Raw genomic sequence first — 247316 nt, 5'->3', positions numbered from 1 at the left:
TTGGTGACTCGTGCTGGGCACCTTTTAGAAACTTGTTGTCCACCTGTGTGTCTTCTTTTGCCCAGTGCCTGTTAAGTCTTTTGTGCATTTTTTAATTGGCCTATCTTTCCATTACCGAGTGTAGGAGTTCTTTACATGTTCTAGTGCACGTGCGTCCTTTGTCACATAGAAGTAGTTAAATATTTTCTCTCATCTGTAACCTTTCGTTCATTATCTTAGGAAGAGTTGAAAATTTTGAGCACGTCCAATTTACCTTTTTTCCTCCTTGGTTAGTATTTTGTCTGTCAGTGTCTTTGCTGCCCCAACGCTGAGAAGGTATCCTCTTGCTTTCTTCCAAAGCATGATAGTTTTAGGTTTAATATTTTGGCATATGACCCATCTTAAACTAATTTTCATCAGTAGACTGAGGTAGATAGAGATACACTTTTTTTTTTTTCTGACGTGGGTATCTAGTTGTTTCAGCTTCGGCTGTAATTTTCTGAGAAGATTGCCTTCTCCCGTTGAGTTGTGTTGGCTCCTTTGTAGACCATCACCTGCCGTGTGCATCTTTGTTTCCGGGCTCTTCTTTTCCATAGATCTGGTTGCCTGTCTTTATGCCAGCATCATACTGTCTTTATTACTGTCGCTTCATTTTAAGTATTAGAGTCACGTGTAGTGTAAGGCGTCCGACTTTGTTCTTATTCCTGAAGATGGTGACAGTTGTCCCTCAGTGTCCTTGGGGCCCTGGTTGCAGGACCCCCTGTGGATACCAAAAATCCACAGACGCTCAGGTCCCTCACGGCCCTCATATCTACGGATGTGGAACCCGCGTGCACGAGGGCTGACTGTGTTTCACTCTTTTGGCTCTTTCTATTTTTATATAAATTTTAGAATCAGGCTTCCCTGGTGGCGCAGTAGTTGAGAGTCCGCCTGCCGATGCAGGGGACACGGGTTCATGCCACGGTCCGGGAGGATCCCACATGCCGCGGAGCGGCTGGGCCTGCGCATCCGGAGCCTGTCCTCTGCAACGGGAGGGGCCACGGTAGTGAGAGGCCCGCGTACCGGGGGTGGGGGGGGAATTCAGAATCGACATATCAATTCCTACAAAAAAGACTGATGGGGTTTTTTAAGCTTTAAAAATCATCTTTATCGAGATAACATTTACGTATCGTAAAATGCACCCATTTTGTTTCATGTGTTTTGGCAAATGTCTATACTCACGTAGTCACTGCCGCAATCAAGACATAATGACCGTCTTCATTACCCCAGAATCCTCTGGTGCCCCTTTGTGGTCCACCCTGCCTGCCCCGGGAGATACTTATCTACCCTTGACACTGTAGATGAACATCTCCTGTTCTAGAATTTTCTATAATTGGAATCACACAGCATACTCCATTGTATCTGGCTTCTTTGGCTTAACATAAAGGTTTTAAATTTTGAAACAATCTCAAATTTACAGAAAACTGCAAGCACAGTACAGGCAACTTTTCTCTTTAAATCATTGGGGAACAAATTGCCGCCTTGATGCTCCTTCATCCCTGCAAACGAGGCTGTTCTGCTGCGTGACTGGACGTACCACCAGCTCCGGGACGACGTTGCTCTGACCGGGCACTGACCATCAAGTCCCAGGCAGCTCCCGCCCTCGGAGCAGGCGGGCCCGGTTCAGCCTGCTGTTCTGTGTGGTTATCGTGTCTTCCGTTATTTCTGTCCGGAACAAGCCTGTCTGCCTGGTTTTCATGGCCTCGGCGCGTGAAGATGACGGTCGTTTTTCTTGTAGAACGTCCTCAGTTTGTGTTTCCTCAGGATCAGGTCCAGGGCTGCATCTTCGGCAGGAACGTCGCAGAAGTGGTGCTGTGTCCTCCTGCGTCCTGTCAGGTGGCCCACAAGTTGGGTTTGGTCCGTTTATTGATAAGCAAACTTGAATCATTTGATTGAGATTCAGCCACCTTTCCCACCAGCTTTGTTTTTCTCATTGCAGGAAACAGATCCCATCCTTTTCATACTTTCCGGTTACTTGTGGGAGTACGGACTCATGACTTTCTACTTCATCCAGCGGGTTATAGTCTGTTACTCTCATTATTCAGGCGCTAAAGATGTCAGAGGTTGGGCTGGTGGCGCCTTCTTGAGATCGCCTCGTTTGCTCACTGAGCACGTCTTACTTCGTGGCACAAGGCGTCCCGGGCTTGTTGGTACCTTGCCTGCCCCCGTCCTGGAACAGCTGCGTTTTCTAAAATCTAAATCCACCATTTTGCTATTTTCTGCCTATCTTGTTTGTTCTTTGTTCCTTTTCCCCCTTCTTCTGCCGTCTTTTGTATTGAGTGTGTTTGTATAATCCATCGTTCCTACTGCGTTGGCTTATTAGCTCTACCCTTTTTGTTTTCGTTTTTTAGTAACTGCTGTAGGACTTACATTCTGCATCTTCAGCTGGCCAGTCTGCTCTCCCGAGGTGCTAACCATATTACAGCTGATGTAAGAACTGCACAGCGGAACAATCCCGTTTCCCCAATTGTCATCCATTTTAGTCCCTATAGTTTATACCCCAAGTCGTTGTTATTGTTTTTGCTTTATTTAGCCAATTACTGTTATTAATCGTAATTTGTACCTTGTCTACTCATTTTCTCACTTGTTTCTTTTTCTGTATTCAGTAACAGCTTTATTGAAATAAAAGCACATACCATACGATCCCATATCCTTTTACAGCTTACCATTCGGTGGTTTCTTAGCATGTTCACAATTACATGCAACCATCATCACAATCAAATTTAACGTTGTTGCGACCCCAGGAAGAAACCTGGGCCCATTAGCAGCTGTTTCTCCCCTAGTCCCCCCTCCCCCCAGCCCCAGACAACCTCTAATCTACTCTCTGTCTATGCAGATTTGCCTCTTCTGGACATTTCATATAATACTGCGGTCTTCTGTGGCTTTTTCCACTGAGCATCATGTCTTTGAGGTTCATCCGTGCTGTGCCATGTGCTGGTCCTTCCTTTTTCTGGCCAAATGATAAATATTCTGTTATGTGGATGGGTTGTCAGTTCATGTGGATTGTTTCCACTCTTTGGCTCTTATGAGTAAAGCTGCTATGCGCATTCACGTATTTGTTTTTGTGTAGATGTCTTTTGGATATATACCTAGGATTGAAAATGCTGGGTCGTGTGGAAACTCTCATTTAACCTTTAAAAGAACTGCCAAGCTGTATCCAAAACCGTCTTACAGTCCTCACCAGTAGTGTATGAAGGTTTTGATTTTTCCACATCCTCATCAACACTTGTTATCTGTAGTTTTTACTTGAACCGTCCCAGTGGGCGTGAAGTGGTACCTCACTGTGGTTTTGGTTTGCATTTCCCTGATGACTAGTGATGTCAAGCGTTTTTCAGTGTTCTTATTATTGATCATTTGTGTGTCTTCTTTGGAGAAACACGTATTCATATCCTTTGCCCAGTTTTAAGTAGAGTTCTCTTTTTATTATTGAGTGGGAAGAGTTCTTTTTTTTTTTAAATATATCCCAGATAGCGATTACTTGTCAGATATGTGATTTGCAAATATTTTCTCCCATTCAGTAGGTTGTCTTTCCACTTTTTTGATGGTGTCTTTTGAAGCACAAAAGATTTTAATTTTGATGTACAATTTACCCATTTTTTTCTTTTGTTACTTGTTCTTTTGGTGCCATATTTAAGAAACTGTTGCCTAATCCAAGATCACAAAGATTTATACCTTGGTTCCCTTCTAAGAGTTTCATAGTTTTAGCTCTTACTATTTATGTCTTAGCTACTATTTAGTCTTTGACACATTTTGAGTTAATTTTTGTATAGGTGTGAGGTAGGGGTCCCACCTCATCGTTTTGCAGGTGGACATTCAGTTTTTCCAGCATTGTTTTTTTTTGCTTTTTTAAAAATAAATTTATTTATATATTTATTTTTGGCTGCGTTGGGTCTTCGTTGCTTGACTCGGGCTTTCTTTAGTTGTGGCAGGCGGGGGCTACTCTTTGTTGTGGTGCATGGGCGTCTCATTGTGGTGGCTTCTCTTGTTGCAGAGCACGGGCTGGCGCGCTGGCTTTAGTAGTTGTGGCCCATGGGCTCTAGAGCGCAGGCTCAGTAGTTGTGGCGCATGGGCTTAGTTGCTCCGCGGCATGTGGGATCTTCCCAGATCAGGGCTCGAACCCGTGTCCCCTGCATTGGCAGGCGGATTCTCAACCACTGTGCCACCAGGGAAGCCCCCAGCACCGTTTGTTAAAGAAGCTATTCTTCCCCCGTGGAATGGTCTTGGCACCCTTGTCAAGGATCAATTGGCCGTAGATATTGGGTTAATTCCTGGACTCTAAATTCTATCCCATTGATCTATATGTCTTTTCTTGTGCCAATATCATACTGGTTTAATGAGTGTAGTTTTGTAGTGAGCTTTGAAATGGAGAAGTGTGAGTACTCCAGTTTTTTTCTTCTTCTGAAAGATTTTTTTGGCTATTCTAGGTCCTTTGAGTGTCCATATGAACTTTAGGACCAGTTTATCAGTTTCTACAAAGAAGCCAACTGTGATTCTGACAGGGATTGCGTTTAATCTGGCCAATTATCTTTTAAAAAATAGACTTTTTAAAGAATATTTTTAGATTTACAGAAAAATCGAGAAGATAGTGCAGATTTCCAAATACATCTTATTAGCATATGGTATATTTGTTATAATTAATTAATTATTTAATATTGATACATTGTTACTGACTAACGTCCATAGCTTATTCAGATTTCCTTAAATTTTACCTAAGGTCTTTTCTATTTCCAGGATTCCTTCCATGATATCTCATTGTGTTCAGCTGTCAGGTCTCCTTAGGCTCCTCTTGGTTGTGGCAGTTTTACTTATTCCTGATGATCTTGACAGTCTAGAGGAGTACCGGTCAAGTGTTTCTTAGGATGTCCCACTATTGGAATCTGTCTAATGTTTTTCTTATGATAGGACTGACGTTATGGGCTATGGGAGGAAGACCACAGAGATAAGGAGCCATTTTTGTCCTGTCACATAAAAATAACCCTATCAACATGATTTATGACTCGATGTGGGCCTTGATCACCTCACTGAGGTGTGCTTGTCAGATTTCTGGCGCTCTTTCCTCCCTTTCCATCCTGCTTCCTAGAAGGAGGGCTCTAGGCCCTGCCACGCCTGAGGTCTGGGGTTAGGTCCCCTCTCCTTTGGGCTAGAGTATCTACATGAATTACTTGGAATTCCTCTGCACTTGAGATTTGTCTCTTCTGGCTCATCTATGAATTTGTTTCAGTCATTTTTGTCAGTACGGGCTCACGGGTGGGTGTTTATTTACGTATTATCTGCTCAAATTGTTGCAGCTTTGGCCGTTAGGAGCCCTTCGTGTGGCTCCTGTTTACCACTGACACCCTCATCAGTGTGGGTTGTGTCTGTGTGTGCCTCCAAGCACTTCCTTACTTTGTGGCACTGTGAGATGCGTCAGGCTCATTTTGTTTATTTTCTGCCTGAGTCCTAGACTTAGCCACTTCTCCATGGAGCCCTGATTTCTTTCATTGGGAGATGGTGTTAGAAACCAAGATCTGGGTGCTGGGGTGCTTGTTGCTACTGGGGTGTCTTTTCTTTTTTCTTGCTTTTTTTTTTTGCGGTACGCGGGCCTCTCACTGTTGCGGCCTCTCCCGTTGCAGAGCGCAGGCTCAGTGGCCATGGCTCACAGGCCCGGCCACTCCGCGGCATGTGGGATCTTCCCGGACGAGGGCACGAACCCGTGTCCCCTGCATCGGCAGGCGGACTCTCAACCACTGTGCCACCAGGGAAGCCCTGGGGTGTCTTTTCTGAAAGGCCCTCTCAGTTGACAGGGGAAAGAAATATATGTGTGTACGTATACACAAGTCTACAAATGTTTCTGTAAGTACCTATCTGTGTCTACATTAGGATAAATGTAGGTTCACACTGATGTCTCCAAATGTAATTCCTTACAACGTGGATCATCATAGCCTCCTGTCCTTGCTTATCTGTAAGCTTTTGCTCCAGCCGTGAGAAACCCAGCTCTCTCCACCGTCTATTTACGTAGTTGTTCAGTTCCAGGATACGTGCATAGCTGTATCAGAGTAACCAGTAACCAGTTCCCTATGGGAAACAACCTTATTGACCAGAGACAGTGTTCATGTGCAGCTCCATTTGCTTTACTCTTATGGACCCACTCATTTCCAAGGTTACTTAGGTTAGCCCCTTCCCCCACCCCTTCAGTGAGGTTGTCTCGTACATTGTAATAGATGATCTTGTCACTGTCTGCATTCCTTCCTGGGGTCTTATGGCCTCATAAGTGACTTTTTTTTTATCGGCATGCATTTAGATTCATTTTTATGCTGTAAGATCAAGAAGTTCAGTTGTCTTTTAAAGAAGTTAAAGAATGAGAGAAAAGGTATTTTACATTTATATACATTTACAATTTCTGGTGCTCTTCATTCCTTTTTGTAGATCGAAATTTCCAACTACTGTCATTTTCTTTAGCCTGAAAGAACTTAAATAAACATTTTAAGCACAGATCTTTCTAGCAAAGAATTGTCTCATCTGTTGTTCAAAAGTATCTTCGTTTCACCTTTCACCTTCGTTTCAGCACTTTCAAGATGCAATCCCATTGTCTTCTGGACTGCTTTCTTTCTGATGAAACATCAGTGGTGGTTCTGCAGTGTCACATCTCCTATTAAGCCCATCCAGTGAAATTTTCATCTTAGATAGCATGATTTTCCGTTGTAGACGTGCCATTTGGTTCTTTCATAGCTTCAGTATCTCTTTTGAGATTCACTATCTGTTACCTCATTATATTCATGTTTTCCCTTAGCTCTTTGAACACACTTATACTGGCTGCTTTTAATCTCTGTATGTTGATTCTGTCATAGCTGGTTTTGTTTCTGTTGACTGACCTTTCTCCTAGTTATGTCACCTTTCTACACTTCTTTTCATGTCTGATCAGTTTTAATTGGATGCTGGACAGTATGAATCTTGCGTTAAGTGTCTGGATTTTGTTTTCTGTCTCTGGAGAGTATTGGGCTTTGTTCTGGCAAATAATTACTTTACTTTTAGATCAAGCTGATCATCTCGAGTCTTGTCTTTGAAGCTTTTTGGGGGAAGGTGTAAAGTAGCCTTTATTCTAGGACAACTTTGACTCCACACCGTCTTGCGGTGTGGCCTTTCTGGGCCTCTGCTGAGTTGCCAGAGTGTTCAGCAGGGTGTTCCGCTCTACTTGTTAGGACTCGGGGGACCCCTTGTCCCGCGTGAGTGTGGCATTTGTTCAGGTCGCAGCAGCTCGGCACCCCTCCCACCCCCATTTTGTGGCTCTCACTGTGCACACGCACGGGTCCTGTTCGGCCAGAGACTCCAGGGCACTCCTGTGTGGATTTCTGGAGCTCTTTCTCTGTTCGGTCCTTCATCTCCGGTGTCTGCCCCTCAAATTCCACCACCTTTGCGTCCCTGAACTCTGGCCTCTGTCTTGTAATCTCGACAGGAGGACTTTGCCCTGCTTGGCGCCCTCACCTTTGTGCTACGATTGGAACATTGTCCCCTTCGGACAGGCCAGGGTGAGTGTGAACTAGTGTGCTTTGTGTTTTTCTTTTTCCAGGAATCTTTTTCCTGCACTTCCCGTTGTCTAATGTCTGAAAATGGTTTCATATATATATTTGCCCACTTTTACAGTTTTTATGACGGGATGGTTATCTAGTACCTGCTACTTCATTGTGGCCAGAAGCAAAAGAATAATAGAACTTTATTTTCTTCCAACTTGAAAGCCAATTATTCTAATACCATTTATTGACAAGTCTTTCCTTTCCCACAAATCTTAAATCTCATCCACTACATTTAGGTAGACACACACACTCCGTTTTATTCTGTTATACTATTCTATTGCTTTATTCTGTTCCTCTATGTATTCTATTTCCTTATGATTTTATGTTTTTAAATTTAAAAGGTCAATTGTAAATACAATACAGAAAGGAAAAAAGTTAAAACTCCACTCACTTTCAGTGTCTTCCTTAGATTAATCACTGTTTCATGAATATTCTCACCAAGATTTTATGTAAAAATATATATCGATAAAAGAATAATACGTAATATTTTTAAAGCTCTTACTGTTTTTTAACAAACATGGTGCTTACCACGTCCAGGTACTGTTCTAAAGTGCTTCACGTACATGATCATTTAATTCTCATGAAAATTCTATATGGTGGGGGCTTTCCCCACCTTAATGGATGATAAAAAGGACACTAAGGACCTTGCCCAAGGTCACACAGCTCCGAGTGGCAGAGCCATGGTTGGGACCCCAGGCAGCGCGATTCAGAGTCCACACCCCCCAGTGCTGTTTCCTCATTCTCATAAATAATCCCATTGGGTCCATAAAGCTTCTAAGCCTTTGTTTGCCCACCTAGAATCCTGTCTTATTGCAAGTTCGTTCATGATTATCTGTGTCTTTCTCTGTGAGGCAACTTTACATGTCCTTTGCTTAGTTTCAGTGGAATTGTTAATCTTTTTATTATTGATCAGAAAGGGCTCTTTGGAAATAAAGAAAATTCATCCCTTGCCTTATGCATTGACAGTATTTTCTAAATGTGTTTATTTACTTTGTTTATGATGGGTTATTAAAAATATATATCAGCTTCTGGGTTCTTTTTTACCTCTGCCTTTCTAGAATTTCAAATTCTTCTGTAATCCACTTTGGCAACCTTTTCCGTTAAGCTGGTCGTTTTCAGCTTGTGGCCGTGCGGTGGTGTCGGCACGGCGGCCCAGGTGACTTCACTGTCAACCGCACGGAGCTTCTGGCCTTGCTGTCCCTACACTTTAAGATTAAAAACCCTGTTTGCTGTCCTGTAATTTGACTTTGTATTCCCATCAGTATGTCTAGAATTTCTTTTCAGGGTTGTATAGACTACACAATTTGATTTTTGTCCATTTTTATGTTTTGGGGACTGTTCTTTTATTCTTCTCTATTTGTCCTCATCGTTTTATTTGTTCGTACTTCCAGATTAGCTTTTGTTACAAATTTCTCAATTTCCTTCCACTCATCTTTTTAAAGATCCCAGTTCTCCCGGGGAAAATGTCTAGAAACAGATGGATCCCCAGGTCTGAAGCTCAGGAGAGAAATCTGTACTGGAGATAAAGATTTGGGAACTACCAGTATAGAGCAGGGCCCTCACCTGGGGATGACTCTGCCCCCAGGGGACACTTGCAAGATGTGGGGACAGATTTGGTGTCACAGCTGAGGATGATATTGAAGTCAGAGGTGTCCAGCAGGGATGCTGCACAGCCCGCAGTGCACAGGGCAGCACCCCAAGAGGAATGCCCTGTCCCCAACCCTGGGATGGAGAAATAATTGAAACGGGGAGGGGCAAGGTTGCTCTGAAGGGTCAGGGCAGTGGGAGCATCCTGGCCGGCAGGGAGTCACCAGTGAGGCGGCGTCTGGCTGACATCTGAGGGGTGGACCCAGTTGTCCGGGCACAGGGACAGCACAGGGACAGCAGGTGGCACCTTTGAGGGACCTGTGGGCCAGCAGGGCTGGCTGGCGCTGAGTGAGCAATGAGGCCAGAGCGGCAGGCAGGTTCGGCAGCCGTGAGAAAACCACGAAGGGCTCCAGGTGGACTGTGACGTGGTCAAGGCTGCAGAGGAGGACAGGTGTGGGAGTGGGACAAGGCCCTGTGTTCACAAGGTGGCCGCCACCACTGGCTGAACGACTTGGAAGGTGACCGCGGTGATGGAGAGTTAGAGGGGCCCACATATCTTTATTTTTAAAAATTATTTACACTTTTTATTTAAGTTGTTTTATTGAGGTAAAATTCACATAACATAAAATCTACCATTTTAGTCATTTAAAAATGTACAATTCAGTGGCTTTTTTTGTGTGTGTGTGTGGTACGCGGGCCTCTCACTGTCGTGGCCTCTCCCGTTGCGGAGCACAGGCTCCGGACACACAGGCTCAGCGTCCACGGCTCACGGGCCCAGCCGCTCCATGGCATGTGGGATCTTCCCAGACCGGGGCACGAACCCGTGTCCCCTGCATCGGCAGGCGGACTCTCAACCACTGTGCCACCAGAGAAGCCCTTCAGTGGCTTTTAATACACTCACAGTGTTGTTCAACCACCACCACTATCTAATTTCAGAAAATCTTCACCCCAAAAAGAAACCCCGTACCTATTACCAGTCACTCCCCACTCTCACCTCCTCCACTGGCACCACTAATCTCCTTTTGTCTTTGGATTTCCCTATTCTGGAAACAGTTCATGAAGCAGAATCATGTATTAGGTGGCCTTCTACGTCTGGCTTCTTTTACTTAGCATGATGTTTTCATGGTTCATCTAAGATACAGATGGGATTAAATGTACCAGGATTTTCTTAGATTTTATTACATGACGATGAATATACATTATTATTATTAGAAATAAATTGGGAAGGAGTGAGGAGAGGCTGGCAGAGCTGTCAGACTATGATGCAGCTCTAACTTCTAGTGACGAGAAGGGACAGAAGGCCGGTGGGAACACCCTGATCGCTGAGCATCTGCTCTGACTTGGTGAAGCCGCTGCAGAGTCCAGGACCCCCAGCACAGGAGCAGCGGTGGGCTCAGCACAGCAACAGGCCCTTTGCCAGTCGTGCTGCGGGGCACACTTTCACAGCAACCACAACTGTCTAACAATAGTGTAGCGCGCACGCGTGCGCACGTGTGTGTTTTTAAAGAAAGGCTGAAAATTAATCATCCAACTGAGAGAGCAAATAAACCTAAAACAAAGGAGAAGAGAGGGAATATAAACAGCAGATACTAATGAATAGAAAACAAACATACGGGGACTTCCCTGGTGGCGCAGTGGAGAAGAATCCGCCTGCCAGTGCAGGGGACACGGGTTCAAGCCCTGGTCCAGTAAGATCCCACGTGCCACGGAGCAACTAAGTCCGTGTACCACAACTGCTGAGCCTGCGCTCTAGAGCCCGCGAGCCACAACTACTGAGCCCGCGAGCCATAACCGAAGGCCATGCACCTAGAGCCTGTGCTCCACAACAAGAGAAGCCACTGCAATGAGAAGCCCGCACACCACAGCAAAGAGTAGCCCCCACTCACCGCAACTAGAGAAAGCCCGTGCAGCAAGAAAGACCTAATGCAGCCAAAAATAAATAAATTTATTTTAAAAAAAAGAAAACAAACATATGATAGAGACAATCAGTGAAGCAAAAAATTGGTTCTTTGGCAAGATTAACAAAATGGCAAACCTCAGCAAGATTGAGAGGGGGGAGGGGGAGAGAGGGAGGAAGGTGGGTGGGGAGAGAGAGAGAGAGAGAGAGGGAAGGGAAGAGAGAGAGGGAGAATACAAAGGGCATACAGCCACAGTACAACATAGATTAAAAAGGTAGCATGAACAACTTTAGGCCAATACATTTCTAGAAAAGTATAACGGAAAAAAAAAAAAGTATAACGGAACAAACACTGACCCAAGAGGAAATAGAAAACCTGAATAGTCTTATGACTCTTAAATAGTCAGCAATTAAAATCACAAAGAAAACATCAGGCCCAGTTAGTGAGTTCAGCTGAACGTTCAAAATACAGATTCTCTATAGAAATGCTCCCCAAGGCCGCCATAACTTGATGCCAAAATCTGATAAAAATAATGCAACAGAGGAAAACCACAGGGCGATGTCATTCAGAGACCAACCTGCAACAATTCGACAGATTATTAGTCAACCAGGTTTCAATAGTGTATAACGACAATAATCAGTCATGACCACATTTGATTTACCACAGGAATGAGAGGTTGGTTTAACTTTAGGAAATCAATTAGCATAAGCCACTACCCTAACATAAAGGAGAAAAATGTGATCATCTCCAGTGCAGACAAATGATTTGCTAGAATTCTTCACCTATTCATGATAAAAGCTCCTAGACGTTAAGACTAGAGGAGGATTTCTTAACCTGGTTAGGGGGTATCTATTTTTTTTTAAAGAACATAGCAAACCTCATAATGGTGAAAGGTTGGAAGTATTTTATTTAAGACGAGGAACAGGACAGGGTGCCCACTGTCCCATTTCTGGACTTCATTGTACCAGCTAGCACAGGAATACACGAAAAAGAAACAAAACATCTAAGAATTGAAGAAGAAGAAATGAAGCATTTTTCAATGTTATCTACATAGAAAACAAAGAAATCTAACAGTGAATTATTAACCAGAAAATGTAGCAGTATTGCTATGTGCAGGGAACTGCACAGAATGCGGGCAACAGAAAATGTACCCAGGTGGATCCCTTCGTTATAGTGTGAAAACATGAAACCCCTAGGAATAAATCTCATATAAATGTGCAGGACCTTTATGGAGAAGATCATAAAACTTTACTGAAATAAACTAAATGAAGATATATATTTTGCTCATGGGCTGGAAGTCTCAGTATCACAAAGGTGTAATTTGCCCCAAATTGACCTTTTGATTCCATGCAACTCTTGTCGAAAGCCCACTGTATGTGTTTGTATAATGCGACAAGTTGATTGTAAAAATTATGCAGATGGGATTCCCTGGCAGTCCAGTGGTTAGGACTTGGTACTTTCACTGCCTTGGCCCGGGTTTGATCCCTTGGTCAGGGAACTAAGATCAGGCAAGCCACACAGCGGGGCCAAACAAACAAATAAATAAATAAAAACTATACAGACCAAAGGTAAAGAACAGCAAAAATTCTCAAGAAGAAAACCAGGTAGGAATATTACCTTATTGTAAAGCTTTAGTAATTAACACAGTGTAGTATCGGCACAGAGACAGACAAGTAGATCACCCGAGCAGAATTGAGAGCCCAGAAGCAGACCCATATGTTTACAGAGTTTTGATATGTGACAGGGCTGACTTCGCATTGGGGAAAGGATACCTTTCAAAAATGATGTTCTGACAATTTAATTACATAAAAAAACAAAGTGGACTCCTGCCTGCCTCACTTCATACAGAAAAATTAGTTGCATCTGGCTTAAAGTGCAAAAAGCCAAAAATGCAAATTTTAGAAGAGAAGATAGGAGACTATATTCTCAACATTCCAACAATATACAAAAGGATATCTTCATAATGATAAATGAAGGAAGAATTTTCTATGATTCAAAAAGCACAAAACGGGCTTCCCTGGTGGCGCAGTGGTTGAGAGTCCGCCTGCCGGTGCAGGGGACACGGGTTCGTGCCCCGGTCTGGGAGGATCCCACATGCCGCGGAGCGGCTGGGCCCGTGAGCCATGGCCGCTGAGCCTGCGCTTCCGGAGCCTGTGCTCCGCAACGGGAGAGGCCACAACAGTGAGAGGCCCGCGTACCACAAAAAAAAAAAAAAAAAAAAAAACACAAAACATAAAGGAAAATTTGAATATATTTAGATACATTATAATTAAGAACTTCTGCATATCAAAGAAGATTTTGCAACACATATCTGACAAAGGTTCACACCAGAACATATAAGAACTGGTACAAGCGAATAAGAAAAAAATGATCCAGTTGGAAAGTGGACATAAGATTTGAACAGGCACTTTGACCAAGAGGAAGATTAGATAAGTAATAAATATATGAGAAGTTGCTCAGCTTCCTTAGTGATCAGGGGAATGCAGATTAAAAGCCATAGTGAGACGCTTTAAGTATCCACCAGGTTGACAAAAATACCGATCACACCAGAGTGTTGGGGGAGTGAAGCCACTGGGACCTGTGAGCTGTTGGGGAGTGTGATCGGCCCACTGGCACTGATGGGGCAGCATCAGTCTCACCTGTGGCCCAGATACTAGGAGAACTAAATTAGATGTTCACCGCAGGACTGTTTGAAATAGCAGAAAATGTAAAGCAGCACAAGCTTCCATCAAAGAAGAATGGACAAGTTAATTGTCACACCAAAGACTAATGTGTGTAGTGACAACAAATGATTTGTGTATGTGCAATGGTGGGCACACTGTTAAGGAAAAGCAAGTTGCAGAAGAATATCTACAACTCGGTCCTTTCTGTGTGTGTGAAGGTAAAAGTGTGTAAAACTGTATAGATATTGTGCAGGGGTACAATAGAGAGAGGATCATAAGTACAGGATTCAGGACTGGGGAGGCCTCTGTGGGAAGTGGGGATCTGGGAGGGGCACACGGGGGCTTTGCAGGATCTCCTGGGTCTGTTTCCTGGGCTGGTTGGTGGGTGCACAGGAGTTTGTGGTATTGTTATTCCTTAAGCCTTATACACATTTTATAATATGCATGTACTTATTGTTTGATTTTAAAAAGTAAATACGGAGGTGGGGGCCATTAGGTAGGGTGTCAGAAACAGGTGGCAGGCTGGAGAGGTGTGTGGGGCCCTAATTCAGAAGGGAGGGGCTGCCCGGTGTTTGAACGCTGTGGGGATGCAGATAAGTTGGAAGTACAGGGGTCCCTCTCCTTCATGGAGCCATTCCTGGCCTCATGTACTCCTTACCCTTATTGTTTTAAAAATTAAGTGTCAATTCTATATGAAAATGAAAAATTACTCCAAGTTTTCCCTCCCCAATTCTCCATGTGGGAACCCAACACCTAGTGGCAGAGGTGGGACTTAGAAAGGGAGGTATATCCCATTTACAATAGCATCAAAAACAATAAAACATTTAGGAATAAATTCAACCCAGGTGAAAGAACTGTACCCTGAAAACTATGACATTAATGAAAGAAATTGAAGAAGACGTAAATAAATGGAAAGACACTGCACCCCCCACCCCCCCCACCGACCTCCTGTTCATGGACTGGAAGAGTTAATATTGTCAAAATGTCAACTACCCAAAGCCATCTATAAATTCAGTGTAATCCCTATAAAAAATTCCAGTGGCATTTTTGGTAGAAATGGAAAAAACAGTCCTAAAATTCATATGGAGCCACAAAAGACCTTAAATAGCTAAAGCAGCCTTGAGGAAGAATAAAGCTGGAGGCATCACACTTCCTGATTTCAAGCTATACTACAAAGCTACAATAATCAAAACAGTATGACACTGGCATACAAGCAGACACAAAGACCAATGGAACCAAATCAAGAACCCAGAAATAAACCCATGCGTATATGGTCAGCTAATATTTGACAAGGGGAAAGGATACTTGAGTACTCAATGGGGAAAGGTTAGTCTCTTCAATAAATGGTGCTGGAAAAACTGGATATTCACATGCAAAAGAATGAAAGTGGGTCCCTATTTTATACCACTCACAAACGTTAACTTGAAATGAATTAAAGATTTAAATGTAAGACCTGAAACCATAAAACTCCTAGAAGAAAACATAGGGGAAAAGTTCATTGACACTGGTCTTGGCAAAGATTTTTTGGACATGACACCAAAAGCACAAGCAACAAAGGCAAAAATCAACAAGTGGGATTACATCAAACTAAAAAGCTTCTGTACAGCAAGGGAAACCATCAACAAAATGAAAAGACAGTCTATAGAGTGGCAGAAAATATTTGCAAACCACATATCTAATTAGGGGTTAATATCTAAAATATATAAGGGACTCACAACTTGGTAGCCAAAAAAAAAAAAAAAACCCCAAGTAATCTAATTAAAAAATGGGCAAAAGACCTGGCAGACATTTTTCCAGAGATGATATACAAATAGCCAACTAGTACATCAAAAGATGCTCAGCATCTCTAATCATCAGAGAAATGCACATCAAAACCACCGTGCAGTATCTGCTAGAATAGCTACCGTCAAAGAACCTAAGTGTCCACTGACGGATAAACAGACAAAGAAGAAGTGAGATATGTATACACTGAAATATGCGAAGTACGTTCAGCCATAAAAAAAGAAGGCAGGGCTTCCCTGCTGGCGCAGTGGTTGAGAGTCCGCCTGCTGATGCAGGGGACGCGGGTTCGTGCCCCGGTCTGGGAGGATCCCACATGCCGCGGAGCGGCTGGGCCCGTGAGCCATGGCCGCTGAGCCTGCGCGTCCGGAGCCTGTGCTCCGCAACGGGAGAGGCCACAGCAGTGAGAGGCCCGCGTACCGCAAAAAAAATAAAAAAATAAAAAAAAAGAAGGCAATCCTGCCATTCGTGACAACATGGATGAACCTTGAGGGCATCGTGCTAAGTGAAATAAGACAGAGAAAAACAAACGCTCTATGATCTCACCTATATGTCAAATCTAAAAGAAAGCTGAACTCAGAAACAGAGCAGAATGGCGGTTGTCAGGGGCTGGGGGTGGGGGAACTGGGGAGATGCTGGTCAAAGGGTACTAACTTGCAGTTATAGGTTCTGAGGATCTTATGTACTGTGTGGGGTGACTACAGTTAGTAATACTGTATCATGTACTTGAGAGTTAAGACAGTAGATCTTAAGCCTTCTCCAAAAAAAAAAACAAAACAAAAGGTAAACTCTGCGAGGTGATGGATGATGGGTGTGTTGGATGACCTTACTGAGTCTTCCTTTCACAATGTGTACACGTATCAGATCATCACATTGTGCACTTTCAGCTCACACAATGTTGTATGTCAACTGCATCTCAGTAAAGCTGGCGAAAAAGGGGGAGGAGCTGAAGAGGTGCTGGAGGGGAAGGTGGGCAAGGGGCCTCCCACCCTCTGGGGACGGGCCAGGGGCCGAGCTCCTAGGATAGTGGAGCCTGGTTGCAATGCCATTGCCAGCACGCAACAGGACCAACCCAGGCCCCCTGAGGACTTCTGGGGGCACAGTGGGTGATAGCCGTCTGCCTGGTTCGTGAACTTCTGCGGTGGCTGGAGCCTCGTGGGGGCGTCCCTGGGGGTTCCAGGTGAGTAGGACAGAGGGGGAGGGACCACAGACCCCTGCCAGGAGGGGTGGGGGGCGCAGGAGGTGCTGAGGTCATGGGTGGGGAGCAAGCCCGCTGGAGGCCAGGGAGGAAGAGGATTGTCACTGGGGCTCCCAGCTCAGCCCGGGTCCGTGCCCTGCACCCCCCGCAGCTCCTTGCTCCCCTGGATGAGGCTTCACACCCGCTCCGCCTTCTGCCAGCCTCAACGCACCTGCTCCGCCTTCTGCCAGCCTCAACGCCCCGCTCACTCTCAGCTCTGATCTTGCCTCTGATTTCAGTGAGAGTCACAGTCCAGAGGTGGTCCTCCTCCCCCGTTAACCCGCCAGCCTGCCTGTGTCTGCGGTCACGTCCTCCGACTGCCCTTCCTGTCAGCGAACAGGCTGTCTCGTGTCCGATGGCCTCTGACCCAGACGGGGCAGCACATCCTTTCTCTTGCATCTGGAACCTGTCTTTCTATTGAGTCGTTCCAATCGGCACACAAGGTCCAGTAACATCCACTTCCCTAAATAACCCACAAAACTCCCTTCACGGCCTGTGTCTCCAGCTATTGTTCCACGTCTCTGCTTCTTTGCAGGAAATCTCACCCAACAGCTCTGTCCACCTGCTGCATGTGCTTCCTCATGAGCCATTCTCTTTAATCCACTCCCCTCAGCCTGTTTCCCACTCCTCTATGGAAACTGCTTTTCTCAAGGGAACAGGCACGTCTGTCTTTCATGCCAGTGATTGAATGTCGGCCCTTATCTCTCTGGATCTCTCCACAGCGTTTGGCAGATGACTGATTTCTCTCTGGACACACGCCCCTCCCGTGGCCCTGGAGCACTGGACTCTGCTGTCCTCCCCTCTGAGGGCTCAGGCCGCTCCTCTGTCTCAGTCATCTACTCGGCCTTGCCGAGCACCCCAGGGGCCTCTTCTCTCTGTCTACACTTACTCCCTCAGTGATGATGACTGCTGCTTCAGGCGGGGGTCTGGCACGTTTGAAGGGACCATCTACCATAAATTGTGCAGGGCGCAGTGAAACCTCGAGGGAGAGGACGTTGCAGAAACAAGGGAAGGGGACAGAACCCCGGACCTGGAAGGAGAAAAAGGAGGGTGGAGAGGGCGCCTGACAGGAGCTGGGACCTTCATTTAGGACTTGCAGCCCACCCCAGGTGGTCAGTGGGAGGGGCTGGGGGATGAAGACCCTGACTTCAGCCTTTCCTCCCTCCACGTGCTCACCGTTGGCCCAGCAGAAGCGGGAGCCAGAGGTCGAGGGAATGAGCTGTGTGGTCTACATGTAACTGGGCAGGACCCTGCGGGCTTTCCCAGGGACAGACCACCCTGTGTCTCCCGCCTCTTGTTTGTAGAAAAGCTTTAGCCTCCTAGGCCTTTCCCACATCCAAAGAGCAAATGTAATCAGAGAAGTGAGAAAATGCGGAAACAAAGGAAAACAGACAATAATAGCTTAATCATAGAACAAAGTCCAGGACCGTAGTTTCTCCTCAAGGGCTATAGATAACATCCTGAGCCATACCCTTGGGCTGTTCTGCAGCTACTAAAACCCCCACCAGGTGGGAGAGGCTAACTGCATGCTGCCCACCAGCACAAAGACCCCAGATCCGCCGGAACCAGAAGGGTTATGGTGCTGATTCTCAAAATACCATCTGGTTACCTCACCACCAAGCCATCAGAAGGACAAGCTGATCAGGCACCCGCCACCCTCTCCCTTTGCCTTGCGTTTAAAACCCCTTCCCAGAAAGCCTTTGGGGAGTTTGGGCCTTCTGAGCATAAGCTGCCCACTCTCCTTGCTTGGCCCCATGTTGGATGCCTTGGAATAAATGCTGCACTTTCCTTCACCACAACCCAGTGTCAATAGATTGACTTTACTGCGTGCAGCCAGGCAGACCCAAGTTTGGTTCGGTAACAGGTCCGCACACGGCACAAGGTGGGCAGGGTGGAGAGGGTGGGACGGTCAGACAGGAAGTATTCACACAGCTTCCAGATTCACATCTTCAGCTGTGACCTCTCCTCTGAGCTTCCGTTGTGATATCCAACTGCCTACTCAACATCTCCACTTCTATGTTAAATGCAGAATCCTGTGACCAACAAGCTCTTCCCTCATCTCCTGTCTCAGTAAGGAGCATCAGTCCACAGTTGCTTAGGTAAAAAACTAAAAGCCTCCATTTCCTCTTTCACATCTCACAGCGGACACATCAGCACTTCAGTCAGCTCTACAATAGGGCCCCTGTGCATCGTGCCCCTGTCCAAACCGCACCACCTCTCTCTTGGGCTTCTGTTAAAATCTCCTAACTGGCCTCCCCGTTTCTCTCTGTGACAGGCCTGTCGGCAGCCTCCCCTGCAGCCTGCCCTTCCAGTCCCAGCTGAGTGAGCCCTGATTTTGTTTGGAGCTACTGTTTGCCCACCTCCGTGGACGACAGCAGTCCTACTCCTCTTTGCCATACATTCACTTCCCCATCCTCCTGAAGCCAGGAGTGGTACGTGGCCCAGGTCTGCCCAGTGGAGTTTAAAGAGAAATTTGCTGGGGAGCCTCTGAGAAACCTTTCCTTTGTTACAAAATGATGTTGTATGTTTATTTTTTTTTAATGGATGTCCTTACAGATGGCCAATAGGCACATGAAGAGATGCTCAGCATTGCTAATTATTAGAGAAATACAAATCAAAACTACAATGAGATAACACCTCACACCGGTCAGAATGGCCATGATTAAAAAGTCCACAAGTAACAAATGCTGGAGAGGGTGTGGAGAAAAGGGAACCCTTCTACACTGTTGGTGGGAATGCAGATTGGTGCAGCCACTATGGAAAACAGTATGGAGCTTCCTCAAAAAACAGAGAATAGAGTTGCCATTCAGCAGTGGGACTGCCCGCAGTCCCACTCCCGGGCATATATCCAGAGAAAACCATAATTAGAAAAGGGACATGCACCCCTATGTTCATAGCAGCATTATTTACAATAGCCAAGACATGGACACAACCTAGATGTCCATCCACAGATGAATGGATAAAGAAGATGTGGTACATATATACAATGGAATACTGCTCTGTCATAAAAAAGAATAAAATAATGCCGCTTGCAGCAACATGGATGGACCTAGAGATTATCATACTAAGTGAAGTAAGTCAGACAGAGAAAGACAAATATCATATAATATCACTTATATGTGGAATCTAAGATATGACACAAATGAACTTACCTATGAAACAGAAACAAACTCACAGACAAAGAGAATAGACTTGTGGTTGCCAAGGGGGAGGGGGTGGGGGGAAGGATGGACTAGGAGTTTGGGATTAGCAGGTGCAAACTATTTTTTATATATATATATATATATGTATAAATGAGCCACTTTTCTCTATAGCAGAAACCAATACAACATTGTAAATCAACTATACTTCAATAAAATAAAATTTAAAAAATAGATGTCCTTTTTACACCTGCCTGTTCCTTCCTATCTGAGATGGTGGTGTAAAGACATGATGTCTCATGCTGTGGCAGCCACCTTGGGCCGTGAGGCGACAAGCATGAGGACAAAACGTGCGGGTGGTGACCACAGGAGGGAAGAGGGATAGGAAGAGTCTGTGTTCCTGAAATAGCATACTTTATGACTTAGTAAGTGAGGTTAAAACTATTGTATAGTCACTGACACGTGGGAATTGGGTTGCTTACCTCTGAATACATCCTAGGTGATGCACACACTGTACCCCTGCAATCTGTTCCCCAGCAGCCAGAGGGATCCTTTTGGAACAGGAGTCAGATGACCACCTGTCTGCTCAGAACTCTGCTCTGACTTCCCATCACACTGAAGACAGAAGCTGGAGCCCAGATCTTGGCCTGCATGGCCACCCCAGGGTCTCTGCACTCAGTGTCCTGTCTCACTCTACAACATTCAGGTCCACTCAAGGATCATTTCCTGAAAGTTGTCTTCCCTGACTGGGTGGTAGAAAAGCCGCTCCTCCCCCACCCCCCCGCATCCTTATCTCCTTGTTCTGTTTTCACAGCGCTGCTACCTGGTGCTGCCGGCAGTATTGATTTGCTGTCCGCGTGCTGGTGGAAGGGACACTCGCCTTACCTCCTCTGCCACTGACTCAGGAAAGGCTTCTTGTTTGAACGTTGTGAGGACCAGATGAGCAAATCATGTGTGGATCGAGTAGAACCGTGCCTGGCGCAAAGTAAGCCCAGTGTGAACATTGCCGTTCCTTGTATGAGGATGTCTTCTCCGTGAAGGCAGAGCTGGGAGCCTAGCGCCTGGCACCTAATAGGGGCTTAGTGGAGAGGCTGGTTGGCTGGCTGGATGAATAGCATACAACAGGCTCTCTTTAAATTTTTATTGAAGGAATGGTGGAACGCAGGAATCTCTGAATTGAGGTTTTGGAGCTGATTCGGTGTGTGGTGATGGCAAAGTCCAGGATACGATTGAGGGCGGAGGGGCCCCAGGACAGAGCTGTGCATCCTGAAAACCCAAGACCAGGGAGTTGAAAGCATCCTCTATACTGATGTCGAAGACCCCGAAAGGATGGCAGGAGAGGGCCAGGAGCCAACATCTTCTTGGAAGAGGCCGGTGTCCGCAGCGAGGGGGAGGGGAGTAGGCGATGTGGCCGCTGGGAGGAGCGAGGTGTGGAAAGAAACGTGGGGAACTAGGGGCCTCCCCCTCCCCCCTTTGGGCTACAGCGTCTCGCAGCTGGTGATGCCTCCTGGGGGGAAGGAAGGGTTCGTTTGTGCCGCTCAGCAAGCCGTCGAGGACTCCCAGCCCCGCCCAGCTCCTGGCCTGAGCCTCCCAGTTCAGCATCTGGCCAGCGGCCGGCCGGGCGTGAGGCGGGAGGGCGCACGCGCACCGCTGCCGGCCAGCCCGGGCGCAGCCCAGGAGGACCTGAGGGCCGAGGCGCAGCCCCCAGGGCCGGCTGCCGGACCCGGCAGGGGGACAGGGCGGGGGCGGCCAGCTGGGGGCGGGGCGGGCGCGGATTGGTCGGGCGCTGCCACGTGACCGGCCCCTTATAGGGCGTGGTGCGGGCGGCAGTGTCGGGTGCGGCGGCGGTCGGCCGGGCGAGGTCCCTTGTGGGTCCGGCGGCTCCGCGGCTGCTCCACTACGAGCGCCAGGCGCGCCCCGCGCCCTCCCATCTCCGCGGGGCCGCCGGGCTGGGGGATGCGCGCAGCGCCCGGGAGCCATGGTCCGTTTCGGGGACGAGCTGGGTGGCCGCTATGGGGGCGCCGGCGGCGGGGAGCGGGCCCGGGGCGGCGGGGCCGGCGGGGCGGGCGGCCCGGGCCCTGGGGGTCTGCAGCCGGGCCAGCGGGTCCTCTACAAGCAGTCGATCGCCCAGCGCGCGCGGACCATGGCGCTGTACAACCCCATCCCGGTCAAGCAGAACTGCTTCACCGTCAACCGCTCGCTCTTCGTTTTCAGCGAGGACAACGTCGTCCGCAAATACGCCAAGCGCATCACCGAGTGGCCATATCCTGCCGGGGGCCGGGCCGGGCGGGGACCGGGGGCCGCCCGAGGTCGCGGGGACGGCCACGGGTGCGGCGTCGGGCGTCCGCGCCTCGCCGGGTCTGGGAGGGGCGGCCTGGGCGCGGGGCCCCGGGGCGGGGGCCGGTCGCGTGCGGCGCCCAGTGGCCATTTTTCCTGGGGCTGGAGGAGGGTGCGCCCTGGGGAGAGGTGCATCGGGTCGGCTCGGCGAGGAGGGGGCGGGGCGGATTCCGGATCCCCTCCGCGCGCAGCGTGTGCGTGCGTGTTTGTGTGTTTCTGTGTGTGTGTGTGTGTGTGTGTGTGTGTGTGTGTGTGTGTGGTCGTGGTGGCAGCGGCCGCGGGAGCGGGGTGGACGCTGGGCGGAGCCCCCTGCCCCTGGGCTCGTCCCTTCGCTTCCACGGTCCGGGCGCAGAGCGCGCGGCCAGCCTGGAGGGCACCCGAGGGCGAATCGGTGTCTGTGTAGGTGTGAGCACCCGGGGGACGCGAGCCGGTGCGCGCGCCTGGCTGCAGGTGCCTGTGTGTGTGCGGGCATAGCATGAACCTGGTGCTGCGCGTGCGTGCGTTCGGGACTCTCGGTACATGTATGCTCACGTGCCTGTGTAGGTACATGTGGCTGCGTGTGTCTTTAGGGGGGAGTGTGCGCCTGCGCGGGGTCCTTCCTCCAGCCGCGCGCTGGGGGCCCACAGCCCCCTCCCTCGGGGCGCGGGAGCCGGGCGGAGCCGCGGCGGAGACGCTGTCCGCGGTGCTGACGGCCGCGGGGACGTGCTGAGGGGCTGGTGGCCGCGACTGCGGAGGCGTCCCTCGCGGCGGCCCCGAGGATGAGGGCGGGAAGGGCGGGGTGGACTCCGGACCTGGTCATTCTCAGGCCCTCCGGAGGCGGCCTGGCCCCGGCTGCTGCACTGCGCGCTGTCGGCCTTGGCCTCCTCGCTTCTCCTCTTTGGCGCCTCCCGGCCAGTCCTTAACCCACGCACTCCGTTTGAGTACATGATTCTGGCCACCATCATCGCCAACTGTATCGTGCTGGCACTGGAGCAGCACCTCCCCGACGGAGACAAGACGCCCATGTCTGAGCGGCTGGTGAGTGCGGTGGTGGCCGGCCTGAGGGCGGGGCGTGGGGTGGCGGCAGCTTGTCTGATTCCACGACCCTCTAAGGATCCGTGACTGGGCGCAGCTTCCTCGGGCAGGGTAGTCTGGGCAGCTCCCCCTCTTTCAGGGTAGGAAAAGGATAGGACCCGGGCAGCTGGCGCTTGCCTGAAGGGCCGGGAGAGCGGGATAGCCAGCTCAGCCCCTGCTGGGGAAGGGTGGCTTGAGAGGGGCCATTTTAGCCCGCAGCTGCTCTGCCCAGCGTGCCACCGCCACCCCTACACCTGTCCAGTCCACACGGACTAAGAAACTAAGAGCTAAAGCTGGGGTGTGGGAAGGGCGTTCATAATGGCCCAGGTTAAGGAGGGTCAGGCTCCGTGAGTGGGGTGGGGGCTAGCTGCCCACCCTTCCCTGCAGGGCTGTGATAGTCTTCGGCCCCCGGGGTGCAGCCCTTGGTCTCGGGACCGTCAGCCTCTCCTTCAGAGCTGTCTTCCCTGGCTCTGCTTGGAATCCCTTCCCTGTGGTCCCGCCACTTCCCGTGGGAAGCACTCCTTCCCAGCCTTTCTTCCCAAAAGTCCCGAATATCGCTTCTACCCACTCTTGCCCGGAGCTCCCCAGACCCCTGTGGTTTCCCCTTTTGGAGTACAGAACCCACAGGAGCCAGGATGCCAGGTTAGGGTGTCTGGAGGTGCTGGGGCAGAGGGAAGGGTGCTGCTTGAGGAGGTGAGCCCCATTTCAAGGGTGAGGTTATGTCCCCTAGCCCCAGCCACCCCAGCTGCCCGGGCCCCTTTGCCTGGGCTCGGTGTGGGCTCCCAGGGGCCTGAGAGACTGAGCTTCAGAGCAGAGAGAAGGAAGAGTAGCTGTGGGGATTGGAGAGGGAGCCTGGGGCCTGGCTGGAGAGCCGCCGGAGGTCCTGAGGTCCCGAGGAGGAGACACTTCTGGAGGCGCGGGCGGCCAGAGGCCGATGCCTCTTCTCCACACCCTGGCAAGTGACCACTTCTGTCCAAGCTCCTTCCCTAACTTCAGTGGAGAAAAGCGTTGATGAAATAGGGCCTGTTCAGCGCTCTGCGTAGGCCTTGAACTCCAGGCAAGGCGTGGTCACATCCCTAAGGGAGTCCAGCAGGGGTGGGGCCAGAGGGAAGCAGGCCGGGGGAGGGGTGGGTGCGGGGGGCAGGGAGGCCAGGCTCCGGCAGCAGGCCTGAGTGGGCCAGCCGTGTGTCCAGCCACGTCTGAGCTCCTGCCTCACAGGTGAGGGAGGGTTTGCTTTGTGGTGATGGGCTTCGGTACACTTGTCGGAGTTGGGGGCTGAGCTGTTGGGAGAGTAAGCAGAGTGTGCCCCCCGGAGGCTGCTGAGATGGATGGGAGGCCGGACACAGCGGGCCTGGAGAGCAGGCGCCCTGCGGCCCAGGGCTTAGGTCTGGAGGCTGCTGCTGCCAGAGGCTGGGAGGGGGCCGTGTGGCACAGGGGCGGCCTGGCCCGGGGTGGGGCCTCCACAGCTTCCTGTCTCTGGGGGCTCCGCTTCCCACACACCCATCAACTTCCTGAGTGGCCTTCAGCCGGAGCCCTGCCCTGAGCCAGCCCTGAGCCAAGTGTGATCAAGGATGGGGCTGGGGGAAGGGCTGTGAGGGAAGGTCTGGGCAGGGGTCTGGGGAGGGGCCCCGCCCCGTCTCCTGGCGCTGGCTTACTCTTCTTCTGTGAACATCTGTTTGCTGGGGCCCAGCTGTTAACCCAGGGCAGGTGGTCCGCAGCCTCTTCTCTCGGGGAGAGGGGACCCTCCAACTAAACCAGACGAGAAGCCTCCGGGGAACGATCCTTCGTGAGTCAGCATCAGGGTGGTAGGACAGGAGAACTGGGCCACCGTGGACGCCAGGCTGAGGGTGCCCCAGGTCAGATGGGAGAGCCCTGGGGGGCCAGGCTTCTCTGGGGAGGAAGGCTCAGGCCGCTGGTCCTGAGTGGGAGCTGGCAACACCCACAGGGAGCCAGTCTGGCCCTCCCCTCCCCTCCCCTGCAGCCCCGGGAGGCTGGTCCCTGGCCCCGAGGCTCGACCCCTCCCTGGCGGAGCAGCCCTCGGAGGACAAGTCGTCCTGTGGCTCCCACAGTCCTGGGGGCAGGACCTCCCCGCTGCCCCTTTGTCCACTCCTGTGTCTGTGGTCTGCACTCAGGCTGTTTCCCATGCTGACCCTCCCCCTGTGTCCCCGTTGTCCAGCTTGTGGGGTCACCTGCACAGAGGCTCTGTCTGCCACCCTTCCCAAGTGTGTGGTGCCCCTGGTCAGTCTCCACGCCGCCTGTGTGTCTTCTCCCTGAGTCCACGCAGCTCATCCCCACTGTGCTCGCCACCAGGGCCGGGCCCGTGTCGGCCCTGCCCTCTCCCATCCCCATTCTTTTCTCACACTGTTCCCTCCGCCTGGAATTCCTTTCCTTTTCGCCCAGCTGGATGCCTCGCCCTCCAGAGGCTCCCTGAGGCGCGGCCATGCTCGCTTCCACCAAGATGTATATGTTTTGATTATCCAGAAGGTGTGTGTTGAAGGAATGCGTGGGTCCTGGGCCGTCCTCTAGGGAGTTGGGCCATTGTCCCCATAGCGGTTCGAGCTCAGGATCAGACCCAAGTCACCTCTGGGTTAGGATTTGTCTCTGCCTCTAGCAAGCTGTGAGTCTCCGGCCCAGTTCCTGACCTCTCTGTGCCTCAGTTTCCTCTAGGATGGGGATGATAATAGTGCTTAATGCATGTGGAGTATTATAACGATGATTGTCCTAGTGATTGTGGGAAAACCCCCCAATTTTCTTATTGCTTCCCCTGCTGCAGGGCTTCCGGGGGTGGGAGCCCCCCCTTGCTATTGTGATCGGGTGTCGCTGGCCGCGGGGACAGGGCCACCTGCCCTGGTAGGGAAGCTCGGCAGAGGGCAAACAGGCCCGTGATGGAAGAGCCGAGTCTGTGGGTGGTGGGGGGTTTCCTCGCCTGCCACACCCCCGGCGGGGGTGACCTTGCTCTGCGCTTCTCCTCAGGACGACACGGAGCCGTACTTCATCGGCATCTTCTGCCTCGAGGCCGGGATGAAGATCGTTGCGCTGGGCTTCGTCCTGCACAAGGGCTCCTACCTGCGGAATGGCTGGAACGTCATGGACTTCGTGGTGGTCCTCACGGGGTGGGTGCTGGGCCCGGGCTGCCCTCTGCGAGGGGCGGGCTTGGGCACGCTGGAGGCCCCGGCTTCGTGCTGGTCCTCACAGGGTGGGTGCTGGTGGGACGGGCATTGTTTCTCCCCAGGAGGTGCCTGGGCTGTGATCGTGGCCGAGGGGCCGTCGACGGTGCTCTGTCCTCGGGCGAAGCTTGCTTACAGAGCTGCTGGTGCCGTGGGCAGGTCACCAGGGCAGGGGAGGGCTCTGGGCCTTATTCTGTAAATCCTGGGCTCCAGCCTTGCCTCTGTCGCCCCATGATCCGGGGGGCTCCTGCCTGAAGGGTTCTCGGACGCGGCTTCCTGGAGCTGTGCTTGGGTGAGGCCGCGCCGGTGTGTTGTCACAGTGTCTGGTTCCAGGAAGGAGCTTAATCAGTGTGTCCTGCCGCCCACTTTCCTTCTCAGACGGACCCTGACAAGTGCCAGCTTGTGGTTTCCAAACAACCCAGGAGATCCAGAAAGTCGCCGTGGGCTGGGCTGCTTTGAGAGCAGGCGGAATGCCCTGCTCCTCGTCGTGGAGGCCCCAGCCTTTGGGCCAGGGTGTTTCCGTCGGCCTGATGGGTATTCAGGCCTCTGCGCTCCTCCTCTGGCCAGTAGAGGCTGAGGCGGGGGCTGAGCTGCTGTTGCTCCGGCTCTGGGCTGGGGTTGGGGCTGAGCGCCTGGGTGTTCGCTCCACGGGACCTGTTTGCACAGCCCAGGTCCCAGAGGCCCCGCCCCGGCGGACTGCAGCCGCGCTTTCTGGGACCTTGTGGCCCCAGGGAGGCTCGGAGCCCCACTGTGGCCCAGAACACTCCTTCCAAGGGACAGGAGGCTGTGGCCAGGTCTCTGTCCTGTGCTGCATGTGAGGACACACAGACTTGGCTAAACGGCCTCTGGGCTCCCGCAAGAGGCCCCCTCACCCGCCCCGTCCTGGGGGGCCTGCCCCGCTGTCTGCTCGAGCTGCCGGTGGCCTGGCCCCAGAGGTGCCTGCAGCATGCCCGACATGGGCCAGAGTCGAGGTGGCCTCGCCTTCGGAGGGTCTCTCCCTGGAGGTGACAGAGGGGCCGGTGGGCCTTGTGCCTCAGCCTCCCTTTCTGTCTTTGCACCAGCCTGTCACCGGCTCTGACGGGATGGGTGCCGCTGAAATCGGATATAATAAGCTTTCTGGGAAACTTGCTGTTTTCCTTTCATTTTTCCTAATGACCGAGTAGGGAAGGGAGCGGGGAGCCTTCTGCTGGGAGCCGTGCGGTCCTGTGGTACGGCGTGCGCCGTCCACACCCGCCTGCTGCCCTCGGTGGCGGTGGCAGCAGGGGCTTTTACAGAAAGCCCTCTGGGGTCCCACCGATGTTGCTGGTGGGGATCTGGTGGTGGGTGTGGCCCCTCGGAGGGCAGGGTGCTCCCACAGCCCGGTGGGCACTGCGTGGGCTGTCGAGGAGAGTCGCTGGCTGTTTACATCTCTCTCCCTCTAGATGTGAGTCCCTGAGGATAAGAACAGCGTCTTATTTTTCAGGGTGTCCCCAGAGCCTAGCTCTGGGAGGGCCCCCAGGAGGGTCAGGGAGCATCTGCTGAATTAATGGGCTATTGAAGCTAGGGTGCTCTGTGCTTGGGCCAGCTGGGAGCTGGGCGGGACGGTGGGACCCTGCCTCTGGGGGTGCTGTCCGTGGTGCTGAGTGTTTGGACTGCTGGGAGCAAGCCGGGGAGGCAGGACCCCTGGGTCTTCCAACAAGCGTGTCCTGATTCCAGGTCCAGGGAGCCCCGTCCTCCTGTGAGGGCTAGGAGAGACCTCCAAGGCTGGCTGCTCTCTCTTGCCATTGACCACACTCTCCGGGGCACAAGAGAGAATAGGATGGGCTCACTTTCCTGGGAGCCCCAGCAGGGGGATCCCAAGGGTCCCGAGACCTTAACTCTGCCCCCAGCCCGGACTCGGAGATCCTGACCTCAGTTCGTCTGTTTCTCCACCTCGTCTTTCCTACCTCTCCTCGCTTCTGCCTTTTCTTCACGTGGGCCCCTCTCCTACCCCGCCAACCTGTTTCTGTCTCTCTTTCCCTCCCTCCCTGTCCCCTTGTCTTGTTCTCTTGGCCTTTGTCTGCCTGTTTCTGATCTTCTCTGCCTCACTGACCCTTTATCTCTTCTTTGCCATCTCGGTATTTCTTTGCCTCTCGACGTCTCTGTATCTCTGTGTCTTTTTGCTTTTTCGCTCCCATTCTTCCTCTGTCTATTTCTCTTTCTGCCTGTTCTGTGTCTCTCATCCGGGTCCTGGAGTCTCCGCTCTTGCTGGAAGTTGGCACCAATGGTTTGCAGGCTCCCTCTCTCTGCACCTTGTCCCCAGGGGTGGCGCTGGGTTGGGGGGGGGGTGATCTATGTCCCAGAGTCACGTGCGGGAGCTGCTCTGTTGCTCCTGGTTGCAGCACCCAGGGACTCGTGACCTGTGCGTGTACTCGTGTATGCGTGCGCATGTGCGTCTGTGCATGCGTGCACGTGTATGTGTGTGTGGTGCGTGATGGAGGGAGGCCCTCGTCCATTTTGGGGTGAGTACTTGCCCCAGGGAACCCGGGGAAGAATGCCTAACTCTAAGCCCTCCTGAGCTGAGGTCCCTGTGGGTAGCCATGGCGGGGGGTGGGGACATTATTTCTTGGTCCCTTTTTAAAAAATTAATTAATTTATTTGTTTATTTTTGGCTGCGTTGGGTCTTCATTGCTGCACGCGGGCTTTCTCTAGTTGCGGCGAGCGGGGGCTACTCGTCCTTGCACCGCGCGAGCTTCTCATTGCAGTGGCTTCTCTTGTTGCGGAGCACGGGCTCTAGGCACGAGGACTTCAGTAGTTGTGGCACCCGGGCTCAGTAGTTGTGGCGCACGGGCTTGGTTGCTCCGCGGCATGTGGGAATCTTCCCGGACCAGGGCTCGAACCAGGGTCCCCTGCATTGGCAGGTGGATTCTTAGCCACTGCGCCACCAGGGAAGTTCCCTACTTTGTTGTTTTTAATTAGGGTTGACTTAATTGGTGCTCAGAGGGCCGGAGGCCCATGGTGGGGAGGGGAAGGGCTCTGGCCGGGGAGGCCCTGGTGCTGACTTGTCCCCAGAGGCCAGCTGGGCTCCCTTCTACTTCTGAGGCTGGCACGCAGGTTGTGGGAGGGCCCCGATGGAACGAGGGCCCCTCCCTGCATCAGGGAAGCCTCTTAACCTCATATACTCACCTGTAGAGTGTGCCTGGGTGCACGCTTGGCATTGCAGGGGGCACAGCATCTAGTCCTGGCCACGGAGCCAGGTGAGGGGCTGTCCTGCCTGCCGCCCTCTGCCCTCCGTCCTGTCCACGCGTTTCCAGCTCCTCGAGCTGCCCTCGCCTGGCACTGCCCCGCCCACTCACCAGCCCTTGATCACTCATTTATTCAGATTCAGTGAGCCTTTGCCCGGTGCTGAGGAGGCAGCAGTGAACAGGACCCCCAGGCCCCTGCCCTGTGGGCTGTGTTTCTGGGGGACCCAGTCTCCCTGCCCCGCTCAGTGTCCTCTCGGTGCGCAGAGGGTCGGCAAGGGCAGGTCATGGCCACATCACGGTGCCTGGGGGCAGGTGTGCCGTGGAGACCGCTCCTTCTGTGACAGCACTGTGCTTCATCTTCCCATGTAGGAAGGGGGTTAAGGAGAACACAGTGTGGACTGGGAGGCTGTTGCTCGGTGTCGGGGGGTCAGAGAAGACTCCGTAGTGAGGTGACTTTTGAAGGATGTGAGGGGATGAGCCATCTAGATATTTGGGGAGAGGTCTTGGCTGGTGGTGTCAACACCAGGACACAGGTGTATCCGTGGCCTTTAGTGCCTGAGACCAGACAGGATCCCCAGGGAATGGGGAGTTTGGAGGAGAAGCTGCCCATGACTGAGCCCCGGGACCCCAGAGTTGACACGTTGGGACTGGCCGGTGAGGTGGGTGGGGACGGTGTTGAGGAAGGGGGAGCGTGCTCTCCTCGGGCAGGAGCAAGGGGAGGATGGATGGCTGAGTGCGGCGGTGGGCGCCGTGCAGGTGATGGGTTCTCCCGAGGGCTTGCAGGGGAAAGCCCTGTGGGAATGGGCAGGGTCCGTGGTGAGCACCTGGGGCAGCTCTTCCACCTTTGAGGGAGTTTTACAGCAAAGCCGGCAGAGGACTGGGCAGTGGCAGGAGGGAGGGGAGGGGCAGAGGGTTTTATTAGGCGGGGGCCGGAGCCTGTGTGCAGATGGGCCAGGTCCGGGAGGCGGGGGCTAGCGGTGATGCAGCCGGAACGCTGGAGTGATGTCCTAGGTGGATGAGGGAAGCTAAGGTCCAGCGTCCCGGAGTCCACGCTCATCTCTCTGTAACAGCGGGAAACCGGAGGGTGAGCTGAGTGTGCGCGCTGGGCTGTCGGATGAGCAGGAAGGGCTGGGGCCAGAGCCGTCCCCTGACTTTGCATTTCCACTGAACCCGGAAGCTGGCTGTCATCTGAGGCTGGAGTGGGAAGCAGGTGGAGTGAGATGGGGCGACGGGGGGAGAGAGTGAGTGCGGAGTACCTTCACCTGCCTCGGCCTCTCACCTTCTCCTCGGCCCCGTCTCTAGTCACCTTCCCTCCTCCGCCCGTTGACCATCTGGCTGGCCGTCCATCCACTTGTTCGTTCGTGTGGAAGGTATTTGTCAAATGCTCTGGTTGCTGGGGACACGGCAGTGGACGTGGAGCTTGCGTCTCCCGGGGACACAGGCGACGCACAGCTCTTGCCACGCAGGGCAGTGAAGCAGGAGGCCGGGGCGGGGTGGGGGTGAAGTTCCCCTTCACGGGGGTCAGGGAAGGTCCCTAAGAAGGACCTTGAGCAGAGGTGTCCTGAGCTGGGGGTGGGGCAGAGGGTGAGGATGTGGGGAGGCCGCGGGGCCTGCTGGGGGGCTCCGGGTGCAGGGGCCGGTCCTGGGGGGGGGAACAGTGCCCCAGGGAGGCCATGGGGCTCGGACTGGGGTGGAGCTGCAGGAAACACTGGTCTGGTTGACTGTCCTCAGGAAACCCGCCGGCACCCCCGAGTGTGGCACCCGCATCCCCAGCCTGTCTGAAGCTGGTGTGTCCCCACGTCACCACCTCCGCCCTCCCCGTCCCATCAGCAGCCCGCAGCCCACCCTACGGTCCTGAGAGGTTGATGGCAGCTGGGAGTAGGGGCAGCAGCAGGGTCCCCTCAGACCCCGGGGGCCTCTCTGTGCTGGCAGAGGGCCCCAGAATCCCGAGGCCATGGGTGTTCCTGCCCCTGTCACAGCCCCAGCCCCAGCCCGGAGCTTTCCTCAGGGACAGCAGAGAAACGTGTCCCAGCTCAGACAGGTGACTCCCCAAGGGGACGTTTCCAACCACAGCCTCTCATTTCACTCCAATTACAGGAGTGAATTTCTTTCCAGGACATGTAATTAGAGCTCAGGGTCCTCCCTCCCTGGCCTGGGCGTCCTGTGGGAAGCGGAAGGTGGAAGGCCAGCAGGCTGGCGCCGCCTAGGGAGAGGAGTTTGTACTGGGCGTGGACGCGAAGTTGGTCAGAGGGCGCAGGAGAGTGCTCTGGGGAGGCCAGGCCACGGAGGACACCGCCCTGAGTGAGGAGGGGCCAGCAGGTATGGGCCAAGGTGCGCAGTGACCCTGTGTCCACGTGTGGCAGCCAGGGACGCTGTGCCTCACCATGGGTGACGCTGTGTCCAGGTTTGAGGTGACTAGGGACACCGTGTCTGAGTGACCAGCGGCAGTGGGTCTGGACGTGGGCTGACCCCAGTGCATGTCCGAGCGTGGGCACCAGAGCTCACGTTCAGGGCTGGGGCCGCCGCACGTGGGCCCCTCCTGCGTCCTGTGACTGCAGTCCTGCAGGCGGGGTCTGTGATGCCTGGTCAGGTCGGGGGTTTGCTGGACTTTCTCTTCCATCCCCACCTGAGGCTGGGAACGGTTGGGACACAGGAGGGGCCTGAGTTCTGACAAGCGGCCCCCGGAGCAGCAGAAGGAGGCTGTCTGGTCCCCATTATTACGCTCCAGGCAGCATCCCCGAGGCATCACTGATGATTCAGAGCAGGCCTGGCCCCAGGGCTCCGCAGGCCTCCTGTGCTGTGTGGCCGGGTCGGAGCTGGGTGAGGGCACCCTGTGCCCGGCCCCTAGGCGCCTGCCTCCTGACACTGGCCGCCCACGGGGCCTGTAGTCCCTGGGGACAGGCCCGGAGCCCCGTGCTGGGTCGGGTGGGATCCGCCCTCACGCTCGCTGCTTTTACCCCCTGCCTGTGCCTCTGCCCTCCTGTCCCCCCCATCTTCCTCTGATTTAGGGCTCTTGTCACTCTCCTGGGGGGTGTGGGGAGCCGGAGCCAGGCCCCTCCTGGCCGCTGCCTGCAGACCCCACCCCGGGTGTTGAGGGAGAGGCCCCTCTGCCCAGCTCCAAGGGCCTGGGGATCCTGGCAGGACAGGGAGCACAGGCTGTCCGGCCTCGGACCCGGAGCTCAGCTGAGGTGTGCCGCGCTGCCGGCTCTGGTCCCGGGTGCTGGGCCCCCTGGGGCTGCCGCCACCTGGTGCCCACAGGATGCCAAGCCCCGAGTGCCTCTGAGAGGCGGCCCGGGGCAACTGCTCACCTATCCACGCATCCTGTGCCTGGTGCACCTGCAGAGGTCACAGGAGGTCAAGTCCATGCCTGGGGAGGGCGGGAGCGTTCGCCCCTGGGTGGTGGGTACACCTGCAGCTGCCTGGGCGCTGTCTTCCTGCTTAGCTCCAGGCGGCTCCCCTCACCCCCACTTCACACCGCTGAGCCCAGAGCTGCAGACTCACCTGGAGGTGAGAATGGTTGCTAATGTCTCCTTGGGTTACTAGGCCTGGAGCCAAAGCCAGTCCCTGGCCTGGGGAAGCGGACGGGAGAGCAGGTCCTTCTCGGGATGGGCAGGCCAGGCCTCATCTCCACCCAGGGCCTCCCCACCGCCTGCAGCCCATCTGCACTCACACTGACCTGGAACTCGCAGGTCCCGCTGGTCACCTGTCACAGGCCCCTGGGTGTCCTCTCGCTCACGCAGCCAGCGCCTCGCTGCTGCCCCACTGTGCCCCTCTTTCTCTGGGTCTCAGCCTCCCCCCAGGGGGGCCACTCTCAGAGCCGCCGACACTACAGCCCCTCCCGGAGAGAAGGAGCCCGTGTGCGCAGCTGGGCCCCTGCTTCCTGCGGGATGGGCTGTGCGTCTGTCTTCTCTCAGCTCACCCCACCTTCCCCACCTGGCGGGCCTCTCTGCCCTTTTCTCGCCCCAAGGGGCTTCCCTACTGGCTGGCTCCGTGACAACCCATCCCTGCTGATGGACGTTCCCCCCGAGAACTGTTAGTTCAGGCGCTGTAACAGAGGCCACAGACGGGGGTCGGGGGCTGAGACAGCAGACGTTCCCCGTCGCACCGTCTGGAGGCTGGACGCCCGAGATCAAGGCGCCCACAGGGTTGCTTTAGGCGAGGCCCTCTTCCTGCCTGCAGGCGGTGGCGTTCCCACTGTGTCTTCACGGGACTGCTTCTCCGTGTGTGCAGAGGTCCCTGGCTTCTCTTCGTGTTCTGTTAGATTCATCCTATTAAATGAAAGCCCATCCTTGTGACCTCGTTTAAGCATTTACCTCCTAAGAGCCCCATCTCCAAGTACAGTCCCTCTGGGGGTTAGAGCTTCACACCGGAATTTGGGGGGTGGGGGTGGACGCGGTATCGTCCATGATAGGCTGTGCTCAGACCCCAGGCTCCTCTGATGAGCGTCCGTTGGCCCCATTGCCTCGGTGCCCCGGTTCCCAGTGTGCAGCAAATACTGTGGGATTGGAATCCAGCTGGGAGAGCAGGGAGCCTGCCCCGGCCCCCATGGGCACAGGGTGCCACGTGACTGACCCTGGGCGATCGTGTGGCTCCAGGCCCGGCTCTGCTGTGGCTGCCGTGTTGTGGGCCCGGGTGAGACGTCTGTAGGGCCAGTGTCTTCCTCCCCGCCTCACCTTCCGCTGACCGTGGGCCCTTTCTCACTCCTCCAGGTCTGTTGTCAGCCTCCCGGGCCTGACAACACACAGCAGCACCAGACACTGAGGACGTGCTGCAGGCAGGGCTGCCCGCCCACCCTAGGACCCCCTCCAGCCTGGACTGGGGCAGGGGGCGGGGGGCACTGCTGAGCCCGTGGGAGGTCCGGGCGTGTCCTGGGCATGGTGAAGCCTCCGGTGTGAGGGTGGGAATCCCTAGGGAGCCGCCAGCACTGCCACCCCCTCTGCCTGTGGGCCCTGCACCTGCCCTCTCGGGCCTGGGTTCTGAGGGTCCAGCGATGGGGAGGGGATGGGCGTGAAGCAAGAGCTTCCTTCTTCCCATCACCTAATCAATTCTGGGACCCAGTGTTTCCACTGGGGTACAGTCTAAGGCCGGCCAGCCCCGCAACACACACTGATGCAAGGACACAGCAGAGGCACGTGCGAGACCCCTCCAGCCCCGTCCCTGCCCGCATGGCCTGGACTTGGTCTCCATGACGGGCTCTTTCCAGGGGGTATGACCCCTGGGGCGGTGCACTCACTTGTGCTTCTCTGGATCCCCAGCCTGGGAGGTGGGCAGTGGGGGTGCAGAGCCCTCTGGTGAAAGCACCAGAGCAGGTGGGCAGAGGGAGGTGGGCAGCGTGAGCTCCTGAGACGTGGAAGGGAGAATGAAAGATAGACGCTGACTCTTCCATGAAGTTTCCTGTGTGCTGGCTGGTCAGCTAATGTAATCATCCTACAGCCATCCTGGGCTAGATGCTGTCATTAACATCCCCTTTTAAAAAACTGAATATCTTATTGTGAGCTGATTGTAGATTTACAACATGCAGAGAGGGCTCTGGGGGTGATGTCCTGGGAAGTTAAGATGTCGACAGTGGCACAGTCAAGACGCAGAAACTCCATCCCCACCGGGACCCCCCCTGCCGCCCTTTTGTATCTGCTCCCGCTTCACTCTGGTCTCACTGCTTCTCAATCCCTGACAACCACAATCCAGTCTCCAGGTCCATCATTTTGGCATTTTAAGAACATTATGTAAATGGCATCGTGCCTTTTGGGGTTGGCTTTGTTCACTCAGGATGATTCTCTGAGGACGACTGAATCACACTGTTGCATGTGTCTGTACTTTGTTTCTCTTTACTGCCCGTTGTCTCTTTAACTATTCACCTGTTGAGGGACGTGTGGGTTGTTTCCAGTTTTTGAAATATCACCCACAAGGCTGTTCTGCACATCCATGCACAGGTTTTGTGTGAACATAAGTTTCCATTCCTCTGGGATGAACGCCCAGGAGTGCAATTATGGGGCCGTATCGCAGTTGCATATTTAGTTTTTTAACAAATTACCAAAGTGTTACCCAGAGTGGCAGTACCATTTTACATTTTTTAGAGTTCCCACCAGGCATGTATGAGTGCTCTAGTTTCTCCATACCCTCCCAAGAGTTTGGTGTTGTCACTGGTTTTTATTTTAGCTGTTTTGGTAGGTGTGCGGTGACACATCATGGTGGTTTCGATTGGAACTCCCTTAATGGCCAGCGATGTTGGGCATCTCTTCATGGCTTATTTGCCATCTGTGTCTCCATTTTGGGGGGCGTCAGTGCACGTATCTGCTCAGGTTCTACTTGGCTCGTTAGATACTCGTCAGGTTTCTCCCAATCTGTAGCTTATTTTTTCATCCTCGTAACAGGGACTTTCGCAGAGCAAACTTTTGAATCCTAATGAGGTCCAATTTATCAGTTTTTCCTTTTATGGATAGGGCTTGTGGTTTTGAGTCTAAGAACTCTTTTCAGCCCTAGGTCATGATGATTTTCTCCTATTTTTTTTCTGAAAGTTTTATCATTCTATATTTTATGTGTAAGTCTGGGATCCATTTTGAGTTCGTTTTGTGTCAGGAGTGAGGCTGAAGTTGAGATTCTCTTTTGTTTGTTTTCTTCCTGTGCGTGGCCACCCGGTTGCTCCAGCACTTGCTGGAAAGCCTGTACGGTGTATTTCCCCCGCTGAGGCGTTCTGTGTCTCTGCCAGCAGTCAGCTGAGCATGTCTGTGTGGGTCTGCTGCTGTTCTGTAGATCCGTGTGTCCATCCCGCCACCAGTTTCACACTGTATTGATTACTGTAACTGTTTAAGTCTCAAAATTGGGCAGACTCATTCCTCCCACTTTATTCTTTTTTTAAAAAAAGTGTTTAAGAGTAAATTTAAAAAAAAACTGTTTTAGCTATTCTAATTTCTTTGCTTCCATACAAATTTGGGAATAATCTTGTCAATGTATATATGCAAAATCTTCACAGGAATTGTATAAAACCTGTGTGTTAATTTGCAGAGAATTGTTATCTTTACTATGTTGAGTCTTCCAATCTGTGGACGTGGTATGTCTCTCCATTTATGTAGACCTTATTTGATTTCTTTTTTTTTGAATTTTATTTATTTATTTTTTATACAGCAGGTTCTTATTACTCATCCATTTTATACCTATTAGTGTATATATGTTAATCCCAATCGCCCAATTCGTCCCACCCCCCTCCTTTCCCCCCTTGGTGTCCATACGTTTGTTCTCTACATCTATGTCTCTATTTCTGTCTTGCAACCAGTTCATCTGTACCATTTTTCTAGGTTCCACATCTATGCGTTAATATATGATATTTGTTTTTCTCTTTCTGACTTACTTCACTCTGTATGACAGTCTCTAGGTCCATCTACGTCTCTACAAATGACCCAATTTCGTTCCTTTTTATGGCTGAGTAATATTCCATTGTATATATGTGCCACATCTTCTTTATCCATTCATCTGTCGATGGACATTTAGGTTGCTTCCATGTCCTGGCTATGGTGAATAGTGCTGTAATGAACATTGGGGTGCATGTGTCTTTTTGAATTATAGATTTCTCTGGGTATATGCCCAGTAGTGGGATTGCTGGGTCGTATGGTAGTTCTATTTTGAGTTTTTTAAGGAACCTCCATACTGTTCTCCATAGTGGCTGTATCAATTTACATTCCTAGAACAGTGCAAGAGGGTTCCCTTTTCTCCACACGCTCTCCAGCATTTGTTGTTTGTAGATTTTCTGATGATGCCCATTCTAACTGGTGTGAGGCGATACCTCATTGTAGTTTTGATTTGCATTTCTCTAATGATTAGTGATGTTGAGCAGCCTTTCATGTGCTTCTTGGCCACCTGTATGTTTTCTTTGGAGAAATGTCTGTTTAGGTCTTCTGCCCCTTTTCTGATTGGGTTGTTTGTTTTTTTAATATTGAGCTGCATGAGCTGTTTATATATTTGGAGATTAATCCTTTGTCCGTTGATTCGTTTGCAAATATTTTCTCCCATTCTGAGGGTTGTCTTTTCGTCTTGTTGATAGTTTCCTTCACCGTGCAAAAGCTTTTAAGTTTCATTAGGTCCCATTTGTTTATTTTTGGTTTTCTTTACATTACTCTGGGAGGTGAGTCAAAAAAGATCTTGCTATGACTTACGTCAAAGAGTGTCATTCCTATTTTTCCTCTAAGAGTTTTACGGTATCTTATGTGATTTCTTTCGTCAGTATTTTGTAGTTTTCAGGACTCAAGAGCTGTGCATGTTTTGTTAGATTTACATCTAAGTTTTTCTTTTATTTTTGCACGAGTACAAATGGTATTATGTTTAAAATTTCAGTGTCCACATGTTCACTGCTAGTATATAGAAAAACAGTACATTTTTGTATATTTATCTCTAATCCTGCAACCCTGCTGAATGCACTTGTTAGTTCCAGGAGATTTTTCTTCTTTTTGTTTTAAGATTCTTTGGAATTGTCTATGTTGACAAGTATGTCATCTGCAAATAGGGACAGTTTTATCTCTTTCTTTCCAATCTGTCTCCCTTCTCATTCCTTTTCTTGTCTTATTACACTGACCGGGACTTCTAGTACTAAATTGAATGAGAGTGGACACCTTTGCCTTGTTCCCAGTTTTAGGAGGAAAACATTCAGACTCTCCCCATTAAGTATAATGTTTGCTGTAGGTTTTTGTAGATGCTTTTTATTACATTGAGGCAGTTCCCCTCTATTCCGTTTTTTCTGAGTTTTTTTGTCATGAATCAGATTTCTTCTTGTTAGTATCAGATTTCATCCAGTGCCCTTTCTGCTTTGGTATGATCTTGTGACTTTTTCTTCCTTTGCCTGTTACTGTGGTGGATTACAATGATTCATTTTTGAGTATTGAACCAGACTTACTTCCTGGAACAAACATGGTCATGGTATATAATTCCTTTTATAGATTGCTGAATTGTATTTGCTAATATTTTGTTAAGGATTTTTGCATCTGTATTCATGAGGGCTATTGGTCTGTCATTTGTTCCCTTTGTTTTGTTTTGTTTTTGTTTTTTTGGTACTGTCTTTGTATGGTTTTGATATCAGGATAATACAAGCTTCCAAAAATGGATTTGGAAGTGTTCCCTTCTCCGTTCTATTTTCTGGAAGCCATTGTGTAAAAATGCTGTGAATTCTTCTTTAAACATTTGGTAGAATTCTGCAGTGAATCCAGCTGGGCCAGGAGAGTTCTTTTTAGGAAGCTCTAAACTTATGGATTCAATTTCTTTAATAGTTATAGGGATCTTCAAATGATCTATTTCCTGTTGAGTGAGTTGTGGTAGTGTGTGTTTTTTGAGGATGTAGTCCATTTAGTCTAAATTGTCAAATTCATGTGTGTAGAGTTGTTCACAGTAGTCACTCATTATTATCCTTTTGATGTCTGCAGGGTCTGTAGGGATAGCCCTTGTCTCGTTTCTTACACTGGTAATTTGTGTCTTCTCTCTTGATCTCTTTTGGGAGGTTTAGGTTAGTCGTACTAGAAGTTTGTCAATTTTATTGATCTTTTCAAAGAACCAGCTCTTAGTTTCAATGATTTTTTCTTTCTTTTTTTCAGTTTTACTTATTTCTGCCCTTATTTTTATTATTTTCTGCATTCTGTTTGCTTTGGGTGTATTTTACTCTTTTTTTTCTCAGTTCTTGTGGTGAGAGCTTAGATGCGTGATTTGAGACGTTTCTTCTTTTCTAGTGTATGCACGTGGCATATTAAATTTGCCTCAGCACACTTTAGCTGTGTCTCACACATTTTAATATGTTGTATTTTCAGTTTAATTCAGTACCATGTGTTCTTAAATTTGCCTGTAGACTTTTCTTTGATCTGTAGATTGGTTAGAAATGTGCTGTTTAGTTTCCAAATGTTTGGAGATGTTCCAGTATCTTTCTGTTATTAATTTCTAGCTTGATTCCATGTGGTCAGAGAACACACTGTATGATTCTGATTATTTTAAATTTGGTAAGGTTTATTTTAGGCTCAAGATATGGTCTATCTTTGTTTATGTTTCGTGGGCACTTGGCAAGAGTATGTACACTGCTGTTTTTGTGTGGCGTGTTCTATACATGTGGCTTAGATCCTGCTTGTTGGTGTTGCTAAGTCTTCTGAGTCCTTGCTGACTTGCTGTCTGGCTGTGCTGTCAGTTGTCGAGGTGGGTGCTGAGGTCTCCATTTACAGTTGTGCATTTGTCTCTTCTTCCTTACAGTTCTATTGGTTTTTGCTTCACACGTTTTTTGGCTCTGTTGTTGAGCACACACAGGCACACCTCGTTTATTGAGCTTCACTTTATTGCAGATAATGCGTTTTTTCACAGATTGAAGGCTTGTGGCAACCCTGCATAGAGCAAATCTATTGGCGCCATTTTTTCCAAAAGCATTGGCTCGCTTTTTGTCTCTGTGTCACATTTCGTTAATTCTTGGAATATTTCAAACACTCCTAAAAGATTATGGCTTGTTGAAGGCTCAGATGATGGTTAGCGTATTTTAGCAGTAAAATATTTTAAAATTAATGTATGTACATTTTTTTAGACATAATGCTATTGTAGCACAATTAGTAGACTGCAGTACAGTACAAACATAACTTTTGTATGCACTGGGAAACCAGAATATCCATGTGACTTCCTTTACTGTGATGCTCATTTTATTGTGGGGGTCTGGAACGAAACCCAAAATATATCCCAGGTGTGCCTGTGCGTGTTTAGTGTTGCTGTGTCTTCTGGGTAGACTTTATTATTATATGTTCCTCTGTGTCTCTAGTAGTCTTATTTGCTATGAAGTCTACCTTATCGATGTTACTGTAGTCACTCCAGCTTTTGTTTGATTAATACGTGCATGATGTATCTTTTTTTATCTTTTTACTTTCAACTTGCCTGCATCATCATATTAGAAGCGAGTTTCTTATAGACAGCATAGAGTTGGGTCATATTTGTTCATCCATTATGCCAATTCTGTCTTTTATTTGGTTTATTTAGACCATTTCCGTGTAATATAGTTATTGCTCTGTTAGGGCTTAAGTCCACTATTTTAGTTTTTGTTTCTGTTTGAGCTCTCTGTTTCTTATTTCTTTGATTTCTTTTTCCTGCCTTCCTGTGGGTTATTTGAACGTACTTTAGAACTCCATTTTGATTTATCTACAGTATTTGTAAGTGTATCCTTGCAGAGGATTTTTAGTGGTTGCTCTGGGTATTGCATTATATATACATAATTTATCCCAGTCTGTTGGTATAGTTTTACCAGTTTGAGTGAAGTATAGAAATCTTGTGCAACTTATGTCCCATTATCCTCTCCAATTTATAGTGTGATTATCTTAAGTATTTCCTCTACATGTATTTATTTATTTTTAAAATTTATTTATTTTATAATTTTGGCTGCGTTGGGTTTTTATTGCTGCACGCGGGCTTTCTCTAGTTGTGGCGAGCAGGGGCTACTCTTCGTTGCGGTGCGTGGGCTTCTCATTGTGGTGGCTTCTCTTGTTGCGGAGCATGGACTCTAGGCACACGGGCTTCAGTAGTTGTGGCACGCAGGCTCAGTAGTTGTGGCTCGCAGGCTCTAGAGCTCAGGCTCAGTAGTTGTGGCGCATGGGCTTAGTTGCTGTGCAGCATGTGGGATCTTCCCGGACCAGGGCTTGAACCCGTGTCCCCTGCACTGGCAGGTGGATTCTTATCCACTGCGCCACCAGGGGAGCCCCTCTACATGTATTTAGAACTGCATCAGAGTGTGCTATAATTTTTGTTTCAACCAGAAGCATAGTTTAGAAAACATAATTTAGGAAACTGTATTGTATTGATATTTACCCTTATTTTTATTCTTTCCATTCTCCTTCCTTCCTTATGGTCAATGATTCCTTTTTTTCATCATATTCTTTTTATTTAGAGAACTTTTTAAAGTCACTCTTTGAAAATAGGTTTGCTGGGACAAATTCTCTTAGTATTTCTTCATCTGAGAATATCCTGATTTCTCCTTCATTCCCGAAAGATATTTTTGCTGGGTACTGGTGTCTAGGTTCACACTGCTTGTCTTTCAGCATTTGAAAATATTGTGCTACTTCCTTCTGAACTCCATGATTTAGGATGAGAAATTCACTGTCCTTTGAATTATTTTCCCTTACAGGGCTGTGTTTCTCTGGCTCTTCTGAGTATATATATATATATCCACTTCTATTACGAAAGTTTTCAGAGGATAGTTGGGTAGTACAATGAACACCGTATATGTTCCACCTAAGTTCAATAAATTTTACTTTTGCAATCTTTTTCCTTCCTGTATTATATACTTTGCTGTGCCATTGAAAAGTTGTCGGTGTTATGAAGTATCATCCCTGGTGTTCTAAGAACAGGGTACTGGCCTATGTAGCTATAATAACATTATCATACCTAAGAAAATAATTTATTTTCTTAATTCCACCTAATTTATTCCATTTAAAAATTTCTAATTGTCACAATCAAGATTTTTTCTGGGCTTCCCTGGTGGCGCAGTGGTTGAGAGTCCGCCTGCCGATGCAGGGGACGCGGGTTCGTGCCCCGGTCCGGGAGGATCCCACGTGCCGCGGGGCGGCTGGGCCCGTGAGCCACGGCCGCTGAGCCTGCGCGTCCGGAGCCTGTGCTCCGCAACGGGAGAGGCCACAACAGTGAGAGGCCCGCGTACCGCAAAAAAAAAAAAAAAGAGGGGTCTGATGGCAGTGACCTGGAGGCATCTCCTCCTGGGGTTTCCATGGCTGCGGCGAGTGAGTGTCCTGGGTCACAGTGACCTCGCTGGTCGGAGCTTTGCTGCACTTGACCAAAGTAGTAGGCCTGTTTCCAGCTGGACAGAGCACTTCAGGCAGTCTAAGGGCACAGTATCCGCCTGGGGGACATCTTTTCCCAGCACAGATTGGGGGTGGCGATGGCCAGGGAGGGGCTGTAGAGCATCCCTACGAGGGTCACCCACTGTGCCCCAGAGAAGCTGGTGGCCTGGAACCCTTTCTGTCCACTCTGTGTGGCCCCCACCTGTCTTGCAGCCCTGTTTAGGCTGGGGAGGGTGATCACATGTGGCTGGACTTCCCTGTGCTTTGGGCAGTGACTATGACAACGTCTGTTGCGTGTGAGGCTGACCTCAGCGTGAGTCAGTGTGTCACTGTGTGTAACCATGTGGGGCACGAGGCACTGGGCCGTGTCCCGGCTCCACCTCTTGGGTTGTGAGCCTGGACCCGTGGATGTGCTGTCTGAACCTCGGTTTCTTCCTCTGTATGGTGGGGCTGATGGTGCTGACCTCCGAGAGTCCCTGGCACATGGTAGACAGCCCATGATGTTGTTATTTGAATGAGATGTGAATGTCATGTTCTGTGGCATGGCGGCCCACACATGCCAGGCCTGGCCCTTCTTCAACCCTGCCTGGGGTCTCTGGGGTTTGGAGCAGGCTCAGGGCCTCTAGTGCAGGGGGCCTGCGCTTCATGCTCAGCCCAGGCTGGGGGGTGGGGTGGGGAGGATGGAGGAGGCTGAGGCATCTTCGGCTGAGACCCACAGGCTGTCGCCATGGCAACAGCCAGCAGCCTCCTGGGCAAGAGCCAGCACCTGGAAAGTCAGTGACAAAGCAGTTCCTGGAGATGGTGCTTCCCCTGCCATGAGTCTGCCCTCAGCTCCCGTGTCCCCCTGGGCCTGACTGGGGGACTCGGCACCTGCCCAGCGGGAGCCAGGACTGGGGCGAGCAGGTGCTGCTGGCTTCCCGTGGAGCGCCCCCCCGGCCCCCCTCCATGACGATAGTAACAGTCCCCGGGGACGCTGCTGCTTTTGTCCCTGCCACTGAGTGCTGGTGGGTCCCGATGCTGCCGGGCGCATCTCCTGAGTGTCATCTCGTAGCAGCGTCGCCGTAGCCGCGGGACCCTCACGCTGGCGCTTCCATGTCTCAGGTGAGGGACCGGACAGGCCGTGCCTTCCCTGTGACCAGGAAGACCCAGGCTTGGACTTAAACCCCGGCCACCTGCTCCAGGGTCCTGGGTCTGGTGTTCCAGGGCTGAGGTCCTCCCAGGCAAGCCCTGTGGAGCCCGGGGTGCTCACGTCTGGGTGGAGAGGACATGGCACCCCAGCCCCCTGCTCGGCAGGGCGAGCTCCCTGAAAGGGGCTGAGCGACACCCCTGAAACGCGTCCCTCCTGGGGCCCCAGCAGGGTCGGGACCGTGCTCAGCTCAGCCAGCTTGGAGCCAGAGCCACCACTGCGGGGGCCACAGCATCTCAAGGGGTCGAGTGGCCCCTGCACCCCAGGTGCTTCTCGCTGATTTGTTGCCCAAACTGAGGTGTTTTTGAGAGTCAGAGGGCCACCAGTAGCAGTTGTGCGGGGCCCGCAGTCCAGACTGAGGGTGTCCTGGGTGTCTCTGCCCCTTTGCTGACTGGATGGACTGGGAGCCTCAGGGGGAGCTCCCGGCTTGGCCGGGGGAAGGGCAGAGGATGACCCCCACCCCCATCGTAAAACAGACGTTGAAAGGCAGGGTGACCTTCTAGCCAGTATGTTCCATATGCGGCTACAAAGACCCAGCCGAGACCCCAGACTCTGGGCGGGTGGGGGGTGCCCGGGTCGGGGTCAGGGCCCCAGGCCAGCACTGCAGCGGGTGTTGCCACCTCTCCCCACCCCACGTGGCCGGGAGCACCCCCAAACTCAGGTGCCCGTGCGGGTGGGACTCCACACAGGGACTGGCTGATGTGTCTGCGCTGTGTGGGCCTGGTATCTGTGGTCCAGGCAGTGTGTCCGTGGCTCCTGCTGTCCACACTGGGCGCTTGGGTACCCGTGGGGCTGTGTGTCTGAGCACGTGCCATGCGCCTGTGTGTCCCCAAGTCCCGGCCATGTCTTTACGCCGTGTTGCTCCCTGTGCCGGGGTGGCCTGGGCCTGGGGTTGGGCTACAGTAGTCACTAGCTGGGTGAGCGTGTGCTCTGGGGCCTGAGTCCCTGCATATCTTAAGTAGTTGTTGCCGTAACTTGCATGAAGCTTGCGTTTTACCCTTTTCTTATATAGCAGCGTATTGAGGTAGAGTCCACGTGCCATAATATTCACCCTTTTATAGCGTACAATTCGGTGATTTTTAGAGCATTTCCATCTCCCCGAGAAAGAAGCGCCTTCCCATTCGTAGTCACGCCCCGCTGCCCCTCCCCACCGGCCCCAGGAATCACTCATCTCCTGTGTGTCCCTGTAAACGAGTCTGTCTGGACACTGAATGTGGTGCCGTCATGCAATGTGTGGCCCTTTGCGTCTGGCACCTTTCACTTAGTACAGTGTTTCTAAGGTTCGTCCAGGAATCAGTTCATCTGTTTCTTTTAACGTTATTTCACAAACACATTAGGTCCGATGCGACGTGTTATTATGTGTAATGAGCACCCAGGGTTCCACTGTCGTTGCACACGAAGATGGTTCTACATGAGTTTTTAAAATTATTCTTAATCAATTAGCTAATTAATTAATTAATTAATTTATTCATTCACTCATTTATTTTTGGCTGTGTTGGGTCTTCGTTGCTGCACACAAACTTTCTCTAGTTGCGGTGAGCGGGGGCTGCTCCGTTGCAGTGCGCGGGCTTCTCATTGCAGTGGCTTCTCTTGTTGCGGAGCACGAGCTCTAGGTGCGCGGACTTCAGTAGCTGTGGCATGCGGGCTCAGTAGTTGTGGCTCGCGGGCTCTAGAGCGCAGGCTCAATAGCTGTGGCACGCGGGCTTCGTTGCTCCGCGGCACGTGGGACCCTTCTGGACCAGAGCTCGAACCCATGTCCCCTGCATTGGCAGGCGGATTCTTAACCACTGCGGCACCAGGGAAGTCCCTCTACGTGGGGTTTTGATCTCAATAGTGTGATGTCTATCTTTGTAACTTGGTTTCTGAATTTTTCATTATTTTGATGGGGCAGATTCCTAGAGCAGACTGACTGACAGTGTTTAGACGTTTCATGGCATTTTATTTTGCCAAGTTGTTTTACAAGTGGGACGCATTAGTTTACATTCCCACTATTTCTATTTAGATCATTAGTTCAATATCAACTTCACCGCCACTGGGGGTTGCGTTTCTAAAGCTCTCGCTCGTGTATCGGGTATAGAGCCCACTTACAATTGTTGCTGTTCCATCTTTCGTTTCGGTGACCGATGGTTTGGATGTGTTTGCACGTTACTGAATTGTGTTTACTTTTATGAGTTATTTGTGTGGATTCTTTGCCGTTTAGTTTTGGAAACGTCAGGGCTTCTTCACTAACATTTATTGAGCACGTACTTCCTACCAGGAGCCTTGCTGGGTGTGGGCTGAGAAGGAAGGCCCCCAGCCCTAAGCCAGCCCTGCCCTCCCTGCAAGGCTGACCTCCTGCCTCGCTTTCCAGGATTTCCTAGAGCCTAAGACTTTGGGAATAGTCGTCACCAAAGTCCTAGGTCTAGGAAGTAGTAGGATGTATGCTATAATTACCCTTTTGTTATTGTTGTTAATATAACATCTTTAATTAAAGTACCTCCAAGTTATTTTATTATTTTTAAAAATGTCAATGGAGGGTACACGTTTTCCTTTTCTGTATAAATAAAATATATTGATTTTCTCACTTTAAAATGCTCATATTGGAAAGAGTAAAAACAATGGCCCACAATCCCACCGTCCTGAGATAACCACTATTAATATTTTGAGCTACTTCCTTCCGAGCCTTTTCTATGTGTAAGTTTTTAAAATACACAGTTGGTATCGTACACCAGGGGCGTAGGAGCAGGCTGCCTCGTCAGCTGGGCAGGGTTGCCCACGATGCCATGCGAGGGGTCCCCAGCGGGCACCCTGCACACAGGGGCCTGGTGTCTGAGCATCCTCCACGACTGAGCATGCGCTGAAGACACGGTTCTTCTGCCGTGTGGACTGACCCCAGTCACCCCCTTATTGTTGAGCATTTAAGTTATCTCCAATTTTGCTTTTATAGAAAAGACCAAAATACACACATACACCTGTGCCACACCTCTGATTATTTCCTTGGGAGAGATGCCTAGAAGTTGGACGGCAATAAATCATATTAAAAAGCTCTTCACTCTCCTGTCACTCGGTTATGCTTCCTTTGTCACATATTTAAGTGCTTTTGTGTGTGACACGTGCTGCTTCTGCTTTGATTTGAGCCCATCTGGCCTGTGGTCTAGCTGTTGAGCTCAAAGTGGCATTTCAGTATCTCATGAAACAAAACCTTCTCTCTTTGCTCTTCTTTTCTGAATATTTCTTTAATTTTTTTGCCTATTTAGTTTTCCAGGTAACTCTGAAATCATGTTGCTGTAGTCCAAAGAATTCCTTTTGGGAGGTTGTTTCAATTATTGAGAATCTCTAAGTCAATTTGTGGAGAATCAAAATCCATGTTTTTCTGCCCATCCAGGAGTAGCATGTATCTTAACATGTGTTCGACGCTCCCCTCTAGGTAAATAAAGTCTTGTAGTTTTCTTGGTGTAGGTCACTCACATTTTTTTTTTTAAAAATTAGTTAGTTAATTATTTATTTATTTATTGGCTGCGTTGGGTCTTTGTTGCTGCGCGTGGGCTTTCTCTAGGCGCGGCGAGCGGGAGCTACTCTTCGTTGCGGTTCGCAGGCTTTGGGCGGGGGCTACTCGGCTTCTCATCGCGGTGGCTTCTCTTGTTGCAGAGCACGGGCTCTAGGCGTGCGGGCTTCAGTAGTTGCGGCACGCAGGCTCCGTAGTTGTGGCTCGCGGGCTCTAGAGCGCAGGCTCAGTAGTTGTGGCGCACGGGCTTAGCTGCTCCGCGGCATGTGGGATCTTCCCGGGCCAGGGCTCGAACCCGCGTCCCCTGCACTGGCAGGCGGACTCTCAACCGCTGCGCCAGCAGGGGAGCCCCGGCCGCTCACAGTTTAAAGTTATTCCTCAGTGGTTTGCGTGTGAGGCCATTGTGGTTGAGCAGTTTTGTTTCATCAGATTTCCGACTGGCCACGTTTGGTCCCACTTCGGCTTTGGGGAACTTGCGCTCTCGTCGTGCTCCTGGGCTTGGCCCCTGCAGGCCACTCTGAGGCGACTTGCGCTGGTCTCTGTTTGCTGACTGAAGGTGAGCTTGCAGCCAAGTTTTGTTTTTTTTCCAGCCCCGATTTCTCAGCACTGTGATGACAATATCTAAAGGTTGTTGTTTTTCTATAATTGCTCTTGTGCTGTACTTTTCTCTGCTTTCTGTCCTCTGTGGAAGTCGGCGGGGGGAGGGTGAGACTTGCAAACCTGCAGGAAGGGGTTCAGGGTGATGTTCCTGACCAGCGGCCCGCACAACTTGAGTGGGTGTCAGAATCACCTGCAGGGCTTCCCTCAATCCTGGTGCCGGGCCCACCCTCCGAGGGCCGGTGGGCGGGGCCCAGAGTTCACACCCGCTGCTGGTCCTGGGATGGTGCTTTGAGAAACTCTGCTCTCGACCAAGTTCCTGGGAGTTTTATCATTATCTTCCAGAAATACTTATTTTATCTATTCCTTCCCTTATGTCTTATTCATATTCTGTTATGTTAGCCAGAACTCTTGATATAAGATTCAATGAGATTTATGATTTAAAAGGAAATCCTTCATGATACATGTGGGTTTGTTGGTACTCTTGAGAGTGGATTTTGTGCATAGAAAATTTTTAATTTCTAAAAATCATCATTCAGTTTATTAACATGACAAATCCAAAAATGTAATTCCTTTAAAGAAACTTTAGATTCAGTTTGTGACAACATGGATGGATGTTGAAGGCATTATGCTAAGTGAAATGAGTCAGACAGAGATAGACAAATACTGTACTTATATGTGGAATCTAAAAGAAACCCAACCCACCAAACTCATAGGAAAGGAGGTCAGATTTGTGGTTCCCAGAGTGGGGATATGGGGTCGGGGAGGGGGAACTGGAGGAAAATGGTCAGAAGGTACAAACATACAATTTACAAGATACATAAGCCCTGGGGATGTGGTACGCGGCGTGGTGACCGTGGCTCACACTGGATATGATCTACAGGAAAGCTGCGGAGACAGTAGATCCGAAGAGTTCTCATCACAAGGAGGAGATGTTTTTTCTTTTTTTTCATTGTATCTACATGAGATAATGGATGTTAACTAAGCCTGTTGCGGTAATAATTTCGCAATATATGTAAATCAAACCACCATGCTGTATGCCGTAAACATTTATAGTGACGTATGTCAGTTGTTTCTCAATAAAACTGGAAAAAATATTAACTGTTTTTAGATTCAGCTTATGAAAAATTATATTTATACATTTTGCAATTTTTAACAATCACTTTAAAGGAGATGCTAAGTAGGGTTTTTATTCCATTTCATAAGCTTAGTGTAAAACATTTAACATTTCATTTATAAGTTTATTGTAACTGGACTTTCCTAGGTACTTAAGTTCTGTATATCCAGCTAATTAGAGTGTAAACATGGTGATTCATACATTTGCTTAAATGTTGCAATACTGTTGACAAACTTATGAAGTTTTCAACTTAAAATCACACGTCTAGGGCTTCCCTGGTGGCGCAGTGGTTGATGCAGGGGACACGGGTTCATGCCCCGGTCCGGGAAGATCCCACATGCCGCGGAGCGGCTGGGCCCATGAGCCATGGCTGCTGAGCCTGTGCTCCGCAACGGGAGAGGCCACAACAGTGAGAGGCCCGCGTACCGCAAAAAAAAAAAAAAAAAAAAAAAAAAAAAAAAAAAAATCACACGTCTAAATCAATTCTTCCATTACATTGAAAAATTAGAATCACAGGGCTAATGTGATGCTAAACGCAGGCCTGTTTAGCGTGTTAATGTGTTCTGATAAATTCTTTTAATCCTAACACTGTACTGTTAACACAGAAGGTTTGATTTTCATAAACATTTCTGTATTTAATTCTGATTCTTCCTAGGAGTTTAATATTGCTGATCCACTAAGGAAACTGTCATCTTAGAACAAATGAAACTGAATTTCCTTCCCTGGTGGCTCCCGGGTGGCCTCCTCGGAAAGCTTTCCCGGGCAGAATGAGGACGGCCCCTTCCCTGAGCACTGGTGTCGTGGCAGGACCTCTCACTCACAGGGTCTCCAGCCCCAGTGGCTGTAGTCAGCTTGTGGCAGGACCTCACTCACAGCGTCTCGCCCCAGTGGCTGTAGTTAGGTTGTGATTTACTCCATGGGGCTGCTTTCATCAGTTGGGTAAATCTTGTGTTTTTATGGTTCTTACGACTGTAGACATTCCTGCCTGGGTCTGAAAACTTTCGTATTCTTCATTCAAAAGCAAAAAGTTGTCTTCCTGTCCCACAGGCCCGTAACAACAATGCCGTGGCAAAACGAGTTTCTGCATCGCGCGTGTCTGCCAGTGGCGTGGCCTCTCAGGTCACTTTGCTGACATGTCAGGGTTGTGGCAACCCTGTGAATGTCATGATGCCTGGGAGACAGGAAGTCATAGGCGGAGGGAGGGATGGCTTTTCTTTCTGTGTGATTTGTCTCCTCCTGGGAGTGGCCGTGGAGCTTCTCAGTGCCCTTCACCGTCCGGATCGTTTCTGTCTTTTGCGGGCAGCATGCCCGTGTGTTGTTTTAAAATGTGTGTTCCCCTCCCTCACACCTCCCCGTAAATGGGCTCTTAGCTTTGGAGATTTGTCTTAGAGAAATAAAACATTAGATACAGTTGAAGTCTTCTGATTACAATCCCTCAACCAAATTCTCCTTTCTTTATCTGTCCTTCTCTTTCACCTTTTGGTGGCAACAACTATCCTGATTTGTGTTCATTATCCAGTGCGTGTGTGTTGGGGGGAGGGCTTCCAACTTGTGCTAAGTATGTCCCTGTTGATAAATAATATGCAGTCTTGTTTGCATGGTTTTGATTGTTTGAGTGTGTATATGCATTTAAACCTAGATACGTCATGGTCACAACTTGCCTTTTTACCCCTTCACATTGCTTTAAGCATTTCCATGTTAATACGTGTAGTTTATTTAATTTCACGTGCTCATCATATTTCACTGCAGTGATGTTCCATTGTATGCATGGACCACATTCATGTTTTCTCTCTCTGTGCGATGAGCAGTAGGTGATTCCTGCCTTTCACTATTAAAGACAGTGCCGCAACCAACATGCCTGTGTACATTTCTGCAAACGTTTGGGAGGCCAGTCTAGTCCATATGTTCATTTAAAAACTTCCTAGAGGTGGCCAAATGCTCTCCGGAACGATTCTACAGTTTTCGCTTCCACCAGCAGAGCCGCTGTTCGGCATCACCAGCTGTAACACTGTTTGCTAAACAGGATGTGGAATGGTCTCTCTTTGTTAGTTTAATTTGAATTTCCCTGATTGCCGGTGGTTTTGAACATCTTTTCTCTTTTGTAATTTGCTTATTTTTCATATAGGTTATGTGTACTTTTCATCTGAATGTATAGGAATTGTTTACGTATTCCGGAAACCAGTTCTGTCAGCTTTTTGCATTGCAAGTGTCATTTTCTTTTCACTTTCTCTATAGCTGTTGTAGTATAGTTTCAATTTTATTGTAGTCAGATTTATCAGTGTACCACTTTATGGTTTGCCATTTTTATGTGTTCTTCAGAAACCCTTCCTGAACTCATAGTCATAGAACTGTTCTCATGTCTTTTTGTTTTGTTTTTCCAAAGTTTTGAAGTTTGCTTTCTGCACTGAGGCCTACTTTTATTTTCCAACTTTAAAAATTGTGGCAAAATACACATAACATAAAATTGAGCATCTTGATCACCCTTAAGTGTGCAGTTCAGCGGCATTAAATACATTCATGATGTTGGGTAGCTATCGGCTCCGTCCATCGCCACAGCTCTTTTCAGCTTTCACATATGAAACTCTGTCCTCATTAAACAACAACCCCCACCTCTCCCTCCCCTCAGACCCTGAGAACCACCATTCTGCTTTCTGTCTCTACGATTTTGACTACGCTAAGTATCTCATAAAAGCAGAATCCTACAGTATGTGCCTTTTTTTGCGACTGGCCTATTTCATTTAGCGTACTGTCTTCAGGGTTCATCTAAGTTGCATTATGTATTAGAATTTCCTTCCTTTTTAGGCTGAATAATATTCCAGTGTTTGTATATACCATAGTTTGCTTCTTCGTTCATCCACTGATGGACACTTTGTGTTCCTTCTATGTTTTAGCTGTTGTGAATGCTGCTGTTATGATCCTGGGTGTAACAAATAAATCTCTTTGAGACCTTGTTTCATTTCTTCTGGATATATACCCAAGAGTGGAATTGCTGGATTGTATGGTAATTTTATGTTCAACTTTTTGAGGAATCACTGTACTGTTTTCCACAGCAGCTGCACCATTTTACATTCCCATCAACAATGCACAAGGGTTTTTCTTTCTTCACATCCTTGCCAACACTGTTATTTTCCTTTTTTTTTTATAATAATAGTCATCCTAATGGGTGTGATTGGTATCTTATTATAGTTTTTTGTTGTTGTTGCTTTGTTTTTGCGGTACGCGGGCCTCTCACCATTGTGGCCTCTCCCGTTGCGGAGCACAGGCTCCGGACGCACAGGCTCAGCGGCCATGGCTCACGGGCCCAGCCGCTCCGCGGCATGTGGGATCTTCCCGGACCGGGGCACGAGCCCGTGTCCCCTGCATCGGCAAGCGGACTCTCAACCACTGAGCCACCAGGGAAGCCCTCTTATTATAGTTTTGATTTGCATTTCCCTAATAATTAGTGATGTTGAGCACCTTTTCATGTGCTTAATGGCCATTTGTATATCTTTTTTGAAGAAATATGCATTCAAGTCCTTTGCCTGTTTTTAAATTGGGTTTTTATTGTTGTTGAGTTGTAGGAGTTCTTAATATATTCTGGATATTAATCCCTTATTAGATATATGGCTTGTGAATACTTTATCCCATATTCTGTAGCTTGTCTTTTCACGCTGTTGATAGTGTCCTTTGATGTACAAAAGTTTTGTAAAATTTTGAAGAAGTCCAATTTTTGTATTTTTTCTTTTATTGCTCAGGCTTTTGGTGTCATTTCCAAGAAATCATTGCCAAATTCAATGCCATGAAGATTTTCTCTTGTATTTTCTTTTGAGTATTATAGTTTAAGGTCTTACATTTAGAACTTTGATCCATTTTGAGTTGCTTTTTGTATATTGCATGAGATACGGGTCCAACTTAATATTCTTGCATGTGAACATCTAGTTTTTCCAGCACAATTTGGTGAAAAGACTGTCTTTTCCTCTTTGAATGGTTTTGGCCTTCTTGTTGAAAATCAATTGACCGTGTATGTAAGACTTCGTTTCTGGGTTATTGTTCTATCGTTCTGACTATCCAGAGTCCCTTGAGAGTCCGTATGAATTCTAGGATGAGTTTTGCTATTTCTGCAAAAAATCTCTTCGGAATTTTGGTCGGTATTGCATTGAATCTGTAGATTGCTTTGGGTATTGACATCTTAACAATATTGTTTTCCAATCCATGAACATGGGATGCCTTCCTGTTTGTTTAGTGTTCTTTAATTTCCTTCACCAGTGTTTTGTAGTTTTCAGGGTACAAGTCTGTCACCTCCTTAATTTTATTCTTAAGTATTTTATTCTTTTTGATGCTATTATAAATGGATTTTTAAAAAATATCCTTTGTTGGTTGTTCATTGTAAGTATATAGAATACAACCTGTTTTTTTGTGTTGACTTTATGTCCTGAAACTTTACTGAATTCATTAGTTCTGGTAATTTTTGGTGGATTTTCTACAAATTTAGGATTTTCTACATATAAGATCTGTTGAGATTTTTATTGGAATTTCATTGAATTTGTGGGCTAATTTGGGGAAAGGGACATATAAAAATGTTGAATTGTCTCATCTATTAATACGGCTCATCTCTATTATCTCTTTGCTCTTCATGAATGTTTTATGACTTTTATTATCAAGATATTGCACTTATTTTATTGAGCTTATTCCTAGATACTTTATAGAGTTTGTTGCTATTATAAACAATATTTTATGTCAGCTTTATCGAGATGTAATTCACATACTATAAAATTCATACTTTTAAAGTATACAATTCAGTGATTTTCAGTGTAGTCATAGAGTTGTACAACCATCACCACTAATTTTAGAACGTTTTCATTACCCCAGGAAGGAATCCCATACCCATTAGAATAAGAGCTTTTAAAATTTGCATTTTCTAATAGTACATGAAAAGAATTTATTTTTGTATATGTGTTTGGTATTTCATAACCTTGCTGAACTTTCTAATTCTACTAGTTTTGCTGTACTGTATATGCTTTTGGATTTTCTATGTAGAAATCACATTATCTGTGAATAAGACAGTTTGTTTCCTCCTTTCTAAACTTTTTTTTTCTTTTTCTTGTCTTTTTGCCTTGGCTAGGGCCTCCATATGATATAAATGGTATATTTGTGTTATCCCTGAATTTAAAGAGAAATGCTCCTAATGGTTTTTAGTAGATACCTATTGTCACTTTAAGGAATTTCCTGTTCCTAATTCTCTTTATCATGAATGATACTGAAATGTTATCAAATAATTTTTCTGAAAATTTTAACATGATTATATGGTTTTTATATTGATTTTCCAGGTGGTGGATTACATTAATAGTTATTCTACTATTGAATTATTCTTATGTTCCTTTGACAACTCAGTTGGCCATTATAAACTCTTAACATATGTACCTTTGAATTCGATTTACTCTAATATTTTATTTAAAATTTGTGTTCATAATTGAGATGTGTATAAATTTTTCTTGCCCTTTTCCAGTCTTTTTTTTTTTTTTTTTTTGTGGTACGCGGGCCTCTCACTGCCGTGACCTCTCCCGTTGCGGAGCACAGGCTCCGGACGCGCAGGCCCAGCGGCCATGGCTCATGGGCCCAGCGGCTCTGCGGCATGTGGGATCCTCCCGGACCGGGGCACGAACCCACGTCCCCCACATCGGCAGGCGGACTCTCAACTGCGCCACCAGGGAAAGCCCCCTTTTCCAGTCTTTAAAAAAATTTTTTTAATTGAAGTATAGTTGATTTACAATGTTGTGTTAGTTTCAGGTGTACAGCAAAGTGATTCAGTTATACATACATGTATATCTATTTTTATCAGAATCTTTTCCCTTATAGGTTATTGCAAAATACTGAATATAGTTCCCTGTGCTAAACCGTAGGTCTTTGTTGGCTATCTGTTTTATATATAGTAGTGCGTATATGTTAATCTCAAACTTCGAATTTATCCTTCCCCCACCTTTCCCCTTTGGTAACCATAGGTTTGTTTTCTATGTCTGTGGGTCTATTTCTGTTTTGTATGTAAGTTCATTTGTATCATTTTTTTAGATTCCACATATAAGCAGTATCATATGATACTTGTATTTCTCTGTCTGGTTTACTTCACTTAGTATGATTATCTCTAGGTCCATCCATGTTGCTGCAAATGGAATTATTTCATTCTTTTTTTATAGCTGAGTAATATTCCATTGTATAAATATACCACATCTTCTTTATCCACTCATCTGTCCATGGTTGCCTTCATGTCTTGGCTATCGTAAATAATGCTGCTATGAACACTGGGGTGCATGTATCTTTTTGAATTATGGTTCCAGTCTTTTTTTTTTTTAAACGTCTTTATTGGATGGTTCCAGTCTTGATGTCAAGATTATACCAGCATCATAAAATGAGTTGGGAGCTTTTCTTGTATTTTTATTCTCTAAAACAGTTTGTATAACACAGAATTTTCTGTTCTCTGAATGTTTGTAAGAACATACTTGTAAAATTGTCTGGATCTGATATTCTGGCAGAGGAAAACTGAATCCAAATTAATTCTTGTAAATGGTCCAAGATTCTGGTCCCCTGCCTGCCCGCCTGTACAGCCATATCCCCTTGAGTGCAGGCAGATCCTGTGGGTATGATGAGATATCACTCCTGTGGTTAGGTTATGAATCAGTTGACTCTGAGTTAACCAAAAGGGAGATTATTTGGGTGAGACTGATCTCATCAGGTGATCCCTTTAAAGGGACTGGGCTCTTCCTATAGTCAGAGAGTTTAGAAGTGTGAGAGGGACTGTTGAGGGGCCAGGATCTGAGAGTGGCCTCCAGGGGCTAAGAGAAGTCCCCGGCTGACAGCAAGGCAAAGGGACTCCATTCCTACTGCAAGGAAGGGAACTCTGCAGACAACCTGAAGGGGCTGGAAAGCATCACTTTCCCTAGTTTAGCTTCCAGACGAGGATGCAGCTGGCTGTTCCCGAGACCTGCAGCAGAGAATTTAGCCACGATGGGCCCACAGAACTGTGAGCTAATAAACGGGTGCGATTTCAAGTCACTACATTTGTGGTAGGTTTTTACAGAATAGAACTAATACAGTTGTTCATGGTTTCTTCAGGCTTTCTACTTCTGTCACTTTTGGTAACTTGCTTTTCAAGAGGGTATATCCATTTCCTCAAAGTTTTAGCATCTATTGGCATAAAATTGTTAATAATATTCTCTTGTGATTCTAAAAATCTCTCCCGTCTGTAGTTGTGTCCCTGTATTTTCATGCTTTCCTGTGCATGCGTGTACACATGCACACACAAATGTGTAAGTGTACATGTGTGCATGCATGCCTATACTATGTTTATTTGTATATGTATCTTCTGTATGCATTGGACACTCTCTTTTTCTTGATTACTCTTGCCAGGAGCGTGTTCATTTGATTAAACTTTCAAAGATTCAGCTTTCTATTATTTCTCTATTTTCTATTTTCACCATGTCTACTCTTTATTATTTCCATTTTTCTGCTTTCTCTAAATTTACCCTGCTATTCTTTTTTAAGATCCTTGAGACATAGCAATACTTGGTTTATTTATTTTTAATCCTTAAAAAAATAAAATCAGTTAAGTTTATAAATTTCCCCTAAGGCATCACTTTGACTGAACCTCGCACATATAATATGTAGTATTTTTGTTGTTGATGAGTTCTAAATATTTGGTAATGTCTTTAATTAATGAGTTATTTAGTTGTGCATTTTGAAGGTTTCTATAATGCAAGTTTTTTTGATGTGGTTTTATAGTAGTATTCTTATTTAATTGGAGAAGTACGATAACACATGTTACTAAGTTTTTGAAATTTGCTGAGGCTTCTTTTGTGATGTAGGATATTTTCAAAGCTATCCCCATGTACTCCTAAAAGGATATATTTTCTATTTGTTAGGAACACATTTTGTTAGGAAAATAGATTATATATGATAGATAGATAGATGATAGATCGGTAGGTAGATAAAGGTAATATATGAAAGATATAGAAGATTAGAACAACAAGATGGATCAAGGTGCTAATTCTGTCTTGATCTTGTTCAGCCTTACTAAATTTTGGTGTTCAGTCTTTCAGGTTCTGATGAGAGCTTTGTGAGGACCTTCCACTGTGTTGGAGGAGTTCTTATTCTTTTTCTTTATCTGTTTTGAATTTATGAGGTTTGGGTGCATAAAAATTAATGATGATCATATTCCTTGGTGTAATTTTGCTTTCAGTATTATGCATTATATCTCTCTTTAGCCTTAGGATTGTTTTTTTGCTTTAAATTATATTTTGTCTTTAGTATTATATACCAACTTCCTTTTCTGTAGCATTTACTTAGTATATTCTTTTAAAAAATCTGTTTATTTTCAACATTTCTGTATTTTTTTTCAGGTATGGCTTTTGTAGGTGGCAACTTTTTGAAAGTTGGACTTTCAAAAGCTCCAATCTAATCATGTATGATTTAATAGGAAATGAAAATTCATTTATATTTCTTATTATTACTTGTGTGTTTGGACTTACGCCTAATATCTTATTTTGTTTTTCCTCTTTATATTATTTCTTTGTTTTGGGGGAGTCTTTTCCTGACTTTTGTAGTGTGACAAAATATTCTATATTACCTGTTCCCTACATACCTTTTTCACCTCTGATGGTTTTGAAATAGACTGTATTTCTATCCATTTACTGGATATCCTTAACATTTTAAATATATATTCATAACTATACATTTGTCTAACACAGAGGACAGAAAATTATAGCTCATCTGTCTGGCAACCTGTGCTTATAAATAAAGCTTTATTGGAACACAGCCTTGCCCATTCATTGACGTATTATCTGCTTTTACGCTACAATGATGGAGTTGAGTGGTTGTGACAGAGATTCTATGACTCACAAAGCCTAAATATTTACTAATGGCCCTTTTCAGAAAATGTTTGCCGTCCTCTGACCTAATACAACGAAGAGTGATTTAGCCTCTATAACATAATTTGATGCAGCTACGCATGGAACAGCCCCTTCTGTAAATATTTTTCTTATTGCCTAGGTTGTTAGTTTTGCATGTAGAAAATAATGAAAAATTGGACATCATAGTTTTAAAAATCAACAATTAATTAAATTTAACTATTTAAAAAATATCTGTGCCTACCATTGCTCTTGTATACTGTGCTTTCCCTTTAGGTTCAGTTCCCATGTTTTACTGAAGATCTGGGGTGATGACTCATTTTATCTCTGAAAATGTTTATTTTGCCCTCACTCTTTATTGACAGTTTAGCTGGATATAAAGTTCTAAGATGTCAGTTATTTTCCTGCTGCTTTTTGGAGGTATTACTTAATTGTCTTCTAGCATATTTTTTTTTTGCTGAGGTGAAGTTTTCTCTCCTTTTAATTATTCTTTTTTCCCTAGATATTTTATCTTTTCTCTTTCGTAGCCTTTAATACTTTCTTTTTATGCTTGATATTCTGCAGTTCCTCACACCATTTCTAGTTGGATGTATTTTATTTACGTGATTGGTACCTTGTAATGCACTTTAAATTTGAGAAAGCAAATCTTTAATTCTGGAAATTTCTCATCTGTTATCTTTTCAAATGTTGCTTCTTCACCACGTTCCCTCTATTCTCTTTTTCTGGAACCTACATTTGATGTGTGTTAGATATATGATCTAACCTCCATATCGCTTAATTTGTCTTTCATTTTTTTCTTTGTCTTTCCAATGTCTGTGAGTGATTCCTTAGTACTATTTCCTAAACCATTAATACACTCCAACTATGTCTCCAGCCTAGAGTATGATTATTATTATTGATAATATTTTAATAACTATTTGTTTATTTCCAAAACTTCTAGCTAGTTTTTAGAATATCTACCTGTTTCTGCCTATTTTTGTTTCATAATTTTTTGATTTCATCTGAACAAAATTAATCTTTCAATAGTTGATTTTAGTAGTTGAATATCACTCTTAGTATTGGATTTTCTCACATGCTATGGAATTTTGGTTTGTATAGATTTTCTCGTTGCCCTTCTTTTCTTCTCCCCTGACCATTTTATCTTATTTTTTACCCCAGCTGCATCTCAAATTTTATTCCTTGCTGCTATGTATTTAGAGTAGGGGGACAACAATCCTTTTTCACCAAGCATCCAGGGTGCATTTTAAAGGTAGAGCCAACAGGATTGTTAGTGAATTGGGTGTGGAGTGTAAGAGAGAGAGGAGTCAGGTATGAAGTCTTGGTTTTGGCTTATGAAACACTTGACTAGTGCCGTTCACAGAGAGGGGGGAATACTGGGGAAGGAGCAAGATTGAGAGAAAGAATAAAAAGTTCTCTAGTCACCATCGTGTAACAACTCTGAACTTAAAAAAGTACGTGTTTTAATATTTACATTAAAGTTGTAAAAAGAATTCTTTAGTTTTATTAATGTTTGATATGCTTTTTTTGCTATCCAAGTGGAAATGGTAAAAAAGGCAGTTGGATGGATATATGAGCCCAAAGTCCCAGACTTGAGTTAAAGGTGTAAATTGGGAGTAATAAGCATACTGTGGTGTTCAAAGCTGTTGGGCAGATCCTATATGGTGTGAGCCTTGAGGCATCTAATTTTTCAGTCTGGTAGAGGAGGCAAAGCTTGCAAAGAAGACCTAGAAGAGACTCCCAGGATGTTAAGAGGAAAATGAGAGAATTGACCAACGGGCAAGAGAAGAAACCATTTATAGCAGGAGACTTAACCATTGGAATTGGTGAGAAGCCCTGACAAAACATTTCAGTGGAATGGTGTGGGTGAGAACATAGCTGGACAAAGCTAAAGAGAGGCAGAAAGGTAAGGCAGTGGGGATACCAAGGATTGACACTTTCAATGAGCTTTGGAGTGAAGGGAGCAGAGAAGTGTGCTGGGGTTGGAGGCAGATATGGAATTTTTTGTTTTGTTTTAAGATGGGAGACGTTGGGGTATGTTCTTATGCTAAGGGAGTCCTCTGAGCCCTCTATTCACTTTCCCCACTGTTTGTTCCTGTGTTCTCCTGTGGTAAAGTGAGGAATAGGTCATGTGGCATCTGTTCAGAAGTCCCTCAAGTTCCATTCTACTCCCGCTCCTGCTATCACCACCTGTCATGAGGCAGCTTGGAGTGCAGTTGGGGTTGCTTGGGGACATGGTTCAGGCTTGGACTCAATTCAAGGACAGATTCAAGGCCTGGCCAGGGACCAGAGACCAAGTGTCCTCTCGGGGTGATGCCTGGAGGGTTGGTTATGCTGGTAAAAGCCATTCCTAACATTGCTGGCGAGGACGTCTGAATTCAGTTCCTGGCCTTCCCTGCCTAGTACGCCGCCCCCGACCCCCACCCCCGTGCTTGGACAGCGGGGGACACAGGCACGAAGGTGTCACTGCTGTTGGAAGACAGGACATGGGTGGTGGGAGGGGCGTGCCCTCTTCTCAACTCCATGCGGAAGCCCTCACTTCCCCCTTGTCTTTGTTCCTGCCAGGATCCTCGCCACAGCTGGCACTGACTTTGACCTGCGAACCCTGCGGGCTGTGCGTGTGCTGAGGCCCCTGAAGCTGGTGTCTGGGATTCCAAGTGAGTCTGGCAAAAGCAATCAGGCCCAGCCTACCTGGACACTGACCTCTCTCCCAACCCCTGTCATGGCCAGTTAGGCCCTAACAGTGGGCCCTTTGGTGACTCTGAGCTCGCTGCCCTTGACCCCGGGGAACCAGGCACGAAGAAGGGAGGAGCGGCCCTTCTCCAGTCTCTCTCAACTCCGTGAAAACCCAGAGGGTAACTTGGCTTCCCTACGTGGAAGCTTTGATCCTCCTCACACACTCTGCTGTACTTCCAGCTCTTTGCTGCTTTTTCTGTGGTTAAAGGGCAGGTGAGAGATCGACCAAGGTGGTGGGGCAGGATGCCTGAGAACACATGCAGAGGCTGCAAAGGACCACCTGTCTTGGCTCAGGCTGGGCAGGGCTGTTGGGACCTGTGACCTGGTTAAGACATGCTCTGGGGCTGGGCTGCTCAAGAGGCCACGCGAGGGCAGGGGGTGGCCAGGCTACCTCGAGAGCCGGGCACCGCCTGTGCCCGTGTTCCTCCAAGCCAGTGGAAGTTTGGGTTTCCCTCAGAGCCTGGGTGGCAGGGCCCTGAGGCTGTGTCGCCTGAGCCAACTGCAGGGAAGACCGCTGGCTGGCTCCGTGTTCTGCCCTAAGACCCTGCCAGGCAAAGGCTCAGGCCTGTACCCAGGAGCTGGGGTGAAGCTGGAAGTGGGGACAGTGGGGTTCAGCCTCTTCTGCCCAGTTCCTCTGGTCTGGACATACTCATGCCCCACGGTCAGTGGTAAAACACTCCCTAGGAGTAGGCCCCCTGCTTTACTTTCCCTGAGGGGTGGGCCTGTCAGGAACCCCTGCTCTTAGTTCCCAGGATCCCTTGCTTGTCCCTCCCAGTATCCCCTGCTCCTAGTTGCCAGGATCCCCTGCTTTTCCCTCCCAGGATCCCTTGCTTGTCCCTCCCAGGATCCCCTGCTCTTCCCTCCCAGTATCCCCTGCTCCTAGTTCCCAGGATCCCCTGCTTTTCCCTCCCAGGATCCCCTGTTCTTCCCTCTCAGTATCTCCTGGTCTTAATTCCCAGGATTTCCTGTTCTTCTGTCCCAGCATCCCCTGCTTAGTTCCCAGCATTCCCTGTTCTTCCCTCCCTTGATCCCCCGCTCTTAGTTCCCAGGATCTCTTGCTTTTCTCTCCCAGAATCCCTTGCTTTTCTCTGTCAGGATCCCCTGCTCTTCCCTCGCAGCATCCCCTGCTCTTAGTTCCCAGGATCCCCTGCTTTTCCCTCCCATGATCCCCTGCTCTCAGCTCCGAGGATTCCCTCATCTTTCCTCTCAGGACTCTCTGCTGTTGCTCCACCCTGAGACCTGCATAGACTCAAGATCTCACCAGAACTTCATGCTGACACCGCCACACGCTGCTCCTCCCTTGAACTGGGACAGTGCTCAGTCCACTCCCCCTGCCCCGAGACCCTGTGCTTTGTGCCCCTCCCCAAGGACTCTCAGCTCTGCCCCACGCAGGCACTCCCTGCTCTGTCCTCCTTCCCTCGAGACTTCTTGCTTCCCCACCACTCCCTGCTCTGTCCCCCGCTTTGAGGGCCCAGCTCTGTCCTTTGGCCTCGTGGATACTCACTGCTCAACACCTTGCCCAGGACGCTCAGCCCTGCCCGCCCAGGCTCTTGCTGTTCTGTCCACGCCCCCAGCCCACTGCCCGCTCTGCCCACTGTGCTCTCTGACCTGCCTGCTTTGCCTGCTCTGGCCCCAGGTCTGCAGGTGGTGCTCAAGTCCATCATGAAGGCCATGGTTCCGCTCCTACAGATCGGGCTGCTTCTCTTCTTCGCCATCCTCATGTTTGCCATCATTGGCCTCGAGTTCTACATGGGCAAATTCCACAAGGCCTGTTTCCCCAACAGTACAGGTGAGGCCTAGCAGTGCTCCTCAGACCCAGATGAGGGCCACAGACTCATTCATCCTGGAGAGATGCAGTGTTCTGGGCCCTGGCGGGCGGGGGGTGGGGGTGCCCTCCAGATGCCAGACGAAGGAGGTGGACCCAGACAAGATAAACACAAACACATAAAATAATGTCAGACTGTAGTAACTTCTAGGAGGGAAGCAAGAAAGGTACTTGCAGTAGAGTCATTTGGGGGCCTGCTTCACAGAGCATGGCCTGGGGAGCCCCCTCTGCCAAGGTGGCAACTGGACAGCCATCTGAGTGCCGTGAGGGGGGGCCTGTGCGGTCGCCTGCCAGACGGTCCAGTTACGAGGAGCAGTAAGTGTGAAAGGCTGGCGTGAGGAGCGCTGGGTGCAGAGGGGGCGAGAGGAGATCGGCGGATACTGAATCTGCTCCTGTTGGCGAAGACTTGAAGACCGTACCAGTCCTCTGATAGGATGAAAAGCAGCAGAAAAGAAACATCTAGTGAAAACGTAGGACGCGTATTGTAGCTTGGACTAGAATGCTTTCCCGGTATCAGAGACAAGCTTATCAGTATGTTTTCCTGCTGGCCTGTTACTGACGCACCGACGACGTTAAGTGGCATTTTCTTTTTTTTATTCCTTAAAGAAAATATACTTCATTTCTACAACTATAATATTGAATAAAATGATTATTTTTCACAAACCCCTTAACATTTTTTGGCGATGATGTTTCTGACCTTCAGAAGTTAACGTAAGATCAGGAAGTGAGATCCCGTAAGCTGAGAACTCTGGACAGCTCAGCTTTACCTGTGGTGAAGCAGTGGCTTCAGGCCGTGCTAGGACTCTGAGTCCAGGAGAGATGGTGGCTGGGGCCAGGCTGTTTGGCAGTTAGAAAGGGTCAGGTTCTGGGTCTATTTTGCATTGAGGCCTGCTGAGCCAACTGGGTTTTCTGGGCAATTGTACGTGGAGTAAGAGAAAGGGAAGAGTTAAGGGTGACACTAAGGTTTGTGTCTTTTTTTTTTTTTTTTTTTGCCCGCATTGGGTCTTTGTTGCTGCATGCAGGCTTTCTCTAGTTGCAGCGAGCAGGGGCTACGCTTCGTTGCGGTGCGTGGGCTTCTCACTGAGGTGGCTTCTCTTGTTGTGGAGCACGGGCTCTAGGCGTGCGGGCTTCATTAGTTGCAGCATGCAGGCTCCGTAGTTGTGGCTCACAGGCTCTAGAGCGCAGGCTCAGTAGCTGTGGCGCACGGGCTTAGTTGCTCCACGGCATGTGGGACCTTCCCGGACCAGGGCTCGAACCCATGTCCCCTGAACTGGCAGGCAGATTCTTCACCACTGCGCCACCAGGGAAGTCCAAGGTTTGTGTCTTGAGCTACAAACACGTTAAAGGAGAAAACCTGTGTGATCATCTCAATAAATGCAGAAAAAGTTTTTATTGAAGTTTAAATCATTCATAATTAAAAAAAACCTCTTATCCAAGTGGAAATAAAGGGGAATTTTCTTAAACTCCCTAAAATTCCCTGCAAACATCATACTTTGTCATAAGTTTTGTGAGCTTTCCCTTTAAGGCCAAGAACAAGATAAAGACACACATGGTCACTTCTGGTCCACGTAGCCTTGGTGGTCGCGGCCAGTAACGTGAGGCAAGAAAAAGTACCCTGTCAAGAATGTGAAAGGAGGAAAGAAAACTGTCATTATTTACAGAGAATGTGATTATTTACACCTAGACAGACAATGGCTTCCTGGTCTTCTTTATGAGCATTTGTTAAGGTATTTGGAGGGAAAGGAATAAACTTGTGTGATCCTCAGTTTTGCCTTCTAAGCCTGGGAGCATTTGCTTTCCATCCTAGCAATTCCTCAAAATTTCTCCTGTGTTGATAGGAGGGATTTTCCATGTGTGGTCATACATTTGTTTTTTTAAATAGTGTTTTCTATCCTTTCGTCAGGATTTTGGGAGTGGAGGGATTAACATGTGCTGCTTGCCCCCTTATCCCAGAGATTAGCCCTGGTTTTCTGCGATTTCTTTAACGTCTCTCTGTGCGGTCCCTGGCTGCCGACTAGACTGCAGGCCAGCAGGAGCTTGTCCCCTTTGCTGGGGCCAGTGCCGTGAGGACTGGGCCCTGAAGCCTGGCCACGCTCTGGGCCTGTGTTGGTCGACCTGCCTGATGAGCACCGAGACCGCAGTGCTGAGTCCTGCTTGGCTCTGGCTCCAGCGTGACAGGCAGATGTGCGCGTCGGGGGAGTCTGGGTGGAGGTCAGGCTGTGAGGGAGAATCAGGGTGTTGCTGGTAGGGAGAGTCGGAGGCTAGGAGTCTGTTGTTTTTGGTTTTAAGATGAATGAGTCCTCGGCATGTTTACATAGTGATGGGCAGTTCTAGTGGGGAAGGAGAGGTCGACCAGCAGTTTCTGAGAGGGTGGGTCTGAGGGTGGCGGGGGGGGGGGGGGGGGCAGACCGTAGGCACGGGGACAGAGCCGGCGCAGGTGCAGGAGCGGCAGGGAGAGTTTCCCTCGGTGCCTGATTCCTGTCCCACTGTGATGAGGTCTCTGGGGCCCACAGTCCCAGCAGGGGGTGGAGAACGCGGTGCCTCTGAGCTCAGCTTTGCTCCCTTCGTCTCCTCGCAGACGCAGAGCCGGTGGGCGACTTCCCCTGTGGCAAGGAGGCCCCAGCCCGGCTGTGCGAGGGTGACACTGAGTGCCGGGAGTACTGGCCGGGACCCAACTTCGGCATCACCAACTTTGACAACATCCTGTTCGCCGTCCTGACGGTGTTCCAGTGCATCACTATGGAGGGCTGGACCGACATCCTCTACAACGTGAGTTCTGTCTTGGCCCTAAAGCTGCTGGGGCCCCGCTGACGCGGAGCTTCTGTTCAGCCCCAGGCTCCCTCCTCGCCCCACAGGATGGAACACAGGCTCCTTCAGGCAGCTCCGCCTCGGGGCCACTGACCCGGGTCCTGGAGTCTCCGGGACAGCTTTTCTTATGAGAGTAAAGCTGAGGGCCAGGTGGTGGAGGTCAGAAAAGAAAGTTCCAGAGAAGGTGCTCCTGCCGCCGCTGCTGACGATGGCCCACTGCGTGAAGAGCTTTGTCCCTGTGAGCTCGTAGACGATGGGAGAGAGGCTCGGAGAAGCTAGCCAGCTGGCCCTCGGCCCGAGGCAGCAGGTGGCTGCCTGGTGAACAGGGGAGGAGCAGGGCTGAGCGCAGGGAAGCTTCCCTGACCGCGCCAGGGTCCTGGTGGTGGGAACGGGTGTCGTGTACCTTTGTTTCCTTCCCACTAAGTCTACCTGGTTCTCTTTCCTCCAGTGTTCCCTGTCGTTAGGATGCCAGCCCGTCCCAGCAGTGTAGGGCAGTCTGGGGGTTGGTGCCTGTGACAGAAGTTGGGTGTAAGGCCCTCGGGGGCTTCCTGGTGACCCATCTCACTCCCGCCTCCCCTCCACCTGCGGCTCTTCTTGGGGGACCTGCCATCGACTCCTGGGCAGACCTCTCTCTCTTCTTTTTATATGATGACCCCCTACTCCTACAGAGCTACCTTCTACCCCCTAGAGTCCTGTGAGCTGTGGGCATGAAAATAATTAAGTTAGTGGAAGTAGAGAAAGAAGGTGCACTTGAAACAGGAAGTTTGGCAGGTCTGGCTGGTGGACTGCTGTGTTTTGGTAGCCAGAGGGTGTGTTGTGCTCGGGGGCTGTGGACGGGGTGTCCTAGAGTGTGAGGTACTTCACTTTGAACCTGTCACTTGTGCGCTGAGGGTGGGGCTTGGGCCACCAGCCCCCGGAGCAGCCACACGCTTCTGGCTTGAAGGTGGGCAGGAGGAAAGGGACAGCCTGGGGCCCTCTGCTCTCCGGCCCTGTGGGTCTCAGGGCTGGAAATCCAGCAGGCGCTCGGTAAGTGCTGGCTGAGCAGGCGGATGGCGGAGGGCGAGTTCAGGAGGAGCCAGCCTGAGGTCCACTAAGCCAGAGCCCTCCTGGGAGCGGGAGTTGCGTCTGGTGACGGTCTCGTTTGATCGAGGAAAAGAGGAATGGAGACAAGGGCGGTGACGAGGCGCTTGGCTGTTCTCTCCCTACAGCCGATCCAGGAGCAGCCTCCACAAAGACGAGCCCTCAGCACAGCTGGAGTGGGCCACGTCCCTGCCAGGGCGCCCGAGCGGGGCGCCGCGTGAGCAGGCCTCCACAGCCCTGCGTGCCGTGGGGCTTGGCCGGGTGACTCAGCCTGGTAGGCCTGTGCCCCCAGGGGAGGGGTGGGCAGGAGCCAGACCTCGGGGCAGGAGGTGCCAGTCAGGAGGGGCCGCAGAGGCTCACCCGACACGTATTTCCAGGGGACCCACTGCAGGCACAGTGGCGGCAGGAGGCCTTCAGTAAATAAGGGCCTGGTAATGGCGAGCTGCTGTGAAGAAAACAAAGGCGGACGAGGGGCAGGGGCGACAGGCCAGGGGGCGCTGGGGAAGCAAGGCCTGGTGGGGTCTGGGAGCCAGACGGGCAGACGCGATGGCACGGTGCCGCAGAGTCTGGCGGCGGGGCACCGGGACGCAGTGACGGGCAACGCAGTGACGGGCGTGGGTCGTGAGGCTGGTGCCCAGAGCCGCTGGCCAAGAACTGTTGGATCCATCCTCCACACTGAGGGATAACAGGGTTGGTTGCAGGAGATCAGACAGGACTTCGGAAGAGGATTCTTTGGAGGGCGAGCCTGCCACTCCCCCCGCCCAGTGAGAGGGACGTTCGTGGTCCCCTCAGACATATGCTCCTTGATGGAGCCCGAGCGACGTGCCTTCAAGGGCTGGAGCCATAGGCCTGCCGCAGCGGGGCTGGTGGGGCAGGTGAGCACATCTGCAGTCTGGGGAGAAGCCAGGGCCCTTTTAAGTCCTGGCTGGAAGGAATGAGGGGGGGGTCTCGAGAGAGACCCAGAGACCGACTGGTAAAACACTGGCGGTAGTGGGCGGGTGGGTCCTCAGCCTGGAGGAGAAGTGGTCTGTCTGGGTTTTGAAAAGTGTGGTCAGATGGGGTCCTGGAAGAGCACACAGCAGTGCCGCCTGGCTTCGATAGCGTTGAGGTCAGTGACCCAGGAAGGAGGAAGAGTGTGTGGCGTCGGGAGCAGAGAGGGGCCACACCGTCCTCTCCCTTTGAGAACAGCCAGCTGTGCAGGCCGGCTGAGGAGAGAAGATATTCTCAGTGTGAAGCACGTCAGCGGGGCCGGGACCCTTAACTGTGTTTATACTTGAGGTGGCTGTAGAATTTTCTGTTACCCAGAGTTGTCAGAACAGTCGCAGGACCGATCCCCATTTCCGTCCCGGGCTATGTCTACGTTCAGTGTCGACTTAAAAAAAGGCACAACCTGAGAGCTGCGCGTTAAGTTTTATTTGGGGCAAAATGAGGGCTGCAACCCGGGAGACAGCATCCCAGATCGCTCTGAGAAACGGCTCCACAGAGGCAGGGAGGAAGGCCAGTATAGATGTGGTCTGGGTGAAGGGGGAGTGCATGCAGTCGAGCACATATTTTTTGTAGAAGGTTTCTGCTCGTCTCGTGCATGTCACTGCCAGTCATGAGGAGCAGGCGTCGCCGTGAAGGATTTGAGTGCTTGTCTAGATACGAGGAGATACAAGAACTGGGCTCATAAAATTGTCTCCTGAAAATATCCATCTATCGGAAGACCTGTTCTGCCAGTGTCACCCAGAGCCCAGAGCGCCTCCGTTCAGCGTTTCAGGGGCTGTTGCAAGGCAGCAGCCGCAGCAGCACATGATTTACGCCTTGTAGAGGCAGCTGGCAAGTGACAATGGCGAGCGCCAATTTGTAGCTGACAAGAGGAACCGTAGGAGGTAAATAATGTGGGCTTGTGGTTACATACATGTGGTTCTGCATCTGTTCATTGCACTAGTTTCGTAAAGATCCGAGGAAGGCGCGTTCAGATACGTAGGTGCAAAGGCTCCGTTTTGAAGTCAGTGCAGACACAACCTGCTCGTTGGTTGGATGTGATGTTTAATGTGGAAGAAAGAAGAATCGAAGATAGTGTGACTGGAGCCGTTGGGAAAGGTGGTGCCTTGTATTGAGAAGGGGAGAATGGGGAGCAAGGTAACTGCGGATTTTTGTTTTAGCGGAGCGTCATGGTGGAAACTGAGAACCCTGCTTTGGCCCTGGAAAGCCTTGGACAACTGTTTCATCCAAGTGGAGATGCTGAGTGTACAGTTGGGTGTATGAGAGGGGGTTCAGGGGGGACAGCAGGGCTGAGGGTTTGAAGTCATGGATGATGCTTAAGATTATGGGAGAGGATGAGATCGCTTGGGTGTGGATGTGTGGATGGAGAAGCAAAGAAGGCTACAGATGGAGCCTTGTCTGAACCTTTGGCTGTCAGGAGAATTCCAACGTTCAGAAATCAAGTAGGAAAGAAGGAGCCAGCAAAAGAGAGCGAGGCGGGGACTTGCGGGGAGTAGGGACAGCACTGCAAGTGTGCTGCGTCTTGGGAGCAGAGCAAAGAGAGTTTCCAGAAAGTGACCGACCAGATCAGCCGTTGCTGAGAGGGCGCAGGCGCTGTCGGTAAACTAGACAAGAGCGTTTCGGCAGTGGGGATAAAACCTTGGAATGTATAGGTTAAAGGCAGGAGGTATGGAAGTGAGGACGGCAAGCATAGTCATCTCGCTCAGGGGGTTTCCCTGTGAAGTGGAGGAGGGCAAGAGGAGGTAAGTGCAGGGAGATGTGGGAATTGGCTTTTTTTTTTTTTAATGAATTGTAGGTTCAAATGCAGTTGTAAGAAATAATGCAGAGAGAGCCCTTGTATGCTTTGCCCGTTTCCTGTAACGGTAACAACCTGCAGAACTAGCTGCCGGAACCAGGGCAGCGACACTGCTACAGTCAAGGCACAGGACGTTCCATCACAAGGGATGCTGTGCCGCTCTTTTATAGCCACGCCCACTTCTCTCCTGCCTTCGCGCCTGGTAGCCACTGATCTTTGTGCCGCGTTGATAATTTTGCCGTTTGGAGAATGTTATGCAGATGAAACCGTTCCCTATGTGACCTTCGGGTATTGGCTATTTTCCACTCCGCATAATACTCTGGAGCTGCATCCGGATTATTCTGTGTGCCAGCAGTTTCTTCCTTTCTGTTGCTGAGTGGTGCTCCAGGTGTGGGTGGACTGCAGTGTTTAATGCTCACCTGTTAACGGACATCTGTGTTGTCTCTGTTCAGGGTTATCAGGAATAAAGTTGCTCAGCACATTTGTGGGCAGGTTTTGTGCAGATGTAAGTTTTCATTTCTCTGGGTTAAATGCTCAAGGGTGCAATTTCTGGGTTGTATAGTAGTTGCGTGTTTAGTTCTTTAAGAAATTGACGCTTTTCCAGAGGCCTGTATTCTTTTGCATCCCCACCTGCAGTGTATGAATAATCTAGTTTTTCTGCATCCTCACTGGTATTTGGTGTTTTTAACTTCAGCCACTCTGACAGTGTGTAGAGATGTATCTCAGTGCACGTCCTAATGGCTGATGATGTTAAGCATCTTTTCAGACGTATTTGCCGTTTGTGGGTCTTCTTCAGTGAAATATCTCTTCATATCTTTTGCTCATGGTCTGGATTGTTCTTTCACTGTAGAGTTTTTATATATTCTAGATACATTCTAGTTCTTTGTCAGATGTGTGGTTTGCAAATGTTTTCTCCTAGTCAGTAGCTTGTCTTTTCATACTCCTCACCTGGTCTGTGAAAGAACCAGCGTTTTTAATGTTAATAAAGTCCAGTTTATCAATTGTTCCCTTTGTGGATTGGGCTTTTGGCATCAAATCTAAGAACTCTTTGCCTAGTCCTAAATCTTAAATATTTTCTCCTGTGTTTTTTTCTAGAAGTTTTATTATTTTATATGTAAGTCTGTGATCCATCTTGAGTTAATTTTTGTATAAAGTGTGAGGTTTAGGTTGAGGTGCATATGCTCTCTCTCCGCCCTCCCTCCCTCCCCTTCCCCTCCCTGCTTCCTCCCTTCCTTCCTCCCTCCCTCTCTCTCCTTTCTTTCTTTCTTTCCTTCTTTCTTTCCTTCCTTCTTTCCTTCTTTCTTTCCTTCTTTCTTTCTTTCTTTCCTTCTTTCTTTCCTTCTTTCTTTCTTTCTTTCCTTCCTTTTCTTTCTTTCTTTCTTTCTTTCCTTCTTTCCTTCTTTCCTTCTTTCTTTCCTTCTTTCTTTCCTTCTTTCTTTCTTTCTCTCTTTCTTTCTCTTTCTCTCTTTCTCTCTTTCTTTCTTTCTTTCCCTGGTTTTGTTTTCAGGGTAACACAAGCTTTATAAAATGAATTGAGAAGTAATTACTCCTCTTCTATTTTTCTAGAAGAGATTGTGCATAAGTGGCGTTAATTATTTTTTAAATGTTTGGTAGAATTCTATAATCTGGGCCTAGAGATGTCTTTTATTTTTTCATATCTCACTTTTGTTTTTATGCACCTACCATGAAATTCACAAAGTGGTGAATGGCTCAGTGCTTTTTGTACGTGCACAGGACTGTGCAACCGTTACCATCACTCATCTTTGAAGATTTTCATCAACCGAAAAAGAAACCCTGTACCCATTAGTAGTCACTTCCCATTCCTCCATCCCCAGCCTCTGGAACCACTAATATATTTCTGTCTCTTTATATTCGCCTATTCCAGGCATTTCATACAAATGGACTCATACAATATGTGGGATTTTGTGTTTCTAAGGTCCATCCATGTTGTAGCAAGTACCAGTATTTCATTGCTTTTATTATCAAAGATGATTCCATTGTGTGGATATACCATCTTTTGTTTGTATTTCATTGGTTGATGGACATTTGGGTTGTTTCCATTTCTTTACATTATGAATAATCCTGCTATAGACATTTGTGTACAAATTTTTGTGTGGAATATGTTTTCATTTCTCTTAGGTGTACACCTAGGAGTGGAATTTCTGGGTCATATGGTAACTCCATATTTAACCTGTTGAAGAACTGCCAAACTGGTTTCCAAAGTGGTTGCAACACTTTACATCCCCACCAGGAATGCACAAGTGTTCCAAATTGTCCACATCCTCACCAACACTTGTTGTCTATCTTTTTAATTTTAATCGTCCTAGTAAAATTACAATTCAATTTTAACCAACCAACCATAGCGTGAAGTGGTATTTAATTTTGCCTTTGATTTGCATTTCCCCAATGACTTATGATGTAGAGCATCTTTTATATGCTTACTGCACCATTTATATATCTTCTTTGGAGAAATATGTATTCATATCGTTTGCCCATTTAAAAATTGGGCTATTTGTCATTTTATTATTGACCTATAAGGTTTCTTTATATATTATGGACACTAGACCCTTACCAGATATTTCAGATTATTTGCAAATATTTTCTCACATTATGTGTGTTATCATTTCACTTTCTTGATGGTATCATTTGAAGTAAAAAAGATTTTTATTTTGATGAAGTCCATTTTTTTCTGTTTTTGTTTTCACTTTGTACTTCTGGTGTAGTATCTAAGAGTCCATTACCTAATCAAAGTCATGAAAATTTACTCCTATGTTTTCTCATTTTGGCTGGTAATATTTAGGTCTATGATCCATTTTGATTTAATTTTTGTATGTGGTGTGAGGTAGGGATCCAATTTCATTCTTTGGCCTGTGGATATCCACTTGTCCCAGCACCATTTGTTGAAAAGACTATCCTTTCCCCATTGAATTGGCTTGGCACCCTTGTTAAAAAAATCAACTCATCATAATGTAAGGGTGTATTTATAGATCATCAATTCTATTTCATTGACCGATGTGTCTGTCCTTTTGTAGGGGAAGTTTTAAAATCACAATATCACTTTCCTCAATAGTTATTGGACTATTTACCTATTTTGTATTGGGTGAGTTGTAGTAGTTTGTGTTTTTGGAGAAATTGATCCATTTCATCCATGTTGTCAAAGGTATAGAGAGTTGTTTGCAGTATTCCTTCATTATCCTTTTGATGTTTGTTGGTCCTGTAGTGAAATCCCCTGTTTCATTGTTGATATTGATAAGTTGTGTCTTCTCTCTTTTTTTCTTAGTCAGTATTGCCAGAGGTATGTCAATTTAGCTTTTTGCAAAGAACAAACTTTTTCAAAAATTGATTTTTTCTATTGTTTGCATTTTCAACTTTGTTGATTTCTGCATTTATCTTTACTGTTTACTTTCTTCTACTTGATTTGGGTTTGTTTTGCCCTTCCTTTGCTTGTGGTGGAAGTTTAGATTAGTGATTTGAGACTTTCCCTCTTTTGTAATGTATGTACTTAGTGCTATAAATTTCCTTTTCAGAACTGCTTTAGCTGTGTCTTTCAAATTTGATATCTTGTATTTTCATTTTCATTCAGTTCAATGTATTTTTGAATTTCCCTTGAGACTTCCTCTTTGATCCATGGATTATTTAGAATTGTTTGTTTACTTTGTGTTTGGAGAGTTTTCTATTGTATTTCTGTTATTTGTCTCTGGTTTGATTCTATTATGGTTAGAGGATACACTAAATTTGAAAACAATTCAGTTCTTTTAAATTTATTGAGACTTGTTTTATGGCTCAGGACATGGTCTGTTTTCATATATGTCTTGTGGACACTTGAAAAGAATGTGTATATAATGTGTTGTTGTGTATTATGTGTATAAATGTCAATTATACACCCTGTTGGATGATGGCGAGCTCTTTTATATCCTTGCTGATTTTCTGTCTAGTTGTCTTATCAATTTTTGAGGGACAGGTGTTGAAGTTTCCAGCTGTAATTGTGCATTTGTCTGTCTCTCCTTTCAGTTCTCTCAGTTTTTGCTCCACAGATGTTATAGCTCATTTGTTAGGCATGTACACATTTAGAATTGCTATGTCGTCTTGATGAATTTACCCTTTTATCGTTATAATGTATCCCCCACTTTTCAACAGTTCTCTTAATGCCACTTCACTTTTATGAAAGACCTACATTAATACCTGTTTCCACTAACCAAAAGAAATCCGTGGAAGATTTATGCTTTTATGAAAAAGGTGAAAAGAGAAAATAGTGTTCAACATTTGCTTTACGGTGAGCCATTCTAAAGGCAGTGTGCACCCCAAGCAGCAAGAGTGGCACCGCCAAGCTCCTTCCCTGGGAGCTACACTCAGCGTCTCAGCATCATATTGCCATAGCTCTGTTGTATCTGTGAGCATCTGTGTTTTATCTTATTTTCTGTATGTGTTAGCTGATGTGTCCTATGGTGATTGTTTCTTTGCTTTATGCCTTTGTGGCTTAGGAAAGGTTTCACAGGAATGCACTGCTTTCAAATAGTGGGGGAAACCTGTATATGTTCCTCTGTGTCTCTAGTGAAATTTTTTTTGTTCTGATGTCTACTTTGTCTGATACTTATTTTCTGATATTAATATAGCCACTACAGTTTTAATTCGATTTATGTTTATATGATACTTCTTTTTCCATATTTCACTTTCAACCTACCTAAATTGTTATATTTGAAGTGAATTTCTTACAGATAAAACATAGGTGGGTCATGTTTTTAAAGTCATTAGCCAATCTTTGTCTTTTAATTGGTGTATTCAGACCATTTACATGTAATGTAATTATTGATATGTTAGAGCTCACATCTGCCATTTTATTTATTTATTTTTTGTTTACTGTTTGTTCTGTTTTTTGTTTCTTTGTTTTCTTTTTCCTACCTTCTTGTGTATTACTTGAACTTTTGAAAAAATTCCATTTTGATTTATCTAGTTGTTTTTGAGTATATCTCTGTTTGGTCTTTTAGTGGTTGCTCTATATCTTATTCCAGTCTACTGGTGTCATAATTGTACCAGCTCAAGTGAAGTATATACACCCTACCTTCTTTATATCTCTTTACCCTCCCCCATTTATAAGACAATTATCTTAAACATTTCCTCTACATATGTTTATAACCACATCATCGCGTGTTATAAGTTTTGCTTCCACTGTCAAACATGATTTAGGAAACTCAAAAGGACAAATAAAATCTATTTACCCCTATTTTTACTCTTTTCATTGTTCTTTCTTCCTTCCTAATGGTTAACAATTCCTTTTTTAATCATTTCCTTTCTGCTTAGAGACTTTCGTTAGTCATTCTCTTAGGGTAGATCTGCGGGTGACAGATTCTCCCAGTTTCCCTGTTTTTATTATGAGAATGTCTTGATGTTCCCTTCATCCCTGAAGGATATTTTTGATGGGTGTAGGTGTCTGTTGACAGTTTTTTTTTCTCTCAGAACCTGAAAAGTATTGTGCCACTTCATTCTGACCTCCATACTTTATGATGAGAAATCTTTTGAATTGTTTCCCTTTGTAAGTAAGGTGCCCTTTTTCTCTTGCCACTTTCAAGAGTTTTAATTTACCTTTAGTTTCCTGTGGTTTGACAATGAAATGTCGTGTGGATTTCTTTGAGTTTATTCTGTATGGTATTCACTCAGCTTCTTGAATCTGTAGGTTTATGTCTCTTGCCAAATTTGGGAGTTTTTCAGCTATCATTTCTTTGAATACTGTTCAGCCTTCTCTTCTTTCTCCTGTACTCTGCTACTCTGAAACAGGAATGCCAAATATTCTCTCATAGTTCCCTAGGTTCTTGAGGCTCTGCTCTGTTTTTTCTTACTTGTTTGATTTTTGTTTTTTAAGTCTATTTTCTCTCTCTCTTTTAGATTGGATAATTTCTATTATTCTCTTTTACCACTTACTGATTCTTTCCTTTGTTGTCTTTATTCTGTTGTTGTGCCCTTCCATTGAGATTTTAATTTTGATTATTGTATTTTTCAGTTCTAAATTTTCCATTTTGTTCTTCTTTGTATCTTTTATTTATTTGATGATACTATTTCTTTGTTGAGACTTTCTATTTTTTCATGTGTTTCAAGTGTGTATACAATTACCCTCTGAAACATTTTTATGGTGGCTGCTTTAAAGTCTTTGTCAGATACTTCTATCATCTCTGTCATCTTAGTGTTGGCAATCTGTATCAGGCAGGGTTCTCCAGAGAAATAAAACCAATAGCGTGTGTGTGTGTGTGTGAGACAGAGAGAGATTAAAAAAAAAAGAGATTTATTATTAGGAGTTGGCTCATGTGATTATGGAGGCTGGCAAGTGCAAATCTGCAGTAAACTTGGGCTGGCAGGCTCAAGACCCAGGAGATGCTGGTGCAGTTTCAGTCTGAAAGCCAGCAGTTGGAGACCCAATAGTGCCAATGGTACAGATGAAGTCTGAATCCTCTTATAGAGAATTTTCTCTTACTTGGAAGAGGGTCAGTTTGTTGTTCTGTTCAGGCCTTCAACTGATTGTACGTGGTCCACCACATTATGGAGGGCAATCTGCTTTACTTTATCATCCAAAAACACACTTGCAGAACCACCCAGAATAACGTTTGGCTAGATATCTGGGCACCGCATGGCCCAGTCAAGTTGACACATAGAATTAGCCATCGCAGCATCTGTCGATTGTCTGTTTTCGTTCAGTCTGTGTTCCTCCTGGTTCTTGGTATGGCAAGTGAATGTCAGTTGAAAGCTGGACATTTTTGGCGTTGTGTCCTGGGACCCTGGATCTGACTTAAGCCCTCTGTTTCAGCTGGCTTCCTCTGACCATTCTGTCACTGGAAGCAGGGGTTGCTTCCTTGCTACTGCAAGGTGGGAGTAGAAGGCTGGAAAGTTTCCCCACCTGGCCTCTGTTGACACACTGTGGGGGCCTTCTCCATACTGCTGAGTGGGATGGTAGTTCTGGCTCCCCACTTGCCTCTAGGATACTTACCTGGTTGGGAAGGTTTTGTGTACCTCGTTTCTGCTCTCCACGTGGTCTCTGCCCACTATGTGGGTGGGGGGTGTGTGTGGCCTCGGTACTGGGTGGTGGTGAAAGTCTGACTTTCTGGCAGCACCTCAGTGGGGAGGGGGTGGTGTGTCTTATTACTGTCACGTGGGGGTGGAAGTCCAGGCTCCCCGTGTGTCTCCACTGATACCACAGAGGTGGGGTGGGATGGGGGCCTCATCAACCATCTGTCGAGGAGGACGTCCCACCTCCCTGCTTGTCGTTCTCTGACGTCTCTGTGGTTTGGGAGTGTGGGGAGGTTGGTTACCTCATTACAGTCTGGGGAGGGTGGTCGCCTAGGCTCCCTCCTGGGTCTTTGCTGGCAGGGATGGAAGTTTCACCACAGTTTTTTTCCACCCTGTTTGGCTGGAGTAGTGCAGTTATTGTCTGCCTTGCCCCCCTTCCTGGCCCTTTGGTTAGAGAGAGAGAGTGCTGGCTTTTGTTGGTGTATTTTTGTCTGTGTCTCTTGGCATTTCCAGGTTGTAGGCTTTAAAAGCCCCAGGTCTGGGATATATGAGGCAAAAACAAAACAAAAACACAGGGAACTCACCATGGGTCCAGAGGTCCCAGCTCATCTGCCTTCTTTTCTCCACTTTTCAGAGTCTTCGGAGAAATATATATTTGCTCTGGATGTAATGTCCAGGCTGTTAGTTGTACTCAATGGGAGAAATAGGGAAGAGTATGTCCACTCCATCTTCCCAGAAGTGCGAGTCCTTGTTTGTTTTGTCTTGTTTTTGCTTTGGCTACTGATGGGAACGGCCCATCAGAGGGAGACTGCAGGAGCCAAGTCCTCGAGTAGGTGAGGGGAGCACATCTCTCCTTTTTCCCAGAAGGAGGCAGGTTTTGAGGGTGCCCTTGGGGGAGATGGGCGGCTTTGGTGGCCATCTTAGCCCTTGGTCGGAGTTGCACGTGGGGCTGGCAGAGGTGTGGTCTGGGAACACTGGCAGGCGTAGAGCTGGGGGTCTGAGTGTCTATTCTGGTCAAGGCCCGGGGTCTCAGCGGCCAGCCTGGAATCAGTGTCCGGGAATCAGAAGCCACAAGTGGCAGGCAGTCCAGGGGACTCAGGACTTGCAGGGGTAGAGTCCGCAAATCTGCCTAGGCCAGCAGACGCTGGAGGGCAGGAATTCCGACAGCAGCACTGGAGATCAGCCCCAGCCTCAGGGCAGTGCCAGGCCGTCTTCCTGCCTCTCTCCTGCTCAGGGCCCTGGCCCTTGGCTTGTGAGCCGCCCCTGAAGAGAGGAGCAGAGGGGCCGGGTGGTCACCTGCCCACAACACCCACCCCTCTTGGTTCACTTCTAGCGCCAGACTCGCGGGGAGAAAGAGGCTCTCCATCCCTCTCAGCTGGGTCGACGGGGGGCCCCTGAGAACAAAACAGCAGTGGAAATGAATTGGACTCAGAGGGCCTCACCCTTCTGTGGGCTGTGCTCTAAAAATCAAAAGGTCTGGGAAGACCTTTTGCATTTGGTTATTTAGACCAGGCCCTGGTGCTGGGTTCTGTCTTAGGCCCAGCTCTTCCCTGGGGACCTGTGGGCTTGCCGTTGACGGGGGAATGCGGCACAGGGCTTACTGCTCTGAGCTGTGGAAACTGCAGGAGACAAAAAGAAGATCGGACTTGGGCCTTGGGGTCCGTGGGCTTCACAAAGGAGGAATGTCTTTGGAGCTGCCTGGTGTGTCCAGCAGCCTGGGAAGCAGAGGGGAGGTGTCCAGGCGGGATACCTGGGGCAGCCCTTGGCCCCCTGGGGCTACTCCTGGGCTCCTTTTCAAGGAGCATGAAGCTCCTGGGTCCTTTGGGGGCCCCAGCCCCAGAGGGGGGCTCTGTGGGGCAAGGGCAGGCAGGCGTGATGGTGGGTCCTGCCTGGATTACCTGTCTGGACCCGCCTGCACTCGGACTCTGCCGGTGTGTGAGAAGGGCCGGGGAGCTTCTGTGGCCAGGGCTCTGTCCTGCCCACCGTCCTGCACATCTCCTCTTGCTTCCAGACCAACGATGCGGCTGGCAACACCTGGAACTGGCTCTACTTCCTGCCCCTCATCATCATCGGCTCCTTCTTCATGCTCAACCTGGTGCTGGGCGTGCTCTCGGGGTAAGAGGCCATGCGGCTGTGTGCTACCTCTGTGTTCGCAGGCCGGGGAGGGGCGGATGGGACTGGACACGGCCTGTGTGGTGGGGGAGGCGAGGCTCGGCCTGGCCCGGGACGGTCACTCCCAGCGTCCTGAGCTCTAGCCAGCCTGTCCTTGGCGCTGCCATTCTGACCTCTCCCTTGGTGGTCCCTGGCCCTGGCCTCCTTACCCCTAGCTCTTGGCCTTCACCCCGGCCTCTGAGTCAGGGGAGGGGCTGCTGCTGCCTCTTATCTGGGTTCGTGGTGCGGTTTCTGAGCAGCCCTGGGGACAAGAGAGCCCTTCTGTGTGACACTGGAGAAGGAATGGAGCGGCCTTGGGTCTCCAGCCCAGCCCTGACCCCTGGCTTGCCTCGCCTCTCTGGTCACCTGTCCCTGCTGACCTCCAGCAGAAGACAAGGGAGGATGCGGCGCTGGGGTCCCTCCTGGAGAAAGGTGCTTCCTACCTACATGGGTAGTGAGGTGTGGCACTCCTGTGGCCCAGAGTGCCCTCCTGTCCCGCATCGGGCCGAGGACCAAGGAAGTGCTGTTGGCTTCAGGGAACAACCAGGGCTCGTATTTGGGGCTCCTGCCCTTGTCTGGGGCCGAGGAAGCTGTGTAGACAGAGGGAGAGGGCATTGGGCTGGCCTGCCTCCCTGCGCCCACCCGAGCATCAGATTCCCTGTAGGGCTGGAGGGGAAAGTTTCCATTCCACCCGCCTTGAAGATTCCTGCTCAGGCCCAAGGCTCCTGAGGTCGTGACTCAGGGGGCAGCTATCATATTGGTCTGGAAAGGAACAGCCGCAGAGAGGACAGTGGCTGGGCCCAAGGGCTCTGTGCCCTGGCTCTGGCACGTGTTCCTGCCTCGGCCCCTCCTGTGAGACTCTGACTGTTAGCAGTGTGTCTTTGTAAGCACCTCCGCCGGGAGCAGGCAGGCCCACAGCACAGGGGGCCGATGAGAACTCCTAGTCGGGGCGGCGGGGGGAGCTGTGGTCCGAGCTGGGATGGGGAAGCCAAGGGAGGCCTGGGGCTCAGAGAAGGCTCCTGGGGAAGGGGCAGCTCAGCTGAGGCCCAGAGGGGACCAGGAATGAGCTTGGCAAAGGAGAGGGGAGCGTCTCCCAGGCAGAGAGTTGGGGCGGAGGCACAGAGGGTGTGGTGTCTGCGATGCTCAGAGCTGGGGCTGCTAGATGTGGGAGCTTGGCCGGGGGCCAGACTCGTGAGGAGGGCGGGCCCCGTGCTGGGCCGTGTGGCGGGGAGGCTGGCGGGACACGAGTGGGCCCTGCTCAAGCTTACTCCGGAGAACGTGAGAAAGAAGCAGGGGTGGCAGCGGAGACTGGGTGAGGGGCCCCGAACTTCGTGTTTCCCAGCCCTGCCCCAAGCTGCGGGCATCCTTGCCTCTGGGGACCAGCCGATACGGGCTGATTTTCCTAATGAGCTCAGCTGAGCCCTCCCTCTGGCCTCCAGCTCCAGCAGCGGGGCCCCAGGGTTCTCTGCCAGCCCTGGGGAGGCTGGAGACTGCGCGGCCCCTCAGGCCAGTGGTCAGCACACGACATGTGCCCATCTGGAGGAGGGCTGCCGACCGGCCAGCCTGGAGCTGGTTCAGCCTTGCTCCCCGCCACGCCCCGGGCTCTCACCCTCCCAGTGCCCAGAGAAGCAGAATCGGTGGTTCCTCTCGCAGCTCTTCCTCCCAGTGGGGCCAAAGCCTGGGGAGGGCGGGCCACAGCCAGCCACCTCCTGAGCAGTGGCTGCCCGGCGGCCAGGCCTTGGTCACTGCAGCGAGTTTCTGCTGGCAGCTCTCGGCCAACCGGGCAGTATGGTCACGCCCCACTGCCACCCCCAGGCCCTCCTGCCCTCCGGTGTGGTTGATGGCGCTGGCCTGGTGGGGAGACCGCGAGGGGCCCCGCGTTCCTGCAGATTCCGGACTTGGTGAGAGGTCCAGGTGGGAGCCGTCTCCTCTCATTGCCAGGGTTGCAGCAGCTCAGGCCCTGGTGGACACCAGTCTCAGGCTTGGGGTCCATCCTGGTCGGAGCCAAGCTCTCCCTCTCACCGTGGCTGCGTGACAGGAGCCAGGCCTGCCGGGCCCGCCCCCTCTGCCAAGCCCAGAAGCTGCTTCTCCTGCGGGAGAGACAGCCGCTCGCTCGCCCGGCAGAGAACAGGCATAGCTGTTTTGCCCTGAGGGTGTGCCTGCCTGCCCTCTGGGGACCTGAGCTAAGGTCTGTGCACGGGCACGCGCTCTTGTGCCCGTATGTGTGAATGGCTTCCTTCCGGCCTTTTGAGCCTCCTGACTTCTAAGCTTGGCTGGGAGACGGGCTGTGGTGCTGGGGGCCCAGGAGGGCAGGAGAGCCTCAGTGGTTTGCTGAGGACCTGGGTGATTCTAGAATGTCTCCCTGTCATCTCTGGCTGCCCTGAGCCGATCCAGTGCCTGCCCGTCCCTCCTTCTAGCAAAGGCTCTGGGTCTGAACCAGCAGAAGAAACAAAGTGGAAGCTCTGCTCTGGGGGATTGTTGTCCAGAAGCTCTCTGTAGCGCGTCTGTCCAGATGACAGGGCCCGGCACTCGGAGGGTGCATGCCCAGGCCTGCTCTAGGCCAGGGGGAGGTGGAATTGTCCCTGCCCTCTGGAGCCCCTCTCTGGGCGCGGAGGCGCTGTCCCTACGAGCTGCAGGAGCCTGAGGAGGGAGGGCTCACCTGGGCCTGTTAAGTGCTGGGGAGGTGGGGAAAGGCCGAGTGATGGAGGTACCCGGAGGGGTGGCCCGTGGCCTGCTTCCCCCGTCCTGGCCTCCTCCTGAGTCCCTGTGCCTCTGGCCGCACACGGGGAGCCTGGGGGCATGCTCACACCCACCTGCTCTGCTTCCTGCTGCGGCCTCGCCCATCACAGGGAGTTCGCCAAGGAGCGCGAGCGGGTGGAGAACCGCCGGGCCTTTCTGAAGCTCCGCCGGCAGCAGCAGATCGAGCGGGAGCTCAACGGGTACCTGGAGTGGATCTTCAAGGCCGGTGAGGACAGGGCTGCGTGGTGCTCCTGGCCTGGCCTTTGCTGGCTCCTCCTCCCCGGACCCTCCCAGGACCGAGCTCACCTGGGGCGGGGGCTGCCCTCGGGAGGGCGACTTGTGAGGTGGAGCAAGCCAGGCCCTCTTCCCAGGGCGCTGTCTGTGGGCCCCATCAAGGAGTGTGTGTCGGTGGGACAAGCTCAGCCACGGGCCCTGCCGGCTTCGGGAAGCGTGAGGGCCGAGAAGGCAGGGTCTCACCTCCTTCCTGCTGTGTTCCTGGGGGACGAGCCCTGGTCAGGGGTGGGGACAGGAGGGCTCTGGCCTGAGGCTGTGTCTCACTCACAGAGGAAGTTATGCTGGCCGAGGAGGACAAGAACGCAGAGGAGAAGTCCCCTCTCGATGGTAGGTGACCGCTGTGCGCACTCCTTGCCTGGCCACGGGGCTTTGGTGGCTGGGCGGGCAGTGACACGTGTGCACGCTTGCATGTGAAGCATGATGCCCTCTGCTCAGCCAGGTGCCTGCACGTTGGTCGCTTACCATGGTCCTGGGCGGGGCCTTTCTGGAGGCAGGCGCTGGGAGGGTCAGCTGCCCGCTCCTGGGGGGCTGCGTGCCATGGACCAGAGTGGGCATCGCGGGCAGTGGGCTCAGCCTGGGGGTCACGGGAGCCTGTGCTGAGAGCTGGGTTTTCCAGCGTGGCCGCTGACAGCTGACACGTGACAGTGTGAGCTTGCAGGTGCGTATGTTACAGTGAAACAAAAGTGAAAGTCCAGCTCCTCAGTCTCGGCCCGTTTCAAGTCATCATAGAAAGTTCTGTTGGACAGCGCTGCTTCTACAAGCTTGAAAAGTGCTGGTTTAATCCAAGCTGTGTCTGTCCGCAGGGCTCAGGGAGATGCCCCCAGATTGCTGTAGAAAGACCCCTAGCACAGCCTGGGGCCACGGGGGCAGGGACGGGGGCCAGCACAGCCCCGGTGGCAGGAAGGCTGCTCTCTCTTCACACCTGCTGCTCAGGACGGGGCCAGACAGCATGGCCACGCATGTTGCGGTCTCACCTGGGCCCACACCTGGGGCCACACCTGGGCCCACACCTGGGGTCTTGAGCAGTCTGTGCTGGCCCCTCTGCGGCCTTGACCTGACCTCTCTGGTCTCACCTGGCCTTGGAGTGTGGGCCGTTGGGGCAGCCGGCTGCAGCCCTGTCCCTGTCCCACATGGAGGTTTCCTGGTCTCCATGGTAGCCAGGCCTTCCCTGTGGGCATCATCGTGGAGAGAAGGACAGGCAGGACCCAACCTCAAAATCCCTTTGTCCCTTTTGCTCTGAAGACCGAGAGGGGCCCATGGGGGCCAGGCATCGTCCTGCCTTCCCTTAGCCTCAGCTTCAGGAGAGATCTGGAAAGGCTGCCGGTTCCTGGCACCGCCCAGCCCTGAGGCAGGTCATCTGGAGGCCCGGACTCATGCCGCCCCCTCCCACCCTTTGTTTAAAGCAGTGTTGAAGAGAGCAGCCACCAAGAAGAGCCGGAACGACCTGATCCACGCGGAGGAGGGGGAGGACCGTTTTGCAGACCTCTGTGCTGTGGGTGAGTCTCGGTGGGCCTGTGACTGCGTGCGGAATGCGCGCCCCCTCCCTCCCTGTCGCCTCGGCTTCCCTCCTTCCCTACCGCCCACACCCCCAAGTAAGCCAGCCCCGTGTGCGTCCACCCGACAGTAGGAAGTACAGCGCCCTGGTACTGGGATTTCTGCCTGGGGCCAGCCCTTGGGGTGGGCTGCGCGTACAGCTCCTGGAAGCCCCTTTTTGCTCCGGCCTCACGCTCATGCGTTTCAGCACACTGCTGGCTGCTGCCTGCTCTTGGCTCTGCCGTCCTGTGTGGACGTGGAGCCCTTGGGCACATCCCAAGGCCGGAGGCTGCGTGTGTCACTGACTCTGTAGGGATGGAAAGTGTCTTGCCATCTCTCTTCTAAACCCTGTGTCTCTCCCATGTTCCTTGGGTCTGCTGCCTCTGAGGCCTTGGCTTCATCCCCTGCTTCTCAAACAGTAAAAGGGGAACCTGGTTCTTTTATCTTTTATCGTTTTAGTACCTCCTCTCAGCTTGGTACCAGAAGTCTGGCACCAGAAGTGCCAGGCCTCTTTGCGCTAAATGCCCTGTCATTGTGCATTCTGCGGCAAAGGGGGGCTCAGCCCTGGGTCTCCACCTTCGGCAGTGTGGGAGGGGGGCCAGCGCTTGGCAATGACAGCTTTTCATGCACAGACCTCCTTGCTCTCCAGCGATCCTGAGTGGACTCGAGTTGGAAGAGCTGCTTCCCATTCTATTGTTATGTTTATATACAGACCTCTCTAATAAGTCATTTGTGTATTTGTTTATCTGTTTGTTTACACTTTCCCCTTCTTTGTCCCCAGTAAACCCATGTTAATAGCTTGGGGTTTACCCTTCCTTGTTTCTCGATAACACTCACACGTGTGCGCGCGCATGCGCGTGTGCACGCACACACAGGCACATGTACCTGTTGTAGAGTTTGGGGGTCTTTTCATGTTACAGAAATAGTTCCATACAAATTTTTCTCATCAGTGCCTCTTGGAAACCCCTCCCCAGCAGTTGGTCTGATTTGAGTTCGCTCTTGTAAGTAGCTGCGTGGTGTTCCATGGTGTGGATTCACTGTCAGGTAATCAGCCGCCCCCCAAATCCTATAAACATCTGTCCTTCCTCAGCAGTGCTTTCTGTCCCTCGCGGGATGGGTTCCCAGGAGCTGGGCTGCTGAGGTGAGGGGTGTGTTGGCACCTTCAGGGCTGCCGCCGCACTGCTCTCCAGAAGGGCTGTGAATTCACACCCACCAACAGGGCGGGAAGACGTCGGCCCTCGTCCCGCCTGGATGTTGCAGCTACTTTGACTGTTACCAGTCTGAGGGTAATTGAATGATTACAGAGTGGTATTTCACGGGGACTTTAATTCTCACTTCACTCACTACTGGTGATTTTGAACCTCTTTTTAAATGTTTGTTTCCCATTAAAATTTGGCTGTTGGTGACTCTTCGTATACTCTGCACATCTTCTACTGGGTCGTTTGTGTTTGTTCATAAGAGACCCTTGTATGTGTGGATCTGAATTTTGTTCAATTGTTTTCAAGTTTATCATGTGAGTTCCCTCCGTTCCTGTTTTACCTAGAGTTTGTCTTCTGATTTTGTAAAATGAATTGGAGAGTTAAAAAAATCTTTTTCTATAGCTTGGAATAATTTAAATAACACCTAGATTTTCTGTTCTTTAAAGGTGAGATAAAAATGTGAACCCGTCTAGTTAAAAAAGGAAAAGAACTTGGACCAGTTTTATAAATTATATTTTGTTAGGAAATCTTCCGTTTTGTTGCCTTTTCTAACTTGTTTCTATAGAGCTGCATGTAGAGTTCTCTTATATTCTTTTCATCTCTTCTGTATTCAGTCATTTGCTGGTCCATTCACTCAACAGATATTTACTAAGTGCCCAGATGCGCTGGGAAGTGCCTGCGGCATTGGGCTACGGCACTAAGCAAGATGCAGAAGCCTTTCATTTTTTGGAGTTTCCATTCCAGTGCTAGGTGTGAAAAAGAAAAAAAAGTAGAGAAGGAGGGGGCTTGAAGGGTCTGGGGCGTGTTGGAATTTTAAGTAGAGTGGCCGCAGATGGCCTCGGGAAAGGTCGCCTTTGAGTAAAAAGCTGAAGGAAGTGAACAAGTCAGCTCAGCTGGAGACGGAGCATCCCCATGACAGGTGAGAGGACCCTGAGGCAGGAGAGTCCAGGAGGCCGGTGTGGCTGGGGCCAGGTGGAGGGGGCTGGGCGGGGTGGGGCAGCAGGAGAGGAAATGACCGGGTCAGGGGACTCTGGGTGCCAGGGTGGTCTTCAGAGGGGAGGCAGCCTCTGGCTCCTGCGGGGCGCTGGGGACAGACTGCCGTGCAGAGAGGGCAGGAGCAGGACCAGGTCGGAGGCCGCTATGAAGACCCCGCGGCTGGTGGCAGCCACGGGGGTGGTAAGTGGTTGGATTCTAGATCTATTTTGAGGACAAGCCCACAGGATTTGCTGACCGGTCGGACGTGGGTGTGAGAGAAAGAGAGAGACATCAAGGACAGCTCTGCAGGAAGTGTCCACAGAGTAGCCCTCCCTGGGAGGACAGGACCTGGGACACGTGCGTTCTGGGGAACGATGTCCGGAATTCGGTTCAGAAGTGCTGAGTTTGAGACGCATGTTGGAGATGCAGTGGGGTGTCAGGTGGGCGCTTTACATGTTGGGCTCTGCCATTCAGACTGCAGAACCTATTTAAAGCTCTGAGACTGACTACAGTGTGTTGAGTTTGGTTTTGCTCTTTTCCAGTTGTTAGTATGTTGACCTTTGCTTTCTATTTTCTGAATTAGGATCATATGAGGTTAGTCTGTATTGATGATCATTTAAAATAACCAGATTGTAGATTTCCTTTCTTCTAGTTTTTGTTTTCAATTTTATTATTTTTATTTTTAACCTTTATTAGGTTTATCTTTTGACATTATTTTGATTTATTTTATTATTATTTTTCTAACTTCTGAAAATGTGTCACTTGTTCTTTTTTTTTTTCTTTAACAGCAAAAGCACTTACGGCTGTATATTTTCCTCTGCACAAAGCTTTGTCGTGAAGTCCCCCTCTGTACTGTTTCCAGATAACAATTTCTTTACTTTCCTCTTGAGGCAAAGGTTATCTGCGAGTGTGCTTCTTAATTTATAAGTATGTTTTTATTATATCTAATTTTATCAGATACTGATTGGGAAATGTGGCCAGTATATCTCTAAGTTTAGAAATTTTCAAACTCTGAGTTCACGACTGATTTTAAAAAGTTTCACTGACGGAAAGTGTATGCTCTGTTTTGGAGAGTTGTCTGGTTGTATGGGTATCTCTTAAAGTCAAGTTTATTGACTGTGTTCTCCAGTTCTTTAGGTCTTTGTGTTTTGTCACTAGGTCTGTTCAGTTCTGAAAGATGTGTTTTGAACGTTCCCACTTCATTTTATTTTTTTATCAATAAATTTCTCTTGTATTTGTTTTTCCTTAAAATTCTGTGTGTGTGTGGTAGGAACACATCATGACATCATGAGATCCATCCTCTCCAATTCCAAGTGTGCAATGGATCACTGTTGATCGCAGGTGCCGTGCTGCTGGGCAGCAGGTCTCCGGGGCTTGTTCATCCCGCTTCACTGAAACTCTGTTCCTGTTCATCACAGCTCGCCATCCCCGCCCAGCAGCCCCTGGTCACCACCGTCCCGGTCTTTGGTTTTATGAATTTCATTATTTTAGATACCTCATGTGCGTGTAATCAGTCATGAAGTATTTGTCTTTCTGAAGGTAGCTTGTTTCACTTAGCGTGACATCCTCAAGGTCCGTCCGTGCTGGTGCATGTTGCAGAATCTCCTTTTTTAAGGCTGAGTAGTATTCTGTGGTGTGTATAGACAACATTTTCTCTATCCATTCATCTGTCAGTGGACATTTAGGTTGCTTCCACATCTTATCTATTCTGAATAGTGCTGCAGCGAACATGGAGAGCTCAGATCTCGTCAAGATTCTGATTTCAATTATTTTGGAGATCTCTCTCTTTCTCTCTCTCTTTCCAGTAGTAGGATTGCTGGATCATCAGGTAGTTTTATTTTTAACTGTTTTGAGGACCCTCCATGCTGTTCTCCACAGCGGCTACACCAGTTTGCATTCCCACCAACAGTGCACGAGGGTTCCAGTTGCTCCACATCCTCGCCAGCACTTGTCTTTTGTCTTTTTTGGAAATCGCCATCCCGACAAGTGTGAGGTGATAAGTCCTTACGGTTTTGATCTGCATTTCCTTGACGCTTCCTCCTGTATTTCTCACGGCTTTTGTTTATGTATTTAGCCACTATATGCTTTGGTAGATGTGGAGTTTATGACGGTTACATCTTCTTTGTAAATTATGCTTTTCATCATCACACAATACCTTCTTTATCCGTTTAGTTCCTCCACTGGACAATTCCTTGTCTGACAGCAAATGTCATACTTTCTGTTACTACCATTGGTTTTGGTTTTTAGCTTGCATTGCTTGGTATCTTTGCTTTCCCTTTCATTTTCAATTCTTCTTCATCATTTTAAGAATTTTAAGTGTTCTTCTTACATGCAGTATTTAGCTGGGGTTTGCTTTTTCTTTTTTTAACCCAGTCTTACGGTCTCTGTCCCTGACGGAGGGATCCAGTCTGTCTCCGTTCAGTGTAAGGGTTGACATCCGTGACTTTCTCCTTCCTCATTCCTTCACATCTGGTGTCGATATTTCATACTGTGGTCTCTGTTTTCCCCAGCTTTGCTGCTTTGATCAGGTTGCCGTTTATCACCCTCTCCTCCTTTGCTCATTTCTGATCCCTCCCATTTCTGTTCCACAAATGGTTACCTTCCCTTCCCTGCTCCCAGAATTAGAAACATTTTCTTTGCTATTTTAGTGTATTCCTCTACCCTCTTTACCACCAAGATGCATTATTTCCATAACGAGATCGCCCTATTTCCCATCTCTCTGCCCTTACCCACAACCCATAAGATGTGACCTTTGCAGTATTTGCCCTCCTCGCTCCCCACTCCTGGTTTGAGTTGTTTGGGGGATTTAGTTCTCGGCTGTTGTTAGTCCTTGTGTTTGCCCTGGGTGCAGAAATCCTGACTTAGCCTTTCCATCACACGCACGGTCACGTAGAGGTTCTCATCTTGCGGTCGCTGCGCACCACACAGCGGTTTGCTTTGTCTCAGGCCTGCTCTGTCATTCCTTATTGCCCCCTTAGACGGGTGTGTAGGTGGGGGACTGGCTGCTTCCGGTCATACTCAGGTGTCCTCCATGGTTCTCAGGACGAGGGAGCTTTTGCTGCTGTGGTCATTGTCTCTTGTTCTGTGGGTGTCACTGCCCTGTCCTCTCGTTTCCTGGCACAGACAAGGTATCGCCTGTAACTCCCTTTGCCTGGGGTCAGGAACGCAGTGGGCCTCAGCTGCAGGCTCAGGTCTTCCTACGTGAGGGATGTTTTCTCCCGTTGTTCAGTTACTCAGCCTCCTTTCCTTGTTCCTTTTAGTCCTGGAGTCCCTGTTACTTCATGTGTATCTTACTTGGCTCCTTTGTGTCTCTCGTCCTTTTCCTCATGATTTCTTTCTCCTTACATTGCCTGTGTGTATTTAAGATTGCTTTGCTGCATTTTTGAGGCTACTAGTTTGGGGGTTTTCAGAGTGAACTTCTTTCCTTTCAGCTGCTGAATGACTTTGGGGGGGAATTTTATTTTCTCTCTCAGTTTTATTTGCGTTGGTTTCGTGCTGTGCTATATCCTGGGACCCTGCAGACTTTCCCCCGTGGCCCCGGCGGAGCCCAGGGGTCTCCTTGCACTCGGGGGCCCTCAGGCTTGGCACCTGCTGGTTCCCACGGGTCTGGATGTGGGGCCTGGCACCTCCGGGGTGCCCCCCGCTCCCCGCCCCCTGCTGGCTGCGGGTCGGGGCCCAGTGGGCTGGCCTGCATGGTTTCCTTTAACCCCGAGACCCTGTGGGGCGCATGTGAGCCTGGACCTGTCTCCAGTAGGGACTCTCTAGCCGCGAGGGTGTACCAGCCACGTGCCTGGTGGGCAGACGGGGCTCACGTCCACATGCCTGGTGTTCAGCCCATGTCACTTCCGCCCACCTCCCCCCCCCAGGCCCGCAGGGGCAGCCACTAAGCCGGAAGGGGACTTGCACTTCCTGCCTGTCACCTGTGATCTCTGACCTGTGACCTGGCAGGGTTGTGGGGGCAGGGGCAGGTCGCGGCCACCCTGCGTTTCTGTGCCCCGCTCAGGGCGGTTCTTGAAGGGTGGGCACTAAGCAGGACGGGCGTAGGCGTTATATTGACTAACGAGCCCCCGTCTGGGCCCAGCGCGAAGACACCCAGGTGTTTGTGGGCACCCGCGTTGTCCTAACCAGGGCTCAATTCTGTTGTCATCCACAGTCCATTTCATTCCCGATTGCCCCCTAGCTTGAGCTTGAAGATACGTATTTTTCTTGAAATAAGCCTTTTCGTCATAAAGAATATATGCCGATTAAGTTAACCCTGAAAACTGCACAAAGCCAAAAGGAGTCCCGGTGCCTCCTGTTCCCCCAAAGCTACGATTCTGGGTGTGACGTGTGTTCACTTTTACTGTGAACTGCCTTGAGCACCGTAAAAGAGAGCTGACGTGAGCACACACGAGCTGCTTGCTGGGACCCAGGCCCGGAACGCCCTGGGGCCCCAAGGCCCTGGCGGAGGTGGCCAGGCAGCTACGCGAGGGCAGCAGCCCTGAGGCCCTTCTCGTGGCCGGGCTTGGCTGGCCTCACGGGGCTTGTCCAGCAGGGAGTGTCTGTGGAGGATGTGCTTCTTGTCTCACTGGCCATGGGTATGCACAAGGCGGTTTGCTTGAGTCAAGTGTTCTCTTGACCTCCCTCCCCAGAGCGGGCCTGTGTGTGTTCACGGGTGTGTGCCTGTGTGAATCTGAGTGTCTTTGGGGGCGTGGTCAGCGTCCGGGTATGCTGTGTAGCACGTGTGTGCGACTCTGTTTCTAAATGGCTGTGTCTGGGGTTTCTGAGCCTGTGGGTCCACAGGGTGGGTCCGTGATGGCTCTGCCTGTGTGGAGGTTTCTCCTCGTCTTGTCTGTACTGGGTGCCTGTCCTTCTTCTGTGCCCCAGGGCTGCCTTTGAGGAGGGAGCTGGCTGTGGCCTTGGCATTTTGCAACCCTTGGCAAGGCTGGCCAAGAGGTTTCATTGAATGAGCCAGCCCCGAATAATCGGCACTGGCTGGTGTCTGGCCGTGGATTGGGAGGCTGTGTCCCGGCGCAGCCAGAGGCTGTGACGGAGCAGTGTCTTCCGTGGGTGTGGGTGGGGTGTGGCGTCTAGAGCCAGGAATTCCCCGTTAGGGCCCTGCACGCCCCCCCCCCACCCCGCCACAGGGCGGACTGGCGGATGCTCCTCGGGGCCGCCCCTCCTGTGTCTGGGGCACAGCGTCTCCCTGCCCGACGCAGCTGCTCAGCTTGTAGACAGGTCTCTCCAGAGGCCTCGGCCCGTCTTCACTTAGTGAATCCAAGAGAACAGCAGCCTGATAATGCTCTCCGTGCTGTTGAGTCTGGGTGTGGACACGCACACGAACCTGTGCGACTGCACCCTCCACCACCGAACACACACCACACGCTCCTTCCCCAGGGACTGACGGCCAGGCCAGGGGTTCAGAGCCAGCTGGGTTTGAGCACTCGGAGGCACTCAGACCTTCCAAGCACCCACAAAGTCTGCTCGCTCGTTTGTCAAGTGGCGCGAGGGGTTGGGTGGTGCAGAGGGTGGCCCTGTCCCCCCAGAGCTCAGTGTGGCCTGGGGGTTGGGCACGAAACAGGCCGACAAGCCGACAGAGTGCAGCTGTATAAGGGTGCGATCGTTGGGGGGCTGGAGACCTGTTAGCTGGAGCCTAAAGAAGGGCGGTATTGACGCCGGGACGTGGAGCCGAGAAGGAGCCAGTGAGCGCAGCGCTTCTCGGTGGGGCAGAGCAGAGGTGCCGCAGGCGTGGAAGTGACGGTGGGGGCAGTGGGTTTGGCTGGTGAGTCGGGGCAGAGGAGCGGCTTCCTTGGCAAACTTTCTGGAGACTGAGCTTTGGGGGCTCTGTGGACCACACTTAGCTCTGCAGCTGGGCCAGATGCAAAGGAGCTTGGCTGTGTTCCAGTAAAACTCCTTGAAAAGCAGGTGGTCACTGGCTGCTGACCCCTGAGCTACAGAGGGAGGGAGGGCCAGAAGCAGCTGGGCCCCCCAGGCCGCACAGAGGAGTGGGAATGGCCTGGGAGCATCGGGGCTGCCCTCCTGGACGGTGGCCGGGGGCGCTGGGGACGAGAGGCCGGTTCCAATCCAGATCTCGCACCCAGAGCCCAGCAGCCATGGAGACCGCCGCGGCCCTGGGTTCCCTCGTTTGTGAAGCGGGGGTGGGGGCAGGACCCACTGCAGGGGACACGGGTCCTTAGCACAATGTCGGTAACGGGTCTGACACACTTGGTGCCTGTGGAAAACTGGGGCCTCGAGCTGGGCCAGGGCTGGGGGCAAGCGTCCTTGTGGGGTGGGGGATGCACGTCCTCGAGGACGCATCTGCGGGGCTCACAGCGGCGGAGGGCGAGCGTGTCCTGGGGCCCACCTGTCCCCCACGTCCTCAGCGAGCCCCTGTTCCCGCAGGGTCCCCCTTTGCCCGAGCCAGCCTCAAGAGCGGGAAGACGGAGAGCTCGTCGTACTTCCGCAGGAAGGAGAAGATGTTCCGGTTCTTCATCCGGCGTCTGGTGAAGGCGCAGAGCTTCTACTGGGTGGTGCTGTGCGTGGTGGCCCTGAACACGCTGTGCGTGGCCATGGTGCACTACAACCAGCCCCAGCGGCTCACCACGGCGCTGTGTACGTAGCCGGCCCGGGCCCGCCCCTGCCCCCACCCCTGCCCCCGCCCCGCCTCCGCCAACCTCTTCTGAACCGCTTGCGGTCCACAACCCGTTGCTTTGGGATGCCCTGGGCAGGACCCCTGTGCTGACTAAAGTGCTCCAGGGGCCTCTGCTGGGGGCCTGGCTGTGCCCCAGGCCTGGGCTCCCCATCCCAGGGCTCCCCAACAACCTGGGCCCTGCTTCCAGGGAGCCTGGCTGATCTGGTTAGACCCCCATCCATCGGGGTAGTGAGGGGTCTGGGGCACCAGGGTCATGTGTCCTCCGCCACAAGGGCTTTAGACCCAGGGAACGAGGGAGCCATCTGCCCTGGACCCCTGAGGAGAGAGAGTCCTGGCTCCCAGGGGCCTCCCCGGGCTCTTCTGCTTGTTTCTGCTTGTCTTCTTGGTTGGTTGAATCTGGGTGTGTCCATGACCAGGGATGCCTTGCAAGCCTGTGTCCATGAGCCTCAGGCCAGGCCAGGGGCTCTGGGTCATGACCTGTCCGGCCCTGGCTACAGTTCCAAGGAGGCAAAGAGCTGAGGTCCCTCCCCAGGGACCAGGCTGACCCTTCACACCCAAGGGCCCTGCAGGGCACGTGCAACTGAAGGTCTTGCTTTGTTGTCTTGCCTCACAAGAGCTCCGAAGACACTGCACGAAGGACTTCTGTCCTGCGGTCAGTGCTCCCTCCTTCCCCTTCCCCGGGTCAGCCACCTTCACCCTGCTCGTGTCTGCGGCTGATCTGGAAACAGCCTGTTCTGGGTCCCCACAAGCGCCTCCCTCTCTGCTCGGAACCCTGCGCGCCTGCAGTCACCTAGGTGGCCAAGAGAGCCATTCTCCAGAGAAGAACCGTCCTGGCTCCCAGTTCTGGCCCCTGACGGGCCAGCCACACTGAGCCTGGGCAGCTCCAACTGGGAGCCTGGGAAGCTGCTGAAGGGTTCTTGTGGGCGGTGGACAGACGGCTCCACGGGCTGCTTGAAAGTGTGGGTGGGGAGGCCTGTGTTGGGGGTGGGACTCCAGGCTACTGTTTCCCAAACTTCGATTGAAATCTTTGCTGGTATAATGGGAAAGGGCAAAGAGAAAGCGGAAGCAAGAGGAGCCCAGGGAGCTTCTAGCAGCCAGGCTGGCTCCCCGGGAGAGGGCGGGTTACGGCACAGAGGGTGCATGTGGAACTGGTGCCCTGGCCCCTGAATCATGTGTCCTGGACCCGTGGTTTGGTGGCTTGGGACGTGGTTTGGGACCGAATTCAGTGTCTGCCTTGAGTCCTCAGGCTGCAGTCTCCCCGCCCTTGGGGGCTGGGTAGGGCCCGGGGAGACAGGGCTTCCTCCTACCTCGGCGAATGGTGCGCCTGCTCCCTGGGGCCTCCTAACCAGGCCTTTTCTTCCCTCGGAAGAAGCCGGTGGCGCCCAGTCAGTCTTGTGGTTTCTCCTTGTTTCCTGGGCATTCACCAGCTGAGCGGGCTGGGGGTGAGCCGCATGGCCTGGTCGCTTGTCTGACATGCAGGAGCGCGAGGCTGGAAGTGTCCAGGTGCTGGGCCAGGCCGTAGGTATCCCTGGCGGGGAATCTGCCCCCTCACTGCCTTGCCTTCTCTCTGGTTTTCTGGAGACCCCTGAGCTCATCAGCATATTCCCCAGGGAAAGTGGCTGGAGGGAGGGGTGGGTCTGTGCTGCCTCTGGACACCTCTGCTCAGTGCCCTTGACAGCTGGGCTGGAGCTGAGACAGGCTGACCCAGCAAGGGAGGGCAGGCCTTGCAGGAGGCAGACGCAGAGGTGGGGACTCCCCTTCTGGACCAGCTTCATCAGAGCTCGCCATGGGACTCTGGCCTCAGGCTGGCCGCCCCGCAGAGCGCGGGCACTGTGCACCTCACTGTCTGCCCACCAAGCACACCGCTCCCAGTGCACCAAGGACCCCGAGACTGAGGCTTGGATGGTGAAGGAGGGATGGGAGTGGGTGCTGTCATCCCGTGAACCCCCAGGCCTCGCGGAATGGACCTGACCACCCTCCCCTCTGTCCCCCCACAGCACGCTGTCCTCTTGTTATAATGCAGACACTGTTTAACCTACCTGCTCCGCTCCCCTAGCCTGTAATCTTCTGGGGAGAGGGGTCAGCTGTCTCCCGGGCCAGCTCAGAGTAGCGCCAGGGCCTGCTAGTTGAATGAATGCTTTAGGGATGAATGCGTGAGCACCCTTTCTCGGCCTCTGCGGGGAGGCTGAGCTCGTGAAGCTGAGGGTCTCCTCCTTGGGAGAGAGAAGGAGCAGGCAGGGTGCCGGGGGCTCCGCTCCAGGTGTCCCCTGTCTCTGAAAGCCTCCCCTTCGGCGGTTCCTGTGCTCGTTCATGCACAGGGCTCCCGCTTTGGTCTCTCGGGAGCAAGGTGGACACCCAGGCAGTGTCAGCTCCAAGGTCTGCCGTGTGTGTGGCTGGGGTGCCCGTCTCCGTGGTCGCTCCTCCCAGGACCTGAGCTCCTCTCGTGGGGCCCTGGGGGGCAGGGGCCCCGGGGCTTGTGTTCCCACTGCACTCGGGCACGGCTTTCCTGCGGTTCCTCCAGGAGGGCTGCTTTGCCGTCTCATTACTCGTCCCGTGCTCGGCTCGGGTGCCCTGGTGGTGGTTTTGACTGGTTTCGGAGGCCAGGCAGGAGCTGGTTGTCCACGTACTCCGGTCCCCTGCCCGAGGCCTTCCAGGGCCGTAAGGACCATCACGTGTGTGTCTGTGAGGCATGGTGCCCAGTGGGCAGTGGAACTGATGTCTCAGCTTGTTCAGGGCCTCGGCTGCCGCAGACCTGCCCGGTGAGGCCGCTGCCTCTGTGCAGCACTTGGTGGAGAGCTGTGGGGGAGTGTAGATTTCGGGGTGTGCAGGGAGGGCAGCAAGTGTGTGGCCCCCTCTTCTACCATCTGTTTTAGCGTGAGCTGCTTGAGGTCCAGTCTCCCAGCTAGCCTGGATGCCAGAGGCCCCGGGGAGGCTGGGTGGGCAACTGCCTGGTGACTGGACCCCTCGGTCCCTGGCCCTGCATGGTGGGCTCTGCCCTTGGTGCTGAGCTGCTTCCCTGGCTCCCGCGCCCGGGGGTCAGAGGCTCACTGTCTGAAATGATAGGTGGATTCCAGCTTTGGGATGAGGGTCAAAGCCAGTGGCCTTGTTCTGACGTCTGGCATTCCTGGTTTGGCAGCCCGTGAGTGGCCGAGCTCGGCTGCGTCTGCTGCGGTCTGTGGCCTCGTACCGCTTTTGGACTGTTTCCTCTTGCTCTGACCCTGCCTTATGCTCAGGCTGGGTTAGGGGCAGTGTCTGTGTGCGCTGGATTCGCAGCAGGTCCAGTGCAGCCTCCCTTCAGTCCTGCCAGCCGGGTCAGCACTGCCGTGGCGGGATCCCTGGGCTGAGGCAGGCCCTGCTCACCACTGCTGCCTGCCCGGCCCAGCCTGCGGGAAGCGCAAGGCACCCCACCCACAGGGGTCTCTGTATGACTCCCCAAGGCCCCCAGCAAGCATGGGTGCCTCCTGGGAGACTCGTACTGCGGGGGCCTGGGGGTGTCAGGTGGTAGGGACACTCGCCTTTAGGGGGGCGAGCCTGCAAACATGCTTAAAACCCAACACGGTGCTGCTGTGCGTCCAGGGGGGTCAGGAGGGCCTCGCAGAGGGACGGGGGTTCTGGCCGGGTGGCTGAGGGATTCCAGCTGCCGTCAGTGCACGGAGCGCGGGATGAGACGGACGGCAGAAGTCTCACTCACGGGGGTTGGGCGCCCTCTGCCTGACGCCTGGGTCCTCCCCTGGGAGATTTGGGCCCTTGACCCAGAACTCACTCTTGAGCCCAGTCCTGGGAGGCTGCCTCTGTGTCCCAAGGCACTGGGCACTCAGCTTTCAAGCTGGAAGGAGCACCTCTCTGCGACACTCCCTGTCTGTTCGCGGGCTGTTCTGTCCTGGGCTGAGGTTGGAGCTCAGGGGCCACCGGCCAGGCCTGGAAGCCCCACCCTGGGTCGGCCCAGAGGTCTGGTGTCCTCCTGTCTGGGCTGGAGCCAGGTGGGAGGAGACGCGAGCTAATCCCCCTCTTCTCCGGCTTCTCCTAGACTTTGCAGAGTTTGTTTTCCTGGGTCTCTTCCTCACAGAGATGTCCCTGAAGATGTACGGCCTGGGGCCCAGGAGCTACTTCCGGTCCTCCTTCAACTGCTTCGATTTTGGGGTGAGTGAGCCACCTCGTCAGGGACGCCTGCTGGGGGTCCAGACGGGTCCGCGGTGTCCTGGCCGGAGAGCGCACACACCCCTCCCACGATGCCGTACCCAGTGTGAGCTGGGGCCCGTGGAGCAGAGCCCGGGGGCTGGGGGACTGTGACCCCCTGTGGGTCAGAAAGGCTGCTGGCAGGCAGGGGAGGCCTGTCCTGGTCAGGCCCTGACTGGTGCGGGTGCTGGCCATGGGCAGCCTCCTTCCCTCCCTGGCCCTGTCTGTAGAGTCTCAAGATCAGCTTAAGGCTCTGTGGCCTCCTCCGCACCTGGTGTGCGATCTTCTGAATGTCTGCTGTCCCGTGGAGGCTCAAGGGGGCTGTGGTCCTGACCCCCTTCATTCCTGTGGGTCTGGTCCTGGGCACATGCAGCAGCGCTTCCTGGGGAGGCCGGAGGGGAGCAGTGGGCCTGGGTCCCTTCACCAGCCTCTGCAGGTGAGGGAGGCCTGGAAGGCAGGTGTTTCTGAGGCTCACTGTGGATGAGCACAGGGCCGGGCAGCGAAGAGTCCCCTTCCCTGGGCTCCTCCCTGTGTTGAGCCCAGAGCCTGGGGATGGGGTGCTGTTGACATCTGTCCAGAGGCTGAGTTCTGACCTGGTGGAGGCTCTGAGTGAGAAGCGGCCGTGCCACAGCCCGAGGAGGCCTTGCACCTCTGCAGACTTCTCAGAAGCCAGGGAGGAGGCTGGACCTAGGTCGAAGGAAAGCTTCGACTTGGGATGCAGTTTAACGTTACCTTTTCCTCTCTGCGCTGCGGTGCAGCTGACAGACAGTGTCTACGACTTTGTCAGATTTTCACGACGACTCACTTCATGCATGAATAACTGGAGACGTTGTGTGATGGGCCCAGGACTGCCCAGCTAGTGTGCAGGGGAGTCAGTGCTGGAGCCCGGGGTGGGCGTCGTACACCCGCCATGCTGCCTGAGCTCTGGGCGGGGGAAGGCGGTGGCTGCCCAGGTGCTCTCTGGGACACGTGGGCACCTGCGATTTTCAGAGATGGTTGTGGGGAAGCCAGCTCTTCTACTCCTTTGCCTTCTTGGTTACAAAGAAAGCTGTGGTGCGCATAGGCAGAGGGGACCCAAAGAGGGGAGGAGACTTCAGAGTGACGGTGTGTGGGAACCAGCTAGGCCCCAGGGCAGGGGAATAATTTGCACACAAGCCAACAAAGTTTTCCAAAACGTAGCAGCTTAAAACAAGCATCTATTATCTCAGTTTCTAAGGGTCAGGAATCCAGGCGTGGCTTTACAGGGTGCCTGTGGCCCGGGATCTCTCACACGTTTACAGCCCAGCTGAGGCCGGGGACGCAGTCATCCCAAGGCTTGATCAGGACTGGAGGGTTGCGTTCAGGCTCCTCACAGGCTGTTGATCGGACTCGCTCGTGGTTGGTGACTGGCCCCGCTTCCCGGTCCCGTGGCCTCTCCTCAGGCTGCTTGCGTGTCCTCACCGTGTGGCAGCTCGTGATGCGAGTACCTGACGGAGGCTGCAGAAACCAGGCTCAGGAGAGACAGCCGTCAGCCTTGCTGTTGTATTAACATTCGTCAGGAAGGAGTCGCCGGGCCCGCCCGCTTTTCATGGGGAGAATGCTACCCAGGGATGCGAGCACCAGGAGGCAGGGGTCCTTGGGGGCCGTCCCGGAGGCTGACTACCACAGTCCGCTGATCCAGTGTAAGATACGGTGGAAGTGTAAGATACACTCACCTCCACTCCCAGTTCCCCAGACGCATCCCATCACAGCCTCAGCTCAGCGCCCCGAATCTCGTCATCCAAATCGGACCCAGGTCTGGTTGAGGCTCCTACAGTTTCTTTCAATCTTAGAGCCGTGAACTGAGAGAGACGAGCTATCCACACCCACACCCAGCATACAGCAGTGGGACGGGCAGGGGTAGCTGCTTTAGACCTTCCCGTTCAAAACAGGGCCAGTGGGATGCACAGGAGGGCCGGCTGGACTGCAGCCAGCACGTGTTGGGAAAGCCCTGACTCGTTCTGGGGCCTGGGAGCCCTTGGGCTCTTGGTTTTACCCGAGTCCCCTCTCCTTTCCGTGGAAGGTAGGGAACGTTCGAGTCCCCTTCCCTTTCCGTGGAAGGTAGTGAACGTTTGAGTCCCCTTCCGTTTCGTGGAAGGTAGGGAACGTTCGAGTCCCCTCTCCTTTCCGTGGAAGGTAGGGAACGTTCGAGTCCCCTCTCCTTTCCGTGGAAGGTAGGGAACGTTCGAGTCCCCTCTCCTTTCCGTGGAAGGTAGCGAACGTTCGAGTCCCCTTCGCTTTCCGTGGAAGGTAGTGAACGTTCGAGTCCCCTCTCCTTTCTGTGGAAGGTAGGGAACGTTCGAGTCCCCTTCCCTTTCCGTGGAAGGTAGGGAACGTTCGAGTCCCCTCCCCTTTCCGTGGAAGGTAGGGAACGTTTCCAGCTGAGGTCTTCTTGGCCTGCTTCCTGCTTAGTAGAATTGTGGGATCCAAAGGCCTCATTTTGGTTTTTGCATTTCAACCCAAGCTGGTGACATTTTTGTGCATGTAAGCCTTTTAAGAGCATTGTGGGTGTGTTGTGAGCCTTCCCAGAGTTCAGTCCATTGGACGGAAGCCGTGCCCACAGCTCTCTTAGAGACGAGCCCTTCTCGGACTGAGCTGCTGCTGAGATGACCAAGGTCAACACCCTCCCACGTCCTGGAGGACTTACTGCTTCGAGAGGCCCATTTGCGAGGCTCACCCTACATCCCTGGAAGGGCCGGAAAGCAGCTGAATATGCTCGGAGGCCCCGCCTTTGATCTTTTGGGATCTTCCATACCAGCCCCCACTGTGCCCTTGGCTTCATTTTTAGACCGTGCCATTTCTTTTTTTTTTTGACCGTGCCATTTCTTAACGTTGGCCTTATTTGGTCTCTGGAGAGGCTGAGCATCTCCCAAACTAGCGAGTTGTGGCTTCTCTTCACTTAGCAGCGCTTCCTCAGTTCCCGCCCTCCTCCCGCCTTGGGCCGCGAGCAGCAGGAGACGCCAGGCAGCAGAGCCGCGTGCACTCTGCTTGGACGGCGCCTCCGCCAGCGCCCCACGCAGGAGGCACGTCTCCGCTGCCCCTGCGGCTGCAGCGTGGCTCTCTGCCCGCTCCCCTCCTTAGTTTCCTGTGCCCCCTCACTCTCCTGCAGGCCTCACGGACGGCACCTTCAGCGTCCAGAGTCCTCGGAAGAGTGTGTTCAGGGCGCCTCAGGCCGTCGCCGCTGTGCTGCTTGGGGCCGCCCCCCGACTCCAGAGCCGCCCCGCGCCTGGGCACCTTAGTTCAGCAGCACGGCACTCCTGCTTCCGAAGTCGGCATTGGTCTTTCCTTCTGGGTAACAAGTTACTCCAGGGCTTAGTGGCTTAAGGCAGCACATGTTGTCCTCTCATTCTGGTGGGGGAGCAGTCAGGCTGTGACTCTCGGGTCCCTCCTGAGGTTCAGTCCTCGCAGCCCCCGCTGGGCTGGAGAGCTCCCTTCCAAGCTTGTGCTCGTGACTGTTGACAGACCTCAGAGAGTCATCCTCCGGCCTCACTCTGGCGGCTGCTGGCAGGCTCGGGCCTGGTCACGTGGGCCTCTGCACAGGCTGCCCCAGTGTCCTCACAACACGGCAGCCGTGGCCCAAGAGAGGGCCGAGAGCACGAAGGCCAAAGCCTCAGGCTTCTTGTAACTGTTCTCAGAGGTGCCAGCCCGTCACGTTTGTTGTGTTCTGTTTGCTGGAAGTGGGTCACTAGGTCCAGCCCACCCTCCAGGGGACGGGGGTGTACAAGGGGGGAACCCGAAGCAGTGGGGATCATGGGGGCCGTCCTGAGAGGCCACCTACATTGTGAACCAATGCGAGCAAATTCTGAGGCTTACTGGGAAATAGGAGACATGTTGGAAGAGTGACAGTGAGAAGAAAGCAGATTCCGAACACAGCAGGCCTCAGCCCCGGGCACGATCTGGGTGCTGCGTGACGCTGAGACGAACCGGTGGTGACTTTCGGGGGACCAAGGACAGACGCGGCAAGCTCGCTCCATTCGCTGCCCTGCTAGGGCCGTAGTGGGTGCGGCAGCTGTGAGCAGGTCTGAACTCCCCTGAATGGTGTGCTTGCGTCCAGGGGGGGAAACGTGCAGCGGAAGGCTGTGCATTTGGGGCGATGCGGAGCTGGTGCAGCCGGCAGACCAGACACGCAGGGTCGTGGACCAGCGCTAACCTGCAGGGACCGCTGCCCTGGCATAGTCGCTGTTGGTCAGGCTTGGTGAGGATGTTGATGTCGAGCTGATCCTGTTTGCAGCTGGTATGAAGTGGGTGGAAGTGACTGAAACCTTGGGTGATGTGTGAGCCCAGCGAAGCGAAAGGGAATTTAAGAGATCGACGTTCGGCAGTGGAGTTCTCCCCACCAGCTGCAGAAGCCAGCTTAGAGGGAGTGAGAATTAGCCACACGCACGAAGGGCACACGAGCGCTCACGCTGACCGCAAGCCCGGGTGTGCCCCGTGAGGTGCAGTGGCCAGGGAGGGAATTCTGTTTGGCTGCCGTTGGGTGAGGGGTCCGCTGTGCTTCAGCCCTGCTGCCCTGTCCTTTCTGAGTCCCTCACATGAGACACTGATGCTGAGGAGTGGCTGGAAGGAGGGGCAGGCCTCTTGCCCGCAAGTCCCGGTCCACCAACGTGGACGGCGCCCAGGATGACTGTTGGTGAAACAAGGGGCAGGCTTGCGCCCATCTATCCTTGGTGGTACTTGCTGGCTCCCGCTGTTCGGAAGAAGACAAGATGCCGTTATGAACTGGAGCATCTCAGAGGTGGCAGGACCAGAAAGGGGATGTTACAAGGAAGCAGAGTCTGCTCGTCTGTGTGAGAGCAGCGTAACAGTCAAAGCTGTCGCAGGCGGTTTGCCGGCCCCAGAGGGTCACCGGGCTGTGATGGAGCACAGGGGAGGCATCAGACGAGGAGGCTTTAGGATCTGCCGGGAAAGCTGCAGCCCCACTCGCCCCTGTTCTGTGTCCTCCTGGTGTGTCTGGGTGGGGGAAGGGCGGACACCGTCTGCAGCTCCCGGAGGCGGCGGGGGCTCAGTGTGAGGCCTGTGCCTCCTGTCGCCTTCTGTGGCTTGAGCTGCAGACAGGGTGGGCGGGGCAGATGCTTACGGAGAGAAGCAGCCGCACGCGCGCCCCAGGCTGACTCATCTCCGTTGCAGGTCATCGTGGGGAGCATCTTCGAAGTGGTCTGGGCGGCCATCAAGCCAGGAACCTCCTTTGGGATCAGTGTGCTGCGGGCACTCCGGCTGCTGAGAATCTTCAAAGTCACGAAGTATGTCATCCGTGCGCTTTGGGGGGCGGGGGCGCGGGCAGTGTGGGAGCCAAGCCAACACGGGTGCCGCTCCTGGGGACGGGCGGCGTGGGTCTTGCCCTCAGCGGCCTGGAATCTCTTTCTGTGGGTTTTAACTGGTTAAAAACAGAAGACAGTCACAAAGCAGCCCACGCGAGCGAGGGCCACAGCGCACAGGACTTCGTGTCGGCCCTGGGAGCCTGTCTACCTGCAGCGCCATGTCCAGCCTCAGCACTGCCCCAGCACTTCTGGTTCTTTCGTTAGCTCGTTCCCCACGGTTTCACCCTGTCTCCTCTCTTGAAATCAGCAAGCCCACCTTTCAACCTCAAAGGATGACTCTGCTCCATAGTTGATGGAGAAAACAGAGGTTATCAGATGGATGTTTTCCCATCGTCCCGCCCCTAAGTCCGCTCACCTACCCTGCAGCCCTGCTCCCGTCCTGGCCCGACGGGACTCTGACCTTCTGACCTGAACTCCCAGGCCTGCCTTTTCCACTCGGGGCCGACGCTGCCTGGCCTGTCCTCGGTGGCAGGACGGGGCCCTGACCGTGTATTCAGTTTCATCCCACTTGGCTCTTCACAGCCTGGAAGCAGGTCTCTCCTTTTTGCCCACAGGGAGGCTGAGGCCCAGGCTAGAATGCGACGCAGGCCAAAGCTCCCCCCTCTCTGCCAGATCAGCAGTGCTGGGGAGGGGGCCGCCCTTGTCCACAGCTGTCTCGGCAGCAGCAGAGCTGCCCTCACCCCAACGGCCATGGCCGTAGGACTCCACAGTGGTACCCGAGCCACCCCGAGGCTCTGAGGCTCCCACCCCGCGAGCGGCTGGAGCGCGTGGCCCGCACGTGCCTGGCACCGGCCTCCGCGCAGTGTCCCTGGTGGCCCGGGTCACGACGACTGTGGGACGGTCCAGACCGAGCCTGCGCAGGTGGCTTGGGCTCCAGGCCCCCGCTGCAGTGACCGACACAGCCTCCCGGGCTTTCTGTTCTGTTTTAAATCCAAACCTGAGGCCACTCGAGGTCAGGACAGTTTAACCGTGGAGGAGCTTTGACAGGAGTTCGGCCGGCTTGGCCCACAAAGGCTGCTGGGTGCCCTGCGCCGCCTGCCCTCCGTGCTCCGCTGCTTCTGCGGGAGAAGGGGCTTCAGGAGGTGACGGCCGGTGCTGCCCTCTCCTTGGTCGTGGGCCTGGCATCTTAGCAGCTCCGCTTCCTCCTGGAAAGCGGGTGGCCCCTGTCCTGACGTGGGCTGACCTACACCCCGCCCATCCCACGACAAGGCTGTTTGGAGTCTTCCAGCCCATCTCCCGTTAACTCTCACCTACCTAGTCAGAGAGCCTGAGGAGGATGGTGGGCCGCTGTGAAGCAGCCTTGGGGACAAGGGCCCAGGGATGCCCCAGGCAGATGCCCTAGTCCAGGGCAGAGGACAGCAGGTGCAAAGGCACAGAGGCATGTGGTGCGCCCGCCTGGGCGCTCCTGGGGGTCGCAGCTGGAGGGGGCTCACCACCCAGCGAGCCAGCAGCGGCTAGACCGTGGGCAGACCTCAGGGGGCCTGTGAGCCAGGGGGGGCCAGCTGAATGAGAGGGACAGAGTCTCGGACCCCCAGGAGCGTTGGAGGGGTGGGGTGGAAGGGAGTCGAGGCTGGAGGGCTGCTCCACACTGTGTGGCCCTGGCCCTCTGGGAGGGGCCGCTGGGGTCAGCGTCTGCACCCCGTGCCCGGCCTGCTCAGTGGAGGCTCTTTGCGCGGGGACCCGCGTGCTGAGGGTGGCGATGCTGATGGATGCTCCAGTGCAGCCCCTTCTCCTGTGTGGCCGTGGCCCTCGCTTCCCGCGAGTTGGCCTGAGGGGGTTGAGGGGCGAAGGCAGCGTGGTCGTGGGGGTGGGGAGACTGGGGAGCAGGTGTAGGAGGCGACCGTGAGCATAGCGCTGGACCCTTGGCGTCTGCTGTCCCGGTGGGCAGGGGGTGGGCGCGGCCCAGACGGGTGGTCTGGACCCCTGAGAAAGTACTCTCCACACACCGAGCGTGGGCCCTCAGGCCAGCAGGCGCCGGAAGCCACAGGCACGTGCGTCCGTGTCCGGGCGTCCAGGCGCTCGGACCAGGCCTCCCCCCGCAGGTACTGGAGCTCCCTGCGGAACCTGGTGGTGTCGCTGCTCAACTCCATGAAGTCGATCATCAGCCTGCTCTTCCTGCTCTTCCTCTTCATCGTGGTCTTCGCCCTGCTGGGCATGCAGCTCTTCGGGGGACAGTAAGTGAGGCCGGGCCCCGGACGCAGCGCTCAGAGGGGATGGTGCCGCCCCGGGCGCGTCCTCCGCTCCCCTCCCTGAGGGTCCTGAGGGGGGCCGCTGGCACCAGACGCAGCCCGTCCAGCCCGATGGAGCTGCCTCTGTCCAAGACCCTTGTTCCTCTCAGGTTCAACTTTCAGGACGAGACTCCGACGACCAACTTCGACACCTTCCCCGCCGCCATCCTCACGGTCTTCCAGGTAAGGCTCCCGCTCCTGGCTCACTTCTGGCGTGTGGGGCCCCCCTGCCGGGTGTGCAGGGCACACAGCCTGCCTTCCCCGTCAGCCCCTCCCGCCTCTGACGTGCGCCCCCCGCGCTGGGACCAGGTCGGAAGGAGCTGCCCGAGGAACAGGTGGACACCTTGGGAGGCCCTGGCTTCAGGTCGCCACTTACCTCTCTGCCCCCGAGACCTGGAACCGATCACAGCCGTCGTCCATTGAGAGTCGAGTGGAAAGCACTCCCCAGGCTTCTCCCTCCAATGGCTTGGCCCCAGCGGCCCCTGTTTCCCTTTGTGTCTGGAAACATGCCGCCCGCAGCCCCTGGGGACGCTGAGCCTTGGTTCCCTCTTGAGGACTCTCCCGGTTCAGCGCTGTCCCCCTCACAGAGCTGTGGCCCCTGGGTGCCCCACAACTGGCCTCACCAATGAGCACCCTCCGCCACACCTGAGGCCAAGCAGGACAGGCGGGGGCGGCGGAGGTGCCCACAATGGCACTTAGGGAAGCCCACAGGCTGCAGGTGCTCTGGCCAGGGCCCTGCCTGGCTCCTGGCCTCTGGGGCCGCTGGCGCTGCCCCCCAGCCGGCGCTGGAGCCACAATGAGTGTATGGAGAGGGGACCTTTGGGGCTCCTCTCTCAAAGGAAGGTGTCTTTCCAGCCGACCGTTTGAACCACACTAGACGCTTGCTGACAGAGTGACTCAGTCTCGTGATGTCACCCGCAAGCCCCCCTCCCGACCTGGGTGGAGCAGAGCAGCTCTTTTCCCAGAGGTTCGTCTGCTCCCGGCCTGGCAGGACTCCAGACCCCGGGCTGTCATCGTTCTGTTTCCCGTCCGACCCCACTTTCGGGTCCTGTGGCTTCGCCGTCCTCTGAGCTTTAAGGATTGGGTTGCCCGTCAGCGTACTACCCTTCGCACCTTCTCCATCAGAAGCATCGCCAATGGCTTGACTGACTCAGAGCTGGGGAAGCGTCCAGCCCTTTAAGGAGGCCGAGAGAGTGGTCGAGGCTGGAGGAGGCTGAGAGGACGGCCGGGACAGACTGTTGGCCCAGCCGGGCCTGTGACGCCCACAGGATGATGCTGGGTCGAGGGCCTGAGACCCAGGCCGGAGCCCCTGCTTCTGAATGGGGTTGGAGAGGGCGCAGGGAGGCATGTGACCAGGGGGAGAACAGCTTGAACTCTGCTCCTGGTGAAGCTGCCTGACCACGCCCGCAGGTGGAGGCTGAGCCGCTCCTAAGAAACTGAAGCAGCACGCTAATGCAGGCGCCGTTGACCCTCAGAGGGTGAAGGAAGAACTCAGCGCAAAGTTACGGAAGAAAGCCGCCTCGGACCTGAGGATCTCCGGTTAATGCGAAAGATAACTAAGTAACATTCCTGGAAGTAAAAGACACAGCTGCTTAAATAAAAAGTGGAGGCTGGACCGCACACGGACGTGATCCTCTCAAGAACGCGGAGGACCTGAGCCAGCTGCGGCTCAGAGGTGGAGAGAGAGGGCGCCAGCGATGTTCCAGAAAGAGCTGAGACCTGGACACAGCCTGATACAGAGAAAATCTTGAAATCTGTTCTAGAAAGACAGAGCTCCTGCAAAAGAATGCCAGTCTGATGGCAGGCCTCTCGTGGCAATGATGCCAGAAGGTCTGGGAAAAGCAACTTTAAAATATTGGAGGACGGTCCCTGTTGGCCTGGAATTCCCACTCAGAGAGCCGCAATTCGAGGTGGAAGAAAGACACACCCAGACACAGATTCTGAGAGTCACAGCCAACTGCTGAAAGCGCTGCAGACACGGATATGGATACGTCTAGGAAAGAGGATAAATGGGGAGAAAAGGTGCATTAACCCAAGGAGAAGCAGAAAAGCTGGGCTATTTCAGAAACTGAATAATTTCTGAATACTAATTGAATAATTGAAAAATCTACCTGCCCTGGAGACACGCTGACAGATTTACAAGTGAATTCTGCTGCATATTTCAGAAAGGTTACTCCAATTTTATACAGACGACTCCAGGGAAGTTAAAGAGGAAACACCCACCCTTTTATGAGACTGGGATAACCTTGATATGAAAACACTAGACAAGGGCAATATAAGAGAACGAACATATAGATTACTGTCACACACAGAGGGACAAAACGTCCTGAGGGAAGTACTGGATGTACTTAAAGATCATCTTTATGATCAACTTGAATTTATCCTAGAAACGCAAGATGATTTAACATTAGAAGGTCTATTAATGTAATTCATCTTAACAGATTAAAGAAGGAAGAAAAACACATATGATCAGAGAAAACATTTGAACTCTAGCAAAAGCACAGCCAAGCACCAGAGAGAGAGGCAGATGAAACAAGACTGACAAATTGTGTTGATTGTTGAAGCTGGGTGATGAGTACGTAGGGATATATTACACTCTCCACTTTGTATGTTTGAAACTGTCCATCGTGAATTTTTTTTTCTAAAAGAAAATCCCATGATAAAACCCAACACTCCTTGCAAATAAAAACCCTTAGCAGAGTATGCTAGTATCAGTGGTCTTAGTGCAGTAGAATAAGAAAAAAATGAAATAACATTTCTCAGGATTGCCAAGGAAGAAAGAAAAATGTCATTATTTACAGATGAAATACTTATATACACAGAACACTCATGTTGTCACTGCAGATGGACAGTTTGGTTATCCATAGACAAAAACGTGGAGTTGGATTTCTACCCTGTAGCAGATTTGAAGATCAGTTCAGATGAATTAAGACGTAAGTGTGAAGAGCGACTCTGAAATTTTAGAACATGCAGGAGAGTAACGTTACTGACTGAAAGCAGGGAAAGCCTTCTTAAGGAAGATGCAGAAAAGCACAGATCATAAAGGAAAGCTCTGACAGATTTGGCTATTGAAATACAAATTTCTGTGCATCAGAAGACCCCATAAAAAGGTCAAACGAACAAGTCATAGGCTGGGAGTAGACGTTTCCACAGCATTAGCTAATAACCAACAGCCAGAATAAATAACCAATAACCAGAATAAATCGAAGACTTCCACAAATCAAAAAGGAAAGACAAATAATGCAGCGGGAAAGGGCAAAGTGTCCAAGCAAGGAACTCGGGACAGGAAATCGGGCTGATGAGCAGACCTGTAAAAACCGCCATCTGTTTACGCACAGTCAGGAAATGCAAAGGAAACCCACCTGTCAGTTTAGTTGAAATTAAGAAATCTAACAGTCTCGAGTTTTAGAGAAGATGTGGAGAAATGAGGATTCCTTTATGCTGTTGGTGGGTTGGTAGAACCACTTTGGAAAGTAATGTCACGGTATCTAACCCGCCGGAACTCACACAGCAGCAGTTGCTGCTGTGGGCATGTGCTCCGGAAGGTCCCTGGCCTAATGCACAGAGAGACCTGCGAGACCATCACAGCAGCATCGTGTATGATGGCAAAACGCTGGGAACCTCTCGATTGTTCATCATCAGGAGAGTGGATAGGAGGGTGTGTTCCGTCTGTGCAGCAAGACCGTGAGTGACCTAGAATTAACTATATTAACATGGATCACAAGCAATGTTAAGCTAAAAAAAAAGAAAAGCAAGATTTGAAATAATACAAGGCATATGATACTACTTAACTAATTTTTTAAATTGAAGCATAGTTGATTTACAATGTTGTGCTAATTTCTGCTGTACAGCAGAGTGACTCAGTTACACACACACATTCTTTTTCCATTATTTTCCATTACGGTTTAGCATATGATACTAAATATTTAATAAGGGCGGAAGCATCTTGTTTCAAAACACATTGCATAACAAGTTCATGGTATATGTGGAAGTACAGGTGTAAAAGCTTGCATGGGAATGTTTAACACCAAATTCAGGGTGAGCTGGGCTTGGGGAGAGGAGGAATGAGACCGGAGAGTTCTACTGAGGGAACTTCAGCTACATTTTAAAGTTTTATTTCTTAAGCTGGGTAATGGGTACACAGAGCTTTAAATATTGTTCATTGTACCTTTCTGAATGTTTGAAATAGTACATAATTTAAAATTAAATGGGTACAAAAAGATAAACTAAGTAGACCTTAACCAAAAGAAAGCTGGTGTAATGTTAACATCAGCCAAAAGAGAAGTGAAAAAGAAGGTGAGAAAAAAGCTGTTGTAAAAATCAGGAAGTACATTACGCAACAATAAAAGGAAGATGCAGCCTAACGGCACGGCTCAAAAAGCATACCAAGCAAAACCCGACAGAATTACAGGGAGAAATCAGCAGTCCACCCTCTTTTAAGAGACTTATACTTCTATCAGACTGAAGGATGAAGCTGATCAGGGATTAGACAGGATGTAAAAGAACTCACGAGCACAGCAGTCACAAATCGGCTGGTGCGCACAGAACTTGCCGATTGACAGTGAATAAAATAGCCATTATTTGGGGCACAAGGAGCATTCACAGAAACCGATCACTTGTTAAGTCGCTCCGGAAATTTCTACAAGCATTAAAGAATCACAGTCCTACAGCGCACATTCTTTTTTTTTTAAATTTATTTATGTTGTTTATTTTTCTTTGGCTGCGTTGGGTCTTTGTTGCTTTGCGCGGGCTTTCTCTAGTTGCAGCGAGCAGGGCTACTCTTCGTTAAGGTGCGCGGGCTTCTCATTGCGGAGCACAGGCTCTAGGCACGTGGGCTTCAGTAGTTGTGGCTCGCAGGCTCTAGAGCACAGGCTCAGTAATTGTGGCGCACGGGCTTAGTTGCTCTGCAGCATGTGGGATCTTCCGGGACCAGGGATCGAACCCGTGTCCCCTGCACTGGCAGGCAGATTCCGAACCACTGAACCACCAGGGAAGTCCAGCACATTCTTGCTATTACTTAAATAAATAGAAAGCACTAGTAAACAGTCACTTAAGATCTTCCCCATATTTGAAAGCTGAGGGTTTGGGTTGAAGAAGACAGCACAGTGGGCAGTACAGAATATTTAGGACCGAACAATAATTAGCAAAGCTCATAGGATGAGTCTGAAGCAATACTTAGAGGAAAACTTAGAGCCTTAAAAGCAATTGTCAAGATAAGAGAATGACTAAAAATAAATAAGTTAAGTGCTCATCTTAAAAATCTAGAAAAAAGAATAATAGAGTAAACCAAAGAGAAATTGAAAGCAGGAAAAAATGGTGCTAAGAGCAGACATTAATGAAACATAAAACTAAAATACCAAGATAACAAAATCCTAAAAAGCTCGTTCTCAATAAGGCTAATAAAGTAGATAACTTTATAGCAAGACTGATCAAGAAAAAAGGCACAAATAAAAAGTATAGCCCAATGCAACAAACTAGTGAATATAATGAAAAAGAAGCAGACTCACAGATAAAGAGAATAAAAGAGTGGTTACCAGTGGGGAAAGGGGAGAGGGGAGGGGCAATATAGGGGTAAGAGGTACAAACTATTACGTATAAAATAAGCTACAAGGATATATTGTACAATATAGGGAATATAGACATATTTTATAATAACTATAAATGGCATAGAACCTTTAAAAATTGTGAATCACTGTATTGTACACCTGTAACTTACATAATATTGTACATCAACTATGCTTCAATAAAAAAATATTTTTTTTGAAAGTATAGCCTAAAAGGGAGGTATAACTACAGAAAAGGGAGATATTTTTAAAATCCCAAAAGAATATTATGGCAACTTTATGCCAATAGGTTTGAAAACTTAGATGAAATGTGCACTTCTATAGGAAAACATCAGTTACTTAAGTCAGCTCAAGAAGAAAAAAGAACTGGATAATTTTATAACCATTAGAGAAATGGAATCCCTAGTCAAAGCTCTCTTCCTGCCTTCCTGCCTCCTGCGCAGGGCTCGGGGAGTTATAAGGTGAGTTTTGCCACGCCTTTAAGGAACAGATGATAATGGACTCAGACACTTCCAGAGAAGGGAAGAAACCATTTCATGGGGCTAGGACAACCTTGACCCCACAGCCCGGCAAAAACAGTGTAAGGAAAGCAAAACGCAGACAGAGCGTGAGCTCTGTCAACCAAAAAAACTGCAGGAGGCTGCAAATAAGAAGTGTTTTGGGGTCTTAAGAACTGCAATTCAAGAGACACAGATTTGGCTAAAATAAAAAGAGTGTCCTGGGGAAGAGAAAGAGTCGGGGGCTTGTAAGACAAAAGCCACGAGGCTGCGCTCTGACACAAGAAGGGAACTGTGTGTCCTTCAAGGATGGCTGTCACCAGGCATTGTAGGGTAGGTGTCTGATAAGCGTCTTGAGTTTCTGACAGATGTTCTGGAGGCCTGCATTAGGACATGAAGTGGTCAAAGGCCAGATTCCATCCAGGCCTCCTGGCTCCACTTCAGAGAGCTCTCTCCTTCCACAGATCTGTGAGGCGGGGGCTTTGTTTTGTCGACTGAGGATGTCAAGTGCCTGAAGACTGCCCGACGCACAGCAGGCAGGCACTCTAAGTGTTCGCTCAGCGAAGGTAGATGCAAATAGTCTGAAATAGAATACTCAAAAATCAAATCCAATTGTGTATAAAATAGAACCTCATGGCTAAACTGTGCTTATCTCAGTAATACAAGAATTTGTCAGTGTAATTTCCTGATCTCTACAGTTTAAAAGAGAAAAATAAGCATATCAATAGATTTAGAAAGATAGAATATTGATATGATGATGAAAAACATGTTATACAAAGAACTTAAAATACTGAGGACTCAAAAAAAAAAAAAAAACCGAAAACAAACCCACAGCTAGTTGGGTGATAGCTAATATGGATGGGTTTCTTTTTTTTTTTTTTTTTTTTCTTTTTTTTGCGGTACGCAGGCCTCTCACTGTTGTGGCCTCTCCCGTTGCGGAGCACAGGCTCAGCGGCCATGGCTCCTGGGCCCAGCCGCTCCGCGGCATGTGGGATCTTCCCGGACCGGGGCACGAACCCGCGTCCCCTGCATCGGCAGGCAGACTCTCAACCACTGCGCCACCAGGGAAGCCCAGGTTTCTTTTCTGAAGAGATGGAAATAAAATTCTAAATTCAGAATTCTAAATTGTGAATTTAGAATTCAGTTCTAAAATTGACTGTGGTAATGGTTGCACATATCTGTGAATATACTAAAAACCATTGCATTATACACTTTAAGTGACTGAATTATATGGTATGTTAATTATATCTCAGTAAAGCTATTATTTTACAAAGACCGTTGCAAACATCACAGATAAAAGATTGTTGGTGGTTAATTTTATGTCAACTTGACTGGACCATGGGGTGTCTAGATTAAGCATTATTTCTGGGTGTGTCTATGAAGGTGTTTCTGGATGAGACGAGCATTTGAATTGGTGGACTGAGAAAGCAGATGTGGAAGCCTCACCCAGTCCACCGAAGGCCTGAGTAGAATAAAAGGGCTGAGTTAAGGGAGAGTCCACTCTCGCTGCCCAACCATCTTTGAGCTGGGACATCCGTCTTCTCTTGTCTTTGGACTCAGAGTTGGGCTGAAACTTACACCATTGTCTCTCCTTGTCAGCTGTGGGTCTTGGGACTTATTCTCCATGACCACAAGATATACCCAGACATCTCCCCTGGGTTCTGTTTCACTGGAGAACCCAGACTAATACAGATTGAAAGCATAACTAAGGATATCTAGTATTCAGGCAGTTGAAGTCAATGTAATAAGAAAAAGAAAGAGGCAGAAGAACTGGAAAGGAATAGACAAAATAGTTATTATTTACAAATGGTGTGATTATTTACATAGAAAACTCAAGAGAATCAATTAGAAATAATAAGAGAATTCATTGTTGCTGAACACAAGGTCAACATAGGAAAAATAAAGCTTTTCTATATAACAGTATCATTCAATTAGAATATTCAATTAAAATGAAAGACTTCATTTACAGTAGTAACAAAAGCTATGTTATCCAGAAATAAATCCACAAAAAGTATGCAAGACTTTTACAGGTGAAATTATAAATTGTTATTAAAAGACCGAAAGAACTGAATACCTATGTTTATAAATGGGACGCCTTACTGTGGTAAAGGGATCCGTTCTCCCTAATTTAATTTGGGATCCAAATCCCAACAGAACTGCTCTTGGAATTCAGCATATTGATTCTGTGGCAGAGTAAATGGCCAAGGATAGCCAGGACAGTTCAGGAAGGAGTGATGTGCCCCTCCATATATCAAGACTTATTATAAAGCTACAGTAATGAAGATTGTGAGGTATAAAGACAAAGTATCAAAGAACAGACTAGAAAGCCCAGAAACACGCCCAAGCCTATGTAGGAAGTTGCTCATATGAAAAAGATGGCATTTTAAATCAATGGGAGCGGGATGGGATGGTCAAAAAACGAGCCTTCTGTGTGGAAGAAAGGAGGTCTTCATCCTCAGGTGTGCACAGAGCAGTAACCACAAGCCCTAGTTGGATTAGAGACCTAAAAGCCAAACTTTAAAATGATTTGAAGAAATAGAGGAAAATTATTTATGACCTTGGGACGGAGAGAGATTTCTTAAGGGGCAAAAAGCAGAAACCATGAAGGAAAAGACGGACACATTTGACTTCATTCAACCTCTTTACAACACAAACAATTAGTTAGAGGCAGAAAGGACACCAGCAGAAGGTTTCTCCAGTAGACATTGCAGATAGAGAGCTAGCATATACAAGAATACTTAAGGAAGCCAGTAAGAAAAGGTGAGTTACCAGAAATCCAAGCCAAAGTGTTGAAAAGGCCACAGAAAGGAGATCTGAGCAGCCACTGGATACAAGAGAAGATGTCCCGCCTGCCTGGCTCTTCCGTTCACCGCTCCGGCCGGGAGCTATCAAAGGGTGTGACTGCGCTCAGTTTGGGACGAGGGTGTGAGGAAGACAGAGCCTGCGTTGCTGGTGGGACTGTAATTTGGGCTAAACACTTTGGAAATGTCCAGTGAAGTCAAAGGCGTGCAGAACCTACGATCCAGCAGAACCAGTTCTAGACAAACTTCATGTTCACAGTGGGACACACCGGCAAAAACCTCGGAAGTGCCTGTTGGGGAAGATGGGTGAGTACGTGGAAGGGATCTATGCAGCACCTTCCACGAACAGTGGGTTTATACGTGTCCACCCGGGTAAACTTCAAAGATAAAAGAGTGAATGAACGGAATGATGATGTAGTCTGACACCTGCCCGTGCATGCTTAAAACACACGTGGTGTATTTCATTTATAGGCGTGTGTGTGTGTTGTGTGGTGTAGGACCACAAAGACTGGAGGCCCCCCAGGCTCACGGTTGGGGTTGCCTGTCGAGGGTGATCGTGGGCGGTGGGACCTGATGCGAATATGACAAAATGTTAGCAATTTCCATTCTGAGTGGCAGACTCACGAGTGTCTGTTACCTTATCCCCTTGTACTTTCCCCCAAATACAAGTGAAAAAGAGGCACGTGTTTCCCGATGGGGCAAGGACGGCATTTAGCCGCCCTCGTGGCCTGGACCCCCTGGGCCAGGGGAGGCAGGAACCTGGAGGGTCAGAGGCCCTGTAGCTGTTGTCTGGCCGTGAGCAGCTTGTGCCCCTCTGCGAGCCTCAGTTTCCTCACTGGTGCGGCAGTGACCAGGCAGCTCTGGGACGTGGGAAGCTCTGCCGTGGTCTCCTTGCCTTTGCTCGCCTTTCTCTCCTGCTGGGAGCTCCCTTTCCATTCTCGGCAGAAACCCAGAGCATATTCATCTTGACCCAGCCCAGCAGCCATGTCCTTCTGGAGGTTTCTCTGGAGGCTCCTGGGCCACCTTAACCATCATCCAAGGACCTGTGTGTGCGCACTCGTGTGCCCATGGGCTTGTGGGTGTGGGCGTGCGTGTGAACGCGGGTGGCTGTGGGGACATGCCCCGGCTGCTCTCCCGCCCTCTGCAGATCCTGACTGGGGAGGACTGGAACGCGGTGATGTATCATGGGATCGAATCGCAAGGTGGAGTCAGCAAAGGCATGTTCTCGTCGGTTTACTTCATTGTCCTGACGCTGTTTGGAAACTGTATCCTTCTGCCGTCTGGGCAAGGGGGTCGGTGCTTCCTGGGCCTGCTCTCCCCTCCCTCCCCAGGAGGACGGAGCCGGTGGTCGGCACGAATGAACGTGTGGGCGGCTTTCCCATGGAGGGTGGGCCATGATGCACCCCTGCCCAGGAGCAGCCTGAGTTACAGATGCAGCCTGAGGTCGGCCCCGGGGGCCGAGGAAAGCGTGAGCAGCGCGTGGGGTGTCCCGAGGCAAGTAGCGAGGTCAGCGGCGGGAAGACGTGGGCTTTGAGCCTGAGGGCAGCCATCTGTTTTGCTTTCACTTTAATTTAATTCAGTAATTAAGTTGTGGCACTGGGCTTTTGAACAAACCTTCGCCCATGGAAACGCCCACCTGCAGAGAAGCGCAAAGGAAGGTCTTGTGCGGAGGATACTCCTCAGGCTTGTGTTTCAGGGTCTGGGCTGTGGGACTCTGGGGCGTCAGGGCAAGCCCAGCCAGGGAGGCTGTGCCTCAGGCCCCCTGACCGCGCCGCCCGGTTGGAGTGTGTCCCTGTGGCTGGGCCCCAAGGGGCATGGCCTTCGTCCTGCTCTCGGCGTAGCGAGGCCTCTGCGGGTGCCCACAGCTGTGGGCAGTGCCAGGAGGCAGCAGCCGACCTTGGCGTCCTGTCCCGTGGGCCCCACTGGGGCCCTGAGCAGGCCTGTCTATGAGGCACTGCCCTGGGATGTGGGTCCCCCCTGAGTCCCAGGGCACCTCCTTGCCAGACAGGGGGCCTGACGCACAGGGGTCACGCAGAGCCGACGGCTGCTTGAGCGTGGCACTGGCCCAGAGCCGCTGGGATAACATGGGGCCCAGGGCTGTCCCTGGGCATCTGTCCCAGGACCAGAAGGGTCTGAGACGGTTCGGCTGTCACAGCTGAGGGGAAGGGGCAGCTGGCATTAAGCGGGCAGCGGACACCCCATGGCAAAGGACTGCCTGCCCATCGTCAGTGTGCAGGGCACTAGGTGACCGGGAGGGCACCCACCCGTGGGGGCCAGGGGTGGGCCTGGGTCTGCGGGGGCGGCACAGGGGTGAGGCACCGAGGGCTGGGGCTGGGGCAGGGGCGGGGGCAGTGCAGGGAGGACAGTGCTGCCTGGCGCTGAGGCTGGGAGAGGCGGCTCCGTTGACGGGAAGCCTGAGGGGGTTCAGGTCAGCGGCAGCGCGAGGGCCTGGGCCTGCAGAGTTCAGATGGGCGGGGCAGGGCCGTTGGGCCCCCTGACCCTGGGACCCTGGGGAGTTACCTGCCCTCTGTGGCCTTCGTTTCCTCATTTCTGACTGGGGGCCATAGGAGCACCTTGTCGCGGCTCCCAGGGGGCACAGTGGGAGGACGCTTTGGAGGCAGCGGCCTCCTGCTGGGCCCTCCCGTGGCATCTGCCATCCGCACGTTGCCCCTGCTGCTCTGGAGGAGGGGCACCTCGAGGGAGGGGTCCCAGGACTCGGCTTTGGTAAAGGAAGGTGGGAACGAAGCCAGGCACGTGTCCGTGAGCCTTGCCAGGAAGCTGGTCCGTCGGTCTCTGCTCGTGGGACCCAAAGGTGCCAGAGCCCACATGCAGCCTGGGTGCTTGTTGGGAGAGGTGGGGGCAGAGCGGGCAGCCCTTGTGCCCTCCTAGGAGGCAAAGGCAGATCAATCCAACACAGCGCGAGCTTCCGGCCTGGAGCGTCGGCCCTGAAGCGGGGGCGGGGGGAAGGGGTGGTGTGGGCCTTCGAGGAGGCCGGGCAATGTGACGTTGCATGAAGGAGGCCGGGTGGAGGCCAGGGGCCCACAGGACCCAGCGGCTGGGCTGGGCTGTGTCTGGGGCTGACGGGCTGACAGGGCTGGAGGGCCGGGGGTGGGGGCATGTGGACACCAAGGAAGGAGGCCGAGGCTGCTCAGGCCCTGGGGAGATGGGCCCCTGTGTTGTCAGAGGGAGCCGTGGTCTGAGCCTGGGAGAGGCTGTGCGTCGGAGGGCTTCCCTTCCTTAGCTGGAGCCGACCAGACACTCTGCTGAACGTCTTCCTGGCCATCGCCGTGGACAACCTTGCCAACGCGCAGGAACTGACCAAGGTGTGTAGGTAGGGACCCACCTGCAGCCTAGCTACGGGTGGGGTGGGGGGGTCAGTCCGTGTCGCTCTGGATGCTGCTGCAGAGCCATGAGGAGGGCCAGGACCTGGGTTAAGGGCCATGTGACTGCTGTCCAGGGGTGTTTCCTCCAGGCCCTGGACAGGCAGGGCTGTGGGGAACGGCACCGAGGAGGTGGGCAGAAAGAGCATGCTGGGAAGGCAGATGGGCACGAGGGCAGCTCCTGGGAAGCCGAGACCTGGGAAGGATGACCGGAGAGGCAGGAGGAGGTGTGGGAGCTGGTGGTGGATGACATGGCGCAGACCAGAGAGGGGCCTGGAAGATGGGGGCCGGGCTGCCCTGGTCTCTGTGTGGAGTGGGCTGTGTCCTCTCAGGAGCGAGACGCATCAGGAGGTGGGCCTAGGGGCCATCCAGTCTGAAGACCCCAGAGGGCGCTGAGGGACCCTTGTGGTCATTCCCGGTGTGGCTGGCTGAGCTCAGGCTGGCGCTGGGCAGCGCGGTCCTGAGTCGGGCCAGGCTGGCGCTGGGGGAGCAGTCAGTGCCTGTTCTCGGCAAGCCCGTGTCCCGGCAGGACAGCTTTCTTTCCAGGCTGTGCCCAGTGGGAGTCGTCTAACAGTCATGTCTCATCCTTGAGCCTGGCGGGGGACGTGATTACACGTGTCTCCCCTGTGGTTTCCCTCCAGATGGCACAACCCCCTGCCTGCTTACCGTCACCCTCTGTGCCCTGGGCAGTGCAGGCAGCCCGCTGTTTCAGCCTCAGGCTGGCGCTTTGACAAGCCCGGCTCCCGGTGCAGAGGGCACTCCTGCTGGTCAGGGGCTCTGAGCAGGCTCTGCTCCTTGCAGGCACGCGCATACTTGCTCTGTACGCCGGGCCTATGCCTGTGCGCGCACCTGTGTGTGTGGGTGTCTGTGCGCTCGCGCCCGCCGTCCCTGACAGCCTCCCACTTGTGTAGCACCCACTCCAGTCTAGCACATCCTAAGACTCTTAACACTGTCCCCGTTCTGGGGCTTGACTCGGGCCTTCCCTGAGGAAGGCAGGCGACAGAGATGCAGGTGTGCCACAGTGGTCCTGACAGCGCGTGCTGTACAGGTGCCCTGCTGCCCCACCCGGCTCCCTGCGAGGAGTGCTCCACGGGGGCGGCCCGTGCAGTGTGCCTCCCCCCACCCCCTAGCTGGGCTGGGGCAGTGCCTGTGGGTCTGGACTCCTCCCTTCTTCTGGGTGCTGGCTTCTGAGGATTGGGAATCCCACTGGCGTGCCCATTTCTGTTGTTAGCCAGTTCCTAGACTGAACCTTGCCATTCAGGAGGGGCTGGAGAATGGCCCAAGGCTCTGGCTGGGGGGACCTGTGCAAGCACAGAGCACTTCTTGGGGTCAGGATTTACAGGACCACGTGAGCTAGGGGTGCCCAGCAGCATCGTCCTGGGCTGGGTGAGCTTGAGTTCAAAGCTCTCACTGCCCCTTCAAGGCTCTCAGTGGGTGAGGACATACTGACAGGCCATGTCCTTGGGGCCCTGTATCCATGCACAGACCATAGGTGGTGGCCCCTTGGGGCAAACTGCCCTAATTCAGGAATTTCCTTGCTTTGGGAGTTGGGGCAGGTGGACGCCTGTCTGTGTCAGGCTATGGGGCATTCCTGGGCTGGCCAAGAGACCAAAGGGCGGACACTCCCTCCTTTACAGTCCCACAAATATATGGTAGCATCATTTATTTCGAAGTGGAAATAAACTCACATCGAGTTTGTTTGTAGAACACCAGTTGGAGTGATTTGAGGGCCGTAAACCAGGATGGAGCCCATAGCTGGAGGAACGACGTCTCTAGGGTGTTCTGGTGGGTCTAGCTCTGCCTCCCCTCTGAGGCCTGAAGTTTGAATGTCTCTTCTCTATGGTGGGAAGTCTTCAGACAGCTAATAGGGGGCTTAGTTGCCATTGCTATGCCTCTAAAAGCAGATTCAAGGACATTTGGGGACATGTTGGGAATGCCAGCTCCCAGGGGAGCCAGGTGGGCCCGGGATTGGGGTAATGGGGGATATAAGCATGGGCCCAGTGATCTAGCTGGACGGCACAGAGACTGGCTTCCCTCCCAGGGCTGGTAGACTCAGCCTAGAGCTGTTTATCTAGATCTGAGGAGCAGATCATGTTGGTTTTGCCTAGTGACAGGGGGCCAGGGCTGGAGGGTCTGTCTGGATGTCCACTCCCTTCCCATGGAGGGGGCAGAGGCAGGGCGGGGTGTCTGCGCAGGTGCGCACACATGAGCACATGCTATCCCGGGCGGCAGAGAGCCGTGGGGCTCCTCTCCAGGAACTCAGTGGGGAAGGGAACACAGGGCCAGGCATGGTCACAGGTAGACAGATGTGACCCGATGAGTGCAGGTGGGAAAGCTCAAAGGCTGCAAGGTGGCCCTGCTAGGCACATTGCTGGTGATGATTCGTGTGGGTGGTGCAGGGCAGGGACCCAGGCTCAGGGTGGGGCGCCTGCCCCTCGCCCTGGCTCAGCACCCTGGGGAAGAGGTGACTTCGTTCCAGTGTGACAAGTGCTCTGGGTGGCGGGGGAGCAGGTGGGAATAAAGGAGGGGTGGGTTTGCATTTTGATGGAATAAAGACTAACACGTGGAAATGGGTCCCTGGGGCTGGAGCTCTGGAGTGGGGCTGTCAGCTGTGAGCGCCCTGGGAAGGGGTGCTGACACAGAAACCCTGGGGACTCTTGCCTGCAGAGGTGGGCGTAGCAGGGCGGTCTGGAGCGTGGGTGGGTCGTGCTAAGGCAGGAGCTGGCTTCCTGGCCCCACTGGCTCAGGAGGCAGGAAGGACTCAGAGGCTCCAGGCGGAAGAGCTGGTGGCATCGGAGTGGACACAGCACTCTCAGGCTAGCTACACATTTCTGTCTGTCCAAACAGGACGAAGAGGAGATGGAAGAAGCAGCCAACCAGAAGCTTGCTCTGCAAAAGGCCAAAGAAGTGGCTGAAGTCAGCCCCATGTCTGCCGCCAACATCTCCATCGCCGCGTAAGGCTCTCGGAGTGGGTTGTGGGCGGTGGCGGGAGCAGAGTCCAGCTCCCCCGGGGCCTCCTCAGGGGCCCTCGCCTTGGCTGGAGCTGTTAGGATACAGCCCCTTCCCAGGAGCTGAGATGCGGGGGAATGGCACTCCTCCCCTGCGGGGACTTTTGAGCAAAGAGACCACCAAGTGAAGCCTCCCCGCTTCTCCCCGCCGGGGTGAGAGCGCGGTGTGGCAACGCCGTGGGTGGGAGTGACCACGGAAGGCGGCCCTCTGGACAGTCTTGGGCAGCGCCAGGGACTTGGTGTGTCTGACTTACACACCGCCTTTCAGAAGTGTGTTTTGTGAGCCGGAAGATTCAAGGGGTTACTTCAGCAGCCCAAGAGACTTAATGCAGTTTCCAATAGTATCGAGTTCTGGTGTTGGGACAGGGGTCGAGAGGAGGCCTCTCTGATGAGCAGAGGTGCAGGCGGGGCTGAGACTCCCGTCGGGGACTCTGGTCACCCAGAGCCAGCTGAGAGTGCTGCTGGGGGCGTTATGGATTTCCGAGTTGGGACAGAACGCCCCAGCGCAGGGCCAAAAGCCACGGTGGGCTGGGGGGCGTTGGCCCCCGGGGAAGGAGGCAGGAAAGTCCGGCCCAATCCCGGTCACTGGGTGGCCGTGAGAGAGCACAGAGGGGCTCGGGGCCAGGCTGAGCCCACCCTGGAGCTGCTGCCCCTGCCTTCTGCCCCGCTCGCCAGCCCCCGCCACGGCTCCCACTCCCCACGCTGCTCCACGGGCCCCCGCTCTGCACCTGCTTCCCTCTCCCGTGCACACTGTGCTGCGTGGTCGGAGCACCTCAGGCCCGTCTGTGGTGACACAGGCACTGGTGCCGAGAGTGCGCTGGCACGTGGATGCGTTTGTGGGAGTGGGAGTGTGTACACGCGCGGGTGAGGGTGCATCTTAGCAGCCCCATTCTCGCCTGGACGCCACAGGGCCATGGCCTGTTTTCTAGGAGGATGTTTGCAGAGGACCTGTCTCTAAGGTGAGCAGAAAGTGCTGGCCTTTGGGGGAGAAGAAGTAAAGGGAGGTCCCAGGCCCTGGGAGTCCAGGCAGGGGTGCAGGGGGCCTGCAAGGAGCCAGGCAGGACACAGCCGCCATCATTCCACAGCTGCTGGGGGCTCAGTGCCCAGGTGTTCTGGAGTTCTGTTGTCTGGCCAATGCACCTGCTCGGTCTGCTTGGTCCTGGGCTTGCTGTGACCCGGTTACTTCCTGAGCTGCATAAGCTGCTGGTGGTCTGTGTAGAGGACGTGGTTGGTGACTGACCCATTTATTCACGTGGGCCCTGTGGAGTTTCTGTGTAACTTTTGCCTTCCTGCTGTCCCGGAGGGGAGCGTGGTGTCCTGTGTCCCCTGCTGCTGCCCAGGGCTGCCCATTCCTTGGGGATGTGCGGCAGGGTGTCCACTCCCACCTGGGCTGGGACCTAAGCGGGGAGGGGCCCTCAGCACAGCCACGGGGAGCTTGTCAGGACACCCGAGAGGGAAGTCTGGATGTCCTTCCTCTCCCTCCGCCCCCGTCCCCGTTTGGGATGCTGCTGTGCAGGAAGCAGGCTGTAGACCTGCATCCCCGGGGCCTGGGGGACACTTGGCGCTCTCCCTCACAGCAGGCCCCGAGCTCGGTGCTGGCCCATCCCTGTCACGGCCAAGCTGGGGTATGTCCAGGCATTGGCCCTTGCGTCCCCCTCTTGGGCCAGCTGTGGGTCCCGCGGCCTCCCCCGGGACGCGGCTTTGGGCTTGTCCTCGGCCCATCTCCGCTGCATGCACAGTGGGTCTGACGTGACTCCAGGTGCGGAGGGTGGGGGCGTGAGGACCACTGTGCGTGCTGGTTTGCTCTCCTCCGTCGAGCTGAGGCATCTGCGGGCAGGAGCTGTGCTCCAGTGCCCGTCTGTCCCGTCTGCCCCAACGGTTCCCTGCTCTGCTGGCAGCAGCAGCCTCGCCGTGTTCACTTCTCTGCCCGAGCCTCTGAGGTGGTGGGAGAGGCTCCGAGGGACCCCGCTCTGACCTGCTCCCGCAGCGGTGCTGTGTGGTCTGTGAGACGGGGGCCTGGTCGAGACGTGCGCTGTGAGCCTCTGATGCTCAGGGCGCCTTTCGTGTCCGTGGTGTTTGAGCGGCTCCATGGGCCGTGCCCGAGCGGACGGAGGCTCTGTGACGGACCCTCCTCAGAGGGGCGCCCGAGTCCCCTAGAGCCACTGGGGGTCCAGTGTCCTTGGCCTCAGGGGACAGTCCCCTCAGCCTCCTGGGAGGGAAGGACACTCAGGCTGATGCGGCCCTTCTGGCTCTCGGCTGTGTCGGCCTCGACGTCACTGGGACTCACAAGTGCCGGTGCCCACGGCCGCTCCCACACGCGGGTTCACACTCACACACGCTTGCTCTGATCCTTGTTCTCTTAATGTTCACAGTCTCAGTCACACTCACACCAGCTCACATGCTCATTCACAAGCTCACACACTCAGCCATGCACACCGCTTTGCTCACTCTCTTGTACACACATGCCTGTATGCACGCAGGGCAGCCAGGCAGGTGAACTGCTTTGAGCTCCTCAGAAATGCTTGTCGACTCAACCTTGAGAAGGCAGCGCTGGGGACCCACCTGGTCCTCCCCTGGGAGGGAAATGACTGTAAAGAGACCTATGGTTTCTCTCTATTGATTTTGGAAAAGCTTCCAGAAAGACACTTCCAGAAGGACACTCAAGGGAAGGTGGGCTGGTGGTAGAACCTGTTTGCCCCTGGGGAGGCTGGTGGTGACCTGGTGGCAGTGCCTTAGAGCCTGGGGAGCTGAGGGGCCAGGGCGGCTTGGGGGCTGAGCACGGTGTTCAGGAAGCAGGGCCCAGGTGAGGCCGGAGGCAGGTAGGCCCCTGTGTCAGCCGGCTCTGCTCCGCCTCGAAGGCCAGGGGACCACAGGGGTGAGCCCTCCCTGGCGCCCGGGGAGTGGGGCGCCAGGTCCGGCGGGGGCGAGGGGGCTGATCACAATGGCGGACGAGTGGTACCCGCTCCTTCCAGCCCCCCTGGCCTTCCAGGGCAGTGTGCACAGAGCTGCGCTGGACGGCCCACGATGGCGCTCTTGCCCTCGGCCGTGGGGGTCACTGCTCCGTGGGCGCTCCTTCTCTCTCATCTTCTCTCTTACCCCGAGGTCTCGGCCGGCCTCACTCTGATAGAAGCATCCCCGGCCTCCTGCCTGGATGCACACTGCAGCCTGTGCCCTGACCCGGCGCGGCTCACACCGTTCTAGCCTCTCGTAGAACTCTCTGGTGTTCTCACTTTTGTTCTGTTTTGTTTTTTGCATGTGCAGTTTTGTAAAGCAAACTCGAGGTACTGTATCTCGCAGCTCATCTGTCTCCAGCGTAACCTCACCGTGAGTCTCTCTGCTGCAATTTCCATCTATGGCTTCGTGATAACTACACGCCAACGCCTTCTGTCCGCCCCTAACTCTGCTTCCCACTTCAAGTCATTCGCTTCAGGGGGCAGCTCCAGGCCCACATCCTGCAGCCTGGCCGGGGACGGCGGGCACACTTCCTGACGCCCTCACGTCCTGCTCGTGGGATCAGGCTCTCTGGGCTCAGCCCCTCCTCCTCTCCCTCCTGGTCTCTGTCCTCCTGCCTGTCTGTCCCTGTGCTGTCACTCTGGTGTCTTGAGCAGATCTACTTCTCCTGAGGTGACCACCACTGGGTGCCACTGGGGCTGTCTCCTTGTGGCTCCCATGAGGTAGAGGATTGCTCAGGGGCTCAGGACATCCGTGGGGTCCTCCTGCCCCACCCTGCCTTGCTGGGGAGGGGGTGTCTCTGGGACCCTCAGGAAGTCTTGTTCTCGCGAGAGCAGAGCTTCTGCCTGCTCGTGAGGCTTCCGGAGACCAGCCAAAGCCTGAGGTAGAGCCGTAGAAACCCCAGGGTGGCCCTGCTAGGGGTGACACCAGTCTGCCCCAGGGCCTTCTTTCTGCAGGTGAGAAGTCCCTGGAGATGGCCAGGTGCCCTCTCCGTGTCCTGGTGGTGACGGGCACTCCTGCCGTCCCTGAACCCCTGGCCCCTGTTACTTGGCCAGCACAGAGCTGGGCTCGGTGCTCTCACGAGCACGCGGACCTGCTGGCGGTTGGGCCCCCGACGTCCACAGGGTAAGAAGGCTGGATCCTGAACGACTGACTCCCGGGTGGCCTGAGATGCGGGCGTAGGTGCCAGCGCTGCTGTACCTGGGCTGCTCCACATCGTCACAGCTGGGGGTGACTGAGGGAAGACTGACTTTCTCAGCACGGAGACCTCAAAGCAGGGCCTCACCACAGAGGCTCCTTCTGAATCCTGTTGGCACATCTGGGTCAGGGCGGCTGAGCCGGGCTCTGCCTGCAAGCCGGGCTGGACTCGGTGGGGCGGGGGGGGCCCTTCCCTGTGCCCGCTTCGGGAGTGCTTCTAGACGAGGCTTTCGCCTGGGTCAGAGTCCTCTGCCACGCTGCACTGTGGGTCAGAGCCTGACCCGCCCCCGCACATTCTTGGAGCTCGGTGGAGACACAGAGAGTGAGAGGCGAGCGCTGGCCACGCCGCGCCACATGCCAGGCAGGGCAGGGACAGAGCAGCAAGCAGGTGGGGGCAGGCTGCCGCCCCCCCAGCAAGGCACAGAGGCAGAGACACGTCCAGAGAGGCAGCCAGCAGCGCCGCCGCGTGCTGGGCAGGCGCCGACAGTCTCGGGTGGCGTGAGGCCCAGAGAGGCAGCCACCCAGCAGGAGCGGGGCTGGTAGAGCCGCCCCTGGGAAGTTATGAGGGGAGCCTGCCAGCCCCACGCAGCCTCTAGTCCAGCAGGCACCCCGCCTCTCCGTGGACTTGAGCTGGTTCCTGGGTGAGGCAGAGCTGCGTCTGAGGGTGAGGCTGAGGGCAGAGCCCGTTCCTCCTGAGCTACCAGCTACCACGTCCCCATCGTCTTTACTGCCTGCCTGTTTCTGTTCTGACAGGCGGGTCCCCAGGGCTCATGGCTGGGTCTGAGCAGGCCACCACCTGCCGCCCAATGGCTCCGAGTCCAGGCCCATCTCGGCCTGCTGGGCTGATGGGGAAGCCTGACCAGTGTCCGGCCGTCAGCCCTCACGGGTTCCTGCACCACTGGGGAGCGCCCCTGGTGGCTGCTGTCCACTTCACAGGGTTCGGCATAGTTCAGAGTTGGGCCCTTTGTTTTGGTGTCAGCTGGGGATGGGTAGGTCCCCCGTGGCTCTGGGTTGAAGCCAAGGAGAGAAGGTGGGTCTGTTGCCAGGTGACCTTGGGAACGGGGCAGCAGCCGAAGGTGTGCTGCCCACCAGTCAGCAGGTGGTCAGAGAGGCTGACCGCTGTCCCCCATACGTTGCCCTGCCTGCCCCCCGCCTGGGCCCCCAAGGACAGGCATCAGGCTCTCCTGCTCTCATACTTTCAAGGTGCTTCCCTGGAAATGGCTCCCCACCCTGGGGGCAGGACTCAGCGTGGTGCTCAGTGGCTGGGGCTCAGAGCCGGGGGGTGGAGACCTGTCCCACCTGGGCCCCCAAGGCCCCCAGGTTGTGGCTCTAGGCTGTGCGGTCAGTGCAGCTGGAGTCCGGCGGAGGCCTCGCGTCTCCTTTAGACACTTGTTTCCTCTCGCCCTTGCATGCGTCCGATCGTGGCTCCGTCAGTGACTCGCTGTGGACCCTGTGTGAGTCACGTCCTCCGTGCTCAGTGTGACATGGGGACAAGAGCAGCACCCAGTCCCTGAGGTGGTTGTGAGGGCTGGAGGAGGTGGCCGCTGGCCCAGATGTCACAGCCACCCTTGTCCTCGTGCTGCCACTGCTGCCCCCCCACAGTGGTCCCGAGACCTCCAGGGGCTGCGGGACGAGACTGGCCTCTGAGGAGGTGGTGCCGGCTCGCCAACTTTGGGGTCTTGTTCAGCAAATATCCCAGAATGCAAAGGGCTTCCACGCACCCTGTGGCTGTGGAATCCACCTGTGACCGTGTGGGTGAGCTTGGGGGGCGGTCAAGGCCTTTAGAAGCCTGTCTAGTGAGGGCTGAGCCTGGACTACAGGCCACTCCTGGCGCCGGAAGGCTCTCAGCCCCAGTGGAGCCAGGAGAGGGGAGGGCACTGCTGAACACAGGACGTAGTGTCCAGCCGCAGACCTGCCTGCTGGGCTCCTGGGCATTCAGCAAATGGTCACTGAGCTGAGTGGCAGCTGCCCAGATGGGGCCGACCACCGCAGGGAGAGTCCCCGCCTGACTCCCGCGAGGGCCAGCCGCCCCCGGGGCCCCTCGCTCCCTGGGTAACTGTCCCTTCCGCTCCTGACGACCCGCCTCTTCTTCTCGGGTTCCCTCTCAGACACCCCGTCTTCCTCTGGCCAGTGGCTCCCCTCCTGGAGGTGGAGATGGAGAAGCCCCTCCTCGGGCAGCCTGCTTCCTGCCTCCTCAGTCCTGCTCCATTTGGACGTTGCCCCCCTCCTCGCCCCATTCTGGCCTTCCTGGCGGGCAGCCCACCTGCCCGGGAAGCCTGTCTGCCACCTCATGCTGGTGCCTGTCATTCCCACTGCTCTGCACCCCTGGCCCCCCGGCCTTGAGCCCCCACCCCCAGGTGAGGCTCTCACCATCTGTGGGCGCCCCCCGGAGGGCGCAGGGATGAGGTCTGTTTCCCTGGGTATCGGCCGCCAACTCTGCCCCTCGACTCTGCTGGGGTTGCCAGGGCTCCTGCCGCCCCCCCCCCCCCCCCCCACTGCGCCCTCTGCCATCTCTCCATCGCTGTGTGTCCATCCGTGGCTTCCCCTGCGAGGCAGAGAGGTGGGGGGCGGCTTGGGGGCGCGGCTCACGCGGGTCTCCCCACAGCAGGCATCAGAACTCGGCCAAGGCGCGCTCGGTGTGGGAGCAGCGGGCCAGCCAACTGCGGCTGCAGAACCTACGAGCCAGCTGCGAGGCGCTGTACAGCGAGATGGACGCCGAGGAGCGGCTGCGCTTCGCCACCTCCCGCCACCTGCGGCCCGACATGAAGACGCACCTGGACCGGCCGCTCGTGGTGGAGCCGGGCCGGGACGGCGCGCGGGGGCCCGCGGGGGGCAAGGCCCGGCCCGAGGGCGCGGAAGCTGCCGAGGGCGCGGACCCGCCGCGCAGGCATCACCGGCACCGAGACAGAGACAGGGACAAGGCCGCGGCCGCGGCCCCGGCGCCGGCGCCGGCGGGGGAGCAGGACACGGCGGACGCCCCGAAGGCGGAGGGCGGGGAGCCGGGGGCCCGGGAGGAGCGGGCACGGCCGCGCCGCAGCCGCAGCAAGGAGGCCGCGGGCCCCCGGGAGGCCCGGAGCGAGCGTGGCCGCGGCCCGGGACCCGACGGCGGCCGGCGCCACCACCGGCGCGGCTCCCCGGAGGAGGCGGCAGAGCGGGAGCCCCGGCGCCACCGCGCGCACCGGCACGTGCCCGAGCCGGGCAGGGAGGGCGCGGCGCCCGGGGCTAAGGGCGAGCGGCGAGCGCGGCACCGCGGCGGCCCCCGGGCCGGCCCCCGGGAGGCGGAGAGCGGAGAGGAGCCGGCGCGGAGGCACCGCACGCGGCACAAGGCGCCGTCCGCGCACGAGGAGGCGGAGAAGGAGGCCGCCGCGGAGAAGGAGGGCGAGGTGGGGGACAGGGACGAAGACAAGGAGCTCCGCAACCACCAGCCTAGGCGAGTCAGCGCGGGGGGGGGGGGCGGGGGGGCTGGGGGCAGTGGTGACTGGGCCGGACGTGCCAACCAGCCCGTGAGGGGCAGGCTGGTAGGGTTACACAGATCAGGGGTGCGCGGACCTGGCCGGGCGGCCCAGCCCTCTGTCTCAGCCCCTTTCTGCAGTGGTGACAGTCCTGCCTTGTTGGGCCGGCGTGGTGGGGAGCGTAGCTCGAAGGCGCCCGGGAGGAAGGGAGGCTATGGGTGAAAGTGTTGGGACTGGCTTGGGACACTGAGACTTGGAAAAGGTACCCCGGGGAGAAGAGAAAAATGTGTAACCCCGTGAAGCAAGGCGAGTCAGGAGAGCCTGAGGGAAGCCTGAGGAGGCCACAGGACTAAATGGTGGAATGGGAGGGGGCTGGGCTATGCGGCCATGACGGAAAGGACCCCCATCCCAGGCCAGCCCAGCCCGGTCCCTGGCTGGGACAGGATCTGACGGTGACTTTGTGAGAACCCAGGGGTAACAGGAGCTGTTAGGCTGAGGCCAGCAGTCTCCATGCTTGCCAATGAGTCACAGACCACCCAGAACTCGTGCAGCCAGAGGCCACAGCTCAGGATCAGCCCGACCTGGGCACGGTCTTTGTGTGCAGAGCTCTGTGCTGAGCCTTTGCCCTGGTGGGGCCCCAGATGGGGTGGCTTAGGGTAACATCCTCTTCCAGGCTTCTTCGTTCTGCACACAGTTCTGTTATATACACATAACGTGATATCAGCCATGCCTGGCCTTGTGCCAGGGACAAACAGGTGAGTCAGCCCTGTCCCTACCTTTCAGACCTAAAAACAGAAATGTATAGGGTGATAAAAACCATGACAGAGGAGGTGATCAGGGATTTATTCGATCTGTATAGGGGTTTAAGAAGCTGGGTTTTGCAGACTGAATAGGAGTTTGGCTCTCCGTCAGACTCTGATGTGCATTCTTGGTTGCAGGGAGCCACACTGCGATCTGGAGGCCAGTGGGGTAATGGGTGTGGGCCCTGTGCATGCCCTGCCCAGCACCTGTCTAGAGAAGGTGGAAGAACAGCCCGAGGATGCAGATAATCAGCGGAACGTTACTCGAATGGGCAGTCAACCCTCGGATCTGAGCACCACTGTGCACATCCCAGTGATGCTGACTGGCCTTCCTGGGGAGACCACGGTCGTTTCCAGTGAGTATCTTCCCATAACATCAGGGCAGGGCCCACCTTGTGCAGGCTCGGTTTGCTCTCCCCCCTTCCCTCCTGCTCCGTGACAGCCACCCGGGGACAGAGCTTGCCTCTGTGAATTGTTCCCCAACTGGAAAGTCTTTGCTGTCAGCATTTGTGCCTTGCTATCCCTTTGCTTTCCAGTGCCCCAGAGGAGCCCTCTTGCTATTACATGTCATTAAGCTCTAGTCTGCTTCCTTGCAACGGTATTTGCAAGTTACCAGGTAAGTGCCAGGCATGGTGTTAGAGTGCAGGGGGCACAGCAGGGGGGAGTGGGACTGGCTGCCCTTGCGGGGCTCAGAGTCTCGCCGGGAAGACAGACCACAGCGCGGTCACGGCTCTTCACAGTCGCACAAACGCTGCTAAGGACTGTGGCCACAGACCTGACTGAGGTCGGGAGCTAGCGGGCGAGAGGAGGGGGGTCTCAGGGTGGTGGTATTCCACCCACTTACTTATGGTCCTGGCTCTGCAGTTCCTCCACCCACTTACTTATGGTCCTGGCTCTGCAGTTCCTCCAGCCACCTACTTATGGTCCTGGCTCTGCAGCTCCTCCCAGGCCTTTGCCTGAGCTTCCCTTTTCCTTCCCCTCCCTCCCTCATACCCTGTGTGAGGTCATGACGGAGCAGCCGCTCCACAACTGGCTTGTGTGCGGGCACTGAGGGCACAGTGTGAATAAAATGCCAACCTGCAGGTGGCAAAGACAGGCCCTTCGCATGATGCGCAGGCGCACGGGCGTTCTGTGAGCACCAAGGACAGAAAAAAACATTCCCAGGGGCAGAGGTGACTCGGAATTCCAGATGAAGATTCAGCCTCAGGCAGGCCCAGGTGCTGCCACACGCTTGCCTGTCCGCAGACGTGTCCACGCACAGAACGGGCGCTCCCTCTTACCCAGGGGCTCTCGCCTGGGGCCGATGGATAGCGCACAGCGCCAGGTGTGACAGTGGGGGCGGCTGGCTCTGCCCGCTGAGCCTCCCCCTTCCTCGTTGCTTCCTTGGAAGAAGGCTTTCCCTGGTCCATTCTGTCGTTTCACCTCCCATGGCAGTGTCTGTCTTCCCAGACTCCCGAAATCAGCCCCCGGGTCTCATTCTTTCTGGACTAGCCTGAGGGTCCCCACCTGGTTTTTGTCCACGGGAGTCGAGCTGTGGCCCCTCCTCCCCAACCCCGGCAACCACTGATCTTTTTACTGTCTCTGTAGTTTGCCTTTTCCAGAACGTCTTATAGTTGGAGTCACCTAGTACGTAGCCTCTTTAGACTGTCTTCTTTCACTTACCCGTGTGCGTTTAAGGTTCCTTCGTGTCTTTTCGTGGTTCGGTAGCTCGCTTCTTTTTAGTGCTGAATAGTATTCCGTTGTCTGGATGGACCACGCTTTATTTATCCATGCACCTATTGAAAGACACGTTTGTTGCTTACAAATTTTGTCAGTTATGAATAAAGCTATTATAAGCATTCATGTTCAGGTTTTTGTGTAGACATACATTTCCAACTCATTTGGGTAAATACCTAGGAGCATGGTTTTTGGATTGTGTGGTAAAACTACATTTAGCTTTGTAAGAAACTGGTCTAACCAACTGGCTATATCATTTTTACATTCCCACCAGCAGTAAATGAGAATTCCTGTTGCTCCGCATCCTCTCCAACATTTGGTATTGTCAGTGTTTCGGATTTTCGCCATTCTAATACGTGTGTATTGATAGCTCATTGTTTTAATTTGCAATTCCTTAATGATATATGATCTTGAGCGTCTTTTCATACGCTGATTTGACATCTGTATATCTTCTCTGGTGAGGTGCCTGTTCATATCTTTTGCCCACTTTTAAATTTTTTTATTTGAAAAAAAATTTAGAGACAAAGTTTTAAAGAGCAGTTTAAGGTTCAAAACAAAATTGAGAGGGAGGTAGAGAGATTTCCATATACTGTCTGCCTGCACACATGCATAGCCTTCCCTATTATCAGCATCTCTCATTAGAATGGTGCTTTTTTTTTTTTTTTTTAAACCAAGGATAAAACTACATTGACACGTCATAATCACCCAAAGTGCACGGGGTACATTAGAGTTCACTCTTGATGTTGTACATTCTGTGGGTTTGGACAAATGTGTAATGACATATATCCATCATTGTGACGTGACACACAATATTTTCATTGCCCTAAAAATTCTCTGTGCTCTGCCTGTTCATCCCTCCTCACCTCCCATCAACGTCTGGCAACCACTGATCTTTTCATTGTCTTTGTTCTTTTGCCTTTTCCAGAATGTCATATAGTTGGAATCATACAGTGTGTAGCCTCTTCAGATTGGCTTCTTTCACTCACCAATATGCATTTAAGGTTCCTCCATGTTTTTCATGGCTTAGTAGCTCGTTTCTTTTTAGTGCTGAATAATATTCCATTGTCTGGATGTACCTTAGTTTATTTACGCATTCAACTACTGGAGAACATCTTGGTTGCCTCCAAATTTTGGCAATTATGAATAAAGCTGCTGTAAACATTTGTGTGCACGTTTTTGTGTGGACATAAGTTTTCAACTCCTTTGGCTGAATCCTAAAGAGAGTGATGGCTGGATCATGTGGCAAGAATATGTTTAGTTTTGTAAGAAACCGCCAAGGTGGCTGTACCACCTTATGTTCCCACCAGCAATAAATGAGAATTGCTGTTGCTGCACATCTTTGCCAGCATTTGGTGGTGTCCCTGTTCAGATTTTGGCCATTCTGATAGGTGTGTCATGGTGTCAGGTTGTTTCAGTTTGCGTTTCCCTGATGACGTTTGCTGGGAAACATCTTCGTGTGCTTATTTACCCTCCGTATGTCTTCTTTGGTGAGGTGTCTGTTAAGGTCTTTTGCCCGTTTTTTACTCAGGTTGTTGCTTTTATTTTTGAGTTTTAAGAGTTCTTTGTATATTTTGGATGGCAGTCTTTTATCAGATGTGTCTTCTGCAAACATTTTCTCCCGGTTTGCTGCTTGTGTTCTCATTCTCTTGATGTCTCTCACAGAGCAAAAGTTGTTCATTATCTCCTAGGAGTGTTATAGTTTCACATGTCACATTTAGGCCTATGAGCCATTTTGGGTTAATTTTTGTGAAGGGTGTAAGGTCTCTCCAGATTAATTTTTTTGGCATGTGGTTGTCCAGTTGTTCCAGCACCATTTGTCGAAGAGACTATCTTTGTTCCACTGTATTGCCTTTGCTGTCATGTCAAAGATCAGTTGACTGTTATTTGTGGGGGCCCGTTTCTGGACTCTCTGTTCTGTTCTGTTGACCTATTTGTTCATTCTTTCCCCAGTACCACACTGTCTTGATTACCGTAGCTATATAGTCAGTCTTGAAGTTGGGTGGTGCCAATCCTCTAACTTCGGTCTTCTTTAATATTGAAGTTTTGGCTATTCTGAGTCTTTTACATCTCCGTGTAAACTTTAGAATCATTTTGCTGATATCCATAAAATAAATTGCTGGGATTTTGATTGAGACTGCATTGAATCTATAGATCAAGTTGGGAAGAACTGACAATGTTGAGTCCTCCCATCCGTGAACATGGAACATCTCTCCATTTATTTAGTTCCTTTATTTCATGCATCAGAGTTTGTAGTTTTCCTCATAGGGATCTTGTACATATTTTGTTAGATTTATGCTTAAGTATTTCATTTTGGTGGGGTGCTAATGTAAATAGTGTTGTGTTTTAATTTTAAATTTCACTTGTTCATTGTTAGTATATAGGAAAACAGTTGACTTTTTGTGTGTTAACCCAACCTTGATAAAATCAGTTATTAGTTCCGGGAGTTTTTTTGTTGATTCTATCAGATATTCTCTATAGGTGATCAAGTCATCTGCAAACAAATACAATTTTTTAGTCTTACTTCCCAATCTGTATAGTTTTTTTGTTGTTGTTGTTTGCCTTATTGCATTAGCAAGGAATTCCGCTATGGTATTGAAAAGGAGTGGTGAGAGGCGCATCTTTTCCTTGTACGTGATCTTAGTAGGAAAGCTTTGAGTTTCTCACCATTAAGTATGATGTTAGCTGTAGGTTTTTTTTGGTACATATTCTTTATAAAGTTGAGGAAATATTCCCTCTATTCCAATTTACTGAGAGTTTTTATGGTGAATGGGTGTTGGATTTGTCAAATGCTTTTTCTGCACCTGTTCATATGATCATATGATTTTTCTTTTTTTAGTTTGTTGATGTTATTATGGATTACATTAATTGATTTTTAAAAATAATTTTATTTATTTATTTATTTGTCTGTGTTGGGTCTTCATTGCTTCGCACGGGCTTTCTCTAGTTGCAGCGAGCGGGGGGCTACTCTTTGTTGCGGTGCACGGGCTTTCTCTAGTTGCAGCGAGCGGGGGCTACTCTTTGTTGCTGCGCACGGGCTTTCTCTAGTTGCAGCGAGCGGGGGCTACTCTTCGTTGCTGCGCACGGGCTTTCTCTAGTTGCAGCGAGCGGGCGCTACTCTTTGTTGCGGTGCACGGGCTTCCTATTGTGGTGGCTTCTCTTGTTGCACAGCACGGGCTCTAGGGGCATGGGCTTCAGTAGTTGTGGCATGTGGGCTCCGTAGTCATGGTGCACGGGCTCTAGAGCACGGGCTCAGTAGTTGTGGTGCACGGGCTTCGTTGCTCCGCGGCATGTGGGATCTTCCTGGATTAGGGATAGAACCTGTGTCCCCTGCATTGGCAGACAGATTATTAACCACTGCACCACCAGGGAAGCCCTGTGTTAATTGATTTTTGAATGTTGGACCAGCCTCACATGTCTGGGATTAATCCCACTTGGTTGTGGTATATAATTCTTCTATACTTTTTTGGGTTCGATTTGCTAATGTTTCGTTGAGAATTTTTATATCTGTATTCATGGGAGATATTGGTCTGTAGTTTTCTTGTGATGGCTTGTTTGGTTTTAGTATCAGGGTAATGGTATTCCCTTTGGTAAAAGGTAAAAGTATTCCCTTTGCTTCTATCTTCTGAAAGAGATTGTAGAGAATGGGTATGATTTCTTTCTTAAATATATGGTAGCATTCACCGGTGAACCCATCTGGGCCTGGTGTTTTCTGTTTTAGAAGGTAGTCGATTATTGATTCAATCTCTTTAATAGGTATAAACCTATTTAGAAGGAATAGATATAAACCTATTTAGATTATCTGTTTCTTCTTGAATATCAGCAGATTGCGTCCTTCCAAGGAATTGGTCCATTTCAAGTAGTTTATCACATTTGTGGGCATAGAGTTGTTCATAGTATTAATTTATTATCCTTTTAATGTCCATGGGATCAGTAGTGATGTCTCCTTTTTTATTTCTGATATTAGGAATCTGTGTTTCCCCTCATTTATCTTAGTTCGCCTGGCTAGAGGCTTATCAATTTTACTAATCTTTTCAAGGAACCAACTTTTGGTTTCATTGATCTTCTCTGTTGATTTGCTTTTTCAGTTTCATTGATTTCTGCTTTAATTCTCACGATTTCTTTTCTTCTGCTTACTTTGGATTTAAGTTGCTCTTTTTTCTCTTCCTAAGGTGGAAGCTTAGATTATTGATTTTGGGTCTTTCTTCTCTTCTAATTTATGCATTCAATGCTATAAATTTCCTTCTAAGTGTTGCTTTTGCTGCATCCAACAAACTTGGATAAGTTGTGTTTTCATTTTCATTTAGTTAAAAATATTTAAAAATTTCTCTTGAAATTTCTTCTTTGACCCGTATGTTATCTAGAAGTGTGTGGTTTGAGCTTTACATATTTTGAGATTTATCTTTCTGTTATTTAGTTTAGTTCATTGTGGTCTGAAAACAGACATTTTGCCCACTTTTAAATTGGGTTGTTGTTTTCTAATTGTTGAATTTTTAGAGTCCTTTGTATAATTTTGATAAAGACTTTTGTCAGATATGTGATTTGCAAATATTTTCTCCCAGTTGGTGGCTTGTCTTCTCATTTTCTTAATGTCTGGTGTTTTTGATTGTTACCGGTGGGAGGGTTAATTTGGTCCCTGGTATGACTTCTGCTAGGAGCAGAAATCTAGGCTATTGACTTTTATATGTTAATTTTGTATCCTACTACTTTTCTGTATCTTCAGATTGTTCTTTAGTTTTAGCATTGATTCTCTTTGTTTTTTCCCAAGTACATTATGCAAAATTTTGCAAATACAGTTGTAACTATTCCTTTCCAAATATTAGGTCTTCCTTCCTTCCTTCCTTCCTCTCTCTCTCCTTCCTTCCTTCCCTCCCTCCTTCCTTCCTTCTTTCGTCCTTTCTTCCTTTCTTTCTTTCTTTTGCCTGATTTCACCAGCTAATATACTAACATTGGAGTTACTAGGTACCCTTACCTTGCTTCTGCCTACGCTAAGTAAGATTCTGGTTTTGGGCTTGAGAGGTGTGTGTCTGTGTGTGTCTACGTCTGTGTGTCTGTGTGTGTATAAGATCATGTTATAGTGTTCATTAATTTCTTTTTCAGTAAGTATTTTTTTATCTGGAATAGATGCTGAATTTTGTTGAAGGTCTTTTCGGCATCCACAGAGATCATATATTTTCCCCTGAAATATGGGGATTTATACTAATAAGTTTTCAGATCTTGAACTATCTTTGCAATCTTAGAATAAACCCCACTAGGTTATCATATTTATTTTTTAATGTGATGCTGGATTCTGTTTGATAATATTGATACTTTATGGAGGATTTTTGGATTGAGATGTATTTTAGGATATTGAGATGTGTTCTGTAGCTTTCTTATATTATGTTCAAGTGTCATAAGGTTTAGATATTAATGTTATATAGTTACCTCTTGCTTAACTTCATTAATCCATTTCTGAAAATCACATGTTGTAGTGGGAGTCCCATTTCCCATTATTTTAGATGGGAAAAATTGTAATGTACTATACAAATTATAATGTATTATAATTAGTTGTACTCAAAATCCCCAACCAATTTCTTAAAACAGAACTAAAGCACAGTTAGTCACAGAAAACACTTAATACATTGTTTCCTGATCACCGCAGTTAAAATAGCTGTTAACAAGCAATTGCTTTGGACACCTCCTTCAGTGAAACTTGCACTTTTCAAAAACATCGACACATGATTCTGATAGCTAACCAACTGACTTTGGAATCTTGCCTGACAGTTTTCAGTGTTTTGAGTTTGGGGGATGTATACATTTTTCCTGCATAAACAACAGTCAAGAAAGCCTCAACAACGTTGTAATGAGAGATACATGTATTCTCCTGAAGTGTGAGTATTATAAAACTAAGAGGTGCTCTGTTGAGTATTTATTATAAAACTAGGAGGTGCTCTGTTGAGAAATTTTACCTGAGGAGATGTTCTGTAGGGTGTACCTATTATTGATCCATAAAAAGAATTAGGACGTTTGCTTCTTTTCCTTTTCTGGGGTAGTTTAAGTAGCATTAGGATTACTTGGTCTTTAAAGATTTGGTAGAGTTCCGTTGTGAAATAAATCATCTGGGTTTGGTTTTTGTTGTTGTTGTTAGGATAGTTCTTTGATAATTTATCTGTTTCTGTATGGATATTGGTCTGTTTAAACGTTCTTATCTCCTCAGATCAGCTTGGTAAACTGTATTGATCCATTTGATCTAGGTTTTCCCATTTATGTACATAAGAGCTATGCAAAGAAGTGGCTTACGTTGTTAAAACAATTTGCTCACTGTTTTCTTCCCCCTTCTTATTTTTTATCCTGTATATTTTGTGTTTCCCCCTTATGTTCTTGATTAAATTAGTTAGAAGTTTATACAATTTGTGGATTTTTATAAAAAGAACCAGCATCTTTGTTAGTTCTACTATGGTTTTCTTTAAAAATCATTCTTTTTCCAATTTTATTTTCCTTATGTACCTCCTTCTGCCTTTTTTTGTTTTACTTTGTCATTCCTTTTCTAGCTTCTTTAGTTGGAGACTTAAGTTTATTTTAGTCTTTATTATATGATTATTTAAGGCTCTGAATTTTCCTCTGATTGCTAATTTAATTGTAGCCTATAGATTCTGATATTTGGTGTTTTCATTTTCACCAGATTTTAAAGGAATTATGCAATTTTGGTTTGTATTTTCCCTCAGTGTTTGTAGATTCCTTGGGATTTAGTATATAGAGAATCAAGTACTCTGCAAGTGAACAGTTTCATTTTTTACTTTCTGATATGTATGCCTTCTATTTCCCTTCTTCCCTTGTGGTGCCGTGACTTCCAGTACAGTGTCGGATAGCAGCGGTGAGAACTGACGTTCTTCCCTTGTTCCCATCTTGTGGGAGAAGGGAGCGCTCAGTCTTTCACCATTAAGTATGATGTTAGCTGTTTTGGGGTTTGTTTGGTTTTTTTTTTAAGATGTTCTTTATCAAGTTGAGGAAATTCCCCTCTGTCACTTTTTTTTTCTAAGTTTTTATATTAAATGAGTGTTGAATTTTATCAGATTTTCTGCCTCAATTGATATGATTATGTGGTTTTTCTTCTGTAACATGGTAGTTTACACATTGAGTGATTTTCAAATATTGACCTGCCTTGCATTCCTGGGACAAACTCTGCTGGTCATTGTGTATAATTATCTTTATATATTGCTGAATTCTGTTTTTTTTTTGTTGTTTTTTGTTGTTGTTGTTTGTTTGTTTGTTTTTTGCGGTACGCGGGCCTCTCACTGTCGTGGCCTCTCCCGTCGCGGAGCACAGGCTCTGGACGCGCAGGCTCAGCGGCCATGGCTCACGGGCCCAGCCGCTCCGCGGCATGTGGGATCCTCCCGGACCGGGGCACGAACCCGCGTCCCCTGCATCGGCAGGCGGACTCTCAACCACTGCGCCAGCAGGGAAGCCCTGAATTCTGTTTGATAATATTTTGTTAGAGAGTTTTGCCTCCGTATTCATGAGGGATATTGCGCTACGGTTTTCTTTTTTGTACTCTTTGTCTGGTTTTGGTGTCAGAATAATACTAAATTCATAAACTGAATTGGATAGTGTTTCTTATTATGTTTTTTGGAGGAGACTGTGTAGAATTGGTGTTAATTCTTTAAATGTTGGACAGAATTTGCCAATGAAACATTTCTTTTTTGGAATTTAAAAATTAGCCTTAATAGGGCTATGTTATGTAATCATACTGGGTGAGTTGCATTAGTTTGTGCTTTTGAAGGAATTGGCCTGTTTCCTTTGTCAAATTTATGTGTGTATAGTTGTTTGTAGTATTCCCTTATTATCTTTTGATGTCTTCATGATCTGTAGTGACTGCCCCTGTCTCATTCTTGATATTGGTGCTTTGTGTCTTGTCTCTTTTTTGTCAGTCTTACTAGAAATTTGTTAACTCTCGTTGATCTTTTCAAAGAAACGCATTCTTGTTTCATTGATTTTCTCTATTGTTTTTCTGTTTCCAATTGCGTTTGATTTCTGCTCTTTATTATTTTCTTCTCTCTGTTTGCTTCGGGTTTATTTTGCTCTTTTTTAGTTTCCTGAGATGGGAGCTTAGATTAAGTCTTTTCCTCTTTTCTAAGGTAAGCATTTAGTGCTATAAATTTTCTTCTTAGTACTGCTTTAGCTGTGTCCCACAGATTTTGATATGTTATCTTATCATTTTCATTCAGTTTTGTTTTAAAATTTTCCCTTGAGACTTGCTCTTTGACTCATGGGTTATTTAGAAATGTGTTATTTAGTTTCCAAGTGTTTGGAGATTTTCCTGTCATCTTTCTGTTTGGTGTCTAGTTTGATTATTTTGTGGTCAGTGAACACACTCTGTGTGATTTCAGTTCTTTTAAATCTGTTAAGGTTTGTTTACTAGCCCAGGAGATGGCGTTTCTTGGTATGTGTTCTGGGTGTGCTGGAAAGGAATGTGTATACTGCTGTTGCTGGGTGGAGTATTCTGTAAGTATAAGTTAGATCCTGTTGGATGCTGTGGAGTTCTGTGTGCATGCTGGTTTTCTGTCTAGATCTATCGATTGTCGGGAAAGAGATGTTCCAGTATCCAACCATAAATGTGCTTCTTAAACCCCTATCCAGACCTGTTTCTTCCAGTTCCGTCTGGTTTTGCTTTACGTACTTTTCAGCTCTGTTGCTGAGAACACACACATTTAGAATTCTGTCTTCTTGAGCGATTGACCCTTTTATCATTGTGTAATGTGTCCCTTATACCTGATAAATTTCTTTGCTTTGATGTTTACTTTATCTGATATAAATATACCCACCCTTGTTTTTCTTAATTTTTTAAATTAATATTTGCCTATAAGATGTATATCTTTTTACTTTTAAACTAGCTATATAGGTATATTTTAAGCTAGTTTCTTGTAGACAGCATATCTTTGGGTCATGTTTTTCATCCATTCTGTCAGTTCTTTTTTTTTTGCATATTTAGACAATTTATGTTTAATGTAATTACATATTATGGCTTACATATTCTGTTTTATTTTTCCTATTGTCTGTTTTTTCTATTTTTTATTTTTTGGCTGCACCGCACAGCATATGGGATCTCAGTTCCCCAGCCAGGGATCAGACCCACGCCCCCTGCGTTGGAAGCGTGGAGTCTTAACCACTGGACTGCCAGGGAAGTCCCCCTATTCTTTCTATTTTTTATTTTTCTGGTTTCTTTTTCCTGCATTCCTGTGGGTTACTTGTTTATATTTTAGAATTCCACTTTGATTTATCTATAGTATTTTTGAGTGTATCTCTTTGTATTGGTTTTTTAATGGCTCCTCTAGGTATTACATATATATAACTTGTCTCTCAGTCTACTAGGGTTGTCATTTTACCAGTTGGAGTAAAGTATAGAAACTTTACCTCTCTTTTTCCTCCACATGTATAAAATAATTAAACGTTTCCTCTGCATATATTTAGAAGCACATCATTGTGTGTTATAATTTTTGCTTCAACTGTAAAATGTAATTCAGAAAACTCAAGAGGAGAAGGAAAGTGTGTTGTATTTTTACTCTTTCTATTGTTCTTTGTTTCTTCCTTCCTGATATTCTAATATTTCTTCTTCCATAACTTTCTGTTTGGAGGACCTTCCTTAGCCATTCTTTTAGGGTAGGTCTGAAGGTGACAAATTCTCTTAGTTTTCCTTCATCTGAGAATGTCTTGATTTTCCTTTCATTCCTGAAGGATATTTTCACTGGGTATAGAATTCTGGGTTGACAGTTCTTTTTTTTTCAGCACTTGAAAAAACGTGTGCCTCATCCTTCTGACCTCCATGGTTTCTGATGAGAAATCCACTGTCATTCGAATTGTTTTCTTCCTATAGGTAAGATGTTGTTTCTCTCTCGCTGCTTTCAAGATTTTTTCTTTGTCTTTATATTTCAGAAGTTTGATTATGATGTATTTTGGCATGAGTTTCTTTAGGTTTATCCTGTTTGGGGTTCACTCAGCTTCTTGAATTTGTAGGTTTATGTCTTTTTGCCAATTTTGGAAAATTTTCATCCATTATGTCTTTGACTGCGTCTTCAGCTCTGCCCTCTTTCTCTTTTCTTTCCAGGACTCTGTTGACATGAATGGTAGATCTTTCGTTATAGTCCCGAAGGTCCCTGAGGCTCTGTTTACTTTTTTCAGTCTGTTTTCTCTCTGTTGTTCAGATCGAGTAATTTCTATTGTTCTGTCTTCCAGTTCACTAATTCTTTCCTCTGTGCCCTCCATTCTGCTGTTGAGCCCATCTATTAAGTTTTTAATTTCAGTTATTGTATTTTTCAGTTCTAAAATTTATGTTTGGTTCTTTATATCTTCTTTTTCTTTGCATTTTTTTCTCATTTGTTTCAAATGTGTTTTTAATCATCTGTTGAAGCATTTTTATGATGGGCACTTTAAAATCATTGTCAGATAATTCTAACATCTGTATTATCTTGGTGTCTTTTCTCATTCAAATTGAGTTTTTCCTGGTTCTTGGTATGACAAGTGATTTTTGATTGAAACCTAAACATTTTGATATTATGTTATGAGCCTCTGAGTCTTATTTAAGTCTTCTGTTTTTGCTGGTCTGCTGTGACAACACACCAACAGGAGGAGGGTTGGGGAGCTGCCTCATTATTGACAAATCGGGGTGAAATACAGGTTCCTCACTTGCCCTCCATTGACACCCAGTGGGAGTGGGTTCCTTGTCCCCGCTGGGATTTCTAGCTCCCCGCTGGGCCTCCACTGATACCGTCTTGTCTGGGAGAGAGGGGAGTCCTTGTTACTGTTCCCTACATGCCTGCATTGACGCAGTAAGGGTTGACCTCATTACCTCTGGGTGGTGGTAAAAGTCCCGACTTTCCACTAAGATTCACTCTAGCAGATAAAGGGAAGGGGATGCCTCCTTACCTCTGGGTAAGAATCGAAGTCCAGGCTACCCATGTAATCTTTTCTGATATTGTATGGGTTGGGAGTCTTGTTATTACCGCAGGGTGGGTATGAAAGTTCCTGCACTCACTTGGCTCTCTCTGATACCACCTCAGCAGGGGCTTTGGGTACCTCATTACAGACTGGTGAGGGTGGAGGTCTAGGCTCCCCACTTGGCCTCTGCTCATATGAGTGGAAGTAGGGCTGTGGTTTTTTTCTGAGGTGTTAGTAGAGTGGTTATTGGCTATAAATTTCCCATCTGGTTAGGCTCTACCTTTCCTGGTCCTGTCACTAGGGAGAGCTGGCCTTTAAAAATCTTTCCTGTTGGCATTCTGGGTTGCTGGCTTCTCCAGCACCAAGGATATATGAGGCATAAAAAAAACAACCCAGAAACAAAACCTGTTGTTGTGTTGTTCCTCAGTTTCCAAGATACCAGCAAATCTGCCTTCTTTTCTCCACCTTTCGGAATCTTCTTAGGTTGGCCTTATGTATGATGTCCAGGGTTTTTAGTTGTGCTTAGAAGGATGAATGGAAGAAAGTACCTCTATTCCATCTTTTCAGAAGCTGAAGTCTTGAGTTAATTTTTATATATGGCATGAGGTAAGGGTTGAGGTTCTCATTATCCACTCCCCCAGCACCACTGATGTCCATTTGTTCCATTACTGTTTGTTGAAAACGCTGTCTTTTTCCATGGAATTACTTTGGTTCTTTTGTCAAAAATCAATTGATAGGTGTTATGTCATTTCAGGAAAAATTTCTGGGATTACAGTTTTAAATGTTAGTTCTATTACATTGTTTAATTTTTGTTTTTCAGACATTCCAGTTATACACGTGTTAAGTCTCCTTTGCCTATCTTCTGTATGGATTTCTCTGTTACCCTTCTGAAAACTCATTCTTCATTTCACTCCTAAATTCTTTTTCCCTTGCTATAATTTCAGTCATATCTACTTTCCCTTGGACTTATCTGTTGTCTTGTGATTTCCAAGATGATTTTTTCTCTTTAACTTTATTTCTCAGATATTTTTGTCTTTTTCCTCAATTTCTCTCCTAAGTTTGGTCAGCTCTCATCTCACATCGCCTAGTTGTCCATACATTTTTATTTTGAATCTGATTTTGTGGTGTTTTTTCCTTATCAACAACTGTTTGTTTAATTATATTTAATTCATGTTGGAAAGTTATGTGACAGTTTTCCTCCTTTGCAGCTGTTTTTTTGTGGAGAATTTTTATTACCTGAAAGGTTTTCATCCTTCCTTTCTGTGTCCTTATGTAGAAGCTTTGTATGGTTGTTGGGTTCATTTTTCTGATAATGAGGAAGTATGTTACAGTCTCCTGGACCAAAAATTACATGTGATTTTGTGAAGAGTAGGGGAGGGGTTTGGGCAGCTTACTTGGTTTCTAGTTCAAGAACACCCTCTTATTTAGTACAGTGAAACCCAGTTTCTTTTTCAGTGGTACCTAGTGGGGAGTGTTTGTCTAGTTCTAATTCTGTGATAAAATCCTATCTCTGGAGGACCCTGGACCTCAGACACTTGTTTCTTCCTTCCCTACATCACTGAGCCGCTGAAGTCGCGTCTCTCATTGTCTTCCCCAAGTTGCCATCTCCAGTGCCTTGTACTTTCCAAGCCTCTGCTTTCAAGCCCCCAGAAGCAACGCCCTGACCTAGCAGGCCTCAAACCTGTTCTCAGTGTTTCCCTGCTTGGCGGGGGATGGCGGGGGTGGGGAGCTTCTCTCCTGTGGATGAATGAGTTGATGTTGTCTGTGTTCCGGCACGGCTAGGACCCTCCTCACTCTCCCTTCTGCACACACTCCCTGCCTGATTCTGCAGGTCTGAGGTTTGTTTTCCCACTTACGTGGTAATTCAAGGGTGTAGTTTTCTTGTCTCCCAGATGCTGAGGGCATGGACTGTGGTTGACTGTGTCACCTCTCCTTATCGACCGCATGGGTTATGGAGCACGTGGGGAGAAACCTGAGCGTGGGTGGCTGCTGTTGTCTATGGGAACCAGCCTCTCATCTCTTTAGTTTCTGCTGGGTTTGTAGTTATGGCCACATTACATTTTTAATTTCCTTCCTTCCTTCTTTTCTTCTTTCCGTCCTTCCCTTCCTCCCTCCCTCCCTTCTTCCTTCCCTTGATAAACCCTTTTTTCCCCCTAAAGTTCTGTCCGTTTTAATAGGCTACTAAAGTCTCAACTTTGGCCTTCTTGAGCTTCTCTATCATATCGTTTTCTGTTTCATTAGTTCTTTTTTCTTTGGCTGCGTCGGGTCTTCGATGCTGCAGACGGGCTTTCTCTAGTTGCGGCAAGTGCGGGCTACTCTTTGTTGCGGTGCGTGGGCTTCCCATTGCAGTGGCTTCTCTTGTTGCGGAGCACGGGCCCTGGGTGCGTGGGCTTCAGTAGTTGCAGCACACTGGCTCAGTAGTTGCAGCACGTGGGTTCAGTAGTTGTGGCGTGCGGGCTCTAGGGCAGGTGGGCTTCAGTAGTTGTGGCACGCAGGCACAGTAGTTGTGGCTCAAGGGCTCTAGAGCACAGGCTCAGTAGTTGTGGCGCACAGGCTTAGTTGCTCCACGGCATATGGGGTCTTCCCAGACCAGGGATCAAACCCGTGTCCCCTGCGTTAGCAGGCAGATTCTTAACCACTGTGACACCAGGGAAGTCCTCATGTTCTTATTTATTGTTTCTTTTCTTCTGCTTTCTTATTGTAATCTCTTTCCCCATTTATTAGTTGAATACTCAGCTCTGACACAAGGCTTTCTACTTCGCTAGGGTGTTGAAGGCTTTAACTTTGACTCTAAGAATTATTTTAGTTTTATGTTGCAAGTTATGAAATGTCATATTTTTTAGTTCTAAATCTTTTCCAGGTTTCATTATGATTTCTAATTTGATCCATTAGTCATTCGTAAGTACAGGTTTGAATTTCCAAATGGCAAAGGTTTCTTTATTGGTTTAAAAATTTTTTTCCTGTTCATTCCACTTTTTTTTCTTGTATTTTATCACCCCTTGTATTTCAGATCATCCATTTGGCTTTTTTTCCCTTCTGCATGAAGAACATCTTTTCTAATTTCTTTTACTGAGGTTTGATGGTGGTAAATTCTCTCAATTTGCCTGAAAAATCTTTTTGCCATTGTTTGTGAAAGTAGTTTCAATTTGTATGGAATTCTAGTTGGTTAGTTATTTCCTCTCTGTGTTTTGAGACTATTCCACTGTCTTCTCCCTCCTGTTGTTTCTGTAGAGAAGCTAATCATTAGTCCAAATGCTTCCATTGTGTGGCTCTCTCTTCTCTCTATGGCTGCTTACATAAAAACCTTTTTATTAGGGAAAATCGAAACAGTGTTAAATAGAGACACAAGTATAATGAACGCCTATTTGCTGCCACTCACCCTCAAAGCAATTATCCACATTTTGCCAATCATGTTTCACTTTTTTTTCCTTTTAATCACTTTAGGTTTAACTGTGTCTGTAAGCATCTCTAACAATTAAGGATTTAACAACTACAATAGCATTATTACACCTAGCAAAGTTTATAATAATTTCTTAGTGTTATCTAATACCTATCCCAAGTTCAAGTTTTACCAGTTATCTCAAAAATAACTTTACGATTGATCTGTTTGAATCAGGATCCAAACAAGGTTTGCTCATTTGACTTAGCTTCATCTGTTTATGTCTGTTTTACTCTGTGACTGTTTTCTGCCTGCCATTTATTTGTTGAAGAAACTGTAAACCATTCTGGATTGGGTTGATTGCATCGTGGTGTCATTTAACACATTTCTCTGTCCTCAGTATCTCCTGCTAACTGATATTTAGATCCTAAAACAGGCCGTCTGAACCTTGGCACTATTGAAATTTTGTTGGTGGTGGCTGTCTTGTGCGTTTTAAGATGTTTAGCAGCATCCCTGACCTTTCCCCTCTAGATGCCAGCAGTACCCTGTAGTTGTGACAGCCAAAAAAAAAAAGAAAGTCTCCAGGCATTGCCAGGTATCCCTAGGAGGCAAAATCGCCCTTGTTTGTGAACTGCAGATCTTGACTGTGATCAGGTTAAACTCTTTGGGGAAGCTTCATGGGTGGCTGGCTGTGTGCTTCGTCTCACGTTCCATCCGGAGCCACATACCATCTAGTGTTTTCCTTTGGGCAGTGTTAAGATGGATCGGTGGGTAGAGCCCGATCCACCCACTGGAAGGTTCTCCACCAGCCTTTCCCCTAATGATCTAGTAGGCACCGATGATGGTCGCCCAGATCTGTGATTTTATTTGGCATTGCACAGTTGTGAATTTATAATTCTATCATGTTCTCTGCATTAGTTATTCTGACATTTTCTGTACAGAAGAACTTCCCTCATCAACTCTTTGGTTACCCTGAAATACAGTTTGTATTTGTATTAGCAAGATACATGCTTAATTCCGTCCCTTTACATATGAGCTTTCAAAAGAGCGAGTTGGTACACTAGGAACTCCAAATCCAGTCATCGAGAGCTTTAACAAAATTATTGTCATGAATCTTCGGATTTTAACATGTTTGGTGTGTTTCAGTCCTTTGGACTCACTGTTAGCTCTGATGCTCAAATTGTCCTGTCTCTGGATAGTGGGAGCCCCTTAAAGTCGGCCTTTTTACCTTCTCACAGCCTGTTGTCTTCGACAGCTGTCTGCTTTCATCTGTGACAAAACATTCCAGGATCATTGTGTGCCTTTCCTGCCCAGACCTAGAATCGGCCATTTCTCCAAGGAGACCTGTGCCCTGGACACCTGCTGTTTTTCCAGATCTCCCTTCGCTTCCTTCAGGGTCCTTTTGCCTCCAGTGGCCTCACCTCAGCTCCTCTTTGGAGAGCTGCCCTTGACCACTAGAGGTGCTTCCCAACACGTGGGGGATGGAAGGTGGAAGTCCCTGAGGGTTGACGCCCCCAGGTGGCCCTCACCAGGCAAAGGAGTGCGGGAGGTGAAAGCCCGACCCTCTGGCTTCAGGTCTGACAACTTTGAGGCTTAGTTCAGACCCCAGGGTCCCCCGAAGGAGCAGCTGACGCTGTTGCAGGACTTTATCTGAAGCTGCGCCCTGCTTGGGCCTCCTTCGCTGCCCTGGTCTGCCTTCTTTCTCCCTTCCAGTTCCTTCTGGGAGTCCGTCCTTAATCAGTCACTTGCACATGGACCCTCATCTCATGGTCTGCTTCTGTAGAGCCTGATCTGAGAGGCTGTGGTTCCTTTGGTGAGAAACGGTATTATTTACCAATGTGGTCATTGCTACTAGATTTTTACTGCTTTCAGGCTTTTTAGGACTTTTTTTTCTTTTTAAAAAAGAAGAATATACCATGTATTCTTTTGGCATTTGTAATTCAAATGTAAGATTATAGGATTTTTACCTAACTACTTAAGTTTTATATTTGTATCTCTTTTCTGTTACCCTGAAACATTTGTATTTTTGTCTTTTTTTTTTTTTAGAGCAGTTTTAGGTTCAAAGTAAAATTAAATGGAAAGCACAGAGACTTGCCGTACACTCCCTGCGCCTGCACCGTCGGCCTCCCCCACCCAGTGGTCCATTTGTTACGGTCAGTGGGCCTCCATGAGCCACTGTTCTCACCCAGAGTCCAAGGTTTACAGTAGGGCTCACTCTTGGTGCTGTACCTTTTAAAGGTTTGGGCAAATGTATAATGACCTGTGTCATTACAGTATCATACAGAGTAGTTTCACTGCCCCAAATTCCTTCTTTTGTCTTTTTACTTATTCTGGTTTTTTAAAAGTATTGTTTAAAAAAATTGTATTTTAAAATGCTTTGCCCCTAGCATGTAGAAATGCAAGCAATTTTTGTCCTTCAGTTTTGTGTCCAGCCAGAGTTGCCAAACAGACTCTCTTATTCTAAATAATTTTTCTGCTGTTTTCTATGTAGACACATTTATACTGCCTGTGATATAAAATGTTTTGACCCATGAACTATTTAACATCTGTTTTTCAATTTCCAATTGTAAAATTTAAATCTTAATTAATCTTTTGGTTTCTGATTACTGCCTTAAATTGCAACTTAATTGTACTGTAATTAGAGGACATGACCTGCATGAGGGTCTTCTTTGAGACGAGAGATTTACGACTACTTTATGGCTTAGCATATGGTCGACTTCTGTAAATGTTTTTTTTTTTGTAAATGTTTTATGTATGCTTAAGAAGAATATGTTTCCTCTAATTTGGGGAACACTTGGCTTGTTATATTTGTCTGCTAAATCAAGTGTGTTAGTTGTGTTGCTAAATATTCTATATATTCACTAATATTTTGCCACACGGACCCATCGATAATTAAGACATTGTGCATTGAAATCTCTTTCTGTAGATCTGTCAGCTCTTGCTGTGTGTGTGTGTGTGTATGTGTGTGTGTGTATGTGTGTGTGTGTGTGTGTGTGTGTGTGTGTGTTTAAGTTTCTATATTTAATGCAGTTATTTTGAATAGTTTGAAACATGCAGTTCAGTATAGGAAACATGCTAACAGATGACCAAGTACTATCGTGTATGTTTCTAAAATAGAACTATGTGTTTCTGAATCTCTTTTGTTAGGCTTTTTCTTTTATTTATTCCTTTTTTCAAAAAAAAAGCTTATGTTAAAATATATGTTTGCTTTCTATATTTTAAGCCACTTTATGTATATTTAAAATTGCTGTGTCTTACTGGAGCTGAACTTTTTGTCATCTTCTGCTGACCCACTTTAACTCTAATAATGATTTTTTCGTATATTGTATTTTTCTGATGTGAATATATACCTGAGTTTTGTTTTATTTTGTTTTTTTAATGAACGTTTGCCAAGTGTATCTTTTCCCGTCTTTTGACTTCCAGCCTTTACGTGGCCTTGATTTCAGGCTTGTCTCCTGGGAACTGCATATAACTGTATTTTCAAAACGCCATCTGGGTGGCCTGCGTCAGTCAGTAGCCAGGTTCCTTCGGCTTTTATGTATTGTGATTATCAGTTTACTTGGACTTGTGACACTTGTTCCATTTTTCCTATGCTTTTTCCTCCTTTCCTTGCTTTTTAGTATTGAATAATTGGTTGTTTATTTGCTTTCGTGTCACATTTTCCCCTCTATATTAGTTTATAAACTATGAATTATTTTTCTGTTTTTTTAAAGTGGTTATCTTATAATTCTATCATGCATGCATAACAAAATCTATAGTTATTTTATTAAGTAAGACCTTAGAACAGCAGCTGCGATCACGTTTCCCCCAGCTTCCTTGGTAGCATCCAGCGTTTCAGTCCTTTTCTCCCCACAAAACAGATATTGTTCTGCCTTTGTAGGCATTCAGGATGAACCCTCCCCAGAATGTGTCACTTTTGCATGAGGATTATTTTGAGCTAAGGGCAGTCGAGTCCCTGTGGGTTCAAGAGAAGCAACTGCCCCTCCCTTAACTACCTAGAAGAATTTAAATTGGGGACTTTTCCCAGGGAAGAGTTATTACCAGAGATAAATGTTATCTAAGTGGCCCCATCTGTATGGCAGGGCAAGCGTCTAATTACCAAAAACCTGCCCTTTTTTATATTGTCCAGTGAATGACCCTCCTGTCCTTGGAAGCCCCAGGCTCCTATCCCATTCCTTAGCTTAAGGCGGTGTATATACCTCATTTTACCCTTCTGTCTGAACCTCTCACGTATGTGTGGTTCCCGTATGTACGAAGTTAAATTTGATTTTCTCCTGTTAACCTCACGCCAGTTTAATTCGTAGACCAGTCAGAAGAACGTAGGAACGTAGAGGAAAATTTCTTCCTTCCCGACAACTTTATAGAGACTGTGTTTATTTATTGATAGACTTACCAATTTCTTACATTGCAGACCTTCCTTTAATATCATTTTCTGTCTTCCTGAAGTACAGACCTTCCTGCTATAACATTATGTGTGCATTTCTGAAAATGCCATGCATTGAAAATAATAGGCCTTGTAGAAAAAGTTAGGTTAAGAGCAAATTATTCAAGATATGCAACTCTTTAACCAGAACACTAACAAAAACAAGAACGCTCTGAGTGCAAAATGATAGCGAAGTTAAATCTCCGTTTGCCTTTGCACCATCACGTCTTCAGCCCTGCATCCTCCTCGGGGCCCTTGGCTTCTGGCAGAGACCAGCCTTGTCTTGCTCTTGTGCAGCAGTGACTGGAGGGGAATTAATTGGGACCGACAGACGGGCTCACTTCTCTGCCCTTCTCTCCTCTCTGGGATTTCGCCCCTCATTCCCAGATACTTTGTCATCCTCAAACTCCAGTCTTTCCTCCTCCTCCCAGTAGGCATGTTGCTTTCTGCTTCTAAAGATGGGAAAATGGCCCCACGTGCACAGGGGTCGCCTCGTGCCTCCTTTCTCCCAAGGACTGTGGCTTCTCAGGTTCTGTCCGTGTCAGCTGGTTCCCTGTGCCTTTAAACAGTTATGTATTTTTGTCAGCTTTTATAGTTGTTTTTAGTAGGAGGATGAGTCCTTTTTAAGCCTCTCTCATAGGTCAATTTTATAGACTTCTATTGCTTGTTCATTTTTTTTATTTCTTTACATATTTATGTTTAGTTCTTTCATAGTCCTCATCTAAAGGTACTTACAGCTGAAGTCCATTGGGGGTTATATATATATTACCTGTTTCTGTTGTCTTTCACGCACCTCGTATGGGGGTGATGTTTGTTTTCTGGTCCTTGTATGTTTGCTGATGATTTTTGTTGGGGTTCATATATGACTGGCCGTAATCCACCCTTTCTGAAGTGGGCTTTGTTTGATAATCAAGCCCTACAGAAAAAGAATTGTTTGGTTGCTTTTTCAGTTCTCCCACGGATGGTACATAGCTGTAGGAGAGAAATTCTTTGTACGTGCTGGATGCCTTGGGACATTAGGCTTAAGTTCTCTTCAAGTTGGAAATGATTGCCTTGGTCGGTGGGGATTCTGTGGGCCAGATGAGGGATGTTCTCGTCAGAGAGGACTTACCTGTGCTTTCCTGGAAGCCCAGCGCACCACCCGCCTGGTCTCCCTTCGGTCCTCTGGAGGGAGCAGTTTAGCGTGGTGCCTCACTCAGCTTTCCCGCCTCACCCCAGCTTTGGTCGATCATGGCCCCACAAGGTAATTCCTCCGTTCAGCCTCAGTTTCTTAATCTGCAAACTGGAGGTAATAATACGTGCCAGTAAGTGCCATTGTGAGAATAAAGCACCTGGACCAGCCCGGCACATGTTGTTTTCAGTGAACGTTCTGTTCCTTTCTTTATCCGCCCCCCTCCCCCATATCTGGCCATCTGGCTTGATTGTCTTCTGTTTCAATGAATTAATTTTTGTTACTGTCTAGTTTTTTTTTTAAACAGCTTCCAACAGGATATTTCCTCAGTCTGTTGTAGTTCTCGTTTTGATCCTCTCCCTTTATTCCTGGTCTGTTTTGACTTAATCGATGATTTCTGCTGTTGTTGTGGTAGTAAATCTATTTCAGGAGAAACATTTTCATCCAGGCTCTGGCATCTTTGTTCCACTTCTTTTGAGCAGAAAAATACTTCATTCAGTGTATATTGGTTCCTTTTTCCCAGTTTACTTGTCCTTGGGTTCGCTTAATTGTTATTGTGGAAGAGTCTGAAAAGCTGTGGTTTTAAAATAATAAATGTTTCTTAATTTAGAAGTTACACATGCTCATCACAGAAAAAAAAATGTTAGCGTTAAAAGTATAGTGAAGAGAATTAAGATTATTATCAGAAAGCCTTTCGGAGATCACCACAGTTACTGTTATTTTGGTGTTATTTCTCTCCCTGTATATGTTATTTTTCGTAGTTGAGCCCATCTGGGATATACAAGTGTGCAGTCTTTTTTTTTTTTAACTTACCTTAGCATAAGCTTCTTCTTTAAAGCTAATGATAAGTCATTTAAACTATTTGTATGCATTTTTAATATTCATAGTATGATGCTTCCTGTAAGTGCTGCACACTTCGTCGATCTCCTGTGGTTATACTTTTCATTGTTGTTGTTACTGTAACAGAACTTACAGCAAACACCTTTGTGAGTACAGATGTTTGTGTGCATGCTTGATGTCCTTAGGAGATAATTTTGTACAAATTAAATCAATAGACAGATTTTTTACTTTAAATAAGTATTGCCCAGTTGCTTTCTTAGAAGATGCTATAGTTTATGCCTTCAGCCGGGAATTGAATGGTGCCGGGTGGTGGCAGCTGACAGTCTAGGAAGCATCGTAGCTGCTGTGGCTTAAGCCACAGCACGTGGTTTCACGTTCGGGTCAAGGCTGTTTTCTCTGGCCCGGCGGTTCTCTGCAGGACTTCAGAGTGGCCAGCAGCCAGGGAAGAAGCTTAGAGCCTTCGTCTTCACACATGCTGGAGGGAACCTCCCTCATTTCTGCCTTTATGCTTCTTCCAAGAAGTAAAAGTGAGGTGGACAGGTGGGCATTGGCTCCAAGTCACTGCACTGTCCTCCCTGGCATCCCTGGGTCTCAGGAGCTATTACCCGCAAGAATGGAAACATACATTAGGATAGTTAAAAATGAGACACTGTTGTGAGAAACATACTATGCAGAACAGCAAAGTCTACGTGAAAACAGTGGTCACAGCCAAAGTAACCCTGGAGGCTTTGATTTGTGGGTGCCAAGTGGAGGAGGGCTGCTGATAGCGCAGAGGATGGGCCGTAGGGAAGGGGGGCGATGAAGAGCGAGGAGGCAGGGCCAAGCGGGTGTGTGGGCGACGGCAGTGCCCGCGTCCTCCCTGGGTCAGAGTCCTCTGCGGGCCCTGTGCGGCGGGTCAGGCCTGACCAGCAGGTTCAGGAGAGCGGCTCAGGCCAGGCCAGCCCCTCTCCTTGCTGCCCTGTTGGCCCTGCCCCAACCCCCTGCAGCGACAGTGGGAGCTCTCACCAGGCAGCCCGGGATGCCTTCTCTCGAGCGGTGAGCCCTGCACTGGGATGGGGGAACCTACTGGCCCTGGTCTCTGGGGCTGAAGGCGGCTTTGGTGTTCTTAGAACATCTAGATTTATGGCCCCTAGGGAAGCAGAGAAGTCCGCAGCCAGGGACGCCTGCTAGGCTTGGTACTGCTTCCCCAGTGACCCTGGGGAAGGGAGAGGTGAGGAAGGGTCTCTGGATCTCTGCGGCAGACGGCCCAGATCCTCAGCGCTGGCACGGCCCTGCCTTTGTTCGCCTCAGTGGTGGCCTGACTGTGATCGGAGGGGTCTTATGTGAAGCTGTGTTCTTCGCTGCACGCCCTTCCCTGGGGTGGGTCCACGAAGACCTGTGAGGTTGGAGCTGGGAGAGTGTCCATCGCCCCGGGGCGAGACCTGCGTGATGTGGGTTTATGAGCCACACCCCTAACTTGGTGGCCTCGTGTCCTTGCAGGTGGTAACGTGGACCTGGAAAGCCAAGCAGAAGGGAAGAAGGAGGTGGAAGCTGATGACGTGATGAGGAACGGCCCCCGACCCATCGTCCCTTACAGCTCCATGTTCTGCTTAAGCCCCACCAACCTGTGAGTCTCGTCAGCAGCCTGTGTCCTGTGCGGTCCTCTTGTCCATGGCCCATGATCCACGTGTACACCCTAGCAGTGTGTGCTAGGCGTGAGCTGCACCTGTCCATGTATTAATATCCTGATTGATCACCACAGCATCCCACAAAGCACACACTACTGTCACCTCACTTTGCAGATGAGGACACGAAGCCACAGGGAAGGCCGGTGTCCAGACACACAGCCCGTCCGTCTCGGTGGCGGAGCTGGGATTTGAACCCAGGCAGTTGGTCCCAGGGCCTTGTTCTTAACCCCCACTGCAGCCTTAGTTTACCTCTGCACACACGCACCCAGTTTACATCCATCGTGCATATGTGCTGCCCTCCGCCCGCCTTCCAGCAGAGCCCGCAGGTGTGCGTCACAGTCACTCGTGTCTGTGCACGGTTTCTCCCCTCTGTTTACACCGTGAGTCTCATCCACTCATCAGTCCACCTGCCTTCATTAGCTCAGCCAATGTTCACATGCCAGACAGCGTGCTAGGTGCTGGGAATACACGGTCATGAGCGGAACGGACAAGGGCCCCATCTGTTCTTAAGCTTACAAGCGAGTGGAGAGGCAGACAGCAGACAGGACGTTAGGGAGGGGACATGAGATGGTTCATGGACGGAAGGGCTAAGAGGAAGCACAAAGCGGGGACTGGAGATGCAGACGGTGGGGGCTGCTGACATGAAGTGGGATTGGAACAGAGACGTGGCGGGGGGTCGTGAGAGCCCACCAGGCAGAGATGCAGGCAGAGCGAAGGCGGAACCACACCGCCCAGAGGGGCAGCACAGCAGGGTCTGAGGAGCTCGTGCTCTGTCCTTTACCCACGTGAGCAGCCAGCCCTTCTGCCCTGGGCATCCAGCAGTCTTTCCACCAGCCCCCGTCGTCCATCCTCCCCACGTTCCTCCTTTCAGCATACGTCTGTGGGGAGCTTGCTCTGCTAGGGGCTTGGAGTAAGATGGCGGTAGAGACAGATGAGGCCTCGGCCTCCAGCACCGACCGGGTGGTGTCCGTCAAATAAGTACAATGTGGACGGTAAAGCAGGGAGGTCTGGTGTCTTGGAGCAGGTGGGGAGAGTCAGGGGAGCCTTCCTGGAGGAGGTGAGAGATCTCAGGTGAAACCTGAAGGGTGAAGAGTTAAGATGAAGAGGGAGGAACCAGTATTCTTGGAGGGCGGAGAGAACTTAGAGTGGTCCAGAAGTGAAAGATATCAGGCTCAGAACAGCAAACGACAGTTGCATGGAAAAGCACAGAGGCAGACAGCGCTGTTGTGTGTTCTGTGGAGAAGCAGAGGTGACACCGAGAGCCCTGATAAGCTTGAGAGGTTGTAAACAGTTGGGGGTGAGTGGTGACTTGGTTAGACTGCACTTCAGCAGAGCCCTTTGGTTGGAGGACTGGAGACGAGACAGGGAGACCGGTTAGTAGGTGGCCGCGGTTTTCAGGAAGAGTTGCTGGTGATTTGCTGAGGGCAGCCGGAGCGGAGAGGTTTGGGAGCGAAAAGCTTGGGGAGAACTTTTGGAGGCAGGATCTGCAGGATTTGATGGCAAATTCGATGTGGAAGGGGATGGAGATGTGAAGGATGGCAGCCAGGGTTTCTGCTTGACGGCTGGGGGCCCGGCCAAGCTGGGGGTGGTGAGCACAGACCCTGTGGAGCCCGGGGCAGCTGGCAGGTGGCACATGGCCGGGGGGCTTGGGGATCTGAGCGAGGGTGGAAACTCAGCCACAAGATGGAGCGGCAGCTGCTGATTAGAAGGAAGGGGGCTGGGATGGAAGAGGGCCCGAGAGGGAGCGTCGGGGAAGTGGAAGGAAAAGCGTCTCAATTAGGAGGGAGGAGTGCCAGCAGGTCCCTCGGGGGCCTGGGAAGGGCAGCTCCAGGGAGTGTGTGGGCTGGAGCTGGACACCGGTGGTCGGGGTGAGGAGGAGACAGGCATAAAGTCCAGTCCCTTCCAGGGACAGAGAGACGTGGGTGCCCTTGGGAACACTCCGCGTTGGCGAGAGGAGCAGGTTGGACGGGCTGGTGGGCAGCGGTTGAGCCAGCAGAGGCAGGAGGGGGGCCCCCGTGAGCACGTGCCTCGGGGTGGCAGGAGCGACGTCTGCCTCGTGCGCTCGTCCCCCAGGATCGGCTTCACTCTCCCCCTGCTGGGCCTTTGCTGGCCTCCTGGTCACCGTCTCCTGCTGAGTCGTAGTGTGTGTCAACACCTGAGCATCTCCTGTTGCTTTATGTTTACTGGTGTCTTGTTCGCCACTGTGTCCCAGCCCAGAATGTGCCTGAACGGAGCAGAATAGTGGTGGGTGGAGGCGGGCAGGTGCACACACGCAGCTCTGGCGGCTCCGACGGGGGCACCGCACCCAGCACTGGGGCTCGAGAGGCACCTGCTCTCCACGGGACTGTTGGTACTCGGCCTCTTCCCCCACCCACAGCAGAGCTGGAAGCCCGTCCAGGGCACAGCAGCCCCACAGGAGGTAGACGAGCAGGCCTGGCTGGGCCCCAGTGGAACTTCATGTAGCGAACGGACCAACTTGGCCTGCAAGCCGTGGTGGGCTGGCCCTGCCCAGGGTTTCTGCAGCCTTCCCACCACCTACCTTCCCAGGAATCTGGTCCCCATCAGTCACCTGGCTGCTATCTCCTGACCACAGGGACACTTCCCAGAGCTCAGTTCTCCCTACGGAGAGGACCCAGCCCAGCCCTCCATGGGCCTTAGGTGACCCGTGCTTTGCCTTTCAGGCTCCGCCGCTTCTGCCATTACATCGTGACCATGCGGTACTTCGAGATGAGCATCCTCGTGGTCATTGCCCTGAGCAGCATCGCCCTGGCCGCTGAGGACCCTGTGCAGACAGACTCGCCCAGGAACAACGTGAGTGCTGCCGTCGGGCCGCGGGGGGGCTGGGACACAGAAGAGCGGGGCGTGCCCGGCATGGGAGGGAGGGCTGCCGCTTCAGGGGTCGCTGGCCTGCCCTCTCCTCCCCAGACCCTTGCCCACAGGCCCCAGGCTGATGCGTTGTCGTTCAGGCTCCTGCCCCCGCTCGAGCTTCCGGCCTCGCCTTTGAGAAAAGCCTTTCCTTTTGGTTCCAGGTGCTGAAGTACATGGACTACATCTTCACAGGCGTCTTCACCTTTGAGATGGTGATAAAGGTGAGATGTGTGGCTGCCCTGGTGACCGCGGGGCTCTGCTCGTCCCCCTCGTGACTGGGATGGAGGCACGTGGCAAGTGTGCCCTGGGCGTGCACACACGTGTGGTGACATGAGGGCACATGAGCCCGCAGGTAGAGGTTGTGTCTCGTGGAGACACAGGGCCACGTTTGTTAAGGACTCGCCACAGCATCACGTCAGCCTTAGGAGAGCCCGCAGGCGCTGGCCGTGGTCTCCACTGCCTGCTAACGGAGACCCTTCTCGCTGAGGGGGACAGGCTTCCCTTGCTGTGCGGTGTGAGCCCAGCCTGTGCAGGGCAGTCTCAGCAGAGTGGGAGGCCGGGCCCTCGGCTGGAGGAAGGAGAGCAGGGACAGGGCGGTGGCCTCAAGGCCCAAAGGTCGCGGCAGGTGGGTGTAGAGGACTCCCTAGTGTTTGATCCTAGGTGGAGAACGGCCGTGTTGTTGTTGTGACCCTCGTTCCTCCTCTAGGGGTTGCCAAGTGGCCTGTGCTTTCCACACAGGTGCGCGGGCGGCGCCGCTGCTGGGGCGGGGGGTGCCCACGTGCTGACTCAGGGTGGCTTCTGTGTACGCGAGCCCTCGCTTCAATGCTCTCCCAAATTCCTGGGGGAGGCGTTGTCGTTTCATTTTACGACCAGAGACGTTAAGGTGCCGCTGCAGGAGGGGCAGAATCCAGCAGCTCCTCCTCTTGCCGCCTGGGGCTGACACTCCAAGGGTCTGGCAGGCGGCGTGCTCCGGGCGGCACGTGCCTGCAGCCCAGCGACGGAGGAGAGACTCAGGCTCCACAGGAGCGGGGGGCCCAGGGAGGATCTCAGCCAGTCATGACCATGCAGGGCCGTTGGGTAAAAGGCATGGAGATCCAAACACCCGTTGAGGCTCTAAGAGGCCATTACCTGAGCTGTGACCCCTCCCCTGACAGGAATAGACCTGAGCCGTGACCCCTTCCCTGACAGGAATTGACCTGAGCTGTGACCCTTTCCCTGACAGGAATTGACCTGAACCGTGACCCCTTCCCTGACAGGAATTGACCTGAGCCGTGACCCCTTCCCCTGACAGGAATTGACCTGAGCCGTGACCCTTTCCCTGACAGGAATTGACCTGAGCCGTGACCCCTCCCCTGACAGGAATTGACCTGAGCCGTGACCCCTCCCCTGACAGGAATTGACCTGAGCCGTGACCCCTTCCCCTGACAGGAATTGACCTGAGCCGTGACCCTTTCCCTGACAGGAATTGACCTGAGCCGTGACCCCTTCCCTGACAGGAATTGACCTGAGCCGTGACCCCTCCCCTGACAGGAATTGACCTGAGCCGTGACCCCTTCCCTGACAGGAATTGACCTGAGCCGTAACCCCTTCGCTGACAGGTGTGACCTGAGCCGTGTCCCCTCCCCTGACAGGCGTGACCTGAGCCATGACCCCTTCCCCTGACAGGATGTGACCTGAGCCGTGACCCCTTTTCCTGACAGGCGTGACCTGAGCCGTGTCCCCTCCCCTGACAGGAATTGACCTGAGCTGTGACCCCTCCCCTGACAGGCGTGACCTGAGCCATGACCCCTTCCCCTGACAGGAATTGACCTGAGCTGTGACCCTTTCCCTGACAGGAATTGACCTGAACCGTGACCCCTCCCCTGACAGGAATTGACCTGAGCCGTGACCCCTTCCCTGACAGGAATTGACCTGAGCTGTAACCCCTTCCCTGACAGGTGTGACCTGAGCCGTGACCCCTTTCCCTGACAGGATGTGACCTGAGCCGTGTCCCCTTCCCCTGACAGGAATTGACCTGAGCTCTGACCCCTTCCCTGACAGGAACTGACCTGACCCGTGACCCCTTCCCTGACAAGATGTGACCTGAGCCGTGTCCCCTCCCCTGACAGGAATTGACCTGAGATGTGACCCCTTCCCTGACAGGCATGACCTGAGCCGTGACCCCTTCCCCTGACAGGATGTCACCATAGCCGGGTCCCCTTTCATGATAGGCATAATCAGGGCTGTGTCCCCTCCCCGATGGTACGTGACATGAAGTGGCACCCTTCCCCTAACCACGTCTCTGGGCTCTGGCTCTGCCTTTCTTTTCTGAGATATTCTGTTCATTAAAGTGTGTTGTTCCCCTAAAGATGATCGATTTGGGACTGCTGCTGCACCCTGGTGCGTACTTCCGGGACCTCTGGAATATTCTGGACTTCGTTGTGGTCAGTGGGGCCCTGGTGGCATTTGCCTTCTCGTAAGTACCCAGGTCTGCTCTGACTCTTGCTGGGCTGCAGTCCCCAGAGCCGTGATGAGTGTGGGGGGTGAAGGAGGAAGGGGTCCATTGGCCTCCATGGCCGTCTCTAGTCAGTCCCTCTGTGCCTGGGGCTGGGCTGTGGGGCTGGGAGGACCTCAAGGCTCGTCTGTGCCTGACGCACCCCATGGCTCTGAAGTTGGGTAGGCAGGCCTCTGCTTATGGTGTCTGCCTCTTGGGTCCTTCAGGAACCTTTCCGTGCCCGGACGCGGCTGCCCTGCTTGGTCAGCCAGTGGGTGGGTGCAGCTGGGGGTCTCCGCCGTCGGGGTGCCCCGCCATTTTCTGTGGCTCCCTAGCGAGCGACACTCAGCCCTGTTGTGGCCGGGCCTGGATTGGCTCCCTCAGACCCTACGCAGTGGCGGGCGTGAGGCAGGCGTTGGGTGCTCGGGTGGAGCAGGGGGGAGACCTGGCGGAGGTGGTGGGGGGAGATCCAGAGATAAGTAAGACCCTCGATGGACACAGATACGGAGGGATGGGCTCATCCCTGAGCCCACAGGGAGGCCTCCTCACTGACTCTCTTCTCTTTGTCTCCTGTTGCTGGACTCTCGCTAGGAGCTTCATGGGGTAATGCCTTCCCTCTGTCCCCTCACACTGCCGCACATCACAGCACGCTGCGGCCCCTCGTGGGCCGCTTCATCACCATGCCTCACCTCCGCTCATTCCCCGCCACCGTCTGGGCTGCATGCTGCCCGGAGCCATGTCCCCAGGGCCACACGTCCCTGCCTCACCTCTGGGGGCCGGGTTGGGGGCTGGAGCTGGGCGTGGCCCCCCCCTTGGTGAGCAGGGAATCCTGACTGAGGGCTGGGGGCGGGGCGCCTGGGCCTGAGGGCAGTGCCCGCTCGGGGTGGGAGCTGTGTGACCTTGGCGGCCAGGATGTTGGCTATCCTGAGACACTTTCCCACGTGTCTCTCCTGGAAACAGGGCTTTCTTGCTCTTTCCTTTCCACAACGCCTCCCTGAAATGCCCAGCATCTCCGACCCTCTATTGTTATAAAACAAAATTCAGCTGAGTAAATCTGAAGGTCTAATTGGGTTTATTCAGTGATTCATGAAACAGGCATTATCCCATCCAGTAAGTAGAAAGGCTGTACACGATGGAGGCTGTACAAAATTGAAGGCCTTTATAGAAAGGGAGCCAGACAAGGTTATTAACAAAAGAAAAGAAAGGATTGTTTCAGGCAAGGTTACCTCACTGGTGCTGACCAGGAAAGTCCAGAAATTCCATTCCTGGGAGAGGCTGAAACTGCAATTCAGTCCTGGTTCGCTGTCCTGGGGACAAGTGGCTCCACTTTGGGCCTGTTGTTTCTTTTCATTTTTCCTTCTTCTCCTTTTTCTTCCTTTTCCTCTTTCTCCTCTCCCTCCCTCTCCCCCTCCTCTTTTTTTTTTTTTTTTTTTTAACAATTCTCCCCTTCTTGTCAAAGTGTCAGCCCAACTGAGAGATGTGATCAGAATTTTAGGTGTGTTGACTAAAAAAACATTCACAACCTAGAAGTTGAGAGTTACATTTTATTTGGCGGACAAAACTGAGGACTTAAGCCCGGGACACAGCATCTCAGACAACTCTGAGGGACGGCTCCAAAGAGGCAGGGGGGAGCCAGGATATACAGGAGTTTTTGCAACAGAGCCCAGGTAGTCGTAATATCAAAAGATTACTGTTAACTAAAGAAAACCAGGCATCTCAAGTTAAGGGATTTAGTGCTTTTCTTTATATGGGAAATGCAAGAGTCTGGGCTCATTGAATCATTCCTTTGATATGTACCTCAGCTACCTGGGCCAGTATCCTGGGCTTGTCATCCTGAGTCTCCTGAGGTGCCCCGTGGGGAGGGGGGTGGCTGACAGCTAGGTGGGGGGGCATCCTGCCTCCATCCTGAGCTCCCACAGGGCTCACCATCTGTGGCTGTAATGTGGTGGCTTGATGGCTGCAACATCCTTTGTTTACTGATGTGGCAGCAATATTTTTTATTCACAGGCATTGGCACCACTCTTAGCTCCTGCTGTGTAATGTTTTGCAGCTTTGATCTTTGATGTGGGATCCATAGATCATGATGTGTTTGCTTAACCCCTGTGACATTCACAGATCGTAGTTCCAGGTTCATAACCCTTATGGTGGTCATTTCCTTTGCTGCTTTTCTGACATTCCAGTCAGAATGGAGACCGTTTACTTAGGGGTTATCAGCTACAAACGTGTATTTAAAGTTTTTGAAAGAATATGACAAACACAAACACATCAAGGGCATTATAAGCAGGATAATTCCTAATGTTTGAAGTGTACTTTGGAGCCATGGTCCCCAAGACCCAAACCAATCAAAGAAAAACCTCATGAAGCAGTCACACATTTGAGCCTAGTAGCTGGCTCAGTGATCTCACGTAACTGATTTTCAGCCTCCCCGGAAGTGCCAATCCCGGTACTGTAGGTGGTGTTGGCCACAGCATAGACAACTTGCTCAGTTAAAGATAGCCAAGGGCTATCCCATTATTAGGACCAACTTTGGCCAGAGAGTCTAAGGATTTTTGCAGGGAAATCTGCAGTGTCTTCAAGAGTTATGGAGAGGTTTCTGATTATATCTTGTGCATATTTACTCCTAACCTAACTCCTTGTGCGTATTTACTTGAAACCGAGTGATGGATTTATTCACAGCGTTTGCTGCGTTTACCCATTTAAGCCAGGGGTCAGTCAGGTTTTTAGTGTATGTGGGACTAGAATCCCCTCCCCTGAAATAAAGAGCCTTCCTAAATGCCTTGCAGAGATGGGTGCTGCTGGTGGGGCCTCCTAGTGAGTGGAGACAAATCTGAGCTAGATAGTCGGGCTAGGTCGGAATGCTTGGTGGCGAATCCAGCAGTCTGAAAGGCCAGCCCCATTGGAAAAGGAGAGTTTCACGATTGAAGTGTAAATCGTGATCTGTCGTCTTGGGCCGAAGCAGTCTGTGTCCATGTCGGCTACTTTTCTTCCTCTCAGTTTGATTCGGAGGTCGCCAGCGTTTGTACAGGATGAGATGGGGTGTTTTGGTTTTGTTTTGAAGGATGGCTGAGGCTCTGGGTTCCCACAGAGGGAGGGGGAGGAGAAGGGCAGGCGGGGAGGTGGCCTCATCCCTGAGGGAGGCTCGGAAATGGATTTTCTCTGTGACATGTGGGTGGCAGGTGAGGTGAGGTGAGTGGGGGGCAGCACGGAGGGAGCTGGTCCTCGCCTCAGCCAGCCTGGCCGTGCGGAGCCCGGGGCAGGGCAGCAGAACTGAGGCCGCCCCAGCTTCCCGGTGCTGGGGACCTGGGAGCTGTCCAGCACGGAGCCTGCTGAAACCAGCGGGGGCTTGGCCTGCAGGAGGCTCTGCCAGGGGCCCTCTGTGGCCTGCTGCCCCTCTCTGCTCCAGGGCTTGAGAGACCAGTGTAGGGGATCAGACCAGAGAAGGGAATGCTGGGGCTTCCTCAGCTGTGAAATGTTTATCCAAGGTGCAAGTCCCTGAAGTTTACTGCCGTCTGGGTAGTGAGGAGGACCTGGTGCTGTCCCTTCCAAGGAGATTTCAGGGCAATCTTTGTTCTGACTGATTTCAAATCAGAGAGGTGGGAGAAGATTGGAAACGTTAGTTTGGTAAGTCATAGCCAGATATTTGAGGAAACTGGAAGAATTCAGGATCCAGCCCAGTTTACAGGTACATAGCAAAACCTTAAATATAATTATTAGGATTAGAATCTAATATCTCTAAAGGGACAAACATATTTTTTTTCTCTACAATACCCCCACTTTTTTACCAAAGATAATCACAGTAAAACTAATTTGTTTGTATTAAACTTGGCCTGATTATTTGTATAAGTGCAGCAAGAAGAGTGACTGATCATTTGAGTTCTTCTTAAGGCTGCTTTGTTACAAATTTCCATAGGGAGTCTCAGACTGAACTCTCAAAAGCCTCCAAAGCCAGGAAACCACACCAAGGACACGGCCATCAGATCTGACCTGTGACGCCTTTTCCATCAAAGCCCAGCCCCGGCTGGGGCTGCAGTCCTGGCGTGGCCTCCCCACTTTATTCCCACTGGGGGTCTCAGCATGGTGTCTGGAGGAAGCTGGTGTTCCCACTGTGGGTGGGAGTGCTGAACGACATGGCCCGGCGGGGAGGGGCTCTTCCCATCCAGAAGCTCAGCTCTCCCTGGACACCAGGTGCTGCTGACCTGGCCCCGGCCCTTGTCCACTCTGAGGACACCTTGGCAGGCAGCCCGTAGGGGGAGATGCACTGGCTTGTGGTGCCTGCAGGGCCGAGGCTGCCCTGTCCCCAGGTCCTCTGGGCACAGGTGTGCACCCTGCCTGTCTACATGGGTGGCTTCTCCTTCTAGAGGCTCCAAAGGGAAAGACATCAACACCATCAAGTCCCTGAGGGTCCTGCGTGTGCTGCGGCCGCTCAAGACCATCAAGCGGCTGCCCAAGCTCAAGGTGCGAGTCTGGAGCGGGGCCGTGGGTGTGTGTGTGTGTGTGCGCTCATGTGTGCGTGTGGGCACACATGCACATGTAGATTGTGCGTGTGTGCGTGCATGTGCACACGTGTACATGTAGGTGTGCGTTGTGGGGTGCACATGTGTAACTGGCCTGGTCCCCTGCAGCTTCCCGCGTGGGGTGAAGATGAGCAGGGCTGAGGGGAGGCCCTGTGTCGCGTGCGTGGGGCGGGCTCTCGGCTCTGTGACCCTCCCCGAGGGGCTCATTCTCCGCAGTGTCCTGTAAGGCTCCTCTTCCTCAACCCAGGGGTGCCCGATGGGACAGCGGGTTTCATCAGCAGCTGGAGTGCAGGGGGAGGGGCTGCGGAGAGAGGGAGGTGGGCTCACAGGGAGATGCGGGGAGGGCGGGGTTCCCGGAAGCATGGGTGCGGCTTTAGAATTGTGCTACAATCTAATAGTTGCTGAGCTGGTATCTAAACTCACTCAATCCTCCAAGACTGTGTGCAGTCGCGTTCGGAGCAGCTTGGACAGGCGGGCCGTGGAGACCCTAAGCGATGGGGGGTTACGGCAGGCAGTTTGCTTAGAGCCGCGTGTGAAGGAGTGGCTCTGGGGGTGATGGAGGCTCCGGGGGGGGGTGGGCAGGGTCTGCGCTGCCAAGGCAGCTGCTTGTGTCTGGAGTGTGCTAGATGGGGTCTCGGGAGATGGTCGTGGATCTGCCTTTGTGCACAGCCAGCCGGAACCGGGGCCAGGGCAGCAGGGAAAGGCTCACTGGAGAACAGTGAGAGCCCCTGACAGGCGGCCCGGGCAGTGCTAACGGACGGGAGTCTCCTCTGGTTCATGGACATGCCCCAAGTCCCTGTCCTGAGCTGGCCTCCGCATCACCACTCCCCCATCCCACTTCCCACCAATAGGCAGGGGCCAGGCATGGTCCTCAGCCCGGCCCTGCCCCTTCCCTCCGCGCCAGCCCGTGGCCTGGCAGAGAGGCCCGACCCAGCCCCAGCCCCAGGTTCCCCTCGGCATCTGGCCCCCCTGCCCGCAGCACCTTTTCTAGCACCTCCTGCGCACCCCGTCCAGTCCAGGATCACCCTTCTGGAGGAGGACGGCACAGGCAGCTTCTCACACAAGGCCGCCGGTCCCGGTCCAGACCCTTGCGGTGGTCCCGGGCCTGGGCCCCGCCCCTCACGGCTCCGCCCCTCACGGCTCCGCCCTCCCGCAGGCTGTGTTTGACTGTGTGGTGAACTCCCTGAAGAACGTCCTCAACATCTTGATTGTCTACATGCTCTTCATGTTCATATTTGCCGTCATCGCGGTGCAGCTCTTCAAGGGGAAGTTTTTCTACTGCACCGACGAGTCCAAGGAGCTGGAGCGGGACTGCAGGTAAACCGGGCAGGGCGGCTCCTCTGTCCCCAGCGCCGCGCCTCCCCGGCAGGAGGGGCCCTTGCTGCCCGCACACCTCAGGGAGCTCCGCGTGGCCACTGCCGGGCGTCCCGTCGGCCCTCGCGATCCAGGCTGGGCCCTGAGGTCAGAGGGCCGCCCCGGGGTTGGAGCCACTTCCCCGTCCCCCCTGAGGCCTTGGGCCCCAGCAGAGCAGACAGGAGAGGCGCCTTCCGGGAGGAGCGAGGGGGAGGGTGGTGCTGTGTGGATGCCGTCCTGGACACATCACGTAATGGAATCCTGTGATCTGGGGTCTTGTGTGTCCAGCTTCTACCACTAGTGCTGTGGCCTGTGCAGTACTTCGTCCCCTTTAATGGCCAGATGTTTATTCCTTCTTAAGTTACCCCTCATTGTACTGAGCCAGTTATCTGTTGGTGGACATTTTGGCCGTTGTGATTGCTGCTGCTTTGAACACGTGTACAGCTTTTTCTGTGGATAGGTGTTTCCATTTCTCTCGAGTATGAACGCAGAAGTGAGATTGCTGGGTCACATGATGATTCTCTTTATCAGTTTCAGGAACTGCCAGACTGTTTTCCAAAGTGGCTGAACGATTTTGTGTTCCCACCAGCAGTGTCTGGGAGTTGCGATTTCTCCACGTCCTTGCCAATACTTGTTATTTTCCTTTTTAAAAATATAATTATAGCCGTGCTGGTGGGTGTAAAGTGGTGTCTCATTGTGGTTTGATTTGCGTTTTCCTGATGATTCACGACATGGAGCCTCTTTTCATGTGCATATTGACCATTTGTGGGTCTTCTTTGCAAAAATGTCTATTCAGATCTTTTACCCATTTTTTTTTTTTTTTTTTTTTTGCGGTACGCGGTCCTCTCACTGTTGCGGCCTCTCCTGTTGCGGAGCACAGGCTCCGGGCGCGCAGGCTCAGCGGCCATGGCTCACGGGCCCAGCCGCTCCACGGCATGTGGGATCCTCCCGGACCGGGGCACGAACCCATGTCCCCTGCATCGGCAGGCGGGCTCTCAACCACTGCGCCACCAGGGAAGCCCCGTCCTTTTTATAACCGATTGTAATTGTTCTTAATATAGCCCTGATACGAGTCCCTTGTCAGATAGATGATTTTCAATATTTTGTCCCATTCTGTGTGTGGATGATGTCCTTTGAAGCACAAAAAAAGCTTTCAGTTTTGATGAAGTCCAATTTATCTGTTCTGAGCCCCCCTGTGCTTTCTTCTAAGAGTCTTATAGTATTAGCTCTTACATTTAGGTCTTTGATCCACTTTGAGCTAATTTGTATACATGGAGTGAGGCGGGGTCCACATTCATTTTCTTACCTGTAGATACCCAGTGCTTTCAGCACCACCTGTTGAAAAGACGGTTCTTTCTCCACTGAATGGATGACCCTTTTCAAAGTTCAGTTGACCGCAGACACAGGGGTTTATTTGGACCCTTCGTCTCTAACCTCTGACTTCCTCTGTGTTCCCGCTCCCAGGGGCCAGTACTTGGATTATGAGAAGGAGGAGGTGGAGGCTCAGCCGCGGCAGTGGAAGAAATACGACTTCCACTACGACAACGTGCTCTGGGCCCTGCTGACCCTGTTCACAGTGTCCACGGGGGAAGGGTGGCCCATGTGAGTGCCCCCCTGGCTGGTCAGGCTAGAGCAGAGGGGCAGCCAGAGTGGGGAGCGTAGACTCTGCGTCCGTCACTAAGCAAACACCCCCCGGGCTCTTGTACTTACCGGGTGAGACATGGTCCTGCCCTTCGAGGGTGGGCAGCCTGGGGAGCAGGAGATTAGCCAAGAGCACAGCACCGTGACCTCCTGAAAACCCTTGTTTAGTGGCTGGGGGCCGGAGGGAAGATGGGCCCCTTGGCGTCTCCCTGTGCTAGCCTCTGGCCGCAGTTAAGGGGAGTCCAAGGGATGCGTGGGTTCCAGGGGCTTCCTTTGGGGCTGAGAAGACCACCCTTCAGAAGGCAGGATCGATGCTCTTCCAGGTGACCCTGCTCAGCCCAAGGCTTTCTGGCGACAGGTGAAGCTGGGTGTGAGCAGGTTACCTGGTGTGAGGTGGGAGAGAGCCGGGCAGCACAGGACTGCTGGACCTCTCCCACCTCTCCTCCAGGGGATGGGACCTCAGGCACACTGAGGCATCCTCTAGGAGGTTCCCCCAGTAGCCCTGAGTATAAACCCTACTGGCGAGACAGGCCCCCGCCGGGAGCCATGGCCCTCCTGAGGAGCAGGCCTGGCCCGCACATGGCACCGTCTCTGGGCTCAGCCGCAGAAGCCTCACCTGTGACACGGGTCTCGTCTTTCCCGGGGTCGTATCCTCCTGGGCTCCCCTGATGCTTGGCGCTGGTTCTTGGCCCAGGGTGCTGAAACACTCGGTGGACGCCACCTATGAGGAGCAGGGCCCGAGCCCTGGGTACCGCATGGAGCTGTCCATCTTCTATGTGGTCTACTTCGTGGTCTTCCCCTTCTTTTTCGTCAACATCTTTGTGGCCTTGATCATCATCACCTTCCAGGAGCAGGGGGACAAGGTCATGTCTGAATGCAGCCTGGAGAAGAATGAGGTAGGCGACTCCCCTCCCACTTCGTCTCCTCGCGGACTCTCCTTGGGCAGTGTAGGCAGGGCCCCTGGGCTCCCCTCTGCGTGGGAGCCACTGGCCAGCACAGGGCAGGGAGGGCTGCCCAGAGGAGGCCTTCTGGATGAGGGCGGGGGGTGTGCAGGGGCTCCGCAGGGTCCCAGCTCCCCCTGCTCCTTCCTTCCTGTGCAGAGGGCTTGCATCGACTTCGCCATCAGCGCCAAACCCCTGACGCGGTACATGCCCCAGAACAAGCAGTCGTTCCAGTACAAGACGTGGACGTTCGTGGTCTCGCCACCCTTCGAGTATTTCATCATGGCTATGATAGCCCTGAACACTGTGGTGCTGATGATGAAGGTGCGTGGGGCCTGCGTGGTGGATCCCGGTGCCTGTGGGGCGGGAACCCGACTCCAGCCTGGCGGAGGGTTGGCTTCCTCCTGGGGTGTGTGCAGGAGTGGGCGTCGCCCCGAGTGCTGGTCAGCTCAGGGTGCCTGCGCAACCCTGGGCCCCCAGTCGTCCGTGGGCTGAGATCGTGAGAAGGTTCTGGGAGACGAGGGGAACCGGGAGGGGGTCCTCGTGCAGCAGGCATGTGTGACAGGAGGTCATCGTGAGCCCCGTGGGGTGTCTCAGGGCAGCCAGGCCTGGGGCCAACGGTGCCCCTTCCCCGGGCAGTTCTATGACGCGCCCTACGAGTACGAGCTGATGTTGAAGTGTCTGAACATCGTGTTCACGTCCATGTTCTCCATGGAGTGCGCGCTCAAGATCATCGCCTTCGGGGTGCTGGTACGTGCCTTGGCCCCTCCTGGCCTTTAGGTGTCTGCATGCTGGCTCCCCCTCTTCAGGGGACCTTCGGGGGCCCACCGTTTGGAGCTGGGGATTCCCTGAACCCCCACAACACATGTGACCCTGGAGGGGCCCCAGGGAGGGGGCTGCCGGGGGCTGCCCGCACCTCTGCCCCCGCCCTGCTCCTGGGAGCGGGTGGGGCCGGGCTCCTTCCCTCTGATGCGTGGCCTCGTGCACTCCCACCTGAGGCGGTGCGTCTGTCCACTCGCCGCCTTCTCGACGAGAGGCCACCTCCTGCAGCTCCTTGTGTGGCAGAGCCCTCACCGGCTCCACACTAACTGCCCTTCCTTCTCTCCAGAACTATTTCAGAGACGCCTGGAACGTCTTTGACTTCGTCACCGTGTTGGGAAGTATTACTGATGTTTTAGTAACAGAGATTGCGGTAAGCAGCATCTCCTGCCCCTGCAGGGCCCCAAGTGGTTTCCTTCCAGAGGTGTTCCCTCACTGAGCCTCCAGGCCCTGGTGGTATTAGCGCCTCCTCGGAGCAGAATTCCCCACGAGCTCTGGAGATGGAAGCTCCTCTCCAGAGGCGAGTGCGGGGATGAGTTTGGGGGGGGGGGAGGGTGGGTGTCCTCTCGGCAAATGCTTTTTCTTGGCTAAGAAATTGGTTCCCAGGAGGTCTTCCAGGCTGGTGGCCTGAGAATCACCAGGGAGCTCCATGGTAACAAGTGACCAGGAAGATAAGGATCTCCTAAATTTGTGTTTATCTAATACATGCACATCTAACAACTGGTGCCAAAAAGATACAAACTAAAACCAGTAAGAATTTAGAATATTTTAAAGTATTAAGTTTGTTTTACATATACGTGGTGTGTGTGTGTGTGTGTGTGTGTGTGTGTGTGTGTGTGTGTACACATGCTGGAGATTCTTATTCTTACTAAAGTACATGGATTGTATCTAAAAACTGACTGAGGGCTAGAACATGAACTTGTCTCAACAAATTTGAAAGAGTCTGAGTCATAAAGCCGTATTCTTTCAGCACAGCATGTTAAGTTAGAACTAAATGGCAAAAACCACATTTATTTTTCTTAGGTTGAATTCTCTAGGAACAGACACCGAGGCGAAGGTTCTTATAGAAGTTATGTCTTAGGACGTGTTCTGAGGCAGAACCCGCGGAGAGAGGTTTGGGGAGGTGGATGGGGAGAGAAGGACCAGAGGTGCCGGTGAATTGCGTCATCCCCCAGGGGCTCTGGAGACAGGGTGGGTCACACCTCAGAGCTGCAGAGTTCTTACCTCTGTGCCCACCAGTCCTCGGCTAAAGGCCGTGCCCGGGGTGTCGATTCCCAGACACCCGAGCGCCCCGAGGGCAGGCGAAGCAAGCTCTGGCCGCCTGCGCTGCTGCGGGTGAAGGGCCACGTGCAGGGTGGGGGCATCTGCTCGCAGCCCTGGCTCAACCTGGCTCTGCCCACGCCTCATGTCGGGTCCCGTTGCTGTCTTCAGGGTGGTGCTGCTCACGACTTCTGGGAGGAGAGGGTTGATAGGAGGAGCAGGGCACCTGCTGCTGTGCTGGGGACTCGCGTCATCGCCGGGGTCCCCTCACCTCTGGCCAGCCCTCTGCTGCTCTGGTTGCTGGTCTCGCCAGGTGACCCAGCCCTCTGTGCTGTGCGGCCCGGGCCCTGCTTGCCATTCCCTGTGTGGCTCTGGCTGCTGTGATGGTCCAGGCACAGTTCAGACTGGTCCCAGGAACCTCTAGAAAGGCCCCGGGAGCCCCTGATTTCCAGACAGACTTCTCCCTGCCCCTGTGCAGGGGCAGCTCTGCCCTTCACACCCTGGCCAGCGTGGAAACTCTGGGGAACCCAGAGCGACAGGAGCCACCACGGCCTTCCTGTGTCCCACAGTGGAAGTGGTCTCCAGCCCCTTTGAGTCAGGACCCCGAGATGCGCCTAGCCTGAATTTGTGGGGATGGTGACACAAAGTCCCAGCGGGCTGCTGGAGTCATGGTGACAGGGGCCACCTCCGCTTTGGCCCCTTGCTTCCTGGATCCATGCGGTTTACAGGTCAGGCACCCAGTATGTCTGCTGGCCGTCAGTTCATCTTGAAGTGCAGCACCCTGAACCCCCTGAGGTGCCCCATCAGGCCAGCTCTTTTCTGTGCCTGTAAGAGGCCATCTCAGCATTTTATCAGAGCGACACCTCCTGAGTGATGTGGAGTGTGACACGCCGGCGGGTCCTGGGTCTCCTGCTCCTTTGCCCGCCCTCCGCTTGCTCTGAGTTGATGGCATGTGGCATCCCCTGTTGGTAAATCTCTGACGCTAGGGCATCAGCAGAGGCAGGCCCGCACCCAAGATATGAGTGATCCTCGTTGAGACAAATCACTGTTGCTTCTGGGTGAAGGTTCTCAGGTAGGCAACTTACCACCAAGTGGCTGAGTGACAGCTCCAGACGTGGTTCCCTGTAGAGGCCTAAAGGTGGTCTCTGCTCACTACGAGCTGGTGTTCAGTCGTGGCCGTGGCTGGATCAGCCTTGCCAGGCGCAGCCTTTATCCCAGCCGTCACAGTCACTGCCTTTGTGGGTCTGCCGTGTGAGCGGGGGCTGGGAAGACAGAGGCTTGCTGACATCTGTTGTCCACACAGCCTAAGGCGCATGGGGTTTTCGTGTCCCTACGGCTGTAGGTGTCCGGGGTGGACGTTAACATGTGATGCCTAGACCTGCACATGGTGCCCATTCCCACATCCAGAGGTGGCCTCTGCCACAAGCTTTGTTCCCTCCAGAGGCCTGACCAAGCTGTAGCCTTTGCCTGGGACCCTGTGGTCCTTACCACCAGCAACTTCACGCACACACACACACACACACGCACACACACATACTGTGGCGGATGGGGCACATCGCCAGAGCTCTGCCTCACCGCCGTCTTTCAGGCCGACGCCGCCTGGGGCTCTGGTGAGGCCTGCACCAGTGCATTAAGCCAGTCCTCCATAACCAGGTTGGAGCTTTCCTCGACATTTAGTGATCATCCCATGATGTGCTGGGGAGGGGTGAGCTGAGGAAGAGACAGTGGTGCCGCAGAGGTGAGCGGTGTGGGGGCCAGGCCAGCCGTCGTGTGACGGCGCCCTCTAGGCTTGCCCAGGTGTGGCCCCGGATGTAGCACTTCCACAGTGCACTGGGCTGTTGCTGGGCGGGTGGCACATGGCCCATGAAGACGAGCCGTCTGTGGATGAAATCCAGAGTAATCTAAAATGGATTAAATGTGAGATTGCTCAAGTAAGTTTGCCGCGTTTCATTACGGCGCCAGCAGTCCTGACAATAGACCTGACAAGGTACGCGTGCAGGACCTCTTTGTGGAAAATTACTAAGCTTTATTGGAAGATGCTAAACGAGACTTGAATAGATGGAGTTATACATGATGTTAATTAGTAAGTAGTGTCGGTGCCATAGAGATGACAGTTCCTCCCAACTGATCTGTAGATTCAATGCGATTTCAATAAAAACACCAATGATTTTGTTTTTCTTTTTGTTTGTTTGTCTCTTTGTTTTGGAATTTGACAAAAGCTGCTTCTAAAATTTATAAGGAAGAGCAAAGCCTCCCAAGTAGCCAAGATGCCTAATAGTAAGAAGGTGCCCCTGGGGCCGCGCCAGGGCGGCGGCTTCCTGCAGAGCGGTAGCACTTTAGACCGCGTGGGGTAGCCCAGGAGCCTGGACTCAGGCCCACTTGCGTGTGACCGTCTGTGGGCGTAGCTAATGATCAGTACAGGAGAAAGAGGAATTGGGTCTTGGCTTGCACCATTCACAAAAGTACTGCAAATGGAGGAAAAGACTTAAATATAAGAGACAGAAACTTTAAAGCTCTTAGAAGAAAATACAAGAGATTATTTTTAAGACCTTGAGATCAAGGACTGATTTGTTAAGCAAAATATATATATAAAGCACCAGCCATAACTGGAAAAAGAATTGTATAATATAAAATTTCTGTGTATCAAAAGGAGAAAGGCCAATCCATGAACAGGGGAAGGATATTTGCATCACATTCCTTCATGTATACGCGTTAAAATGTTTATGCAGTGCCTGTCATGTGCTAAGCACTATTCTAAGTGCTGGGACAAAAGATGAAAATCCCCGCTTATTCTAATGGGAAAGACACATGGTGTCAGACAGTGACCAGGGAGAAGGCCAAGCAGAGGGGGTGTGAGACACTGGGGAGCCGTGATTGTGTGCCACTGAGACGGCGACCCCAGGTCAGGAAGTCTGGACTCGCAAGGAACCTGAGCAGGTGCCAGCTGGGGGGCAGGGAGTGCAGAGACCCCACCAGGGGTGAAGAAAGGGTGGACGCTGTGGCTGCACAGTGAAGACCTTGCAGTCGGTAAACCTTGGCTTTTCTTTTGAGTGAGATGGGAGGATTTGGAGGGTTTTGTGGAGAGGAGTGACACGACCTGGCATTTAAGAGCACAGCCCTGGCAGCTTTGTTGAGAATATTGTGCAGGGCACAGGCAGAGGCAGTGAGACCAGTCAGGGCTGTCTTAGCTGGGTTCCCCCAGAAACAGACCCTGAGACAAGAACGTGGTGCATGTCGTTCACCTGGAAGCCAGCAGAGAGGCAGGCAGCCCAGGAAAGGCGCTATCAAGTCAGCTACCGTTACTACCCCAGGGCTCTCCCAGCAGCCGCTGTCTGCTGCGGGTTGAAGGCTGCTGGGGGGAGGGGGCCAGAGAATTATTTTTTCAGCAGTTCACCCTTCATTAATGTTAGGGCCTGGGTATTGTGTCCTGGCCTGGGAAAGCTCTCAGAAACAAAGATGTAAGTGCTGACAACTGGGTAGTGGGCCTTGGAGGATGTGTGTGCGGCCGAGCGTTACTGCTGTGAGCCAGGAGAGGAGCTGGGAGCTGGGATGTGGTCAGACATCGTCAAGTTCTGGGTGTAATTTCCAGGTAGAGCTGCAGATGGGTCGGACGTGGGTGTGAAAGATGAGGCAAGGATGGCATCATACTTTGTCGTCTGTGCGCTTGGAGAAGTGGGTTGTCATTCACTGAAAAGGGAGGGAATTGTGAGGAACAGGTTTGCCGAGGACGGTCCGGCTGCACCTTGTCCATGTTAGAGTTCAGTCCTGCTGTCCTCCCAGGAGTCGTCCAGCGGGCAGCCGGAGGAGACGCAGGCCAGTGACGTACGGCTAGGAACCGTGAGCCTGTAAGATGAGATGGGATGAGATCCATGGGGGAAAAGAGCGTGAGGCCAGCATGTAGTGAGCAAAAGGCTGGAGGGCGGAGGCCTTCCAGGCTCGCGGTGGAGGTTAGCGTCCAGAACGTGCAAGGCTCTTCTGGGAGCAGAAGGTACGGTGGGGCATCTTCCAAAATAGAAAACACAAGTGGCCACAGAAAGATACTCAACCTTACCTGTAATCAAAGAAGTACAAAGTGAAACGGCACTGAGATGCCATTCCACACCCAGCGTTTGTCAAACAGAAACCCTGAGGCTGCCGGCTGTAGGCGAGGATGTGGACACTGCTGCTGGGTGTCGGTCAGCTCGGCCTCGCTGGAGGGGCGGGCGTGTGTGCCTGCCCAGGGTGCCTGGCGGAGGAACCTGGAGACGTTTTCACACGGATGTTCATGGCAGCGTTGTTCGCAGCAGCAGCGGCAGAAGTGGTTTATTGACACAGTGAATGGCACCCTTATCGAGAGGATGCTTCCCCAAGGCGGTGTTTGCTCAGCGTGAGAGCACAGGTTTGCCTGAGCCCAAGAGGGCCACGTGTAGTCTAATCCCGTCACAGAGTTAAGAACAGGCAAGTATAAACGTGTTTTAAGAGTTAGAGGTGAAACAGTGCAGAAAAGCAGTTATTAACAAGGGTTAAGGATAGTCACTACATCTGGGGAAGAGAGGCACGCAGGGCTTCCGAAGCAACGGCGACGTTCCGTTTAGGCTGGATGACGAATATATGGACCTTTTATCGCCTTTATTTAAAATACGTGTGTACATAGACTTGCACGTATTCCTTTGTTTATGCGAGTTGTTTCATGGTTCTGAAAAGTCAGTGATCTGAATAATCCAGGCAAAAAGCTGAAAGCTGCCATCTTAACAACAAAACACGGTGATTTGTTCCCCCGGCTGCTGGCCTTGCAGCATTGCCCGGGCGCTGCCCCTTCGCTGTGCACCTCTTCTCACCCAGAAGTAGTTCCCCAGCGTGGTTTCTGCCTAGGCGCTCCGCCTCCTTGGGCACAGGAGTCTTTATGCCCCAGACAAAGGCATCCTGACACTGGGCTCCCAACTGCAAGGACACAGCCCTGGGGGTTTGGGCGTGTGTGTGCCCCCTCGGCAGAGGGGTGACGGCTGGGAGGGCATCCACAGGTGGGGCAGGCAGGGGTGCCCGGCGGATGTCGCAGAGGCGCTGTCTCCCAGGGGCACCTCCCCACAGAGAGGCCCCTCAGCTGCTGGAAACTCAAGGGAGGGCGGCTGCAGATGTTCGAGACTTAATCCCAGCAAGACCTCCAGGGTAGCCACCACCAATCCTGGACGCCCAGCAGGGCCGGCAGGGGGGCTGAGAAGCTGCTTGGTCTGAAAGCTCAGCTGCCCCGCCACTAGTGGTTTCAGAGGGCGGTCTTCACCCTGTCCTGCCTGGAGGAGGAGAGGTGAAAGGAAGCCGTCTTGTGGATTTCGGCGTCTTTTTTTCTTTCTCCATTGTAGTCACTTCATGTGTTACTTTGTGGATGCACTTTTTTTTCCTTAGGCAAAAATGTGAGTGTCAGTTCCCACCCCCGACTTAAAAATCACCATAGAGCAACAGTCTTAACCAGGGTCACGTAGAGAACGCACTCTAAGCAAGCATAAAACTGACATTGATTTCTTTGCCTGGAAATAAAAAAATAAGTGTCTGTGAGTCATCTTTGGATTTGCATTACAAACAGAAATGCAAATGATGCCCCTGTCTGCATAACCTACAGATTTCAAAAATGTGTTTTGATTCGGTACATTTCAAGCAAAATATGCAAAGTTTACCCAAATCCTAAAAGTTTCCGGTGAAGTGTTCGGAGTTTGAGTTTTGCTTGTGTTGGTGACTCAGTTTCTCTTTTGTTTTGTTTCTGTTCTTGATTTACCCTCACCTACCTGCTGACTCACGTCACGCAACCAACATACAATGCGAAAACCATGTCTCCGTCTGTATGTTGTGCGCCTGCCGCCCAAACATCCCAATTTGTAAATAACTCGCAAATGTCCATCCGTGAAAACATCACGTATAGGAAACGGTTGGTTTCATGACTTTAAATAGTTCTTAAAACTCCTGGCTTTGCTTGCTCCGGTCCTCCTCCCTTCTGCTTCCTGTCACCCCTCGCCGCTGCCCTCCTGTGCTCAGAGCCCAGCTGCACCCGCCCCTCTGGCCTCTCACGCACTGTCCCGGCTCCTGGGGTCCAGCCGGGGCTTATGAGGGCCCCCCAGGGACCACCTGATCACAGGAACTGGCCTTGGGCTGAGAGAGGAGGTAGGGGCTTCTGAGTGAGAGGCAGGTAAGTGATGAGACTGGCTCAGAATTGGGGAGGTTTTGCAGGATGTGAGTTTGGACCTGATCCCCGAAAAGTCCATGGTTTCTGCTGCACAGTCATGTCCCTTCTGCTCTGTCTCCACCGGCAGACCGAGCGGACTCGGCTCTGCCCAGTGGCCTCTGACAAGGTCTCCTGTAGGGTCCTTCCTGGGCGTATCTTCCGTGGGGGCCTGGCTGGGGGCACCAGGCTGGGGGGTTGGCCTGAGTAGAAAGAGGGGCACTGCCCCAGGAGGGAGCAGAGGGCTGGGCCCTCATCCAGCGTCGCTGATTCTTGTGTGCCCTGGTCAGCGAGCTTGTGTGGAGCCCGTGCAGGAGGTGTGGACGGAGCCTCCTTCCGGGTGAGGGGAGAGAGAAGATGCTGGGAGCAGAGTGAGCTGAGGCCATGCCTGCAAGTTCGTGCAAAGTAGCAGATTCTGAGATTCCTGCTACAGAAAGTGAATGCTTGTGATAAAGGTTTCACCATCGGAGCAGAAAAGCTTGAGTTTTGAGAAAAGGCTGTTTGATGCTGCCGAAATACCAGGCCACATCTTTCGCACAGGCTCTGCTCGTGGCACCAGGCCTCTGCTCAGCCCTTCCTGTCCAGCCGCTCTGTGCCCTCCTCTGCCTTCATGTCAATCAATGTCCAGGGTACTGTGCGTGTGTGGGCTTTCTCCACAGGCTTTCTCTCCTTTCTCTCTCTCTCCCATCATCGGTCCCCTTGAGAACGAAGCTGAGTAGGAGAGCAGCTTGTCCCACGCTCTGCTGCACCTCATCCCCGGCACGTGTGTGTCCCCGACACGTGCACAGTGTGAGGGGGGGCACCTCATTGTGCTGTGACTCTGACCAGAGGCAGTGATGCGCTTGGACGTAGGAGACGGGGGCCTCGGCCTGGGCTCCGTTTGCCTCTGTGGCGGCGTTGCAGTGCTCAATGCACCGTAAGTTCCTTTTCTCAGGGATTCCTCGCCCCCGGGCATGATGTCCGAACACCTCCATCGTGTAGAGGTGGAAGCTGGTGCTCAGTGGAGCTGGGGACCAGTGTCCCCTCAGCATAAGTCAGCTCCGTGTTGAGGGCTGTAAAGCTGACCTTTCCTGGCTCAGAGGCAGGGGCCCTAAGGAGGGGCCTGGCTTGGAAGTAGGTGGGGTTGCTCGTGGGTACAGCAGAAACCATGGACTTGGGGGGTCGGGGCATGTTGCATCCACCTCCGGGGGTTGGCTGAGGCCAGGGGCGACGGTGCGCAGCCGGGGGGAGGCCGCTGTGTGCTTGCTGCCCCTGCTGTCCTGCATGCAGTCTGCATGGTGGTGTCTGGCGGCTCGCGCATGGGTGCAGCCATGGTGCACTCAGCCTGTCACACTGTGGTTGCGGCATCTGGGGCCGCTGTCACCTCCGCCCTCACGGCTCTCTAGGGCTGGCTGTCTGTTGGCACGTGCACCTTCTCCTACGTGCCCGTGGAGCCCCGAGAGAGAAGCTGGGGAGGAGGGTTGGGACCTGGGTCTCAACAGAAAGTAGGAAGGGGCTGCGTTCACGCATCCAGTAACTGGAACGAACAGCGCCTTCCGCTGCCCGCTGTGGCCTCCGTCTCTTCCTTCTTACCCAGAAGCTTATATTTCCCCCCAGTATTTTCAGGAAATCTTGTCTGTCCCAACCGTCTGAGCAAATTGCTTTGGTCTCGGCCCCTCCAGACCCACCTGCGCAGGTGGTTTGAAAGCAGACACCCCTGAGGTGGCAGCTCCCCCCTTTCTGTGCTTTACTGTCTTGTACAAAGGGTACCCTGGCACCGTAGGCAGTCCCCCCTTGCATCCCTGTGCCCGTCCTCCTGAGGCGACTGGCTCACCGGAGAGTCCTCAGGCCCACGGGGCTCAGAGAGTGTGGCTATGTCTCATCCACCCTGAGGTCCTCTTGCCCCAGCGCGAGCCGGTGAGGGAGCTGCAGGGAAACGAGTACACCCTCCGGGGTCACACCCCAAGGTCCACTTCTGCCTGCGTGCTGATCTGGGCCACAGCCGGCCCTCCTCGTGCCTGCCAACTGCCCCCTCTCCCTGTGGCACTGTCCAAAACCCGGGAGCCGTCCCCCAGGGTAGCTGTTAAGCCCCTCGCCAGCAGAGACAGTCCAGAGTCCCTGGTGGGAAGCAAAGAAGCCAGCCCCTGAGACAGGCAGCGGAGGGGCGGAGTGAGGCCCGTCTCTCCACCAATGCCTCGTCCCAGCCAAGACCAGATGGGCAGCCCTGGAGGGAGGACGCGGCTCTGCCCAGGCCCCGCCGCCTCCTGCGTGAGCTCTGCCGCTGCACCTGTGCTCTCTTTTCTCTGTATTTGACCACTGTATCTGGCAGCACAATGTGTCTAGCCTGAGCTGCTTGCGTATTTCAAAGCAGCCAAGTGTGGGGAAGCTGACCTCAGGCTGCGCGTGGGCACCTGGTCTCCAAGCAGACAGGGCAGGAAGCCGCCCGGGCCCGCGAGCACCCCTGCCTACTCACGGACGCCGAGCAGGGCCGTGCCCCCGAAAGGGATGGCCAGGAATTCAGGCGCCCCTGGGCCAAGGTGGAAGCCTCGCTCCCGGGTCATCCGTGCAGTCCAGAGACGGTTGGGTTCGTTTGTGCCTGACTTCGACCCTTTGGGTGAGGGGGCCGTGCGAGATGGCTTGGGCTCTCTGGGGCAGACACCGGATAGTGGGCTGCAGAGGTGTCTTCCCTGGCGTGGGCAGCAGGACCGACACCACCTACGCCTCCTGCGGTGACCTGCGTGCGGGCACCTGCCCAGGCCCGGAGGAAGGGCCTGCCTCTCGGCTGGGCCCCAGGCAGGCCGGGGCTTTGCTGGCCGTGTGGTAGCCCTGCCCCTGGGCGGCTGGGCCGTGCCCTGTGAGAGGCCGTCAGTGTTGGAGGCCTGGCTTCAGGCATCCTCCCCTTCCACGTGGCAGCGGGGGGGTGCTTCATGGGACTCTCCTCTGCCCCTCCCTGTGGAGGGCGTTTCTCTGATTTGCTGCATGGGAAGCGGTTTGCAAAGACAAGCTTCACTCTTGGAAGGTTTCCTGGTGGCTGATTGCTGCTTAGACTGTGAAGCGGGGACTTTTTGTTCCGTTCTCTCTCTTCACCCGCTTTTCTTTGGGGCACAGTGACTTGGGGAGGTGGGGTGGGGCGTGGCCGCCCTGCGCCTGTGGGAGGCTGGTCCCCGAAGGTCAGAGCATAACCTCTCTTCCCTGCAGAACAACTTCATCAACCTCAGCTTCCTCCGCCTCTTCCGCGCCGCCCGACTCATCAAGCTGCTCCGCCAAGGCTACACCATCCGCATCCTGCTCTGGACCTTCGTCCAGTCCTTCAAGGTGAGGCTGGGCGTGGCCAGGCGCGGCCTGACCCCTCCCTTGTGCAGGCTGGGGGGCTTCTGCCGCCACCGCCCGAGCGCCCTCCTCGGGAAGGCCGGGGCGGGGCCCACACCTCCCGTGGCCCCCGCTGTCCCGTGATGGTTTGAAAGGACGCTTTCACACCTCCCGTGGCCCCCGCTGTCCCGTGATGGTTTGTAAGGACGCTTTCACACCTCCCGTGGCGCCCGCTGTCCCGTGATGGTTTGTAAGGACGCTTTCACACCTCCCGTGGCCCCCGTTGTCCCGTGATGGTTTGTAGGGACGCTTTCACACCTCCCGTGGCCCCCGTTGTCCCGTGATGGTTTGAAAGGACGCTTTCACACCTCCCGTGGCGCCCGTTGTCCCGTGATGGTTTGTAAGGACGCTTTCAGGTTTACGGAGAGTATCTTGTTTATGCTCACCAAGGGCTGAGGTGGCTTTTATGGCTTGCTTTGTAGATGAAGGAGTTGACAGTAGCTTGGTGGTCATTGGGGTGGGTCTGCAGTCAACTGAGGCCAGTGTGGCCCCAGAGACCCAGCCACCATCCGCTCTGCCGATGAGGCTCAGGCCAGGGGGCAGGCCTCTCTCCTGGAGCTGACCTGTCCTCCCTCCTGGAGCTGACCTGCCCTCCCGTGTCTCTACAGGCGCTGCCCTACGTGTGCCTGCTCATCGCCATGCTGTTCTTCATCTACGCCATCGTCGGCATGCAGGTGGGTGTGCGCGGGGCCATCGCACGATAACGATGGCACGTTCGCACTTCGGCAACGTTTCTATGAGCCAGGTGCCGTTCTAAGCGCTTTATGAACTTAATCCTCAGAAAGACTCTTCTGTGGCTGAGGCCAAGCAGTGCCACCCTTTGTGGGCAGATGCCCGGCCCTGCTGTCTAGTGGAATCCTGCTGGGGTGTGCTAGGGCGCTGGTGGGCACGATTGCTTGGGTGCTGGGCACCCACGGCGGTGGAGTGTTTGAGCACATCTGCAGGATGCCGAGAGGCCTGCGGCGCAGCAGCTGGTCATTCTTTTGGCCCAGCAGCACTTCTGAAGGACAAGCGTCCTGATCCTGTACCGGAGATTATATGCTGTTGAAGGAAAAAGTCAACAGGATCATACCAGGTCACTGTCCTGGTCAAAATTAGCTTTTGCGTAACTTACCTTTATTTTGTCAAAGAACGCTTTGTCAGCTATTTGGGAAAATGTTTAAAATACACAAAGCAGTGTCCCAGTTGATACTTTTGGCATCTGACCACTTTCCAGTAGTAGGGATGGGAGATGGACTCAAATGTTAATTTGTAGTGGAAGGAGACAGTGTCTAAAGGTTAGCTGAAAACTGATTTTTAAACTCAATTTCCAGGGGTTGAAAAGTTGTCTTGCTTAAAATTTGCTGAGATCTGATGCTGTTTAAAACAAACATATATTTTTTCTTGCTTTGGTATCTGGGCATACAAAGACATATGTCACTGATCTTTATTTTATTTTATTTTTTATTTTTTTTTCTACATCTTTATTAGAGTATAATTGCTTTACAATGGTGTGTTAGTTTCTGCTTTATAACAAAGTGAATCAGTTATACATATACATATGTTCCCATATCTCTTCCCTCTTGCGTCTCCCTCCCTCCCACCCTCCCTATCCCACCCCTCCAGGCGGTCACAAAGCACCGAGCTGATCTCCCTGTGCTATGCGGCTGCTTCCCAGTAGCTATCTACCTTACATTTGGTAGTGTATATATGTCCATGCCTCTCTCTCGCTTTGTCACAGCTTACCCTTCCCCCTCCCCATAGCCTCACGTCCATTCTCTAGTAGGTTTGTGTCTTTATTCCTGTCTTACCTCTAGGTTCTTCATGACATTTTTTTTTCTTAAATTCCATATATATGTGTTAGGATACAGTATTTATCTTTCTCTTTCTGACTTACTTCACTCTGTATAACAGACTCTAGGTCTATCTACCTCATTACAAATAGCTCAATTTCGTTTCTTTTTATGGTTGAGTAATATTCCATTGTATATATGTGCCACATCTTCTTTATCCATTCATCCAGTGATGGACACTTAGGTTGTTTCCATCTCCGGGCTATTGTAAATAGAGCTGCAATGAACATTTTGGTACATGACTCTTTTTGAATTATGGTTTTCTCAGGATATATGCCCAGTAGTGGGATTGCTGGTAGTTCTACTGGTAGTTCATATGGTAGTTCTATTGGTAGTTTTTTAAGGAACCTCCATACTATTCTCCATAGTGGCTGTACCAATTCCCATTCCCACCAGCAGTGCAAGAGTATTCCCTTTTCTCCACACCATCTCCAGCATTTATTGTTTCTAGATTTTTTTGATGATGGCCATTCTGACCAGTGTGAGATGATATCTCATTGTAGTTTTGATTTGCATTTCTCTAATGATTAATGATGTTGAGCATTCTTTCATGTGTTTGTTGGCAGTCTGTATATCTTCTTTGGAGAAATGTCTATTTAGGTCTTCTGCCCGTTTTTGGATTGGGTTGTTTGGTTTTTTGTTATTGAGCTGCTTATAAATTTTGGAGATTAATCCTTTGTCGGTTGCTTCATTTGCAAATATTTTCTCCCATTCTGAGGGTTGTCTTTTGGTCTTGTTTATGGTTTCCTTTGCTGTGCAAAAGCTTTGAAGTTTCATTAGGTCCCATTTGTTTATTTTTGTTTTTATTTCCATTTCTCTAGGAGGTGGGTCAAAAAGGATTTTGCTGGGATTTATGTCATAGAGTGTTCCACCTATGTTTTCCTCTAAGAGTTTGAGAGTTTCTGGCCTTACATTTAGGTCTTTAATCCATTTTGAGCTTATTTTTGTGTATGGTGTTAGGGAGTGATCTAATCTCACGCTTTTACATGTACCTGTCCAGTTTTCCCAGCACCACTTATTGAAGAGGCTGTCCTTTCTCCACTGTACATTCCTGCCTCCTTTATCAAAGATAAGGTGACCATATGTGCATGAGTTTATCTCTGGGCTTTCTATCCTGTTCCATTGATCTATCTTTCTGTTTTTGTGCCAGTACCATACTGTCTTGATTACTGTATTTTTGTAGTATAGTCTGAAGTCAGGGAGCCTGATTCCTCCAGCTCCGTTTTTCGTTCTCAAGATTGCTTTGGCAATTCGGGGTCTTTTGTGTTTCCATACAAATTGTGAAATTTTTTGTTCTAGTTCTGTGAAAAATGCCAGTGGTAGTTTGATAGGGATTGCATTGAATCTGTAGATTGCTTTGGGTAGTAGAGTCATTTTCACAATGTTGATTCTTCCAATCCAAGACCATGGTATATCTCTCCATCTGTTTGTATCATCCTTAATTTCTTTCATCAGTGTCTTATAATTTTCTGCATACAGGTCTTTTGTCTCCTTAGGTAGGTTTATTCCTAGATATTTTATTCTTTTTGTTGCAGTGGTAAATGGGAGTGTTTTCTTGATTTCACTTTCAGATTTTTCATCATTAGTGTATAGGAATGCCAGAGATTTCTGTGCATTAATTTTGTATCCTGCTACTTTACCAAATTCATGCCAGAGATTTCTGTGCATTAATTTTGTATCCTGCTACTTTACCAAATTCATTGATTAGCTCTAGTAGTTTTCTGGTAGCATCTTTAGGATTCTCTATGTATAGTATCATGTCATCTGCAAACAGTGACAGCTTTACTTCTTCTTTTCCGATTTGGATTCCTTTTATTTCCTTTTCTTCTGTGATTGCTGTGGCTAAAACTTCCAAAACTATGTTGAATAAGAGTGGTGAGAGTGGGCAACCTTGTCTTGTTCCTGATCTTAGTGGAAATGCTTTCAGTTGTTCACCATTGAGGACGATGTTGGCTGTGGGTCTGTCATATATGGCCTTTATTATGTTGAGGAAAGTTCCCTCTATGGCTACTTTCTGCAGGGTTTTTATTATAAATGGGCGTTGAATTTTGTCGAAAGCTTTCTCTGCATCTATTGAGATGATCATATGGTTTTTCTCCTTCAATTTGTTAATATGGTGTATCACGTTGATTGATTTGCGTATATTGAAGAATCCTTGCATTCCTGGAATAAACCCAACTTAATCATGGTGTATGATCCTTTTAATGTGCTGTTGGATGCTGTTTGCTAGTATTTTGTTGAGGATTTTTGCATCTATGTTCATCAGTGATATTGGCCTATAGTTTTCTTTCTTTGTGACATCCTTGTCTGGTTTTAGAATCAAGGGTGGCCTCATAGAATGAATTTGGGAGTGTTCCTCCCTCTGCTATATTTTGGAAGAGTTTGAGAAGGATAGGTGTTAGCTCTTCTCTACATGTTTGATAGAATTCGCCTGTAAAGCCATCTGGTCCTGGGCTTTTCTTTGTTGGAAGATATTTAATCACAGTTTCAATTTCAGTGCTTGTGATTGGTCTGTTCATATTTTCTATTTCTTCCTGATTCAGTCTTGGCAGGTTGTGCATTTCTAAGAATTTGTCCATTTCTTCCAGGTTGTCCATTTTATTGGCCTAGAGTTGCTTGTAGTAATCTCTCATGATCTTTTGTATTTCTGCAGTGTCAGTTGCTACTTCTCCTTTTTCATTTCTAATTCTATTGATTTGAGTCTTCTCCCTTTTTTTCTTGGTGAGTCTGGCTAATGGTTTATCAATTTTGTTTATCTTCTCAAAGAACCAGCTTTTAGTTTTATTGATCTTTGCTATCGTTTCCTTCATTTCTTTTTCATTTATTTCTGACCTGATTTTTATGATTTCTTTCCTTCTGCTAACTTTGGGGTTTTTCTGTTCTTCTTTCTCTAATTGCTTTAGGTGCAAGGTTAGGTTGTTTGTTCGAGATGTTTCCTGTTTCTTAAGGTAGGATTGTATTGCTATAAACTTCCCTCTTAGAACTGCTTTTGCTGCATCCCATAGGTTTTGGGTCGTCGTGTCTCCATTGTCATTTGTTTCTAGGTATTTTTTGATTTCCTCTTTGATTTCTTCAGTGATCACTTCGTTATTAAGTAGTGTATTGTTTAGCCTCCATGTGTTTGTATTTTTTACAGATCTTTTCCTGTAATTGATATCTAGTCTCATAGCATTGTGGTCAGAAAAGATACTTGATACAATTTCAATTTTCTTAAATTTACCGAGGCTTGATTTGTGACCCAAGATATGATCTATCCTGGAGAATGTTCCATGAGCACTTGAGAAAAATGTGTATTCTGTTGTTTTTGGATGGAATGTCCTATAAATATCAATTAAGTCCATCTTGTTTAATGTATTATTTAAAGTTTGTGTTTCCTTATTTATTTTCATTTTGGATGATCTGTCCATGGGTGAGAGTGGGGTGTTAAAGTCCCCTACTATGAATGTGTTACTGTCGATTTCCCCTTTTATGGCTGTTAGTATTTGCCTTATGTATTGAGGTGCTCCTTTGTTGGGTGCATAAATATTTACAATTGTTATATCTTCTTCTTGGATCGATCCTTTGATCATTATGTAGTGTCCTTCTTTGTCTCTTGTAATAGTCTTTATTTTAAAGTCTATTTTGTCTGATATGAGAATTGCTACGCCAGCTTTCTTTTGGTTTCCATTTGCATGGAATATCTTTTTCCATCCCCTTACTTTCAATCTGTATGTGTCTCTAGGTCTGAAGCGGGTCTCTTGTAGACAGTATATATATGGGTCTTGTTTTTGTATCCATTCAGCCAATCTGTGTCTTTTGGTGGGAGCATTTAGTCCATTTACATTTAAGGTAATTATTGATATGTATGTTCCTATTCACATTTTCTTAGTTGTTTGGGGTTCGTTATTGTAGGTCTTTTCCTTCTCTTGTGTTTCTTGCCTAGAGAAGTTCCTTTAGCATTTGTTGTAAAGCTGGTTTGGTGGTGCTGAACTCTCTCAGCTTTTGCTTGTCTGTAAAGGTTTTAATCAAATCTGAATGAGATTCTTGCTGGGTAGAGTAATCTTGGTTGCAGGTTTTTCTCCTTCATCACTTTAAATATGTCCTGCCACTCCCTTCTGGCTTGCAGAGTTTCTGCTGAGAGATTAGCTGTTAACCTTATGGGGATTCCCTTGTGTGTTACTTGTTGTTTTTCCCTTGCTGCTTTTAATATGTTTTCTTTGTATTTAACTTTTGACAGTTTGATTAATATGTGTCTTGGCGTATTTCTCCTTGGATTTATCCTGTATAGGACTCTCTGTGCTTCCTGGACTTGATTAACTATTTCCTTTCCCATATTAGGGAAGTTTTCAACTATAATCTCTTCAAATATTTTCTCAGTCCCTTCCTTTTTCTCTTCTTCTTCTGGACCCCCTATAATTCGAATGTTGGTGTGTTTAATGTTGTCCCAGAAGTCTCTGCGACTGTCCTCAGTTCTTTTCATTCTGTTTTCTTTATTCTGCTCTGCAGTAGTTATTTCCACTATTTTATCTTCCAGGTCACTTATCCGTTCTTCTGCCTCAGTTATTCTGCTATTGATCCCATCTAGAGTATTTTTCATTTCATTTATTGTGTTGTTCTTCATTGTTTGTTTCATCTTTAGTTCTTCTAGGTCCTTGTTAAATGTTTCTTGCATTTTCTCTATTCTATTTCCAAGATTTTGGATCATCTTTACTATCATTATTCTGAATTCTTTTTCAGGTAGACTGCCTATTTCCTCTTCATTTGTTAGGTCTGGTGGGTTTTTATCTTGCTTCTTCATCTGCTCTGTGTTTTTCTGTCTTCTCATTTTGCTTATCTTACTGTGTTTGGGGTCTCCTTTTTGCAGCCTGCAGGTTCATAGTTCCCATTGTTTTTGGTGTCTGTCCCCAGTGGCTAAGGTTGGTTCAGTGGGTTGTGTAGGCTTCCTGGTGGAGGGGACTAGTGCCTGTGTTTTGGTGGATGAGGCTGGATCTTGTCTTTCTGGTGGGCAGGTCCACGTCTGGTGGTGTGTTTTGGGGGTGTTTGTGGACTTATTATGATTTTAGGCAGCCTCTCTGCTAATGGGTGGGGTTGTGTTCCTGTCTTGCTAGTTGTTTGGCATAGAGTGTCCAGCAGTGTAGCTTGCTGGTCATTGAGTGAAGCTGGGTGCTGGTGTTGAGATGGAGATCTCTGGGAGATTTTCGCCGTTTGATATTATGTGGAGCTGGGAGGTCTCTTGTGGACCAGTGTCCTGAAGTTGGCTCTCCCACCTCAGAGGCACAGCACTGACTCCTGCACCAAGAGCCTTTCATCCACATGGCTCAGAATAAAAGGGAGACAAAGTAGAAAGAAAGAGGAAAGAAAGAAATAAAAAGAAAGAAGATAAAATAAAATAAAGTAACATAAAATAAAATAAAGTTATTAAAATAAAAAATATTAAGAAAAAAATTTTTTTAAGAAAAGAAACGGATAGAACCCTAGGACAAATGGTGGAAGCAAAGCTATACAGACAAAATCTCACACAGACGCATACACATACACACTCACAAAAAGCGGAAAAGGGGAAAAAATCATAAATCTTGCTCTTCAAGTCCACCTCCTCAATTTGGGATGACTCGTTGTCTATTCATGTATTCCACAGATGCAGGTACATCAAGTTGATTGTGAAGCTTTAATCCGCTGCTCCTGAGGCTGCTGGGAGAGATTTCCCTTTCTCTTCTTTGTTCTCACAGCTCCAGGGGCTCAGCTTTGGATATAGCCCCGCCTCTGCATGTAGGTCGCAGGAAGGCGTCTGTTCTTCGCTCAGACAGGACGGGGTTAAAGGAGCCGCTGATTCGGGGGCTCTGGCTCACTCAGGCCGGGGGGGAGGGAGGGGCACGGAGTGCGGGGCGGGCCTGCGGCAGCAGAGGCCGGCATGACGTTGCACCAGCCTGAGGCGCGCCGTGCGTTCTCCCGGGGAAGTTGTCCCTGGATCCCGGGACCCTGGCAGTGGCGGGCTGCACAGGCTCCCCGGAAGAGGGGTGTGGATAGTGACCTGTGCTCACACACAGGCTTCTTGGTGGCTGCAGTAGCAGCCTTAGCATCTCATGCCCGTCTCTGGGGTCCGCGCTGTTAGCCGCGGCTCGCGCCCGTCTCTGGAGCTCCTTTAAGCAGCGCTCTTAATCTCCTCTCCTCGCGCACCAGGAAACAAAGAGGGAAGAAAAAGTCTCTTGCCTCTTCGGCAGCTCCAGACTTTTCCCCGGACTCCCTCCCGGCCAGCCGTGGTGCACTAACCCCTTCAGGCTGAGTTCACGCCGCCAACCCCAGTCCTCTCCCTGCGCTCCAACCGAAGCCCGAGCCTCAGCTCCCAGCCCCGCCCGCCCCGGCGGGGGAGCAGACAAGCCTCTCGGGCTGGTGAGTGCCGGTCGGCACCGATCCTCTGTGCGGGAATCTCTCCGCTTTGCTCTCCGCACCCCTGTTGCTGCGCTCTCCTCCGCGGCGCCGAAGCTTCCCCCTCCGCCACCCACAGTCTCCACCCGCGATGGGGCTTCTAGTGTGTGGAAACCTTTCTTCCTTCACAGCTCCCTCCCACTGGTGCAGGTCCCGTCCCTATTCTTTTGTCTCGGTTTATTCTTTTTTCTTTTGCCCTACCCAGGTACGTGGGGGGTTTCTTGCCTTTTGGGAGGGCTGAGGTCTTCTGCCAGCGTTCAGTAGGTGTTCTGTAGGAGTTGGTCCACGTGTAGATGTATTTCTGGTGTATCTGTGGGGAGGAAGGTGATCTCCGCGTCTTACTCTTCTGCCATCTTCCCCTCGTCCCAAAGCCTGGTCTGTATTTTTGATGGATAGATGATGATTCGTACATTTTCATCTGGATTCGAGTTTAAGCTGCTTAGAGTTAGGGACTCATTTGCATTTCTAACCTTGAAAGAAAGAAATTAAAATGGATAGAAAACCCATTGTGATGTTTGCACAGAATTGTAAAGAGAAAGGTTCAAGTGACTATCGTAATATCAGTATAATTACTGGTTTGGAGTCATTGATGAGAGAGTGAATTTTAAAACGCTTCCCTTCTTCTGTCTGGCAGAGCCCACCAAGACTTAGCTCTGGGTCCCCCGCTTTTACTAGTCACTCTGGGAGATCCCTGGACAGGCTCAGAGCCAGAGCCAGTGCACGCTGGGCCGTGGGACAGGGATACGTTTGCCTCTCCAGAGGTTTTCTCTACCCTGGAAATGCACAGACGCTGCTGGAGCTGGAAGCCACCAGCCCCGGCAGCAGTGGTGGCGGCTTCTGTCGGGATTATCTGGCTCAGGGCAGCGTCCTGTCCCATGTGGGTGCACACGTGCACACACACCGTCTCCTGCCCGGCTGCAGCTCCTGAAGACCCAGCAGCAGTGGTCTGCAGCCTTCTTCTCCACTTCAGGTGTTTGGAAACATCGCCCTGGATGACGACACCAGCATCAACCGGCACAACAACTTTCGGACGTTTCTACAAGCCTTGATGCTGCTGTTCAGGTGCGTTGTGGGGAGGTGGGTCCAGGCTCACTGGCTTCTTCACTCAGGATGGGACCACCCCCCAGCCCTGGTCACACTGGCTTCTCCGCAGCGGACCTTTCCAGTTTCTCTTCTTTCCCTGCTTGTTCTTCCCTAAGGGCTCCTGGGCTTCAAGACAGCCCGAAGGGGAGGCCCTGAGGAGGTCAGCCTGAGAGCGCCAGGCCGGGCCCGCCTCCTCCACCTTGTCTCTGCTCCCCGGCGGCAGCTGCAAGGCCTCCAGTGGGGCTGCAGCCCGAGAGGTCTGGGAGGACAGAAGGTGTCCAAAGGGCTTTTCTTGGTGTGCCAGGCCAGGCTTCCCGCGTGCTCACCTTAGTGATTCGGGGATCTGTGCTACCAGGAGAAGCAGGGCAGTGGAGCGCTGCTGTCAGCAGCTGGCACCCGCTCGGTGGCCCAGGGAACCCAGCTGGCCAGCAGTGCCGTTCTGATGGGAGCTGCAGTTCCTGAGGCTCGGGGGTGCGGCCAAGGGGAGCACCAGGGCGGGGCCTGGAGGAGCACAGGCTGGTGTCCGCTCAGAGGCCTCCCTGCGCGGATGTGTGTGGGACGGCTCCCCCGCCATGGCTGTCAGGCGTGGACACCCGTGGGCTGGGGCTGTCCACCCGCCTGGCTTGAGAATGCACTTGTGGGCGGAGGCCAGAGAGTGGAACGTGTCTCCCTCCTTCCCCGTGACCCTAGGAGGGGAGAAAAGAGCTCTGTAGTGACTTATGGTAGAGGGGTCCTGACAGCACACCCTGCGTTGGGCCCTTTCCTGAGGTTTCACCATCTGTGTTCACTTATGTAAATGCATCGGGCGGGCTGCTGCCAGGCCCACCCTTGGGGACCCCCAGCACATCTGGCCCTATGCAGATGCGTTTTGGGCACCGTGGGAGTTCTTCTTTATATGGAGGGTGAGCTCAGATCAGGCCTGCTTCACTGCGCTGCCTGGACAGAGTTTTCGACTTGTTCTTTGCAGCAGATGAACAAGCACCCTTAGGCTTTTTACACTTTCCCCAAATAGTGTCGTTTCTCTGGACTTTAGCTGTTACATTAACTTTATTTCTTTGTTTATTAATAGCCTGCCTTGTGCCACAAAAGATATGAAGTGAGCCTTGGTTTTAAGCCTTTGATCTCAAAGATCTCTCTTCCTTCCTCATCTTGGTGTCACATGTGGGCACCCTCGTCATTCAGGCCTGGCACGGGCTGAACCAGCTGTTGTCCATAGGGAGTGGGCCCAGCTTCTGCCCGGGGCTGACCACATAGGGGCACAGGGGGGACCCAGGCCTCTGGCCCACCTGCAGGTCTGGTGCACATCTGGCCCCTGGTGCGGGCCTCACACACAGAAGCAAACGTCCACGCAGGAGGGGCCTCTGTGGTAGCTGCTCGGGGTGGGGGTATTCTTGATGTGTTCGAGAAGCAGTAGAAGCTGGGGTGGCTGGTGTGGGGTGAGGTCAGGGAAAGGGCAGGCTGTGGGTAGTCATGTGGATTTTACCTTTTGCAGGGAGTGAGGGGGTCACTGAGGGGTCATTGATCTTATCCCTGGGCTGCTGGTGGGGAGTGAGCATCCAGTTAAGAAGCTGCTGCAGCAGCCCGGGGTGGGGAGGTAGCACGTGTCTGGCTGGTTTGAAGGCCGATGAGCTGATGATCAGGACACGGTGAGAGAGGAGGCGAGGGTGACGCCCGCGTGTTTGGCCTGAGCAGAGGGAAGGGTGGAGTCCCTGTGTCCTGAATCCAGGAAGACTGGGCGGCGGCTGCCGGGGAGGAGATCGGAGCCCACAGAGGGGAGCTCGCCATGGTGCTGACTTCTGGTGCGGTGGATTCTTTCCCGTAGCTAGTGCTTTCCCAGTTATGATCAGCTTGAAAAGCTAATGCCAGAGGCTTCTTTTTAAGAAGCAACGTCTGATAACCAGACCTCACACATGTGCAGGATCCCTGTGGGAAGGAACCCAGCTCTCCTGAATTCCCAGGCTCCCTCCCAGGGCCGGTCCTGGGCCTTCCTTCCTGGGCCTCATGCTCTGCCCTTTTCTCAGGAGCGCCACTGGGGAGGCCTGGCACGAGATCATGCTGTCCTGCCTCGGCAGCCGGGCCTGCGACGCGCTCGCCAATGCCGCTGAGTGTGGGAGCGACTTCGCCTACTTCTACTTTGTCTCCTTCATCTTCCTCTGCTCCTTTCTGGTGAGTCCCGGACGCTGTGCCCATCCCGTCGCCTGTGTCTGCTGGTCTCAGACCGCCTTGGGCCCCCCTAGTCTCTTGCTGGTCCCTGATTTTGATCCATGTCACATGAAAGCTGATTCCACATCGATGGTCCTCGTTTCCCCAGAGATGAGGACCTCGTTAATCCTGAAAGGACCCACTGGGTAATGAGCTCCTGTGGGCCTGCCTTTACTTCTGTGGAAGGGGTTTTAAGTTTCTGTAGGGCAATTGTCCCTCAGTTCTCAGCTTCTAGAAGGACTTGCACCGTGGTGATAAGATACGAAGCAGCAGAATTCCAGGCAGCCTGCCTGTGACCCATGAGCTATGGAAACTCATGGGGTCAGGTTGGAGGTGTCAGCGGGCCAGGTCGCAGGGTGTGGATTTTATTACAAGTCAGCAGAAGGCTCTGGGACACTGTGAGCAGTGGCATCCTCTGCTTGACATCTTAAAACCTCACTCTGGCTTCTGGCTTCTGGTCAGGAGAGGCTGTAAGTGAGCAGGAGATAATTAGAGGTGACAGTTGGAGAGGGTGGGTGTGAAAGAAGTTGTGTGGACTTGGGCTGCATTGTAAAGGTAGAGCTGACACAATTGATTGAACACGAGCATGAGAGTAAAGGAGGGAAAAACGCTGCCTTCTGGGGTTTGCTGGGGTGATGGAGTGAGTGGTTCTTGCCCCGAGATGGAAAGGTTGGGGAGCCATGGGCGTGGGGATAAGGAGGGGGTGCTTAGAGACACGTGGGGGCCTCTGGGCTGGAGATGTGGATTCGTCGTCGTTCGTATTTGGTGTATCCATCAGGCTTGGCGATACCCTCTAGGTCCCTGTGTGGTCCAGAGACCCACGGCTTAAACATTGCCTGAGCACTGGTTAGAAATGCAGATTCCTGGGTCCCTTCCAAGACTTGCTGTATCAGGATCTCTGGGAGAGGGACCCAGGAATCAGTTTTAGTGAACTTCCTGGGTGATTCCTTGTGTGCTAAGTTCGAGGAGCACTGACCTATGGAGAAGAGGGCTGAAGACTCAGCCCTGGGGGCATTTAGGAGACAGAAGGGAGCATGGGGTCCAGAAGTTGATTCGGAGCAGTGAGGCAGGAGAGAGCCAGGAGAGGGCAGTCCCCTAAAAACCAAGGGAAGAAGGTGTCCCTAGTGGGAGGGAATCATCAACCATGTGAAATATTGTTGGGAGGTAAAGTAAAATGATGACTGAGAATTGCTCATGGGGTGTGGAAAGGTAGAGACCATGGGTGCCCTTCACAGGAACAGTTTCTTTGGAGTGTTAGGATCAAGGCCTTACTGCAGCAGGTTCAAGAGATAACAAGAAGCAAAGAGCACAGCAGGAGTGGACAGCTGCTTTCCACAGTGGGCAGTGCTGAGCAGACACTTCAGATTTACAGTCATAACTTTCATGCAGGACCAGCCAGCACAGTTTGTGCTTTTCTCGGGCCATATTCTCTACTTGGCGCCATGGGTAGCAAAGTGCATTATTCAGATTTGGGATTTACCAGACAAGTGTAAGGAGGGAGAAAACGATGTGTGTAAAAGTATCATCTTAGTGCTGGATGCGGGATCAGGCCTGGGGACAGGAGGGAGGGGAGGGGCAGGACCACTGGATCAGAGGTCCCCATGGGACACAAGTATTAGATGAAGTGAGCCAGAAGGATAGGAACTGTGGGCAGAGAGTGAGACATCTGTGGTTAAGACTTTGGAGGTGGTAATGGTAATGTTCATTGGTAGTCACTGGCAATGAGTTGTTTTGCAGTCATACGAGTAAGGGGCTGAGATGATGGCGGGAGGCTGGGGGGAGGTCAGGGATCAGAGAGGCCAGGCAATAGTTGACCCATCTCTGTGGATATTAACAGCAACAAGAATTAAGAGTAGATGTGGGGACAAATACAGCAAGTCAGGTGCACATTTCCCAGGAAGCAGGGGGAGGTTGGTAGACCAGAAACCTTAAACGGCAGGCTTTTTTCTTAAGAGGATGGAGGGGGACACCACTGTTTCACCTAGAGCAATGGGAAATGAAGAACGTTCGGGTAAGATGAAGATAAAAGAATTTCTATTGATGGTGAACTGAGAGTTTTGGAAGGTACAGTAGAAGGTTGGGGTAGTTGGGAAAGGTGTGCATTTGAGACCGATGAGCTTGCATATTGATAGAAAAATACAGAAAAATCTATGAAACTAGTCTTTCACTAGTTGCCAGGAACCAAGGAGAGGATTTGCATGTTGGGGTCATTCCCTGATACATCAGAAGACCCACTGTGGGCAGTGGGGAAGGAAAGCTTTCTGGAGAGTCACCCGTCTTGTAGGTAGGGGGGACAGTGGTCTCTGTGAAGTTCAAAGACATCTGGTGCTGCAAGAGCCAGCCAGTCCATGGGCGCAAGGTTGAGCCCACCAGGTTGGCTTCACTGTGCTCTGGCTGCAGACATGCGGTTCCACAGAAAGCCACATTCACGATGCCACACCATCCACAGGACCGACACTCCCTGGACATGTCAGGGGTGAGCCGAGGCATGACATTATTCTGTTGGTTCCATTCATCCAGCAATTCCACTTCTGAGTATATATCCAAAAGAAATGAAGACAGGATATTGAAGCAATATCCACACTCCCATATTCATTGCAGCCATTATTCACAGTAGCAAAGATAGGAAACAGCCTAAGTGTCCATCAACAGATGAATGAATATAGAGGATGTGACACACACGCACACGCACACACACAATTGAATAGTATTCAGCCATGAGAAGGAGATCCTGCAATTTGTGACGACATGGATGGACCTTGAGGGCATCATGCTAAATGAAATAAGCCAGATAGAGAAAGACAAATAGTGCATAGTATCACTTATGTGTGGAATCTTTTTTTAAAGAAGTCAGCATCATAGAAACAGAGTAGAAAAGTTGTTGCCAGGGCCTGGGGATTGGGGAAATAAGGAGAGGTTGATAAAAGGGTACAAACTTTCAGCTATATAAACAAAGTCTGAGTATCTGATGTAAAACATGGTGAGTATAGTTTTTAAGACTGTATTATATAAGTGAAATTTGCTAAGAGAGTAGAACTTAAATGTTCTATCACTAAAAGATAAACATGTGAGGTGATAGATGTGTTAGTTAATAGATGGCGGGAACCCTTTCACAACGTATATGTATATCAAATCACCACAATGTACACCTTAAGAATCTTACAATTTTGTTAATTCCACCTTAATAAAGCCTGGGGGTGGGGGACAATGTGGTGCTGGCATAAGGATAAATATAGAGAGCAATGGAATAGGATTGAGAGTCTGGAAGTGAACCCAAACATCTATGGCCAATTGATTTTTGACAAGGATGCCAAGACCATTCAATATGGAAAGAACAGTTTCTCTAACAAATGGGGAGGAGCTAACTGGTTATCCACATGCAAAAAAATGAAGTTGGACCCTTACCTCACTCCATGTAAAAATATTAACTCAAAATTGATCAGAGACCTAAGTGTGAGAACTAAAACTGTAAAACTTTTAGAAGAAAACATAGGGAACCAATCTTCATGACCTCAGATTTGGCAAAGAATTCTTAGATTTGACATCATAATCACAAGCAAGAAAAGAAAAAAAATAGATAAATTCAACTATCAAAATGCAATACTTTTGTGCATTAAAGGATATTATAAAAATATGAAAATACAATAGAAGGAATGGGAGAAAATATTTTATAAGGGGTTAATATGCAAAATATATAAAGAACTCCTACAACTCAACAACAAAAAGAGAAACAACCATATAAAAAGGGACAAAGAATCAGAATAGTCATTTTTCCAAAGAAGATCTTCAACTGGCCAGCCAACAAGCACATAAAGACATTCAACATCCTTGGTCATTAAGGAAATGCAAATAAAAACCACAATGAGATACCATTTTGCACTCACGAGGATGGCTAGAATAATTTTTTTTTTTTTTAAACAGAAGATACCAGGTGTTGGTGAGGACATGGAGAAATAGGGACTTTTGTGCATTGCTGATGGAAATGTAAAAAACAGTAGCTTCTGTGGAAAACAGTTTGGAAGTTCCTCAAAAACTTAATCATAATATTACCATATGACCCAGAAATCCCATTCCTAGGTATGTACACGAGAGAAATGAAATTTTATGTCTACACAGAAATTTGTCCATGAATATTTATAGCAGCATTAACCATTAACAGCCAAAGGTGGAAACAACCCAAATGTCCATCAGTGGATGAATGGATAAACAAATTGTAGTACATACCTACAAAGGAATATTATTCAGCCATAAACAGGAAGGAACTTCTGCCAAATGCTGCGACATGGATGAACTTTGAAAACATCACACTAAGTGAAAGAAGCCAGACTCAAAAGGTCATACGTTGTATGGAGTTTTTTTTTTTTTGCGGTACGCGGGCCTCTCACTGTCGTGGCCTCTCCCTTTTGCGGAGCACAGGCTCCGGACGCGCAGGCCCAGCGGCCATGGCTCACGGGCCCAGCCGCTCCGCGGCATGTGGGATCCTCCCGGACCGGGGCACGAACCCGCGTCCCCTGCATCGGCAGGCGGACTCTCAACCACTGTGCCACCAGGGAAGCCCTGTATGGAATTTTTTATTCGAAATATCCAAAATAGACAAATCTACAGGTACAGAAAGGAGATTGGTGGTTTCTAGGGAATGGGAGGACGGAGGAATAGGGAGTGATTACTTAGGGGTGCAAGGTATTCTTTAGGAGTGATGAAAAGATTTTGAAACTAGGAAAGTGGTGGTTGCACAGTACTGTGCGTACGCTCAATGCCACTGAATTGTGGACTTAACTGTATGTTAAGTGAATTTCAACTCAGTTAAAAAAACAAAACAAAACAAAATACCTGAGCTGTAGTTCTCTAGAGCCCAAACTATTAAGTCCAAAGTTGCTACTTTCCTTGAAGGTTTACCTGAGAAGGGGAGAGGGTGGGGACCAATCAGTGGAGAAGATTAACCTAGACGGCAGGACAGATCATGGACAGGAGAAGCTGGGCCTGAATGAGGACGGGGTGGGAGAAGTAGAGAACAGAAGCCTTCAGAGGACAAATACTGGGTTGGGGTTAGCCTGTGGGACCTAGAACCCGGGGAAGGATGCTGCTGGTGGTGGCGGCAGTGTAAAGGGGGCCTGGGAAGCCCTCTGCAAGGCTGTGGAGGGAGCAGGTTGGGCAGGCTCTGCCTGAGTCAGTGGCGTCAGCTGCCCTGTCCGCCTCACACGGAGACTTTGGCTGCAGGTGGAGAGGTGGGGGAGGGGGCAGGCTGAGGTCTCTGGATGTCACCTCTTTTCCTTCCTGTCCTGCAGATGTTGAACCTCTTTGTGGCGGTGATCATGGACAATTTTGAGTACCTTACGCGGGACTCTTCCATCCTAGGGCCTCACCACCTGGACGAGTTCATCCGGGTCTGGGCTGAGTACGACCCGGCTGCGTGGTGAGTGAGCCACCATGCTGTGTGGTCCTCAGGGGTGGTCCCTGCCACCCACGGATCTCAGCACAGGGCTGCGTGGTGAGTGAGCCCCACGCTGCGTGGTCCTCAGGGGTGGTCCCTGCCACCCACGGATCTCAGCACAGGGCTGGTGGCTGCAGACATGTTTCAAGTGAGTGTTCCCCCTGTGGATTTTGGCTGGGGTAAGTTAGGGTCCATCCTGCTCCCCGTGGGGTACTGCTGAGCCCGCCTCCCAGGGGGTGCGCTCATTCCCACTCTCGGTGTTCTTGTATACAGCTCCCTGGGCTGAGAAATCCTCTTGTCAGACCCTCCGTCCAGCCCTTCGGAGGTTACCTGGGGGTCATGGAAGGTTTTCAGGGGGTTGTGAGACTCAGGGTTCCTATTGACGGGAGCTCACCGTCTTCTCACGTCTGGGGTCGTGGAGAGCGTGTGGAAACAGAGAAGGACCTTCTCTCAGGGCCTCACCGTTCTTGTGAAGCTCTGAGACCTCTGTGGGCAGAAATAATGTGGGGCCTCAGGACATTCTCCTCTGTGGACTCGGGGCTCTCCCTCCCTGCCATCTCCTTGACGTCAGGAGCCAAGTGCACCTCTGTGTCACCAGCCCAGGCCGCGAATAGAGGGTTCTCAGTAAAGTTTTATTGAAATCAGATGAGCTGCCAGGAAGGGTCTAGTGTGATTGAGGCCCTTTGGTCTTGGTGAAAAAGGGTTACTGCGCTGCTGTTGCGTAAGTGAGGGGCGATTCGCTTCCAGACGGAGCAGGGGTGTCCTGGAGGGAGTGGCTTGGGGTCAGGAGGCGGTGGAGACTGTTTCGTGGGAGATGCTTGCACACCTGTGACATTGCGTCCTGGGGGTCAGCACGGCAGCACGGATCCACCACCTGCCGATTTGTCTGTTCCTTCATCGCTCACTCATTCCCTTGCTCATTCATTCATTCACCCTCTCGATCCGTGGCTTGAGGAGTTACTAAGGGTGCACTCTCTGCAGCAAAACACAGGACGCAGAGGGCCTGAGAGACCTGGCCGTCGGTAAGACTCAGGCCTGCTCAGCGCCTCACTCACGGTGAGCCCGGGAGTGAACTGTGCCCCAGGGCGGGGGCTCCAGGGGGACGAGAAGACCCTGGAACGGGGGTGCCGCCGCTTCCCGCCTCCTCTCCCTCAGGCTCCCTGGCCTGCCCGCGTCCCTGTGGCGCAGCTCTGTGTCTGGTCACCCTTTGTGTGGCAGAGGCCTTTAGGAGAGGGTCAGCGTCCTCATGGGAGGATCCTGCTACCCACAGAGCACCTGGGACTCTGAATCCACGTTCAGCAAGGGGAATACTCTGGAGCTTTCCAGGCCCCAAAATCCTGGGAGCTTGGCTGGGCTCCCGTACCCGCTTCTTATGCAGTCTCCCTGGAGCCCCCATCCCATCACAGTGAAGATCCAGAAGGCGTTATGTGAGGCCCTTTCCGGTCTGGGCAGCACCAGGGCCCTGGGGCTCTTCCAGGCCCAGAGCATCTCTGAGTGTGTTCCAGTGTAGTGAAAAATCGGCAGTTTTCACACAGTGTAGAACAAGCCTGGCTGTTATTTGTGGTTCGTGTTGTGTGTGACTTTTCATGGTCTTGGAGAGTCCCAGCATTTTTCTGATGCATCAGCACATTTGCCCACAGCACATGCTTGAGTCCACAGGCTCAGGGGTATTCCTGGGTTCTCTGGTCAGGAAGGCCCAGTCACACCGGAGGGGAGACTGACCACACCCAAGGCCTGGTCCTTGTCAGGCAGAGGGCGGGAGGGAGTCCAGTGAGGCAGGATTGAGGCTCATTCCGGGAGGGCCATCCTGACTGTGGTCTGAAGAGATGCTGCTGCTTCTGGGCGTATATTTTTCTAGAGGAGAAAAACACAGATGTTGTATAGAGCATGACTTGGACTAACAGGCAAAGGCAAGTCAGTGCAGGCCTGCGAGAGGGGGGTCATGTCTCCCAGATCTCTATGGACTGTAGACCCAGCACCTCCCCAGTCAGCCCCAGGTGGAGCAGAATTAAGACACACAAGAAGTGCACTCGGGCCAGACGGCAGCTCTGTGATTGTGCACAGAGACGGCTGACTGTCTCCCAAATCCAGGGTTCTAGAACTGGGGCCTCTGGAAGGCATAGGCATTCAGGAATATGGTGAAGTGCTTATGGAAGAGTAGATAGCAAAATGTAAGCCTCAGCCCAGAGCAAGATACCAGCGGGATAACACAAGACCCCCAGTCCGGAAGTAGCACAGGCATGACCTGCAACTGACACTCAGACGTGCTTCTCCCACGAGCGGCTGGGGCGGCGGAAGGCTCGGCTGAGGCAGCTGAGCAGGCTGGGTCTGTACCCCACGACTGGCAGGGCAGAGCGTGCTTGAGCCTTCAACTAGCCTCTGTGACAGCTGCAGGGCCGTGACCATCTTTATTTCCCAGGGACCATCTGCCGTCTCCTCATTCTTGGGGAGGCTGAAACAAAAACAAACTTTATGAAATTTCCTGAGCTTTGTGTGTATGTGAGTGTATTACGTGAGTGTGCACAAGCATGTGCATGTGTGTGCTGTCTGTGCACAGGTCTGTGTCCACCCGAGTGCATGTGAGTGTGTTTACGTGCAGGCAGGCACACGTGTGTGTATGCACGTGTTTTTGCACGTGCAGCAGCACGTGTGATTGCGTGCATGTGTGCATGTGACTGCAGCGCATCTTTGCGTGTACGTGTGTGTGAATGCAGGTGTGCTTGGGCGTGTACGTGCACGTGTGTGTGTACGCATGCATGCTGTGGGGGGATGAGGAAGGCGTGGAGTTGTTGCTTTCTGGCGCCGCCTTCCCCCACCCTCCGTTTTGCTGTTGCCTCAGTGCTTCGTGGTGAAGTGTGGAGACTCAGCAGGAGGGTCACTACCCGCTACCGTGAGCGATCTGTCTGCTCACCCTCATGGTCACCCATCTGTCCAGTAAATGTCTCTGAGCCTGTGCCATGTGCTGGGGCCTGGGGCCCACGGGGGAGCAGGCCTGTGCTCTCAGCTCTGCTCGGCCCAGCCGGGCGTGGGGCAGAGGAGCTGCAGGCCAGGCGTGTCTGCGGAGGGAGAGCTTACCTCTGGCTGGTGGGTCAGCGGAGGTGGCAGCTGAGCTGAACTGAAGGAGCGGGGTGGATGGAGCTCGCTCTAGAGGAGGGTGGGGGCGGGGGCATGGGAAGGGGCTGGGTGCCTGGCTCGCGGGGAGGGCGCATCGCAGAGGGGCTGCAAGGTGGCCAAACAGCTAGCTTTGACTCCGTTTTATAGACAGAGAGAACAGCTTTGGAACCAGCGTGACAGGATCAGGCCCCCACTTTTCCTCTGGTGGCGGCTGAGGGGTTTGATGGCAGAAGAGAGAAGATGGGCCAAGGAACAGGGGTGACGGTAGGGGCTGTGCCTCCGCCAGGCTTCCAGCCTCTTTGTGGTGGTCCCTTGGGTCCACAAGGTTAGCAAGCACCTTGCGTGAGGCCGGAATGGGGCTTCCTCTTCACTCCCTCTTTCCCAGAAGTGAGCGCAACACAGTTTAGAGTTGGTGAGACTGAGGGGGCCATCTTGCAGGAAAGGCAAGCGTCAGCGTGGGCTGGGGTGCCCACCCGGGGACAAGAGGGGCCCTTAGCCAGACCCGCAGACCCCAGGGAAGGACACAGTGTGCTCAGAGAGGCAGGGATAGTCAGGAGAGCCACGTGTGCAGAGAAGGCCCTGGGGGCTCAGGCACTCAGGGAGTGAGGGGAGGGGCGGCCAGACAGCCGTGAACGAGGCCCAGGGGTGCTGTGTGCAGGTGGACACACAGGGCCCGAGGCTGTTCTGTAAGGAACGTCTCCCGGCTGCAGTGGGCTCTGGAAACTGTCTGCGGGCCGCCGCGCCTCCTGGGGCTCTCTGGCCCAGGCCCCAGCCGGGAGCCGCCTGTCCAGCCTGCCCCGGCTCCACCTCCAGACTGCGCAAGGCTGGACGGGCGGGACGGGCTCCTCGTGCCTCTTGCCATGACCTGTGACGTTTCCTTTCCAGTTGCCGGATTCATTATAAGGATATGTACAGTTTGTTGCGTTGTCTTGCGCCGCCCGTTGGCTTAGGGAGGAACTGCCCTCGTAGGTTGGCCAGCCAGGTGTGCTACTCCAACTGACATACCCTTCCCTGCCCGAAATGCAGACACAGCACACACTCCCTGCCTGGTTTGGGAATGATGACACCTCACCTCTCGCCCCTCCTGCCCTGTCCTGCCTGCACTCCAACCTCCTGGACACTTCGGTTCCCCATCTGACTCCCGACCCCTCCAGCTGGCTGGGGACAGGCAGCCTCACGAGACGGTGCGCACAGAGCTTTCCGGCTGGGCCGTGAGGATGGGGACCGGGTCCCACCTGTGCCAGGGAAGCAGGCGTCTCACCCGGATTTGCCTCCGGGCTCTTGAAGGTGGACTGAAGGTCAGACAGTCCAGAGGCCAAGGGCCCCCGAGGAGGGGGTGTGGGCGCAGGTAGACCAGGAGCAGCTGCCCCTCTGGTCAGGAGAGTCCAACAGCCCAGGGCTTTCTGGTTGCTGGGGGGAGGAGAGGGCGGAGGCCGTGGGGCCCAAAGACAGGTCCTGCTTCACCTCTGGTTGCAGCCACTCAGCTGAGCCCAGGAGCCCTGGGAGGAGGGCCAGACCCTGGGGTGGATGAACCTGCCAGGAGAAGGCTGTCCGCCTTCTCTCTTCGGTGGCCTGAACCCACCTGTGTCTCTGGGAGCCCAAGCAGGTCCCGTAGGCAGCCATCCCAGGGGTGGAGGTGAGGCTTCAGGACTGGTGGCCCGTCTGCCTCGGAGGAGACACAGTCAACAACCCCTGGACACCTCCCTGAGTCTGGAGCCTTATCCCTTATGTTGGTCCCAGCCCTTCCTGGCGTGCTGTCAGGAGGGTACAAGAGTGGCACCAAGCCACATCTCACCCCAGCTGCCCCCCCGCCCCCTCTGCAGTCTCCCATTTCCCACCCAGCCGTGACCCAGCAGCAGCCCTGCCCCGGGCCGGCCTCGGGTGTCTCTGGGCCTGGAGCTGGCCTTGGCCCCGTGGACTTCGTCTCTAGAGCCTCGGGGCTCCCTGCAGAACAGCGTGGCTCGCGCTCTCGTTTTCTGGCCTGCTTCAGACTTTTCTCCACTTCTTAAGCCTCTCGGCTAGCTTGGAAGCCAATTGAGCGTGAATTGGCTCATCAGGCAAGCTGACGTCTCTGCTGTGGGTCTCCAGCCGGCCTTGCTGGTCACTTAACTCTGCCAGCTGCCCTGGCATGGTGAAGCAGCTCTTTTCCAATTTGGCATTACCCGTGGCTTCTGAAAGTGTAAAATCAGAGTTGACAACCCAAAGCCGCCCCGATGCAGCCTGTCATTCCCTCCATGTTCATTAGCTCAGATGCCCCCCTGCCCGCTCCCTGCGTGGGACCAGGGTGCGGAGGTGAGGCTGGGGCAAGGAGGGGATCGAGCCCAGCAGAGAGATCCCTCATTTGACCTGTTTTGTCATTTAATCCGACGCTGGTTAACTGGCTCTGTTTTCTTGTCTGCTTCCTCCCCCTTCCCTCCTGCTGCGCCCCTCCCGTGGACCCCACTCTGCCTCTGTCCTGTGGGCCGGGCCTCCAGTGGGCGCATCAGTTACAATGATATGTTTGAGATGCTGAAACACATGTCCCCGCCCCTGGGGCTGGGGAAGAAATGCCCTGCTCGAGTTGCATACAAGGTAGACCCCTCGCCCACACCCCGCAGGCTGTCTGTGCTGCGGCCGGGCTCCCGTGTCTCTTCTGGGGCTTGTCCATCTGTTTGTCTGCTGCTGTGCTGTCTCACTGTTTCTTTCTCTTCTCTGCCCCGAACATCTCTGCTTCCTTCCCAAACAGAGGGAAGCAGACACCACGAGGTGTCCCTGCACTGGCCCCTTGTCCCCCAGGGCTGCCCCTCTGAGAGCCCCCGGGGAGGCTCGGGAACATGGAGCTGGAGCCCACCAGCTGCCTCTTCTCCTTCCCTTCTCTTCCCTAGAAAGGAGGGGACAGGCCAGCTTTTTTGACAGAGCCTGTTTTTGCTCCGAGCTCAGGACCACACTCTGCTCCTCTGTCCCCTAAGCCCCTGATGTGGGTGGAGTTGTCTAGCCCTGAGGGTCCGACCCTGGGGGAGCAGCGGCCTGCAAGGTCTCTGCAGGGTGCACCTGAGGAGCCCGCCCCCAGCCCCGCATGTGCAGAACTTCCCGGGCTGGGGAGGGAGCGTTGTCTCTAGGGCTTCGTGGGTTCACGGAGCCTTAAGAAGGAAGGGTGCTGGAGAGAGGCATCCTGCCTTCATTCCTGGCGCTCCAGAGGGCCCTGTGGGGTGAGAACAGCCTCTGGGGCCTGGGCGGTCCCATGTCCCTCCCACCCTGCTGCTGAGGGCCCAGCGGCTGAGCTGCAAGGAGGGGGGTAAACTGAGGACACCGCCAGGCCTCCCTCCCGGGTGGGCGAGCAGGCCACATGGCCCCATCCCCAAGCCTGCTCCCACCTGCCCCTGCATCCTCCGTCACCCGCTTGGTGAGTAAGCACCTCCCATCCCTCCAGCGCTCCGCCCTCTCAAGAGCCTTAGTGCTCCCGAGACTCAGCCAGCAAGTGTCTGGGGCCTGACTGCTGTCTCCCTCTCTGAGCAGGCTTCCCACCAGAGCTTTCATCTTTCTGATTCTGTCCACACTGTCTGTCTCTGTGCCCGATTCTGGGCTTGCGTCTCTCCCCTGGCTCAGCACAGCCTCTGGGAGCTAAGTGGCTCCTCCAGGCCATATGCAGACGCCTCTAGTGTCTTCCTTGGTCCTCCCCTGCCCGGCATGTGAGTCGAGCCTGCCTGGAGGCCGTGCATGAAAGGCTGTAGCTTTGTCCCCAAGAAGGAGAGCTGTGTCCACACTGACACCTGGGGCCAGGGTGGGCAGCCAGGGCCGTGACGGGGTAGCCTTTGGAGTTCCTCCCCGGGTGTGCTGGCCAACTCCAGGTTCTGGCAGTGAAGAGACCAGGTGAGGCCTCGTGGTGGGTGGAAGTGGATGGGCTTGGTGAGCTGGGGAGGGTCAGGAGATGCACAGAGTGCCATGTCCAAGAGGGTCTAGGCCCAGGCAGAGACTCCTGTCTGTTTGCCCTGGTCTCGCCCCTTTGCTGCTCCCTGAGATTCCTGGCTCTCCCGGGCCTGGGCAGGCAGAAGGGGCTCTGGTAAAGGTGCCCCGGACGGAGCTCTCCTCTCTTGGAAAACACCTGCTTGCCCCTCCTTCCCGCTGGCCCCTGACTCCCTGACTCTCCCCTGGCGTGGAACCCCTCTGCCTCTCCCACTGCCATCGGTGCTGGTCTCCAGGGACACCGTGCTCTGGGAAGCCGTGTGTGTCACACAGGTGACCAGCAAGGTCCTAGGACCATGATTGGAGGTGCCAAGTGGGGCTTTGCCAGCATTAGGGGAAGGAGTCTGGGCTCGTGTCTCTAGCCACCTGCCCTCCATCAGGCTGAAGACTGGATTTGGTGCCAGGATGCTGGGGGCAGGCCTGGGGGCAGAGTGGCCCTAACCAGAGAAGGGACAGAGAGGCTGCCCTGTCACAGGGTGCAGGCTTGGCAGAGGGCAGGCAGACCGCAGGGAGGGGCCCTGTGCCCCCACCCCTAGCTCCCACCCTGGCTGGGAGAGGACAGGGGGCTCACGGTGCCCCGAGGGCTCCACTTGGCAGGCGAGGTGGCCCCCCCGATGCTCAGGACGTTCCAGACACACCTGAGACCCTTCTCCTCCTGGAGATCGCATAAGTTCTCAGAGCCTCAGGGGCACACCTGTCTCCAGCTGTTCTGTCCTGGAAAATGGAAGAGAGGAAAGGGGGCTGTTCACCCGATGGGGAAACAGGGAGCAAGCTTGCAGGGCTCCCAGTCTGGTCCGAGCACTTGTGTTCCTGTGGGATAGCCCTGGGTCCCCAGGCAGCTGGCTGAGCCTGAGGCCCTGTTCAGTCACATCTGTTTGGGTCCTTCCCCCTGGAAGGAGCTGCTCTCTAAGGCTTCCCTTGCTGCCTTGGGCTGGCGGCATCAAGCATCTCTTCCTGGCCCCGTAGCTGGGTGGTGAGAGGCAGAGGCTTCCCGGGGCTGTGGGTCTCCTCACTGGGAGCTGACCTCTGAGCCTGTGGTCTTGGCTGCCCCACCCGTCGTCCAGTGCTCCTGTCTGTGGGCTGCCTCAGGGGTTCTGCAGCCGGCCCACACCCCTCTTCAGCCTAGGCCACACACTTGTTCTGTCATGGGCAGTGGGCAAGGGCCCCTCTGGCTGAGACATGCCTGTTCTTTCAGAGGAATCCAGACTTATGGCCTGGCCCCGTTGTACAAGATGTACCTGGACTTCTACTTTTGTGCAGCCAAGGGAACCCTCAGCTCAGATGAGGGTGGGGGTCCAGGGGTAGTGTAAATGCTGGCAAAACTCCCATGCATCCAACCTCTCTTGGTCCTGGGCACCTGCAGGGACCACCTCTGGGAGGCCAAGCCCAGCCTCCAGGGCCCTCGAGCACTGTGTAGCCCTGTGGCGGGGGCACCCTGGGAGGCCTGGCCCTGACCTGCCCCCTTGTCCCCAGCGCCTCGTTCGTATGAACATGCCCATCTCCAACGAGGACATGACCGTCCACTTCACGTCCACGCTGATGGCCCTCATCCGGACCGCACTGGAGATCAAGCTGGCTCCAGGTGAGCAAGCCAGCCTTGAGGGAGGCACAAAGCCAGGGCTGCGCGAGCGCCCCTGGGAGCCGCCCCAGGCAGCTGTGCAGGGGCGGGAGGAGGGGCCTGTCTGGACTGGATGGAGGACGACTGCCCCTGGTACCTCTGTCAGACCGATCTTGTCCCCCGAAACCATCCTGCACGTTAGTGCTGCAGTGATCCCATTTTCACGTGAGGAAGCTGAGGTGGAGTGAAATGGAATGACTCCAGATTTCCCAGGGTTCTGCAGTGTTGGAGCCAGCGTCACATGAGCCAGTACCCCTCATGGGGTGAATAGTCTGCCCCTTCCCCATAGTGAGCCCAATTCCCCCATCAGGCCCTCTCCGGAGTTACTGGTAGAACGACACAGCCTGAGCCACACCAAGGAGGAAATGAACCTCCCCTCCCCACCGCATGTGATGACAGCTTCCCCTTCGCAGAGAACATGAGTCACCAGAGGGGCCCTCCCCCCGCATGGCCTTCCTCCCTGCGCCCGTGCCCTTGAGCTCCGCCCTCTCTCGTGTAGCAGATGAGCAGAGGCCAGTCCTCCCGCTCGCACACTCTGCCCTGTTTTCATCATCTACCCAAGGATGTCATGACAGAAATTCTGTATTCTATTTCTTGCCCGGTCAACTTTCTCTCTCTGCTGGATTATTTCTATCAATATGTAAATGTGCTGTTATTTTTCCTATTTTTAAAGTTTTTCTCTTCCCCGTCCATCGACTTCTCTCTTTTTCTTCTCTCCTTCTTAGCCACAGGAGGCACAGGTCTGCATTGTCTCTGATTTCTCCTTTCCTAGTCTGCAGTCCATCTTTCAGTGCAAAGCTTTGTTGGAACTGCTCTTGTCAAGCTCCGCAGGGACCTCCCCTTCTCAGCCCTTGCCTTACGGACCTGTCCACAGCCTTTCCGCAGTTGTGACTCCCTTCTGTGTGAAACCCCTTTGTGTCTCTTTTTCTGTCTTCTCCCAACCTCTGAAGGTCACTGTGTGCCTCAGGCATACGTTCTCACCTTTTCCCATGGCTTCCAACGTTGTGAATTCCAATTTTGTATTTTTAGTCCAGGTCTGCTCCTACACCCCAGGCTTATATACCCGACAAATTATTCACCGTCTGTACTTGGAGGCCCAGTGAGCATGCAGAGTTCACGTGCTGACCCTCGAGTCCCAGATACTCCCCAGATTCCTCCCTGTCTCCATCAGTGGAAACTGCTGTTAGAGTTGCTCAAGCCAAAACTTTTGCAGTCGTTTTTATGTCCTACTTTCTTTTCTTACCCTACTTCTGATCCATATCTGAACCCGTATAGTATCTTCTGACTCCACCTTCAAAATACACTTAGAATATGATCACTTGTCCACCCTTTCCTACTGCCACCTCCTGGTTCAAGTCACTCTTGTTCTTCTTGACTGGGTTGTTGCAGTAACCTTCTAACTGGTCTGCTTCTGCCCTTGCCTCTTTCAGTCTACCTTCAACACAACAGCCAGAATGATCATGTTAAAAATCAAACCAGTAAAATTATCAAACCTCTAGCTAGCCTGATCACGAAAAATAGATAAAAATAACCAATATAAGGAACGAAAGAGGGAATATCACTGTAGATCCTGCTGACATTAAATGGATAACAGGGAAATTTTGTAAACAACTTTATGTCAATAACTTCAGTAACTTAAATGAAATGGAAAAATTCCTTGACACAAACTATGAGGCTCATTCAAAAGTAGATAACCTGGAAAAATAAAAGGAAATAGGTAACCTTAGTAATGCTGTATATATTAAATAAATTAAATTCATAGTTAAAAATCTTCCAACAAAGAAAATCATGGGCCCAATTTGTTTCATTGATGAAGTCAACCAGACGTTTAAGGAGGAAATAATTCTATACAAAGTCCTGTAGACAGTAGAAAAAGAGAAGGTATTTCCCAATTTATTTTACGAGGCCAGCATTACTCTGATACCAAAACTGACAGAGACGTTACAAGCAAAAAAATTACAGACCAACATTCCTCATGAATATGAACAATAAAATTTTCAACACAACTTTAGCAAACTGAACATGTTGATTAAAGTAGGGTTTATCCCAGGAATGAAAAATGCAAGGTGGGTTCAAGTTTAAAAATCAATCAATATAACTTAATATATCAAGGAGGAAAAACTATATGATTATCTCAATAGATGCAGAAAAAGCTTTGACAAAATTCAACATCCATTTATGATACATAAATTCTACATAAACTAGAAATGAAAGCAAACTTCCTCAATCTGATCAAGGATATCTATGATAAACCTACAGCTAATGACATGCTTAACAGAGAAAGCCTGGCTCCTTTCCCCCTAAGATCAGTGACAAGGCAAGGATGTCTCCTGTCGCCATTTTTGTTCAATATCATACTTGAGGCTCTAGCCATTGTAACAAGTCAAGAAAAAGAAATAAGAGGTGTACCAATTGGAAAGAAATAAATAAAATTGTCTCTATTCATGACTGACATGATTGTCTATACAGAGAATCTTAAAGAATCAAATAAAAAGTTAATAAAACCAAAGCATCTACGAGCCTAGGAATACCAAGGATTGCTGGGAACCACCAGAAGCTAGGAAGAGACAAGAAGCTTCTTCATTAGAGCCTTCCAAGGGATCACAGCCTTGTCGATACCTTGATTTTGAGCTTCTGGCCTCCAGAACTGAGACAATATATTTCTGTTGTTTAACGCTGTGAGAAGAAGTTACTAAAACTAATACCTGAGTATAGCAAGGTCAGTATATGAAAAGCAAATGTATTTCTATAGATTAGCAATTAACAACTGAAATTGAAAAAGTTCCATTAAAATTGCACCAAAAACATCAAATAACTGGCTAACTCTAAAAATATATATGCCAGAGTGTATGCTGCAAATTTCAGAATATTGACCAAAGGAATCTTCTTTAATAAATGAGCCAAGCACGGCGTCGTGTTCATTGGGAGACTCAGTATTGACAGTTCTCATATGGATCGGTAGGCTCAGTGTTATGCCAGGCGAAACCCCCACAGGCTTCCTGGGTTGGAATTTATAAACTGATTCTAAAATATACCTAGAAAAGCACACAAACTTGAGGAACAAAAACAACTTTGCAAAAAGAATAAAGTGTTTCAGCCGTTTAAAGAATGACAACGGTAAGTACTGATGAGAACGCAGAAAACTCGAGTTCTCGTGTTCCTAGTGTGGATACAGTGGTGCCGCCGCTTTGGAAAACAGCTTCACCGTTCTTGATCGTGTGGCCCAGGCATCCCACTCCTAAGGGAGATGACATGAAAGTATACACGCACACAAAAACCTATACGCTAAAGTTTGTGGCTTTATTCATAATCGTGCCAAACTGTAAACAACTCAACCATCAGCCAAATGGTGACGGATAATCAAACTGTGGCGTGTCTGTGCGATGAGACGGTTCTCACTCAGCAACAGAGAAACAGGCTACCGATGTGCGTGGGTGGGGCTCAGATGCATCGTGCTGGGTGGAAAGTCAGACTCGACAGCATGTTGTGTGAAGCCATTTGTATGACATTCTGAGAAGATGAAACAGTTGAGACAGAAAACACATCGCTGATGCCAGGGCCCTGGGAGAGGGCGAAGGGGTGGGCCACAAAGGGTACGGAGGGAGCTGGGCAGGGGTGCCGAGCTCCTGCCTGGATTGTGGTGGTGGATCCACGGTCATATGCATTTACCAAAGTTCACAGAGTGGGAGAACTAACAGGGTGAATGTTTATGTACGTAAATCACACTTTAATAAACACGATGTTTACAAAAAGCTGGATCAGAGTACTTTATTCCTCTGCTTGGACCCTCTGCTGCTTCCTGTCTCAGCGGCCCCCACCTGCACGTCCTCTCCCTCTGCTCCAGCCTCGCCCTCCTGGCTCCCTGGCCCCCTTCAGGGTCCCGTGAGCCCTTTCCTGACCGTTCTGTCCGAATTGCAGCCCTCCTGATAGTTCCTGTCCCTCCCCTCTTGGCTTTTCCTGTATCCAACAGACTGGATTTTTAACTTACTGCTACTTTATCGTAGACTAAGATCATGTACCTCCACAAGGGCAGCTTCCTTTGCATTTGTTCCCTCACCTAGAACAACACCTGGTGTTCGGTGGGCGCTCAGTAACTTTTATGGAATGATCGATGAATGGCTGGAACACTGCGGTGTCCCCGCCCAATCCCATCGCCACCCACGCCTACACGGCCTCTCACCCTCGCCACTGGGCGGCTCAGCTCCCACACCTCTTTAGACAGGTTCTGGCGGGGAGCGCTTTGACCAGCCTCCAAGGCAGTGTTTCTCCCCCCTGCACCTTTCCTCCAGCATGGGGTCTCTCCCCGCCCACCCCAGCTCCGCCTGTTCCCCCAAGGGGGCTGTGGGATGGCTCCTAACATCTCTCCTCCCTTCCCACCCTTATCCTGCCCCAGCTGGCACAAAGCAGCATCAGTGTGACGCAGAGCTGAGGAAGGAGATTTCCTCTGTGTGGGCCAATCTGCCCCAGAAGACCCTGGACTTACTGGTGCCACCCCATAAACGTAAGTAGGGTGAGAAACTCGCCCTGCCCACCCCTCTTCTGTCGCACCCAGAGGCAGAGCAGGGAGTCCTGGGTGAGGGCAATTGAGTCACCTTGGAGAGGAAGGCTCACGTCCTTGGTAGCCCCGAGCACTCGTCTCCAAGGTGGGTGCCAGGGGCTGTGGGAGGAGATGTCTGGGCCATATTCCATTGGGCAGAGTCACCCACACTCCTAGTGTGGGGGATTCCCTTCAGAAAATGCGGAGAAAAGGTAGGGAGACGCCTACAGTTGGAGCTGGCGGAAGGATGAGGTGTCTGGGGTTAAGCTGAGCTGTGCTGTGTTGGGTGGAGCCCGGTGGGGCCTGGGGAAGAGCCAGTGCAGCTCCAGGTGGGCCAAGCCCCACGGTCCCGCCCGCGGGTTCAGGAGTCCTCGTGGTGGCTGCTGGCTCCTCACCCCAGCCCACCCCGCATGTCCCGCTTCTCTCGTATTCCCTCCGTTGCCTGCCGTGCTCTGCAGCCGATGAGATGACAGTGGGGAAAGTGTACGCAGCTCTGATGATATTCGACTTCTACAAACAGAACAAAACCACCAGAGACCAGATTCACCAAGCTCCCGGAGGCCTGTCCCAGGTACCAGGTTCCAGGAGTTCCAGGAAGTAACCCCGAGACTCTGCCACCTTCCACTGTTTGGCAGCAGAGGGGACCCAGCCCCTTCTTGAAGAAAGTGCAGCGGGAAAAAAAGGAAGATGAGAGGTTCTTGCGGCCGCCTCTCTGGCCCACAGAGTCAGAAACCCCATATATCCTGTGCTTCCGTTAGTGGGAGGTGCACACAGGCGGGGCCCAAAGAGGTTCAAACCTACTGCCCAGGGTCATGATGTGTCCCACTCATGCCTCTGGCTGGGATAGTTTGGAGGACTTCCTTCCAGAGGTCATCCTTCAAAGATGACGACTTCACCACACAGCCAAAACCTTTGGTGACTGTGTGTAGACTCTCATCGATAAAGTTGTCCTGTGTCCAGCACTCAGGACATTCACCCCCAGGGTGCGAAGTGTCTGGTGCCCACACCCCAGCCCTGAAATCTCCTCCGAATTCTGCTCAACCTGGGACTCTGGCAGCCTCTACCAGTCAATCCAAGTGGATGATGAGATGAAATCTTTTTGCCATTTGTAATCAGATCCAGTCCCCAAATTGTGTAGGAAGGGAAACTGAGGCTCCAAGAAATGCAATGACTGTCCTGAAGTCACTTACAGGCCAGATTGGGAATGGGCTTCTGATGGGCGAAGGGCAGACCCAGGGATCCCCATCCTGCCCTGGGGGTTCCGGACAGGTGGCCGAGCACCTTGGTGCCTGGGGTCCATGGGGCGTCCCCGGCCTCAGAGACCCTCCTCCTGGCGCCCCTTCTGCAGATGGGCCCCGGGTCCCTGTTCCACCCTCTGAAGGCCACGCTGGAGCAGACGCAGCCGGCCGTGCTCCGCGGAGCCCGGGTTTTCCTTCGGCAGAAGAGCTCGGCCTCCCTCAGCAATGGCGGGGCAGTGTGAGTACCACCGGGCAGAGCGTGGGGCCTTGGCGGGAGGAGGGCAGGGGTCCCCCCGGGGCTCCCGTGGGCAGTGCCCCAGGACAGGGAGCCCTTGGGTCTCACCTCCACCCAGCCACACCCACCTCCACCCAGATGCTTCGCGGTGGGTCCAGCTGGTCCAGTCTGCCGCCGGAGCCGGTTCTGTGGTGCGTCTGAGGCTAATTCCTGTAACAGTAGACAGGTGCTCTGACGGCACCGGGGTCACCCGATTTAGACAGTCTGCTATTCCAGCCCACGCCTCCCACTGCGGGAACCTCTTTCTCAGGTGAGGGCTCCCCCCTGCTTCCTCGCTGGCCTTCGGTGCCTGCAGACCATTAAGAAGGTATCTGTTTCCACCTCAGCTTCTCACCGCTTTTTGTTAACGGCCTGTTCATGTTCTCACCTTCCTTTAAGACACTTTCCCTCTCAGATCTCCATTTGATATTGATGTCTGTTTTGTAGACAAGTTGGCAAGGTCTTTCCCTATCACGTAACTCTTGGTAACGACCCAAAAACCAAGTGGTCCAGAATAGGCATCCCTGTGGCACTGTGAGGGGTGGTAGCTGGTGCCAGGCTGAGCCGCACTGGGGGGCGGGACCCTCTCAGCCACCGCCCCCAGTCAGAGCGGGTGTCCCACATCTGCTAACATCCCGTTGACCGAAGCAGCTCATTGGTTGAGCCCAAAGCAGGAACGTGCGCTCTGTCTCACCGGCAGGGGCTGAGGGTGGGCCTCACGCCCACTTGCCGTTCTGGAGAACCACAAGGCCGGGCAGCAAGCATGGCTAGGGCTCCCGGTTTCTTCCTCTCCTGTGCCTGTTCCGGACACTCTTTTTGAAGCCTGATTTTGGGTCATGGACTGTGGGTCAGGTGGCTTTTGCTGAGTAACAAACTGCTGTACTTAGGAAGCCAGGCCTAAGTGCTCTGGGCCCGGGCCCGCTCCTGTGGGGCCAGCGGGCCCAGGACAGCATATTCTCACCTCCTGTGTCTGGGCTTATCGGTGTGGGGAGGCCGGAGAACAGCCCGAGGGGAAGGGTTAGGGTGCAGGCGTTCAGGCCTCTCCTTGTGCCCCATTGGCCACAGCAAGTCACCTCCCTAGCCCGAGCTCATGGGACAGGGGTTGACACTGCGGTGGCACAAGTCCAGAGGTGGAGAGGCCACGGGACACTGGGAGAACCTAAGCACAACTGGTAACGCTCCCGTGCGAAAACCGCACTCTTGAGTGCATGCAGGCCCTGAGGGCTGGCCTCCCGGCCCCTGGGAGCCCCCGTGTTCCCGCACTCTCCTTTCTCCATGCTGATTACGATCCCATTTGTGCATTTAAAGTTAAACAGTGGATTCTGAGTGTCCGTGTGTGTGTCGGAGGGGATGGGGTGGGGAGGTGTCTTTGTGGACTGATCTGAGCTGGGCTTTCGGTTCAGGAAAATGAACGTCGCTGATTTCCATGGTTATAATTTCTACACAAATCAGTTACCACCCCTTTTTGTTGCACGTGAGAGAGGGCCCAATCTACCGAGGCCAGGCAGTGGGGGCATTTACTGAGCCTTCTGATGGCTGGTGTAAGTGCCCACCCGGCCTCGGCATGGTGTGACCTCAGAGGTGACCAGACCCTGGGGCCAGCGTCCGTCCTCCTGGCCGTGGTTCCTCTCAAGGTCAGCCTTGCCTGAGGCTAGAGCAGCTCCAGACAGCACCGTGCAGGGGAGATGCTTGCAACTTGAGAAGATGAAGGATGTTCTCAGAAACCCCAGTGATGGTGCGTCTGGTCATCGGCGTGGCCAGCTTAGGCCATCCGGCTTCACCTCTGAGCTCAGAGTGTGACTGTTGCCCCGCAACCTGGGTGACGGAGAATGTATGTGATGCCTCACTGTACACAAGAACGAGCAGAAACCCAGGCAAATGCTGGGCTGTTGTGGTGCCACTTGGGAGACACGATAAGAAAGACAGACGCTGACAAGGAGAGGGCAGGCGGTTAGGTTGTGTGTGGTGGGGAAGGCCTCCAAAAGTGGTCTCACCAAAGGTGACACTTGTGCCTAGACCCAGGGCAGGAAGGCCTCCGTGGCTGGGGTCAGGGGAGTTGTGAGTAGCCGTGGGCCATCAGGGCTGACGGAGCAGCCGCACAGGCTGGATGCCTCACCTGTGTGCACGTTTGTGGCCTTGTCCCACCGCACATGTGAGCCCCTGTCTAGGCCAGATGTCCCCAGACTAGGGTCCCCTCTCTGCCCATCAACTCTGAGAGGGCACGACCGTTGCTGTACCTCCACTGGAGAGTGGCCACACTCAAGGGGCCTCCTTCCTCTGGGCTCCTTCTAGCCCAGAACAGGGTCGGGGTGGAGGTTTCTGGCGGGTGGGAGCCAGGTTCTGTGGCCCATGGACCTCCAGGCCCACAGGACAATCCTCTCTCCTCCACAGACATACCCAAGAGGGTGGCATAAAGGAGTCGGTCTCCTGGGCCACTCAGAGGACCCAGGAGGTGCCCTGCGAGGTGACGACGCCCCTGGAGCGTGGCCACTCCGCGGAGATCCCGGTAGTGCAGACAGGAAAACCGGTGAGGGCTCCCAGGGCTGGGGGCCGAGTTGGGGGTGGGGTGAGAGTGGGAGGGTGAGGGTGAGAGCAGGATGGGGGGAGGCTGGCATGGGGGAGAAGGTGAGAGTGGGATGGGGGTGGGTGTGACTGGGGGGCTTCTGTCCCCCCAGGCTGTGGATGTCCAGATGCAGAGCATGCCCCTGAGAGGCCCTGACGGGGAGCCCCAACCCGGGCTGGAGAGCCAGGGCCGAGCGGCCTCCATGCCCCGCCTGGCAGCAGAGACTCAGGTGGGTGGCCTGGGAGGGTTGGGGTCATGGGAGGGGGTTGGGGGTGAGGAGACTTGGCGTGGAGGAGCTTGTGTCCCACATGCGGGCTTTGCTGGGGTGGAGCCTCCCCGAATGCACTGTAGCCTGGACACCACCGGCCCTGTTTGGAACCCTCAGAACACGATGCTGGCCTCGAGAGGTGTGGCCAGGCCAGCAAGAGTCCCCACTGCCCCGTGTCACTGACCCAGCCCTTCCCTGTCTCTGGGACACGCCTCTCCCACTCCAGCTCTTCACTCCCCCAGAAATCACACACAGGGCCTCCTCAAGCCACCCTTTTCCCTCATGTCCTCTCGGAGCCCTGGGGGTGACCCTGCTCCCTCTCTGGACACTGGACGTTCTTTCTCTGGGACTCGCTTGACCACCTGGCAGGAAGCCCCTGGCCAGGGGGCTGCAGCACTGTTTCCCGGGCTCAGCCCCTGGGTTGAGCATTCCTCTTCCAAGCCCTCACTCCCCCGTCTCTGCCCACTGCGCCTGGTGCCCTCCTGGCCTGGCCACGTCCCTTCGGTGCCAAGCTGGCGCCTCTTCTCCCTCCTTGCTGCTTGAGCCCGAGCAGTGGCTCTGGGTGAGCCCGTTTCCGTGGGTTGTGCTTTCAGCCCGGGGGGAGCAGCCTCACGGTGCTGGATGGACGGAAGGGCTGGCACAGTGGTCTCACCGAGGCCGCTGAGGAAGCTCTGCCCCCCCCCCCCCCCCCCCCCCGCCCCGGGATCCTTCCAGCCAGGCCAATAGGCTCCCTCTTCCTTGCACCTCCCTGTCCTGTAGGGACGCTGAGGCCAAGAGGGCTCCTGGGCCCCGCCCGGCCTGGGAGAGACAGACAGGCACACAAACAGCATTTTGTGCAGAGCGCTTCTGAAGAAGCGGTGGGTCTCGGGTGGGCAAGACCAGTCCAGGGAGAGGGCGGGGCTTGGTGGTCCCTGACCCCCAGCCCCGCAGTGGGCCTCCCCAGGGACCCTGCCAGACCGCAGGCCTGGCCCTCCGTGGCGCCATGCTCCCCCCTCCCCCCCCAGCCCCCTGGGGCACAGCCTCCCTTGTCTGAGGAGATGCCCCAACTTCAGGGATAGAGTCCCAGGCCCATTCCTCCCGATGGGACGTGTCCTGTGGTCTGCCCAGCCCCCGTGTCATGGCGGTTTCCCCGCCGCCCTGGGCCTCCCTGGACCCCACTCTCAGACCGTGCGCCCACCCGTGTCCCCGCCCGCAGCCGGCCCCAGACGCCAGCCCCATGAAGCGCTCCATCTCCACTCTGGCGCCCCAGCGCCCCCCCGTGGCTCGTCTCTGCAACGCCGCCCTGGACCGCGCTCCGGCCAGCCAGGCCGCCCCCCACCATCACCACCGCTGCCATCGCCGCCGGGAGAGGAAGCCGAGGTCCCTGGAGAAGGGGCCCAGCCCGTCCGCAGACACAGATGGCGGTGCGTGCGAGGGGTCTCTCTAGGGGCGGTGGCTTGAGTTGGGGGTTCAAGAGCACATGGGAACCGTCTTCCTTTCTGCACCTCACAACCTCACAGCCAGCCCTGAGCCTGAGACCAGGCAGAAGCCCCCCCACCCCTGCTCTGCCCTGGGACCCTCTGCTGGCCCTGGGGGGCCAGGCCGGGGTGGGGTCTGTCTCGCCGCCGGCTTGGCTGTGCTGACTTCTCCTCTCCCCCCGCCAGCACCCAACAGCGCCGCGGGGCCAGGGCCGCCCCCGGGGGACGGGCCAGCAGGCTGCCGGCGGGAGCGCAGGCAGGAGCGGGGCCGGTCCCAGGAGCGAAGGCAGCCCTCCGCCTCCTCCGAGAAGCAGCGCTTCTACTCCTGCGACCGCTTTGGGGGCCGTGAGCCGCCACAGCCCCAGCCCTCCCTCAGCAGTCACCCTGCGTCGCCAACCGCTGGGCAGGAGCCAGGACCCCCGAGACAGGTACGTGGGCCTCAGGACCCCGCCTCGCCTGCGCTCCCTGGGGTCCGGGAGGGAGCCCCTTCCCGTCCTGGTTCCTAGGCCCAAGCCTGCGCTCCTTGCTTCCCGGGCCCGTCCATCCTGCCGGGCGGAGCCCTGGCCCTCCCGCTGTCCAGTCCCTTCTTTGCTTTCCTTCTGACTGAGCTGGGCTGGGCTGTGGTCTCCTGGTCCCTGGCCCTGTGCCTATCCCTTGTTGTCACCACCATCCCCAGACTGCCATCCGACTCTCTTGGGGCCGCCCCGGGTCCATCCCAGCTGGCCGACCCCGCCCCCCCCCCCCCCCCCCCCCCCCGCCATGGCTCTCCGCTGCGCTGTGCTCTGTTCGCCCTGTCCTTTGACTGGGGGTTGCTGCGTTCCCGTTTCCTGCAGGGCAGTGCTTCAGCGAACGGGAGCCCCCTGCTGCCAACATCTGGTGCTAGCACCCCTGGCCGCGGCGGGCGGAGGCAGCTGCCCCAGACCCCGCTGACCCCCCGTCCCAGCGTCGCCTATAAGACGGCCAACTCCTCGCCCGTCCACTTTGCTGGGGCTCAGACCAGCCTCCCTGCCTTCTCCCCCGGCCGGCTTAGCCGTGGCCTTTCAGAACACAACGCCCTGCTCCAGAGAGACCCCCTCAGCCAGCCCCTGGCCGCCAGCTCTCGGATCGGCTCCGACCCGTACCTGGGGCGGCGTCTGGACAGCGAGACTGCTGCCCGCACCCAACCTGAGGACACGCTCACCTTCGAGGAGGCCGTGGCCACCAACTCGGGCCGCTCGTCCCGGACTTCCTACGTGTCCTCCCTGACCTCCCAGTCGCACCCCCTCCGCCGGGTGCCCAACGGCTACCACTGCACTCTGGGGCTCAGCTCTGGCGGGGGCGGCCGGGGGCGGCGCAGCTACCACCACCCCGACCAAGACCACTGGTGCTAGCCGCACCGCGACCGGCGGGCGCGTCCCAGGTGATGAGTTTTATCATCCGCGCTGGGCTCCGGGGGCGCTCGGGCGCTGAGGCGGGGGCCGCAGCCCCGGGAGGACCGCCTCGCCCCTGCGTCTCCTCCCTCGCGCTGGGTGGAGCGGTTTGTAGAGGGATGTGGCTCCCCCTCTCCCCCTCCCGCGCTGCCTCCCTGGGTCTCACAGCTCAGAGCCTACACAGGACGCGGCTGTGTGTGCTGAGCGGCACTGGGTGGAGGACCCAGCATCCGAGGTGTGTGCTGGGAACGTTTTGCAGGAGGTCTGAATCTTGTGCGGATCATCCTTCATGCAAACGTGTGGTGCAGAGGGGCGGGCGAGACCTCAGGACAGAGTCGGTGGTAAACCGAGCAGGTCTCGTCAGCCCCCGCCCACCAACAGTCCGGTGGCGCCCTTCGTACCTAAAATGGCAAATAGGCACTAGAAACACACGCCGATGCTCTGTCCTCTCCCAGACACAGTCAGCCCTGACAGGGACCAAATCTGGACAACGTTCTTGCTGTTGGTTTTGATTTTTAGTCACGACACCCTTCACTCGTTTGTTGACTCTATATACTTGATCAGAAAACAAAAATAAAAAACCAGAATAATGGGGAAGGGAATGTTAACATGACTGTAAAACATGAAACCTATAGGAGGACCTCAGCCTCTCAGGATGTGTGTTCTCGGCTTGCTGGAGGACATGCTCTGTGTCCAGTCCAGGCGGCCGACCAGACCACCCCGGCTCCCGCGGCTCTCGACCAAGTGCCTGACCTCCTAGCCCCTCGCGCAGGCTCCCGGGGGCGGGACGGGAGGCCTGTGTGGACTGCGAGTGGGCTTTGTGGAAACTGTGGCAAACAGCAACTGAGTAGAAAGCGGATGTAATGGAGAACGTGCAGAAAACATCCAGTAGGTCCGTCGTAGTTGGAATGAAGCGGCCGTTTGCCCTCTTTCCTCGAACCAGTAGAGGCTGCAGGGCATGTGTAGCATGGCCCGCGCGGGCCGGTCAGTCTTTCTACACCCGATTCTCAGGGACGGGGTGCCTGACAGGCAGGGCACAATCTCTGTAGTTGTGCAAATTTCTTTTCACAGAAGACTCATCGGGGAGAGGCTGGTGGGAAGCGGGGGAGATTGGATGGGGTGGGGGCAGGAGGAATGCCCGCGTCTGAGCAGATGAGGGCAGCTGGGAACCAAACGGAAATGAGGCCGGAGCTCGGAGGAAGGAGCAGCTCAGCTGCAGCTGCTGAGCTGGGCGTCTGAGCCCACACTCTTTCTGGCACAAGAGGTGGGAAAGCAGGCAGCCAAACGAAGCCCCGCTTCAGGGCCACATTCAAAAAAGGCCACTGTTAGGACGTGGTGCATAAAGCACTGGAGAGCCTCTGTTTTGTGAACAAAAGGAGCATTTAGATGAGTAGATTCGGGTGTGTCCTCCGCAGTTTGAAATGTGAGATGATCTCTTTGCTGGACCATTTGAGTGTTCCCATTGGCTTTTACCCCATGATTCTCCTAAAGAGACTTGGAGTGTGATGTGTGTGTGTGCGTGTCTGTGTGTCCCCGTGAGTGGATGCCGTTAACCCATAGGGCTATGCAACAAAAGACACACGTTTAATATTAGAAATAAAACACACAAGACCGCCACCTGTTCTAGGGTTTGAGCATGATTGTGACCAAACCATTTTATAGAATTTCCTTACTTGAAGGCACAACACTCTGAAACTTTAAAATAACAGAGTATTTTACTCAAGTAGGATATAATTAGAATCGGAATCTCGGGCTGTGCATGTCATCCCTGGCTCCTGCTGCAGAGCAGAAGCTTGTGTATTTTGGTAGATGTTTTGTCTCTGGTCCCCCCGCCCACATTATTTTGAGTGTATTCATTCTGTGCAGAACCACAGCTGCTTCCCCAGGCCATGTTGGGCAGAGAATCCACTTTTCCGGACCCACCCAGCCATGCTGGCTTGTCTGGATTCTTCTAGACACTGGAATTGGTGAAAATTACAGACAGCGGGGGATATACTGTCTTGTTTTCCCGACTCTGCGTTTTGTTTCTGTACTGTCTCTTCTCAGCTGTCACGTTTCCCCCCAGATCTCATAGCGAGTTGCCAAATTTGAAGAGCATCAACCAGTTGCGTGCACCTGGAACCAGTCAAGCAGTGGCTGTAGTTTGAATAAGTTCTGTGTGCATGTAAAATGTATACATATATACATATATTCAAGTACGTGCATGACATGTATATCTTCGTACTTTTTGATAAAATGTATTCATTTGTTAATTTTTAATTATATTTGATATAAATCAAGGGTTTGTTGCAAAACTTTATATTTAAGAACAGTGTTTAAAAAAAACAAAAACAAAAAGAGAAGTCCCAACCATGCAACACAACTGGGACTTGCTTTAAAAAAAATTCTGTGATTGACTAGTTTGCTGCCTGAGTAATATTTATCAGCCAAACTTTGGATTCTGCTATTGTTTCTACAATGACATTTTGTATGAAGCAAAGTCCTTGGATTAAAATAAAACTTAGCAAAAAACAAAACCCCACCATGCTGCTGGGTGATATATGCAAGGGGTGCGGAGCCAGGCGGATGAGCCATCTCCGTGGGTACGGGGCTCGGGGGCGGAGGGCACAGGGCTCAGAAGAAGGTGAGAACCTCTTCAACTTGCTCTGGGGCTGATAGGATGCAAGGGTGGATTAGGCCCAGCGTCATGGTGAGGATCAGGGTAGGCTTGTGGCTGGAGGAGCCAGGATAAGGACTCATGGGGGATGTGGTTGTTTTAGGGTTAGGAATACAGTTTGGGAGTTGAGCGGGCATTGGCTGAGGTTTGGGGTGGCTGTGTTGGGTGGGTTAACGGTTAGAGGTTAGAGTTAGGTTTGGGGTTGAGGTTGGGATGTAAGTTAGAGTTGGGGTTAGGAATTAGAGGTTAGGGTTAGGTTACAGGCAAAGGGTTTGTCTATATAACCACTAACAGTGTAGGGTTATGTGGGTATAAGAACTAAGGTTTTGTTCAGTTTACTGTATATTAGAGTTCATTTAGAAAAGGCGTAATTGAACAGGCTTAGGTTTCAGACAAAAATGAAAATTATGGTTCTGATTACACAGGGAAAAGGGATTGGAGTAGGGTTCAAATTTTCAATCTGTTCTAATATGGACCTATATTCGGATTAGGGTTAAGGGTGGTGTAGGATCATGGTCAGGCTCAGAGGTTAGGGTTAGGAGTAGAGTAAGGTTCAGAGTTAGAGGGTCAGGAGTAAGGATAGAAATTCAGGCTCAGGGCTCAGGGTTAGAATGTAGGGTCAGGGTCAGGGTTAGAGGCTCAGGGGCAGAATTAGAGGGTACATTAAGAGGATGAAGGGCTTCCCTGGTGGCGCAGTGGATAGGACTCCGTGCTTCCAGTGCAGGGGGCCTGGGTCAAATCCCTGGTCAGGGCCCTAGATCCCACATTCATGCCACAACTAAGAGTTTGCATGCCACAACTAGGGAGACCGCATGCCACAACTAAGGAGTTGGCAAGCTGTAACTAAGGAGCCCACGAGCCACGACTAAGGAGCCTGCCTGCTGCAACTAAAGACCAGGTGCAACAAAAAAACAACAAAAAAAGAGGATGAGGTTTGGAGGGATTAGAGTTAAAGGATGCAGGCTAGAGGGTCAGGGTTAGAGGGTTAGGTTAGATTGTCTGAGTCAGGGTCAGGGTAAGGGTTAGGAGTTTACAGGGCAAGGTCGAGTATATAGGGGCTAGGGGTTAGGAGTATTAGGGTTTAGGTTTAGAGATTAGGAGGTTAGGGTTAGGGAGTTAACAGTAGAGATTTGGGCATTAGGGTTAGTGGGTCAGTGTTAAGCATAACTGGCCCACGACCCCCCTAACCCCACACCTCTGAGTCCTCTAGGATGGACAGGACTTGCCCTGGGTCACTCATGAGTGTGGGGTTCACCTGGACCGCTGGTTATCTACCCCCCGTCCTGGAACCTGATAGCAGAAGAATGAAACGTCTGCTCCGGTCACTGACTGTTTCAAATCCAACTCAACCTCAGTCAACAGTTGTTAGGGCCTCAGAAGTCCACAGGGTTTCCTCCTACCATCTGAACTGGAAAGAGTAGTGCTGGCCCCACTTGGCCTGGGCAGCCCCGGTCCAGCACAGGCCTGGCTGAGGTCACTCCATGGTCATGTTATGAATTTATACAGAACTTGGTGCAGCGACCTACCAGCCCCCAGATGCTGCCTCCTGAGGGCTGGTGGGGCCCTCCTGGGACTGCAGGCATCCTTTGTCCCATCTGAGTGGGCATCAACAGACATCAAGTCTCAGGACAGCCCTTGACCTCTGACCACACAGGCAGGCATCTGTGGTCCTCCAGCTCAGGCCAGTCTGGTCCCCGTCAAGCCTCTGTGGCCAATTACTGAGCTGACCATGCTGCTGGGCAATTGAATCTGCCGCTTTCCCCAAGCCAGCATCTGTTCTCATGCCAAAGTCCAGAACCTCAGCTTTCCTCTGGGCACTTCTTACCTGTTTCCAGTCCAAACAGTTCCAGAGGGCTGATGCTACGTTCCACCCACCTTGAAGATGGGCGTATGATCCACATCTAGCCAATCCCATGGCACACCTTATGGGTGCTCTGATGGTTCAGGGACGACGCTATGACCCAAAACCAGGCCAATGACGTTTATTTTATTTTATTTTTTGGCCATGCTGTGCACACGGGATTTTAGTTCCCCTGCCAAGGATCGAACCTGTGCCCCTTACGTTGGGAGCGCAGTCTTAACCACTGGACCACCAGGGAAGTCCCATCCCCTCATTTTCAAAACTGCTATGGATTTAAAGCACACAAGAGGATTGTGATATGAGTGGCCTTTTCAGTATGACTTCTTTGACTTAGAATGTTTTCAATGTTTATCCATGTTGCAACATGTATTATCAGTGCTTCATTCATTTTTTTTATTGTGGTTAAAAATACATAACATGGGGATGGGGGGCAAGTGGAGGGAACGGCCCACATGCACATCATTCACGGACCCTCTGGACTGGAGGGACTCGTGAGAGCCGGAGCCCAGAAATCCGGGGATGGATAAGACACAGCGTCCCCTCCAATTCCCGTAAGCACCCCTTGCTCCATCCTGCGCCCAAATACCTCAGCTAGGCGCTCTCCCCACTCTTTACACTCCAAACTCAGCCAGGACAGACCTCTGCAGCCGCCGCTCCCCACCCTGAAGGTGAAGCGCAGAGGTCCTGTCCCCCTTTCCTCGGAGGGACTCTTTTTGGTGACCACAAAAGGATTCGATCGCTCAGGACAAAGCTGGTAGAGGACAGCGGGATGGCTGCGCCGGGCGTGCCGCGCTTCCTCCTGACCTTCGACTTTGACGAGACTATCGTGGACGAAAACAGCGACGAGTCTGTCGTGCGCGGGCCGCGGCGGGCCAGCGGCTGCCTGAGAGCCTGCGTGCCACCTAGCGCGAGGGCTTCTACAACGAGTACATGCAGCGCGTCTTCCAGTACCTGGGCGAGTAGGGCGTCCGGCCGCGGGACCTGCGCGCCATCTACGAGGCCATCCCCCTGTCGCCCGGCACGGGCGAGCTGCTGCAGTTTGTGGCCAAGCAGGGCGCCTGCTTTGAGGTTATTCTCATCTCAGACGCCAACACCTTTGGCGTGGAGAGTGCGCTGCGCGCCGCCGGCCACCACGGCCTGTTCCGGCGCATCTTCAGCAACCCGTCGGGGCGCGACCCTTGGGGGCTGCTGGCGCTGCGGCCCTTCCACGCGCACAGCTGCGCTCGCTACCCCGCCAACATGTGCAAGCACAAGGTGCTCAGCGACTACCTGCGCGAGCGGGCCCACGACGGCGTGCACTTCGAGCGCCTTTTCTACGTGAGCGGCGGCGCCAACGACTTCTGCCCCATGGGGCTGCTGGCAGGCGGCGACGTGGCCTTCCTGCGCCACCGCTACGCATGCACCGCCTTACGCAGGAGGCGCAGAAGGCCGAGTCCAGCTCCTTCCGCGCCAGGGTGGTGCCCTGGGAAACCTCCACCGAAGTGTGCCTACACCTGCAACAGGTGCTGAGGACGTGGCCTGCAGGGGGCACCCGGGCGGGGGGGGGCGGGGGCGGTGGGGGTCGGGAAAGAGGAAGCTAGTTTTATTACTCCCTCTCCCTTTCGTTTTGGTATATCCCTCCGGGATTTCCTGGAATCCCAGGGTGGTCCATTTGGGGACTGGAGGAGGGAGCTGGGAGCTGTCCCCATCTGTGCAGTTAGCCCAGCTCGGCTGCCTCCCCCAGTTCCACTGCAAGCGAATTCCGGAGTCTGGCCGCACCAGGGTGGCGCGCATATCTGAGCAGGCAGCAGTGTTTCCAAAAACCTTGTCCTCCCAGCTGGGAGGACGGGGTTCCCTGTCAGGGTAGAGAAGGAACATGTCCCGCCGCGTCACGGTTAACTGTTGCCTTGGGCTGCATGGCCTCCGTCCTCCAGTCTTCTGTCCAGGGGACCCAGGCCCCGAAATGTTCCCCCCACCCCGACCTCCCCTGCACCGGACTCCCTGCGGAGAGAGGTGGCGCTCCCTGCCTACGGTCCCAGGCCTAGATCTCGCTTTACCTACTGTGACCCTACACTACACTCCTTGCCTCCCTCCCCGCCCCCACCCTGTCAGCATCCCCACGGGAAAAAAAGCTAGAGGGAATAGTCCCCTCCTGTTGGTGGAAAGAGGTAGCACACTGTCCCGGGGCTCGGGTCTGGCCAGCCAGGGACCTCACAGAGCCCGAAGATGTCTCCTCGCACCCCAGCCTCGTCTATGCAGCAAGAAACCAGGGACTTAACCAAAGTCGCCCCACTGACGGGGCCCTCTGAGTCCCCCTCCTCCCGTATGGAACAGAAAGCCATGATGCTTTAAAGCAGAGCCAGTGGAAACCCAAGGTCCACCTCCCTCTTTTGGTGTTTCAGAGCTGTAAAGGAGGTGAAGGGGCAGAGGTGAGCGAGATCTCTCACGCTGCAGTCTGAGGGATGAGGGCGAGGTGATCTCTGCTCTCAGAGAGCCCCACTTAAGTGAGGGAGCTGGTCCCCACTCTTGGAGGAGTGCCCAGCTTGGGGAACCAAGCCTGAATACACAACAAAGCAGGCAGCAGGCAGAAGAGCAGGATGCAGCCCACCTCCGCAGAGGGGCACAGGGGTCTAGTGTGGAGGGCCCCGTGAGCACCGAGGAGATGGGAGAGCGGAGGGGCACAGGGGTCTAGTGTGGAGGGGGCTCCGTGAGCACCGAGGAGATGGGAGAGCGGAGGGGCACAGGGGTCTAGTGTCGAGGGGGCTCCGTGAGCACCGAGGAGATGGGAGAGCGGAGGGGCACAGGGGTCTAGTGTGGAGGGCGCCGTGAGCACCGAGGACATGGGAGAGCGGAGGGGCACAGGGGTCTAGTGTGGAGGTGCCGTGAGCACCGAGGACATGGGAGAGCGGAGGGGCACAGGGGTCTAGTGTGGAGGGGGCTCCGTGAGCACCGAGGAGATGGGAGAGCGGAGGGGCACAGGGGTCTAGTGTGGAGGCTCCGTGAGCACCGAGAACATGGGAGATTCTGCTGCTTAGGGCAGGCAGAGGAGGCTCAATTAGCAGGAGCCGTGCAAGTGGGCTGCCTTTCAGTCCCTCGGCCACTAGCCCTGCAGGGCAACCATCAGGAAGTCGTCAGGATTGTATTCAAAGTCGGCACTTGCAGCTGGAGATCCTGTCTTCATGGCGTAAGGGTCCCCTGAGGATAAGGGCACCAAACTCCCTGGCTTCCAGTTCTTTCCTGTCTCCAGCAGGCCTCTGGGTGCCTCCTCTGTCTTTACCAGGACCCCTTCCCACTGCACTGGGGGGAAGGAACAGACACAGCTCACAGCCCAGGAGGCGTGCAGGACTGGTCCAGTCTTGACTGGAGCAGGCTTTGGAGTGGGACTCAAGAGGCTCACTGAAGGCGGTGCCCAGGTCAGCATCCCAGAGATCCCAGGCGTCAGCAGCTGGCCTGCACATAGTTCCCGGGGAGGAATCCAGACCCCTCTGAGCCGATGCCCTCACACCAGCCATCGGAGTAGCGGCAGGTGATGCAGATAATGGTGCCCTCAGAGAAGGAGAGTTCGTCGTCCTTCTGGCGCGTGTATGGGTTCAGTGTCACCACTGCAGGGCGGGAGGAGAGGGGTGCCGTGAGATGTGCCTCCTGCCCCGCCACAGGGATGCTTGTGCCCACGTACTGGACTCTAGGGGGCAATGTGGGGAGTGGGGCAGGAGATGCCTTCTCCAGAGCCCCAGGACTCCTCCCCAGCTGAGCTAATATTCAGTATCAGGCCAGCTGCTTCCCTCCTCTGGGGGTGCGGTGGGGTGGAATGAAAGGCTCCGCAGGTGTGACACAGGCCAGCCCTCCACTCCAAGAAGCGTCAGTGTCTGAGAGCAGGGCCCCAGGGTCTGCCCATGTTTTGTAACCTGCTTTCAGCCCCCGTTCACCCTGGTCCTCCCACAATGTCTCTAGCAGGTGCTGGAGGTGCTCAGTAGGTGCTCTAGTAGGTGCTCAGTAAATACAGTAACATTGAACAGTGTAGACTTGGCCGAGTGAGGCTTGGGCAAGTCACTTAGTTTACCCTCTCAGGCTCAGCTTCATCTGCTAAATGGGAGTGTGAAGATCCTAGGAGGTTAAGTGAAAGCGAGAAGATGGATGAGAAGCTTTGACTCTGGGGTCTGGTATAAAGCAGGGGCTAAATTATGTTACCCACCCACCCCCACGTAACATAACATTTGCCATTTAAATCATTTTGAGCATACAGTCCATGGCATTACCTACATTCACGTTGTTGTACAAATATTCTCAGCCTCCTCCTCCAGAACTCATTCATTTTCCCTGTGGGAAATTCTGTATCAGTTTCTCTAAATTTTTGCCAACATCTGTTATTTTTAGCTTTCTTGATTGTAGGCCTTCTAGTGTGTGGAGGGGTGTATGGCGCTGTGGTGTTAACTTGCATTTCATCACGGCTCATGATGATTAACGTCTCTTCATGTGCTTGTTGACCATTTGTATGTCTTATTAGGAGAAGGGTCTTTTCAAGTCCTTTTTCCATTTAAAACATTGGGTTGTTTGCCGAGTCCCGCCAAGCGCTCCTCCTGGCGGTTTTGGTGTCGGTGAGTCCGGCCTGGAGCGGTCTTCCGCGCCGCAGGGGCCCACGCGCCGGGGCCTCCGTAGCGGCCTCTCAGGAGAGGAGACGCTCGGCCCGCGGCGCCCGTGTCCAGAGCGCCGAGATCGTGCCGTGCCGCGCGGACGCGGCGCTGCCGGGGCGGGTTTTGTTCGGCATTGGCTGCGGCGGTCTGCGCGCCTCTCCCGGAAGCGGGCGTCCCGGCCAGAGCGCACCTGGCGCGGGGCGTCCTCGGGGCTCCTCGCCGTCGGCGCCGCGCGAGCCGGCGGGGGTCTAAGGAGCCAGCGCGCGGCGGCTGGGAACGACCCGTCCCGTGGGTCCCTGGCACCCCAGCGGCATCCGAGCGCGGAGCGGAGGGCCGCGGACCGCAGGTAAGGAGACGGGCTCGGTGGGGTGGGTGGAGGAAGGAACGACGAATTACATCAGAGCTGTTTGCTACAGTCGCGGAGCTACCTAACCTGGCGGCAGCAGGAAGGGCTCACCTTTGGAGTAAAGGCTTTGAGGACGAGCCCGAGCCTACTCACTCCCGTTTTACAGAACATCTGCAGGTGTAAAGCTCACTCGTGCGCGGTTTTCCTAAGCAGCCAAGTGCCCCTCCCCCGCGATGTCTCTGCAAGCAGAACCTGAGAGGGGCCGGTGCCTTGAGAGACTCGCCCTTGGCCCATGGGAAGCTCAAGGGATTTATCCTGCATGGTGATTTCACGTGCTGGGACCCCCCCGCCCCCCCCGCCCCCCCCCCCCGCCAACCCCCACTCTGGCCAGCTGGCCCAGCCTTGGTTACTGCACTTCTCCAGCCCCAGCCGGCCCTTGGCCACCTGCCGGGATGGGAAAGGGAAGCGTGTCAGAATTTCACCTTAGAAACTTGCCAGGGGGCGTGGATTTAAACACATAGTGGTCACCCTGGCAGAAGAGAAGGGAGGAGGGCGCCTTGTTACCCTTTCATTGTGGAATCGGTGGCGCTCCCGCTGAGAGGGACCTCTCCAGTGTTTGGTGTATTGGAACTGAATAATTAGAACTTGTACAATTTTCAAATTATGTGGTACTTGAATTTAAAAGCAAAACCCCTAGAAACTCTAAGTGTTTTATAAATTGAGATCTAAAAATTGAAGGTCTGTTTTGCTTCCACTATGACATTATATTAAGAAATGTGCATTTATTGAGAAGAGAGTCAGAAAAGGGAAGCAAACAGAAAACTCAGACGTACCACTGCAGAGGCCGTGGGAGTTAAGTTGTACATGCTGCTGGCTTCCAGGAGCCTGCAGCCCTTCTCCTCCTGTAGCTGATGGGATACAAAGCTCTACTGGGATGCTGCTGGCTTTCAGGAGCCTGCAGCCCTTCTCCTCCTGTAGCTGATGGGATACAAAGCTCTACTGGGATGCTGCTGGCTTTCAGGAGCCTGCAGCCATTCTCCTCCTGTAGCTGATGGGATACAAAGCTCTACTGGGATGCTGCTGGCTTTCAGGAGCCTGCAGCCCTTCTCCTCCTGTAGCTGATGGGATACAAAGCTCTACTGGGCTGTTCTTTGCACGGGGTAGTCTTGTTTTGCAGAAATTCAGCTCAGAGCCATCTCTTGATGTACAAGAATTTCCCAGATTAGGTCCCAGGCAGATCCTGGAGGGCCAGGGGGATTCCTTGCTTCATTATACCCGTCTGTTGGAGTAGAAAACAGCAATGACGTAGTTTTCTTTAAATATGGTTTTTGGTCTATCATCCAGAGCTTAGAGTAGCTATTTCCTTTCTCCCTCAATATGGTTGTGTTCCTGGAATGAATTATAGTCATATGACCTTGTTTTTACAGGCGAGGGTGAGGGTGAGGGTCAGGGTCAGGGTCAGGGATCAGGGGTCGGGGGTCGGGGGTCGGGGCTGGGGTTAGGGGGTAAGGGTTAGGGTTAGAGTTTAGCGTTAGGGTTAGGGTTGGGGGTTAGGGGTTAGGGGTTAGGGTTAGGGTTAGGGTTTAGGGTACGGGTTAGGGTACCGGATAGGGTATGGGTTAGGGTTAGGGTTAGGGTTAGGGTTAGGGTACGGGTTAGGGTTAGGGTTAGGGTTAGGGTACGGGTTAGGGTATGCTTTAGGGTTAAGGTATTTATTAAACCTCTCCCACTCTCCAGATGTCACTTAGCACGTAAAGGAATATTATTTGGGGTCCAGCCATGGAGAAGACTTTAGACACTAGGATAAGACAAAGAACACACGCATTATAAATAAATCACATTAGGATTTTGTTTTTAACCTGTACATTAAAACACTAGTGCCTAGGAAATTTAATGGAGGCAGAAGCAGTAAAGGGTAGTTTTATGGGAATAACGTCACAGTTTTCTGTGGAATACACAGATTTTGACTGGTTAGAAAGTCAAGGAGGAATGCTTTTGTTCTGAAGATATAAACCCTCTTCTAAATTGAGCTGTTATTGGAAGTTAGAAATTCTTTGTTGCTGTTGTATTGCTTTGTGTGTTCATGATTATTCTGCTTGCATCTCCCTTGTTAAACCTTTGATTTGGGGAAGAGTGCCATTCCTGGAAATGAGTTTACAGAATTATTCTCAAAAACGGAAGGAAATGGTTCTCACCTAAATATTAAGAAATAATCTCTATACTGGTGTACTAACAGAATTATGATTCAGGGATAATAATTCTATGAAATGTAATTAAAAACAATATATATTTTTTCTTTTAAATTTCCATTGTTACTTTTTAAAAGTACAATTATAATTCAATGCTTTGTAACAAGTGAAATTTAAAAAGATTAAAGGGAAAGATAATATTTTACCACTTGCCCTCCTTTCCCACTCCCTGAAACGACCAACATAATGTGTAGCTTTCTCATTTTATGCAGGTGTTCCTTACATGTGGAACATCATGTTTCTCACTGTAGAAAAACAGATTTAGCTCTCACACATTTTATAGGCTACATAACAGTCCGTAGAACAGAAGTACCAAGTATTTCAGACTTAACTTTTTGAGGGACACTCAGGTTACTTTCTGATTTATTTTGTTGTTCTGCTAAGTTGTTTTAACAACAGAAAAATATATTTTAAAATATAAAAATCAAAATCAAGTTAGGGGTGAGGATAAGGGTTTAGGGTATGGGTTAGGGTACAGGTTAGGGTTAGGGTACAGGTTAGGGTTAGGGTACAGGTTAGGGTTAGGTTTAGGGTATGGGTTAGGGTTAGGGTACGGGTTAGGGTATGGTTTAGGGTTAGGGTATGGGTTAGGGTTAGGGTTAGGGTACAGGTTAGGATACGGCTACGGGTTAGGGTTAGGGTATGGGTTAGGGTTAGGGTACGGGTTAGGGTTAGGGTTAGGGTTAGGGTACAGGTTAGGGTTAGGTTTAGGGTATGGGTTAGGGTACAGGTTAGGGTTAGGGTACAGGTTAGGATACGGCTACGGGTTAGGGTTAGGGTATGGGTTAGGGTTAGGGTACGGGTTAGGGTATGGTTTAGGGTTAGGGTATAGTTTAGGGTATGGTTATGGTTTAAGGTTAGGGAACGTGTTAGTGTTAGGCACGGGTTAGGATTAAGGTACGGGTTAATGTTAGGGTTAGGGTTAGGGTTAGGGTAGAGTTTAGGGTACTGGTTCGGATACGGCTACAGTTTAGGCTTAGGATACGGATTAGGGTATAGGTTAGTGCGAGGGTACGGGTTAGGATTAGGGTACAGGTTATGTTTAGGTTTATGGTACGGGTTAGGGTTAGGGTATGGGTAAGGGTACAGGTTAGGGTATGGCTAGGTGTTAGGGTTAAGGTATGGGTAAGGGTAGGGGTTAGGGTTAGGGTACAGGTTAGGGTACAGTTTAGGGTATGACTACAGTTTAGGGTTAGGGTATGGGTTAGGGTACGGGTTAGGATACGGTTTAGGATTAGGGTACGGGTTAGGGTTATGGTACGGGTTAGGGTATTGGTTAGGATTAGGGTACAGGTTACGGTTAGGGTACAGTTTAGGGTATGGGTACGGGTTAGGGTTAGGGTACGTTATAGGGTACAGGTTAGTGTTAGTGTACAGGTTAGGATTAGGATACAGGTTAGCGTGAGGATTAGGATTAGGGATAGGGAACGGGTACGGTTTAGGGTACAGGTTAGGGTATGGCAAAGGGTTAGGGTTAGGGTACGAGTTAGGGTACGGGTTAGTGTTAGGGTCCGGTGGAGGATTAGCGTACGGATTAGGGTATGGGTTAGGGTTAGGTTTCAGGTACAGTTCAGGGTATGGCTACAGGTTAGAGTTAGGGTACGGGTTAGGGTACGGGTTAGTATTAGGGTACGGGTTAGGGTTAGGGTACGGGTTAGGGTTAGGGTACGCTTTTGGGGTTAGGGTTAGGGTTAGGGTTAGGGAATGGGGACGGTTTAGGGTACAGGTGAGGGTACGACAACGCTTTAGGGGGAGTGTACGTGTGAGGGCATGGGTTAGTGTTAGCGTACGGGTTAGGATTAGGGGACAGGTTAGGGTAAGGCTTCGGGTAAGGGTTAGGGTTAGTGTTCGGTCTAGGGTGAGGGTTAGGGTTAGGGGACGGTTTAGGGTCCAGGTGAGGGTACGACAACGCTTTAGGGGGAGCGTACGTGTGAGGGCACGGGTTAGTGTTAGCGTACGGGTTAGGATTAGGGGACGGGTGAGGGTCAGGCTTCGGGGAAGGGTTAGGGTTAGGGTTCGGGCTAGGGTTAGGGTTAGGGGACGGGGCTGGTTTAGGGTCAAGGTGAGGGTACGACAACGCTTTAGGGTGAGCGTACGTGTGAGGGCACGGGTTAGTGTTAGCGTACGGGTTAGGATTAGGGGACGGGTGAGGGTAAGGTTTAGGGGAAGGGTGAGGGTTAGGGTTCGGGCTAGTGTTAGGATTAGGGTTAGGGGACGGTTTAGGGTCCAGGTGAGGGTACGACAACGCTTTAGGGGGAGCGTACGTGTGAGGGCGCGGGTTAACGTTAGCGTACGGGTTAGGATTAGGGGACGGGTGAGGGTCAGGCTTCGGGGAAGGGTTAGGGGTAGGGTTCGGGCTAGGGTTAGGGTTAGGGAACGGGGACGGTTTAGGGTCCAGGTGAGAGTACGACAACGCTTTAGGGGGAGCGTACGTGTGAGGGCGCGGGTTAACGTTAGCGTACGGGTTAGGATTAGGGGACGGGTGAGGGTCAGCCTTCGGGGAAGGGTTAGGGTTAGTGTTCGGGCTAGGGTTAGGTTTAGGGGACGGGCACGGTTTAGGGTCCAGGTGAGGGTACGACAACGCTTTAGGGGGAGCGTACGTGTGAGGGCACGGGTTAGTGTTAGCGTACGGGTTACGATTAGGGGACGGGTGAGGGTAAGGCTTCGGGGAAGGGTTAGTGTTAGGGTTCGGGCTAGGGTTAGGGTTAGGGGACGGGGACGGTTTAGGGTCCAGGTGAGGGTACGACAACGCTTTAGGGGGAGCGTACGGGTGAGGGCACGGGTTAGCGTTAGCGCACGGGTTAGGATTAGGGGACGGGTGAGGGTCAGGCTTCGGGGAAGGGTTAGGGTTAGGGTTCGGGCTAGGGTTAGGGTTAGGGGACGGGGACGGTTTAGGGTCCAGGTGAGGGTACGACAACGCTTTAGGGAGAGCGTACGTGTGAGGGCGCAGGTTAGCGTTAGCGTACGGGTTAGGATTAGGGGACGGGTGAGGGTCAGGCTTCGGGGAAGGGTTAGGGTTACGGTTCAGGCTAGGGTTAGGGTTAGGGGACGGGGACGGTTTAGGGTCCAGGTGAGGGTACGACAACGCTTTAGGGGGAGCGTACGTGTGAGGGCGCGGGTTAGCGTTAGCGTACGGGTTAGGATTAGGGGACGGGTGAGGGTCAGGCTTCGGGGAAGGATTAGGGTTAGGGTTCGGGCTAGGGTTAGGGTTAGGGGACGGGGACGGTTTAGGGTCCAGGTGAGGGTACGACAACGCTTTAGGGGGAGCGTACGTGTGAGGGCGCGGGTTAGCGTTAGCGTACGGGTTAGGATTAGGGGACGGGTGAGGGTCAGGCTTCGGGGAAGGGTTAGGGTTAGGGTTCGGGCTAGGGTTAGGGTTAGGGGACGGGGACGGTTTAGGGTCCAGGTGAGGGTACGAAAATGCTTTAGGGGGAGCGTACGTGTGAGGGCGCGGGTTAGCGTTAGCGTACGGGTTAGGATTAGGGGACGGGTGAGGGTCAGGCTTCGGGGAAGGATTAGGGTTAGGGTTCGGGCTAGGGTTAGGGTTAGGGGACGGGGACGGTGTAGGGTCCAGGTGAGGGTACGACAACGCTTTAGGGGGAGCGTACGTGTGAGGGCGCGGGTTAGCGTTAGCGTACGGGTTAGGATTAGGGGACGGGTGAGGGTCAGGCTTCGGGGAAGGGTTAGGGTTAGGGTTCGGGCTAGGGTTAGGGTTAGGGGACGGGGACGCTTTAGGGTCCAGGTGAGGGTACGACAACGCTTTAGGGGGAGCGTACGTGTGAGGGCACGGGTTAGCGTTAGCGTACGGGTTAGGATTAGGGCACGGATGAGGGTCAGGCTTCGGGGAAGGGTTAGGGTTAGGGTTCGGGCTAGGGTTAGGGTTAGGAGACGGGGACGGTTTAGGGACCAGGTGAGGGTACGACAACGATTTAGGGGGAGCGTACGTGTGAGGGCGTGTGTTAGCATTAGCGTACGGGTTAGGATTAGGGGACGGGTGAGGGTCAGGCTTCGGGGAAGGGTTAGGGCTAGGGTTCTGGCTAGGGTTAGGGTTAGGGGACGGGGACGGTTTAGGGTCCAGGTGAGGGTACGACAACGCTTTAGGGGGAGCGTACGTGTGAGGGCGCGGGTTAGGGTTAGCGTACGGGTTACGATTAGGGGACGGGTGAGGGTAAGGCTTCGGGGAAGGGTTAGTGTTAGGGTTCGGGCTAGGGTTAGGGTTAGGGGACGGGGACGGTTTAGGGTCCAGGTGAGGGTACGACAACACTTTAGGGGGAGCGTACGGGTGAGGGCGCGGGTTAGCGTTAGCGCACGGGTTAGGATTAGGGGACGGGTGAGGGTCAGGCTTCGGGGAAGGGTTAGGGTTAGGGTTCGGGCTAGGGTTAGGGTTAGGGGACGGGGACGGTTTAGGGTCCAGGTGAGGGTACGACAACGCTTTAGGGGGAGCGTACGTGTGAGGGCGCAGGTTAGCGTTAGCGTACGGGTTAGGATTAGGGGACGGGTGAGGGTCAGGCTTCGGGGAAGGGTTAGGGTTAGGGTTCGGGCTAGGGTTAGGGTTAGGGGACGGGGACGGTTTAGGGTCCAGGTGAGGGTACGACAACGCTTTAGGGGGAGCGTACGGGTGAGGGCGCGGGTTAGCGTTAGCGCACGGGTTAGGATTAGGGGACGGGTGAGGGTCAGGCTTCGGGGAAGGGTTAGGGTTAGGGTTCGGGCTAGGGTTAGGGTTAGGGGACGGGGACGGTTTAGGGTCCAGGTGAGGGTACGACAACGCTTTAGGGAGAGCGTACGTGTGAGGGCGCAGGTTAGCGTTAGCGTACGGGTTAGGATTAGGGGACGGGTGAGGGTCAGGCTTCGGGGAAGGGTTAGGGTTAGGGTTCGGGCTAGGGTTAGGGTTAGGGGACGGGGACGGTTTAGGGTCCAGGTGAGGGTACGACAACGCTTTAGGGGGAGCGTACGTGTGAGGGCGCGGGTTAGCGTTAGCGTACGGGTTAGGATTAGGGGACGGGTGAGGGTCAGGCTTCGGGGAAGGATTAGGGTTAGGGTTCGGGCTAGGGTTAGGGTTAGGGGACGGGGACGGTTTAGAGTCCAGGTGAGGGTACGACAACGCTTTAGGGGGAGCGTACGTGTGAGGGCGCGGGTTAGCGTTAGCGTACGGGTTAGGATTAGGGGACGGGTGAGGGTCAGGCTTCGGGGAAGGGTTAGGGTTAGGGTTCGGGCTAGGGTTAGGGTTAGGGGACGGGGACGGTTTAGGGTCCAGGTGAGGGTACGACAACGCTTTAGGGGGAGCGTACGTGTGAGGGCACGGGTTAGCGTTAGCGTACGGGTTAGGATTAGGGCACGGATGAGGGTCAGGCTTCGGGGAAGGGTTAGGGTTAGGGTTCGGGCTAGGGTTAGGGTTAGGAGACGGGGACGGTTTAGGGACCAGGTGAGGGTACGACAACGATTTAGGGGGAGCGTACGTGTGAGGGCGTGTGTTAGCATTAGCGTACGGGTTAGGATTAGGGGACGGGTGAGGGTCAGGCTTCGGGGAAGGGTTAGGGCTAGGGTTCTGGCTAGGGTTAGGGTTAGGGGACGGGGACGGTTTAGGGTCCAGGTGAGGGTACGACAACGCTTTAGGGGGAGCGTACGTGTGAGGGCGCGGGTTAGGGTTAGCGTACGGGTTACGAATAGGGGACGGGTGAGGGTAAGGCTTCGGGGAAGGGTTAGTGTTAGGGTTCGGGCTAGGGTTAGGGTTAGGGGACGGGGACGGTTTAGGGTCCAGGTGAGGGTACGACAACACTTTAGGGGGAGCGTACGGGTGAGGGCGCGGGTTAGCGTTAGCGCACGGGTTAGGATTAGGGGACGGGTGAGGGTCAGGCTTCGGGGAAGGGTTAGGGTTAGGGTTCGGGCTAGGGTTAGGGTTAGGGGACGGGGACGGTTTAGGGTCCAGGTGAGGGTACGACAACGCTTTAGGGGGAGCGTACGTGTGAGGGCGCAGGTTAGCGTTAGCGTACGGTTTAGGATTAGGGGACGGGTGAGGGTCAGGCTTCGGGGAAGGGTTAGGGTTAGGGTTCGGGCTAGGGTTAGGGTTAGGGGACGGGGACGGTTTAGGGTCCAGGTGAGGATACGACAACGCTTTAGGGGCAGCGTACGTGTGTGGGCGCGGGTTAGCGTTAGCGTACGGGTTAGGATTAGGGCACGGGTGAGGGTCAGGCTTCGGGGAAGGGTTAGGGTTAGGGTTCGGGCTAGGGTTAGGGTTAGGGGACGGGGACGGTTTAGGGTCCAGGTGAGGGTACGACAACGCTTTAGGGGGAGCGTACGTGTGAGGGCGCGGGTTAGCGTTAGCGTACGGGTTAGGATTAGGGGACGGGTGAGGGTCAGGCTTCGGGGAAGGGTTAGGGTTAGGGTTCGGGCTAGGGTTAGGGTTAGGGGACGGGGACGGTTTAGGGTCCAGGTGAGGGTACGAAAATGCTTTAGGGGGAGCGTACGTGTGAGGGCGCGGGTTAGCGTTAGCGTACGGGTTAGGATTAGGGGACGGGTGAGGGTCAGGCTTCGGGGAAGGATTAGGGTTAGGGTTCGGGCTACGGTTAGGGTTAGGGGACGGGGACGGTGTAGGGTCCAGGTGAGGGTACGACAACACTTTAGGGGGAGCGTACGTGTGAGGGCGCGTGTTAGCGTTAGCGTACGGGTTAGGATTAGGGGACGGGTGAGGGTCAGGCTTCGGGGAAGGGTTAGGGCTAGGGTTCTGGCTAGGGTTAGGGTTAGGGGACGGGGACGGTTTAGGGTCCAGGTGAGGGTACGACAACGCTTTAGGGGGAGCGTACGTTGAGGGCGCGGGTTAGCGTTAGCGTACGGGTTAGGATTAGGGGACGGGTGAGGGTCAGGCTTCGGGCAAGGGTTAGGGTTAGCGTTCGGGCTAGGGTTAGGGTTAGGGGACGGGGACGGTTTAGGGTCCAGGTGAAGGTACGACAACGCTTTAGGGGGAGTGTACATGTGAGGGCGCGGGTTAGCGTTAGCGTACGGGTTAGCATTAGGGGACGGGTGAGGGTCAGGCTTCGGGGAAGGGTTAGGGTTAGGGTTCGGGCTAGGGTTAGGGTTAGGGGACGGGGACGGTTTAGGGTCCAGGTGAGGGTACGACAACGCTTTAGGTGGAGCGTACGTGTGAGGGCGCGGTATAGCGTTAGCGTACGGGTTAGGATTAGGGGACGGGTGAGGGTCAGGCTTCGGGGAAGGGTTAGGGGTCAGGCTAAGGTTAGGGTTAGGGGACGGGGACGGTTTAGGGTCCAGGTGAGGGTACGACAACGCTTTAGGGGGAGCGTACGTTGAGGGCGCGGGTTAGCGTTAGCGTACGGGTTAGAATTAGGGGACGGGTGAGGGTCAGGCTTCGGGGAAGGGTTAGGGTTAGGGTTCGGGCTAGGGTTAGGGTTAGGGGACGGGGACGGTTTAGTGTCCAGGTGAGGGTACGAAAATGCTTGAGGGGGAGCGTACGTGTGAGGGAGCGGGTTAGCGTTAGCGTACGGGTTAGGATTAGGGGACGGATGAGGGTCAGGCTTCGGGGAAGGGTTAGGGTTAGGGTTCGGGCTAGGGTTAGGGTTAGGAGACGGGGACGGTTTAGGGACCAGGTGAGGGTACGACAACGCTTTAGGGGGAGCGTACGTGTGAGGGCGTGTGTTAGCATTAGCGTATGGGTTAGGATTAGGGGACGGGTGAGGGTCAGGCTTCGGGGAAGGGTTAGGGCTAGGGTTCTGGCTAGGGTTATGGTTAAGGGACGGGGACGGTTTAGGGTCCAGGTGAGGGTACGACAACGCTTTAGGCGGAGCGTACGTTGAGGGCGCGGGTTAGCGTTAGCGTACGGGTTAGGATTAGGGGACGGGTGAGGGTCAGGCTTCGGGGAAGGGATAGGGTTAGGGTTCGGGCTAGGGTTAGGGTTAGGGGATGGGGACGGTTTAGGGTCCAGGTGAGGGTACGACAACGCTTTAGGGGGAGCGTACGTGTGAGGGCGCGGGTTAGCGTTAGCGTACGGTTTAGGATTAGGTGACGGGTGAGGGTCAGGCTTTGGGGAAGGGTTAGGGTTAGGGTTCGAGCTAGGGTTAGGGTTAGGGGATGGGGACGGTTTAGGGTCCAGGTGAGGGTACGACAACGCTTTAGGGGGAGCGTACGTGTGAGGGCGCGGGATAGCGTTAGCGTACGGGTTAGGATTAGGGGACGGGTGAGGGTCAGGCTTCGGGGAAGGTTTAGGGGTCAGGCTAGGGTTAGGGTTAGTGGACGGAGACGGTTTAGGTTCCAGGTGAGGGTACGACAACGCTTTAGGGGGAGCGTACGTTGAGGGCGCGGGTTAGCGTTAGCGTACGGGTTAGGATTAGGGGACGGGTGAGGGTCAGGCTTCGGGGAAGGGTTAGGGTTAGGTTTCGGGCTACGGTTCGGGTTTGGGGACGGGGACGGTTTAGAGTCCAGGTGAGGGTACGACAACGTTTTAGGGGGAGCGTACGTGTGAGGGCGTGGGATAGCGTTAGCGTACGGGTTAGGATTAGGGGAAGGGTGAGGGTCACGCTTCGGGGAAGTGTTAGGGTTAGGGTTCGGGCTAGGGTTAGGGTTAGGGGACGGGGACGGTTTAGGGTCCAGGTGAGAGTACGACAACGCTTTAGGGGGAGCGTACGTGTGAGGGCGCCGGTTAGCGTTAGCGTACGGGTTAGGATTAGGGGACGGGTGAGGGTCAGGCTTCGGGGAAGGTTTAGGCTTAGGGTTCGGGCTAGGGTTAGGGTTAGGGGACGGGGACGGTTTAGGGTCCAGGTGAGGGTACGACAAGGCTTTAAGGGGAGCGTAAGTTTGAGGGCGCTGGTTAGCGTTAACGTACGGGTTAGGATTAGGGGACGGGTGAGGGTCAGGCTTCGGGGAAGGGTTAGGGTTAGGGTTCGGGCTAGGGTTAGGGTTAGGGGACGGGGACGGTTTAGGGTCCAGGTGAGGGTACGACAACGCTTTAGGGGGAGCGTACGTGTGAGGGCGCGGGTTAGCGTTAGCGTATGGGTTAGGATTAGGGGACGGGTAGGGTCAGGCTTCGGGGAAGGGTTAGGGTTAGGGTTCGGGCTAGGGTTAGTGTTAGGGGACGGGGACGGTTTAGGGTCCAGGTGAGGGTACGACAACGCTTTAGGGGGAGCGTACGTGTGAGGGCACGGGTTAGCGTTAGCGTACGGGTTAGGATTAGGGGATGGGTGAGGGTCAGCCTTCGGGGAAGGGTTAGGGCTAGGGTTCGGGCTAGGTTCAGGGTTAGGGGACGGGGACGGTTTAGGTTCCAGGTGAGGGTAGGACAACGCTTTAGGTGGAGAATATGTGTGAGGGTGCGGGTTAGCGTTAGCGTACGGGTTAGGATTAGGGGACGGGTGAGGGTCAGGCTTCGGGGAAGGGTTAGTGTAGGGTTCGGGCTAGGGTTAGGGTTAGGGGACGGGGACGGTTTAGGGTCCAGGTGAGGGTACGACAACGCTTTAGGGGGAGCCTTTGTGTGAGGGCGCGGGTTAGCGTTAGCGTACGTGTTAGGATTAGGGGACGGGTGAGGGTCAGGCTTCGGGGAAAGGTTAGGGGTAGGGTTCGGGCTAGGGTTAGGGGACGGGGACGGGGATGGTTTAGGGTCCAGGTGAGGGTACGAGAACGCTTTAGGGGGAGCGTACGTGTGAGGGCGCGGGTTAGCGTTAGCGTACGGGTTAGGATTAGGGGACGGGTGAGGGTCAGGCTTCGGGGAAGGGTTAGGGTTAGGGTTCGGGCTAGGGTTAGGGTTAGGGGACGGGGACGGTTTGGGTTCCAGGTGTGGGTTCGACAACGCTTTAGGGGGAGCGTACGTGTGAGGGTACGGGTTAGCGTTAGCGTACGGGTTAGGATTAGGGGACGGGTGAGGGTCAAGCTTCGGGGAAGGGTTAGGGTTAGGGTTCGGGCTAGGGTTAGGGTTAGGGGACGGGGACGGTTTAGGGTCCAGGTGAGGGTACGACAACGCTTTAGGGGGAGCGTTCGTGTGAGGGCGCGGGTTAGCGTTAGCGTACGGGTTAGGATTAGGGGACGGGTGAGGGTCAGGCTTCGGGGAAGGGTTAGGTTTAGGGTTCGGGCTAGGGTTAGGGTTAGGGGACGGGGACGGTTTAGGGTCCAGGTGAGTGTATGAAAACGCTTTAGGGGTAGCGTGCGTGTGAGGGCGCGGGTTAGCGTTAGCGTACGGGTTAGGATTAGTGGACGGGTGAGGGTCAGGCTTCGGGGAAGTGTTAGGGTTAGGGTGCGGGCTAGGGTTAGGGTTACGGGACGGGGACGGTTTAGGGTCCAGGTGAGGGTACGACAACGCTTTAGGGGGAGCGTAGTGTGAGGGCGCGGGTTAGCGTTAGCGTACGGGTTAGGATTAGGGGACGGGTGAGGGTCAGGCTTCGGGGAAGGGTTAGGGTTAGGGTTCGGGCTAGGGTTAGGGTTAGGGGACGGGGACGGTTTAAGGTCCAGGTGAGGGTACGACAACGCTTTAGGGGGAGCGTACGTGTGAGGGCGCGGGTTAGCGTTAGCGTATGGGTTAGGATTAGGGGACGGGTGAGGGTCAGGCTTCGGGGAAGGGTTAGGGTTAGGGTTCGGCCTAGGGTTAGGGTTAGGGGACGGGGACGGTTTAGGGTCTAGGTGAGTGTATGAAAACGCTTTAGGGGTAGCGTGCGTGTGAGGGCGCAGGTTAGCGTTAGCGTACGGGTTAGGATTAGGGGACGGGTGAGGGTCAGGCTTCGGGGAAGGGTTAGGGTTAGGGTTCGGGCTAGGGTTAGGGTTAGGGGACGGGGACGGTTTAGGGTCCAGGTGAGGGTACGACAACGCTTTAGGGGGAGCGTACATGTGAGGGCGCGGGTTAGCGTTAGCGTACGGGTTAGGATTAGGGGACGGGTGAGGGTCAGGCTTCGGGGAAGGGTTAGGGTTAGGGTTCGGGCTAGGGTTAGGGTTAGGGGACGGGGACGGTTTAGGGTCCAGGTGAGGGTACGACAACGCTTTAGGGGGAGCGTACGTGTGAGGGCGTGGGTTAGCGTTAGCGTACGGGTTAGGATTAGGGGACGGGTGAGGGTCAGGCTTCGGGGAAGGGTTAGGGTTAGGGTTCGGGCTAGGGTTAGGGTTAGGGGACGGGGACGGTTTAAGGTCCAGGTGAGGGTACGACAACGCTTTAGGGGGAACGTACGTGTGCGGGCGCGGGTTAGCGTTAGCGTACGGGTTAGGATTGGGGGACGGGTGAGGGTCAGGCTTCGGGGAAGGGTTAGGGTTAGGGTTCGGGCTAGGGTTAGGGTTATGGGACGGGGACGGTTTAGGGTCCAGGTGAGGGTACGACAACGCTTTAGGGGGAGCGTACGTGTGAGGGCGCGTGTTAGCGTTAGCGTACGGGTTAGGATTAGGGGACGGGTGAGGGTCAGGCTTCGGGGAAGGGTTAGGGTTAGGGTTCGGGCTAGGGTTAGAGTTAGGGGACGGGGACGGTTTAGGGTCCAGGTGAGGGTACGACAACGCTTTAGGGGGAGCGTACGTGTGAGGGCGCGGGTTAGCGTTAGGGTACGGGTTAGGATTAGGGGACGGGTGAGGGTCAGGCTTCGGGGAAGGTTTATGGTTAGGGTTCGGGGTAGGGTTAGGGTTAGGGGACGGGGACGGTTTAGGGTCCAGGTGAGGGTACGACAACGCTTTAGGGGGAGCGTACGTGTGAGGGGGCGGGTTCGCGTTAGCGTACGGTTTAGGATTAGGGGACGGGTGAGGGTCAGGCTTCGGGGAAGTGTTAGGGTTCGGGCTAGGGTTAGGGTTAGGGACGGGGATGGTTTAGGGTCCAGGTGAGGGTACGACAACGCTTTAGGGGGAGCGTACGTGTGAGGGCGTGGGTTATCGTTAGCATATGGGTTAGGATTAGGGGACGGGTTAGGTTCAGGCTTCGGGGAAGGTTTAGGGTTAGGGTTCGGGCTAGGGTTATGGTTAAGGGACGGGGACGGTTTAGGGTCCAGGTGAGGGTACGACAACGCTTTAGGGGGAGCGTACGTGTGAGGGCGTGGGTTAGCGTTAGCGTACGAGTTAGGATTAGGGGACGGGTGAGGGTCAGGCTTCGGGGAAGGGTTAGGGTTAGGGTTCGGGCTAGGGTTAGGGTTAGGGGATGGGGACGGTTTAGGGTCCAGGTGAGGGTACGACAACGCTTTAGCGGGAGCGTACGTGTGAGGGCGCGAGTTAGCGTTAGCGTACGGGTTAGGATTATGGGACGGGTGAGGGTCAGGCTCTGGGGAAGGATAAGGGTTAGGGTTCGGGCTAGGGTTAGGGTTAGGGGACGGGGACGGTTTAGGGTCCTGGTGACGGTACGACAACGCTTTAGGGGGAGCGTACGTGTGAGGGCGCGGGATAGCGTTAGCGTACGGGTTAGGATTAGGGGACGGGTGAGGGGCAGGCTTCGGGGAATGGTTAGGGTTAGGGTTCGGTCTAGGGTTAGGGTTAGGGGACGGGGACGGTTTAGGGTCCAGGTGAGGGTACGACAACGCTTTATGGGGAGCGTACGTGTGAGGGCGCGGGTTAGCGTTAGCGTACGGGTTAGGATTAGGGGACGGGTGAGGGTCAGGCTTCGGGGAAGGGTTAGGGTTAGGGTTCGGGCTAGGGTTAGGGTTAGGGGACGGGGACGGTTTAGGGTCCAGGTGAGGGTACGACAACGCTTTAGGGGGAGCGTACGTGTGAGGGGGCGGGTTCGCGTTAGCGTACGGGTTAGGATTAGGGGACGGGTGAGGGTTAGGCTTCGGGGAAGGGTTAGGGTTCAGGCTAGGGTTAGGGTTAGGGACGGGGATGGTTTAGGGTCCAGGTGAGGGTACGACAACGCTTTAGGGGGAGCGTACGTGTGAGGGCGCGGTTAGCGTTAGCGTACGGGTTAGGATTAGGGGACGGGTGAGGGTCAGGCTTCGGGGAAGGGTTAGGGTTAGGGTTCGGGCTAGGGTTATGGTTAAGGGACGGGGACGGTTTAGGGTCCAGGTGAGGGTACGACAACGCTTTAGGGGGAGCGTACGTGTGAGGGCGTGGGTTAGCGTTAGCGTACGAGTTAGGATTAGGGGACGGGTGAGGGTCAGGCTTCGGGGAAGGGTTAGGGTTAGGGTTCGGTCTAGGGTTAGGGTTAGGGGACGGGGACGGTTTAGCGTCCAGGTGAGGGTACGACAACGCTTTAGGGGGAGCGTACGTGTGAGGGCGCGGGTTAGCGTTAGCGTACGGGTTAGGATTAGGGGACGGGTGAGGGTCAGGCTTCGGGGAAGGGTTAGGGTTAGGGTTCGGGCTAGGGTTAGGGTTAGGGGACGGGGACGGTTTAGGGTCCAGGTGAGGGTACGACAACGCTTTAGGGGGAGCGTACGTGTGAGGGCGCGGGTTAGCGTTAGCGTACGGGTTAGGATTAGGGGACGGGTGAGGGTCAGGCTTCGGGGAAGGGTTAGGGTTAGGGTTCGGGCTAGGGTTAGGGTTAGGGGACGGGGACGGTTTAGGGTCCAGGTGAGGGTACGACAACGCTTTAGGGGGAGCGTACGTGTGAGGGCGTGGGTTAGCGTTAGCGTACGAGTTAGGATTAGGGGACGGGTGAGGGTCAGGCTTCGGGGAAGGGTTAGGGTTAGGGTTCGGGCTAGGGTTAGGGTTAGGGGACGGGGACGGTTTAGGGTCCAGGTGAGGGTACGACAACGCTTTAGGGGGAGCGTACGTGTTTGGGCGCGGGTTAGCGTTAGCGTATGGGTTAGGATTAGGGGACGGGTGAGGGTCAGGCTTCGGGGAAGGGTTAGGGTTAGGGTTTGGGCTATGGTTAGGGTTAGGGGACGGGGATGGTTTAGGGTCCAGGTGAGGGTACGACAACGCTTTAGGGGGAGCGTACGTGTGAGGGCGCGGGTTAGCGTTAGCGTACGGGTTAGGATTAGGGGACGGGTGAGGGTCAGGCTTCGGGGAAGGGTTAGGGTTAGGGTTCGGGCTAGGGTTAAGGTTAGGGGACGGGGACGGTTTAGGGTCCAGGTGAGGGTACGACAACGCTTTAGGGGGAGCGTACGTGTGAGGGCGCGGGTTAACATTAGCGTACGGGTTAGGATTAGGGGACGGGTGAGGGTCAGGCTTCGGGGAAGGGTTAGGGTTAGGGTTCGGGCTAGGGTTAGGGTTAGGGGACGGGGACGGTTTAGGGTCTTGGTGAGGATACGACAACGCTTTAGGGGGAGCGTATGTGTGTGCGCGCGCGTTAGCGTTAGCGTACGTGTTAGGATTAGGGGACGGGTGAGGGTCAGGCTTCTTGGAAGTGTTAGGGTTAGGATTCGGGATAGGGTTAGGGTTAGGGAACGGGGACGGTTTAGGGTCCAGGTGAGGGTACGACAACGCTTTAGGGGGAGCGTACGTGTGAGGGCGCGGGTTAGCGTTAGCGTACGGGTTAGGATTAGCGGACGGGTGAGGGTCAGGTTTCGGGGAAGTGTTAGGGTTAAGGTTCGGCTAGGGTTAGGGTAAGGGGACGGGGATGGTTTAGGGTCTACGTGAGGGTACGACAACGCTTTAGGGGGAGCGTACGTGTGAGGGCGCGGGTTAGCGTTAGCGTACGGGTTAGGATTAGGGGACGGGTGAGGGTCAGGCTTCGGGGAAGTGTTAGGGTTAGGGTTCGGGCTAGGGTTAGGGTTAGGAGACGGGGACGGTTTAGGGTCCAGGTGAGTGTACGACAACGCTTTAGGGGGAGCGTTTGTGTGAGGGCGCGGGTTAGCGTTAGCGTATTGGTTAGGATTAGGGGACGGGTGAGGGTCAGGCTTCGGGGAAGGGTTAGGTTTAGGGTTCGGGCTAGGGTTAGGGTTAGGGGACGGGGACGGTTTAGGGTCCAGGTGAGTGTATGAAAACGCTTTAGGGGTAGCGTGCGTGTGAGGGCGCGGGTTAGCGTTAGCGTACGGGTTAGGATTAGGGGACGTGTGAGGGTCAGGCTTCAGGGAAGGGTTAGGGTTAGGGTTCGGGCTAGGGTTAGGGTTAGGGGACGGGGACGGTTTAGGGTCCAGGTGAGGGTACGACAACGCTTTAGGGGGAGCGTAGTGTGAGGGCGCGGGTTAGCGTTAGCGTACGGGTTAGGATTAGGGGACGGGTGAGGGTCAGGCTTCGGGGAAGGGTTAGGGTTAGGGTTCGGGCTAGGGTTAGGGTTAGGGGACGGGGACGGTTTAGGGTCCAGGTGAGGGTACGACAACGCTTTAGGGGGAGCGTACGTGTGAGGGCGCGTGTTAGCGTTAGCGTACAGGTTAGGATTAGGGGACGGGTGAGGGTCAGGCTTCGGGGAAGGGTTAGGGTTAGGGTTCGGGCTAGGGTTAGGGTTAGGGGATGGGGACGGTTTAGGGTCCAGGTGAGGGTACGACAACGCTTTAGGGGGAGCGTACGTGTGAGGGCGTGGGTTAGCGTTAGGGTACGGGTTAGGATTAGGGGACGGGTGAGGGTCAGGCTTCGGGGAAGGGTTAGGGTTAGGGTTCGGGCTAGGGTTAGGGTTAGGGGACGGGGACGGTTTAGGGTCCAGGTGAGGGTAGGACAACGCTTTAGGGGGAGCATACGTGTGAGGGCACGTGTTAGCGTTAGCGTACAGGTTAGGATTAGGGGACGGGTGAGGGTCAGGCTTTGGGGAAGGGTTAGGGTTAGGGTTCGGGCTAGGGTTAGGGTTAGGGGACGGGGACGGTTTAGGGTCCAGGTGAGGGTACGACAACGCTTTAGGGGGAGCGTACGTGTGAGGGGCGGGTTTGCGTTAGCGTACGGGTTAGGATTAGGGGACGGGTGAGGGTCAGGCTTCGGGGAAGGGTTAGGGTTCGGGCTAGGGTTAGGGTTAGGGACAGGGATGGTTTAGGGTCCAGGTGAGGGTACGACAACGCTTTAGGGGGAGCGTACGTGTGAGGGCGCGGGTTAGCGTTAGCGTACGGGTTAGGATTAGGGGACGGGTGAGGGTCAGGCTTCGGGGAAGGGTTAGGGTTAGGGTTCGGGCTAGGGTTAGGGTTAGGGGACGGGGACGGTTTAGGATCCAGGTGAGGGTACGACAACGCTTTAGGGGGAGCGTACGTGTGAGGGCGCGGGTTAGCGTTAGCGTACGGGTTAGGATTAGGGGCGGGTGAGGGTCAGGCTTCGGGGAAGGGTTAGGGTTAGGGTTCGGGCTAGGGTTAGGGTTAGGGGACGGGGACGGTTTAGGGTCCAGGTGAGGGTACGACAACGCTTTAGGGGGAGCGTACGTGTGAGGGCGCGGGTTAGCGTTAGCGTACGGGTTAGGATTAGGGGACGGGTGAGGGTCAGGCTTCGGGGAAGGGTTAGGGTTAGGGTTCGGGCTAGGGTTAGGGTTAGGGGACGGGGACGGTTTAGGGTCCAGGTGAGGGTACGACAACGCTTTAGGGGGAGCGTACGTGTGAGGGGGCGGGTTCGCGTTAGCGTACGGGTTAGGATTAGGGGACGGGTGAGGGTTAGGCTTTGGGGAAGGGTTAGGGTTCAGGCTAGGGTTAGGGTTAGGGACGGGGATGGTTTAGGGTCCAGGTGAGGGTACAACAACGCTTTAGGGGGAGCGTACGTGTGAGGGCGCGGTTAGCGTTAGCGTACGGGTTAGGATTAGGGGACGGGTGAGGGTCAGGCTTCGGGGAAGGGTTAGGGTTAGGGTTCGGGCTAGGGTTATGGTTAAGGGACGGGGACGGTTTAGGGTCCAGGTGAGGGTACGACAACGCTTTACGGGGAGCGTACGTGTGAGGGCGTGGGTTAGCGTTAGCGTACGAGTTAGGATTAGGGGACGGGTGAGGGTCAGGCTTCGGGGAAGGGTTAGGGTTAGGGTTCGGGCTAGGGTTAGGGTTAGGGGACGGGGACGGTTTAGGGTCCAGGTGAGGGTACGACAACGCTTTAGGGGGAGCGTACGTGTGAGGGCGCGGGTTAGCGTTAGCGTACGGGTTAGGATTAGGGGACGGGTGAGGGTCAGGCTTCGGGGAAGGGTTAGGGTTAGGGTTCGGGCTAGGGTTAGGGTTAGGGGATGGGGACGGTTTAGGGTCCAGGTGAGGGTACGACAACGCTTTAGGGGGAGCGTACGTGTGAGGGCGTGGGTTAGCGTTAGGGTACGGGTTAGGATTAGGGGACGGGTGAGGGTCAGGCTTCGGGGAAGGGTTAGGGTTAGGGTTCGGGCTAGGGTTAGGGTTAGGGGACGGGGACTGTTTAGGGTCCAGGTGAGGGTACGACAACGCTTTAGGGGGAGCGTACGTGTGAGGGGGCGGGTTCGCGTTAGCGTACGGGTTAGGATTAGGGGACGGGTGAGGGTCAGGGTTCGGGGAAGGGTTAGGGTTCGGGCTAGGGTTAGGGTTAGGGACAGGGATGGTTTAGGGTCCAGGTGAGGGTACGACAACGCTTTAGGGGGAGCGTACGTGTGAGGGCGCGGGTTAGCGTTAGCATACGGGTTAGGATTAGGGGACGGGTGAGGGTCAGGCTTCGGAGAAGGTTTAGGGTTAGGGTTCGGGCTAGGGTTATGGTTAAGGGACGGGGACGGTTTAGGGTCCAGGTGAGGGTACGACAACGCTTTAGGGGGAGCGTACGTGTGAGGGCGCGGGTTAGCTTTAGCGTACGGGTTAGGATTAGGGGACGGGTGAGGGTCAGGCTTCGGGGAAGGGTTAGGGTTAGGGTTCGGGCTAGGGTTAGGGTTAGGGGACGGGGACAGTTTAGGATCCAGGTGAGGGTACGACAACGCTTTAGGGGGAGCGTACGTGTGAGGGCGCGGGTTAGCGTTAGCGTACGGGTTAGGATTAGGAGCGGGTGAGGGTCAGGCTTCGGGGAAGGTTTAGGGTTAGGGTTCGGGCTAGGGTTAGGGTTAGGGGACGGGGACGGTTTAGGGTCCAGGTGAGGGTACGACAACGCTTTAGGGGGAGCGTTCGTGTGAGGGGGCGGGTTAGCGTTAGCGTACGGGTTAGGATTAGGGGACGGGTGAGGGTCAGGCTTCGGGGAAGGGTTAGGGTTAGGGTTCGGTCTAGGGTTAGGGTTAGGGGACGGGGACGGTTTAGGGTCCAGGTGAGGGTACGACAACGCTTTAGGGGGAGCGTACGTGTGAGGGGGCGGGTTCGCGTTAGCGTACGGGTTAGGATTAGGGGACGGGTGAGGGTTAGGCTTCGGGGAAGGGTTAGGGTTCAGGCTAGGGTTAGGGTTAGGGACGGGGATGGTTTAGGGTCCAGGTGAGGGTACGACAACGCTTTAGGGGGAGCGTACGTGTGAGGGCGCGGTTAGCGTTAGCGTACGTTTTAGGATTAGGGGACGGGTGAGGGTCAGGCTTCGGGGAAGGGTTAGGGTTAGGGTTCGGGCTAGGGTTATGGTTACGGTCGGGGACGGTTTAGGGTCCAGGTGAGGGTACGACAACGCTTTAGGGGGAGCGTACGTGTGAGGGCGTGGGTTAGCGTTAGCGTACGAGTTAGGATTAGGGGACGGGTGAGGGTCAGGCTTCGGGGAAGGGTTAGGGTTAGGGTTCGGGCTAGGGTTAGGGTTAGGGGACGGGGACGGTTTAGGGTCCAGGTGAGGGTACGACAACGCTTTAGGGGGAGCGTACGTGTGAGGGCGCGGGTTAGCGTTAGCGTACGGGTTAGGATTAGGGGACGGGTGAGGGTCAGGCTTCGGGGAAGGGTTAGTGTTAGGGTTCGGGCTAGGGTTAGGGTTAGGGGACGGGGACGGTTTAGGGTCCAGGTGAGGGTACGACAACGCTTTAGGGGAAGCGTACGTGTGAGGGCGCGGGTTAGCGTTAGCGTACGGGTTAGGATTAGGGGACGGGTGAGGGTCAGGCTTCGGGGAAGGGTTAGGGTTAGGGTTCGGGCTAGGGTTAGGGTTAGGGGACGGGGACGGTTTAGGGTCCAGGTGAGTGTACGACAACGCTTTAGGGGGAGCGTACGTGTGAGGGCGTGGGTTAGGGTTAGCGTACGAGTTAGGATTAGGGGACGGGTGAGGGTCAGGCTTCGGGGAAGGGTTAGGGTTAGGGTTCGGGCTAGGGTTAGGGTTAGGGGACGGGGACGGTTTAGGGTCCAGGTGAGGGTACGACAACGCTTTAGGGGGAGCGTACGTGTTTGGGCGCGGGTTAGCGTTAGCGTATGGGTTAGGATTAGGGGACGGGTGAGGGTCAGGCTTCGGGCAAGGGTTAGGGTTAGGGTTTGGGCTATGGTTAGGGTTAGGGGACGGGGATGGTTTAGGGTCCAGGTGAGGGTACGACAACGCTTTAGGGGGAGCGTACGTGTGAGGGCGCGGGTTAGCGTTAGCGTACGGGTTAGGATTAGGGGACGGGTGAGGGTCAGGCTTCGGGGAAGGGTTAGGGTTAGGGTTCGGGCTAGGGTTAAGGTTAGGGGACGGGGACGGTTTAGGGTCCAGGTGAGGGTACGACAACGCTTTAGGGGGAGCGTACGTGTGAGGGCGCGGGTTAGCGTTAGCGTACGGGTTAGGATTAGCGGACGGGTGAGGGTCAGGCTTCGGGGAAGTGTTAGGGTTAGGGTTCGGCTAGGGTTAGGGTAAGGGGACGGGGATGGTTTAGGGTCTACGTGAGGGTACGACAACGCTTTAGGGGGAGCGTACGTGTGAGGGCGCGGGTTAGCGTTAGCGTACGGGTTAGGATTAGGGGACGGGTGAGGGTCAGGCTTCGGGGAAGTGTTAGGGTTAGGGTTCGGGCTAGGGTTAGGGTTAGGAGACGGGGACGGTTTAGGGTCCAGGTGAGGGTACGACAACGCTTTAGGGGGAGCGTTTGTGTGAGGGCGCGGGTTAGCGTTAGCGTATTGGTTAGGATTAGGGGACGGGTGAAGGTCAGGCTTCGGGGAAGGGTTAGGTTTAGGGTTCGGGCTAGGGTTAGGGTTAGGGGACGGGGACGGTTTAGGGTCCAGGTGAGTGTATGAAAACGCTTTAGGGGTAGTGTGCGTGTGAGGGCGCGGGTTAGCGTTAGCGTACGGGTTAGGATTAGGGGACGTGTGAGGGTCAGGCTTCAGGGAAGGGTTAGGGTTAGGGTTCGGGCTAGGGTTAGGGTTAGGGGACGGGGATGGTTTAGGGTCCAGGTGAGGGTACGACAACGCTTTAGGGGGAGCGTAGTGTGAGGGCGCGGGTTAGCGTTAGCGTACGGGTTACGATTAGGGGACGGGTGAGTGTCAGGCTTCGGGGAAAGGTTAGGGTTAGGGTTCGGGCTAGGGTTAGGGTTAGGGGACGGGGACGGTTTAAGGTCAAGGTGAGGGTACGACAACGCTTTAGGGGGAGCGTACGAGTGAGGGCGCGGGTTAGCGTTAGCGTACGGGTTAGGATTAGGGGACGGGTGAGGGTCAGGCTTCGGGGAAGGGTTAGGGTTAGGGTTCGGGCTAGGGTTAGGGTTAGGGGACGGGGACGGTTTAAGGTCCAGGTGAGGGTACGACAACGCTTTAGGGGGAGCGTACGTGTGAGGGCGCCGGTTAGCGTTAGCGTACGGGTTAGGATTAGGGGACGGGTGAGGGTCAGGCTCTGGGGAAGGATAAGGGTTAGGGTTCGGGCTAGGGTTAGGGTTAGGGGACGGGGACGGTTTAGGGTCCAGGTGAGGGTACGACAACGCTTTAGGGGGAGCGTACGTGTGAGGGCGCGGGATAGCGTTAGCGTACGGTTTAGGATTAGGGGACGGGTGAGGGTCAGGCTTCGGGGAAGGGTTAGGGTTAGTGTTCGGGCTAGGGTTAGGGTTAGGGGACGGGGACGGTTTAGGGTCCAGGTGAGGGTACGACAATGCTTTAGGGGGAGCGTACGTGTGAGGGCGCGTGTTAGCGTTAGCGTACAGGTTAGGATTAGGGGACGGGTGAAGGTCAGGCTTCGGGGAAGGGTTAGGGTTAGGGTTCGGGCTAGGGTTAGGGTTAGGGGACGGGGACGGTTTAGGGTCCAGGTGAGGGTACGACAACGCTTTAGGGGGAGCGTACGTGTGAGGGCGTGGGTTAGCGTTAGGGTACGGGTTAGGATTAGGGGACGGGTGAGGGTCAGGCTTCGGGGAAGGGTTAGGGTTAGGGTTCGGGCTAGGGTTAGGGTTAGGGGACGGGGACGGTTTAGGGTCCAGGTGAGGGTACGACAACGCTTTAGGGGGAGCGTACGTGTGTGGGCGCGGGTTAGCGTTAGCGTACGGGTTAGGATTAGGGGACGGGTGAGGGTCAGGCTTCGGGGAAGGATAAGGGTTAGGGTTCGGGCTAGGGTTAGGGTTAGGGGACGGGGACGGTTTAGGGTCCTGATGACGGTACGACAACGCTTTAGGGGGAGCGTACGTGTTTGGGCGCGGGTTAGCGTTAGCGTACGGTTTAGGATTAGGGGACGGGTGAGGGTCAGGCTTCGGGGAAGGGTTAGGGTTAGGGTTCGGGCTAGGGTTAGGGTTAGGGGACGGGGACGGTTTAGGGTCTTGGTGAGGATACGACAACGCTTTAGGGGGAGCGTACGTGTGTGGGCGCGGTTTAGCGTTAGCGTACGGGTTAGGATTAGGGGACGGGTGAGGGTCAGGCTTCTTGGAAGTGTTGGGTTAGGGTTCGGGCTAGGGTTAGGGTTAGGGGACGGGGATGGTTTAGGGTCCAGGTGAGGGTACGACAACGCTTTAGGGGGAGCGTACGTGTGAGGGCGCGGTTAGCGTTAGCGTACGGGTTAGGATTAGAGGACGGGTGAGGGTCAGGCTTCGGGGAAGGGTTAGGGTTAGGGTTCGGGCTAGGGTTAGGGTTAGGGGTCGGGGACGGTTTAAGGTCCAGGTGAGGGTACGACAACGTTTTAGGGGGAGCGTACGTGTGAGGGCGCGGGTTAGCGTTAGCGTACGGGTTAGGATTAGGGGACGGGTGAGGGTCAGGCTTCGGGGAAGGGTTAGGGTTAGGGTTCGGGCTAGGGTTAGGGTTAGGGGACGGGGACGGTTTAGGGTCCAGGTGAGGGTACGACAACGCTTTAGGGGGAACGTATCTGTGAGGGCGCGGGTTAGCGTTAGCGTACGGGTTAGGATTAGGGGACGGGTGAGG

The 247316-nt window shown here is 52.5% G+C and overlaps 1 protein-coding gene and 1 pseudogene across 2 annotated transcripts; both read left to right on the top strand.

Moving 5' to 3' along the window:
- Nucleotides 1–21850: 21850 nt before the first annotated feature.
- On the top strand, nucleotides 21851–216198 carry CACNA1B (calcium voltage-gated channel subunit alpha1 B). 2 transcript variants are annotated; one of them, XM_060013664.1, is made up of 47 exons: nucleotides 21851–22134; nucleotides 23121–23226; nucleotides 26236–26375; nucleotides 60240–60331; nucleotides 62047–62199; nucleotides 64814–65004; nucleotides 77910–78013; nucleotides 80899–81014; nucleotides 81353–81409; nucleotides 82489–82578; nucleotides 91171–91380; nucleotides 95448–95560; nucleotides 100742–100854; nucleotides 102975–103106; nucleotides 103271–103343; nucleotides 113170–113287; nucleotides 115278–115345; nucleotides 118250–118356; nucleotides 125165–125989; nucleotides 126950–127167; nucleotides 150728–150854; nucleotides 153597–153726; nucleotides 153945–154004; nucleotides 156132–156238; nucleotides 160615–160711; nucleotides 161927–162087; nucleotides 163588–163725; nucleotides 164459–164660; nucleotides 164865–165029; nucleotides 165345–165455; nucleotides 165814–165897; nucleotides 172675–172680; nucleotides 176149–176265; nucleotides 176928–176993; nucleotides 185527–185618; nucleotides 187661–187805; nucleotides 193127–193254; nucleotides 198861–198957; nucleotides 201802–201910; nucleotides 206340–206447; nucleotides 206942–207054; nucleotides 207832–207959; nucleotides 210387–210522; nucleotides 210671–210787; nucleotides 212022–212229; nucleotides 212470–212711; nucleotides 213117–216198. In XM_060013664.1, the coding sequence occupies exons 1-47, from the start codon at nucleotides 21851–21853 to the stop codon at nucleotides 213651–213653; spliced, it is 7041 nt and encodes a 2346-aa protein (XP_059869647.1). In that variant the 3' UTR covers nucleotides 213654–216198. The 2 variants fall into 2 exon arrangements, with proteins under 2 accessions (XP_059869647.1, XP_059869648.1); XM_060013665.1 differs by having other exon boundaries at nucleotides 212470–212715; nucleotides 213284–213630.
- Nucleotides 216199–218922: 2724 nt separating this feature from the next.
- On the top strand, nucleotides 218923–219789 carry LOC132426842 (phosphoethanolamine/phosphocholine phosphatase-like; annotated as a pseudogene).
- Nucleotides 219790–247316: the final 27527 nt, after the last annotated feature.

The sequence above is a fragment of the Delphinus delphis genome, chromosome 6, assembly GCF_949987515.2.
Source record: "Delphinus delphis chromosome 6, mDelDel1.2, whole genome shotgun sequence".
NCBI classification, from domain to species: Eukaryota; Metazoa; Chordata; class Mammalia; order Artiodactyla; family Delphinidae; genus Delphinus; species Delphinus delphis.
The sequence above is the reverse complement of the archived record's forward strand: the minus strand, read 5'-3'. Positions and strand labels throughout refer to the sequence as shown.

Coding starts and splice junctions, on each gene's coding strand:
- CACNA1B (XM_060013664.1), top strand. CDS start 21,851: ATGGTCCGTTTCGGGGACGAGCTGGGTGGCCGCTATGGGGGCGCCGGC. Junction 187,806..193,126: donor TCTTCCTCTGCTCCTTTCTG/GTGAGTCCCGGA, acceptor CCTGTCCTGCAG/ATGTTGAACCTCTTTGTGGC. Junction 210,523..210,670: donor TAGTGCAGACAGGAAAACCG/GTGAGGGCTCCC, acceptor CTGTCCCCCCAG/GCTGTGGATGTCCAGATGCA.